The sequence below is a fragment of the Ammospiza nelsoni genome, chromosome 2 (genome assembly GCF_027579445.1).
Source record: "Ammospiza nelsoni isolate bAmmNel1 chromosome 2, bAmmNel1.pri, whole genome shotgun sequence".
In the NCBI taxonomy this organism is placed as follows: domain Eukaryota; kingdom Metazoa; phylum Chordata; class Aves; order Passeriformes; family Passerellidae; genus Ammospiza; species Ammospiza nelsoni.
The window spans coordinates 24,771,403-25,058,734 of record NC_080634.1 but is presented as its reverse complement, the minus strand read 5'-3'; the positions used below and the strand labels follow the sequence as shown (position 1 = coordinate 25,058,734).

At 41.5% G+C, this 287,332-nt stretch overlaps 9 protein-coding genes across 11 annotated transcripts in view; 6 read left to right on the top strand and 3 right to left on the bottom strand.

The window, feature by feature from the left end:
• Positions 1 to 18,101, top strand: part of CCDC80 (coiled-coil domain containing 80) — a 21,832-nt gene extending 3,731 nt beyond the window's left edge. Inside the window, exons 3-8 of the mRNA XM_059493382.1 lie at positions 3,516 to 3,672; positions 7,533 to 7,669; positions 8,308 to 8,456; positions 13,368 to 13,471; positions 15,044 to 15,124; positions 17,103 to 18,101. Coding sequence (XP_059349365.1) covers positions 3,516 to 3,672; positions 7,533 to 7,669; positions 8,308 to 8,456; positions 13,368 to 13,471; positions 15,044 to 15,124; positions 17,103 to 17,437 — 963 coding nt within the window. The 3' untranslated portion in view covers positions 17,438 to 18,101. The remainder of the gene's footprint in view (positions 1 to 3,515; positions 3,673 to 7,532; positions 7,670 to 8,307; positions 8,457 to 13,367; positions 13,472 to 15,043; positions 15,125 to 17,102) is intronic.
• A 4,446-nt stretch (positions 18,102 to 22,547) lies between these two features.
• SLC35A5 (solute carrier family 35 member A5) lies at positions 22,548 to 33,403 on the bottom strand. 2 transcript variants are annotated; one of them, XM_059466928.1, is made up of 7 exons: positions 33,326 to 33,403; positions 31,841 to 31,993; positions 31,000 to 31,098; positions 29,693 to 29,829; positions 26,330 to 26,397; positions 24,335 to 25,130; positions 22,548 to 22,914 (listed from the first exon to the last, which is right to left on the bottom strand). In XM_059466928.1, exons 2-7 carry the CDS (start codon positions 31,968 to 31,970, stop codon positions 22,846 to 22,848), a joined length of 1,299 nt encoding a protein of 432 aa, XP_059322911.1. In that variant the 5' UTR covers positions 31,971 to 31,993; positions 33,326 to 33,403; the 3' UTR covers positions 22,548 to 22,845. The 2 variants fall into 2 exon arrangements, with proteins under 2 accessions (XP_059322911.1, XP_059322910.1); XM_059466927.1 differs by lacking the exon at positions 33,326 to 33,403 and adding an exon at positions 32,995 to 33,233.
• A 186-nt stretch (positions 33,404 to 33,589) lies between these two features.
• Positions 33,590 to 55,486, top strand: ATG3 (autophagy related 3). The gene is made up of 12 exons (XM_059466603.1): positions 33,590 to 33,746; positions 36,427 to 36,468; positions 39,619 to 39,668; positions 40,784 to 40,854; positions 42,577 to 42,684; positions 44,249 to 44,298; positions 46,163 to 46,244; positions 46,759 to 46,793; positions 47,532 to 47,687; positions 48,315 to 48,442; positions 53,897 to 53,965; positions 55,209 to 55,486. The coding sequence occupies exons 1-12, from the start codon at positions 33,675 to 33,677 to the stop codon at positions 55,288 to 55,290; spliced, it is 945 nt and encodes a 314-aa protein (XP_059322586.1). The 5' UTR covers positions 33,590 to 33,674; the 3' UTR covers positions 55,291 to 55,486.
• Positions 55,487 to 62,259: 6,773 nt separating this feature from the next.
• Positions 62,260 to 96,114, top strand: F5 (coagulation factor V). The gene is made up of 25 exons (XM_059493378.1): positions 62,260 to 62,489; positions 65,579 to 65,670; positions 66,657 to 66,779; positions 67,834 to 68,046; positions 70,872 to 71,015; positions 71,927 to 72,148; positions 72,672 to 72,837; positions 74,515 to 74,692; positions 75,804 to 75,906; positions 76,282 to 76,493; positions 77,242 to 77,392; positions 78,068 to 78,280; positions 79,995 to 81,927; positions 83,993 to 84,158; positions 85,302 to 85,535; positions 86,028 to 86,238; positions 87,029 to 87,208; positions 88,290 to 88,406; positions 88,895 to 88,966; positions 90,011 to 90,102; positions 91,351 to 91,506; positions 92,310 to 92,454; positions 92,606 to 92,754; positions 93,511 to 93,693; positions 94,513 to 96,114. The coding sequence occupies exons 1-25, from the start codon at positions 62,329 to 62,331 to the stop codon at positions 94,699 to 94,701; spliced, it is 5,805 nt and encodes a 1,934-aa protein (XP_059349361.1). The 5' UTR covers positions 62,260 to 62,328; the 3' UTR covers positions 94,702 to 96,114.
• Positions 96,115 to 102,580: 6,466 nt separating this feature from the next.
• SLC19A2 (solute carrier family 19 member 2) lies at positions 102,581 to 114,155 on the top strand. Of its 2 annotated transcripts, XM_059466481.1 has the most exons (7): positions 102,581 to 102,785; positions 102,910 to 103,515; positions 106,609 to 106,831; positions 110,254 to 110,446; positions 111,322 to 111,463; positions 111,693 to 111,861; positions 112,602 to 114,155. In XM_059466481.1, exons 1-6 carry the CDS (start codon positions 102,600 to 102,602, stop codon positions 111,816 to 111,818), a joined length of 1,476 nt encoding a protein of 491 aa, XP_059322464.1. In that variant the 5' UTR covers positions 102,581 to 102,599; the 3' UTR covers positions 111,819 to 111,861; positions 112,602 to 114,155. The 2 variants fall into 2 exon arrangements, with proteins under 2 accessions (XP_059322464.1, XP_059322462.1); XM_059466479.1 differs by having other exon boundaries at positions 111,693 to 114,155.
• A 970-nt stretch (positions 114,156 to 115,125) lies between these two features.
• On the top strand, positions 115,126 to 127,483 carry CCDC181 (coiled-coil domain containing 181). Its single transcript, XM_059466214.1, is given in 6 exon segments — positions 115,126 to 115,306; positions 121,131 to 121,273; positions 121,791 to 122,648; positions 124,581 to 124,727; positions 125,340 to 125,494; positions 126,070 to 127,483. Coding segments are annotated over 5 exon segments (1,401 nt in total). The 5' UTR covers positions 115,126 to 115,306; positions 121,131 to 121,153; the 3' UTR covers positions 126,191 to 127,483.
• Positions 127,484 to 127,527: 44 nt separating this feature from the next.
• On the bottom strand, positions 127,528 to 135,801 carry BLZF1 (basic leucine zipper nuclear factor 1). The gene is made up of 7 exons (XM_059466216.1): positions 135,649 to 135,801; positions 134,185 to 134,241; positions 132,412 to 132,851; positions 131,581 to 131,780; positions 129,915 to 130,043; positions 129,088 to 129,307; positions 127,528 to 128,907 (listed from the first exon to the last, which is right to left on the bottom strand). Exons 2-7 carry the CDS (start codon positions 134,201 to 134,203, stop codon positions 128,722 to 128,724), a joined length of 1,194 nt encoding a protein of 397 aa, XP_059322199.1. The 5' UTR covers positions 134,204 to 134,241; positions 135,649 to 135,801; the 3' UTR covers positions 127,528 to 128,721.
• An 89-nt stretch (positions 135,802 to 135,890) lies between these two features.
• NME7 (NME/NM23 family member 7) lies at positions 135,891 to 224,631 on the top strand. The gene is made up of 12 exons (XM_059466649.1): positions 135,891 to 135,942; positions 153,038 to 153,145; positions 156,452 to 156,618; positions 161,713 to 161,823; positions 165,833 to 165,883; positions 168,291 to 168,498; positions 171,482 to 171,587; positions 184,613 to 184,677; positions 185,477 to 185,545; positions 189,175 to 189,276; positions 209,215 to 209,322; positions 224,123 to 224,631. The coding sequence occupies exons 1-12, from the start codon at positions 135,940 to 135,942 to the stop codon at positions 224,153 to 224,155; spliced, it is 1,131 nt and encodes a 376-aa protein (XP_059322632.1). The 5' UTR covers positions 135,891 to 135,939; the 3' UTR covers positions 224,156 to 224,631.
• On the bottom strand, positions 224,200 to 238,931 carry ATP1B1 (ATPase Na+/K+ transporting subunit beta 1). Its single transcript, XM_059466651.1, has 6 exons — positions 238,656 to 238,931; positions 235,988 to 236,116; positions 228,997 to 229,152; positions 228,138 to 228,322; positions 226,202 to 226,282; positions 224,200 to 225,597 (listed from the first exon to the last, which is right to left on the bottom strand). The coding sequence occupies exons 1-6, from the start codon at positions 238,753 to 238,755 to the stop codon at positions 225,331 to 225,333; spliced, it is 918 nt and encodes a 305-aa protein (XP_059322634.1). The 5' UTR covers positions 238,756 to 238,931; the 3' UTR covers positions 224,200 to 225,330.
• Between the last annotated feature and the right edge of the window lie 48,401 nt (positions 238,932 to 287,332).

The window sequence follows — 287,332 nt, the reverse complement described above, 5'->3', positions numbered from 1 at the left end:
ACATGTCCTGAGGAAAACATTTCTTTAAAAATATTATTGTGGGAGCTGGTTTCTTGCAATTATCTTGCTGCAAGCTGGTCTGTTTCACAGTTATTGTCCAATAGTCATTGTCACAAATGCCTTTGACTTTCATGCTCCATATTCCAGTACAAATAGTTAAGGTGCCAAGCTAAGATGCCAAGTTAATATTTCAACCGTTGGAATGTAAGGATTCATTCTGTTAATGATTCATGGGCCTGAAAACAAGGCAACTTTCTTCTCCGCATCTCCATTCTTCAAGGTGTAGGGAATGTGCAGAGCTAGCATAGAAGTTGAAAAAAGCCATATGTTTGAAAAAATTTAACTTGACTGAATTTTGCAAATAATGCCTATTAGTTACTTGTTTACTAATATTTTGCCAAAACGAAAGCTCAGAGAGAGAAACTATAGAAGTTTCTCTCTGTAGAAGTTGGGATCCTTGAAATTTGATCTCAATGTTGTGGTTTCCAAGAATATAGGTAGCATCAGGACAAATATAAACAAAGTTGAAAATAAAAGAGCCAAAAGTAAATCTCACAGATGTCAGACCACCACAGTCCTGGCAACTTAAAGGATTGTCTGAAATGTGAACCTTCTGATACTGGGCCACCTCACAGCTGGATATCTGAGAAAAGAGTTGCACAATCTCAGGTTATCAGGCCAGAACTCACCAAAGACAAATGATTATGCCATGCCGCACCTCACTTTTCCTGAATCTAATTACATCCTCAACCTGCCTACTCTGAAGCTCCCTGAAGAATAGGTTTGGTTTGGTTATTAGTAAAAACAATGGCTAAACTATTTTCTCATTGCCATGTGGAAAATAAAGAATTTCTCAATTTTCTTTGAATCCCCACACATGCCTATTTGCATTGCTTCAAATCAAACTCTTCAGTTCCCTTAGGGGAACAATCCTTACAATTAACTCTGTCATTCATGAGTCTTTAAACTCCCTCTCTAGAAAATTAGCCCACATTTCTTAGAAGCAGCTCTACCCAAGTTGATCCCCATTGCTTTGCTGTACTTTTCTCTTTCAGACTGGCTTCCGAGGACATTGTTTCAGTGCTGTTCCAAACATCTTTTAAGAAGGACATGGGGTTTTAAGCTCTACGTCATTAACAATTTCAGATTTCAGTGTGACTTTCAAACATCTGGGACTTTGAAGTCTATTCTGGGTTAAGTTCAATTAATGACAAATATAGGTCCCAAGTGCAGAAATTGAAAAAACTGTACGGGTTTTTAGTCCAACAGCCTCACCTCTCTATGGTGGAGGTTTTGTTGCAGTCTTACAAATGTTTAGAAATTTTGGCCTTGTGAGTTTGGGTTTTTTGTTTATTTCTCTGTGTTGACGAAATGCAAGCTGACAGGTTTTTTTTTTAACACTCCATATATACCCACACGCACATATACACATATGCACACCCACCCACACACATGCACGCATGCAAATGAGGAACGGGAAGATAACCAGAGGACTGGAGCACCTCTCCTTTGGAAACAGGGTGAAAGAGTGGGGGTTGTTCACCCTGGAGAAGAAAAAGCTCCAGGGAGACCTTATAGGAGCCTTCCAGTACCTAAAGAGAGCTTATAAAAAAGATGGAGAGTGAGAGTTGTGGATGTTCTATCCCTGTAAGTGTCCAAGGCCAGGCTGGATGGGGCTTTGAGCAACCTGGTCTAGTAGAAGGCGTCCCTGCCCATGGCAGAAGGGTTGGAACAAGATCACAGAATCACAGAATCACAGAATTTTCAAGACTGGAAGAGACCTATAAGATCATCTAGTCCAGCCGATGTTCTAACTGTTCAGCTAGATCATGGCAGCAAGTGCCACATCCAGTCTTTTTTTAAATTCTTCAAGGGATGATGCCTCTACCACCTCACTGGGTAAATGATTCCAGTTTCTGACCACTCTTTCTGTGAAGTATTTCCTTCTTACTTCTAACTTGAAGGTCCCTTCTCACCCAAACCATCCAGTGATTCTGTTGATAGAGACAGTGCACAAACAGCCTGGGTTAAAACAGACCTGGCACAAAACTTTGGTTGGAAATCTGCTTTGTTCTACAAGGTTTGATGAAGCAGATCAGATTCAGGCTTGACTCTGCATTCCAGCTTATGACCTCCAAAAGAAAGAGGAGACAATATAAACCAATGGTCTGTTTTTCATCTCAGTCCTCAAACCCTTCTCATAATCCTTTTTTTTTTTTTTTTTTTAATTTGAAGCTTTTTTGTATGCATTTTAAAAGCAATGTTTTACATACTGTAACCCTGAAACAAAATCCCCTTTCTATCTATCACTCTCATTCACCTTCATGTCCCAAAGCTGTAGTCATGCCAGGGGTCTTTGCATAAATGAGAGGCAGATTTTATAAGCCTAGAAATGTTTTTACATTGAACTGGATTTGTAATGAGTGTACAGTAAAAATTAGCCTTCAGGCCCAACAAACTTCAGAAGGCAGCCAGAAAATTATTACTCCTGTTACAGGTTAAAGCATAAATTTGTATTTGAAGGATTTTGGTGATTATTTGTGACCTTAAATCATAAAACGTGAGTCCATATTCCAGCTCTCTTTGTATTTGGGGGATCAGTGGCAGGTGTTTGATTGCAGTTCACTGCTGCCAGTTAGAATGATTACAGTGCTAGAGTTGCATTATTCCTAGCAATCTTCTGCTGGAAACTACTGCGTAGGATGACTGAATGTTGTTATGCGCACCCCTTCCCTGGAATATTTTCATCTCCGTCACTGATGAAGGATCTGAGTTGTATGCTCTAAATTTTTTTAAAATTAAATCTTTGCAATCCTTAGAAGGCTTTGAAGTAAGCACTGTAGAATGTAGAGCTTTTTATACTTCTGTTGTTGTAATTGTTCATCTTCCTTTTTGCCCACAGCTGTGCCTTTGTGCAAGTGTAAGTCCCATAAGACATCAAAGTAGCTTAGATGAAAGAAAACAAAGAAAAGCAAAATCAGTTATTTTCAAATGAAGTCACAGGGGCCTTAGCAAGAACTCAAGGTCGTGCTAGATGGCCATCAATTACATGAGTACTCATGTAGCCCTAATTGTACTCACCCCTTGGCAGTCAAAACAGGCATGGGAGCCCTGCCTGGACTGTGGGATGAGGGCAGAGCAGCTGCTGTGAGTGAGTCAGAGCACCACTGAAGGCTGTGAGGGAAACCTGGTCGGCCTAACAGAGCAAGGAATAAAAGGAGAGTATGTGGCTTTTTGTAAAATATCATGATATTTCTTCTACCAGCATTGTGGTAGAAGCAGCAGAGGAGCTTGTGCAATTGCAACCAGCTGTACCTGCTCCCAAAAGTTTTCCTGCAGCTGACTGAATGGCTTTGGGTCAGGCCTGGGCATGAGGGTACACTCCAAACAGAAATAAATAACAGCTTTATGGGAAAGAAAGCCCACCTTGTAGACTGCCACTGGTTCTCCTTCAGCTAAATAATCACCTGCTTCATTCCTTATACTAAAACTGTTTTGTCTCTGCCACCAACCAGCTGATCACAACCCCCAAGGCGGACAACACCATGTACATCCAGCAGCGAGACGAGTATCTGGAGAGCTTCTGCAAGATGGCAACCAGGAAGATCTCAGTCATCACGATTTTCGGCACCATGAACAACAGCAGCATGAAAATTGACCACTTCCAGCTAGGTTTTTTCCTTTTAATACTTTCCTTCCATCTCATGGGCACAATACAGACAGCAATGGGAAAAATCACCCCAGCTTTTGACCCCCAGGGTCAAAATCTAAGATTATGCAGGACCTGAAAAGTAGTTCATCTAGATATATTTAGTGCCACCTTCTTCACACACATTCAGATTTTCCATGTAGACAGGTGACACTGGGCATCCATCTCTCTTAGGTAGCTTTGAAACAACTGCTGTCAGTGTTCATGTCCTGGGGAAGTACCCATCAAACCAGTGAAAACCTGTCCTTTTGTAACAACAGTGGCTGGACAAAGACTTCAGGTTGCAGTCCAGCAAAGCACTTAAGCTTAGGTATCTCTTGAATCATTGAATCATCTCATTTCTTTCTGAATCTAAAGGTTAACACCACTGTGAGTGCTTTGCTGGATGAAGCCAAAGAAATACAAATATTCAACAATTCTATACTCCAAATAGAATAAAAGCTTCTAATTTTGCTTACAAGTCCACCACATCTTTCCCCTCAAAGTTCATCTGGTTTTACCAAACTTTGGGAAAAAATGTGTGATGGAACAGAAAGCTCAGGACTTGACCAGCTGCAGGGTGTTTCAGGTCTGGTACAGAAATGGCCAGAAGATCACAGATTTATGTCTGGCTTCCAGCTGTGCCTCTGCTACTCTCAGAGGGAAAGGATCTAGCCTTGTGTCTCTGAGTGACAGTGAGTCACAAATCCTGCCAGACTGTCCATTTGTGCACCTCCTTGACAAATCTGGAGCAGTACAGGATTTGCCACATCAGGCCAAGGTTACTCAAGGTCACGTTTTGTGTACCTAGATCCATCTGCCTGTCAGTGGACTGTTTAGGATTATAGTTAGCTCTAGTCTGGCTAATATTCAGACATTCACTCTGACACAGACTATATTCTTTCAGCCTTAACCTACAACCAAACTTTCCCCAAACCACATAAGAGTATATAACAGCTGAGTTCTCATATGAGTAATTGTTGAAGAAAAACAGGAGCTTTAGAAGGGTATAGGTTAAACCTTACATGAAGTTCATCTTACAATTTTGTCCAAAACACCAAATCCTGAGCTTTATTGCAATAAATGCAATACGAATAAATAATACAAATATCTTTCTGTTCTACCTCCCTTTCTCCTCCATCCTTCCTGTTTGTATGGCCTCTTCAAGGCTCATTCTCTGTGGGCATCAGAGGCAGAAAAAGCTCCTAAGAAACATTTTGTACACAGTATGTTTCTGTAGTGAGAAGCTTGAGCACCCAGCATGATGAGGTCTACTAGGAGTGCTGTGTCTTGGGACTGAAATACAAAAGACAACAACAGAAAAGTCAACAGAAAAGACTTTTCACTTGAAATTTCAAACACATTTAGAAGTGGTCAATGAAAGATCTCAGTGACAGTGGTTGAGATTAGCTCACACTGATACCAGGGAATATTTCCCACTTTCCCACTGGAATGACACAAAAGCTGAGTGTCACTGCAGAGGTCCTCTCTTCAGACCAAGGTAGCAAATGTGGTTTCTTTTCCCCGTGAGAAACAGGGCTTTAATCAACTAAACATCAGCCCCTGGCTACCCGTCCTACAATCAAAGCAAGCATCTAATCTATCAGGCCACTGCACTGCTAAAACCACCTGCTTTGTAACCTCATTGGAATTATTTCTAGAGATAAATCATCTTCCCAGCCTGTCTAGCTGCCAAAGATGTATGGAGAAATGTTTATCCATTCTTTCAGAGAAAAAGCAAAGAGAGTAAGGACTTTGCAGGTAGTAGCACAGTCTCAGCTCTGGTGGATCTTCATGCAAATCCCAGATGTCCTCTATGAGGAGGGTGTCAGGGACAAGCAGTGACTTGGAAGGAAAGAAGCAACTAGATTAACTTCCTTTTTCTCCACAGAAATAGTTTCCAAGTTTGAAAGGCAGGTCAGCCTTTGTAGTATTATTTTTTCCTTGATACAGAATTTTGTGTATCACTCTGTAATTTAATATTCTTCTTCTCATTGTAAGTTTTGAAAGAAAATCTCCTAAAAAGAAAATTCTAAAGAGCTAATAAACTTCATATTGATACCTAGAGTTTAAAGCAGAAAGGTGCCATAGGTCAGTTGGTCTAAGTAACTCCTGTACCTTAGCTGTTTTCCATCACATTTCACAATAACAACTTTTGCATTTTTCCATCTCCATCTAGGCCAATGAGATAGTCTTTGCTTTTAAACATGAACTTTTAGTCTAAGTTTTAATGGTCATACTTGCCACTAGTAATACATAAATCTCACTCATCAAGCACATTTAGATATATTTATGAAGTGGATAACCAATTAGCACATCTTGCAATACATCCAATCAAAAGCTAATAGCATTGCTTGTTAATTCTTCATAAAACTTTGAACTGAGGTAAATATAACAATGAAAACTCATATAAATTAGATATATAGCATGATAAGTATAACCAAATTTTAATATTTTCTGGCTTGGCTTTTATTTTGTAAGCAGTGGGCTCAAGATGTGAAATCTAAAGATCAGATTCTAATTCAGACATTTTCCCAAAATTTTAATTCAGAAGTTTCATTCAGTCTATACACTACACAGGATGGATCTACTGCAAAATTTGAATCAGATCAGTATGCTCCTTAAAAGCCCTGTATGTTTAGAAAACAATTTTAAATGCTTTGCTGTATAATGACTAAAATCTTTCGTGTTGTTGTGGATCAATTAATCACATCTCTATTTGCTGACAAATAATTATGGACCAAGGGACTGAAAAGTTGTACCTCTGGATTCCATCTCTTGATGACCTGCTGTGTCTCTGACTTCAGGCAGGTTGCTTAAGCCATGGCTGAGATTTCTAAGTGAGGAGATGAATATAATATTCATAGTGGTGTCACAGGGCATAGGCAGGTTAGCAAGCTCTTGGTGCCCAGGTAACATTTCACTTGGTGTGTGGTTTAGCCTGTCCTTAGATTTCCAGGCTTACAGTTATGGAGGCTTGTTTCAGCACTGCTGCAGTTGTATGGAGCTGTGCTGAGGACACGGAGACTTTCAGGAGTTGACTGCAATGCACCCTGGTTGCACAGGATGTAAGGAACCTCAGTAGCTCCACAGGCTTGTCTTCAAATCTCTGTCTTCAGAAGTCTTTTTCTCATTGTTTCAGAATGTTTTCTTAGAGTGGACCACTGAGTAGGTACAAATCATTGCCAAAACTAACTTTTTGCCTGTCAGGCTGCAAGAATCAGCAAGCAGAAGGAGGAAGAGTGCCAAAGTGGGGTATCTAAAGAGGTGTGCTGCCAGCACTGGAGCATTCAAGAAATGTGTAACCGTTTCTGGTTTCTTATAGTCACTGCATGTAAATTTTTAAGATTGGTAAGGTTAACTCTACTTTCCTGGCCTACCTCAAGCTGTTCTAGCTATATTTTACTGACGCAAATCACCTATGCTGTTTCATTTGCACATGGTGCACATAGTCAAAATTTCTATTTTCAATTACAGAAGTGGCTACATTTCAGGAGCTCGTGAAATGATTAGTACATGCATATACATGTATGAGCATATTGAAAAAATCTCAAAGATCTTTCCAGGAAAAAGCAAGATTTCTCAAAAGAATGTACAAATGATAAATACTGAAGTGCATGAGTCCTAGGATCATCTGATTTTCAAAGACTATTGGGATGGAAAACTAGACAGTTAAAAGTCATATGAATGAAAAGTTCACACATATGGTTTATAATACATTGAATATGCAGCAGGAAGAGAGCTTCTGAGAAATGCATTTTCCCTTTTCTTAAAAGGCAAAATTAAAGGCAGAGTGCTGTGTGATTCCATGACTATTTTTATTTCTCCTTTGCCTCACATTAAGATAATGAAAAGCCCATGAAAGTGATAGAAGATGAAGATCTTGTGGACCAGCAGCTCATCAGTGAGTTGAGGAAAGAGTATGGGATGACCTACAATGATTTCTTCATGGTGTTGACAGACACTGACATGAAGGTCAAGGTGAGGGTTTCAACTCTTTGAACTCAGCTCTTTTGAAAGAAAATGCATTGGAAACATATGAAAAAAAAATTGAAAAATTTAGGAAATTACACTTCACTTGCCTGTGAGGCACATCAGATACTGATGCAGGATCTGGTTATTGCTCAAGGACAAGCAAAAGAACAAACAGTAAGCGAAATTTTCAGAACTTAGGTAGCTATCTTCATTTTCTGCACTTAGGGGATCTCAGGAATTGTGTGTTTCTGGTGGAATGATGAGGAACAGAACCTCCTCACACCTGACAGGCTTTTAATGTAGTACCTGGCATTCTAAAACACACAGTTTGGCTGCTCAACAGGATGACAGCACATTACATAAGGATAATCCTCTACTTGAATGGCCTTACAAAAGGATATAACAACTGCAATGTCCTGGCTTTATCACTTTGGGCAAATACTGAAAATATAACACTTCCAAAGGGCAGTCTGACTGCAAAAACAATTATATTTTCTAGTTTCTGATCTGTTTTAGGCTCTGTTGCCTGTGTGCAAATTAGAATACTTGGATCTCCAAATGTCCTACAGTGCTGTGATACATGCAGAAAGACTGCTAATAGGAGCATCTTCCTACCCACCTGTCTTGGTTTTTTTTCTTAACAGCAATACTATGAAGTACCCATAGCAATGAAGTCTGTGTTTGATTTGATTGACACCTTCCAATCACGAATTAAAGACATGGAAAGACAGAAAAAAGAGGGCATTGTCTGCAAAGAAGATAAGAAACAATCCCTTGAGAGCTTCTTATCCAGGTATTGGCTTCTGTTCTTATCTACTGCTAGTTCCACTAATTATCTACTAATTATTATTACCAGAAAAATACTCATGTAACTATTTCTGGAATTTTAAAATATAGATTTCACAGTATTTACAATGTTAAACAAATACGGAGATGCAGCCAGAGCTGAATGTAGTCTTGTGTAGAAGGCTGAAAGACAGGAAGCATGCTTCCTGACAAACTACATCTTCCTTGGACACTGATTTTCAGGGCCTCAGTTTCCCCATCATGACATAGAGATAATAAAACTGATTTGTATTAGAAGAACAAATAAGGATTAATTCACAGATGTTAGCTCCGTGTTTTGAATGTAGGAAGCACAGTGTTTATGTGTTTTGATCATCAACCATCCCAATCTCATTAATTCCATTCTAATCCCTCCCATGTAGTTCAAATCAGTAATTAATTCTCTATAACTTATTTCTTATCCTGCTTGAGATAACAGTTTGTCTTTGCTAGTATTAGTCATGTATATTATTAAAGGTCTTGCAGATGTTTTTTGCAAAATGTCAGAGACCTTCTACAGAAAGACAATTTTGGTTCTGCAATCTCTACATGCATCTCTACCCTGAGACCTAAATTCCAGGCAATAAATGTATCTGGACTGTGGGCATTCAGACCCATAGAAGAGCTGTGCAGTGACAGCCCACAGGATAGTTGACATGAAATTAGGGCTACCCATCATTCTAGACCTTACCTGTTACAACTGCATCCTCGTCACCTACTATGAGAATGCATGGCAATACACTTAATTTAAAAATAAGCTTTAAAAATAAGCTTTAAAATTAGTGAGGCAGCATGATAGACTATGACAAGGAGGAAAGGAGCAACAAGTAAATGAATAAGTTGTTGGTTCATAAACATTTTAAAATTCAATGGCCATTTCAACAGAAAGAGAACTTTTAACAAGATCCACCCCACCCACTTCACCACCTCCTGTTTAGGTCCCAGTGATTCATCCTTGAGACCACCAAGAAGAACCACAGTTTGGAAACAGCTGATCAGCACAAGAAAGATCTTGTATACTGGAAAGGGACTGGCCCCAAATCCTTCTTTGCTTGGAAACAGCTCTAGTAATAAACACACATTAGAAAACTGGGCACGAAAAAGGCAGAATGTTGCATCTATAAACAGAACTGCTGCTGCACAGAATGCATTTGTTGTCTGTGAAACAAGCATCAGGCTTTAAATATTGGGTGGACTTCTCTAGCTACATTAACTGGTCAGATTCCCAGTAAAATTAATTCCAGCTCTGTCCCGTATCATGTTCCCAGTTGAACAAGAGCCCTGGCATCATCTCCCTGGTGTTACTCCTTCCAGAGCTTGTTCTTACAAACCTGCCTGGTGTGAAAGGAGACCATGAGAGCCAGAACCAGCTTGAGTAATGCTTAAAAGCCATGTAGAAGGAGGAAAAGCTTAAGTTTGGGGGCAAGTCTCCCTCGTAGATCTAGACACTGGCTGTGCTGCTCTCCAGGCTCACACATGAGAACAGGATGCAAAACAGGTGGAGGAAGAAGAAAGGATCCACAAAGGGATGGGTCTGGCAGATTTGTCAGGAGTATTGGTCCATGACTTCTGATGTCAGAAATAAAGCAGAAATCTGTACATTAGTGTTGATGAACTAACAGCTGTGAAGGACCAACTGAATTCATATCTAAGATGTAGTCCCAGATGAGCACACCAAATGCTCCTAGGGTAGGGGAATAAACAGCTTGAATGGCTTTCAACACTTTTCAGCTCCGTGTAACTGTGTAACTCCAAATGAGATATTAAAAAAAAAAAAAAAACACAGAACCAAAAAGAAATATAAAAGTATCTTAAAGTGACTTGCAGGTTTTCCCTAGGCAAAATACGATCCAATGGCCACATTCTCACTCATTGTTCATAGGTAACCAGGGGCTTTTCTATACAAAATAGCACAAATATTATTTTGTTCGCAATTTGCAGAACAATGACACAAAATTTCCCTCCTTTTCTTCATATCACATATGTGATCCTTAATGATTCTCATTCCTATTCACTTAACTGCACACGCACATTCATGTTTCTTTGCTGTTCCTCCTGAGAAAGATGAAAATTGAGGTTTGCTTTTCAAGGATTTACTTTTATAGTTGTAAAAAAACATCAGTATCAATCAACAAGCAAAGACATCAGCATGCCCTGCTCTTCTAACAACTTCTTCTCTGACTTTGAGCAAGTCCCACCTTATCTTCAGCTTCTCTTAAGTGAAGCAGAATTGACCCTTTGCATTACAGAATCACAGAATCACAGAAATTCTAGGTTAGAAGAGACCTTTAAGATCATCGAGTCCAACCCATGTTCTAATACCTCAACTAGATCATGGCACCAAGTGCCACATCCAGTCTTTTTTTAAACTCTTCGAGGGATGGTGACTCTACCACCTCCCTTGGTAGATGATTCCAGTATTTGACCACTCTCTCCGTAAAATACTTCCTCCTTAATTCCAGCCTGTATCTCCCTTGGCGCAGCTTGAGACTGTGTCCTCTTGCTCTGTCTGTTGTTGCCCGGAGAAAGAGACCGACCCCCAGCTCACCACAGCCACCCTTCAGGAAGTTGAAGAGAGTGATAAGGTCACCCCCGAGTCTCCTCTTCTCCAGGCTGAACAATCCCAGCTCCCTCAGTCATTCTTCATATGGCTTGTGTTCCAAGCCCCTCACCAGCCTCGTTGCTCTCCTTTGGACACTCTCAAGCATCTCAACGTCCCTCCTAAAGTGAGGGGCCCAGAACTGGACGCAATACTCCAGGTGAGGCCTCACCAGTGCTGAGTACAGGGGCAGAATGACCTCCCTGCTCCTGCTGGCCACATTATCCCTGATACAGGCCAGGATGCCATTGGCCTTCTTGGCCACCTGGGCACACTGCTGGCTCATGTTCAGCCGACTGTCAACCAGCACCCCCAGGTCCCTTTCCACCTGAGCACTGTCCAGCCACACTGTCCCTAGCTTATAACATTGCAGGGGGTTATTGTGGCCAAAGTGCAGGACTCGGCACTTGGACTTATTGAACTTCATCCCATTAGATTCTGCCCATCCATCCAACCATTCCAAATCTCTCTGCAGCGCCCTATGTCCCTCTAACAGATCAACACACGTTCCCAATTTAGTGTCATCTGCAAATTTACTAATGAAAGACTCTAAACCCTCATCCATGTCATCAATAAAAATATTAAACAGAACTGGCCCCAGCACAGATCCCTGAGGGACACCACTGGTGACTGGTCACCAGCTGGATGCACCATTCACCATCACTCTCTGGGCTTGGCCATGCAGCCAGTTCTGAACCCAGCACAGAGTGCTCCTGTCCAAGCCACGGCCTGCGAGTTTGTCTAGGAGTATGCTATGGGAGACAGTGTCAAAGGCCTTGCTGAAATCCAAGTAAACAACATCTACAGCCTTCCCTGCGTCCACTAGGCAGGTTACCTGGTCATAAAAGGTGACCAGGTTGGTCAAACATGACCTACCCCTCCTAAATCCATGCTGGCTGGGTCTGATACCCTGGCCATCTTGTAATTTTTGCGTGATGGCGCTTAATATAAACTGTTCCATTATTTTGCCTGGTACTGAGGTCAGGCTGACTGGTCTATAATTACCAGGATCTTCCTTTGCACCTTTTTTGTGAATGGGTATCACATTGGCCAGCTTCCAGTCATGCGGAACCTCACCAGTGAGCCATGACTGTTGGTAAATGATGGAGAGTGGCTTTGCAAGCTCGTTTGCCAGCTCTCTCATTACCCTGGGATGGATCACGTCTGGTCCCATAGATTTATGAATATCCAAGCATTTCAGTAGTTCTATGACTGCCTCCTCTTGGATAATGGGGGAACCATTCTGCTCCCTGTCACCATCAACCAGTCCAGGCGGGCAGGTGTCTTGAGGGCGAGTCATCTTCCCACTAAAAACACACCCCTGTTTGCCTTCATTTTGAGATCTTCACATGGTACAGCAGAAAAGCAGGCTATTATTATAACAGAGTAACATCTGCATCCATTTAAAAGATCATTTCCTGCTGTAAAAATATCTCTGCAGCTTTGCAAATTCCTATAAATCTGATTTATTTAGGTTAAGCGAAGAAGTACTTATATTTAAAAAACAAGTTGTTGAGAGAGTATTAAAAACCTCTAGAGGTTAGAATTTTTAAAAATTTTAAGTGTCCCTATGGCACTGCCTTTTCTTGACAGGAAAGAAAGGAGATCCTTATGCAAAATCTTGGATAGATGGTGCAGTCCCTATTAAAGCAAGATTCCAAGATCTATCTTACTTACTGCTCCATGCATGCCCTATACAGCCATGGGCTGACACAACCACACACTTACAAACAAGTTTAGATTTAGAGCCATGTTGAAGGTATTTTGAGCAAATGTGGTGCAGGAAAGAAAAAAGAGGTCAGTGATTATTTACACAGAAGTATGAGTTATGTCTGAAATGAAGATCCACCCTAATTCTCAGACACCTCTTGGACTGCAAAATAACTGTGCAGTTCCAGCAGTGGTGAATGACGTAAAAGCTAAATGCCTAGTGAGGAATTCCACAGGAATCCTTCTCTCTTGAATATACACTTCTCAGTACTGCTGGAACTATGAAGGGCTTTGAGCAAAGATCATAAACTTTGCAGTGTTTGTTTGGTGAAGCAGCAGCACTGCAGGTGTTTCTTTGAAAGTTTTGGAGGGGTAAAGTTCAAAACAAGCTGTAAAATTCAAACAAAACGTTATCCTCTCCAAGTGATGGACAGAACTGGGAAGATTTCCCATCCAGCTGTTACTTAGAAGTTGTGAGAGATTTGACATATATCAGCCTACAGAAAACAGAAACACTGAGAGGACTTGAGTCACATGTCATGACCATGCCTGGCCACACTCTCTTTTCAGGTTCCGATGGAGAAGGCGCCTGGTGGTGATCTCTGCTCCCAGTGATGAAGACTGGGCTTATTCCCAGCAGCTTGCTGCTCTCAGTGGACAAGCCTGCAATTTTGGTGAGTCAGAAGGAATTATATTCTTGCTCCCCCAAACCGCATCCTTCCTTGGTGATGTCACCACGGTTCCTTTGCTCAAGTTTGAACCTGAACAGTCTGAAGTCTGTCAACTGAAAACCTTCCTCCAGATCCAAATGGAAGGTTATGTTAAGCAGGTAGTACAGCACACTAGTGGCTAAGACAGCTAAACAAAGGATTCCCTGGAATCATTTTTGAAACATTAAACTCATGTACCAGAAAATACTAGCACTCCAAAGCTTCTCTTCTGGCTTGTACTTCTGGAGACTAATAGTTGTTTTGGTACTGCACAACTTGACAAGGAAAATGCTTTGGTAAGGGCAGATCCTTTAAAATCCAACTGCAAACTAGGCCAGGCATCAGGGAAATGCATGGACACCAAGGTTTTTTTCTTTTCCTTACTGCTTCATTGCCAAAATCTGTAAGAATATTAACGGAATCCTTTTCAATCCAATAAAGGCCCTCCCAGACCCATAACTAGGTACTCAAGGTCCACCTACATAGTCAGTGGAGAGAGAAGGGCTCCTCCAGGAGACAACTAAGGGGAAGACCCAGAGGTACTCTTCTGTCTTCATGCCACAAAGTGCAGAGAGAATTACTCCTTAAGTCCCTAGCAATGCACACATCATACAGGGTCTGGACTCAAGTCCTTCAACAGAACAAACAGGTCCCTTTGAACAGCTGCTATTTCAATGCATTTCAATTGCACCAGAAGGGAGATCTGCACAGTATGATTGTTAACTCATAATCACCTGGCTTACGTTCAGAGCATCAGCATCACCTCATTTGGAAAGTACCAACGTAAACTGCAACATGGGCCACTGCAAAATGCTTTCTGAAGAATAAAATGTAGTCAAAACATTTGAGTATCCCCACCCTTTGGTAGCTTGAACATAATCCAGTGAGCTTCTAAAGCACTTCTCAACTAAGCACTTTTAACTGAGTGGTATGTTTCCAAGCATCTTACCTCCAAGTAATAAAAGCAGTTACATCAAAGATTTTTTAGATTGTACTGACTCATGTTACATGAACAGTTCTTGCTGTCCCTAAGGTCTTTCTTCAAAGCAGAGGTAACAGAGTCCAAGCCTCTGTGCAGAACAAATGGAAGAAGTATCTGTCATAAGCTATTCCCTGTAGTCATTCAGAGTTTAACTGGCATAGATTATGTTGCTTCTAAATAATTTTTTGCTGTGTGTATGATAAGTAAAAGCTTTATTAGTCAAGAAAACAGTGTAGGAAGATCCTGGAGTTGGAGAATGGCCTTTGCAATTTACTGGTGATTCTGATGCTTGTATCCATATGCTACAGAACCACATCACCATACTGCTGTCCTTGGAACAGCTGTATGCAACTGACAGCACATTTACTCAACACATCAGCTTATCATTATGTTTGAGACAGATTACTTGACTGGCAGGGACTCCATAGAAATCAGTAATTCTCCTGGAGGGCTGGCTGAGACTGGGCCCTAATATAGCAAGAACAGACCTGGCTGATTAAACTGAAATCTGCCCAAAGATCTGGATTGAACCAAAACCTTTATTTCCTCCACAGGTCTGCGCCACATTACAATCCTCAAATTGCTGGGAGTTGGAGAAGACATTGGAGGTGTCTTAGAGTTGTATCCAATTAATGGTAAGTGACTGTTTACAGTTTCTTCAGTACTACCTATGAAGGGCATTTTACAGTGCTGAGTACTTCTTTGCTGTAATTCTTTTAGAGGATGAGTATGATTGTTTTCCTGTTTTGTTTCTTTTAAGAAATTACACAAAAACAAAAAGCTTTCTTGGCGTTTCTGGGTTAAATATTTAAAGGTTCTTCAGGAAAGAAAAGCATAAATATCTGAGGTTCACCTCACATTTTGATTTCCTGCGAAATGAAATCCTGAATTTCCCAGGATGCTCTTCTGCCAGCCTTGCTGTCAAAGACAGGAATGTCTGTGCCTGTTTACATGCTCAAGAGTTTGCAGGGTTAATAGAACACACACTCAGCAGATTCTCCTCTATGGATTCCTCATTTATATTCATAGAATGGCTTGGAGTGGATAGGACCTCTTAAAGATAATCTAGTTCCAAGCCCCTGCCATGGGCTGAGACATCTTTCACTTCATCAGGTTCCTCAAAACCCCATCCAACCTATCCTTGAACACTTCCAGAGACAGAACATCTACATGGGCAACCTGCTCCTGGGTCATACCACCTGTATCCTAAAAAACCTCTTCCTTATATCTAATCTAAATTTACCCTGTTTCTGTGTAAAATTAATACCCCTTGTTCATTCTCTGGACCCTGGTAAAAAGTCTTTCTCCATCTTTCTTATAAGCTCTCTTTAGTACTCCACTTGTATCCCAGCATACTCTTCCAGGTAGATCCTTAAAAGAATCCTTAATCATTGTCAAATGCTGTGGGTTCCTCTGCTACCTAATCCAAACAACTGCCTCCATCAGTGGAGGAACAAAGAGAAAGCAGCTTATTCATTCTGTGCATTAAAGCATTCTAGTCCTTCTACAGCACAGGAATATTAAATCCATGTATGAGGAAAAAATAAACAGAGAAGGCTGATGTCAGACTTCTTCCATCAACACTCTTGCAGCCTCCACTGATTTTTCACTGGAGGGCTTCATGACCTTGTTCATAGCTCCTATTTGTTAAGATCAACATATCTTTGTCTAATCTCTCCTTGAATTGATGTTGACTTCTAGCATGTGTTCTACAGGGAGAGCTTCTTGAGAGGTACCTTTTATTTGGCCCCTATACCTTTGTTTGATTCCTCTTATTTCTTGTGTGGGAAGAAAGGTGAACTTTTAATCCCTATGCATCCCTGTAGTAACACTGACATTCACTCCTACCTTGCCTCTGCTTCAACGATGCTATCATTGGACCTTTGGAAGCCTTCTGAAAATTCACATTGCCTTTATCAGCCAGGCCACTCTTAACCATCTGCTTGCTGACCTCTTTCAGAGAACTTCAAGTCTGTAAGGCAAGGTGCCACAGTGTTAAGACTCCTGTTGCCAAGCCAACTATGTACATATGTGCCCGCTGATCTTATTTTACTTACTGTCTTACAGTTTCTACTCATTTACCCAACACAGACTTCACACTTAAAAGCCTGGAGTTCACCAGATTTACCCTAGAACATATACATTAAAGAGGAACTGACATCTACCACATTCCATACTGCACATATCATGACAGTTCAAGAGTGAGGCTCTATATCCTGCAATTCTTCTATCACACTTCAATTATTTTAATTTCTTTCATTGTTACTGTTTTCCACATATGTCTTCTGCAATACATAAACTGGTGACCCAAGCTGAAAAACATCAAAGAAATTAATGGATTTTGGGTGACAAAAAGATGTATTACACTACAGTAGCTTCAAGCTAGAGAATAAGGAAAAGTTTACTCAACTTTAAAAAGCTGTTAAAAATACATCCTTAGTTCAAAGGAATTTCGTTTCAGATACAGAAAATGGATGTGAACTCGCAAATGACAAGAATCTTACATTGCCAACTCTTGGGCTGTATCTTATGTCCCATTGCTAATTTTTTTACCTAGAAATCATCATCTCCTGAACAAAACATTAATGCTGATTTTATGTGATCACTTTCTAGGAAGCTCAACTGTAGACCGAGAAGACATCCCGGCTAACTTAGTGAAAGACATTCGGAATTATTTCCAAATTAGCCCCGAATATTTCTCCATGCTTCTAGTGGGGAAAGATGGCAATGTCAAATCCTGGTATCCTTCTCCCATGTGGTCTATGGCAATTGTGTATGACCTGATTGATTCCATGCAGCTCCGGCGCCAGGAAATGACAATCCAGCAGTCACTGGGCATGCAGTGCCCCGATGATGAGTATGGTGGCTATGGCTACCACAGCTACCACCAGGGCTACCAGGAAGGCTACCAAGATGACTACCGTCACCACCATGGATATCCATACTGAACAGAGTGACTTAGCCTCCGGCTGCCCCCATGTCTGTCTTCCAATAGCTATCCAAGCAATAGGTGGCCAGTTGCAGAAAATCTTCCCAGGCCACCTAGATATCCACGCCTCGTTCCTCTGTTGTTCAATCAAGGGACTTTGGTTACTTGCCTTCTCAAAAAATGCAGACGCCTTTACAGTGAAGCAATTCAAACCAGTAGCATTGAAGCTTTAAACAATAAAGACTCCTTTATACTTTTAAACCTTTATAAACAAAGGCCATCAGCAGGTGCTGTTTGTATTAAAACCAAACAAAAGAATCCCACAGCCCCAGCCCATGGGCACTACAATTGTCCAACAATGTGCTTTTTACTACTTTTTCTAAGGAGGAAAAAAAAATATATTTATTGGAAAGTGAGATTTCATTATGCTTTTGAAGAAAAACAGAAAACCACATTTTGGGTCTCTCCCAGAAAAGAAAAATTTAAGAAAGAACATGGGGCATGCTCTTTAATAATAACAACAACAGTAAGAAAATCTTTTTGAAACACCATGTTTAAAAAGACAGCATCACTTCTACAGTGCATTACCATTGTAATTAGCTGACTTTATGAATGAAAATAAGACTTATGGCTATGGCAGAACCTGTTCCAATACAATACAATATAAAGTTCTTAACTACAAAGCTTACTGCATGGCTATTTATTCTTTCAGTTGGGGTCCCTGTTCTTTTAGGTCCTGCCCACCTCACTGATAAATCCAAGTTAATGAGAGCTAAGTGGACATACCAACCAGAGTTAGCACTGTCTGAAATACAGAAATCTGAAATGCATTATTTTCATCAGAAAAAGAAATCTCATTCAAGTATATTTTTCATGAGGTGTAACTAGCTCTCTATAATAATGCTTTTAATTAAACTCTTACTCCAAATTTCAAATTTTCTTTTACCTTTTCTGCTCATACCCTTGCCTACAAAAGTGATCTGGATTAAATGTTTACAAAAGTATTTGAGATTAAATTAATCTGCTAAACCATCTCTATTTCTGCCACACTTTCAGAAATGGGTTTTTTTCTCCCTTCTCATTGATGTCCTTGGGCATTGGAACTGTAGCACCACTCTACCCTACTGAAACCAGTGTCAGGAACTGCTTGCATAGCTATGGTTTCAACCATGCACAGTCATTGTTTCTAGTCATTTGGGTTAGATTTCTAAATATTAAAGATGCAGCAGAAAGATTATGGAATATCTTTAAGTGAAGATACCATGTCAGCCTTTATAGTGGAATATTGGTCACTTCTGAGGTTGAAGGTGTGTCCGACCAATCATATTTCTTTTTATAATCCATGATGTGGGTGCACATCACATATAGATGCACACGACAGGGCAGTTGTACTAGGTATTGCTATCACAGAAGTAGCACAGGAATAGGGAAAAGCTACAGCTTTAAGCTGGCCAGACCATGCCTTCCATTTTGACTTCTTCCATTTTCCTGATTCCTTTTTTCCCAGATGAAAACAAAACTGGATAAAACAAAAGTTCACTCAAAAACAGATGCTTTCTTTAGAAACTTAAGTCACAAAGGTCAAGCATCATTTGCCCTTCTGAATGCCAAAAGGGCAGACAAATGGTCACAAGGCCTCAGCTGTACAAACCTGGTCACTCTCTGGGGCAGGCTGCCCTCCCTATCACAACATCCAGTCAGTGCAGGGTACAGCTCCTGACTAACCTTTCTCAGGTGACTGGAGCTAACTGGGGGAAGGCATTTAACGGAATGATTTTAAGAGGACTGCTGCCTGCAGAGAGCTTCTGAGCTCTCAGTGACAATAGCACTTCCACAGCTGAAAGCAGTGGACAGAGAAATTCAAAAAACCAAAAGAATCACAGGATGGAAGGGTTTCTAGAAGAAAATGGAATGTCCTGTAGCTCACTTTTAGAAAACAAGAGCTCATTGCATTACGGTATCAAGGTCTGCTGCCTAACTTTCCTTGCCTAAAGCAAAAGCAGAGGAAAGTATACCAGATGCCTAACAGGCACCTCCTGTAGACACAAAGAAACACACCCTTGGAGCATTTTCTTTCAGGTGTTCATTTAAACTTTCCTGTAATCTTGTTTTCATGTAAAGTCTTTAAATGAAAGCCCTTTTAACTCACACTACAAATCACATAAATTAAATGTCCTGTGCTGCAAGGGTTAACTTACATTAAAAAGAGTACAGCACCTGATCCAAATGGCCCTTTTTTTATACCCCTGTCTGAAATTCAAAGTCAAATTGTGCAAGTACCAAACCCTGCCTAGGCATTCAGGGGGAGTTACATTAAAAAGACAACTTCAAACAAGTTGTCCACTTATCAAGGGAGGTAGGAATGGGCTCTTAACCAAAACTGCACATCCAAATATTCATAGAATTTGTAGAAGAATCTGCATTATTCTACATTCTAGTGTCTATTTCTGCCTTCATTACAAAATGATACAAAATATCCAGAAACTTAAAGCAATGATTTAAAATCCTGGTTTTGCAACCCACTTTTCCCTATGAAAAACTAAAAGCAAAGCTAGAAGGAGCACCAAGCCAAAATATTATTTCAACGACAACATGTAGTTATCTTGCAGGCTATAAGCATTCAGGAGTTACATATCATCAAATGAAGACTTCATTTGGCAAAACAAATCAAATCCAGATCACTGGATCTGCCCCTGCAGCATCACTCTGAGGACAGATTTACTGAGACTAAGATCATTTTTCAACATATCTTAGTGGGAAGATTCTATGTGATAAAGAAAGTCTTTTTTCTTATACATATCTATGGCATTTGATTCAGCTCCAAGAGGGCTGTTTTCATCCACAGTCTGTCTTTGAAGCTGCTACATTCACAAAATAGATGAAATTAACCAAAATAAATCCTTCCTTAATTGACTTGTTACAAGCAAGAGGAACATGAACACACCTCTCTTCCTGGGATGTTTTGTGAACGATTTCCTCAAACCCGGAGGGAGGAACATAACACCCTTAGCAGCAATTAAATTCAAACATTCGTGAATCTGGGCTCTAAATCAAAGCTTAGCAAGAGCACTCTGCCCAAAGTATTCATTAAAGACTATGTGCCAAACTAATGCTGCTCTCCAAAAACATCCTCATAAATTTCCCTATCGTAATTTTGAGTGAATATAAGTTAAGCTTTCCAATATGGAGTAGTTTCCATATAGTGGAAGTACTTAATCAAGTGAGATTTGACATGATCTATCTGAAACATGTAACTTCATACAATTGCTCCCCCTTGCTCTCCAGGGCTGTTCTCCAGCTGACTATTATTCAGTCACTTTTTCTAACAAATCTCACCTATACACTAAATTTTATCTTTGCCATGAATAGCACAGCTGCAAACATTTGCACGTTATGCTTTGGGTTATTATTTACCCTATGTGACTGCTAAGTGGATACAAATCCTTACCCATTTTTAGACATCAGTTAATATTCCTGTTGCTGCAAAGGGGATATACAGTTCTCCTTCACCATAATAAGAAACCTGCATGGCCTCCAACATAATTTCTCTGAGACCTCTAACCTGAAGATAACAGAAAGATTTCTACACGTTAGACAGAACCAAATCTGCAACATGAGTAAAAACTTGGATCAACAGTTATATAACCAATATCTTTGTGCAACCTAGACTTTGGCAAATAAGTCAAGCATGATAGCACTGGAGAAATTTACAGAAAATAAAATCATTAGGCAGGACAAGGGTTGAAAGTAAGAACTAAATGCACCTTATAATAGCTGAAATCAGTCATTTCCAAATTTCCTGTCTCTTGATGCACAAAGGTCAAATATGGTTTTTAAGATATTCATCTTTGATTTGATGCTCTGTCTTTAGAAGTAAGATCTTGGCTGATTTCTATGTTCTCACTTGATGCAAGGAAAAGGTCTTTGGAATTCATGTAAAATGTTACGGCTCACATCAATGCAAAGCAATCTAAAGCTAACAGTACTTGCACTCTTTTTGAAAGCACCTGCCAAAGTTGGTAGCTGTGACTGAAAAAGGCAACAAACTCAGGTATGTATTGTAAAGCTGAATGAAATGAAAAAAACAAAGTCTCATTGCCACCAAGCCTTCAACAATTTGAGGATTTTTTAAAGTTTCATTTCTCAACATACAACATCATAAACCAATGAGAGCAATGGAGTTTCTGGAATTTACACTGAAATATACCTTCTATTAATTCTGTACAAACTGATTCTGATGCAAACAACTAGGATTCCTTATGTTGAAATAGCCTGCTATACAAGCACAATGGAACTAGATGCAAAAATCTTCTTACTAATAACATTAAATTGATTTTGTATGGTCATTCTTGATATATACTCTATAAAATACAGGGGAAAAAAGAAATTTTAGATTCATTTACAGCTTGACAGTTATAAACCATGGGCCACATAAGAAAACAGGCTGCCCCTCTTGATGGATAAATGACAGGAGGTATGTCAATATAGCAATCAGCCATTCATACAGTACACAAGCTTTATACACAGAGACTGGACAGGATGGCAGAGGGGAACAAAGGCTAGACTGTCTTCAGTCCAGAGAAATGCATCACTTACTGCTTACTATATACTCTGGTATGAGGCTCTGACACTGAACTCATTGCTTATCTTAAGAATTCTTCTGACAGTATCTTTCAACTATGAAAGACACATTTTTGAAGGGAGGAAATTATAAACCAACATCTTTTCCACTGCTCTGAGACAAGAGGCTTTGGAACACACCAGGAATCCCTTATCGGCATCCCTGTTCCCTTGCCTCTTTCAAAATTCTCTGAATAATTTGGAACCTATTTTCCATCTCAGTCAAAATACAATCCAGCAGATGCCTCAACAGAAATTCTGAGATCACTGTGCCTGGCACTCTGCAGAATGACTCCTCTCTCTACAAAATGAATGCAAGACCTTATCAGTCTGCCAGGGTAGAACAACACCAGATGATATTCCCACCTGCACTCTCTTGCTCAGTGCTCTAGATATTGAAGGGCATTACTGTAGCTGCATAATATTTGTTTTCAGTAGTGGGCTCAGTGCAAACTAAGCCTCTACACAAAGCCTTTCTAAACACACACACAAAAAAGATGATGCATTCATATGTTTAATAAACTTTTTTTTTATTCAAGCTCTTTCAAAGTTAGGCCACGTAAGCTGCATGTAAAATTCATCAGCTGCATTCCAGACTTTGATTTCCCCAGACACTGGGAGACAGGCACAAATGAATACAACTTTCCATATATACATCTTGAATATTGTCCTCATCCATATTTGACATCCAGCCCCAAAACAGTTCCAAATAGTCTGTCAGTGGGGAAAAACAACTCCTCCCTATGTTAATAAAAGATTAGCTCTCTCTCACTGTGAGCAATAGCAGTGCTCCAAGACAGCTTCATGCTAGAGGGAATCTTCATCTGTATCGATGTCACTGCTTGGTTTGTTCAACCTCTCAAATTCCTCTCCATCCTACAGGAACCAGAAGCAAAAGAGAGCAATGTGATCAAAAGTCATCTTGTTATTAATAGCACTGAAAAAAAAGACTAAGGTTTATTTAAAAGTATCACTTAAAGCAAAATCCTGTAATCCCTGTAATTTAAATCTCTTACAAGTGTGTTATAAGGTTTAGGAAATACATACTCATAAAAAACATTCCCTGCATCTTTAACACTTTTTAGTGACTCACTGCCTAAGACAACTTGTAGCCCCTTCTTCCATACAATCATAAAATGGTTTGGGTTGGAAGGTGCTGGAAGGATGCTAGAAGGTGTCCCTGGAGCCTTCTCTTCTCCAGGATGAACATCCCCAACTCTCTCAGCCTGTCTTCATAGGAGAGGTGCTCCAGCCATCTGATCACCTTTCTCTGGACTCACTCCAGCAGATCCAAGTCCCCAGAACTGGACACAGTACTACAGGTGGGGTCTCACAAGAGCAGAGGGGCAGAATCACCTACCTTGACCTGTTGGTCACACTGCTTTTGATGCAGCCCAAGATATAGCTGGCTTTGCATGTACACATAACGTTATTCGTTTCTACAACAGCTGCTTAGGTGTAAGTGCTAAAATAGATGACACCTGGCACACCAAAAATATACGAATTTGTGTTATTTATTGTTCATTAAACAACAACCTAAAAAGGCACCATGTGGAACTTCTGGAAAGTTTAACGCTTGCGCTCAAAGTGTAATGTTTGCTGGAACGCAGTGGGGACAGCGCTCTCTGCTGGGTACAACGTGCATCCGCGGGCCGACGGGCACAAACGTGAACCCTTCCCAGCAGGCGGCTGCTCAGCTCGGCTGAACGACACCTCTAGGAGCAAGCTGCCCCTGACACCTTCTAGCTGACTACACCACTGTTCAAATCGGAACAAAAACACGAGCAGGCCTAGAGGAAATATATAGCAAGAAAAAAAACCCCAAACCATGTTAAAACGCTGTGTTTAAATGTTGCCTTTTTGTCTTCAGCTATCTTTTACTGCTATGGCAGAAACTTTAACATCAAAAGAGTTAGCTTCCTCATCATGTGGCCTAAGTTAGACAGACTTACCAGTTCTACTTAGGTACAATTACTGTCCAGGCATCAATTCCAGTTTCTCAATTGGGTAAGTAAACTCTCTTGGTTATAAAGCTTTCAAGAAAAGATTTGTACAAAGCTGAAGTTGCTCACAGGACTGTCTACAGTCACAGCAGGAAAGCAATGCTTACCTAGGCTTCATGATTTCAAGAAGTAGCAAATGGAAAGCAACACCCAAGACTCTAAGAAATACTGCAGAACTTTGGTGTTGGGGGATGAGTCCCGTCGCACACAAGTTGATTCTTCCAAACATACCATAGCATAAAGGGAGGTGAAACAAAAGAGAAACCAAAGGAGACAGTACTGAAAAGCCTTACCCCACTTGATCTTTCCCATGCATCTCCTTTGATGAGTTTTCCCCTTTCCCTCAGACTGGCGTATTCCAAGCCTCTTGCTTTAGTGGCATTATAAATGAATATGGAGAGAAGCACTACAGGAGCTTCCAAAAAGAACTCTAGAGAAGGCCTGAAGTCAAAGATGACAAAAGACACAGTGGTGATGATGACAGTGTTGATCTGAGCAGTCATAACATGGAACATGTTGTCTCGGAACTTCAAGATGAAGGCTACAGACAGCCCCAGGAAAGCTGTGACAAATATAAGAGCCACGGAGAAGATGTTGTGCCCATAAAAGAAGCCACAGTTCCCTATCTGCCTCCGGTCCTTAGCCTGCAGTGCCAGCATGAGCCCATTGAACAGCACTCCAAAGGCATAGAGTTTGCTGTTCTGTGTGAAGATGCTTTCCCCAAGCTGATCCACATCTTTCAGCATCTTTTCATTGTAGATGTTAGCCAGGGCAGACACAAAACACTGCACTAGAATAAGCAGATGGCCCAGGCTGAGGCGGAGAGGCTTCAATGCTCCTGCCATGGTACCGGTCACATTCCATTGGAAGCTGTGAAGGAAACTTGGTGCTGGACAGATGCCCTTTTCCACACATGCTTCCTCAGGTCCAGTAGCTAGAAGGCAGTGGTTAGATGGCCCAAAAAACATACTGTGATGAAATCCATGTGCAGCCAAGCTGTGCTGATGGCCTCCAGTTCCTCGAGTCAGGGCAACGATGGACAGGAATAAAATCACCAGAGACGCCCACTGTACCCAAGAGAGTCTTCGCCTGGTACACAAAAAAGCCACTAAATTTAGAAACAGTGGCATAAATTAAATGACAGAACACCCAGATCTAAAAAACATATAAAAGACATAATGCCACAGATAAGGAGACAAACAGGTGTAAAGAAAAGTCTCTTCAGCATATAATAAAGTGCAAAAATGCAACATGATTTACTATGGCAAAGGGGGCCGAGTCTGGCAAACAAAGAAGTATAAAATAAAGTATTCTGAAGAAATAAGGAAGGACTTTCAAGATCACATTATTTCTAGATACTGACTGCCTAACAACTTAAAAGCAACTCTTGTCTGCATGGCAACAAAGGTCGGACGAATAAAGCAAAAAACAACACAGACATCCAAATAATTACCATCTTTCTTTGGAAAATGTTCATTATACTGCTCTTTTCCCCTATGACTTGGAGTACTTTTCTACTATTATATGATGGTAACTCTTATAAATCTACAAATGTAATTCATAAGACTATTAGAATTATTTATGCTGTTTTTCCACTCAAACAAAGCCTGTTTATCTTGGTGAAAATAAAAAGTTTGGAAGATTAAGTGAACTGTGACATCACAAGAGACAAAACTAAAATGAGAAAAAGCATTTAGAGTCAGACTATCAGGCATTGTTTTGGCATATTAACACATATAGAAAAAGCTTATCTGTGCCATATTCAAATAAGCAACTTTTACCGTGAAAAGTTAATACCCATTTCCCTGATAGTCTTTTCTTAATCTAAATAATACTATAAAAAGCACAAATTCAGCAAAGTGAAACACTTAGTCTGGCTTTTGTCACGCGAGTAATGAACCAAACACACTTCTATCTTTCACTCTTATGTATCTCATTTCCTCTTACTAGACCACATTACACTCAATTAAGAACTGCAAAAGACTGGTAAGTACTGGCAATCATGAAATAAGATATTTAAATTTTCTTCTTACCATTCAATGACTATATAATCATGATTTCCACTGTTTTCTACTAGAGTTGACCAAATGTGTTGACATATGAAGGGACTCCTAATAACATATTATTTCCTAACCTTCAGATGTAGAAAACAAAATCACCTCTCCAAGTTGGTACAGCCGCAAGAAAAGAGAATTATTGTTCCCATCAGACAAAGAGAAAAAATGTAGCTTAACTTCATCAAAGCTGGGAAGATTTAAATTTCATTTACTGTAGCAAATACTACTTACTTTAGCACTATCCTGAAGAGAAGAGCTGTTGTTATAATGACAAAATTTGAGAAGAGTACAGCCATTGCCTTGAAAGAGAAGGAGAGGAATAAAGTTATACTTCAGACACACTGTGGACACCAAAACCTACAGACTTCAAGTGTTGACCTTCCTGCAACATGCCAGAGTGAAAAGCATTGGTACTGAATTTTCTTCCTCACCCAAGTGGTACAATACCACACCTGTAAAATGATAGTCAAGTCCCATTTCAAAATCTCAGGGCAACCATAGAGCCCAAGCTCCACTGCAGTGGGGAAAGCTATACTGAAATGAAGATGTGAGGAAACCAGTGCAACAGAAAACTTACTTAGCAGAGAACAGTTTAGTTTTCAGTCAGATCAGTTCCCCAGCTGGGCTGACCAGTGAGCTGCAAAAACAGCTGTGTTGGCACAAAGGAGGAAGTTGCTCCAAAATGAGAATAAGCAAAGAATAAAGCAAGAGGAGGTTGCTCCTGGCTGCAGTGCCATTTGCAGTGTTCATGAAATTCCAGACTTGGACAAGCCACTTGCAGAAAACAAACTTCTTCTATGTCAAGTGCTTTTGCTGTAGAGTTTAATCAAAGATAACGAGGTGCTTGGCTTGAATTTTTAAGATTGCAACTGTAATTTTAAGAACATAATCTATTTTGAAGTACAACTGAAGACAACTCTAAAGCTTCTGTTTAATTTTGGAATAACTATATAATAACATCAGTGCTCTAATCCATGGCCACGATCCCAAGCGGCAAACTCCTTGTGGCAAGGATTGTCTGTTTTGTCTCTGTATTAGACACTCTATACTGGGAGACCATACCAAGAAAAGGCTCTTTTAAGACTCCAGTTACCAATAAAGACCAGAATCCACCAGCACCAGTAGGAATAAAAAATCCTCTTTATGAGGGTGGGGGGTGTTTTGCAAACTTGATCTTTCCCATGCATCTCCTTTGATGAGTTTTCCCCTTTCCTGCAGAGTGGCATATTCTAGGCCTCTTGTTTTACTGTCTGTTACTCCAGACTGCCCTGCATAGTCAGTAAATGTACAACAGATCCAGGCAGCTGAAGTTTTTGGTCCCATTGAGCCTCAGCTTTTTAGACAATTTTACACATAAGCATATATGGATTCAGGAGTACAAAACACAGACTTTTTCTTGAATTTTCTCATCATTTCCACATTCCCAATTCTGCTATAGAGTGTCTTTTTCCTTCACCAGAGGAAAAGCACAGACTCTTTTCTCATTATCATCATTCCACTTTATCCCAACATACCATCTGCTGAACAATAATTCTAATGAAACAGCACAACACAGGCTCTCACATAAGCTGAACACTTACTGACAATGAGACACCTCCCTAAGAAAACACATCTTAATTTTCCACTTTGCAAAATTAAAACTCAGTAAATATTCATGTTAAGTGAACGCTGTGGAAGGAGAAAAATATGCAATAAACAAGGAAATTTGGCAGAAATCACTCTAGAAACAAAAGAGCCTTTATGCAAAATGCAGATGTAGTTCATGCACACTCTGGTTTTGCTTTACAGTCAATGCTCCCCATCCAACACCTCTGGTAACATTATGAGCAAAATATTTCAAAGGATAGTTTAAAAAATTAATTTTGACTCCTTTTGTTCTCTGAAACCTCAAGAGATCTCTGTTCTAGATGAAAAGGAATATGAATACCAAAGTTCCCCATGCCACTAATCTGCACATCCCAAGTAAAGCCTCAAAAGGTAAGTCTCTAGGAAATTTAGCCACTAAAAAGGATCCACAGTTGTAGCTGAAGTTTCAAGCAAAAAGAATCTCACCAAAGCAACCCCAATTCCAGCAGCTGCTCACCCAGGTACTACTTAGTCCCAAAACTACTTTGTATTTAAAATCACATGACCAAGTTCAGTCTGGTATGGCCATCTTCCTTTTAAGCATCTTCACGTTTCACATTCATGGTCTCGTACATTATCAAGATATTCTATCATAGAGATATTTAGTTATCCATTTTAATACTTCTTTGTCATAATAATGTTACAGATTCAGTTAACCATCATAGAATTTCTCTAATTAAAAGACGCTAAGAGTTCTAAAAAGAGGAATCTTAGAGCACATGTTCTGAGGAGACAGAGACAAGGTAATGCCTGGGTGTGGGTGAATGTAAAACAAAAGCTGTCCATTTCCCAAGGATTACCTAAACTGAACCAAATTAAATTGCTTAAGAGAAAAATAGCATTTATGGAACCTCCTATGCATCAGGCTTTTCTTCTACAAATATTATCACTGAATTTCCTTCCTAAAACTAGAAACCAAAACAAACCAAAATGACCCACAAATAAACAAAACAAAGCCCCAAAAAACAAAACAAAAACACCCCCAAAACAAACAAACAAAAAAAAAAAAAAACAAAAAAAAACCCCAAACTCAACCCTACCAATCAAAAAACACCCTAACCATTACCAACAAAAAAATCCCATCAATAAAAAAAACATACAAAAAACCACAGAACCAAGCAGCTGTGCATGTTATTTTAAGATATCTGAGCTGTCAGCTGAGTCCTGGTCTAGACTCTGGTCTGGTCTGTCCCTGGCAGAAATATACACCTAAGAGAACACTATTTTAAAGAGAAATTCTGATAGACAAGGTAGAAAACCATTTCTTTTTAATGTTCAACAGGGGCAGCCACAGTACTTTATAGCAATCACAAACAAACTGTTTCCATCTTACTGCAAACATAGATTCTGAACCAAAAAGCATCATGGTACAAAAATAAGAGCAAGCACAAAACCTGTACAATTTCCTGAGCATATGCAGGTTCATCCAAAAGGAGGAGGGTAGCTAGAAGAAAATATCAACTAAATTTTGTACCTAAACATAGCTAATACACAAATGCAAAAATTGAGTCCATTTTCTTCACCCCCTCCTCAGTTTCTGTTACACCTATTCCCTTTGTGAGATTACATTTATTCACTTTACATCACATACACAGAGTGGCAAAAGCCCCACAGAAACGTGCAGCTCAAATAATAGCAAGAGAAACAAATTGATTGAAAGAGAAATACAGAGTTGAAGAAGGCAAAGGAAGAAAAGTAGCAAAAACCCTCCAACTTCTTAAGCACTTTCACCCTATTTCTGAATCACGTTGGATGGAGAAAATATAAAGAGTTGTCCGTGCTGAAAGCTGTACAATCCTGACCAGTGGGACAGACAATGGGAAGGTAACAGATTATTCTTTCTGTGTTAAAACAGCAGACAGCTCAGTTACAATCTTGCCTTGCCAGTGTTACCACAGCAGATAGCCTAGGAGCAGTATTACCCACTAAGACATGAGAAGTCATGTTATTCAGTGTAAGTATACTTACTGGCTGGAGGTAGGACAGTACATAGAAGACAATCAAGTTATCCAAAAAGTAAAGAAAGGCAGGAATTGACCATTTCATGGAATTACATACATTCTTCCAGGAAAAACATTCAGAGAGATGATCCATACAACTCTTTTCTGAAAGGAAAAGAAATCAGTAAGAAAGATATTCATTCCTATTGTAGAAAGTCTGTTCCCTTGTAACAGAATAGGTACCACTGTCCTCTTTTGAGGAACACCATTAGACTGAAAATCCTTGGGTTCCTCAGTTCTCTGGCAACACAGGAGCCTGTGTTCCAGGGCAGAACACAGCTGGAGCAGCAACCCTGTGTGGTGCTCACTTCCTTGCCTCAGCAAAGAAAATGTCACAGAATCTGTTACATCCATCACAGTGTTTGTCCACTCTGAGAAAAAATTCCATTGTCAACCATTCTTCGAGGGCCAAAAAGCCCTCCAGAGTCCCTCCATACAGTGACATCCTTACTGGGTGTGACTTCCTATTGATTACTGATCAAATCTACAACAGGAACAACAACATAGACAGTAGATTCCTTCAGAGAGCACCCAAAGGTCAGCCAGTAAAGTCAGAAGTACAAAATAAACCAGAATTCAGTATTTGCAGACCACAGCACATGATCTGGGTATAAAGAGAACATATAGGAAGAAAAGAAGAAAGAAAGGACAAAGCACAAAGAATGACATTTACTTAGGTATTCAGGACACAAACTTTAGGAGGAAGACTGTGATAAACTTTAGACTACTCTAGAGCTGCTGCCAAAAGTACTTTGTTAGCATAGATTTAAAACTACCAAATGATATCTAATCCTCTCCTAAAGCATCAACACATTGAGTTCAGCAAAACTCAGCCATCTGGATTTTTAAAAAAAGAAAGAAAAATAAAGAAAACCAGAAAACATGCAGTCAGCAGTAGGCAATGATGGCAAACACTGATTGAATATATTTACTGTCTTAGGTAAGACTGTACTAACTGGGGAAGGTGAAAATTTTATCAGCTTGCCAGAGCCATGACTGCTTCCTGGAGAAGGAGACAAAATCAACAGTTCAATTTAACATGAACGTCCTCAGCCAACTTAAATATTTGATCTGTACCATTTTGAAATGCTTTTAAGTTAATCTCTCATAGTTTTTACATCAGAACAAAAAAGAAAGAAAAAGCAAAAATCACCTGCAATGCAAAACCTGGAGCAAGTGGAGAGTGTCATTTATTGTTCAAAAAAAAAAGTGCTTGTAGGACAGCAAATCTTAGAAAGTCAACACATTTTAGTTATTTAAAACATCGGTACTAACCTTTTTTCCTATTCCAGACTGCCAACACTACACATAGGACCAGTTTTACTACTTCAGAACACATGTTCACTGTTGTAGGAAGATAATCATACTTGTTATCTGTGGGATCCAGCAAATCAGAGAGTACACAATCAGTTTCTGTCTCCTGCATTCATAATTTGAGCAAGAATCTATTATAACCATTACAATCACAATTTTAGTCACAAAAGGCTTTGTCAGAACTTCAGTTATAAATGTTTCAAAGTTTATGGCATACAACCTCCTGAAGAGCCTCTTTTCTGAGTTGAAATCTTTCCTCATTTGGTCCCAGTTTACAGCAGAACTTTTTTTGAAGAACTTAAGAATATGGCTGTTTTAAAAACAAATTAAAATGGGAAGGCTTTCCCCAAAGACCAATATGGTATTTTTTAACCCCCACAAAAAACAGGATGACATAACCTTATTTTAGAACTGGCAATACCAGCCAGTTTTAGCACTTTATCCAGTAGGATACCACTTCTCTTCTAAGCCTGTTGCAAGGAAAACATTCCAATCAAATCATCTACCGTCAAGAGTGCTTACACAACAATGTTATCTTTGAAGAGTTAGCTATAAAATAAATCACCTGCCTCATCTTTTAAATGGAGATCATACACCTTGCAGCCCAAGTTACAGCTTTATGGTAGTCTACTGGCTAGACAGAAATTTTCCAGTGCAGAAACACATCCCTATAAATATAAGAGAATGTTTATGCAAAGAACTCTGTGGATGGAGAAGTAGGTTTTTGGGGTATGTTTTAGCCCAAATATCAATGCTTTCCTATTTAAGGTACTGGTACATTATGGGTACTGCCCAACTGTACCTTCATTGGCAGAATACTTCATCAGGAGGATTCGACTCGAGCCCAACACAATGAACACTCCTCCAAGCAGAAAGGTCTGGCTGGTTGTCTTGGAGCAAAGGGCAAGTTGACTACACCACTCCACCTTCATCCTGCTGCCTCACCGTCAGTGCCCTTTGGATGGCAGGATAAAAAACCACTGTAAACAGTACTTCCAGAAACTGGTTACACGAGACAAAATAAGTGCATTTTACTGCTTTGTGTAATTCAAAGATGCTTATATAATAGAACAAGCCATGATCTTGTTCTACAACTATCCTTTTCTTACTTTAAAAAAAAAAAATTGAATCCAACCTATGACTGAACACTGCCATGTCAATTAGACCATGGCACCAAGTGCCACATCCAGTCTTTCCTTAAAACACCGCCTAGGATGGTGACTCCATCAATTAGACCATGGCACCAAGTGCCACATCCAGTCTTTCTTTAAAACAGGATGGTGACTCCATCACCTAGAATTCTAATATATAATCATCCTTTCTGTGAATAACTTATTCCTGATGTCCAACCTAACCCTCCCATGGCACAGGTTAAGGCTGTGTCCTCTTGTCCTGTTGCTGGTTGCCTGGGAGAAGAGGCTGACCTCAGCTGGCTACACCCTCCTTTCAGGCAGAGAGCGATAAGGTCACCCCTGAGAGAAGGATGCGTTACAAGGACCATCGAAGGGGGATAAACGATACACTGCGACGCTGAAGGTGGCACAAGGAGGCTGCTTCCTGAGAAGTCCGCAACTACGGCATACGGGCTAGCTAAAAGGATTAAATATTTCATATGCTTCTTTTTCTTTAATATTTGTAAGTGCTCTTGCTCCTAATCCCAGCAAGGAGAAGCGCTACAGCAGCGGAGCGAGACCAACCCCTCAGGGCTGACCCGGCGCCGGCTCGTTCCCAGAGGGGGGGGAGGCACAGGGCAGCCGGAGCCGAGCACCGGAGCCGCGCCCTCCGCCTCCAGCGCCGCCGTTACTCGCCCGACCCGTTAACGGACCCCGGGGCCGCAACAGCCGGCCGAGGGAGGAGCGGGGAGGGAGAGCCGCTCTGGACCAGCTGCGGGCTGGGCTCCGTCCTATGCCGGCAGGGCGGCCGGAGCGCGGCTAACCGGACTCGGGGGACACCCACCTCGCCACCTCCTCCGCAGCGGAGGAGGAACAGCCGCAGGGCTTTGCCGACCGCCTCCTGCCACGTCGCTGCTTCGGGCTGCAACCGCGAGCGGCGGGGCGGCGGCCGCGCGAGGCGAGCGGGACTCCGAGACAGCAGCGAGCGCCCGCTGCATGGACACCGCGGCCAGGCGCACCCGGGCGCACCGGGTCCCGGGAGGCTGCGGCAGCACGGTCCCCCTCACTCATCCCCGCCGCCCAAGGCCGGGCTGCCCCCGGCGTCCCGCACGAAACCCCTTCAGCGCCCCCTCGCATCCCACTCACCCCCCCCCGCCTCCACCCTCCGGCCTCACCTGGCGGGGCGGGGCCGCTTGCGCGCGCCCCCCGCCTTGCCCCGCCCCGCGCGGGCACGCGCTTCCCCTCCTCCCCCGCTCCAGCACCGCCGGCTCGGCCCCGCCCCCACGGCTTCCAGGAACCCGCGAGCTCCGCCCCCCGGCTCGCGCACGCCCCCCGGCGGCTGCGTAAGCTGCGGCCCCGCCCCGCCTTCCCGCCCTGCGCGCGCGCACCGTGCGTCGTCACGCGCGTGCGACGGGGGGCGGGGGGAACGTGAGGGGCGGGTCACGTGGGCGGCGGCCGCGGGAGCGCCGTGCCGAGGGCGGGGGGGCGGCCGCTGTTCGTCCGTCCGCCCGACCGACCGCCGCAATGCAGAACGTCATCAACACGGTGAAGGGGAAGGCTCTGGAGGTGGCCGAGTACCTCACGCCCGTGCTCAAGGTGCCGTCTGCGCGGGAGCCGGGGTGGGGAGGAGGGACAGCCATGGCCGCCCCCGCCTGCGGGCGCACTTCCCTGCATGAGCCCCGGGAGGCGGCTGTCGGTGCCCTTGTCAGCCGGGCCCGAGGAGCGGAGCGGCGCGGTGCCGGGCGGGCCGGCCCGGCCATCGGCCCTCATCCCGCGCTGGGATCGGGGGAACCCCGGCTGGCGCTCGCGTCCCGCAGCGGGGGGAGCATCTGTCTGGGAGGGGCGGGCCTCTCGAAGAATAGGTGTTGCTGCTCCTGCTGCTCAAGGAATGATTTACACGTGCTGCCGTTTTCTGTAAAAGTCACGATAGTTTTACATGGTTGTGTGTCCAGGAATTGAAATCCGAGCGTACAGACAGGCTTGAGCCTGGTTTCAGGAATTGCGTTGCAATGCTTATTTTGGGTAAAGGGCAACTTTTTCAGCTGACATAAAAAAACACAGACTAAAACAACAAAATTAGCCACACCTTTGTTGTGTGAGCAGGTTTTACATAGCCAGCTTATTCCTGTGTCAGAATTACAGTATTAATATACAAGCCTCTGTCCACCAAAGTAGGTGAGAATAGTAGAAATGAGGCCCAATGGGGCCATTATAAAAGTAGGCAGCACATCTGTTATAGGTCCTGTCACTGCATATTTAGGTAGAAACAAATTACGGTTTTCTGCAGTTGTGAGACTACATCCCATTCTCTGACTCTTATTTGCAAACAATTTCTTATATAAACCCCAAATCTGTATACAAGTGCTTAACTTGGCAGCAGTTTTTTCATTACTGATTTTGATGCTTCTGCATGCTTTTGAAAAAACCTCTTGTTTATGACAGCAGTCTCTCTGCCTGTGGCTTTGTGGTTTGACCTTTTATGTGCTTTGCACCCTGCAGCTTACTTCTCTGGGTAGATAGCCGGGACAGTCAATTATTAATTGAACTTGTCCCTCTGTGGTGTTTGGGATACTCTTGTCTGGTCCTAGAGTTGCCCACCAATGTGAAATGTATGGGTTGCAGTGAAGTTGTGCCATGGGAAGATGAAGTGAGTTGTTCAGTAGTACAGTTGTTCTGGCACAGCTGTTGTAATAGTGGATGAATTCTTGTGTCCAGATGGATTACTGGGAAGAGGCAGCAGTAGAAACTTCCAGAAATGGAAGGTGTTGATATCATGTGTATAAGTTCCCTTTACAAGGGGGAAATACTAAATACTCCAACTTGGTAATTTTTGAAAGAAACTAGACCTGTGTCTCTCACAATTGAAGAATTTACTTACACAGAAAAATGAGCTATTTACCCTCAGGGAACAGAGGGTGGATACTTGACATGTTTTCTTTCTGTAATTCCAGAGACACAAGTTTGTGCATGTTCCCTACTGCTTATGGTTCATTTTGAGGGGAACCAGTAAGTTGTCTCCACTATGGTGTTGCTCAATATGTTATTGGGGATTCTGAGTTTTATAGCACTTGAAATTACTTTGATTTCAGTCACCTAGCATATTCTAATGTTTGTAGAGCTGCTATTTTCCTCATCTTTGTCTTGTTCTTAAGCGTTTTTTCCTTAGAATTTAGGCAGAAGGGCAGTAATCAGTACGTATGAAGCAGGTGTGCTCCTTTCATTTTCTGTAGCACAGGTGATAGTGTACACTGCGAGAAGGAATGTGAATAACCAAGTTTAGCTGGGGCTGCTTTTGCTCAGTGTTTTCTGGCTGATTGAATATGGTGAGGTTGTGGCTGGGAGCAAGACATGTTCAGTTGATGCTTTTCGTCTAGATAGGGGGGAAAAATAGATTCCTTAGGGCAAGAAGTCAGCTGTGCCATAGTGGAAATTGCATTCTCTGTCAAAGGTGGTTTTGAGTAGCTCTAATGCTGAGGAACAGTAAGATACCTTGGTACTTGAGTTTTTTCTGAAGAAACAAACTACCAGAAGTCAAAACATAATACACTTCATCTAAATTTGAATATGACAGAAGATATATTATCCTTAAGCTTCATAAATGTTGCCTTTAATGCTAAAGTACTTAATTTCTCTTAGGCAGAATAAGTCTGGTGTCTGCTCACCATGTATTCATCTATTCTTTCATCAACAGAACTCCCCACAACAATATGCAAAAACTGAAGTTTCCATGGGATGCATGATGAAAGCACAGAAAAGGGCATTAAAAGAGAGTATATTACTAAATCTTTGTATTTAATTTTTTCTAGCCCAGAGAAAAGTTGGTTTGGTCTTTCATTCATGACTTTACTTAACTGCAAAGCCTCATATTGATCTCATATTGATGCATTGCAATGCTGTTCAATGCCTAGAACTCGGGAGTCCTTGACAGTCTGGATCACCAATTCCAACTGATTTTCTGTTTCTTACTGGCAAATGTACTACTGAGTGCCAGTCATCTTTTCTTCCTTGTTGCTATAATTGGCCGTAGCAAAAACAATTATTTTGTGTAGGTGATAATACCTCATAATTTGCAACAAGTAATTTCTTATATGCTAATGTAAGTTTCCTGTCAGTTGTGGCAGAGGTTTCCTCCAGGCTGATTCTTGGATCTCTGGACAGAACTGATTCCAAATAACTAATTGCAAAATGAGAGTAGAGAAGGTGTTTGTCTTTCCAGTAAAGTGGATTGTGTTGATTTGTCAGCAGTTCTCAAAATTTCTAAACTTTTCTCTTGCAGGAGTCCAAGTTCAAAGAAACTGGAGTAATTACACCTGAAGAAGTAAGTATATAGAAACCTAAATTTATTTTGAAAGTAATGATGCATTTTTTAATGCAAAATGACCATGTTAAACATATCGTGTCTTTGCCAATTATTGCTTCTTGAAACAATTTCCATAAAGTGAAATTTCTAAGTAGCCTTTTTTACTCTACAGATTGAAGTAGATCAACATAATTTCTCCTGAGACGGCATTAGGCATCTGAATGTGAGATGCTTCTTTCCTCTATTATGCTGTGAAAAGATTGTAAAGAAGCTGGGTCAACAGCTCCATTTGTCATGGGGGTTCAGGACTGAAGTGGGAATATATTGGTTTTTAAAATCTTTCTTCTGAGGAACTTGAAGGGGAGCCTTTATCTTTGGAACAGTCTTTGTTTACCTCTGTTTTTGTTTCTTCCAAGGCTCTGTGAAGATCATTTCATATATTTCTCCAGACTGTCTATCCAATGATTATTATTTTTCCCTCTTCTTCTCTATAGGCTGCTTTAGGCAGGTTGTATTTTGAATTGCTGCCAAGCAGTTGTATTTTTTAAGAACTCTAATGCAAAGAGCAGCAAACAGGATTTTTTCCTGGAACAGTAAGAACACTGACTGTGTTGAGCTATTTTAATTTTCCCTTACACTTTTTCTCATATTGAGGTGCTATTGATCTGCAAATACTTCATCTTTACAGAGTTCTAATTAAACAGTGTCAAGACTGTTAGGTAGAATGAAAAAAATAAAACAATAAAAAATCATAAAGATGAGGTGGAAAAAAAGTGGAACAAATGATGACTGATGCAAGTAGATAATGTAGACAGAGATATTTTTCCCAGTATTGGTGCCTGTATTTTTCTGCTGTGTTGCCCTGCAAGCAAACAGCCATTCTCTCCCTCTGACACAGAAGTACCACACAGAAAAACAGGCTTAGCAACATGGTGTTTTGTTCTGATAACTGTACGTATGTGTGTCTATAAATATTCATATATGTTAAACAATGATACATAGTCTTTATTGTATATAAGCTAGAATAACAAAGTCTGGACAAATGCTCTACCAATACTTAATCCCTTTGTGGTTTATGGGAGAAGAATTTGCAGTAGCATTTTAAGAAAAGGCACCTTCTATAGAACATAGCAAGAACCACACTGTATTACATTAAACAGTTTTCAGGCTTTAAACACCACTAGGAATGTGAATAGTCCATGTTCTCTGTGTCAGATTAGATGCTGCTGGGATGAATAAATTGGATCCTTCAAAACAGTAGTCAAGGGAACCAGTTGTATAGGAAGATTAAATTTTTTGGTAAATTTAGATGAAGCTGGAGCATGGACCTGCTGATTGTCCCTTTGACAGTCTTTATATAGGAATGATTGCTAAAGAAGAATAATAACACTAGGATGTTGTCTTTGAATGAGTTTGGATTTCTTGGGTATTTTAGTCTGAGACACTAACTGGTGTATAGATTTTTGTGGGGTTCCTGTGGCTTGCTCTGAGGATGAATAAATTAGGGCTAAAGATGACTCATTAATCAAACTCAACACCTACTCCCTTTTTCACTTATCTGTGCACTTGATTTATTTTCAAAAAATTCTTGCCTGTCATGAGTTCTTACTAGTTAATACCTCCAAAAGATGACATCTATTTTAATTATGTGTGTGAATACAGGGAAATTGTGAAAATCATTCTCTTCAGGACTAGAAAGAAGATGTCCTAAAATTGATCTCCTTCCACTTTCTGGTGCTGATTTAGATATGTGGTAGCATTAGTGCTTGAGAAATAGAAAGTGAAACCAACGAGACAATTTTCCTGCCTAAGGTGAAAAAATGTAGATGAAATTTCAAATGCTGTTTTAGGGCTATGTATCTGTTAGACCCACAAACTACACTGGTTTTTCATCTTTCGTAATATATTTCAACATTGCTGTCACAAGCAGAGTTCCAATTCCTTGAACAGAGAATTTTAAATAATTCTGGAGTTTCATTTATGTTTACTATGTAAGAGATAACGAGTTTTAAAATTTCCATGTGTATTGAGAATCCTTTTTTAAAGGGTTCAGTTTTGCTGGAGGTTTCAGTTCAAAATAGGTGAAAGGGAAGCACTTCTGCAGAGATTAAGGCTGTTAATCCGTGTGCACTGTGGTGGTTTCTGCTGTGCTGATCCGCCTCCCTTTGGAGGACGCGGTGAGGAAATGGCTGTGACCTGCTGCAAGCCTGTTACATCACACTGCAGCAGCTCCTGGGCAGCTGGGGAGGGTGCTTGTGTAAACTGGCACTCCAACGCAAGAGAGCACCCGTAGCAAGAGCTGTGCACCTCATAGTCCACAGGGACTGCTGCAAAGCCCACAAAAATCACTTGAGTGCAGGCTTGCCTTCCTCAATTTATGCTTACAAAGAGAAGCCCAGAGGGTTAGGCTTTGCTGCATGAATTTTGAGTTTGTACACAAGTCTAGCATGACATTGCTGGCAAGTTCAACGTGACAGTATCACTTTGAAATAGTAATGCACTTTTATAAAAGGCTTCATCTTTGATACTAAGAACAAGCAGAGGGAATATTTTTAAAAACTATTTATTCAGAACAAAGTCACTGATAAGATTTTTAGTGTGCTAAGTAAGTGGTAATCCATTTTTAGTTTACATCAGCGATCAGCTATTACAGTGATGGTCATTATATAAAATCTGTGCTATTTATTTCTTTGTTGCAGTTCTCTCACTGATTCAGTGGATTGATGGTCTCACTTTTCTTACTGCAAAATTGTTTTGAACAAGGAAAGAGAGATAAACTTTTTTTTACATTAAGCTCTTTTTTATCTTTGCAAAAGTTTGAATAGTGGCAAATAAAAATAATTTCTTTATTACAAAGTAAACAGTCTTACTAGGTGCAGATACTATTTTGGTTCTTACTAGACTGGCAGGTAGTATCAGAGCTTCTGAAACACTGAATTTGCTATGGTGCTTACTAAGCATGTCAGGTCAAGTTGATTTAATCTTTGCTTTTTCATGGTTAGCTGAGATACGGGGTTAAAACAAAGAATCTATCTGATTGAAGCATTTGTTAATTACACAGTTATTTGGTCAAAGGAATGTGGAACTGAAATACTAATGCTGAGAAAAAAAATTGAGATTGTTGCCTTTGGCCATATGTAACAGTGATTTTTTTTCCTGCCTTAACAGTTTGTTGCAGCTGGAGACCACTTAGTTCACCACTGTCCTACTTGGCAATGGTAAGGAAAATTCAAAGAATTGTAGAAAAGCTGTGCTTTGGTGTGTTTTCATTGGATCTAGTCATACAGTTGTCAGAGCAGTAAGTGTACTTTTCCAGTAAAACTTTTATGATGGCTCTATAGAGTTTACTAATTGCTGTATAGCAGTAGTTGAGATGAGGATTAACTTGGGGATTATTTGTTTGTTTTTCTAAGGTTTTAGGGGAAATAATCTGTTATGTACTGTGAATGCTTTTAGTGCTTAGCTGCAGTAGCAGCATTTCTCCCCAGGTTTGTCTGGGTGATTGAGAAAGCAAAGGCTCTGTGCAACTGGAACTGCCAGGCAGTAGCTGTAAATGGTGTATTTTGACAAGCATTTGCTAATAAATGTATTCAAGTTAGCCTACAGCAGTTCACTTTGTGCAGTGTTTGCCCTTAGAAATGCCTTCTGTTTAGTGCACAGTAAGGATGCAGATAAGGTGCTTCCTTATGTTTTACTGGTGTCCTGCATTATGAAACTGCTCCTAAATGAGCATTGTTTGTGCAGTTGGTGTCATCAGGGTCTTGCCTCTGTACTGAGCCTCAAATTGCTGAAGGAAAAATTACCCCTTTGCCACCTCCTTCAGAGAAAACATGATGTTGAGTCTGGCAGCAATTTGGAATGGGCTATTTAGAATGTTACTCTTATTTCAAACCAAAAACCACTAAAGACAAATGGTTTTGAGTAATGTGAAATTAAGAGTACTTAAGCACTAGTGACTATGGACAGATTTTGTATTTATAGAGGTCTATTTCTTGCTTTTCTGAAGCTGCTTTCTTCTGACATTTGCTACTTTGTTGATGCTGATCCTAGAAAATTGTATACAGAATAGATTATTCTGTCAACCTATCTTTGCTTGGCCATCTCAAGGTGAAAGTTTTTGAGGCATAAAATGGTTTTGATCTCAGAACAGTTAGGGGTGGCCAAGCTTTCTAACACCATACCAAATGTAGGTAGGGAAGAGTAAAGTCATAGCAAACCAATTCTGAGAATAGGTCAGGAGGATTATATAAAATGTTCCTGACACAACATGAGAATAGAAGGGTTCTTTTGTTTGCAGTTAACAAATTCTCAAATGGTGCACTTTATTTTACAGGGCTTCAGGAGAAGAACTAAAAGTCAAAGCTTATCTGCCAACAGACAAACAGTTTCTGGTAACTAAAAATGGTAAGCCTGAAATTTAAATATAAGTGTTCTTAGAATTGACAGTATGGTTGACTGTGCTGTCAGCTCTACCAATTGTATTGATAAGGGAAGCAAATACCTCACACTTCGGATGCTCTGGCTTTGCAATGTTGAAGAAGTATTTCCTGCACTCCTTAATGCTTTTTCTTAGACCACTTTATAGTAGAGTTTTATATGAGACATAAAGCTTGCCTTGGTGAAGTATAAATGAACTTTGAACATTATTAACCTCTTTGTCTTTGCTGCAACTCATGTTCAGTCTCTAAGGTGAAGATGTGTTTATTTTCCTCATTCCTTTGAAAACTCAGGCTATTAAAGTGTTCTCAAAATGTTTTTCATAGTGACACTGATACTTCTAATTCAAGTATGCAGTTAATGTCAATGCCCTTGTCAATTAGAATAATATAGATACAATCTTAAATTAATTTTTTTCGGCTTCACAGTTGTGTTTATATAGTACATGTGGTGACGACTTTTTAATGGATAAGAAGGATAACATTTTGGCACAACTGTGAGGAAATCTTTCAGATTTTGTATGAAAATGTGTCAAAGCTATTTGATGAAGCATTAGCACTAAAAAAGCCTGAGGAAATTTTATGCCCACAGAGGATTGTATTATATACATCGATTTTCCTTGCTGGCTTTTGGAGTCTTGCAGTGCACTATCACGTGAAAATTACTGCAGTAGCATTGGATATTCTCCTGACAGGGACCTCATGGTTTGATAGCCAACTGATCTGCTTTGTTTCTTTTCCTGCCTCTAGTGAGGTTCCTTGTTGCTCTGATCCTCTTGATCACATTCCAAAATAACGTGCTTCCTGCTGCTGGTGTCACATTGGCCTCCCACCTGAGTAAAAGTGGGCTGTAGTTGAGACTGGGAACCATCCTACAAGACCTCATTTTAGAAGTCTTTGGAGGACTTCACTTTGACTTTCACACCTCTTTTTATCCCTTTCTGAAAGATTAAAGAGCAGTTTTCAAATGCTGCGCTTCATGCAGCAGATCTATTTTTCTCCATGTTAATAGAAAGGAAGGAGGATTTTCTACATAGTGCCTGTTTACACTATTGGAAAATGCCTGATTTGCCTTGATCAGATATTCAGTCTTTCTTTGACTATTTTCTGAAAACGTTATCTAAATCTCTATTTAAATGGCTCTGTAATGCATATGACAGAAGTTAGACTTAATATCACATGAATTCTGACTTTCTAAACTTCTAGATGTTAAATTATAATTAGACATACCTAATGTATTGCTTAAGTAGCTGCTGCAAACTTTTAGCACAATTCTAAAAACTAAATGAGTTTGGAAAATTCATGAAAATCCAGGCAAAGTTGTCCTTAGTTGTTTACCAGTATGAAGAAAACGTACAAGTTCTTTCTAGTTGTTAGCAAATGAGAAATGAATTCTATTCTAATCCTTAAGAGATTGGATGAAACTGCTATAATACTTAACAGAAAGATGAACTTCTAAGGCTACAGCAATCATTGCATTTTACATTAAGTAAAATATGTGGTACAGCATATCAACATATTTTTGGAAGTTCATACTTTTGCATTTGAAATACAGCCATAGGATTCCTTAAATGGGGATATATGAAAGATTGGCACATTTTAGAAGGCCTTGTAGGACAATATCATGCTCTGGTCTGGTTTTGTATAACAATGACTGACTGCATTCTTTTTGTTTTGTCATTTTTTGTAGTGCCGTGCTATAAAAGGTGTAAGCAGATGGAGTATTCGGACGAGCAGGAAGCAATTATAGAGGAAGATGATGGTGATGGGGGATGGGTAGACACTTTTCACAATGCAGGTATTCAAGGTCTTGCTGCAGGCTTTGCATTTGGCAATCTGATTTTCAGTTTCCACTCTTAGAAAGTAAAATCTTTTTTAAATACATGTCTGTGTATCAGTATGTAGTCTGGAGGAAATAAAGTTCTGTTATCAGCTACCCATCTGATTGGTACATGATGTTTAACTGTGTGGCTGTATATGCTTGAAACAGGCTCCTTTTTGGAGATGATGGCACTAAAGTTCTAGGAAATTATTTTAGAATATGGGCTGTGTAGTGACTCATTCCTTAGTAAGGAAATCCTGTGAAGATGATGTTAGTTTAAATTGTGGATGCTGTACTAAAAAGAAACATGTTAAGTTCAGAGATGAGAGTGAGAGATGATCCTATTTTACAATAAGCCCTTAAATGAGCTTATGTTTATAAAGAAGTCTAAAAAATACTGTTTATATGAATCTATCTCATTGGCTTTTCTAGTGCAGTGTCTTAAAAATACTTCTGTTTTTTTCTAATTGGCAGTTTTATTAGTTTTAATCTGTTTCATGATGTTCTATCATGTGTTAATAAAATTCTGTCCTTCAGTGATGTTTCTCCACCATTTCCAAAAGTACTCCTCTAAGTTTTTACTTTCTTTGGTGTAATTTTTTTTTACTGTAATGTGGAGAAAGTTCTCTAAATAGTTTGCCAGGGTGGGGAGAAAAAGGCTTGGAGATGCCTTTTTTTCTGTAGACATACATTTTTCATCATTGGCAATTCTTAAAGGTATCATAGTTCATAATTTCATGCCCCTACACCAAAGAAATAATTTGAAATAGCTTAATCATGTCCTTGAATTAAGTGTGCAGTATCCATTCCTGCTGTGAATAGATTCCTTGCCAGGTTTTTCGTTTTAGAGTTGATTGGTTTGGGCACCATGCAGTACAGCACAGCTGTAACACCCTGGCTAAAGCTTGCCAGGACTCCAAATGCTGTCAAATGAGATAAAATCTGTTTCCACAGCTGAAGAGTTAATCAGATAAATGTACTCTGTCAAAGCAGAATCTTGGCGTGTATCCCAAAAGGTCCTGTGTGAGAACTGCAGTACGACTAGAAGGGAGGATCTCAAGATTGGACACTTCTATGGGGAGCATCTCAAGATTGGACACTTCTATGATTTGGGGTTGTTTTATACCCTCACTTCTCCTCAGCTAAAAGCATTGAGTGCTCTGCTACATTTTGCTTTGTCATTGCTTTCAGGAAGCTCAGAAATACTCATAAGTGCCTGCCTTCTTAATGAAGCTGAGTTTCATTGTTGTGATGTGAGTGCCTCTCCTGAATTCACTTTTATGCAAAAATACCTTGAAATAGAAGTTCAAATTCACAGAGTTCTGTCACGGATTTTTTAAGACATGGCACATCTGTGCTGTGGCGCTCTGTGTTACTGGCATGGTTTGCTTAGGGATGTCCAGTACCGAATGAACAGCCTGCTGAGATGTGACTTGGAATGATGAGACACTGCATTTGAAATCCTTGCAAACTCTTTCTATGCTGTTCTCTAACTAAGAACGAAGCTTTTTTTAACACAAACTTCCTGTTCAATTTACAGGTATAGTGGGTGCAACAGAGGCAGTTAAGGAGATTACACTAGACAGTAAGGTACTTGTTTCTCAATTTTTCTGATGCTTTATTACAGACCTGAAGGTAATAATAGTTTTACCAGTGTCAATCTAATACTCCAGTGCTCCCTGTGAAAGATTAAATTATACTTCGTCATGAATTGTTTTGCAGATGTACATTGACCCTCAGAGCCCGTGATATTAGTCTAAGCATGTGCATCTCCTTATCGCTGTGTTTATTGCAGCATTTGTCTTTTTGAAATGTCTTTAGCCAGTGTGGTCCTGTGCCAGGCTTCTACAAACTGAAAATGAAATTCTCTTTACACTGATGTCACACGTTTGTGTTCCAAGACATTAGTGTTTGGAAATCCAATGTAAAGAAATTTTTATGTGGAAAAGTAATGTGGGAATGTAAAGTATTTCTTTGTGATCTTCAACTATAGCAAGCAGACTTTGGTCCAGTTTGACAGGTTTATGCCCTTCAGTTTAGAAGAACTTTACTTGTTTAAATGTGTACATGTTAGGAAGTCCTCAGTTTCTGCATGTTTCCAAAAAGTCACTTCAGCAGGAAACAAACCTGAAATTTAAGTCCTCAGGAGGTACTTGAAATGCAAATGTATTGGCTGTCATGTTTAAGAAACATGAAGAAAGTCACAGAGACACAAAATGCTTTTAAAGATGAACTTGTATGGGGAGTTCTGTCCGTGTGCTGTGAGCATTCAAGAATCTTTGGATTCTAAAAATTAGGGGGAAAAAATGAGCGACCCTATGCTACTGCATAATTATAAGCAGCTCAAAATGCTATCGATTTGATGAACAGTGAAGTGCAGGTATTCCAAATGACTTTACTGAATATAGTAAAAATACTGCTCTTTTCACAAGCCAATAACATGAGGGTGGAAGAAGTACTCAAGGAATAACTTAAGTTGATCACTTTTTCTGCAAAACACGATACTTGCAGAATGTTATTTTGATTTATAACTCTTGTTGTGTGTTTTGCATTGGATTTTATTTCTGTTGTGTATAGAAAAACTTGCTTGCTTGTGGGGCCAGTCTAGGAGGACAACTCTTTCCTGCTGATGTTCTGATTGACAATGCACTTTGTTACTTAGTTTCTTACTGGTTTTGGTGGTTTGGATTTTTTAAATGAAAATCAGCTACCTCATGCTCAGAATTAGAGGAGCTTCTAACTGTAGTAGTTATTAGGAGTATTCTAAAATCTTTATGAAGTCTCTGTAAATTAAGACCTTTACTTTCTGAATGTCTTTGGCGTTGTCTGTCCATTGGATTCTATGCTATGCAAGGCCCAAAAGTTACTGGTGGGCTTGTGCTGTATTTGTTTCTGTTAGACTGTAATTCTTGCATTGCAGAATTATATCAAAATGTGATACCTTTTGTGATTCTTGTGTTTTAAAACAATTGTGGCAGGGCTCACAGTCTGGGAAACCAGGTGACACTTTTAGTCATATAATGGAGTTTATGTAGTCCCACAACGGGGAGGGGGTTGGACTCAATCATCCTTATGGGTCCCTTCCTTGAGATGTTTTATAACTGCTGCACAGTTGGCTGTGGGTTAGGACTTAAAAAAATCTTAACCTACATGTTTAGTCTTAGCTGTTTAGTTATTGCCCTTCATTTGGATCTCTTGATTGTTTAACACCATGGTCTCTTTTCTTTGTTTAGTAATTAAATAATTCCAGATTTTAAAGTCAAAGGAAAACTTTTTAAATGGGGTTTTGATGTCATACTAGGTCTTTGAAACAAGAATGAGTTATTAAGCAAATATTTGAGTTCAGTGTAGTCCAGTTTAATATTTCAGAAATTATTAGTTCAATTTTTTAGGGCTGTTAGGCTATGTAGATGCAACAGTCATTAAAGCAGTATTTTCAATTTAACTTCTAAAGGATAATCTAAAAATACCAGACTGTTCAGCATCTTGTGAAGATGATGATGAGGAAGATGAAGGAGAAGCTGCAGATATGGAAGGTATTTCCATAACTTGGGTGGGACATATTATATTTCAGGTCTTTAACTAAAGCAATACACTCTAAAACACCAATCATTCTTTGCAAGGAATTCATGCTGAAAAATTTCAGTAGGCCTGTGCTCTTTAGCGTCCTTTGTATGGTTTTATTGATGCATGTTTACTCTAACTTGTGTACCAAAAACCTGACTGAATGTTAGTGACTGGAAAATTGTGTAGCAGAGCAGATCTAAGGGAGTATAAATTAGGGATTTAGCACAGCTTCCTTCCAGCTTCGTACCTACACTTAAACTCAATCTGCCTATATAAAATCACTGAAATATAGCTCCACCTACTTACTGTAGTCTTGGTCAAATTTGTGTTATAAAAGGGATAGTCTGGTTTGGGGATTGGGAAGGTTATCTGAATAAATCTTCTTTAGATACATGTAGATTTTTTTAAAGTAGTTGTTTATGAATGACAAATACAATAACTGGCTACAAGCTGAACACAGAATTTTATGGGTCTTCTTTTCAGAGTATGAAGAAAGTGGGCTATTGGAGACAGATGATGTGAGTGAACAGTTCTCTATCTTACCTGTTACAATATAGGCACAAGCAAAACAAAAATAATGATAAATGGCTGAAATAACAAGATTATGAGTAGTAGGGTTACTGAGCTTGCATTCCTATGGATTTGTCTCCTGCCAATCTGCTGCACTAACTTGAACCCTTGGGTCCTCAAAGATTTTTCCCATGAAATTTTCCTTGGTTTTGCTAATCCTTTTTGCTCTGCTTGTACACACAGCGCTGTATTCACGAGAAGTTAAAAAATGCAGTGGTGGTTCTTGGGGCTTACACAGGGAGGATGAGTGGCCTGTAGGTTCACTAGATTACACCAATCCATCAGACTTTTATAGAGAAAACAGAAGGCGTCATTATTTGTGGTACTATGCTAAGGTCTTCATGAACCTGCACAAACTGAGACCTTTGCCTTCTGAATTTCATAGGAATTGTCTGTTGTTTGTGAAAGAAGGTGGGGAGTGTAACAGCATAGCTGCCTACTTCCTTACGAAATCAGACCTTTTTTGAAAAGTAAAAAAAAAATCCCCAAAAATACAAAAAAAAAACCTTTTGAGGAAGAAACTGATGCTCCTAATTTAGAAATAAAACCAAACCATAAGTTAGGGGTTTTTGTACCCACTTAAGAACATTATTAAAAGTTTTACAGTTTTACATAACTACTTAGAATGGGAAAGGAGGGAACTCAAGCAAGATTATTCTAATCTTGTTATTTTTACCTTGAACCAGGCAACGCTTGACACACGACAGATTGTAGAAACTAACAAAACTAAAGCTGATGTTGGAGGGGAAGATGCTATTCTACAGACTAGAACCTATGACCTCTACATCACTTATGACAAATATTACCAAACTCCAAGGCTCTGGTTATTTGGATATGATGAGGTATATCTATTTTGGATTTTTCTCCTACTTCTGTGAAATTAGGCTCACTGTATTAAATAGACTATTTTGTTGCTTATTCGCAATAGAAATGTAAAGGAAAAAATGGTGAGAAAACCGTTAAGCAGTATAGGCTTGTAGGCAGGACTTTTATTGTACTTGGAGTAAGTTGGAACAAGTCACTGAAAACTGCACGATAACTGAACACATTTTGAAGGAAGCCACTGGTGTTTTTGTTAGCACTGTAGAACTGGTAATTACCCCAGTAAACTCAGTCAGGTAAGCAGGTATGTCTTTTCATCTCCTTCTGAAAGAAAGGAATATATAAATAGTTCTTCCCTTTAATCACTACGTTTCTTGAGTTAAAGTTGGGTAGGGCCCACTGCTCAAATACCCAGATGGGATACACAGTTGGTTTTTAAATATGTTGACCACACCACTCAAAGGAAAATCTGTGCAGTACTATTTTTATACCATATGGATTTTAACACAGTTCTGTCACTGTACCTTCAGAACATTTATATTTTAGATGCCTGTAATTTTTGGGGTATCATCTGTTACTGATGTTAGAAAGGAGCAAGATTCTTTGTTAGTAACGCTTTTGTTCTCGTGTTCCTTGTTCCTCTCTAGCAGCGGCAGCCTTTGACAGTAGAGCATATGTATGAAGATATTAGTCAAGATCATGTCAAAAAAACAGTGACCATTGAAAACCATCCTCATCTTCCTCCACCTCCCATGTGTTCAGTTCATCCATGCAGGTAAGTCTTTGTTTCTGGTCTGATACAGCCTGCAGATACAAGGCACTTCACTGCTCTTGTTAAGGTTTTTTTCAGGTCTTCTGGACATGTATCTACAATTGGCTGCTGTAGTGGCCTGTTAGCTTCTGAGGCAGTATGAAAGGAGGCAGTTATCTAAGTTCATTCCACTGCTCACTGCAGTGTGTTCTGCAGTTAGCACTGTCTTCTCTGATCAACTTACTTTTTTAACTCATCTTCCCTATGTACTCCAGGAGGTGGCAGACTACCAGAATTCCATGAAATAAAGTTTTATCCTTTTGTCTACTTTTAGGGGAGAATAGAAGTACAGTGTATACTTTTGACAGATGAAAAGGCTATTTGAACATTAAATAGCAGTTTCTTGTTTTATGCTAACTACCTCCTGCTCCCCCTTAAATTTTGCCCTGATTAATAGAGAGACTGTGATTGTATTGTATATAACAAAACCAAAGTATTTGTTGAATACAACTGCAAAACACGGTTGGTTTTTTTGGGTATTTAGTGTTCCATTTTCCATGTTTCTCACCCAAGACATAAGGAGACTGTAGTTTGATTCTTTGAAAGGTGCATCTTGTCTTAGATGTCAGCCCTAACATCCTCTTAGGTGTCTTAGTGATACAGAGCCAGTATCTGAAACAGTGTAACTCTTCTTGACGGTATGAAGTTCCTGTAGGTAAAAATCTGGGCTTTTACCTTTAAGAAAATCCTTGTATGATTGCATAGGTTTAAAAGAAAAAAATTAGAGTTCAGATTGCCAGTTTAAGTTTACTTTCCTTTGACTTAAAAACTTGGGCTATCCATGTCACTAGCTGTGTGTCAAATAATCAACTTGTTGACCAGCTTGTGGTCATTTCCAGACTTAAAGCATTCTTTGAACTCTGAGCTTCTGGCTTAGCATTTATTTGTTCATCAGTCTTTAGAGAAGAGAGCAAGGGAACTTTGCAACAAGTATTTTATGGCTAATTTTGGTCTGAAGAGGATATATATTCATGTGCTTTGTAAATCTGTATGTTTCTTGCAGATCACAGTTCATTAGCTGCTGCTTTTCAGAAGTGTTTGCTTTTGCCAAGCAGTCTACATACATATGGACAATACATATGGATAGTATTGAGCAGAGAAGCCATTATACTGGGAAGTAATTTTTTTCCCTCTAGTGGTCTAGTTGAAAATTTTGGAATAGTAAAATTTATCCTTGATCTTTAAATCATCAGGTTTAAGTCTGCAATAACATGAGAATGTCAGTCTGGGTGCTCAAGAGTAATACAAGAAGCAGAACTGGAAGAACTGCAAAGCAAATGATAAAGAATAGAACATAAAACAACATAAGGCCTCTGTTAATCTGTGGGACCACCACATGTTGAATACTGGAGTACAGCTCTGGTCATCTGTTCTGTAGTCTGTGAGGTGAAAGAAGACTAAAACTGGGCAAGATATGGAGATCCGTGTGGGATAACTAAAGTTATATAGGTCTTTCTCATAAGAAAGGATTGCATAATCTCTGTCCCTTAATATTTGAAAAAAGCTGAGCAGGGAGTTATGATATTGATGACCATCACTATGAATGACACAGGAGGTGAAGTAATAGGATTTAAGTTTTCTTCTAATAGTGAAACTGGTGGCATTGAATGCTACTCTGATGACATTTTCAAAGCCAGAAACGATTCATTTCTGCACACACCACCTAACTAAGTTCTTATTTAAGCAATAGTATGTTAATGAAATAAAGATTTGTCAAAGTTTAAAGTATAGTTACTAGAAGGGTTCAGAATAAGAAGGTCCCCAGGTACTTTCCAGTAGTATGCTAGAAATGCAGTTCTAGTAGTGCTTTGGACAGAGCATTTATGAGGTGCTTGTTCCAGCCTCTTTATTGAGCATGTACTGTAAAATAAAAAGGAGAACCAGGTAGGTCTTTGGTTTGAATCCAGAAAGGTGTTCTTATGATTTGTACCTTGTATGAACAAACAATCTCAACCTGTTAGTGACTTTGACTTTTTGCTGTCCGAAGAATTTTGGACAAAAAATGGATGTATCTTTTTTGTGCAACTAGTGTTTTTGATGGAGTGTCAAGTGGGAGGAATGTAGGAGGTCTTAATAGACTGACTGGGAAGATGATTAATAGGAGAAAAGGAAGAAAAAAATCCTGAAGCCAAAATTTAATTTACTTTCTATTTGCTGGAAGCCTTGCTAGTAAATTGGTTGGGAAGAAGCTCCTGTTGATGTGTATTTGGAGGGCACTCTAAGAGCAAACAAAGATGCAGAGATATTTCAGCATGATAGCCCTCACTGACTAGGTAAAACTGTGGGGTTTATATTGGGCTGTGGCTGCAATTTTATCTGCTTAATTTTAGTTACTACTCTGCAGAGGTGTTAGCAGTGCACTGCTAATCTCTGCATTTGGGTTGAGTCTCTTCACAGGTGAGAGCTCTGTGGTCATGTTTTTACTTCCTCTGAAGCCAGTGAAGCGCCAGTTCCTTTGTTATGTAGTCTACACTTACGCTTGAAGGAATGGTTTACATCATGAGACTTCTTTTAGCTTTAAGCATGAAAGAGATGATTGATAGTGAGGTGAAACAGGTCTGTTGCAAGTCTTAAAAATGGAGGAAACTGTTGCCCTTCTCAAAGAGTGATGTCATGGATCTGCAACTGCTTAACACTGGAAAGAGTTTAAAAGGTACTGTTCAGGCTGTGAAAAAAGAGGTTAACAGCATATCTAAAATGGAGGTTTTAAGAATGTTTTCTTCTTTTCCAAGTAAGCTGTTACATTTTTTTCAAATTGGTAAGGCTAACAGCTAAGAAGGTCTGGGCTTCTGGATAAAAACCAATAGCCAAACTGTTGCTTTGTTTTTAATTCAGCTAGGAGCTAGGAGTGTTTAGTTATATCTGCTGCTGTTGCTTCCCATCATGTTATATAAATTGTGTAATGTAGGATATTTGTATGATTCCAAACATTTTTATTACAATGTTCATATCCTCGTGTCAGGTGTCAGAGAAAGGAAAGAAATGGCAGTAGGATGCCACTGTCACTGCTTGGGATAACTTCTGTTTTGAGTAGTTAGTGAAAATTGTTCATCTTAACAGCTCTTCTGTAAGCTGTAGTTTTTGTTAGCATTTTTATGATACTGGGAGGAACTTAGTCAACTTCCTCATTAATTGCTGTAAGCTGCTTTAATCACAATTGTCAGCTTTTTCTTTGTGTGCTATGAAGGGACTATCAAACAGGTTAACTACTTAACACATTTACAATTAAATTGTAATTTCTTGCACTGATTCCAAGGACTTATTTGTCTCCATTTCAGAATAGTGATAGGCTTCCGAACTCTTTTTGCTTCTAATGTGCTCTAAATATCTGCAGGGAAAGATTTCTAGATAGCAGGATATTTTAGATCACATTTCTTCAAAAGTTATTTATTTCCTTTTTGTAGTGTATTTATATATTTTATGCTCTTTCCTCCAAGTTTTCTTACAGAAGGAGCTGAAAACATGAAACAAACTTTATGAAGTTTATAAAGCACCTGCAAAGCTTTTCATGAGTAACTGTATGACAGCAAGAATGACCATTACTCTGTGGCCATTATAGAATTTGAGGTACTGGAATAGTTCTTAAGAAACAAAAAAGAACAAATGTAATTAAGATGTATGAAGTTGAGTCAGAATGCTGTTAAGGACTTCTAATGGCTGCATGGTGACCTGTATTCTGTGCCAGTAAAAAAAACAGTCCACAGTTATGCATAAGGTCAAAACTTAGGTTTTGGCAGTGGCTAGTTTCCTGCAGAGAAGCAGCTGGTCTTGGCACCTGAAATGGCATGTGTTCTGCAGGGCATCATGGGGATCCAGAATTGGAATCAGCTCTGAGGGTTTGTTGACTTGCAAAGACCAACAGTAAATGACAAATGCTGACCTTTAATATTTCCCCAGACTTGCATGTTCCTGTTTACAGTGTGTCTTGGTAACTTTGCAACAGCTTCCTTCCTTGTTTGCAGCCACTGGCAGCATGATAACTTTGGAGGTAATTACTGAATGCCAGTTGCTGGTCCGCTGTGTAGATTGTCATACTGGTATCAAGGCATGGTCAGAAAGTTATGCAAACTCAGCTTCCCACTCATCTTTCTTTTGAGCTGGCACTTTGGTTGTTTTGGGATGGGTATTTTTAAACTACTGCTGCTCACTTAGCTGCAGTGCTGTGTAGATGGACACCCACAGCTGTGTATTATATCACTGGTGAAGACTACCTGCAGAATCCTCTGTTTCAAACGAGGTTGAAGTATACATAAAAGTAAGATTAATTATACAGCCTGGGAGTTTGTGTTAAAGGTACATAAATAAAACATAATTTAACATACAGTGGTTCTCCCCTTTGATTTGATATGTTCTTCATCCCTTAGTTTATGGGATACAAGAACTGCTTTGAAAACAAGAACATTACTTCCAAATTGTAACTGGTCATTAAAAGTTTTGAAGTCTTTATCATTAAGGATATTCAAACTATAGCAGACAAGTTAAGGATATTCAAACTATAGCAGACAAGTTTTAGCGCTCAACACTGAGTGATCTGTTCTAGTTAACTTCTCGTTGAGCAAGGAGCGCTTTAGACTAGACAGTCTCTTCCAGCCCTGGCTATTCTGTAATTTTGTGTTGCATTCCCAGGATCAGCTTTTTGCACAAATGCTGTGTGGTTGATAGCAGATCTGAGATGTCACTGATGAGAAGGTAAAAACTCAATGAGCTGAGAAGTGTTTGTCCTTCCCTGTAGTGCTTTACAATAATAGAATTACAGGAAGAAGCTAGCTTAGAAACTGTTGATTTGCTATAGAACCCAAGTTACCACCAGAGAAAGTTTCCATACCCTAAACCATTCCTAGAGCAATAGTTCTGAATTGATGCAGGGTTGATTTAATCTGCCTTTCCTAGGAAATTATTAATTGTTTTAGTGTTTTAAACCTCTTCAAGGCTTACAAGTTTGAGTGCGGCAGAGGCAGCTAAAAATGATACAGCAGTTTCTAGACATCATCTTCAGGGGCATCTGGGAACTTCTGGTGGCTGGCTGCTGGTCAGTATTACCTTCTAGGGACTTACCTGGGGACTTTATTGGCATTTAGCATTTGAAAGTTATACTGGTGTCAAGCGGTATGCATTCACTCTAGTGGCACTCTACATTAGAGCATGCATTTGACATAGGGCATTGAGTCTACATTGTAGCATACCCAGTTTTGGCTTTCTGTGGGAATGTAAGGAGCTGTTAAGTAATGTTACATTCGTCATTTAATGTTAATTTTGAGTTACTGTTGCTGTTTTACTTTCTCAGTAAACTGAAAATTTCATCTTGCTGCTTCTGAACCTAATGGTCCAAAATTACTTAATTTGCACAAAACCTATTCATCCTGATGAAGAGGGAGTTGCCTCTTCCTTAAAATGTTTTGTTTCTGATTTATTTTTCAGGCATGCAGAAGTCATGAAGAAAATAATCGAGACTGTTGCAGAAGGTGGGGGAGAACTTGGAGTTCACATGTATCCTTTTTCATTATTACACAGATTCTTGGACCCTTCTTGCAGTGTAATGTCTGTTACCTCAAGGGTCATAAGCTGAAGCACAATTATGTGTGAAAGCAGTGAATAGCAGCTTGGGGTAACACTTGCTGGAGTTCTGGCATCAGCTCCTTTGTGCAAACAGACTCCATTAAGTGTTTGGGGGAACATGAGGTGGGGTATGGCAGGAGCACTGAAGAGGGCAGGTAGGTTTGAAGGGACAGGATTGAGCCCTTGTTTGTAAAGGTGTGAAGGAGGTAGCTGTGAGCATCCAATGGAAGATGCCACTGTAGGGAGGGTGAGACTGGAGTTCACAGACTCCATCCACTGTGTAGTCACTGCTTGGCAGAGCAGCTTTTGTATTAGATTTTAATCTGAAATTAATTTCTGAAAGGTGTAGAGGTCCCACTATGCTCTCTTCTGCATGTGAGCAATATCTTGGTTAAACAATGTTGCTGACAAAAAGCAATGGAAATCACTTAAACCACTCTGAACATCAATATCAAATGCCTCACAATTAAAATTTTCTTTCAGGAAGCTGAATGATCTTAGTTATGCTTTGTAGTAATCAATAGTATACTTTCTGACTAGAGCAACCTCCATGATAAAAGCAAGTATGTCCTTTCAAAAGTGTTCTTTGCTGCTGTAGGGCAAATAAGCAGGAATTACTGAGCAGCTAAAGGTCTTGAATCAGTAAATTCTCATTTACTGTATGAGTTGAGACTTGCTCAATTTGTGCAACGAGCAACTGGAACTGAACTGGAAAATAACTTGTCTGTCATGGTTGTTCAAGTTTCCTAGTCCTCAGTAGTTGCAGGTAGCTTTTTTTTTTTTCTTGTGTTTCTTTTTTTTTAATCACTTAACAAATTGGGACATTTTTAGCATTTCTTTGCTCATTTTCATACATCTTCTCTTTGTGAAGAAATGGTCTGTGAGACTGTTATGTCAAAACAGTTGGGTTTACTTACATCCAATACCAACGTAACTTAATAGTAAATTGAAAGTAGTGGTTTCTATTAAATTTTTAGTTTCCTATCTGCCTCTTTCCCACATGGACAGAGACTTTAGCTTGTAATTATTCAAGATACTTCAGACTGCAAATTCAGGCCCAGCAAGCATTTGAAAGTGACATATACAAGGGAACTTTTCTCTGCAAAGAATGTGACTTCTGCTTTGTTTTGCTGGATTTCTAGCTATAGAACATTTTCCTTAATAAGAAACTCAGGTACCTTCTTATTTTCTTGAAATTTGTACAGGCGGTCATTCCAACGATAGAATACGACTACACAAGGCACTTTACGATGTAACTAAAATAAGAGATGTGTTCCTCTAATTATCAAATCTTTTTTTAAATAACCCATCCATGTCACTTATACAACATTATACACAATTTCTGTAACTAATCTTTTATCAACTTGATGCATTAAAATAAAATGTTCCATTACCAGCCTTTTTAATAAAAATCTGTGTGTAATATAAATAAATCACTTTCATTCCAGTACAGATGCTGCACTAAGAGGTGGGATTTTTTTTCTCCATAATTCCTTAATTTCCTTCCATGAGATTATTTTCATGTATGTTAGAAACTGAAATCTACTTTTGTAGTAGAAGCCTAATAGTTATGGCTTTGTTGCTGATTCCTAAAAATGTACTTTTTTTCCCATTTAAATTCACTTGGGAGTTTTGTGGAGGGATTTTTTCCAGCTATGAATGGTTATATTTCATCTAGCTGGAGGAATATTTTAAAAGATGAAAAAAATAAGTGATTGTCTTGTTAAGAAAGTCTGACTTCAGCTTTAACAAGTAACTTTAACTAACCAGTCTTTGAAAGGTGATTTATACTTGAGCAAGACTAGAGATGGAATATTTGAGGAGGCAGAGGAAGGATATTCATTATGTGGTCTGTTTCTCTTGTAATAAAGAACAGTCTTATTGACAAAAATACAGCTGGAGGGTAAAGGAAAAGATTGCTATGTCCGAGCAAGGTTCAATCTTGATTATTTGTCTGCCTCAGCTACACTAATTGCCAGTCTAACAGCATGGTTTCCTCCTTGGGATGAACATGCATGGAGTTGTTTGTGGATTCAGATATTGCAGAAGCATCCAGGCTTTAGCAGCCACTTTCTGCCCTGTAAAATGTAAGGTTTATATTAATGAAACTTGGAGGAAAGGACCATCATGTCTCTGTATATGTATTTGTGCATATATTTATAGTCATTAGATTCACTTAAACTGCCTTTCAGGAAAGCACTTTTGTCTCCCAAGCATCCATCTTGCATTCTGCAAGATAATCAGAAGTTGGGTGTCTGCAGTGGACTAAATTTACTGTTGGACAGGAAGATTGGTCCCACTCCTGGCACAGCTGGTCCCTGTTTTGGCTGTCCTTTGTACCATGCTCTTACATGGGAACACATAATCAGGTTGTGTGTTTCAAGCTAAAATTGACTTTCCTCTTGATATGTCTTTACTTCCTCTTTTTTGGACAGATCTTAAGCAATGTCTATGTAACTGAAGAGAAATGCTGGCTGAAACCTGTTAAAAACTTAACCACACCCACTGAGTCATGCCATAGGAATTTGCCTAGGAGGCTAATCTCAAAATGTGTTTTGGGCTTTCTGGTAACAAAGGAAGCAGCTGTCCTCCACCCAAAAAATAGGGGAGCAAAGAGAGGGAGTATCACTTAAAATAACCAGTAGTGATGTATATTTTTTCCTTTGATGCATCAGAATCTTTTGAAACATCCTTTTCCCTAAAAGGTATCTGTTCTTCTCCTGTAACAAGGTGAATTAGTTTCATAAGTCTCCAGTGAGTTAAGTTATAAAATAGCACATTCTTCCTTGGCAGGCTTTTGATGAAAGCAAGTGGCATAATTTTTTTATTTTTAATGTATAAACCAAAGGCGGCCTTTTTCTCTGATCCTAACAGAAAGAGAGGCACAGCAGAACTGCAGAAGACTTGCCAATGGCTTCCATCATCACCGTGATATTAAATACCTTATGGCATTTTTAGCCCTGCACTGTCTGGTGTTGCAAAAGCCAATCTGTGGTGACTAAGACATGGTGTTCTGCTTGGCTGCTTATCAAAGTGGCTGTACTTACAAGCAAATTTAATCTGGGTGTACTTGTAGCAGTTGTACTGTACCTTAATCCTCCTCTTCCTCTGGGATTAATGTTTAAAATTCCTGACAGAACCAAAGATTGCTGCTGTAGGAACTACTGTGAACATTTAAACATAGTAACTTCAGTTAAAGTTTCTGTCAAATCCTACATGATTATCAATTACCTGAATTTTGTGTTGGCATCAGAAGAGCTTCTGAGGCATTCTGCTCTGCTCACTTTCCTACAACACACCTTACAGTTCTTATGGCTTTTTGCTTGCCTTCTGTTTCTTGATCTTGGACTTTGGGTATGTTCTTGTTTATAGGTGCTGCATGCAGTGAAGGTGTGGGTGAAGTTTTGATTCTACTGACTAGGCAGAGTGAATGAGTTATGATGCAAAGGGAATAACCTCACAGAGATGTAAAATAATGATCATCACAGCCTATTGTCAAAATTCAGATACCTAGTCTTCAATGTACATGAAATGTAAAAATAGCATAATAATAGTAAAAATTTTTTAAATACCAATAAATACTTGCTTCCAATAAAAAATTCGTGTGGAAGATAAAAATCAAAGCAGTAAGTGTGGGAAGTGCAGTTCTGTATTAGTATTTTAAAAGTCTGATCAAAGCCTAAATTACAAGAAATGAAGGATGGAAATAAGTGTTAAACAGAGCAATTTCAACTTTGTCCTTCTGTGGCAGCATTTTTAGGTGTGGGAAAGTAGAGTTTGTTTAACCAGCTTGCTAACTAACAGCCTGAGCCATTGCTAGAGAACTAGAATGCTTTGAATTTGTGTTGTAAAGTCTGTAGGGACACTTATAATTCAGGGTCTTACTGTGCTAATAGCTTACTGATTTCATGTTTCTTTCTGAAACATGCCTATCTGCTTTACTACAGAAAAATAACCTTTTATGCATGTAACTTGCAAGATCTGTTTTAAGTCTATTATTTGGGGGAAAAAATTATATCTGGATGTAGAAAATTCAACTGTATAAAGGATGAAAAATTTATTTCATTCAGAATATCAGAATGTCCTTATTGTTGGAAGTAGGTGTGTACAACTTGATAAGAGGCTTTCTCTTTTTTGATAGTCCAGTTTCTGTTGCAGCGATGATTTATGATGAAAAGAATATGAATCTTCCTAGCTGCAAACTCTTGCACTGGTATCCTTGCTGTTGTTCTCTACAGAAAGAAATCAAAGATGAATATGCTGCTAGACTGACTTAGCATGAGGCCAGCTGCTCCCATGGTGCATATCAATTGTAAGCTTGGGCAAATAAAGAAATCTCTTAGTAAAGAAGACAAACTGGAACACAGAGAACACAAACAATGAGTAGGAGAAAAATTGTTTGTTGAGTCAAACGGAAATTTTTCTGGCAAAAATTAAACACGCAGGAAGAAAAAAATGGGCTTCATTTGAGTCAGTCCAGAATTTTAAGTGAAATATCATTAACGCAGTTTTTGAAGAGAGGAAGCTTGTATATTCTTGTTAGTTCCTTAAAATGAGTTTTTTCAGACCACAAGCCAGTAATTTTAGACAAATTTGTTAAAGCACTGAAATTAGGTTTTACAGTGTTAAGAAAATAAACATGTTTATTTTTTTTTCCTGCAACCTTACTGAATTCAGCATCTCTGTACCAATAGTTTTCGGTCCTGCTAAATAATTGTTTTTGGTAAACATCGACTGGAGAAACACCGCAATTCTAACAAGGGACATCTGCTAAGGAGAAATACAAGTTTAACACATTAATGTATTTAGGTTTAAATTAACATGATTATTTGTCTTCTGAAGCACTTCTGAAGCACTTCTGAAGTGCCAAGGCAAACTGAAATGCTCTTCTACATTCTTACTGCCTTTTAGTTTGTTTATGACCACAGAAGTCACACAGCCTGCCTACCCTTAACAGTGTACACAATGTGTTCTTGTGTAGACTGTCATCAAGAGACATACATCTTCTTTTGTGACTTGTTCTCTGAAATAAAGCCTTTGTTTCTCTTGCATCTTTTTTTTTTTTGCCTGCTTATATGTTTTTTATGGCATAGCACATCTACTTTCGGCTTCTAAACTGAGCTGTTTCACAGGTTAACCTTTCTTGGCTTTAGCACCCACGTGGAGAAGTGAAGATACTGGGCTGATGGCCTCTGTTCCCGTTAGTGCCTGGCAGATTTGGTAAGTGCCCCCTCTGTCTTTTACCTACTTCTGACCACGTGTTCACTGGCGATTCAATAATTAACTCCTTGTTTGCCCATGAAGCCTGTTCACCCTGCACTAAACCAAGTGCAGGGCCACTGTGCATTGATTGGTGCGTTTGAATGAGAGAGAGATCTCTCATAGGGCATTATTAGCAAGCAATTCCACAATTGCACGACTTTTTCTTCTCTGTACTAGCTCTCTGTCTGTCACCAGTTGTGAAAGCTGATGGCAGGCATCAGGATATGACTGCCTGCCTGCTGGCACTTTGGGTATTTTTTTTGATGAAGTAGAAACAAGTTTGTTGTGGATCCTAATTTGTTTGCAGCAAGTTACATATCACCACTTTACATCTCTTTTTAAAGATCTGTTCGTGACTGCTCAGAATCAGCCTAGGCTATTTCACCCAGCCTAGGTGGAAAACTGGCACTGCTAGTTAATTTTACTGGTCAGCTTTTAGAGCAGGACTGCAAGTATACCCTTAGTATGTTTTCACATGTAGCATAACAAGAAATCAGGACCATAATTACTGGGTGTCAGAATAGACAATAATCTTGCCCAGTTGGAAGACACAGACCTGCTCTTAGTGTTAAAAGATATTTCCTAGGCTTCTCTTTCCATACCCGATTTTCATTTGGCATTTCAGAATCAGTACATCCCAAAGGTACTGCTTTATTTTGGGAATAGCCTTGTTCATTCTGCTGCAGAGATTGTCTTGCCAGCCTGCACTGGACCCACATTCTGCCATGCATGGCTTTTGACCACATGATTTTTTTATGTTGTTGACTTGTAATTTACACTTGAACATGTCAGTAAGCAGTGATGATAAAATACGAAGTTTGCAGCATGTGCAGTGTTGTGAAGTAGAAAAAAAGATTGCAGCTAAATGTATGAATAACCGATAAACTTGCATTGTCTTGGAAGATTCCAGCCTTAAAGAATACGTTCTGTAGTCACTTCTCATGGACTAATAGTAATAGCTTGCAGGCAGCCAACACTAATTTTAAAAAAATTATATGTATGTATTAGCCTTTTACAACATCAGACAAGATATAATAACAAATATTAGAAATTAATGATCAGGTGGAAGGGAACAATATCTGTGGATTATTAATAATGATTTTCAGAACACTGAAACTTCATAAAGCCTAGAGGATGTGATGTGATGTGATGGAATAGCTTAAATAAAAGAAAAAAGAAAAAAAACCTAAGGCTGATGCAGATGATTTCAGGCAAGTCAATTTTACATTGATACTTAAAATGTGAGGAGAAAATAAGCAAGCAGCCAGTATTGGATTTCTTGTTCTTAAAGGATTAAAAAAGGGTAACAAATGGCAGTCAATGTAGCTTAATGGAAAGTATCTCTAGTTCAATTTGATACTGATCTTTAAAACTATCAATATGATCAGCCACACTTATGAAAGAAATTCTTGCCTTTAGAGTAATGCTGCATAATTAGTTGACTAAGAAATTTCAAAAATACAGCTCCCCAATTCCTCAAAATGGATAAAAGGGAAGTAACCAATTGACGTCAGCTTTGATGATTCCCAGCTAACACACAAAGCAGAGGGTGTTAATGACGTAATGTGGGTATTAATTTTTAGCCTGCAATATTTTAGCTTTTTATTAAAAGGAAAAATTCTTAGAAGCCTACTTATAATGGATATTTTTAATGCAAACACTTAGTTCATAAAACAGAATCACAGGAAGATTTGTTTAAAGAAATACACCATGATGTTGGTAGTCATGTGCTGTCTAAGTGAACGAATTGTTCTCAGGTTTATGCACCGAATGATCCTGATGTTTGGTGGTGCGCATTTAGCTGTTGGTCTTCATCAATTCTATTTTTTTTTTGACCCATCTCCCCTAGTTCTTTCAAGTCCTTATGGTACCTTACAGTTTGGATAGAATTAACCAAGCTGCCAGTTAGGCCATTCTGCTGTTAAAAAATATATCAAACCTGGAGTTGATCAGGTTTTCTTTTGAAGTAGTACAAAATGAAATGTCCTTTTTGTCTAGTTCTGGACTGGAGTTGTTTTGATTTGGGGGTGTAGGTAATTTTTTCATTAAAATATTTGGAAAACATTATTGAAAATATTGGTTTCATTTTTTCTTGTGTTGGCCACAACAAAATTAGATAGGATTTCTTCTTTTTCTAGTAATTGAGTGTGTGGGAAACATGATCAACAATTTACTTGTTGTTTTGACCAGCTTCTTAGTACTGGCAAAAGCAGGGAAACATTTTTGGTACTGCAGTTGACATTGGTAATTATCTTATCAAAAGGTATTTTCCTAATAATTTCTTGTTAGATAAATGCCAACAGACCCTAGTCAAGACTAGGTTAGAAGTCTCCTGTCTAACCTGGTAGCTGCCACTGAGAAGCCCACTGGTTACCTATTACCTGAGGTATTTGGGAGTGTAGTGGGAATCAAGCTGAAGCTGGCAACGTTTGGAAGGGCGGCTGCCTTACTGTTCTGAGCATGCAGTGCATGGTGATCTGAACGAGATTGTAGCTCTGCATCCAATTCTACTCCCTTGCTTAATCCTTCAGTATTTTGCTTTTAACCTGGGAATGATTTCTAAGGAGGTGTAACATCAACCTGGGAAATTTCCATCAGTGCCGGCCATGTGCTGGATTTCTGTTTTCTGGGAAGATAGAAAATATGCCCCTCTTCTTCCTAACCACATAAGTCAAACATCCTGTAATTGAAGTAATCTAAATAATCTTCTGCCTCTGATATCCTGCTGCCTCAGTACACAATGACCCAACCACCTAGTAGTGCTGAAGCTGCTTCTCCTTGGTGCACGTCTCTTGCTGGAGGTGGTGTGGAGGAGGGGAAGGAAGATAGTTTAAACAGTTTTTTTATCTCTATTGGATCCCTGTCAGTAAGGGGAGGCAGAGGTGAAGAGCAATGACCTGAGCATAGCAAATGTTGTTACCCTGTTGCATCATAATTATTTCATTTCTGAGAGGAAGTTAGAAGCAACAACAGCAATAAAAGCAGTGGTTTCTGCCTTGTCTTCCAGAGCAGCTTTAACAGGCATCTCTACCATGACTCTGCACTGCTTGCAGATTTTTCTCTTGCTTCTGCTTGGTTCATGGTGGCCAGACTCAGAGCAGCATGTGGCAGGAGCTGTGAAGGTCAGAGAGCACTATATAGCTGCACAGATCACCAGCTGGACCTACAAACCACAACCTGAGGAAAAGTCCAGGTAACAAAGTACAGGATAAAAGGATGAAATTAGTCCTCCCTTGGGACTGACAAGTGGTTTTTGTCTCTCATCTCTTGTGGAATTGCAGAGACCAGGAGGACTTTGGAGCACAATCTGTTGATTTCAGAGGAACTTGATTGCCTTAAACAGCATGATCTGAACTATAACCAGTGACATATTAAAAGCTCCTTTTTATTTGCTGCATTAATGGATAGAATTATTTTTATGCTTTCAGAGCACTTCTGTTAAATAAGCTCCAGGACTTGCTTTTGTCATTTTTGCATAGCTTAATGTTGGTTGCTTGGGGTTTTTTAATGTATTTATTTTAGGTACATGGATGTTGAGCAATGTTGAGCCATGGTTTGGTAAGATCTCAAAAAATTTAGGACTTTAGAATTTGCTGAAGGAATAATTATGTTCCAGTTTTGATGCTATCACTTTCACTTAAATCAGAGCCAGATGAACTTTGGAACTAGTACCATTTCTGAGTTGTTCAGAGCTTTTGTGAAGTGTACACTCTGATGAGTAAAGGTGGTAAGATCAAGCATTTCTCTGCTTTATTAAGTGAAAATACTGATTTTATTTTTTTCAGATAGCATTGCACAGTGGCCAGCCTACCTGCATCCACCAATCAAGAATATAAAATACATTATTTTTATTACTACTACTGTCCTTAGCATTATAAACACTGCAAGAGCAATGCTACAGATATCAGAACATGGATGTAATTTCGAGTTGTGCATAAATTAGGGAGGAGAACTACTAAAAATGAAACATTAACATTAATTTAAAATTACTTGTCCTCCTACATTAAAAGGATTTTTTTATACTGCTGCTTTTTATCAGTATATATAGGTGGATGACTTTTTTTTTTTTTTTTTTCTGAACATGTATTGCATTTCAGGATAATATGGAAAAGATACTTCGAGTTCAGATTATGACTTTCTAACTTTTTTTTTCCAAGATCTAATTATAGCAAAGTTCCTTGGTTTTAAAACCCCCTTGACAATTTAATAGAACTGGTATAAGCATAATGTCAAACTGGCAAGACAGAGGAAAATAGGATTTAAAGGTAGGGACATGAAGCCAGCTGCCATTTAAGTATTGACCTGGACATGTGAATTTACTAGTTAAAGCTTCATTCTCTTCTACACTGGGTGCATCAATGTAAACATCAACTGCTGTTTGGGTAAATTCACATTGTGGATGGAGTGTTTTCATGCAGTAGAGACTCACAAGACTGTCTAAAACCTCAGCTGAAGTTCTCTGAGATAACCCAGCAGTGTTTTATGTTCAATGTCTATTGGGTTACTTTGCCTAAGTATTTAGAGCCAGTCACATCCCAGATGGGACTAATGAATTTTATAGAGCTTATAGAAATTTAACTAAAACCCAAAACAAACAAGCAAACAAAACCCAACAAAACCACAAACTTAACCTCAAAAAACCAGAAAAACAAAAGACTTCACAACACAAATACACTTACTGAGGAAGAGTTAATGGCTTGATGGCTTGGATCCCAAAGGTATTGGGGTATGTAACTTGTGCTGATTTCAGTAGAAGCTGCATGTCTATATGCAGTGTAAGAATCTGTTACTTTGGTGCTTTTATTTATAAATAACTTGAGAGGTTGAAAGGAAAATGGATTCTTCCCAAGCTGTTTCCTTAATTGTGACTAGAAAAGGACACCTTATTTCTCTGAGTGTTAGTTTTATCTTTGCAGAGGTTTGTTACTATATACAAGTGCTATTTATTTATAAGGCACTTCAGCATAAAGTGAATATGTATTATCTGTGCCTCTTGCGGTGTTGCTGCTGCAATTCCTGGAAGTTCTGTAACTCAACCTGCTTGCATAGTGTGATGTTTCTGAAGTGTTAGTGTGCTAGGTATTTTATTCCTCCTCATTGTACAATTGGCACTGCTAAATTTCCTCTTCTACCCTACAGACTTACGTGCATATTCTCATGAACCTTGCCACATTAGGGCAGCTCTTGTCAATGAACATTATGGATCCCATCCTTTTCCCCTTAAAGAGTTACACAAAATTTTATCAATGACTTTAAGGAGGGGGGAATTAATTGAAACACCAATTGCTTCTGCCTGACTATGCTGTGGTGAGAGAGGGGTGCAGAGGAATTTACAAGAGATCTCTTCCAAAAGAGATCTCCCCCTTATGGGCTCTGGATGTCACTGAAGTGGGTTCTCTCTTCTCAGCCTCCCCATGCTTGAGCAGGCCATCAGCTCTTCACTGTGAAATGTGCCTGAAAGGGCATTACAAAGAGAGCAAGTGGAATTACTGTTGGATTCAGTCATCATACATACTATAGTAAATCAGCCAATACATGTGAAGGGCTGTTACCCTTTCAGCCCTCTTCTCATCATTGTTTCCATTGCAGAAGTGTCATTTGCTGGTTTCCTTGTGCTTGCCTAAATATTTTCTAAGAAAACATTGTGTGGTCTCCTGGGTGTCAAATTGTTTATGAAACAAGACTCAGGGCACTTTGCAGTGGAAAGTGCCCTTAGTCTTGTTTCTCATTTTCTAACTTTCTGTGACATCCTTGGTTGTTGTCAGAGAACAGCTTTGTTCTTGCCTTCAGAGTCATTCCTGTGACAGGAGCTTGCTGTTAATGCTGTTTTAAAACCCTTCTGGTGAGTCTTAAAGTTCAACCATAGGGCTGAATAAACAGAAATTCAGGTTTCTTTTCCTCTATTTTGTCAGATGCTTTCCAGGTTAAATATGGTTGAGACATCTTCCTCTGTGTCTTGGACAAAACAAAGGCATCTTTATACCTTTATAGAATCAAAAGGACCCATAAAAACCACCTGTAAAATCATTGGTGAACTATTCTAGGTATGGATATCGGATGCCCTATATGACATTATCTGGTTTGGGAACATCATAAATTCAATAGACTAAGAGGGGGAAGTGAAGACACTACAAAGAGTTGGACTGTGTTCTTTCCTTCAGCAAAATGTGCAAGTGATTAAATATATTTCCAAGATTCATTTTTTGAGATTTCCATCAAACAGCAATGGCATCTCTGAGAATCTTCGTCCTTTCAATATTTTTATAACTCTTTTGATTTCAGATTGGAACATTCAGATCCTGTATTTAAGAAAATTTCTTACAGAGAATATGAAGTGGATTTTAAAAAAGAAAAACCAGCAAATACATTTGCAGGTAAACAGGAATGAAATGTCCTGAGTATTTTGGTTTGTTCCTTATTTTAAAGCCAGTGGCCACCTAAGCACACTTGTAATTTTGCATCCATTATTTGCACATAAACCAAATAGGCACAGGGGATGAGGTCTCTACAGTGCAGGAACGAGGCTTCCAAAGGCCATGGAGGGGTTGGGCTTTCAGAGGATGTGGCTGTCTGCAAATCAGTTGCACCATACAAAGTTGTTCCCTTTGTTTTCAGCATCTGATGACATTTACCACATGCATTTAGATTTGGCACAGCCGCAGCAATGACACTATGAATTCCTTGTGAAGGAGCCTGAAGCCTGAAACTAAATATATACAAAACAGTTTACTAAAAAAGAGACTTACAAGCCAAAACTTATCTTAGCAGCTTTTTCAATTGCTTGTTTTTGCAACATGGGGAGTAAGGATACCAGCTCTTGAAATCTTTTGCAGGACATGCCTCAAGAAATTTGCAGTGTGGAAATGATTATTTACTTGGATAACATTTGGGAATTGAAAGAGCTCTTTGTTCTGTGACTTCTGGCATTCAGAGTGCTACTTAAAATAATGTGTTTGAATACCATTCTCTAAACTCTTAAATTATAAAATGTTTATCTTCTAAAATTATTCAATGAAATTGTATGTGAAAGATGTCTAGAAATTTTCAATGAACCTCAGGATGAAACTTTTGATAGAGTTTCTGTTTTTGTAAATAACTTTTTCCCCCTTTTTTTCCCGCGATTTTCAAGTGCTAGTTGCCAGATGCAAAATTTGTAACATTTTGGAATATGCACTATATCCTTTATGTTCCCATATGCCTTTTTATGGGTAAGTCTTCGTTGCAGTGTTATTACATTCTCTATTAATTTTGAGACTTGTATTTTGAGAGCTAATATTTTTTGAAGGGGGAGAAAATTCTTTGTTTCACTGAACATACTGTTTTATTAATATTTTCCTTTCTTTATCTTAAATAACTACAGGACTTCTGGGACCAACCCTGCGTGCTGAAGTGGGAGATACTTTAGTGGTTCACCTTAAAAATATGGCTGACAAGCCAGTCAGTATTCATCCTCAAGGCCTAGTTTACAGCAAAACTGAAGAAGGTAAGTACTGTAGAAACTCCATGTTTTGCTCATTTGCTTGTAGACTACTGCATGAAATGTTGACAGGGATCTAGATCAATATGTGAAGCTATGTGTAACACAAATATCTGTTTATCCTGGATTACACCTTCATTGTTAGCTCCCTTCTTGTTCATCACTGTAACACTAGCAATGTGAGTGTCATGAGCACAGTTTCCTAACAGTGCTGATCATGCTGTTCTGATACTCAGGATTTAATGCTCAGCTTTGTGGTGCTTTGTTCCACACCCTCATGAGACCATCAAAAACAGATTATAAGCTATGACCAAATGGACATTAAAATATCTGTACCAGCACTAAGTGAGTTTGGTTGCTCATGCTTCCTGGATTGCCCTGCCCTGGGTGCTGAGCCAGAGCTTTGACCTGCAGTGTACAAATTCATGCAAGGTTTTGGTTGCAAAAGGAGTTTTGCAGCTCCATCTCATGGAATTGAACAGAACATCTCATTGGAAGGGATGGGCAGTTCAGTTTGACTGTCATATTAATTAATGTTCCTTTTGCACTTCAGATTTCAATTCTCTATCTCTGCTTTGTCATATTGCAGATCTGTTGGATATGGCAGGCACAGACAAGAGCCATTACTGCCTCCATGTGTGGATGTGCAGTATACAAAAGGCCTAAGGCAGCAAGGCAGTGCCAGCCCATGCGGTGGCTTTGAGAGACAGTTAGAAAGGTGACAGAGTGGGCAGCATTCCTCTGCAGAGCATCAGTGAGCAGAGGCTGAAGCTTCATCCCATCCTAACCCTACTCAGACTGATGAAGAGCCCAAACTTTTGGCAGTGATAATACTTCTAGGAAATCTTTCATCTGTAAGAAATAGGATGGTCGTGGATTAGCTACTCTCCCCATGCTACTCTCAGCAATGTGTGAGTGGAACCATGAGTTACTTCTTTGAAGCTGAAGTATCATATAAGCAAGATCAAACCAAGCTTTTGGAGCTGATTATAGGAAGATATTCCAAGCACTTTAATTGCTCTTTTTCTTCATGCCACCCTACTGACTCTTTTCTTGGCAGGCTCCCTGTATGATGACAGAACATCACCTGCAGAAAAGCGAGATGATGCTGTACTTCCAGGCCAGCTCTACACATACGTGTGGGATATACCAGAAGAAGTTGGTCCGAGAGAAGCTGACCTTCCTTGTCTTACTTATGCTTACTATTCTCATGAGAACATGGCAATGGATTTTAACTCTGGTCTGGTTGGAGCATTGCTGGTCTGTAAGAAAGGTAATGAAATGCCGTAAGACTACTATAAGGTAGTATATTTTCATTTCGAACAAAGATGATCATGTATGGTAATGAGAGAAGATCTATTTTATTTTTTTTCACATCTTTACATGCAGTGTAAAATGAATGTTTTTTAGCATCATTCTTTTAGATGTTAGAATTTTTAAATGCCAGCTTTCATGCAGTTTCATCCTATAATTATAGAATGGGCAGAAAGCATCATTGTATAGATACATTTGCCTGCACTGGTTGCATCTGCAGTTGCTTAACTGCTAAATATATGACCTCAAATGTCCTGTCTAAGAATTGTCTAAGAATAAATATTTTCTAAACCTTCATTCAAAATGGTTTGGCCATTTCAGAGAATAAGGCAGGAAATAATTGTTTTACCCATTGTCTTTTAAAGGCTGTCTGATCAAGAACCTGGAACACTTTCTCTTCTGTAACCTGGCTTTAAAATTGCAGAGCAGTGTGTCTTTTGCTAGTCATTTGAAGATATGGCCAAATTTGAGCAGATTTTAAGTCTTAAAATTGTTTTTGAATGTGATCAGAGATTTTAGATTTTAGCTGTCTGAACCGTTGAATTCCATCTCCACTAATAAGTGGTGTCTTGTAGCACTTGTAAATGGCTGCAAGATACATCTCTGTGGTTTGAGTGATGACTGAAACAACATGCCACCATGTAAAGTACTTAAACTACTTACTGGTCCCTAAAATCCAAGGTTTTTCCAAATTATATATCCTTCTTGTGGTGGACATGCTGTGAGTTATTTAGCCTGATTTAGTTTGAGTCAAAAGTTTGTGTAGACTAAACTGCATGGACTTGGACCTTAAAGCTTCCCTGAAAGTAAACAGAACACTGGTTCAGTGTGGGTTGCACAAGGACAGTCTCCTCACCCATAGATACCCATTTTAATGCAGAACACATCTACTCTTATCACCTCAAAGGAGTTGCTTTGTTATTAATTATGTTCCTTCTGATTTTTTTTTTATGATTGGTGCTTTTAGTATTATCTAGGACTTGTTATTTTCCTGATTTTTCTTGAGTTTTTCTTTCTTTGGGTTTCTGTGTATATGCATATTTTATGGCATACTGGTTGAGCTAATCTGGGCAAATACTTTGAAACTACTTCCTTCTCAGGCTTCTCAAATTCATGCATTTTGGGCTTGAGTAGGACATGAATTTGAGATGAACTGTTGTGACCACTGCCTTCAAGAAAATTTGGGTGTATGTTTCTGGCTAGAACAAAGACAAACAGCTCACTATGCATATTTTGAAGATTTCTGAACAGATTTTTGTCTGGGTGCTGTGGTAAATGTGCGGGGTACCTGTGTATTTGGTCTGCCTGGCATGGAGTTTAGTTTCTTCACAGCAGCTCATATGGTGCTGTGTTTTGGATTTGTGGCTTAATGGCATCCATAATGCACTCACCCATGTTTGAGCTGTTGCTGAACAGTGCTTGCACAGTGTCAAAGCTTTCTCTTTTTCCTGCTCAGACCTCTCCAAATGGTGGGTTTGGGATGGACAAGGGGTTGGGAGAAGACCCATCTGGACAGATGAAAGAGATTGGCCAAAGGATTATTTTCTACCATTAACATCATTCTGCAATAAAAAATGGAGGCAGAGGAGGAAACAACAGTGTGGGGAGAATGGGGGTGTTGACTTCCAAGATGACAGTTTTTGAGATACTTACTGGGCATCAGTCAGCTTGTGGGAGATGAGTGGGGTTTTTTTTCCTGTGTTGGTTGTGGTTTTCCCTCTTTCCTTCACCTTTGAACCGTCTTTATTGACCCATGAGTTTTCTCATTTTTGTTCCTCCTGTTCTCTCTCCTGTCCCATTGGGGATGGGAAGGCATTGAAGTGGGTGTTTGTCTGCTGTTTGGGGTCAGCTCCCCATGGTCTGACACATTTAAGAGGTAGTTAAGGTTATAAAAATTGGACCTTTGAGTTAAAGCACTGCCTGAATGTTCTTTGTGTGGCAAGTAGATAAATTTCTCTGTTGATCTGAGGCTTCTTTTGTGAAGGAAACCAGAGCTTTGTAGCTTCCCATAAATTAAAAAAATATATTGAAGATAATTTCTTCCACTGCCTCTTCCTAGGTAGAATAATCAGTACATTTGCAAATTTTTCATTCTTGCAATCCAGAGGGACCAGATTATGTTTTGAAAGTAGCAAGTGGAAGTTTTTGATGTGAGCAATCTACAGAAAGAATCAGTAAAAATCACACCAGTTCTGTGTGGCATGTCCAGAATGAATTCTACTTCTTGACAAAAATTACATCTGTATCACAAAATCGCCCAGGACAGTTTCTTGTAACTGATCCAGCACAGCAGTGTCTGTTGAAGTCTTTTGTGTGTAAATGTTGTTTGCCGAGTGGTTGGTTTTAAGCTTTTTAAAGGTGCTGATGACCTCAGTGCTTGAAAAGGTGCTGTTCACACTGCTGGTGACTCTGCCATCACTCTTCTCCTTGTCACACACTCTGAAAAGAGAGAGTAGCACCTGATTGTGAACCAAAGGTGTTTGACACTCTCCTTCTTTAAGGCGATCTCTGCAACACATTGCCAGAAATTGTCTGAGACAATTCATTGCATGATGTTTTTCTTCTCTGGAGTACTTCAGACTTTTGATTTTGTGCTTACCCAATACAAAAGTACTTCCAGAAATAAAATCACATTATGAGCATTCTTCAGGCTTTGTTTTGATCAGGCTCAGCCAGTACATGCTAACAGGTGAAACAAGCTCATTAAATATGTATTAATGCAACTGCATGTGAAATCTGCTTTATTTCTGCCCTAAACTAAGACCTATTGTTTCTCCTTCACAGGAAGTCTAAATGAGGATGGGTCACAGAAACATTTTGACAGGGAATATGTACTGATGTTTGGTGTGTTTGATGAGAACAAGAGTTGGCAAAAATCAGCATCAGTCAAGTATACAATTAATGGCTATACTGATGGAACGTTACCAGGTACTGTTCCAATTTATATGAAATTAAACTAACATTTATGAACACTGAATATTACCTTTAGTTGCTTTTTTTGCACAAGAATGGGAATGTGGAGAAAAGCAATACAGCCTTTCTTAGAATGTGTCTGTGAGCATCTAAATTCTGGAAGAAAAACTGTGCTGCTGAAAGGAAGTAACACCAGATTACTAATAGGAACAATGAGATTACCTCTGAGAAGACTTCTGCTAGAAGAAAAGGATTACTAACTTTAAAAAAAGAATTAATAAGCTCCTCATTTTTTTAGCAAGCTGATAGTGAGAGAATGATTTAAGTGAATTGTTGGTTCTACATACTGGGTGCAAAACTTCCTGAAAGTGGAAAGTCAGTTATCATTAAAAGACACAATTAAGTGAGCAGACTAGGAAGATGGTAGTGGGGCTTTTCTCTTGTTTTCCTAAGAAAAAACTTAAATATCTCTCTCCCATCCATTGAGCAAATATAAAAGATTGTCTTAAATGGGAATTTTTTTAAGAAAATATTGAAGAATATAGTTACTGTCACTAAGTACCACATCAATCTTTAGCTTAGATCCTTGCTTTGTTCTTTGCATTCCCTGCCCTGTTTTCCCCTCACTCCCCAAGAAAGGACAGGTCAGCTTTCCAAAAGAAGGCACTGGGATTTTTTCCATTTTTTGCCAGCTTGTTCTAAGCCAGTTTATCACTTGCAGGTAAGATTTAAACATTTGTCTTCCACTGACACATGATTTTGGTATCTGTTCCATTTACATGCTTCTGAAACTTCCTCTTGTTGCAAACATTGATCACAGCAATTTTTTTTAATGCTTTCAATGAAGACTCCCTTCAAACCTAGGGCGCATAGGGAACTTGCATGATTTGCCTGTATTCTGAACCCTAATCTTATGTCTCTTTTAGATTTAGAGGCTTGTGCATATGACAACATTAGTTGGCACTTGATAGGAATGAGTTCCAAGCCAGAAATCTTCTCCATTCACATCAATGGCCAGTCCATGGAGGAAAAACGTCGCCGAGTTTCTGCTGTTAACTTGGTGGGAGGAGCCTCAACCACCGTAAACATGACAGTGACTGAGGAAGGAAGGTGGCTCATATCTTCTCTTGTCCAAAAGCACCTGCAAGGCAAGGAAACATCTAGTTATTAGGCACCTGTAAAGCTGTTCTTCTCCATGTCCCAAATGGCTTCTGCTGTTTTACAACAGTACTGTTTCATGTGGTTTTGTCATTTCACTAAGAAAATAACCAAGAACCAGGCGTTCTATTGGAAGTGCATGTTGAACTGAAAGATACTCTTATCTGCAGCTTTACTGCAGTGTCCACAGCACAGAGCAACAGTGATTCAATACACCAGCATCTAAGTCTCTGTGAACTGTTCAGATAAGCACCACTATAAAATTAGTAAGAAACCACCAATTTCCTGAGAAACTGAGTACTTTCAGCTAAGGGTACTTCAATGTGATGAAAATATTTTCTCTTCGCCATTTGAAAGTGGTATCTTTCAGCAATAATCAGAATTCTGTTTTAAAGAATGAGAAGAACATCTCTCTTATAAGAGCAGGAGATATCTTTCAGGGGTAGAAAACAGCTGAAGTGGTAAGAGTTCCTCAGATGGGCAATCACTATGGTCCTGTTTCCTCTCAATTAGCTGGAATGCACGGTTACCTCGCTGTAAGGGATTGTGGGGACAAAGAGGTGAAGAAGAGTCGTCTCTCCTATAGAGAACGTCTTATGGTCCAAACCTGGGACTATTTCATTGCTGCAGAAGAAGTTACCTGGGATTATGCCCCAAGAATTCCAGACACCCTTGATAGGTAAAATACTGGTTTGTCAGTATAATAGAGAATGTTAGCATGAAATAACAGGATAATTGTGGTTGGAAAGAGCCTCTTGGTATCCAATAGCAAAGCTGGATCCAGTTGCACTGGACCTTATGCAGTTGCATTTTTATTGTTTCCAAGTGCAGGGACCCCTCAGCTTCTCTTGGCATCTTTGCAGCTTCACAGTGAAAGCGTTTTTCCTGATTTCTAGATGTTCTTCCTCATATTGCACTTTGTGGCCATTGTGTCTCATCTCTTCACCGTGCGGCTTTGAGAAGCACGTGGTCCTGCTTTCTCTATAATGCCAGTTTGATAGTTGAGGTTAAACATAAGATGCTCCCTTAATTATGTCTTTGCCTGACTGAAGAAACTGGAATTTTGCTTCTATGCCAGGTGCTCTGGCTCCCTGATCACCATGGTGGCCCTTCACTGGACTCTCACCAGTGTCAGTGACTTTCTTTGCTGAGAAGCCCAACAGTGGGCACCTTCTTTTTCCTCTCACAGTGAGCTCAAAATAACAAGGTGACTGAGGAATTGTCCAAAGCAGCATACAAGATTATTTTCTAAAATACTTTTCAGCATCAATTCTGGTGAAATAAACAATCCTTGGAAGGAGGGAATATTTCTGGAGATTATAAGTTTTTAAAAGTTCAGTACAATAAAGTGTTTAGGGAACAGGAGAAAGAGCTCTCTATAAATGATGTCTGCATAGTACCAATGTAGATAGAGTACAAGTCATAATAAAGAAGCGTATTGGGCTATTTTGCTCAACTTAAGACAAATAGAAGGAATTCTGTAACATACATGATGTCATAGTGTACAGTGCTATCAGTGATCTGTGGGGTTAAATTTGCAATCTGTCAGTTCCCCAGTGTTATTTGTGCCTTTATGAGCCTTTACAAGCTGATATTCATAAGAATCTTTAAGGATTTAAGCAGAATAAACAAATTCCTTATTCTGTAAGGGTTATCATTTCATATGCCTCCTTAGAAATATAGTGTTTGCACAACTCATTCTCCTTTGGCATGATTTGCTTCCCTTATGTGTTGTTGAACTGCACAGAACAAATTTGATGTATCTTTCCTGCCACTCACACTGCCTTACTTAACCATCTCAGTGCTCTGATTTTTCCTCCTTTGTTCAAAACTGCAGTTTATCCCTTTTCAGTAACCTTTTTTGAAATGTGAGTGACAACAAAAAAACGTTTGAGACTTCAGTATAACACTACTTACTGTATAGTGCCTGACTGGGATTAAGATTCTGATCCTATTTCTCCTGGAGTCTTTGCTACCGTGAGCAAATTGGGGTTTTTTTTCTCCATGCCCAACTAGGCCTTTGAAAAAGAAGTACAGTGATTTCTGTCTTACCTCAGAAGTGTACCTGCTGCTTCAGTTTGTTTCATACTTGTATGTATACTGTTAAATTAAATTAAATGTAAACTCTGATATTAATTGGTCATATATAATGCCAAAGCACAAGTAATGATCTAAGATTCTTCTTACCTAATTTAGGTTAGAATTTGGGGTGAGAAGCATTAGGTTAGTTTAGGGTTTGGGTTTTTTTTTTTCAAGCAGTGAGATTTCTACCAGTTGCTTGAATACTAATTTTGTATTTTAACAGATGCTACTATTCAAGTTGTGTTGATCATTTTTCTTGTCCTTTATTTTTAAGACACTATAAATCGCAACACTTGGACAATTTCTCCAATCTGATAGGTAAAAGGTATAAAAAGGCTATTTTTACACAATATACTGATGCCAGCTTCACTAAACGTCTGGAAAATCCTCGTCCCAAGCAAACTGGAATCTTGGGCCCTATTATCAGAGCTCAAATAAATGATAAAGTCAGAGTAAGTAACACAAATGCAGAGATTATTTATACTATAATATGTTTTATATTGAGGCAGAGGTACAAAGGAATTAGTTTCATTTTTGTTGTCTTTCAAATAATATAACTAATGTTCTCAATATTGGCCCTGTTAAAAGGTATGATCACAAGTAGCACTGTTTAGCTTGCATTTTTCAGTGTTCCTTCTATAGTTTCCATGATTGTGCTTTATTTTACAACATAAACATGCTTCAGTCACACTCTGTAAAATATGTGTTGACACTGGTCCAAAAGGGAAAAGAAGCCCTAGACCTGGGTGGACTTCCTAAGGGATTTGTATGTGAGGCTGAACTTCATGAGCCTCTTGTTTCTTATGCTGATTTTTTTTCCAGCTGTTTTAGACAAAGGTAATCAGGTTCTATAATCAAATGTTGTTTCATGAGGTTATACCATGAAACTACAAAATATTTACATTACAAGCTTGTGCTGCCACTTGTCTTTCTGTTGTCATTTAATGATGCATCACAAAGTTCCATAACCTTATCTTCTATCATTTCCACCATGAGTCTGTGGCTCTGAATTTGAGCTTAGCATGTGCCTTTTTTTCTTTTCTCTTTTTCTCTCCCATTTTTGGGGGTTTTTTTGGGTTTTGGGTTTTTTTGTTTGTTTGTTTGTTTGTTGGTTTTTTTTAATACTAATTTTGTCAAGAATAGGCAGGAAATCTTGCCTTTACCATAAATATCCCCTCTGGGTCTTAGAATCTGGGACAAGCTTTGGTTTTAAATTTTTTTTCTCCAATATTGAAGGTTTTTAAGAACTTCAGTCAGTAGCTTCATATTTCCAGAGACAGTGTGTGCCTAGTAGCTAGAAGAACAAGTGTTCTTTTTAGACCTTCCATAGCCCAGCTCTAAGCAGCTGAACTTCACTCAGTGGGGTCTACAAAGTCCAACAAAATGGTAACAGCTTTTATTCTTTGCATTTATATATCAAACAATACTTGAAACACTCTTTTGCCTTTCTGGCACTTTCTGGGCTAAAGCCAGGAAAATTCTACTGTAGTGGTGACTTCACTATGTATTCAGACAAGGATTTGTTGAATCCTAATTTTTCTTTTCATTTACCTATTAATATAGATTGTATTCAAAAATAAGGCCAGTCGACCCTACAGCATTTATTTCCATGGAGTGACACTTGCAAAGAATGCAGAAGGAGCTGATTATCCTCTGGATCCCACAAGTAAAAAATTTGTGAAATATATTTTTGCATATCACTAACTGTTATGGATGGTTTTGTTGCTTTGAAGGAGGTGCTGTGGCTGGGAATGTGCATGACTGGGAGACCTCAATTCTGTTCTCTGCCTCTGCTTACCTGTTGTGTTGCCTTATAGAGAAACCAAGGTATTATCTGCAAAGCAGAGACAAATGCCCTCTATTTGTTGTATTAGTTTTCTGTTCTTGTTTGTAATTTTAGAGAGACAAAAGTTCTTGCTGAATTTCAGTTATCTCAAGGTAGCTTTTAATGGCCAAACTACACCAATGTCATTAGAAGGTGCAGCTTGATACTAAGATCTGGCTCTGAGTTTATATCATTACTGTTCTTGTTTTTCCTTAGGCAATGGCACCCAGAGTAGAGGAGTTGAACCAGGGAATACGTACATTTATGAGTGGAAAATTGCTAAAACAGATCAACCCACTGCACAGGATGCACAATGTATTACAAGGCTGTATCACAGTGCTGTAAATATTGAGAGAGATATAGCCTCTGGACTGATTGGCCCACTTCTGATTTGTAAAAGTGAAGCACTGACACAAAAGGGTGTGCAGGTAACTTGTTTGAACAGATTTTGCTCAAATAATGCTATTTATTCTACACTGAATTTAGTTTTACTTCCCTTAGAGAACTGTTCTGTGGAGAGCAGTTAAACCAATAGGCTCCTGTCCTCCTCTAACTGTCCACAGCAGTAAAGGAATTATGTTCTGTGTTTCTTAGCAAGTGCTAAGAAAGGTCAACAAAAGGTCAGCCTGACTTTAAAGTCTATTTCTAGACTTGATAATAAATTTTCCTGCTATTATTATATTTTCATACTCTGAAGATATTAATCTCTTACTTGGCTCCTTTCTGTAACAGAGACAGCTCCACAGCATCTGACAATCTCAGGCACAATGAATCTAGAGCAACCAAAACAGCATGGGAGAGTTCTGGGAGATGGCTTCCCTTTACCAGTTATTGAAATCTTGCTTGGCAAAGATTTAAGGATCACTTGAGAGAAAAAAATGTCAGAAGCTTTGTCAGGTCAAACCAGAGGTCTGGTTCTGTTACAGAGAGCCCAGTCATAAACCATCTGTGAATCACCAGTGCTAGAGGCTTGCTCAGCATTCTACTGCAGGTTGGTTGCAGTTGTAGGATTGAAGTCTGGAGCCTCTACTTCCTTCCACATAACCTTTGGCTGACACTTACCAGGACTCTGATGAAACTTATATTGCTTACATACTAAGAAAGAGATTGTAGAATTGAGTTCTTAATACGTGTGCCTGCTGATAAAATGTAACTGCTATGTTGATTGTCTTTCAGAAAAAGGCAGATGAGGAGCAGCAGGCAATGTTTGCTGTGTTCGATGAAAATAAGAGCTGGTACCTAGAGGATAACATCAAGGAGTACTGCAGCAACCCAGCCACTGTTAAAAGGGATGATCCCAAGTTCTATAACTCGAACATAATGCACAGTGAGTGGAATACTGAGATGAATAATAGGAATGGTTGTATGAACCTGAGCACTCAGTGATTGCTTGTTTTCAGAAGTACATGTGACTGGGGAATCCTCCAGTGAGTCAGTGAACTTCTAACTATGCTAGGTGGCACTGGACAGAAATAAGAAATGTCATAGAATTAGAAAGGCTGGAAAAGACCTCCAAGATCAAGTCCAGCCTCTCACCTAATACCAGCATGCCCACTAAAGCATATTGCAGAGTGCCATGTTCACTTCTTTTTTAAACACTCCCAGAGATGATGACTCTGCCACTTCATTTGGGAGCCTGTTACAATGGTTATCCACTCAGTGAAGAAATTTTTCCTAATATTCAACCTGAACCTCCCCTGGTGGAGCTTGAGACCATTTCCCCTTATTTTATTGTTAGCTGCCGGGGCAAAAGGCCTACCCACACCTCGCCACTAGTAGCTAGGCTAGCTCTGGACCCTGAAGCAAAGACAAGGGTTAACTAAATTTTGATGCAGCACCTTGCTGCCTTAGAGATAATATTTCCAGAGATGGAAATTATCATAGTTTCAGCCCTGTGCCAGTCTCTTTCCAGTGCAAACATGAATCCAGTGCGCTGACATCAAGGAATAGGAAGTTTTAAAACAGAAATACTGAAACCACTTTTACTTTGCTTTCCTTTTAGCAATAAATGGCTATGTGTCTGACAGCAGTGAAATCCTTGGATTTTGCCGAGATACTGTGGTTCAGTGGCACTTTTTCAGTGTTGGCACCCATGATGAGGTTGTCTCTGTTCGCCTTGCTGGACACTTTTTTCTGTATCAAGGGAAATACGAGGATACGTTGAGCCTTTTCCCCATGAGCGGAGAATCGGTCACAGTGGAAATGGACAATGGTGGTAAGCGGTGGAACTGTAGTGTTTGACAGCTCTTCTAAGACATTATTTAATCTCCAGTCTATAAGGACTTATCTAAATAGGAGAGAAAACTCTTTTGATAAACAGTGCTAGAAAACATTGAATCATTCCCCGGTGCATGGAGTCTTTCTGGCTACACCAACTTAGCATAACTAGATGCTGTACTGAGGCTCTTTTTGTTGGTCATCTTGTGATTTGGTTTTTTTTCACTTCACAATTAGTACTGGGGTTAGTAATAAGGCAAGATTCTTCTCGGAAACCGGTGTGAACTCCATTGTATGATTTCCAGGTTTGCCACATTCTTGTCTATTCTGAGCAGACTAAAATGGACTGAAACTGTCAAATTCTGGTGGTCATTACTGGGCAAAATGGCTACACCTGACCTTAGGCTTGAAGTCATTCATTAGCAGTAAAGTCTGCCTGCCTGAACCAAGTCACAAGTCTGTGGGATGCATCTCAATATCTAGCTAGAATTAGCACCATGTCTTGGAAGAGGGGGCATCAGAACCCATGTAATCCACATTTAAGGCATTACTTCTAAAAGGACAGATTCTGTGTCATTGAAGTCTGTGCACTTTGAGTGATCATTCTAAAATCTCTCAAGGTTTAAGTATCCTTATCCCATTTTAAATATCTTACTTTTTAAAAATATATATATTTTATATATTGCACAGCATCAAGACCTTATAACTTAAAAATGTTTAAGTGGCTTGTATTGCTCAAGACTAGAGAATCATTAGAACTCTATTAGATTTTATGGAAACCTCCCCAGTAATAAAGTTGTATTTTTGCTTGATTTTGGTATGCAATCTATTCTTTCCATCTAGAGCATATTTTCTTTGATAAATTTGCTGTTGTTAGAAATCAGGAAAGCTGTGCAGGTCACTTCCAGCTGATCAATACAGGAAGAATTGTATGTGACCTTTTTTTAAAAAAAAACCTGTTTCTCAGGGTGTTAATTCTGTCTATTTTGTCATTTCTACTAGTTCCAAAATCAGGGTGTAACAAGCAAAGAACTTAATTTGATGTTGTTTAGGGAAACAGATTTTATTTTCTTCTCAGAATATTCTAGTTTCCAATAGAGAACTTACCTTGTGGTGAGGTTTTGGAGGAATTATCTTTAAATTAATCAGAAATGCCTCAGATTGGCAGCTTAATAGCTTTTGTCAGATTGGAAATTCAAATTGCTTTATTCTTATTTTACTTATTAAAAATCATCCATGATTCATCCAAAAGCTTTTAAAACACTGTGTATGTCAGATGTTTGCCAGCATTGCCTCGCAATGCATTTGCTCTGCTCAGAATTTTCTATCTATGTAGCAGTGCATGTACCAGTAAGGACAGGATAAAATTGAAACTTTATCTTGAGAGGTCTCACTCTTAGATCCAGATCTAAACATAGGATCCTTTAATTTGTTTCTTTCTTTTTCATATCTATCTCTTTCATGGGTTATTTTTTGATCGGGTTCTAATTACAGCTTAATCTATGGAAAAGAGTTCCATCTCCTAGATGTATTTATATGTGCCCTAATTTGTCTATATTTAATAATTATTTTTCATTGCAGCTCATAAATATCCCAGATAAAGATTAGCAGTCTGCTATAGCAGGTGCTGTAGAAGCAAAACAAACTATTTGCCTTGGCCACTTACATGACAGACAATGTCCAGTCTCATAACACTTTTATTTCAATTGCAGGTACTTGGCTTTTGGCATCCTGGGGCACCCCAGAAATGAGTTATGGCATGAGGCTGAGATTCAGGGATGCAAAGTGTGACTATGAGGAAGATGAAACATTGGATTTTGTGGCTTTAAGTCCCACCAAGACTGAAAGAAAGGCTGTTCCCACCACAGCTGAGCAAGTTGTGCAAGAAAAGGAGGAAAACAAGGAGGAATTGGATTATCAGGATTATCTGGCTTCTGTTTACTCCATCCGAGGCTCAAGAAAGGCAGCAGGTGATGAAGAAAAACAGAATCTTACAGCACTGGCCTGGGAGCAGTACGAAGACATTGATGCCATGAGTTCTGAGGTAGCAGCTGGCTCAGGTCGGACAGCTATAAATAGTAGTGGAACAACAAACAACTCTAAGTTCTTTGAAACTCATATCACTCCTCTTCCCCCAGTCAAGGCTGAAACATTCCAGTCAAATCACACATCAATCACAGCAGAAGAGGATTTATTTTTAGCTACCACAAGTGATGGAGAAGCTGACTTGGTATTTGAGAATAGAAATCAAAGCAACTATGAAATAGCTCACAGTAACGTGTCTGCAGGTGAACACTTGCTGAGCAATGGGGGAGGCCCAGTGAATGTTGCAGAAGAGCTTCCAGCTGGTGGAAATGACAGTAAACCTTTTCCAGAAAAATATCAAGAGCAAAGCACGGGAAGAGGAAATTATACTACTAACAAGAAAAGGAAAAGGCGAAACTCACTGGCCATTAAGTTTTACTCTGTCCAAAAGATGAATGCCCTTCTAAATCATGTCCGAAATAAAAATGTCTCATTTTCTGACAAGACTGATGCACCTCATTTTGTGCATCATACAGAGAACACATCCAATGAAGCCATGGTGGGAACTGGCAAACTGCAAAATGAATATGATGATCTGAAAGAGGAGGGAAAGAAGATGGAAAATGCCATGCACACAGTTAACTTGACACTGGATTTGGACCTCATAGTAGGAGGAGGGTCTAATGCATCCAGCCTTTCTGAACCCAGGATATCCAAAGATAAACCAGCCAATGTTTTTTCTTTAGAATATACATTAGACAATACAAGCCCTAATTCCAGCCCTGCTGTAGTGAAGAACTTACTAGAAGCATCATTGCCTGGGGCTGGGAAATATTCATCTAAAATGACTAGTAAGGAATGGAATTTGGTGTCTGCAAAGATGAATCCAGGATTAGAGGCAAGCTTAGATAAATCTGCTGGTGGTAAGTTAAATCATCATGGCAGAAATGGTACAGCATCCATAAATAAGGAAGATATGAAGAAGGATCAAGGGCTCTCACATCTAATGGAGGAAAACCAGAAAGTGAGCCACATTCACCCGACTCAGAAAGGAAAGGAGGGAAACAACAATACCTTGACTTCATCTGGAACCTTCATCAAGATCCGAAGGAGAAAGAAGGAAGATGCAAAAATTACCTACTTGCTGAGCCCAAGGAGTAGAAACCCCAAAAAGCCCAGCAATTCCGTGGTAGGGTTTGGCCGTGCGCTTCCGGGTGGGACCAACCACACAGCAGCGCCGTGCTGCACAGATGCCACCAAGGCAGCCAGTGAGGTCAGCCAGAGTGTGGGTGTGAGCAGAGCCAGGCTCGGAGAGTCACTGGGTGAAACCCTCACCCCGCGGCAGTTCAGGCCCTCCATCACCATCGGGCTGCCCCGAGCAGACGGAGACTACGAGTATGTGATGGGAGAATCCTACAGCGACGAGAGCTCGGGGGGCGAATACGAGTACCATTATGTAAGCTTTGATGACCCCTACATGACAGACCCCAAGGTGAACATCAGCAGGCAGCGCAACCCTGATGACATTGCTGAGCACTACCTGCGCAGCAGAGGCAATAAGAGGAGATATTACATCGCAGCTGAAGAGGTCTGCTGGAACTATGCAGGATATAAGAAAAGGTTTGCCTAAATCCTTTGCTTTCACTTGGCACACCATCCTGAAATCTCCTTGCAGAATGTTGATTCACATGCTGATAAACTTAAAAGCATCTGTAATGTGCCATCTGATTTCTGACATTTCAATGGCACAAACTATAAGAATTTTCCACAAGAGACTCACACCCCTTAGAAATGTCAGAGTGAGATTATATAATCAAGCACAACACAGCTAAGAACTCTTTTTTTTTTTTTTAACCCCCTTTTGTAGACTCACTAGTAACAGTCTGTAATACATCAGTTATAAAACTGACTGTGAGAGGTCAAGAGGGAATCTAGCAGCTTGTTTTGTTGTACTTGAATGTTTTACTTTGTGCTTCAGTTCTTGGTACATGTACGCAGGACAGAGACCTCCTTGTGCATAATATTTCCAGGAATTTAATGGACTAACTGATGGAATTTAGAATGGGATGTGCTTATCGGCAAATTAAATCAGTTTCTAGCACTAGCAGGAAATGGTTCTGGTGTCTCAGTTCTCTCTTGGAAAATGGGATAACAGCTCTTTCCAGCTTCACAAAGGCTGAAGTATTAAAAAGTGCATGAAAGCTGTAAGGTGTTTAACCACACTGGTGACTGCTTTATATTAAGTGTAAAAACAAAGCTGCATAAAGTATTGTTGTTGCTCCTGCTGTTTAGAGAAATCAGAAGGTGACTGGATCACAAATCCTAATGCTGAGGGATTTTCTTAAATTTTGACAGGCAAGACTGGCTACTGTGCCACAGCAAAGAATATGTGAGAATATGAGAGAAACACTATACTAAAAATTCACTCTCTTAACTGATACAGGTTAGGATCAGTGCTTACCCAAAAAGGCATAGAATTCTTTGTCACTTTTCATCAAAAAGCTGAACCAAAACCAGCCCAACTTTGGATTTTTATCAAAAGCAGCCAAAACAGGAGCAAGAATATTTTCATTATGCAAAGTGAATCTCCAAACATAGATTCTTTCTCAAACTGAATTTCCATTTCATTTGATGGGAATAAAAATAAAACTTTTTCAGTATTCTCCAGGTTTACTCCTGCCTCATCTCAGTACATATAAATGGCACTTGCAAAAATAGCAGAAACAAGACAGTTTCTTTGGGCACTTGAAAAATCAATGCTTAGACCTCTATATAGGTCTCTCCAGAAGTGTTTGTCCTCAACTGGTGTGAGCTGAATAGTTGCAGTGAATTTAAGAGAGCCCATGGCATATCCTCTCAGTGTGTTGAAAAGCTAAACCCCAACATTTCTCCTATGTAACTTATGTTAAATTCCTAGGTTTTGCAGAATTGATAATAAAGCAAGATTTGTAGGTAATTATAATAGCATTTCAGCACTTCTGTTTAAGATCTGAACAACAGTTTGAAGCTGTAAAAGCTTATTTTACCATACCAGTTCTGTGATGCAAAATACAGGTATTATCAGATTAAAATACCTGAGAGACAGTGCTGTGTAGGTGATAGCCTCACTACACTCAGCCAAGCTCCAATTCAGATTATTAAGAATAAGAAAAAAAGGAAAACAGAGCTCAGATGGGTTTTGAGAGACTTGTTGGAGTTTTTCAGGGATAGTTTACCAAATGGTTGAGGGATCTCTTTTCCAACTGTAGAACTTGAATTGCTTAAACATTGCAAGCCATGATTTTCAGAATCATCTGAAGCTCATTTTGTAGATTCACAGAAGGTTGGAAAACACCTTTAAGACCACTGAGTCCAACCTTTAATCCATTGCCAGATTGCCATTAAGAGCACTGCCAGGTCCCTAAACCACTAAACTATGTCCCTAAGAACCACATCCACATATCTTCTAAACACTTCCAGGGACCAAGACTCAACCACTTCCCTGGGCAACCCTTCTGGTAAAAAAATTTTTGCTAATATCCAATCTAAACCTTCCCAGACACAGTTTGAAGCCATTTGAGTGTTTATTCTTTATATTCACAGAATTCTAAAATGTTTCTGCTGTATGAGTTCCCAGGTTTCATCAAAGCTAGTATTTCTGATTCCCTCAGAATCCAAGGGATTTTAATTGGGGTTTTCCTTTCAGTGCAATGAGGAATGACAAAAGCTGTAAAGATGGCAGCAGACGTAAGGTGATTTTCCAGAGCTACACAGACAGTACCTTTTCGACTCTTCAGGATGAAGATGAGTATACAGAACATCTTGGCATCTTGGGACCAGTAATTCGGGCTGAAGTGGACGATGTTATCCTAGTAGGTCAATGTTTTGATTGTGTGTGCAGGATAAGATTCTTACAGTGGTCTTGGAATATGACAGAATGGATCTAAAAATACCACACATTTTTAAAAGATGATGGAGGGGAAACAGTTTTCAAAGCTAGAAATTGCACTGTGAACTTGTAAGCTCTGTGATGTGTTTCTTTGAAACACATCTTTTTTCACTCCTGTCCACAGCAAATTAAATTCTGTTTTTCTTTGTTTCCCAGCATTAAATACTGGCTCATTTGTCTACTGTAAAATAAGATTTAGGTTTAGTGTTAATGAAAAATTAGTTGTCTAAACTTAAAAATTAGTACATATGTGTTCAAGATTAATATATACTTTTTGGGAAAATATATCATTTCCTCTAAAAAGTTTTGCTGTGTAAATGTGCAGGATTTTGTTAGAGCTGTCAACAAGGATGAAGAGGAACCATATCCCTGGATACACTGTGGTATATTTGCATTAGGAAGCACACTGCTTCCTAATTTCCCTTCTCTCATCCTTCTTCATCCAGTCTTCCAACACAGAGGGATGGACTTAAATAGGGAGGATAGATCTCAGTGCTTTCTGCTTATTTCAGTAGGAGTGGTGTGCAACAGGAATTCACCAAGCCATGTTTAAATCATGAGTAAGAGAAGAAAAAGCTGTTATAGCTTGGGAGTGATATTCTCTAATGGGAGGTAACTATGTAGTCCCCCTGTCCTGGTGTTTCTCTGGGAGAAGTGGGAAGCACTGATTTCAGCAAGAATGGTACATACAGAGGTCTAGAGTTACTGGATTGCAACAACTGCAACAAAGCATAAAAGGTAGAATCTCCCCATTTCCCTGCTGGCAGTAACTAAGCAGCTCCAGGTATGAGGGGCTTCAGTCCATGTCCTGGGAGCCTCGATTGGTGGAAGACAGGGGAGTTAGACTCGTGATTTTTCAGAAAACTACCTGTATCAAAAGTGGAGACTCTGCATGGAGATGCATGGAGATCAAAAGCTCTATCTGCTGGCTTTTCCATGTACAACATAGCCTGTAATCTTTATGCAAAAGATGGTTTGACCTGGTTTGAGGTCATGGGAATGTAATGTGGGGGGACTTCGGTTTAGGCCTTGGTTTGCTGAACAGAATTTATTTTTGATTTTTTAGGTTCATTTTAAGAATCTGGCATCCAGACCATATTCCCTCCATGCCCATGGAGTCCTCTATGAAAAGTCCTCTGAGGGAAGCGTTTATGATGATGAATCCACTGCTTGGTTTAAGGAAGATGAAGTTCAGCCAAATAACAGCTACATATATGTATGGTACGCAAACCAGCGATCGGGCCCTGTGCAGTCAGGAGCAGCTTGTCGGTCCTGGGTCTACTACTCTGATTTAAACCTGGTAAGGGAATGGAAATAGAAGGGGTGGTGTTGCTGGGGTTGATCACAGAATCATAGAAACACTTGTGTTGGGAGGCATCACCAGAGATCATCCAGTCCACCACTGCAGCTCAAGCAGAGTCGGCTCGAGTAGTTTGTCCAGAGCCAATGTTCAGCTGGGTATTGAATACTTTTTGGAATGATGCATGGCTGTAGAAGTGCAAGCTGCAGAACATGTTTTTTGATAGCTGTCCTTTCTTTTGGGCTCGGATGTTCCCACCTGACATTTAATGCCTTGCACTCAGTTAAAGCAGGACATAAAGTATGGAAGAACTTGAAGTGGGCAGCTCTGGTAAGACTGAGCAGGGAAGAATAAAGATAGAAGGGAGCAGTAATTCTGGGACCTACTTTAGATTTTTAGGGGCTGATGCATTCCTGCAGAATGCTCTGGGGTTTTTTTTACATCTTTTGGGAAATCCACTTTTACCTCTAATATGAGTTTATTACCTTCTAGGAGAAAGACATTCAGTCTGGTTTGATTGGGCCAATACTGATCTGTGAAAAAGGAGCCTTCAGCAAATCAAATAGTAGCAGGACATATACACGAGACTTTTTCTTGCTTTTTATGGTCTTTGATGAAGAGAAAAGCTGGTACTTTGACAAACATTCTGGAAAGCCTTGTAATGAGAAGACACAAGAAATGCAGCAATGCCACAAATTCTATGGTACCTATTTCATTTTGCTGTATATGCAGTTTACTGTGGTAGAGGGAAAGATGTCAGAGGAAGTATCTCAGCTCATGGTCCTTTTTAAAATGCATAAATCCCCCACATCAGTTATGTGAATTTTTTTTGTTATCCATTGTACCCATAGTAGTCATGGTTTTACATGTAAAAATTATCAGTGATGGGAAATTTGCTATTAAAATGAAGAAAGAATATATTAGACTGAAACTTTCAAAAGAAAACTTCTCTCTTGTATTTGCATATATATTCCCCCCTATTAAAAGTAAAAAAGAAACAAAGAAGTCTTCTTTGCAATAAGAAGGTAGTACTCTGACAACTTCTTGCAAGAAGTTTTAAAATATTTTAATAATTTGACCTATCAGGTAGTTCTGTTGAGGAATTTGAATCAGCTGTATAACAGCCCTCCATACACCCCTCTGTGGATATAGAGGTATTTCAGTTGTGCCTTTGGAAGTGGGAGCTTCAGAAAGAGTTTTGGATAGCTGTCCTTTCTTTTGGGCCTGATATTCCCATCTTACATTTAAATATTTTTGTTCTCCTGGCTGCCATGTGTGGCTACCAAACTGTGCTCAAATATTCTGGTGAAGTCCCTGGATTTTCTGAATTGATTTACACCATAAAGTGTGTTGCACTTTAAATTGGAAAAAACTATGTTTTCCCCAAGTGCATTGCTTCATTAAATATGTTGCTAATTTCAGTAATTACTTTCTAGCACTTTGAGACCGGTTTTGTGAGCAGTTTTCCCGACTAACAATCTTTTTTTTTTCAGCCATTAATGGGATTACCTACAATTTGCAAGGCTTGAGGATGTATGAAGGTGAAACAGTCCGATGGCACTTGCTGAATATGGGTGGCCCAAAAGACATTCATGTTGTTCATTTTCATGGACAGACTTTCATAGAACAAGGAGAGCCAGAGCATCAGCTTGGTACATACACTCTCCTCCCAGGTAAACATCAGAGCAGAGTAAGTTCAAAGGGGTGACCTCTGAAGTCTGTCATTATCATATCGGTTTAAAGGTCTCCATATGGTGAGAGTTTGGGGGTTTAATGTCTGGGTAAGTGATACAGAGCAGAAAGAAGAAATGTGAGCCCTAGGAGAATTCTTACTCTCTCTCCAGGGAGAAATAGGCTGTAAGTTTTCATTAGACTGCAGGATGAAGTCCTTTGCCCCATCAGTGTCAGCAGTACCAGTGTGCAATAACAGCACTTATGAAGCCTGTGTTGCCAGCTACAAGAATTCAAGGGAAAAAAAAAAAGACAACAAGGAGATCAAAATAATGGGACTGGCTTGGAATACTAGGAGTTTTAGTGAACATTAGGGGTAGTTTATTCAATATTTTATTTCCTTATTTTTAAAGTAGTCCTTTTAATTGGGAAATCTACATATTTTTGTTTAAATGAGAATCAGAATTAGCTGGAATTACCTGAAGAATTGTCTGCAGCAACTAGGAGTATAAGAAAAGCAATGAGAACATGTCCTGTGCTTTCTAAAAAGGGTATCAAGCAACTGAAACCATACCTACTTCCTGCTCAATCCTTGGCACTCCTAGGGCATGAAGAAAGTGAGGGGGGGGGCCCATACTTCTAATATTCCTGCTTCTACTATTGGCTTCTTTACATCCTTCTCATTATTGGAACAACACACTGGCACAGCAGGAGTAAGAATCATAACCAGCATCACAGACTTAACATCCATGCATTATGTAATAAACACTGTTCACTACACTGTTCAGCACTGTAGTTAATGTGCAGATATGTTATGTTCAGGCAACCAAAGTTTTGTACTTTGCACCATCAGCAAAGGTTGGGTTTTGATCTGGCTACTTGATTCCAATCTCAGTCTCCAGCCAGAACTAGCTTGCTAAGAAGAAAAATCACTGAGATGGTGGAAGTTACTGCCCTCATTGCAATGTGTATTTAAATTTTCTGGATTAGGTCATAGGAAGGTCTTTGGTTTAAAATTCAGCCTCACTGACGTCAGCCTTGTAATGCAAATGTTTCTGATACATTTCATTTCCTTTTTTCAAGGCTCATTTAGAACAATTGAAATGAAACCACAGAGACCTGGCTGGTGGCTTTTAGACACTGAAGTGGGGGAATACCAGCAAGCAGGCATGCAGACATCCTATTTGGTTATAGAGAAAGGTATGAACTACAGTGGTTTTTGGCTGGGAAAGTCAAGCTATGAAGTCTTCTCTACCCTTTCAGGATCACTAAAAATAAATTTGGGAGATTGTTCTACAAAAATTGTAGGAAATTATCCACATTCAAGGACAAGGTGGAGTGGTTACTGTAAATTTGTTATAGAATAAAAATTTTTAGCTTCCAGCAACGCTAGCTTTTAATTATTTAGCACACTACCTTAATTCCTCTAGCATGCTAGCCTTGAATTTGAGGTTTCCCTATAGTGACGAGTAGATTAATCTGTTGAGAGAAATTGCAAAGATTAATTTAGACTTCTCTGGGAAAAGAGTGATGTTATGGAATTACTAGGTAATAATAACAATTATTATAATTAATAGTGAACTAGAATTACACTATTGTCCTGAGTGATGCTGTCTCACATTTCACCAGAATATATATTGGAATAGTCCTCATTTTCTTTAACAACAAACTTACTGTGCTCCCCTCAGAGTGCAGGATTCCAATGGGCCTGGCAAGTGGGGTTATACTCGATTCACAGATTGATGCTTCACATCACATAGGTAAGTTTATCCCTGAAATGGTCCCTGATCACCCTCAGCAAAGTGTTGCAGTTCTGTCTTCTTTTGGCTTCTTTGATGGTCTTTCAAGATCAGTTCAGCAGCAATCAGCTCTCAGGCTAAAAGTCTCTCCAGTGCTGCAAGCAGTGCTGCAAGAGACAGGGAGTCCTGTTAGGTAACCATCATTATTGTATTTGAAGTATCACAGGTCTGCTATCAGTGTCACAAGATTGAAAGTCAGGGAGTGCTATGTCTGTGGCCTGCTGGGTGATCAGGAACAAACCCAGCATTCTTTTTGTTCCTTGGATTCCCTGCTTGAAAATAACACCAAGCATTCAAAAAGCTTTTGAGATTTGAGTGTGGTATGAGATACGAAAGGACAAAATATATCTGTTATGAACGACTTGGGAACCCTGGCATCTAGAGCAATTACAGAGTCCTTAATTTGTGAAGTTTATCTGTGGTACAAAAGTGGAATCATTACTTAGAGACTTTTCTTAGCATTTTACACAGTGTCAAATCAAGGCGTACAGCATCCTTTCCCTTAAAATAAAAAATAAGTTACTTATTTTGTAAAACCCAATTTTTTGTGGATTTTCTTTCTTTGTTTCCTCATGGAGTGTTATGAAGGCTTGAAAGCTGTTTTGTAATATATATTCTATACCAGTTTTTAACTTGAAAACCTTGTTATGCAGAGGGGAGCTCTCTCCCATGAATGTAGAGCACATTTTGTGTCTGATCCTGCTGGGGGCCAAAACTTGTTTAGCAAACTCTAGACCCTGGTTCCAAATTAACAGACAGTATATTACATAAAAGGTTACTATTTTAGTCATTTTGCCAATTTTAAAGCTTTGCAGGGTACAGATGCTGACCGTGTCCAAATTAGCCTAGATTATGGTTTTAGATCTCTTGTTTGTATTTTTTTCTCTTTTTTTCTCTTATCCTTTGGGTAGGGGTGGGAAATGGCGCACTCAAAGTTATTAACAGCCTCAGTTTGTTTTTTCAATGCCTCTTAAAATTCTTGCTTTATTCGTATTTTCCATCTAGACTATTGGGAACCTAAGTTAGCCCGATTAAATAATTATGGAACATACAATGCTTGGAGTACTACAATGGAGGAAGAACTGCCTTGGATCCAGGTAAAGTACAACATCACTGAGTCATGATTTTCCTGTAGTTTATTTAAGAAGGTCAAGCTGCTCCGGTCACTGAGAAGGCTGTTGGAGAAGACTGAAAGATATGGCAAGATTGTTGATGCCATTAAATGTTCTTCTTCCCTGGGGTAACTCATTCTCTGCTGCTGTTGAGGCTCATTGACTGGACAGTTACCCTCACGATTTAGATTGTAACCATTTTGTAGGTAAATGGAGTAATTCTTTCTGCTACTTTATTTTTCCTTTGTCTGTGTAATAGTACATATTTTGTTTGTGTTTAAGTGATCGTTTAACATGTAATATCCTCAAGCCTTCGTTCAGATAGTTTTTTGCTTAGTTTGTATGCTGCTGTCCCACTTGACAGAGCTCAGTTGTCTTCACTTAGGGAAACTAAGCTTATAATTATGACTTCAAGCTCTATATCATTCAATCACCTCACATCTGTGTTTTTTCTGCCATCCCAGTGACTTTTGCCCTACACAGCCAGTTTGCACCCAAATTTGGGGAGAACAGCTGCTTTCTTATAAATCTCATTAAAATTCGTTGGAAGACAAGAGAGACTCAAGTTCAGCAGGTGGCTGTTGTGTTTGACTTGCAAACATTTGACATACTGGCAAGTTAGTGAAAGTGGAGTACGGGGAGAAGGTTGGGAGATCTGATGTAAAACTGGAAATATCATTGGGAAGAGAAAGAATTTAACAGCGGGCTGTGGTGGTGGGAAGCTGAGATTACTGCAGTGAAGCATGCAGAGGTGTGGAGAGCACATCCCAGAGAATGAGTTTCACTGCTGACAGGCACACCTTCCAGATTTGTTTTTATGTGCTAAGTGCTTAGATATGGTATCAGCAGGAATGGTGGCTTTTCAGCACTTCAGAATGTCATATGCCTTTCTGCAGCCTAGGTATCTAAAATTAGAAGTAGCTTCTAAAAGTGTGAGCCTTTAATTTCTCTGTGCTCCTTGACCTATCTGTAAAATGGGGTGGGGGGCGGAATTGTATCTACCACAGACACACAGATATTTTTGAGGTGCCTTTGTGATGGCCTCTGAAATTAAATGCACACACAAAAACAGAAATTAAATAAGAAAGCATTCATTTGATAGATCTCTGATAGATATTCTGGTATCTATTATTCCTTTAGAGAAGGTTAGTGGTGTGCATATTAAAATGCCAAAGAATTATATGGCTTTTGCTGTATATTATTGACTTTATAAACACTCTTTGCTGTTCCTAGGTGGACTTTCGAAGACAAGTTTTGCTCACTGGGATACAGACACAGGGAGCCAAGCAGTTTTTTAAGTCCTTGTACATCCAGAAGTATTTTCTTGTTTACAGCAAAGACAAACGGACATGGAACACCTTCAAAGGAGACAGCTCGCCAACAGGAAAGGTCTGTCTGTGCCATGGGGCTTGCAACAACCTAGGCAGTGTCACTGAGGGATACAGTGAGTCTTATTTAATGTTAAGAAAGAGTGGAAAAATTATGGCCTTTGGAGCCTTGATAGGTACACCTGGAATCTCCATAGGGCTTTTACCAAACTAATGAAGTTCTGACTAGAAGACAAGTAGTAAGGTGAAACACTACCTGGGCTGGCCTTGTGACCTTGACTGTGTGGAATCTGGTTTTCTCACGGGCATCTCTCCCTACTATTATTTCCTAAGCCCATGGCAGCTTTTTTGAAGAAAGCAGGAAGCTGAACTAAAAATCAGGCCTTTACCTCATTTGGGATTAGATTCTGCTTCTCTTCCCTTCCTTTGATCTGTCCCAGCAGCTGAATGTTGAACTGATTTGCCTGTAGAAGGCCTGTGTGGTTGTGTGCTGAAAGAGGTTCATCTTACACCCACCTGCTCCAGCCCTACCTATTACAGCTCCCTTCAATTTACACTGAGGTTTCTGTGATAAAACTCCCAGATTGAAAACCTGTTGTCTTTACCTCTTTGATCATGCATTTTTATAGACTTACATAAAAAAAAAGGTTGCTGATTTAAACTGAGGCCCTCAGACACTTCCAAATATGCTAAGATGGGACCATGAGATATTTCAAGTGGCCCTGCAACATAGGGTGTGCTATCACTGTGGATGGGGCTAAGGGCATAAAAAAGATTACAGTTGTAACAGAGCAGGCTTACAGCCTCCAAATTTGTGTTTGCTTTAAATTAAGTATGTGTGATTTTTTTTTTTCTTTTGAACAGATTTTTGATGGTAATTCCAATGCCTATGACATAAAAGAGAACATCATTGATCCCCCTGTTATTGCTAGGTACATCAGACTCTACCCCACTGAGGTCTACAACAGGCCTACTCTTCGCATGGAGCTTCTGGGCTGTGAAGTAGATGGTAAGAATTGGTCAACTGCTTCCATTCTGGCAAATGTTTTACCTAATACTTAAAATGAAGCTTAAACTGTGGGTCTTCTCCATTCCAACATTGTTGCTTTTGCTGTGGCCAGTTGAGTGTACTGGAGATGACACAGTGCTCCTCTCAACAGGCTGCTCTTTGCCACTTGGAATGGAAAGTGGAGAGATCAAGAATACCCAGATAACAGCCTCATCTGCAAAGACATCCTGGTTTAGCACATGGGATGCTTCACTTGCTCGTCTCAATCAGAATGGAAAGATGAATGCCTGGCGAGCCAAGGTAACAAGAGAACAACAGTGAAGGCAAGGGCAGCTGGTTAATAAACTGGTGCTGCCTGTGTGGTTATGGTGCTTCCTGCATGCTCTGTCCAGTGCTGAGTGTGACTGGTCACTTCACAACCATCCTTTGGGAAGAGCACCACTCAACTCTTCAGCAGAAATTTGTTGAGCCTCTGGCAACAGCAGTGAAATATTTTGAGAGACGGATGCTCTCCTCTGGGCCACAGTCTGCAGTCTGTGGGAATAACCTGTTTAATTTCAGGAGATTAGTGCAATTTGAATATTTGTTTCAAAGGGGTTTAGGAAACCCATTCTGGGTTGGCTTATAGGCAGTGCAGCCTAGTGGATCTGGGGGTGAGTGACCTTCAGCAAGTCGTGTGAGCTTCTGTGTCTTTGAAATGGAGCTGCATTTCTTCACAAAGCACCTTGAGATTTGATCAAAGCTGCTCTTTTGTATAAGCATTTGGTATTAGTATTAAGTATTAGGTTTTAACACTGGAGGTAAATCTCTGTTATATTTCATTATGTATTGGAAATTAAAGCGTAAATCTTCAGACTCCAAACATACTACCTGTAGTAATGAAGTTAATTATATAGGTCACGAAGAATGCTCGTGACTTCCCTCAGCTTTATTCTTCTTTGATACAGTTTTGATGCATTTTGATACAGTTTTAACTACCTGTAAACATGATTTTCACTTAAGCAAATACAGACATTTACATATTTGCTAATTCACAAACTTTCATCTCAATTGTAGTTTAACGACAACCAACAGTGGCTGCAAATTGACCTCCTCACAGTTAAGAAGATCACTGCTATTGCTACACAGGGGGTCACATCCATGTCAGCTGAAAACTTTGTGAAAACCTATGTTCTTCTGTACAGCAATGAAGGCTTCGAGTGGAAACCCTACACAGAGGGTTCAAGCTCAATGCCAAAGGTATCACTGTCAGCCCAGGCAATTGAATTGTTTTGTTGTTTTGAAGTGAATTGAATTGTTTGGTTTTAGGTGCTGGACACAGTCAAGGCTCAAAGGCAGAATGCCAAGCCAAATTGATATTCTCACTGGGCTGTAAAGTGCTAGGGAGCTGGGGTTACTACAGATAATGTCACAGTATCCATCTGATTTTAGTGATCATGATTAATTGTAATAAAAGGAATGAACACTGTATCTACAGAGAATGCAGCCAATATTGTGATAAAATAAGCTGACACTGTTTGTAAAGGAGAACATTTAGTTTGAATGCACAAGGACATTTAATTTGAGTGAGTAATGGATTCCCCAGGGCCTCTTTTATTTTTTTTTATTTCTGCCCTGATTTTTTAAGTGAAATTAATGTTAGTAAGCAGTATCGCTATAGCAGAGCTGGGGAACTTCAGGTACCCACAGAGCAGACACAGTACTTTGTATTTTTTTCCTCTATTACTTTACACCAACCTAATCCACAAAGGCAATTAGCAGGGGTGAAATAAGGGGAGTTTGTGGGTTTAGTCAATTAGAAATTAGAATGGCAAATTTTCTGGTGGAGATGGAAACAGAGGGTGTTTAATCCATTCAGACTCAGCTATTGCTGGCCTGAACTACTTTTAACCCAGCACATTAGGAAGAGACTTGTTGTGGTCTTGTTTAAAACCAGAAATGAGCCAATCCATCTACCCTGGGTGTGACTAATACAACGGCTGGGAACTGTTGTAAAGAGAAAATGCAGGGGTTTTTTCAAATGCCACCTTTTTACTAATTGTGTTTGTGTATTTGCAGGTTTTCCTGGGTAATGCAAACAGCAATGAGCACGTCAAGAATTTTTTTAACCCCCCCATCCTGTCCAGGTTCATCCGCATTGTTCCAAAAACATGGTACCGTGGGATTGCCCTTCGGGTAGAACTCTATGGCTGTGATTTTGGTGGAGGTCTGGCTGCAAAAACGACTCATGAGTCTGGGAGCTCTTAACCTGCCAGCAGTCACCATGCAGAACAACCTGTTTGTCTAGAAACCCTTAAAACTGTCACACTTAGTAGTTTGGATATGTGCTTTGTCAAAGGAACATAATGTTTTACCAGCAGGATTGAGAGATTTCTCTGGCATGTGTTTCATTCCTACAAATACACACTTTAGAAAACAGCTTATTTTCTCTGAGAAAATCTCTTTTCAGCTTCTTTTCTCTGGAAGAAATAGTAGTCCCTTCTGATTAGTATTATCACTTCTTCATTATAACCAGTACTCTGTCTTTTTACTTAATTTTAAGTCCTAAACCCCTAGGAATGGAGACTCTGGCCTTGATCCCGAGCCCTGGCTATCTCCATTTTGAAATGCTTTTGCAGCACAGACGAGGAATAGAAAGCTATAGTAGGTGGATGTTCTCCATACATAAGGCTTAGAGGGAAAACCAGTGCTGATCTGGAGATGTGGAGCTGCATTCCAGCAGTACCTTGGTGAGAAATGATTGTAGGGGTGGCCTCTCCTCCACATGTCTTTTGCCTGCACTGTGGCAAAGACAGGACATGTCTCAGCATTAAGGTATGTCCAGCCCCTTCTCAGAGAATGTGTGCTAGCATTGTTGGTTTGGTTCTTGCATACCCAGCACACCTGAATGGTGTGGATTTCACAGAATTCATCTTCAGTGCCCTGGAAAGAGAAAAGGGAGTCAGCAGTGCCTTTCCATCCCAGAAACAAGAAGAGAAGTGATTTAACCTGACAGGTGATGGAACAGCAATGGGAGAACCAAAACGAGAATTCAGAACTCCTGATGCTTAGTCCCATATACACTTTTAGACTGTTGGGACAGGGAGCTCCCTTGATGAGGAAAGGTTTGAGAACTGCAGCTGTTCAGTGGCAGTACATCCTGGGGGTGGCAGAGGAGGATTAGATGAAACTGGGTAACAGAAACAGCTTCATCTTCTCTTACCATTTATCAGCATTTTCATAAATGGAAATACTCGTGTGCATAGATTTTACATGGATATTTCCCAGGATAACACATCTGAAAATAGATACACAGTCCATAAACTCATTATTCCAGCAGAATTTTAACAAAGCTTTCAGTAGTGTTCTGGACTTCTATCCTGTAAATTGTTTATTTGCAGCACTTCACTAATCACACTAGGTACCATTCAGCAGGCTGGATTTTTAAAGTAATTTGTCTTTGAACCTTGAATGGTGTTAGCCAGTTTTATTTCAGTAGCTTTTCATTTCTTTCTCATACAAAGCATGCATTTTAAAGAGAAGGTATAGAACAGGAATGAAAAATGTGTAAAAAACTAAACAAATATTTTCTTCTGGTTTTTTCTTTTTTTACTATGTCACAAACTGTTGTAATTTTCCACTGGAAAATAAAGCTGATATTGTTGCATGAAAGGATCAAAATTTTGTTTTGTATATTTGCCTCTACAGTAGTAGTTCTAGTAACAGTGAAAGTATGCAACAGGAAAGTAAAATTTTCAGTGCCAATTAGAATTAATTTCAAATGGTGAAACAGTGTGAGTAATTCCTCCATCTTTAAAGGTTGGTTTCTTAGTATTTTGTAATTGTGCTTAGTTTATTTTTGTTTGACACCACCATGAAATTCTAACACAAGCCATATTCACTAAAAAAAAAAAAAAGAAAGAAAGACATGTAAACTTTGGAATGAGGTTTTACCTTGGAAGACAGTTGATAAATGCTTGCTAACTTCAGCAGGACCAAGTTTTTATGTGATAACTATGAAATTGTTTTTTTAGAAGACAGTGATCTTTAATGTTCTAAATAAGTAATTAGTTCTTTATATATACATATAAACACACAAACGTCTAATTCTGTGTAAAGTTACATAACTGTAAAACTGATTGCAGGAGCATGACTCAGTCCATCTGCATCAATTTTACAAGTTGAAGATTCTGCTTCTGCTTACTAATGAACAGTACTTTTGTTAGCTGGGGTCAGATGTCCTGCTTGCATTTCCTCTCCAGCCCCTTGTCCTTCCCCAGCCTGAGCAGAGAGGTAAAAAGCAAAGGCCTTGATATCGTGCAGACTCTGTTCAGTGCCCCTAAAACACCCCTGTGTTGTGACTGCCCTAGTGACAAATCTAAGCCACAACACCCTTTGGGCAGCTGTGATGGAAATTAACCCCATTCCAGTGGTTTTCCAGCCTGCCCAGTAGAGCAGGGATGTCTGGGCCCTGTGCCACCTCAGACGTGAGACCATTGCTGATAACAAAATGTTCCCTTGCACAGCTGCGTAAGATAAGAGCTACAACAAATAGCAAAAGTCCAAACCAGTCACTAAAGTGCCAGACTCTTACATACAGTAAGGCAAAAAGTATAAACCGCTGCCAATAACAGCTAGAAATTCCACTTAGCACACTCTGATCAGGGGTGTTATCTCAAAATCCTCTTGTCTCACATGGGACACCAAAAAGGACTGCAGTAGGTTGGCCTCAGCTGGCAGCTAAGTCCTTATTCAGTCACTTGATGGCTTTCCCCTGGCAGGCTGGCAGACAGGATTGGAAGAGCAAAAGAGAGGAAACTTGCAGGTTGATATTAAGGCAGTTTGATAAGCAAATCAAAACTGCAGATGCAAGTGAGGCACAATAAGGAATTCATTTGCCACTTCTCATCAACAGGCATGCGTTCAGCTGCTTCTAGGCAAGCAGGGCCTCGACACACCTGGCAGTTGCTTGGGAAGACAAAGTCTGAACATTCCCCCTACATCCTTCTCCTTTCCCCACGCCTTTCCTGCTGAGCACAATGTCACACAGTCTGGCATATTACACCCCCTGGTCAGCTGTGTCCTCTCCCAGCCTCTTGTACAGCCCCAGCCTCGCCGGTGGGGAAAAGAAAAGGCCTTGGTGCTGAGCAAACACTGCCAGTACCAGCTAAAACAACGTGTGTTATCAGTGCTCGTTTGGTCAAAAAACCAAAGCACAGCACTATACAGGCTGCTGTGAAGAAAATTAACTCTATGCTAGCTGAACCACACACACAAAGTATTTTAATTTTATTAAGCAGCCATCTTAGATTGAATTTGCCAAGGCTTTTGAAAATCTATAGTTAAACCAGTCAGTTCTGCAGAGCCTTTTACACACTGTGGAATGAAATTCTGTGTATGTTGAGATTATTTGCAAAATACACAAGGAGAGCAAAACAGCATGAAGGTTAACAAACTCTAGGACTGAGGGAGAAATGCGGTGCCAAAGTTCAGAGTAATACAGGAAATAATTTCTTCACAAATCTGGATGGATGCCTTCACACTGGCCTTTGATCCAAAGGTCCAAAGTCAACTGCTTTTAGCCTCAAACAGTGTCACAAGGTAGTTGCTGCCCTCTAAGGCTCATTTCAGCTTCCAAGAGGCTGCAGGGTGTCCAAAGCTGACCATCTGCAAGTGACAATACCACATGGGTGGCTGTGCTTGAAGCCTTGTGCTTTCCTCACAACCACCTTTACTAGGTGCAACCAAGTGTTTCCAGTTTCTATCCAGAGGTGGTGGCTGTGCTCCTTCACACAGACACTGAAACTGGTTGTGTCTGCACTTGGATTGGAAAGGACTTGGAAGTATGTGTGAACACAGTTGAGCACCTCTGAAATAGATACTGACAGCAGCACCACAGTAGTTTCTTCAGAGCCTGATGCAGTACCCACACAGGTTTGTACAGAGTGCCCTGTACAGTCTAAAGATGCAGGCAGTCTCTTGTGGATGGGTACGGACACCTCTGCCTTTTAGAGGAGATGTAACCTCCATTTTTGCCTGTTTTTCTGCTGGTTGTTCTGAATGCAACACATGCACTGCAGGGATCCCTGCACTGAAGCCAGGCCAGCTCACCTTCACCAAGGTGCCCAGGAGTCTGCAGAGTGGACAGTTCCTTCCACACAGCTGGCATAGCAAAGCAGGGTGGAGACAAAGCTGCACGGATTAAAGCCAATGCAGATCCTGTTTCTGCATCCACTCAGAAATCTGAACTGTGCATCAGCACAGATACAAAGGTGAATCTGGGCTTTGGGGCTCTTCTTACAATAGAGATGTCCATGAGGGTGCATGGCAAGAGCATGTCTGAGTGAAGGGCCAGGAGAACCCTGCAGAAAAAGCATCAAATGGGAATGCGTTCAGGACTCCAGACAAATAACCAATCTTTTGAGCATCCTCCAGCACTCCTTGAAATGGCCATGAATACTAGTGGGTTGATCAGAATTTTAGGATGGTGCTAAGGGACAAAAGGAGGACTTGCAACTTCACAAGCACTCACACTCATGAGGTGTCTTTCATGACAGGAGAAGATTTTTTTGGCACATACCTGAGAGAGAAAGGCTCTGCCCATGCCCACATATATGCTAGGGAAGACTGTTTATCAATATTACCATGAAGCACCAGAGAAATGAGATGCAGCACTGTCCTATGTGGACCTACTGCTATTTTGTATGAGTCAGTTATTCCTCTTAATCAGTGCAAAAATATTCCTCTTCTTGCTGTGTTTATTCATGCTAGCTCTGCATCATAACCAGTTTATCCACCTACACTTCCCTATCATTACTGTGCCCCATTCTCCATTTGTTTGTTACACCCAGTGCTTGAATCACGCTTTAATTACAATCTCCTCCAGGTAGGGACTCCATCTTCTTGAATGTTTGAACAGCACTCTCCAAAACAGACCATGGGATCATTCTCAGCGTTCCTGGGCACATCTGTAACACCGTTCCTAATGGGAGCAATACTGTGTTAAGCCCACTGTGACCTACATACACCAAGCATCACGTAATTCAGACCAACCTATTTGCTTCTTCGTTTAATAAAAGTACGGGGTATATTTTTTTAAAATGCTTGTTTTACTTTGTAACATCACTATTGTACTCTTTTTGCACTTCCCATGAAATTTTTTCCACTGTTTGTAGCCGACTTGAGTGGCTTTTCCATTTTTTCCTTGTGTAGCTGCCTGCAAATATTTTAAACAATTACATCCATAATGTCCAAAATGGAAATGTATAGTGCTGTACAACATGATCCATCTTAGTCCAGGAGTTATTCTGATATCCTGTGGCAAGTAATTCCTCAAATTCAGCCATGAGTGCCTCATCTCTAACAGCTCTCTGTTCAGTCTGCGTTGGACACAATGCAGAGCTTGCTGAGGTGTGCAGGGCAGAAGGGAAGTTCTCTGCCAGAAGCTTTTGATATAACCTGTCTCCTAATGACTCCTGTATTTTGGAGAGATGGTTGTTTGTCCTTATGCTTCTGCAGGTCTTGAAAGCTTGGATTTTAGACTGGCTTCTGTATCAGCTGTGTTCCAGTGAACTACAACGCTGCCCCCTGCCCCCCCATGCACAGGGGTTTTAAATTGACCCTTTATGGCTGCATAATATTGATGAGTAGCCTGTTGAAAACCCCCAGATTATCAAAGAATAACTGGGTGTTGGAAGTGAGGAAGACACGGGCCTTCAAAGTGATATTTAGTCTACTGTTATAACAGATTGCTATAATCTACAGGCTTTGGTCTAAACTAATCAGCCTGCATTTCAGAAATAATTAAGAGTTTTGTTTTGTTCTTGCTAATTCTGTTTCATTCCAACATAGATACCAGTTAATGGAGTCCACTTCCCCAGATCAGTTACAATGGCGAAAATAATAAAAAAAGAAAGTGGTTGCTATTTGTCACATTTCTGTGCCTTTGTTCCTTCCATACTTAAGAAAAGACAAATCTGTTTTATTCTCTCTGTCTGGATAGTTTCTGAAATATTTGTACCATCTTAGTGCTTTCACATACTGAGAAAACATTCTGAACAACAGCTTCACAAGAGTGCAGTTTTTGAAGTTTTTAATTTACAGAAGATTTTCTCTAAACAACTTGGCATGACTTCAGGAGAACTTTTCATGCACATATATTTTATAAATTCATCCACAATACACTGCAGTCCAGAAGCTGAGAGAAGAAGGAAATAAGTAAGATTAAGGAAAGTGTGAAAAACTCTACTTTTCACAGCTTATGTCTTCCACCTTAGAAAAAAATATTGGAAGTGTTCAGGTTTTTACTATCAAACGCTTTTAACCTTTCCTTACTTTTTCTAGTAGAGTGGGGAGATGGAAAAAGAAAATGTGGAGGAAGGCTAAGAAAAGAAAAGATGGAAATAAAAAATCAGGAAATAAAATTTTATCTTGTTCCCAAAGGCTGAAAATATTCCATGAAAATAAACCAAGGCAAGTTCTTTTGAGAACAAAACCAAAACCGTGAGAAAACATGGAGCACTTAAGTCAAAAATTTGTTCCAGTTCTTGTGGGAGAAATCTAGTTTGCCTGACTGACTGTGTATTTTTTTTAAGGAAAACGGCTAAACTGATGTAACTGGTTCTAATCCACTGGAAACAGCAGCTGAGCTCCAGTGGCACAGCTCTAAGGACTGCTGGTTTGGAAAAGCTCTGTGAGCAGTGTGGAAGCTGTGGGAACTGTTGCCTCTGGGCAGGGCGCACCAAGAACTCCAAGGTTTTGTTCTCTCCTCCTGCCCCTGCCCGGCACCAAGCAGCAGTCAGAGCGCGCACACCACCCTGCTATCAGCCCATATTCCTTTATTGCCTGCTCCTGGCCACAGGCCAGCGGGACAGAGGCACTGCTGGCAGGGAGGGAACCCTCTTTATCAGTTGTTGTTTCGGCTCATTTCACTCTAACTGTGCTCTTTGAAAAGATCAGCCATTCCTTGCCTGTGGCTGAAATGGATGCCAATATTAGCAGGAACTGATTCTTTCTATATGGGGCTTTGCTTCAAGCTAAAAGGTAGTGAAATAGCAATATATTTTTTTTCCTAATAAATCTTACAGGATTTCTACAGAAGAGAACATGGAGAAAAATAGAAAGGAAATTTTGCTAAACCCAGAAGATAAAAGCATCAAACCCATCCAGACCAAAATATTTAACTGTCTTACAGACAGCTGAGTAATCTTACAGCTCAAATCCTCTTTGTAGCTATGTTTACTAAGGCATGATTATGGTGATTACAGTAATAAAATATTAATAAATATATAATAGTAATAGATGGTAGTAAAATTCTGCACTACAAGGAATCTGTTCTGGGGCTGAGAACTTGCTCTTTCCCACCCAACTCTGTATATCCAGATGCCTAGGAGGCAGAATATGCAATTGCACAGGTGGGAGGCTTGACCCCTGGTGTGAATTCTCTCTGGCATCAGCCAGTTTGAAGAACAAACTGTAGGTATAAAACAGGAAGCCCTAGGAGCGGTAGCAATGTCGGGGAGATCAAGGGAGTGGAGCAAAGGGAAAGGCAAATCAGATAGAAAGGAAGAGATTGAACAGAAAAACAGCAAATAGTTCAGAGGATTTGCAAAGCTATAGGAACAGTATTACGGTGCAAAACTTTAGATAATTACTTCGAATGCAATAGTTTTATTTCTTCTAGTTGAACAACAAGGCGCTGCTTTATTAAACCACAGAAGCGATTCAAGCTCTTATCTCGCGAAAGGGAAGAAGGCGGCAGCACTCAGCGGCCGGACGCTCCCGGGCCTGGAAAGCCGGAGGAAAGGCGGAGCAGGGCCGGCCCAGGCGGCAGGGAGGTCTCTCGGCGGGAGCAGCTCCCACAGCCGGCTCGCACCGGCCCCGGAGGAGCGCGGGCAGCCGCAGCTCGGCGGGCGAGCGGCCCGCGGGACCCGGCCCTGCCCCGCCCCTTCCGCGCGCGGCTTCTGGCCCCGCCCGCGGGGCAGACTGCCCAATCCGAGCGCGGTGTGTGGCCCCGCCCCCCATACGCTGGCCAATCAGCGCGGGGCGCAGCGCCGCCGGCCGGAGCCTCGTCTCGGGAGGTGACCGGGAGGTGACCGGGACGCGCCCGCCGCCGGCGCCTCCGGCCCCGGGAGCGCCTCTGGCCCCCGGAGCGCCCCCGGCCCGGCATGGAGGACTCGTACGGGGGGCGGCCGGCGCGGCGCTCCGCCCGGGCTACCAGCGGCAACGCCTGCTCCTGGGCACTGCCCACAGTGCTGCTCTGCGCCTACGGCTTCTTCTGCAGCGTGCGGCCGTCGGAGCCCTTCCTCACCCGGTACCTGCTGGGGACGCACAAGAACCTCTCCGAGACCGAGGTACGGTGTCCCCGGGGGGCTTCCCCCCCACCGCGGGCTGTATGTCTGTCTGTGTGCTGTGTGTCCGTGCTTTGTTCGCAGTACGGGAGTGCTGGCGGTTACCGCCGTCTTTTCCCTCCCGCAGGTGTTCAACGAGATTTACCCGGTGTGGACTTACTCCTACCTGGCGCTGCTCTTCCCCGTGTTCCTGGCCACGGACTATCTGCGGTACAAGCCTGTGGTCCTGCTGCAGGGCCTGAGCCTCATCGTCACCTGGTTCATGCTGCTGTACGCCCAGCGGCTGTGGGCCTTCCAGCTCCTTGAGTTCTTCTACGGGATGGGGACTGCCACCGACATCGCCTATTACTCCTACATCTACAGTGTCGTCGATATCAACCTGTACCAGCAGGTCACCAGCTACTGCCGAAGTGCCACCCTGGTGGGCTACACAGTGGGCTCGGTGTCTGGGCAGGTCCTTGTGTCCGTGGCGGGATGGTCCCTCTTCAGCTTGAACGTTGTCTCCTTAACTAGCATATCCATTGCCTTTGCCACGGCGTGGTTCCTGCCCATGCCGCAGAAAAGCCTTTTCTTTCACCACTTCTCAAGTCAGCGGCTTAGTTTTGAAATGAAGGTCATGGACTGTAAAAATGGAGCTGCTGTCCAAGATCATCCCGACGTGCAGAGGGCACCTGGCTGGGAGGATGAGACAAAAGTTCCCTTAAATGGGGAGGGTCATCCAGCAGAGAAGCAGGTGAGTTGTGCCCTGAGTTTACAGGAGTAGAAGATGCCATACTGACGTGGTTGTCACACATGCATATATATGTATGTAGCAGTAGAGATGTAATATCTCTTATACATATGTCATAACAGCAAAAAAGTATTCCTTTACATATCCCTCTTCCTTACTTAGGGCACAGGGAGAATTATTACTGGCATCCTTTTGCTGTTTGAGCATAGTAGGCTGCTCCTTAGTTTTTCTGAAACTGCTCTTCATGTCTCACCATGGCTGCAGTTTGAATGCTCTGGGCATCAGATTGCCATCCAATGGTACAAAGCAAGGGACATCCCTGGGACACTAAACATTGAACATATGTCCAAACTCTGTATGTGCTTCTGGATGCACCCAGTGACTTGCAGAAAAGGGGCAGTTCTTCATGTACTCAGATTTTGGCATTGTTACTCCAGCTGTTGTGTGAGTTGTGCTGCAATATGCTGTGTAATAATTGGGGTTTACCATATGATCCTGGAAGGAAACTGTAGTAATTCTTGGAGGCACTTGGAAGCAGACATTGATTAGTAATACAAGGGCAGAATGTGAGAAATTGCAGGAAGCACATCTGCATGATATCTGCTTAATACAGCCTCTGAGAATGCCAAGGCAGTGCCCTGACTTGTGGCTTTTGTGGGCTGCGTAACTTGGCAAAGTCATTTGTACAAAACAAGTGCAGGGACTCTTGCTTGGTGGAGAGATGTGCTGGTTCCCACCATGGATGAGCAGCCTCCAGTTTTGGAGCCCAGTGTGAGTGTGTGGTTTGCCTGCTGGGCAGGTCCCTGCTGACCTCATTGCTCCAGGAAATGCAAATATGTGAAGATTCCTGGCAGGGGGATTCGAGGCCCTGGGGAGAGTCAGCCTTGCTCCTCAGACAGAAGGAGGCTGTACTGGTTCTGAGGACAAGCCAGAAGGTAAGCACAGCTGCTGGATTAGTCAGCAGTGGGTATTTCTTAGCAAGTAAGCCACGGTTAGCTGGTTTGGGGGAGGCAGCATCCAGAGCTGCTTTCTGCTTCTCCAGCTACAGCTGGGAATTAAAGGTATTAACATTCCAGGGACTTAGTCCTACCCCATCCAGCACGATCATGTGTGACCAAGGATATTTTTACCCGAGTTATGCTTGCATGTTGAAGGGTATTTGTTAAGACAAATTCTGTGCCATAAACATATAACTTATCCATCCCTTTTGTTTACCTTACTCCTCTCCTGAGAGAGTATGTGTAGTACCAAAGTAGTGGGGAAAAGTTTAGAAAAGGAGAGAGTACACCTGCCTAACTCCCCTGAGGTCCCTTACACCAGGTGCTGAAGGCTGAGAAGCATTGGAATGTGCTGATTGTCCTTCTTGCTGAGGTAACAGCAACCATATTTCACAAACATGGATGGCTGAAGGAATGATTGTACTGGAGAGGCACTGCCAGAGCAGGGCAGGTGTGCCTTTCTGCCTTACCAGACACTCACTCGGGGCTGAGCAGCCAAATCAGTTTTTGGGCTGTGTGTGACCGTTCCCTTCTCTTGTTTTCCTGTGTCTCATCTTGTGCTTTGTGTGAAATCCTTGGTGTGGGAGTTACGTGTAAGGTCACATTGCCACAAGCTCACTTCTTCCCAAGTTACTCTGCTGTGTTTTGGAGGAATGGTATCCACATGCAGAGCAAGAGTTACACCACTGGCAAGGCACCGGTGGGACTGTGTGGTGTTTAATAAAGATGCTTAGAAATCGGTGACACTTGAAGGGGTGGAAGAAAGGAAGTTCAGGACAGGTCTCAGGCTGTGGTCTTTTGGAGTTTTAGTAGAAAGCTTTTGAAATGAGTTTTATTGCTCATGGAAAATAGTATTTCCCAGGAACACACTGCATGATTCCCCCAGGGAAAGGGCATAATGCCAAGAGCTCAAAGTTGCTGCTGCTCTCTGGAAACCACTCTGAAACTGGGCATGACAGCACAATGTGCAATAGCTCAGTCCTGTGACAATGCTGTGTGTTTCCCTGCAGGGAATCCAAGTTCACAGGGGCCTGAGGTGCTGTGTGGGCCTCGGGGCTCTGCCCAGTCTCACATTAAGTAACTGCTCCTCCTACTCAGACCAGAAGGGTCTTGCCCTACAGAGTCTACACTGTCTGTTCATGTGTGTCTGTGTGCAATGAATGTAACCAGGAACTTTTGTCTACAATGACATGCTCTTTTCCTCTGCTACTGTTGACATAAAGTGATAAAGAACTGTAATTTTATGTAAAAAGCAGCTGTAATAGTCTGTATGTAAAAAGATAGTAAGAACTGTAATATCTGTATGTAAAAAGCAATTTTGATTACTGTCATCCCCTGTTGCTAGAATTGATCTATTTTCAATTATTTTTAAGGGTCTGCCCCCTTGCATGCTCTTTCTAGAAAGATTCAGAGTGGAAAGCTTTATTTTTTTATCTCCTGCCGTTTGTCAGGGCACTTGTATGTGCAGGACCTGCCATTTGCAACAGCAGTGTCTGGTGGAAGTAGCTTCTCTTTCCCTTAGATCCCCAGGTGACATCTCTCACCTTCTTGAAGCCCTGGTGAGCTTTAACAGGGACAGAGTGTGTGGTAATGAGCTTGCTTCTATGAGTATTGATAAACTCACAATGCCTGTTGGGGACAGATGTAGTTCCCTGTGCTGCAAAATGTGGTTGAATTTGAATCAGGAGTAAAAAGTGTCAGTGATACTTTTTGCCTTTATGATGTAAATGGCTGGCTTCCAATCCTGTCTTGTCAAAGTGGATATTGTGTCCTGTTCTCTGGTGTTTCTTCTGTGGTACCCTTCAGTTGCTCACATAACACGTGGCAGTCCCTGCTGTCTGCCAGGGAGAGCCAGAGGTGGGGAGGTGCTTGGGACTGAGCCCTTCCCCTGCATGTAAGGGTATGGCCCTGTTTGGCACAGAGATTGTGGGATGAGAAAGCTGTTTATGCATTACTGTGTGGGGGTTTGTATCCTAGAGTGGCATTGTCACTCACCAGTGATCAGACCACCTGAAAGGGGTAATTTTGTGGAGTAGTGTGAAGTGTTCATAAACAAACACTTAACATTTCTCTCCCCTTCCTTCTCCAATCTATGCAGAAGCAGAAAGTAGACATCGCAAAGGTGCTCAAAGACCTGTGGCAGGACTTCGTGCAGTGCTACTCCTCCAGGACCATGCTCTGCTGGTCTGTGTGGTGGGCACTGTCCACCTGTGGCTACTTTCAGGTCATCAACTACGCTCAGGGCCTGTGGGAGATGGTGCTGCCTTCTCACAACGCGGACATCTACAATGGTGCTGTGGAGGCGGCCTCGACACTCCTAGGTAAGCTTCCTGCTTAGCTCCGGCTCTGCTGTGAGAAATGTCTTGTTTTCCTCAAGGTCACTAGAGCGTGATTTGGAAGTGCCATGCATTCCCCCAAGCATGCAAGGAGAGGTAAACCCTGGCATTTGGGGTGAGCCTTCCCTGACATGCACGGGTAAGGTGCTCTGTGAGTTAGTCATGGAAGCAGCCCTGATTCTTGTAATCCAGTACGTAGGTGTTTAGAGGAACCTCCCAAGGCAATCATCATTCTGAAATACTTGGCACAAGGCTCCAGGCATGTGGCTGACTGTCTGCTCTTGACTGTCACCATGACAATGAGGTTATCTTTGTTTTAGCCACCCAGAGTCAGACATGGGGTCCTGTGCGTTTGGTTTTTCTCCAGGAGCCTGTGAAGGTTTACTGTATGCACCCAGCATGCAGTGAGCCATGGTTAGTCATTTCAGCACTGTTAGGAGCAGAAGCTATTAAGATGAAAGAAGTTGGTTGACTTGAAAGGGACAGGTAGGTCAGTGAACACAAGCATTTGTTTATGAAGTTGTTTAATACTGTTTCATTACCAGAACTAAGACAATACTATTTAAAAAAAACTAACATACCCTTGCAGAGGTTTTCTAGATGTTGCTGCAGCACATCCCTTTTCTTTGATGGAGTCATTGTTCCATCATCTGCTGTGGGCATCACCTGCTTGGGGGCAAAAGAAACCAAGGTACACAAATTATTAGTGCTTCCTTGGGTGTGCTCAGCCCCTTCTTGAAGTTCAGTAGGAAGCTGTGGCTGGTTTATAGTTCTAAAAGCTGGTCCACAACCCATTGTTAGTTGGGTTTGAAACTGTTGGCAACTTGATGACTTTGTCTGTTCAGTCCTTGGTGTACTAAATCTGCCCTTAAATACCTTGCTGTCATACACTGCTTCTCCACTATAGCATGAGCCTATGGCTTTTTCTTCTTGTTTGGATTGGCTTCCTCTACCATCCTACCTTTGTCCCAGTAGAAGAATAATTGGTATCAAGGAAAAGAAGACCCATAATGTGGCCTAATAGCAGCACAATTTAAAAATAAAAAAAGGGAGGGAAGGGTATTCTTCAAACCTTATAATGAACATCTTTGATAACAAGGTCCCTTTTAAAAAAGCCTGTGAACAATGGACCTAAACTCATAAGACTAAAGTTTTTAGTTTCCCATTTTGGTTTTTTTTTCCCTCAAGTATCATTTTTATAAATAGTTGAATCATTTTGGGTGATGTTTTCAGGTAAGTTAGCCTGAACTGCTCAAATGATAGAATCCTTCCAGTTGATAGAGATTAATTGCTTGAAAAAAAGCAAAGTTTAATGAATTTATGGTTACAACTAAAAAGTGTGTGACAGGACTGGAAGTCCTAACACCCATTAAGAATGAGCATACAGTGACCTGACTTCCTAGGCACTAGTGCAAATGCTCTAATTTCTGATTTCCAGTTTGAATTTATTAATGAGCTGTTTCTTTATCTCTGATGTCATGCCAGGGTTGTATTTTCGCACAAAATCTTTGCTCTGGGCCAGACAAACCAGGTTTTTCTAGCTGTTCTTTGGTAAAGTTAAGCTCTTTGTTCTCTTCCTTAATTCTACAAGAACACAATGTGCCCATCTTTGCACCAAACCTGGCTTGAGTTTCATTCCCTTTGAAGGTGGATAATCTGAATTGCACTCAACTTAATTCAGTCAGGCATCAGACTTACAGAAGAACATGCTGTTCACTCTTCCCCCTGTATTAGAAATCTCTCCTGCTGTGTCCTAGATCTGATTTGCCATTTTCATTGCTCTTAGTCATTCTGTGCTTAGTTAGGAGCAACGTTTGGCAAGCTTTTCATAAGGTGCTGTTGCAGTCCGTGCCCTGCAGAGGGGTTTAAGTTGACATGGTGACTCACGTAGCTGTCGGCTCCCTGTCCTGGGAAAGAAAATTAGGATTCCTTCTAGGGAGATCAGCTGACTGTTAGATTGCATCCCTGCACCTTCTTTGGAGTGTGGCAATCCTTTATCAGGTTAGGTTGTGAAACCACTGATCAGCTGAATGTGTCTCATTGAAGAACACAGGCTGAATGTCTTAATTTGGCGTCAGGCTGATACAACCTTGGCGCATAAGGAAAATACAATTTTGTGAATTGCCATGAGATCCTCATGTCTATTCTCAAATATCAGAATTGCTGAGACAGTAGGAAGAATGCTCTAGGACTGAGCTTCTTTTTGCATTTCAGAGTTTTGCTACTGGAGGACCCAGACTTCCAAAGAACAAGATGTTAGTCTGACTTTAGTGGGAAAATAAATCCTTTCCCTTGGCATAATGCCGTTCTTCACCAGTCTGCAAGATTGATGTATGGTCTGACAGGATTGTAGTCTTGTGCAAACTGGTGGTGCATAAGGAATCTTGGTGTGCTTGAAGGTTTTCTAAGACAGCATGCCAGCTAAGGGCTACAAAGAGCTTAGATAGTGCACTGTAGCACTTTTGTGCAGGGGTCTACTGCTGAACACAATCCTGTTTTTCAGAAATGTCCTGTAAACCTCCCTTTCTCAGTTTGCTGTTTGTCTGTTTTGCTGTGTACTGCCATTATGCTGTTGGTTGCTGTTTGGCTTATTTGCAGAACAAGGCCTACTTGGAATGGGAATTTTCTATTAATGTAATATGTATTTAGACTTCTCAGTAGTTGCAGCTATGATAGTGCATGAAACACACTTTGTCTGCTCATTGAATTGCACGAAATACCACATACTTTCCCATCCTCTGATTTGTCTTTTATCCCCATCCCCTCTTCACAAAATCCAGCCAGAGTTACCAACCTGGGTTGTAAAGGATTGTTCTTGCACAATCAATAGTGCATGATTATAACCTGTGACTAGGCTGCATTCCAGAAGATGTGGATTTGGACTCCTCAGTCCAAATCTTACAGCCCAGTGTGGAGATGACAGTAAATGTAGGTTTTTCTGCTTCCTGGGAGAGAGCTCTAACAGCTGTGCATTAAAGTGAGTAGTGCCTTTCTCCCTCCTACCCTCTGTTAAAGCACCAGTAAATAATTTGGTGAGCGCTTTTGAGAATCAGGGTTTGGATTTCTCAACAGAAATTACCCAATTATTGACAGCAGTGCCACAGTCAAGCACAGAGGAGTGAGTGGCAGTGATCTGAGGCCTGGGGCTGTCATGCTTCTGGAGCCAGAGAGGAGGCTTTAGAGGCAGTCAGCATTGACCTATGTATTTTTTTCCTGTTTCTGTAAGAGTAAATGGGAGTTTACAGCAGTGTTCTAGGTGAGGGAGGGGTCAGGAAGGAGAGCTCATGAGGTGTTCCTACTTGTGCCCTCCACTTCATTCATGTTAGGGGCTATAGGGCTCCTAGCACACCAGCTCCAGACTGCTCCAACTGTAATTACTAAGATTTATGCTTTCTTTCCCCTCACAGGAGCAGTTGCAGTCGTTGTTGTGGGTCACATAAAAACATCCTGGGCAGTGTGGGGTGAAGTGGCACTTGCCCTGTTCTCTCTTCTTATTGCTGCTGCTGTGTATGTCATGGACACTGTTCATAACATCTGGGTGTGCTATGCATCCTATGTCATCTTCAGAATTATCTACATGATGCTAATCACAATAGCAACGTGAGTATCTCTGTAACCTGAACTGCTCTCAAGGTTACAGCTGGTATGAAAGTGGTGCCTTTCCTGTGGAACAAGAGTCTGTTGCAAGGGTTTGTGTTGTGATTCAGGTTGGAAACTGAAGCGTGGAGATATATTTGGCTGGCAGTGTGCCCAAGCTTAAAAATCTTGTGACACTGAAGTGAATACTTCTAAATATTAGATTGTGCTGATTGCTAGGGGGATGTTTTTCATAAACGTGGCTGGGGTGAAGTGTTAACAAATGAGCAAAGGACAATGCTTTGCCTGGATTGAAGCATCAGCTTCCCCTAACCTGTAGGAAAACTACTTCGATATTATTTGTCACTTTGGGGAGGAAAGCTTAGCTGGTTTTGAACCACAAAATCGCTTCAAGACAGCTCAAGCACAAGGAGAGGGGTGATGCTGAAACTGGCAACTGCAAAGGGAGTTCTGGTTAGAAGGATGCAAAAGGTTATGGACCACACAGCAACAGACTGAAGCTTTGAGATTCAGCCAGCTGCTCTCTACAGTCAGAGTCTGTTGCGTCTTCTCCACGTGACCAGACCCTTTACATCAGACAGCTGGGCTGCTTCAGTGACACTGAAACCCACACAGCTCCCTTAGTGGTGTGTTGGGTTGTTTGTTTGCTTTTAAAAAAAGGGGTTGTATGTCTCTATGGGTCTCTGCTAGCTATTTAGTCCATTGTGATCCTATTTAGAAAAGGACACTATCTGTGCAAGGTAATTTAGCTGTGGAAAATATGAAACCAATCAATGTAACTCCTCAAGTTGCAAAGTTGTACTGTCCAGAAACGTTCCTGCCATTTATGCATTCCTCTACTTTTTCCCTTATGTTTCTGGTCATCTCTTTCTTTCCAGGTTCCAGATTGCTACAAATCTCAGTGTGGAGCGGTATGCCCTGGTGTTTGGGGTCAATACTTTCATTGCCTTAGGCCTTCAGACTCTGCTCACTGTGATTGTTGTGGATGCCAGTGGGCTTGGCTTGGACATCTTCACCCAGGTATGATAGATGTTCTTAACTGTATTGATGGGAGGTAGGGAAGGGAGGAAGGTAAACCAAGCTGTAAAGCTTGTCAGCTACCTGTTTCTGGGTCAAGGATTTGACAGAGAAATAACCACTGAATCCTGATATTTTAGAATGGAAGGGAACTCATTTATTTTATTAACATTCCTATGAATCTGGAAACTGCTTGGTTTAACCACTTATTTTTATTTTCTTTTCTCTGCAGTTCATGATTTATGCCTCTTACTTTGCGGTCATCTCACTGGTGTTCTTGGTCAGTGGCATCTGCAGTATTGTAGAATCTTGCAGAAGACAAGAGCAGGTGCAAAGCAGATCTCCTGAAAGCCAGTAGTGTGCTAAGCGAAGACTCTTCGTGACTACATATGAAGATATAGGTCTGTTTTTAATCTCTGCCTTTTCTTCCCAAGGCAATCACCTTAATGGTATATGATCCATATTTATACTATATTAGTAGCACATTTTAGAAGGTAAATATATTAGCTCTTACGTAAGTAAGAACAAATATCTTCTTTCTAAAATGCCTTTTGTTCTTCTGTTGCATGTATGGAATGTGCAGCAAAGAACAGTAAGTTTTCTCAAAGAATGAGAACCTTGGGAGGTTTTAGTCTAGCACTGTCCATCTGCAGACAGTTTTGTGATTGTCTGGTCAACTGCTGCTCTCTGTCATGAGGTGCTGCTACAGGGCAGAAATGAGGGCATGCTAACAGACCTCTCTGTGGAGAGCCCCAGACCTGGGATAGGAGGTGGCCTGAGGACTGTGCTCAGTGTGGCTCTCACTAAAGCTGCCCTGTGATGCTGGATGCTCTGTTTTAAGGACTGGTACACTTACATTTCTGCATGCGCACATGCTTCCTAGAGGAGCTTGTACTGTTTTTCTGTTCCTGTCTATCATCCCTGCTGCCAGAGGTTTACCTTAGCTGATCATGGTTCTTCCCCAAAAACATGTGTCCTGGGGTAATTTGTGGCACTGGTGGATGGGCTGTTAGTGGCACTACTTGTTCCACAAAGGCCTGCGCCCAGGAAGGACTGTAACTAGAGGGAAGCTTAGAGGGAGTTGAAATGGGCAAATTGCTAATCCCCGGGACCCTTGGATAACTTTGCCTTTGTCCCTTAGGGCTGCAGGTTCCTGTGATTACAGGAGTCATTGCCTCACAACCCACAGGCTGGACTGTTTCAGGGATGGTGTACGTTAGCATACACTGAGCAGGAAGGTAACTCATAGGATTTTAAGTTATTCTTTGTGCCCTTAGAGAATTGTGGCTGTGGTGATTAAACTGACACCTTCAATTATGGTAGTTAGCAGAATGACTGCCTGAGGCTTTGGAAAATGACGATTTATGGTCTGTCATTTTTCCACTGTTATTTTAAAATGCCTTTATGCTTCTGGTGGGTCTCTGTCCACTAGTTCTACCTCTTCTTTCCACATGAGCAGAACAATGAATGTTTAGAGTGGGCAATTCTTTTTCTTGTCCAGTTTAAGCAATTTGGGACTTGCCTCATATTGGTTTTTTAAAATAATTTATTTTTTCCAAATTGCTTCAACACTGAAGAGGAGTTGCAGAGAGTTGTCCTGGGCTTGGGCACCTGGGTACTCAGGCAGCGTGACCAGAACAGCAACAAATGCCTATGGAGTGTGCTTGTTTCTGTGCAGGTAGTGGTGAGTTTAAGTGTACAGGAGAGCTGGCAAGGGAGAAGGTGCAATGCAGCCTTTCCCTCCATGCCTTCTCTCTGTGTGTTCGTTAGAGCTCCTTTCTTCTTTCAGCTGAAGAAGCAGCTTTGGTTCATCACCTGCTTTTAGTGCCAAGGAGATTTTACAGTATTGGGGTTGGGAAGGTGTTTTCCCCCTGGCTGGGACACTTCCCATCACTTTCTGTGAGCCTCAGCCTTTACTACACAAGGTGCATGATTAATGTGTTTGGCATGTGTTGCCTGGGATCCAGGGAGCCCTTCCAGGCCCGCTGCTCAGGGGAGCCCACTCCCCAAAAACTTTTCTTTCTGCACACTGCCTCTTGAAACAGCCCCCTAAAGAGGGGCTCAGCTGCACTGGCATTTACACATGTGAACTTAACTGCCTTATCCTGAAATGGAAACTTGAAGCCACCCATGTAAATATTTCTTTCTCTGAGTATTTTGTTTTAAAAAAAATAAAATCTGAAGCCATGAAATGCTAGCTAATGAGCTGTCCTGGGATGGGATAGTCTGTCCTTTGAGTTCCTTGATCTGATGGCAGTTGGAACAAAGCAAGGGGAATGGGTACACAGCACTCCTATCAAGTGACCAAAAGGAACAGCTCAATTTTAATCATACTTTTCCTACAGAGGTCAAATCTTTGATGGGGAACAGCGCAGTTGTTTTAAAAGCAAGTCACAAATGAACTAATGACTTACAGCAATATCAGTGATTTTTGTACCAAAGTAATGAAACTGTGGTAACTACAATAGAAAGGGTTATGCTGTGTATGTCCACAGGCCCACAAGGTGTGGAAGCCACACCTGGTTGTCATTCAGGTTCTGAGCTCTGCTGTTGCTTTGGTGATGAGGTGACTGTAGAGCCTGGTTGGAGCTGTATGCAGAGTTAACAGTGATGCCTAGGAAAACCTGTAACCATGTGGATGTTGTTGGTTTCTAATTAAACAGCTATTTTTGTTAAATAAAAATACTCTGAGCTATCCTGTGTGGAAGATGTTTTTTTTCCTATTTTGATTCCCTGCTGATCATCGCACTGCTGCTGCAGGTTATTCTGAGCATCTTTGTAATAAAGAGAAAAACAATCTGAAACAAAACACAAAAAGAAGCAACGCTTCAAGAAGCTGATAATTGATGGCTGGCTTGTGTAGGTTTGCATAACTGTGCAAGTGTCTTGTTTTGGGGATTCTTAATGCTGAGCAGTCCATAAGCACAACTCTAATTCCAGTGCAGACTGGTGTGCAGACGAAGATCATCACTCATCAATGCAGGGTAGCCCTGGTCAGGATGCTCCAGTCTAAGTGGGGGTGACAGTACAGGAAAGCAGGTGTAGGGTTTTCATGCAGGAGTGTTGGACTCATATAAGCCCAGAGATCCACGGATACTGCACAGGAGGACCTTTCTACTTACATGGACATAATTGCAAAGTTGAGGCCTTAAAGGAGAAATGCTGTAAGCTCCCCATCCTGCCACACCCTGCCTTGGATGTGGCTTGTACCTCATAGTACAGGGTGGAGGGGTACAGTGGTTTGTGTAGGTAAGTAGCCCAACAAGCCCTTTTGTTGTTTTGTGCACAACACCAAAACCAAAAAAGGGGTGTTCTGGGGAGGAGAGGGGGAGGGGAGGCTTTCTTAGACATGCTTCCTTCGAAGCTTTATTGCTGAAGGATAAGACTGTTGGCATGTCAGGTCTGTTCTGAATTTCATTCATCTGCCTTCCTGGGTGAATACAGGAGTCAGCTGTGGGGGGATGAGTTTCTTGACAGAGTTGGGGATTAAAATATCTGCTTGCGTATGTCAAGAATATAAGTAGTAGGTCATCCACATATAGCATTATGCTTAAGGTGGGTTCAAGTGTTTCTCATTGGTGCTGGTGAAAGGCTGCTCCCTCCTGCAAGTGAAGCAAGTCCACGTGAACTGTGGCAATCCTTGCTCCTCCCATCACATCCTGCCACATCGTGGAAGCTGAGAGAGCTGAAAGGGGCACACAGCTGCTGTGAAGGAGCAGAATTTCTGTGCTGGAGACAGAGCATGCAGTGCCGTTCGGTGAAGATGAGATAAACACTACACACGGCTGTCTGCCCGGGGTGTTGGGGCTGTTTCTTTGTTCCAGTTGATGTTTGGGGCTGCTGGAGGTGAGTGTTTCAACTGAATCTCTGTCCTGCACTGGGCTTGCTGTGATGCTGGTAGGATGAGGTGTAGTTCCTGGGATCACTGCTACAGTGAGGGACTGGGTGCTGGGCTTGTTCCGCCCTAAAAGGCAGGAATAGTAAGAGCTGCCAGAGGCTGCTGTTTCAGGAGCAGCACCCAATGCTGTCCCCCTGGGCTATCAGTGGCTGTGAGAGGCACTGGCAAGGCAGGCTTGCACTCAACCCCTGAAGTGGCTGTGTGCATGTGTGACACAGTCTGCTGCTCTGAAAGTGCTCTCAGGGAAAGGGAAGGGCTCTGTGTGGAAGCGGTTGTGTTTTCTTCTCTATTGGTGTGATCGTAGCCAAGCACTGGGAAGGAAAGAGGGACTTTGACTATGGAAGGGGCAGGAGACTGGATGCTTTGAACCCTGCTCCCAGTGGATTTTGACAGTGTCAATTGACAGTGTTTCCTAGACTACATAAAAAAGGTGTTAAAGTGCTTGCTTAATGCTCCTCTGGAGATGTTATGCAGCTTTTCTCTGTGAAACACACTCACTGTCCATGAATCTGCTGCCTGAACATAGTGTCTGGTGCATTAGTGACAAGGAAAACAGCAGCCAGTATGCCAGGATCTGTCCTTGGAGCCCTGCACTGCTTTACTGCTGTTTTCGTTGCATTTTTCATAACCATGCTCTGCAGCTTCCTCACACATGGGAACATCTGAAAACCAACATTTAATGACGTGGGTTAATGACTGCATAGATCAATTTTGATTGACCTTAAATCATTAAGTTAATATTAACAAATATCACAACTTGGCATCCCAACAATAGGGTCTAATCCTTGTCTTAATCATGCTGATTTGTAATTAGTCGCATAAAGCATCTCTTGTGAATTAAAAGGATAGAACTGGCTTTTAAGATGAAGGATAACTCTTACAATAAAAGCAGAGCAGAAAGCCTTGGTATTGTACCCAGTTCTCTGTATTTTAGACTGCTATGAACTTGTCAAAATGAAATGTGGAAAGTCAGAAATTCAGCTTATTGCCTTCAAGGGTGGGATAACTGCATGCCCTGGGTGAGGTCACTGGTTGAAGTTTTGCCAGGTACAACAGGAACCATTGCCAAGCAGCTAACAGCATTATCTCTGCTAAGTGTAAGGGAGCCCTTCCAGCCCACTAGAACCAGTGTCAAAACCTGGTTTTCTTTTTCACGGTATGGTGTAAAATGAGCAGAAGCCCTGGTGTCATGGAGTCCTGCCTCCTCCTATTGCATGTGGCCTACGATGACAGACATCTTCAGAGAACTTGTGAACCCCACCTTGAAGGGGTTCAGCTTTTCTGTCCCATATGACTTTGAGTGAAAGGGGGACCGTACTTGAGTTACTCTGAGAGTTATCAAAGCTCTAGCTTCATGGCTGTTTTTCTGCCTGTATTTTCTTTCACTAGCATTAACCCTTTAGTACACGGGAGGTGCTGCCCTCTGAGGTGTGTGGCCATGACAGTGTAATCGGCACCACCTCAGTGCTGCCAGTGAGGTGAGCTCCTTCCCTCTCTCTCTCCGTCTTTCCCCCCAGAGGGGTCTATGCTACTGCAGCCCCAGCTGGTAGGAAGGCTGAGGAGGGTCATTCCCCAAAATTCAGTGCTGGGAAGCCTCTTGTGATGCTGAATGAACTTTATCACCGTGAACAGCTGCTGACAGCTGCTCGCCTCTGCAGTGAGCTCTGTGTGTGCTCTGTGGGGAGTCTGGTGGTCACACAGCTCTTTGGGGTCCTGCTGGCCTCAGGTGCAGAGCATCCACTACCTGTGGGGTGTTTTGTTCTCTCTAGAGGAGACTGCAACCTGCCACCTCCCTCCAGCTCCACTGAGGAGCCTCATCCTTCTCCCCCTGCCAGCCGCCCTCTAGCTCCATAGGTAAATCAGGGTGGGGTTCTTTGGCCTTTTTTTTTTCTTTTCCCCAGATGGGAATTAATTCAGGGCATTTCCTGTTTTGCTTTTTTGTTTGTTTGGTTTTGGGTTTTTGTTTGTTTGTTTGTTTGTTTGTTTTGGGTTTTTTTGTTTTGTTTTTTTGTTTTTCATTTCCAAGTTCAAGGAGCAATGTGTGGTTAACACAGAGAGGTGTGTCTCTGGAGATTCAGTGCTGTCTTCATTAGTGGTGAGACGCTGGAACAGGTTGTCCAGAGAAGTTGTGGATCTCCCAGCTCTGGAGGTGTTCAAGGCCAGGTTGCATGGGGCTCTGAGCAGCCTGATCCTGTGGAAGGTGTCCTTGCCCATGGCACTTGCCCATGGTTGGAGCTTCAAGATTCCATTCCAATCCAAGCAATTCTATGATTCTGTGATTAACAAAAGCCCAAATCCTGACACTGCTGCCTCTTGGGCTGATCCGATTGCTCATTGCCAGCCGGAGCATGATGAATAATACAACACACAAACCGAGGCTGCTTCCTCACGAATGCATAATTTAACAGCATCAAAGAAGGGCTTTCGGCTGAGCCGCTTGCCGCACTCCTGCCCCTCCCCTGGTGCGGTGTGTACTCCCGCTCCCCTCAGCGTTCTGCTTCCCCACGATTGCCAGGCCTTAGGTGGAATTGCGCCACAAGGAAACGGGAGCACGGGGGGTGGGGGGGGGGGGGGAGGCCTGCCTCCATGGCAACAGAGCGGGGCGGCCCAGCCTACTCGCGGGCGTCAGGGCCCAGCAGGAGGCGGCGTTTGTCCCTCGGGAGGCGGCGTTTGTCCCTCGGGAGGCGGCGTTTGTCCCTCGGGAGGCGGTGTTTGTCCCTCGGGAGCCGCCGTGGCGCTGTGCGGTTCCGCCGCTGCCACGGCAACCGCAACGCCCGGCGGTGGCAGCAGCTCCTCGTCCCCGGCCGGGAGCAGCGGCGCCGGCGTGTCCCAGGGGAGCAGGGAATGCTGGTGAGGACGTTCCCCACTGCCTCGCGTGGAGTTCGGGTTCGTGGATCTGTGTATGCGTGTATGTTTTAGTGCAGGACAAAGAGACAGAAATCCATCGCTCTGTCGCGCCTTTTATTGTGACTGTGCCTGACTGTAATCGCGTAGAGATGTTACGAAGTCGTGCAGATCAAATGGTCACAGCGCACACCCTCCACAGACACACCCCAAGTAGAGCAGAAGCAGGTGTAAACGAAGATTTGAGATTTTTCTGAATACTTTCGATCCCTCTTAATGCTGAATCCCTTTATTTCATAATATCCAAAATAGAATAGGAGCTGATTCAGGATTTTCTGGTGTCCCTAAGGCACCAGAAGGACATAGCATAAGAAGGATATGGAACTGTTGGAACAAGTCCAGAGGAGGCCATGAGGTTGGTAAGAGGACGGGAGCACCTCCCCTGTGGAGACAGACTGGAAAGGTTGGGGCTGCTCAGCCTGGAGAAAAGGAGATTGTGTGGGAAGCTCATTACAACCTTCCAGTACCTGAAGGGACCCATAGGGAAGCTGGAGAGGGACTCCTTGTCACGAACTGCAGTGGCAGGACAAGGGGAAATAAGTACAGACTGAAAGAGGGGAAGTTTAGGTTAGATAAAAGGAAGAAATTCTTTACTGTGAGGGTGTTGAGACCCTGGAACAGATTGACAGGGAGACGGTGGATGCCCCATCATGGAAAGTGTTGAAGGCCAGGCTGGATGGGGCTTTGAGCAACCTGGTCTAGTGGGAGGCGTTCCTGCCCATGGCAGGGGGAGCTGGGACTAGATGATGTTAAGGTCCATTCCAACCCCTTAACATTCTATGATTCTATGAAACAAGTCATTGAATTGAAAGTTCTCTCTTCAGCCATGGCTACTTTATCTTACAACAGAAGTAGTTGATTTTTATGCTGCTCCCCATTATTACACTTCACCTAAATAAATTAAGCAGCATGTTCAATGTGTTTGTATTGAGTGCCACAGACTGATGTGAACATATTTTTTAAAAGGCACAATTCAAGTGAGCGGCTTTTGTATCTGCTTATCATACTAATGAAATCACAGAGAAATAGTTCTTTAGTGTTGAATATGCACTAGAGCAAAGTAATCTCCATTAAGATCCATTGTCATCACCCAAACCAATGGTATTGGTTAAGGAAGGGGCATTTCCCAGCAAAAATCATTACGTGTTATATGAGGTGCTGCAGGAAAACATGATGGAAATAGATACAGTGTGGAAAGCCAAGGCAACAGTCTGAATGAGCTCTTGAAATTTAAATTCTGAGAAATCTAGTGTGAATGAGTGATTCCAGTGGCAAGTGGTAGCTAAAAAGAAGTGAAAAAACTGACAGATTTTCTTGAACAACATATGGATCAGAGAAAACAAAGAGCTTTTAAAAGTTTCTGTACAAACCATTTTGCAGCAAATGCCCAGCTTTATTACAACTGTAAACCAAATCTTGACTAATCTTTGAGGCTTAAAAGAACATCACTCTTTACCAGCATAAAATACTGAGTTCTAAAGAGCAGAGCTGGTGTTCCTGAGAATAAATAACTGAGAACTCAGAGATGCTCATCAGAACTCAAAACAAAAGCTTGGAAGAATTTAAGCAACATCTGCTGGATGAAGGGGTTTTTACAAAATGCGTAGATGGATTTGACAGTTCAGGTGCAACCCTTGTTGATTCTCTGATTCTGTGATTCTTGTCTGGAAGGGCAGGATGGTCACACAGCAAGAGTTTGCTGTTCTAGGGCAAACCAGAGTCAGAGCTCTCCCTTACACCCCATATTGTCTTGCCACATCATCACAGAATGTTAAGGGGTTGGAATGGACCTCATCAAATTGTGACCTTCGTGCTATGGGCAGGGACACCTTCTGCTAGACCAGGTTGCTCAAAGCACCATCCAACCTGGTCTTGAAGACTTTCAGGAATGGGGCAGCCACAGTTTCCCTGGGAAACCTGTTCCAGTGACTTACCACTGAAGCAGCAAAGAATTTCATCCTAATATCTAATCTAAAATTCCCCTCTTTCAATTTGTACCCATTACTCCTTGTTCTGTCACAACAGTCATGATCTTTGGTATATTGAAAATGACACAGATTAATTCTCCTAGAGACACTTAGAAGTGGCACCTTCCAGCCTACAGCAGATGGTACAAAAAGAACAGGAATGTTGAATAATTGATGTTTTCTTCTTCTGTGCTGCTTTTGTAAAAAGTAATAAATTATTGAAGGAATGATGAAGGGCTAAAGCTATAAACAGAGCAGAATCAGCTCTCTAGGCTTGTGAGTGTGTCTGCATCTTTAAACTTTTGCATCTTAGATGCCTTGTACTGAGAGAGCTGAGCTGAGGGGCAGCAGGCAGTCAGCCTGAAGCACCAAGCACTGGCAATTAAGCAGTCCTTCAGGAGCTGGTGGCAGCTGTGTGCTATGCAGTACAAAGATTTTTTATAAGATTCAGTCCTTTAAAAGATTCAGTCCTGCTCATCTTCAGTCTTGTCATGAGCATGATTATATCTAGCCTGATTAACATGTTAATGAGTGTTTAAAGTTATACTGGATTTAAACAAGTTAAGGTATAAACAAGGTAAGATACAAGCAAGAAGTTGTAGCACTTCTAGCTAACATAAAATGGTGGTCTCTTTGTCCAAGCCCAAGGCTAACTGTTAAAGAGATCATGAGTTCTTGTTTAAGCTCTGTCAGAGACATTAAATTCCCTTGAATTGCTTTAACTCAAACTTTCTTCCAGTAGCCAGAGCTGGAAAGGCCAAAACCAGTCATGTTTATGAGCCATTGGTAATCCTTAGTCCTGAGGTGGCACTGTCTAACATGCTTGTATTAATACTGCTCACAAGTTGGATGGGGGTGTCACTACAGTTTGAAAATGTTTTATCCCTTCTCCTTTTTGTAGTATTACTCTAACACATCATCAAAATGAGTGAAAAGGAAGCTCAAGGAGATGTGGGTGATTCAACAGAAAATGCAGAATATGAGGATGATTTTGAAAAAGACCTAACTGATGAAGAAGAAAAACAAAACCCTGGTGAAAAAGAGGTATTTGTTACGTTAAATACTAGTGGTGTTATTTAGGAGACAAAATTTAGTAATATTTGGAATCATAGGCACAAATTCAGTATAGCTTGAAATGTGTAGGTGCATTCACTGAATTTTGACAAGGAAAGTTATTTGGATTTATAGTGAAAAACATTTCAGCAAACTGGTTAGTTTGGTTCTAATATCTGTCAAGCAAAAAATTCAGTGTTCATTGAAAATGTTACTTTTTTTTCAAAAGTACTTCTGTGTTCCGTTAACTGTTTGTATAACACCCATTGCAGTTTTATGCTGTCACTAATCACTTTACTGATTAGTTAAACTTTGTGTGAATGTGAACATGAAGAAAATGAAGAGACTTGTTAGTGCCAAAAAAGCTGTTAGTTATGACGTGCACTATTTGACAACCTGGTTTAGAATGCAGATAGTTTGTACTCCTCTTCTCTCTCACTGTTTCTTTCCTCTTTCTTTGATAACTCTTCTGTTGAGACAAAAGACTAGTTTATTTTATTTTTTTTAGAATCCTGAAGAAAAGGAAGAGGATGTTGAAGCAAAAATTCGTAAAACATCAGACAGCTTTCAGGAAGACAATGAAGAAATGAAAGAAAATCTAGATCAGCCTTCAGAGGAAGATGTAAATGTGAAAGTATTATACTCTAATGAAAAGTATTTGCAGTCTGGGGCAGATAGTGAACAGGATGACCATGAATCTGATGCTGAGAGAGAAAGCTCTATCCAGGAATCCAAGCTGGAAAATGAGCAGGAACTGGATGAGGGAGAGGATGAAGAAATAAAGCGTTACGTCTTGGAAAAGATTGAAGAAGCCAACAAAGAGCTGGAAAATCAGGCTCCTGTGCATGGAAAAAGAGAACGGAAGTTAAAATTTGTGGATGAGGTGGATCTTCATCCAAATGGTGCTGAAGTTGGTAACACTGACCTTGTAAGAGGAGACGTTTCAGATGGGCTGTCTCAGCTGAATATTTCTGACAAGGGACAGAAACACACATCACTTTCAGAACGTGCTGGCTCAGGTGAGGAGAAGACAAATGGTAAAGTTCTAATCGAAATAGATGGAAAGTTTGAACTCTTAAGTTTATGTGATATTGAAAGCTAGGGCATTTTGGCCCCAATAAGTGTTTATTTTACAGATATTGAAACTCAACAGACTTCAGAACCCACTGATGCTCAAGGGAAAGAAATGCCTCCATCTGACTCTAACCAGCAGCCAGATTCTGCTTTGAATGGTGCAAAAAATCTGGGAAAACAGAAGACTGAGTCTGCAAACGTACCCGCGAAAAGCTCCACTTACACTCTTACTCCCAGACAAAAAGAATTAAGGAAGCAGATAGAACTGAAGAAAGAAACACTGAAGAGACGGGTAAATATATAGAGAAAAGTAAATCACAGTGACCATCCTGTTCCTCTGCTTCACAAAGACCATGTGCTCAGGGTATTTACACCTTGATAAAACACCTTGATAAAAGAGGCAGCAATAATAGTTGTAGTAGTAATAACAACAACAATAATAAAAACAATAATTCTCTGGGGTTTGTATAGAATCTTTCAAAGCTCCTTTCCCAGAGTGGCATAGGACCATGCCTTGCTCAGAGGAGAAATGAAGCGTTTATTTAATGCATCCTTCATAAATGGGCCTTCTTCTGTTACAGTTTTCTGACTGCTTTTGCTTCTTGGCTCTCTCTCTACCTGTAGGTTCTCTTACAGTCCCACAGTTTATGGAATGTAGCACATGGTGTCACATCTGCACATATTATACTGCAGTGCAGTAATTTTATATGAACCACAGTAAGGCTGGGGCACATCTGGGTACTGAAGAAGTATGGATTGGGCAATTATCACACGGGAGAGTGCTCAGTCATAATATATCATTTACATAGCAGAGTGACTGTAAGAACCCTTTTAATTCTTTCTCAGCTCATTACACAGAAAAAAAAATACAATAGAGAGTCAGCCTCTGATAGTTGTAATGAGAACTTCAGAAATCTTTACCAGAGAGTTAAAAAATGTTTATTTTTTTTCTTCTTTTTGCATTATAATGATACAATTACAAAAAGGTAACTTGTTATGTGAGTTACTCTATAAAAGGAGCCTGAAGCATCTGCCATTTTTCTCTGCCATGATGTACTAATTAAGCTGGCTAAGTAGCTTCCAAGGTTACTTTCTATCTGTGGAAAGAGCTCTAGCCTGCTTTATTTGAAAAGGTTGCTGAGGCTCAGCTTAGTAACAAGGGGAATGAAATCTGATGAGGAATTGAAGTGTTTTTTTTGTGCACACAAGACTAGATCTCTTGAAAATATGCTCTGTATATTAAATGTAAAATGTAGGGTGGTGAGGGGAAGGAAGGTTATTTTCCTAACAGTGTGTGCTAAATTTTTTCCTTTCTTGGCTGACTTATGGAAAAGTAAGCATGTGTTACCTTATTTCTTCATTCTGGAATTGAATTCTTCCATTCTGTGATGGATTTCACAGACATTAAACATTTCTTGACTTTACTAGAATCTATCTGCTTCATTTTGGTGGCGTTTCTTTCATTCCAGTAAATTAGAAGTGGTAAGTTTAGAGGATATAAGGAAGTTGTATGTAGGTGGGAGGAAGATCATCTATTTGCAAGATTAGATTTCTCGAAGTATTGAAATGAGTTGGGATTATAGCTTTTGTGTCAAGGAGAGTAAATCCTGGTAAAAAATGTCTTAATTAGCTTTCTGGAGCATTAATTGAAACTTTTTCTCTTCCTTGTAGATACTTATCCTTAGCTAAAATGTAATTAATAAGTAAAAGAAACTTTTCTCAATTTTGTAAATATAAATTTGTGCACTTGAAAAAAGCCTGAAGCTATTAATACTCCTTAAGTCAATACATTGCAACTTCATGTCCAAAAAAGGTCCTTATAAATAAGGTAGTGCCTGCAATCCATGTGTTGCCAAATATCCTTTAGGGTTCAGTGGTCCATCAAGCCAGACAGCTGGATTTATTTTTAAAATGTATCCATTTAAAGTGATTCTAAGCTAACTAGAGATATTGGGCAGACTTAAGAGGTGTCATGGAAATGGAGGTAATCACAAAAAGGGCTAGACTGAAAGTGTCTGAATATATCACAAGCAGAAGTGCTCCAAGCAACTTCTTCCTAAATGTTGTATCAGCTGTGATGCAGTTTTTGAGTATTCTTGTTTCATCTGTATTTTAGTGTGTGTCTCACGCAATTCAAATGGCTTATTTATTGCCTGCAACACTTTTTGCAGATTAGGATCATTCTCTTAAAAACCAAGTTTATTCAGTTTTCCTTCCACCTAAGGAAGAAGAAAAGAACAAGGAACTAGAAGAAATGAGGAAAAGACAGAACGAAATAGTTTTTAAAGCATGGTTACAAAAGAAGAAAGAACAGCTTCAACAAGAAAAGCGAATTCGTCGTGCAAAGCGGCTGGAAGAGCTGAGGCTCAAAGTAAGGTCCCTAATCTGGAACTGGGATTTGTGGTGCTCTTGTTAAATAGGAAAGCCAAATTCTAAACCTGCCTTCTTAGCTAAATGTGTGAAAATTTACAGCAATGGGAAATGTTCTTGTTACATTGTTTTCAGCGAAGAGGTAGACCTGCAGGTTTATGATTGATCTGCTTAGCAGAGTGGCTTGCAGTGTAGAAGCAGCACACATGAATTTAACTATAAAATCACAGGGGATACAGTGATGCTCCCATATACCAGGAGAGGGCCTTGATTGAGCCCTGAGTGAGCAAGCAGTGAGAAGACTACTTGGAGTGTGTTTCTTGCTATCAGAACTTGTTAGTAAGCAGTTAATGCACATGACCCAGTCAAAACCTGGAGATTCAGATGCTGTTCTAAAGAAAAATCTAAATTCAGTACTTTTTTTTAACATGGTGCTTTGAATGCTTGCTCATGTATATATTCTATGCCAGATTAGCATATGCTCTAGTGTGTTTATGAAGTGTATTTCATGGAGGGAAGATGCCAGCAGAACACAAAAAAACCCCTATTATAATGAGATTTACTTATTATTTACTGATAACCCTTGTGTATACATGTCTTTTTTATTAATTAGGAGGTGCACAGGGATCCAGAAGAAGCCTACAGTTTATGGCTTAAAAAAAAACACCAACAATATGTGAGAGAAAGACGGATAGAAGTCTTGAGACGCCAAACTGAAGAAGTGGCCTTTTATCCAAGCCCAGAGGATTGTGACAGAGCTTTTAGAGAGTGAGTGGGGTCATTCCTAAGAGACCACATTTGAAACTTCTGTAGTCTGTCATCTCAAACTGTAGCTGTTTTATGGTATATTTTTGCTACAGAAGTCCTCATTGTTTTGGAGGGTTTTTTTTCATATGAATATGCCCTTTTAAACTTACACCCTAAAAAAATACATCAGTTCCTTGATGTTGTTTGTTCACTGCTCTGAAATTATTTGTCAGAACCTGAGCGGATAAGAGTGAATTACTTTTGCTAAAAAAGGGATCTTCTCCTCTAACCCTTGTTGCCTGTTCTGGAGCGACCTTGGGTTGATTCAGTCCATGAAATGAGCATAAAACTAATCCAGTTTAACAAAAGGGGGGAGGTAAAGGTGTGCACAGAAGGAGGGGAATTGGGGTGGGAAAGTAGTGCTTCCTGTGTTTGGGTATGGCAGGCTTTTAGACTGTCTCAGCCATGACACCCAACTTCACCCTACGAGACATGGTGGGCCACAGTTAAGTGGGGGACAAATCTCCTTTGAATGGATAATGTAAAGCTTGAAATTACAACTGCCAGTACTTCTGGTCCTCTTTCTCTCTCCACAGATGGCTGAGAAGGAAGAGAGAAGAGAAACAAGCAGCAGAACTAGCTGCTAAAGAGAGAGCAAGGCAGCTTAGATTAGAAGCCAGAAGAGCAAAACAAATGCGGAACATCCACTATATTTAATTCAGAGCCCAAATTCTTTTGTTTCTCAGATCATTACAGTTGAAAATTTGATGTAGCCAGAGTTCTTGGTGACAGTCTTCTTAATTTTTATGGCTTGAGTTTTTGTCCTTTACAGCTACTGACTTTTTGTGGTGTTTTTAAAGCTTTCAAGCAAGTTTAACAATTACCTTCAGTGACAATGATTTTATTATCTATTTATTTGTAATTTAGTCAAAAAGCCTGCTTTAATGCATAACTCAGGGATCTTCTTGGTTTAACCAAATCAAAATGAGCGCAAGATGTATAAATGAGGGTGGCAGATACACATTTATACTCATCATGGATTCCTGGATGCAGGCTACTGTGTAAAATGTTAAATTTTTGGTGGATTAATATTGCTGTTTGATACTGCTAGTGATTGACTGTGCAAGGTGTTATATTGTTGGAAAATTATGTTTCTTGTACCATGTCCTATTGATCCATTGACCAGCTCTAGACCAGATGTCTGTGTTCTTTTAGGTTTCTGGAAAGTGGTGATTGAAGACTAATGTGTAGGTGATCATGCAACAGGTTTTGAAACTTACTTCTGTGAGTCATATTCAGTAGCTCTCTATTCCATGGAATTAAAAGCTTGTGCAAATTATGACCTTTTTCCAGTAGTAAGGAAGCTAGGATCCTTATATAAATGTCAATGTTTATTATAATAAATCTACCAAAGTACATGGCCTTACCCAGCTAAATTGTGAACTCTTGATAGAGATCATGCCAAAATCTCATGAAATCATAAAGTTAGTGAATGAAGAAGAGCATTCTGTCCAGCTGTATGCCCTAATGGATGTCATGATCCTGGCATTGCTTTTAATTTTTTTTTAAATTCACAGTGTTTTCTGGGAGCACTGCAGTAGACAGAAGTGTAGTAGATGCAAAGCTGATTTGTTGGTAGTATTTTTCTTGGTTATTTCTGGGGCTAGTTACAGGCATATTGAGAGCATTGGTGTTGGACTGGAGGCTGCTCTGTTGCAGCTTTTGCCAGCATAGAGAGCAAGCATGGACACAAAAATGAAAATTTCACGTGCTCATGGGACACGTAAGTAACAGGTGCCTTCCTCCTCCCAGTACCTTTCCCTGACACCAAAGGCACAAAGAGCTTTTTGGGTCTAGCAAGCAAATTCAGGAGGAATGTTTGCAAAGGTTCACACACACCATCTCCCTCATTGTACAAAACTACAAAAGAGATGCTTCTCAGTGCCTCACACCAGCAGAGTGAAGAGTTTTACAATTCAATGTCATTTAGTTCCGTTTATGCTACAGAGAAATCAGGGTCAGAAATGTGATTTCATTAAATCCAGAATTACAGCTTGAAAGCAAGCAAAGGAAGTTTATTGTAGCTTTCTTCATGTAAACCAAATCAGAAGCAGCAACAGCAAGAACTTACAGCTTACATATTCTGATCCTGGGTATGAGACTCAAAAGAAAACTGGGTAAAAGCAACCATTTCAGAAACCTTCTCCCTAAACTAGACAGCTTCATATGGTAAATTTGGGGGTCAAACTAAGAAACTTAAATAGGCTTCTGTGGATTTAGCAGATGTCTCCTAAAAGTTCTCTTCAAACCTATGTAAAGAACTTCAAATCTACATCAAGATTATAAAGTCACACAAGTAAAAAAATACTTTTTTTTTAACAGTACCTATGCAAACTTAGTGCTTGTCTTCACCTTCCCATAATTCTCAGGAAGACCTTGGGCAAGGACAGAGTCCTAATGCCAGGCCAGGATTCAATGCTGTGTACTAAAGAAGTATGTCAGTCTGCCCTTGCTGAGGATCAGCTATGCAGCAACTTCACTCTAGAAGCTGAAACAATGGAAAAGCCATTATTTCAGCTCTATGGCAACACAAGAAAAACCTCACCCCACAGAGTTTTCTAAAACCCACTTGAAAGCAGTTACTACTTATATATTATAGCTAGAGTTCATTCAAGCTTTATCTCCTTGACAGGAGGGCTGACATTGCATATACTCTTGCTTACAGAACTTACAGCTATGAAGAATCATTGCACATACTCCTTTTTATAACTAAATTTAAAAGGTAGAACATAGACTTGAGGGCTGGCTGTTCATTACCTTGGCTAAAATTAAAAACCATTTACCATTACTTTAAATTTAGACATAACTGATCAGCACTTCATTTGCTTTGGTACGGTTACACTTCTGTCTCCCTCTAAAGGGAAATTCATTAGGATTTGCTAATAAGACTATAAATGTCAAATAGTCAAGAGCATCTCTATGCTCTATAAATTAGACCAGCATAATGTTTTTCGTCTTGCCTTTGTATAAGAAAATAAGCAGCTTTCCCCACTGAGAAGTGGTAGAAGCATCCCAGAGACTATGGAAATCCTGTCAATCCCTAACTTCAAGAGGTAGAGAAGCAGAAACTGAATAATTTCCAATGCCAAACCTACCCGTTACGGAAAAAGGACAAAGGGAAGCCTGCTGAACATCAACTAGTGTAATTCTTCAGAAAGAATGCAGATGCACCTTCCTTGGCTGGGCTTTTAAAGGGCTATCAGCTCTCCTTGACAGTGATTGCAACAATTGAAGGTGACATCTTCATATCTTGTATATGGGTGAAACCTTCCAATACTTTTCTTTGTAGAAAGGAAAGAAGATGGAGAAGTCTCAGAAAAAGAAACTTCTGTTGATGTTTCTGGATGTGCAGCTGGATCCAGTACACGTAGCATCTAAGGATGGAGAAATTGACACTGAAAATACTTTTATACAATTTAATGTGCTTTTTCTTTCTCTTAAGAGCTAGGATTTCTGCTCAAAAGCCATTTGTCATCTTTTTTCCAACGTGAAAATGAAACATCTGTTCACCCAGAACTTTAATATAAAGATTAACATGCATCAAGAGCTCTTACCATTTCAGCCATTTTCTCAGCAGGGGTATTGCAAAACTCCACAGCTGCTGAAGTCTTTTTTGGACTGTTAGTGCCAACATTTCCTAGAAGATGTGAGCTTACAGCTTTGGCTAGCTTACAGTTCACAGCTGCTAGCTCTGTTGTAGTGTAAGGCTGGGCACTAGGATAGTATGTCTGTTGTCTCCCCCACTGAAGAGACACCATGAGCTCCTCCAGCAGCCTGTGCAGAAAGAAAAGAAGCACTGCTAGTGGGGTTTGTATATTCTATATTGTATAACCAGCACCCAGCATACTTCAGAGGAATCATCTCTTCCCAAGGCTTACTGCATAAGCTAAACCTTAAACCAAAGAAATGGACCAAAAAAAGTGTTTAAGAACAAGGAGACAAATGGGCTATTCTCCAAGGCAAGGCCTCACCAACACAGGTGATTAATCCCGGGAACACTTATTTGACATCTGGCAGAATAAGCACTATAAAGTTCATGTAGGTAGAAGAATCACTTCTTTGATATTTTGCAAGGAAACAGAGAAGACTTGAAGTCAAGTCAGTAAGTGATTAAAGAAAGAAAGCCTGAGGATGTGAGGTATGTCAGTTCCATAGTTTATTACCCTTAAGACCTCAGACCTCTAGAGAATGAAGCAAGTACTCTATTACTTTTGCTCTTTCAGCTCTAAGACTGGAGAGTGACCATACTATACATCAGCATTAATTGATTTTTGTGGAATATCAGAGGAAGAAGGGAAAGTTATTTGATTCTCCTCTAGCCTAAAATAAACTGACAAAAATGAAGTTTGCACAGAGATAATCTGGATTGGAAAAATCATACTTGTGTGTATCAATCATCTCTTGACGGAACTGATCACGTTCATTCAGCAAGTCCTGGATTGCACTTTGTGCATCCCTGGTTTGGCGCTGAAGAATTGCTCTGGTATTGGTCAGTTCATCAGCCATCACCCTGCAAAGGAAATCTCCAGTCAGTAGTGCAAGTGAACAGCTTGAAAGTCAATTTTTCTACTACAGACCATAATTTGTCTGCTCAAACTGTCTGCTGTTCTCTGTCCCCTCTCCCATGCAGAGCCTATATCAACCTAATAAGGAATAATTTCTGTTCAACTACAGCCAACACCAGTGCAAGATTATGTTTTGACTGAGTTTAAACAATCTTAGGTCACTTAATATAAATCTAATAACAGACATTTCAAAACACCTTGAGAAAGTGTACATTGACAAGGTTCCTGTGAAAGAAAAAGCTAAATACATTTTTCTTTTATTAACAATTCTCACAAGTATGTTGTAATCACGTCTGTTCACTCTTCTCTAAAAATGGAAGCTATGGCTATAGACTGCATTCATTTACCTCTTTGCCCTACCCAGGGGCTATCACCAGATGCCAGATATGAGTGTTTAAGAGCTACAAAGGAGACAGCTGTTGTCACATTTGCTATACCATGAGGCTTGGCACTACCCCTCCAACAGGCATTTCAAATGCCTGTGATATTCCAAATGCAAAAACCAGAATAACATTTTAAATAACCACCAGTTAGAAATAGGAGATAAAAATGAATCAGAATGTTACAATATTGAAGAGTGTTACTTCAACCACACTGCTGAGACTCACAGCTCTGATGTCAGAGCTCCTCATAATGTTAAAAACCCTCCAAGTTTACCTAGTAACTCTTGCTAAGACTTACAATTACCGTTACACCCCATATGTTACACAAGTTACCATTCACCCCATATGCTGAAACTTCTCCAGCAAATTAAAGGGAGAAGACTGTATTCTATTGCCATTTTCTTCAAGCAGTAAGGTCTTCTATGATATGCATTAAGCATCATAATTCATTCAATTATATCCAAGTATAGTAGAAAATTAAAAGTCCTAGAACACTATTTACAGATCTGGTAAGACAACTAAGCAAGTTTAAAGTCACTGTCAAATAGGATTTTGACTTTCAGACCTGCTTTTATGGTTAAAGAAGTAACAGTAATGTCCTGAGCAGTAACACAGCCAGTGTTTAATAAAGAGGTCGCCCTACTCTTTCTTCTATAGCAGATCGCCAACTCACTATAAGCAGAGCTCCTAAACACATCAACAACTTCTCAAATTGATGACTGTACCATTCTTGAGGGGTGGGGGTAAAAACCAACCAACTACCTAACTAAGAGAAGTCAGATGCCTTAGAAGACATTTTTATACCCTAAACTGCATGCATTTTTATTAAAATTAAGAGCTTCTCTTACTTTCTTGACAAGAGCTGTAGTTGAGATTTTAGGAGGGCTAGGACTCACTGTATTAGCTCTGAAAAGCAGGACTAATTCAGATTTACAAGGAGCGTACTTTCTTTACACCTTTCCTGTATTCTCAGATTTCACAGTAGGTATCACTATGGCTCTTGTGGCTGTCCTCTGCATATGAAACCACACTGCAATGAGTGTATGTGATGAAAGACTGAAGGAGAATGCTGTTAGGACAGCTCCATGAGAGCGAATACCTGCTTGCTAGGAACTTGCTTCTCCACACATCACATTGTATAGACATGCGCTCCAACTGCTCCGACAACTGAGCCATATTCCGGCCCAGGACTTCGTTTTCTAGGATGAGCTGGTTCTTCTCACGAGCCATCCGTTCAAAGTGATACTGCAGATCATCCCCAACAGAAGCAACAAGTAATTTCTTCAACTCCCGATTGACCTAGAATTAGACCAGACTCTTTTGTAACTATCTATAGAGAATAAACACTCTTGAGAATGCAGTGCAACTTATTGCAAATTGCTAACAGTAAACTGTCTTTCTCTTTCCAGAATGGGATGTGTCCAGGCAAGCATAAACATTTGAGCCTAATGTACATCCAACACCTTGTGGTTTAAATTCTCAGAGTCAAAGAGGAAGAATGAAAGCCTACTGCAGGAAACAAAGTTTCAGTAGTATTCAGGTCCTGAATCAGTAAGATAACAAAGGGTAAGACAAGACATCCACATGTGTATGAAGTAGGAAGTTATAGTCAACCTTTCTAAGGTTGGCATAACACTTTCCATTTAGAGATTAAGGAGCAAAGTCTTTCCTCATGAAAGATTCATTTCTCTGCAGCTATCTAGTGTGTTTCTCCTAGCTAAGTCTTTGACTCTTTCATCTGTTGTCAGAGAAGCAGCACTGGAATACTTTGATGTACTTCTATTCTATATCTTAGCTGATAAGTTCAAAAGGGAACGTATTTATTTCAAGGCTAAAGTGTCATAGCAGTTCTCTTTCCTCACATTCACAAACTGCTTCTATAAACCAAAACAGTTCAGCTGTGGGAGAGAAAATACCTTTAACTTCTTACCTCGGTCTGTATACGCAGCTGATTAGAGAGACCTTCTTTATCTTGTAACAACCGCTTTTCTGAATTCTTTAGCTTTTCAAGTGCGTTTTTCAGCTCTATCTGTTCTTTCTTGGAATCTGTGGCTCCATCTGACTCATGGAATGTGTCTCCTTTATGTCCCACAGATTTAGCTACCTTAGCATTTTTAGTTGGAACAACATGGGTGATGGCTGCTTTGGGGACTAATATTCTAATAGCTTCAATCTCCACTGATTTATCTGCATGTACTTTCCCCAGCTGCAGAACTCCAGGACTCAGGGAAGAAGCTGTCTTTTTATGGGGGCTGTGGTGGATGTGATGGCTTGCAGTGTTGGCTCCAGTGATAACTTCCACTGCTCCAGCTGTTTGCTCTGTTTCCATGCCATCTCCAGGTCCTCGAATGGGTGCTGAGGCATCATCAACTGAAATTTAGAAATTGTGGAGGAAAAGTTTACCACATTTCACTTGGTTATAGCATCACTGTAAGTCTTCCCTTAATTTATGCACTTCAGAGTTGGAGATTTTAATTGTACACTGCATGTGTCAAATAGTCCATTGTAATAGTGATTATCAAGCACAAGTCAGAAAATCATAAAATGGTTTGGACTGGAAGGGACCTTCACGATTATCTTGTTACAACACCCCTGCTGTAAGCAGGGTCACCTTCCACTAGACCAGGTTGCTCAGGGCCCTGTCCAACCTGTTCTTGAACACTTCCAGGGATGGGGCATCCCCAACTTCCCTGGGAGCCTGTTCCAGTGTTTCACCACCCTCACAGTAAGCCCTTACTCAAATGTGCACTGCTCATTAACAACAGCAGTACAAGACACAAACATTGATCTGAATTGCATTTATTTCAATTTGCTGCTGCCATACAAGATTAAATGCAGACACAAAAAAGAACTTTCCTGGAAAAAAAAACTTCTTGACAACATTACTTATGGACTGAAAACAAAATCAGGTTTTGGGAGCTGGCAGAATCAGAGCAGTTTCATTTAAAAAGCAAGAAGAAAATGAAAAACAGTTATTACCCAGACAGCTACTAACACCTTAAGAAGTTTAGCAGACTTTTAAGTACTAACAGATTTTAGCTGCCCTAGTGAAGGTTTTAGAAAAGCCAACAACCCAGTCCTGCTCCACTTCTGAACTACAGACTCCAGCATTCCCAGTAATGCTACATTCTGCTCTATAGTCCCCAATATACATGACATTTACTGAAATAATTTTATTTAAGTCCACTAAGTTTTCAGCTGAATGAATTATTGTAGTACTGTTTCCTCACAATGGGTGAGAGATACAAAGTTTCTGAGGGCATGGCTACACATTCTGCTTTTTTTTTCTCATACCGCAGACAGTAATGTGAGCTTGTGTCTTCTATCCAAATATTAATGGATTTCAAAAATGCTGTAATAACACCATTAATTGCCTTACTTTCAAGTTTGCTGAATCAGTACCAACAGGTTCTAAATACCAGAGGAGGCTGTCAGACAAGTGTACAGACAGATCACAGTACCAGTGACAATCTTATTTTTCAATATCAAGCTGGATTAGAAAAACTACATTCAATTGCTCTTCCATCCAGGCAGCTCTGGTTTTCACTGCAATAATGAAGTCACAGAACTACTTCCTCATAGCTACATAAAAGGAGTAAGTTTAAATGAAAGGAGCCTGGTATACAGTGTAACTCTGATGTTTAGAATTCCAGTTAAAGTACTTTTTTAATCCATCTGCTTAGATGTCATATGAACAACCTACCTTTTTCTAGAGATGTCATTTTCTCTTTAGCAGTCAGCTCTTCCTAACCAGGTAAGTCTGAGGAAGAAAAAAGGAGAGGGGGAAAAAAAAGTCTTTAGCAAGGTAACTGCAGCAGTTAATCTTGGATTATCCTGTTTTCTAGTAAAACCTCAAAACTCCAGTTCAGTAGCACAGTGAAAAAAAAACACATCAAAACAAACGGGGAAAACACAAAATTATAAAAACTACACCAAAACACACAGAGTTAAAAGGAGAAGATTGTGAGTCTTCTGGCACTTGTGTCTTTTTTTCACCAAGAGCTGCACTTTAACTCCTTTGCATTGCTCCTCATCTTGTTTAGTTTCCATTCCTCTTTTTTTTTCTAGTCTCCCTCCCTCCTTTTTTCAGTGAACCCCCATCTTACACTTTCAAAGTCTGTAATACTCCCACAGTACAACTGCATGACCATGCCAAGATAACCTAAAATAATCCCAGAACCACAAGAAAAAGAAATCCCACACTGTGCTTCAAGCATATGAAGAGGTGAGGAGGAAAATTGGCAGCTGCACAATTCCTTCAGTCCTGCTTGCTGAAACAACCTTTTTGATAGGGCCAATTCTCAGTCAAAGAAGGAGTCAGTGCCCTGAGGGGGTGCACATGGTTAGTTTAACTAACAACAAAAGCTGACCTCCAGTTTGGCCCAAACCACCATCCTGGCCATTTTCTCCCTTACCCACCAAAGGTATTGGCCATTGCCACATTCATCCACAGAGCCATCCACTCTCAATTATACAAGTCACTCATCCCTCTTTTCTAGGGTCTAAGTTCCTTTGAGATCAGTACACTCCTATCTTATTTGGCTGGCTTTTTTTCCCTGAAAAAAGGGATTCTCCCCATTATTCAAGGGAGATCCCCAGGACTCTTGCTTCCTTTCCCTGTAACAATAACTGAAATGGTTTAACTACAGCTTTTTAACTTCCATCGCAGCAACTCTCTGCCGTAAAAACAAAATGGCAGCAGTGAGCACACTGCTACTTTCGGGTTTCTAGACTAAAGATTTGTTTTGTGTCAGGCAGGTTTATCTTTTGTGATTAACAGAAGGACCTTTTCGTCCTTGAGCTTTCTCAAACTACAGATACAGGGATGTCTCACCATCTGTTGCTTCTACAACTGGAGTTGTGTGTTTCCTTACTTAATAGCATTAGCTGTTAATCACCACTGCTGTTCGTTCCTTCTGACTCAGGATCTCTCTTTACTTGATGAGAACGAGGAGGATAAAAGCATAGCTGCTCAGGAAGAGGCCAGAATACTCAACGAAAGACTGATTAGGAGCATTTGGGCTTATCTCCTCCATCAGACAAGCCCTGCCGGTGATCTTCCTCCTTCGGAGTTCACGCTACAATCTGGCCAGTTACGTGCGGGAGCACTGCAAGCCTCCCAACATGTCCCCTCCTCCTCCCTCTCCCTCACTGCTTGCATCATTACCTCTCAGGACGCCGAGCCCCGCAGGATCCAGGGCCTCGCACAGCCACTGCCCGCCCAGCTCCCCGGGCCCCCTGCCCCGGCCCCGACAGACCGGCCCGCAGCAGCGATGTCGCGACAGCCCTCACTGTTGTCACCTCGGCGGCTTCCGCGTCCGGCGGCGGGCGGGGCGCCCCGCGTGTCGTGTCCGCTCCCGCCCAATCGCGGGCCCGGGCGTGGCGCTTCGGTTGCCGGGGCAGGGGCGGGCCGGGCATCGCCGTCGCGGCCGTCATCATCCTCATTACCGTCATCGCCATGGTGAGCGGGGACACGGGGCCGGGGACAGCGGCGGTTCCGCGGGCAGAGCCCCTCCGGGCCGCGGGAGGGACGCGCCCGGCTCCGCCCGGCCCTCGGCTGAGGGGCCCGCGGGGCGCAGCCGGGGGTGTTTGAAGGGGCCGTTCGGGCTCGTTGGTGCCCGGCTGTTGGGAAGCTGCTGCTGCTGCCCGCCCCGGAGCCGCCCTGAGTTGGGAATAGACTGTGCCAGGAGCTCGGGAGACCGGGCGGGAAGGCAGTGGTGCATTTGGAAGAGACAATACGTTTCAGGTGCCACAGTCTTTATTCTTGACTGGATCTGCTGTGTAGTAATGCAGAGCAGACGACAGGATGCCATTGCAGGGGCAGTAATAAGAAAAATCCAGTTTGCATTTTAATCTCCAGGAGGGTGGTTGGACACTGGAACAGGCTCCCCAGGGAATTGGTCAGAGTTCGAGAAGTATTTGGACAATGCTCTCACACATAGGGAGTGACTCTGGAAGCTGCCATGCGCAGGGCCTGAGTTCCACTCGACGGTCCTTGTGGTTCCCTCTCATCATAGCATACTCTGTGGTTATAATGAAACTCAACTGGGTCCCCGTTGCCCAAGATGGTGTGCAACCCCAGTGTTATAGAGCTGATTAAAAAATCAACAGTTTTGAGCTGCATTTTGTACTCAAACTCATATGCAGGACACATGCTGTAGCCAGGGACATGTGCCTGTGGGTGGGTCCATCCTTACACACCTGTCCTCAGCACCTCAGATTTTCCCCAGCCCCTCCAGCTGCTTATTTTGCACCTTGCTTTTGAAGCATTAACTAAAGATCGCTATTTGCCACTTACATAGAAATGCCACTGTTTGTTTTCAGATAAAGGGGTTACAAGTGTTCTGTTTAATCCAGGTAAAACTGTAATTTTCAACTCCCCGTATTGAGTCGGCAGAAATCCTGCTTTGTGAGTTGTACCTTAGGTAAAGCATTTGCTTTGTTTACATTGATTGTCACTGAGTTTGACGTGTTTCTAACCTCCTTTTATTTCTGAGGTGACACCAACTTAACTTCATTAAGCAGTTCGAAACCTTATAGCAACCTCTAACAAAATGTTTCATGGCATATTTGTTTAATTTCTTGTGAAAGCCTTCAGTGATAGGAACTACATGATAAATTGTCATAATTTCATTGCATGATGATTTTTATAGGTTGCTGAGTTTTTTCCTGTTCTATTCTGTGCTGGAAATGATTATTTGTTCTGTTCTTTGTGGTTAAAGATATTCCATTTTGTCTTTTATTTGTAGAAGTACTTGAAGATTTTAACTTTGCCCTTTCCTCATTTCACATTTTTCTTCCGTAAACAAATTCTGTTCTCTTAATAGTTTTCTTCTGGTAACTGTGGTTTTAAAATGTAGTCATTTTCCACTCTGCCTGTAGTTTTCTCTGAATGTGGTGTTTAACCTGCAGGTTTCTTCCCAGCTACATTGTGTTCCACTGCTGCTGAACAGAGCAAAATATTTGTTTCTTGTGTCTCACATCTTCATATTGTCAAAGTTAACATATTTGTTTTTTTCCTGAACTGTTTTGCACTCTCACTACAACCTAAAATATATCAGATTTCCTGTGATTTGGCCAATTTCTCCCCTCATATTTGAATTTTTATTGTAATACTTTGCATTTGTTTCTATAGAATTTTCATATTATCATGCTGATTTCTACTTCTAAGATGCTTGCAATCTTTCCCACACCTTAGTTGTCAGCCCAGATTCTGGAAGTGTGCTTTCTCAGTGTCATTTTCAGAGTAGTAAGAAAAATCTGCAATAAAGCAGGTGCATGGCAGATCATTGTGGAGCACCATCTGACTCCCAGTTGGCCAGGGAAGTATTCCTCATTACACCTTCTTATGATAGATGTAACTGCTCTTTAGTTTAGGCCACAATGCCTTATTCAGCTTATCAGATTCTCAGGTGTCAGATTAAAAGCCTTATCAGTTGCCTTTTTGTCACAACTGTGGCTTCTCCCTTGCTCACTGTGTCAGGAAAAGATTTGTTCTTGACAAATTTTTATGTTATTGTTGTCTTAGATGTTCAATAACCAGCTATGTAATAACTGTTTCCATTATTTCCCCAAACACTGCCTCTCTTGCTCTTCTCCTGTGCCCTTGAAGTGTAGGACCTTTCTTCTCTGGCTTTGAAGTGTTACAGAGTCCTGTTGGTTTCTGTCATACTTCAAAACCCACTAATTTTTCCACTCATATACCCTGCATTGTGGCAGTTCCCTAAAATGCATTAAGAATAATTTGGCAGCTGGGAGGTGATAGGAGAACAGATGTTTGGGAATGAGTGCTGCTCATGTGGACACAGGATCCTGGGAAAGGGCTGAGTTATGTGACTGTTGGATGCCATGACTTTATGCACCTGACCAATCTTAAAGCTGTTCAGAACATCTTTTCCCAGGAGCAAAGTCAGAATATAAAAGATGTCTTCTGGTGGATTCTAATACTGACCTATAAGCTGGACTTTAGCCTCAGCATTTTAATTAGATTCTGAAAGTAATGGATTTTGGGTTAGGAAGCTTGACCAACCTTTAGTACTATGTTGCTTCCACTTAATCATGTTACTTCAGTAAGTTTTAATGTATATGCCTACTCAGATAAAACCTTTTACAAGTCATCTCATGGCCACAGAAAGAAAAAGGTAGTAACTTTTAGTGGAATCAGTTTGGACTGTATTTGTGTCACCCCCTGTACTCCACTCATGTGCAAGCAGTGCCCTGGAAGTGGTTGTGTGCATTGTGAAACTGGGCAGGCATACTGCTGTTGTGGCAGAAGCTGAGGTAAAGGGACAAATGTTCTGAAATATCCTGCAGTTATTAGTCAAACAGCACTTTGGCTTTACACCTGCTAATCAGTGGAGACCAGCTTTCCTTGTCATCAAATGGCAGCGTTTCAGTATTCTGCATTCTGGTGTCTGGTTTCTAATTGTGTGAGACCCGGCTGCTGTGGACAGGGAGCAGTAAATTCCCAAAGGGAAACCTGCTTTTCTCCACCCAAGATGTGCTCTCCCTCTTGGCTGCTGCAGTGCTCTGCTGTTCTGTGATGGTACCTTTCATACAATCACATACAGAGATGTATTTGTCCATGATCTTAACAACCTTAGTTTCTCTTGATTTGTGAATTTGGTGCACTCTGACATTTGAAAGTGTTTCAGATATCAAAGTGCAGCGTTTTCCAGAGAACAATGGGCTCTGTTCACTGCAGATGCAGAGCCTGATTGCAGTGGAAATTCTGTGCCTAGGCACAATTTAGAGGATTTCCTTTTCTTCCGCCCTTTGAAACAGTTATTGTCATTTCAAAGTAGAATGCAGCTGCATTCTGACAGCTGCATTCTACATTGCAAAGGCTCTTTGAACAACAGGACAGACAAATTATTTCCTTCTTGTGCATAAAGACGTCAAGGCACGTAAAAGCCAGGTGACTTGACTAATTTCTGGTTTTGACCTTGTGGATGTAGAAGGACAGAATTAGTGGAATTTAGCCCACTTCAACAGAAAAATTGACACCTTGTGTGTTATATGTTTGCTGTAATTATTATTATCATCAGTTCATTAGTAAAACCACAGCTTGGAGAACATCAACATGGAAATCATCATCCTTTAGACAAGACAGGGAAGAAAAATGAGAATTTTTTTAAAGTGCTTTGAATTCATCACTGGAAAATACTTCTTTTTTTAGAAATGGGTCTTAGGAAATGAATCAGGAATTTCTAGAACTTGACAATAGTGAGGCCTGGGTTTTCTTGCTGTGTTCGGATTTTCAGCTGAAGACTTTATAGAGGCAGAACAGCTCATGGGGCTGTGTTGGTTTACAGGAGTTTCTCTTGGGACACAGTGATCTCAACCATACTGGACGATCTGATAAAATGGAATAATTTGATGAAGATCTGTCATTCAGAACTGCTCCTATAAACAGACTAAACTCTTCCCTGCTAATAGACTTTCCTGAACAAATGCAAGTTTATAAAATGACATTTTGTAATTTTCAAATTGCTTGCTTCCTGTTGCAAAACAGCTGCCATTAAAAAAAAAAGGCATTTTAAACTCTTCCAGGAAACGTGCGATATCTCTGCAAAAGACACTTTCCTAATGCTTAAGAAATTTTGCTTCTTTGGTCTTCAAACAAAACTCAGTTTCACTCGAGTGACAGCTGGTGATTACATTGAATTTTCCTCAGCTGCACAGTGGCCTGATCCTGTTCGTTGAAAATTTGCAAGGCAGAACCAACCACAAAGACAATTCTCTGTACTTAATGTCCAACTCTCATTTGCAGTATTTCATCACAGGGGAAAAAAAATTGTATGCAGTGTAAGGAGAAAATAAGCAGAATGCTATCAGGTAGCCTCTAACTTCTTATTTCATGGTGAGTCTTCCTGTGAGCATCAGGAGAGTGTCATAGTTTTGTCTTGAATGGTGATTGCAAACAGTGGAAATTTGCTTCTTCAGCTGGTAGGCTGTGTGCATTGCATAAGATGTAGCTGATAAAATAACCAGTTCTTTGGCACTCTGTCAAGCAAGTTTGAAAACTGTCAAAACTGTTTGAAAACCCCCACAACTTTCCTTTGTTCCAAGAGCTCACTTTGGGTTTGATGTTGACATCTTTATGACATTATGTGCTTTATAAAATACCACCCTACAAATACAAAGTTGAGAGGTTTAGAATCCATGGGATAAATTACCTCCTACTGTAGGCAAGTCTTGGTTTTGGCTTGCAGAAATTACCACCTCTCCAAATGTAATTTTAGATTAATTGATGGCTCTTCTGATGGGGTGGCTCAAACAGGTGACATTGTGATAGTCAAAGTTACCTAACATTGTCTTATGATAACTTTGATACTGATCTCCCTTTGTCACCCAGAGTTGTCTGTCCAGATCCTTTGGGTTGTGGGTACAGATCTTAATAACTGACATGTCAGTCCTAATGGTATGTTGGGTTTTTTAAAAATATATATATTGCTAGAAACTCAAGAAGTTCAGGAATTACTCAGTGAACCAGTACCAGGAATAAAGAAAAGTACAAACTTGCAGTTAGCAGTAAAAAATAGTAGAATTTTGTGACAGAGGCAGTAGTTATTTATAGATATGTTCCAGGCAGATGTGGGTAAAATTTACAGTTAACCATCAGAGCTCAGCACTTTTTGAAAGTACATCTAAATTGTTCTTAATACAGGAACCCAGTTAGTCTGTGTTAGATCAGGAGCAGCTTGGAAGGATGAGCATTACCTTTGGGCAGAGAGACACCAAGCTATAATTACAACCATAGAGTCATCATTTAGGATGGAAGGGACCTCAGACCTGCTCATAACAGGTCTAACCAGACCAGGCTGTTCCAGGCTGTGTCCTGGCAAGTCCTGAACATCTCCCAAGATGGAGATTGCACACATCTGGGCATCCAGTGCCAGTGCTTGACCACTCACTTGGTAATTCTTTGTTTTTCTAGTGTATGACTGGAATATTCTATCTTTCCCTGTGTGTCCTTTGCTTTTCTCTTGCTCTCACTGTGCACCTTCAGGAAACGGCTGGATCCATCTTTTTGGTGTATTTCACTTAGGCAGTTGCAGACAGCAGTTAAGGTCACGCTCAGCCTTCTCTAATCTGAGTGGGCTCAGTTCTCCCAGCCTCCTCGCGTGTCCTATTCTCCAGACCCTGAATGCCTTGGTGGCCAGAGGCTAAGCACTAATAACTGAGCCTTTTAAGTTTGATAGTGTCTGTTTCCTTTGAGCCAAAGGAGTAGTGACCCTCCAAAAAGTGGTTTTGGCTGTTCAGTTGCCCATTTTAGTGTCAGTTTCTAGAATCCTATGGTGATCTAGTATATCTGGGTGGGATACTCTGTTAGTCATGAAGTGGCTGGTGAAAAACAATGGTTGTAGGTAATAACTACAACCAGTTATTACCTATTGCTCTAAGTCTGAAGAGGGCTTTTCCATAAGCACTGACTTTTAACTATAATAAAAGTACTATTTCCTGACAGTGAGCACTGTGCTTTCCCTAATGCATCCAAACTATTTTGTGTTCCCTTGTGTCCTTATCCAGATGAAAACCAGAGGCTCTAGTGCCTGAGCAACAGGTCACTCAGTGGTGTTGTGTGGGTGGAACCCCATATTCTCTCCCAGTCATGAATATGGAAAGAAAAAACAGCATAAGGGGAGTAAATTATGTATGGCAGGGCTTTGGAGCATGCTGTCACAGTTTAATACTAAGAATGACAGCTTAGCAAGTATTTTCATCTATAATGAGCGTATCTCAGATCAGATGAGCACATCTGAGGTAGAAGTTTGGCTTTTTTTTCTCACATTCTGTGCCTTAGAGTTATGAGATAAATTCTGTGAGGTGCCTTTATGAGTTGTCCTGGAGTGGGCAGCTCTGATACTCATTTAAGAACTGTGGTATTGAGAATTTTGGGAGGGTGTGGGATTGGCATTAGGAGGGTGGGCCTTGAGGAAGGCCAGGCATTGAGGAAGGCCACCTGCCCATGTGTCTCCATTTTCCTGTGTGAAAGGACTTCATCACCCTGGCTGTTGGGATCTGTGCTTTATCATGTAGTCATTTCTACCTCCTCTTATGAGGTTACTAGTTTTTAAGCTCTAGGTGTGCTAGGAAGAGATAGCAATGGCTTCTAACTGATCATTTCAGAAGTGAATTCTTGAGGTTTAAATAAGGTGCTCAACCTGTTCTTGGGCACCAGAGGGTGCTCACGTCTTTGGAAAGAAGTGCTCTCCCGAGATGAGTTTCTGAGAGCCTGTTGCATGATCTTTGTTTGCATGGGATCGTCCAATGATTGTAACTACCTTAATTATCTTTTTTTAAAAATCGCACTTTTCCTGAGAATACTCCAACACACTTGGAAGGAGAGCTACATATAAGAGAGGGCTACATATGGGAAGTGGAGAGAGGTGGGTAGGCATGCTTGAGCCTGTGTACCTGTTCTTGCCCATTTAAGTGTTATTCCTCACTAAATTTAATACTCCGGCTATTTTTAGCCTTTCCTTGTTTTCTTTCTCCCACTATAGGGACTGTATTATGCTGTATGTTTTCTAGTTACATAGGAGCAATGCTGTCCTCGCCCTGTCCCGTGGTCTCTTTTACAGTACGCTCTTTGAACTGAGATCTTTTAAGTCAGAAGACTCCCAAATCACTGGGATGGAGCAGAAGAACTGTGGTCTGGATCCAATCCTTGCAGCTGCTGACATTCTGGACTAGCAGTGTTTCCTGGAGGCAGCTGCAGAGGCAGTGGGCTGGGCAGCATTTTCCCTTTCTGACTTCTTCCACAGGGGCCTGGTTCCTGTGCTCCAGTGAAGGGTCTGTGGAAGGAGGAAATCAGGATGAACTGACTCACCTGCCTCTGCTCTGCTTTGTCAAAATGAATGGGGATTTATGATGCCTAAATAGTACAAATATTTTAGCTATTAAATCTTGTTATGTTTCCATGAAAGGAGTGATGGTGATGATTATTCCCATTTTACAAAAGTGGGGAAAATAGCCTCCTTTTTCAAAAGGTCTTGAACATCAAATGCACTAATGCAGGGGTCAGCTGAGTAGGTGGAACTATGTATGGGATTGGAATCTCAGTCACTGTCTTCATCCAGCAGAGATGTTTGCATCTCAGGGGAATAACATAGTTCAGTTGTGCAAATCTGATAACAAAAGTCCTATGCTTTGGGAGAGAAAGAATCTGTAAATTGTGGAACAAATATTCATCAAGTGAACTTGTAAAAAAAGTCTGTTAGGATTGGCAGAATTTGGGAATATGATTACAGTCACCCACAGAAGATTTTGATTTCTTACTTTACTAGTGGGAAATTGCTGAACAGCTTTTATCATGAGAACTTCTGTTTGCATGTAATTTGTCATTAGTCTGACTTCAGAATAAATTATGACCGTGACATCTGTGGGCTGAAATCTGGATTTAGTCCAACTACCTTAGAATTTTATGCCATCTGAGAAAAAGTAAAGCCAGCATTGGTTAAGCAGTAGTGCAGACAACACACTAGCTGTTACTGCCCACAGTAGTGAATGAGAAACGTGTCAGCACAGTTATCAGCTTCATAGGACCATAAATTGCTACTAGACCGTGGCAAGCTCTGACTGTTCCAGGTGGATGCAGTGTGTGTGGTCTTCAGAGCATTCCCACAGACTCCTGGGTGCTAATTGCTCGTGATATTGGCTGGCTGAAGGACCTGCTCTCCCTTAGCTGTGATTCCAAGGCAACCAACTAGTTCTTGTTAGAAAAGCTTTTCAGAAGATTATTATGAGCTGAGATAATCTGAAGATGCTGTAGGCATTATAATGCTTTGAAGTGCTGTTAACAGCTTTAGTTTAGGATTTGTAGGTGTTTCTTTTCAAAGCTCTAGTTCCCAGCTGCTTGTAGCTTTCTCCAGTTTTAACCGTTCTGTGTAAAGATTTCCAGATTGATTCTACAAGAGGTTGAAAATTTAATGGAGTACCTGAATAAGAATGTGTGGGGAGTAAATCTGAAAGGTGCTTCAGAATCCTAATAAAACACACACAAAAAAAAAAAAACCAAAAAACAAAAAACCCCCAAAAAAACAAACAAAAAACCACAAAATAAACAAACAAACAAAAAACCAACAACAAAAAACCCCAAAAAACCCCAGTGTTCCTTTGGAAAGCTTTAGTTCTCGAAATACTGGAAATTGAAAGCTAAAGGTTTGGCAGAGGAATGGTTTTCTGTAAAAGGAAACTACCTTTGAGTATTGACATCAGCTTTAATGTTAGGCCAGATTTTGAGCCTTTCAGAAATGTTTTTCCATATTGAATGGATCTTGTAACGGGGTGTGCGCAGGTAGCTCAGTGTTTCACTTCCTGGCATCAAGTGGCGGCATTAATCTCGCCGTGGGAAGGTGGACACAGAGCATTCAGCGGCTGACCGCGGCAGAATCAGTTCTGCCATTACTGGCTGATTAAGTGCAAAGCGCCTAAACTTTGTGCTCAGATGTGATTATGTGGGATGACCTGCGTTGCAAATCGTGCTCTGAGTCAGGGAACAGCTCTGCTTTTGCTGAAGTCACTGTCAGGCTCTGCTGGAGTTAGTGGAGGCAGGCGTGTTGAGCGCTACTGATTGCTCTGAGAGGAATTACCTGTCATCATGTAATTACGAGTGCAATAATATGTGATCCTATCATCTGCAGCTTTATAAATGTGCAATAAATGGCCACATGTTCTGCTAAAGACAAGGTGTAGCTGGTCTTCTAAAGCTAAACCTGTCTGGACAGAGCAGTGAGGAGCAGTATGGCATCCTTGATGTGTTTTAGAGAAACTCTTTTCAATAATTAAAAAAATAACATGAATCCTGTAAATAAGTGTTCAAGTATGACATGCAATTGTAGAGTGAAATTTTCACTAGGTAGGCTTTGCTTTCTACAAGGAGAGGATAAAAAGAGATACCCTTATAAAATTCATCAGTGCGCCTTTGAGTACAAGGCTTAGGTTGAGAATTGTCTGTAGTCAAGACATTGTCATGGAAATTGCAGTTGCCAGATGTTTTTCCTTTTGAAAAGTGATCTTTTGATTTCACTTTTTTACTAAAGAAGAGCCTGTTGAGAAAGTAGTGGGAGGTGCAACAGCAGTGAGGGGGCTGCAAAATTTGAGTTCTAAAAATTATTCCGACTTGTGTGTCAGAAACATGAATAGAAGAGGAGGAGGAAAATTAGTTTTAAGAGACAGAGCTAATTGAGTGCTCTATCTACACAGTGTTGTGGATTTAAGTTTTGCCTGGAAAATATCCTGTATTACATAAACTGTGAAGGCAGAAGATGGCTTTAATAACGTAGCTTAATAAGTATGCACTGATGAGAATTCATTTTTGTATTTAAGGTGCACTAAAATGCTGCAGAGCACTTTCTGCCCTGCAGAATGTTAGACTTCACTGTGAGCTCGACTGTAGTTAGACAACAGAGAATCCAGGCGGGTATGGGCCTTTGTTAAACACCTGAGCTGAAGAGAGGCTCTGGTCACAACCATCAGGGATGAGAAACATGAATATAGAGAACCAGGCCGCATTATTTCTCATGCTCGCAGAAGTACTTGACTTTTTAAAGAGATTTTTTAGAAATTTCAATTGTTTTAAGTGTTATTGAATTTTATTTTTCAGCTTTATGTCTGCAAAGGGTTGTCACCCTTCCATCAAAGGGTAGCATGCCTAACACACTGGTTAAGACTGTCTTTTAACCTAATTAAAGTTAGAATTTTTTTTGGTGTGGTGGTCTGAATCTTCTACCACTCGGTGCCATGTGGGAAGTTTGGCATTGTGCAGGGCCTGCACCTAAAAGCATTCAGCTGAAAATAAAGCAGGACTTGCCAGATGTTGAAATGGGAGAGCAGGAAGGCCATCAAGTCAACTATTTAAAGCAATCAGAGTATTTCTGGGGCTCTGGGCAAAGCAGGTGCTGCTGTGATGGTGCTTCTGTCTCTGGCCTGCGGGGGGAGTATAACACTGTCAGTGGCTGCCTCTGGCTGAAGTTCTTGGCTCTTGCTCCTCAGAGCAGGAGTTTGTCAGTCTGCTTTCCATTTGCCCTGAAGCCCTCTTCAGCCTAGGAGGTAGCATTAAATCTGAAGTGGGGATTGCTCTGGGAGAGCAGTGGTTGGAGATTTATGGGCTTAGAGGAACAGTTTCAAATTATTCATAACAGGACTTAGATACCTGGTAGAGGTTGATCATACATTTATAGCAATATCTTCTGGACTTTGGAAGTTGATTTTATGTTTATAACAACAGTTTCTGGGCCTAATTCTGAAAATAATGTTCTTGGTGAAAGCAGTTGGTCTGGTCCCACAGTTCACCCCTGTGAAGGCCAACATCTGTCTAAGGAATGCACCCAGCACAAATGGTGATAGTTGGTGGGTTTTTTGTAGAAGCTATAAAGAGGAAAGATCAAGATACCTCTTCACTGGCCATTTCAGCTTTTCTTTTGGTTGCCAAGCTCTAATACTTTTGTGATTTTTTAAAAGTCTTCTTTCTTCCTAAAAACATAAGGTATGTACATGTTCATGCGTAAGCAGACTACCGGATGTTGGAGTCAATGAGCTTCAAGATATCTTCACATGAAATGTTTTATAATAACTAGTATTCTTATGCTTTGAAACCGTCTTATTTTTTTATAAAAATACTCTTGCTCTTCCAAAGTATTTTTGAGAGTTCACCAACCTGGTTTGAAGGAGGAACAGGTTGTGAAAAAATGTTTCCTTAAAATTGTTCATTTTAAGAATTTTAGGCAGCTTTAGAGCAGCCTTTCCAGAAAGCTTTTTTGGTGTATTAGGAGAAATACGCATTTGGTATTTCTCACAGATTCAGACCACCAGACCAAAAAAAATCTAATTAGGTTAAAAGATAGTCTTAACCAGTGTGTGAGGAGTGTTACCCTGTTTCTGTTTGGTGTGAGAATAGTTCCTGTCTGCTGGTCCATCCTGTTCCCAGTGATTTTCATAGAAACAGACAGCTTGGTCTGTGCTTTACTGGAGGTTTTCCCTGTGACAGCAGAGTTTTACAAAATATAGACCACAATATCAATATAGAACAATATCAGGATGGATTGGATTCAGCTTTTACCGAGGTTTGTGCAGTCTTTTTATTGCTTCATTAGGAGATGATTCAAATACTTTGATTCTTTTTCTCTTTGATCTGATTTCAGAGTCACTGAGAAAAACAGAAGGAGCAGCAAACAACAAAGGTGCACACTTAAAATGTAGCAATACTCTGCATGACTCCTGAAGCTGTAATGTGTGAGCAATGGGCCCTGAGCCTGTGTCAGATAATGTCATGCATGCTGAAGTTCCTGACAGCCTGTGTAACCTCATAGAAACCAGATTGCTAATGGCATGTAAAGGTGCACTTTCTAGATACCTCAGGGCTTTCTAATTTTGAGAAATACTTTGGTACTGTTTCATGTGAGGTTCTCTTGAGCTGAAAAAAATCAGCTCCTGATTCCCTGTGTTCTCGATTGTAAGATAAACTCTAGTATGAAATTTCTAGTCAAAATCAGAGGAGGAGGAGAGAAGTAGTCACTCCAGAATAGTACAGTTGTGTGGCTGTCAAGTGAAGCATTTTGAAAACCAAATCCAGGTCTGTGTTCTTCATAGGACAAACCAGAGGGGTAAAGTTTCTCCACCTTTCCATGGGAATTCCTTAGTCCTTGAGCTGCTCTTTTACCACTGTTGCTTCTCGTGAAAACCTTTGGAAGATCTCCTTTTGTTTTCCTGTGGACAGAAGCCTTTTGGAAGTCTAGAAGGTTTACAGGACAAGATATTGTGTCCTGTAAAGCTTGTTAGGAATTCTGCTTCTTGGTTTCGAGTGTCCTTGGCAGTTTGGTTCCAAACACACAGTTTCCCTCTGCAGAGTTTTCTGGGAGCACAGTTCTTTCATGGATGCTTGGATTTAGGTTCTAGAACTTAGTCCCATGCTGGCTAAGAATAACTGCTTTCCCCATCACTTTCAGAAGTAAGTACAAAATTTAGGATTTTTATTTCAGCTGTACTTCAGTAAATGTTTCTCATGTCCATAGAGCCATCCTATTGTATATTTACACATGCCAATATAAACAAAAAGCAAAAGGTAGCAAAACCCACATGTATTTAAATGTATTTAAATGTTGTCTATGGCAACTTACATAAGGAAGAGGAAAAAAACCTTTCCATCATCACAGTAGGTGAACTCTTGACATTGCTGATCTTAGTTCTAGAGTTTACTGTGGAAAGGAGATGTAAATCCTGAGCTCAAGATAGCTGTTCTGGAAGTATCAGTATGTAAATGTAAAGTGCATAATCACTGCTGGGCTTTTTAGTGGTAGCAGTTATTCCACTAATGTGAGCATTTGTGAAAATACATTTCTCCCCCATTAGTTATTACTTGTTTAATTACATAGTCATGAGAGCAGAGGCTATGTGTGATTTTAATGAGGGAATGGTACAGAAATGAATGGAAATTAATTCTTTGAAGCAAGAATTTTCTGAGTTATAATGTACTTATAGATTCACTTGATTTGTTATTTCTTGAGCTGTTCAAAGGAATTCAGTGTGATTTCAGTGGTGGCTAAGATGCCTGTCCCATTTCCTGGGGCAATGAACTGCTCCCTGGTCAAGAGCTGTGAAATATTCCCCTTTCAGGACTCATTCTCGGTCTGAAGCAGTGTGGTGCATTGAACATGTTACCCCCTGACAGGTCACCACTCTTCTCTTATCACTCTTCTTTGGAGAGTTATTTTCTCTGAGTTTCCTTTGTTAGGAGGATGGACAGAAGCTAACAATGAAACTTAGCTTGCCTCCCACAGTACTTCCTAATCCTTGAGACTCCTTCCCAGTTTGCAGTCAGGACACACTAGTGGAGGGGTATGTAGGAAGGTTGTTTGCCATACCAGTTCTGTTGATTGAGTGGTGTACTGATTGAAAATAAGTGTTCAGAAATTAGAATTTCAGGTTTATGAAGGCTTAAACATTTTTTGCAATTGTCACAGTATGTGATGGAAAGTGGACAGTTTTTTGTGTTTGGTTTTTGCCTTCAAAATCCTACTTCATTAAATAAGTAAATAAAAGTTTCCGTTCTCATTTAAAAACCTACTATGTACTCACTTTTACAAACTTACATTTTGAAATTGTTTGGCATTTTTGATGACTTGGAGTGGCACTTTGACAGCAATGCCTGGCAAGGGCTTCCCAAAATAAGTGCACAATATCATGACTGTATTCCATATTGTCTTTTATCTGTTTTAAGACTACTTGCACAAATTTGCAATAGTAAGATCAGATTCCTACCTGATTTTAGGTACCTGTATTTTAGGTACTTAATTGGCAGGGTCTTCAATTTGCTTTCAGTGTTGAATTTCTTCAGAGGCAGACGCTGTAAAGTGTCTGCCTCTAAAACAATTGACACGTTCACAAATATAATGTTTCCAGTAGGAATATCTCCCATAAGCTTTGAACTTTTTTCTGATACTGTTTTATTGTAATAATTCTATGTCCATACAGCAGAGAAAATTCTAGTTATGGCTTAGGAGAAGCTTTAGAGGCTTTGTTTTGGTCATTTTAGAAAAATACTAGGTCTCTGTATTTTCTGGATGCATAACAGTTATGGATTCAAGATATCCTGCTTACTGATAGCATTTTCTGGATGTTTGGGGATTAGCTCTGCAGTTTTTCTTGAGTCTAAATAGCATTTATTACCTTGCTTTTGCTTACAATGCCAAAAGAAGATAATACAGAATGGTGATTTCTGCTATTCAGTGGCCAGCAGGGCTTGCTGAATAAGAAATATGAATAGCTCAGACATTGAATAAAATCTTATAAAATAGATTTCAGATTCTTAATGAAAATCAGATTCTTAAATCCAGGGTTGTGTTAAAAGAAAAAAACAAAAAAAAAAAGAGGCCATTTGTCACCACACAAGGCACACAATGCAGTTTCTCACCATAACCATGAAGGTGCTCATGATTGATACTGGTGACTAAGTTAAAAAATCTAATGGTGCTTTCTTTGATTGTTCACATAAATACATTACTTCCCTGAGACAAGTAATTTACAAATGTTGGAAGTTTTACTTAAATGAAAATCAGTAGCTTCTGTGGCAACTGCTATCCGGAAAATATAGTTGAAAGCAATGCTATAGCATGAAAAAGTAGCATGTAGTAATGCAATTATATGTCTTCATGTTATGAAGAGGCACTGATTAAAATGGTGCATCTATTTTATTTCATCCATTCAGTAGTCATTTTCTGGAGGTAGTACTTGAGAAATGCCCCATCTCTGGAAGTGTTCAGCGTTGGATGGGGCTTTGAACAATCTGGTGTAGTTAAAGGTGCCCCTGCTGCGGCAGGGGGGTTGCAACTGGGTGATTTTTAAGCTTCCCTCCAAGTCAGACCATGTGGAAGAGGTTTTACAGCGACTTCTGTGAGCCAGAGAGAAGTTTAATAAGAGGATACATGTCTACTCCTGAAAGGATTTTCTGCCAAGGTCATTGACATAGAAACCAAGAAAGAAAAAAGGATAAATTAAGAGAAACCTGCAACTGCCAAACTGCCGATTCCAATAAGCACTTAGTTTGTCTTTCGTGACAATGAGTAAAGTGTAAACTTATGAGTTTTGTAAGAATGTATACAAAGTATGCATTATACTATAATAAAAACAGGTTTGAAGCCTTCTGAAAATGGAGTGTGTTGCTTTGTATTGTCTCCATCTCAACTACGACAAGACTATTCCATGGTTCTATGGAAGTGGACTGTTTCTCTTTAGACAAGCTCTTTGGCTGAGAACTGCTTCTCTATAAAATCCATTCTTGACAAGGTGATGGTCAGCCAAATCAAATGATCAAATATCTTGTTGTCCAGTAGTATGAGTGTGAGATTGAAGTTGAAATCAGTCTGCCAACCCGAATTACTCCTTATTGCCTATATAGAAAAATCAGGAGCGAGTTCTGCTGTAAGACAGAGTTTGTTCTGATTTGCATTTCTCCAGAATGATGGCAGTGGCAGTAATGACGCAAACACATCCAGCTCAAGCAAGGGCCGCAAACCAGGCTAAGTCACTAGGGAGTTTTCATGCTGGATGCTGCATGTAAAAGATGAGCTTAACCCTTGTCAAAGGCTGCAGTGTGTGCTGTACAGATAATACAGAAGTTGGAGTACCTGATGCTAATATGGTTTCCAGTGCTGCACAGCCTTCTACAGAGAGAAGTGGAAACTTTGCATCCTTCACAGGGCACTGTGCTGCCCTCATGGCATAAGTGTTTCTGCAGTACTGTCATACTTTGTTTGCAGTGTAGGGAGTACCATAAGAGCTGACAGGAAGGTGGTGCATTTGCCATGATGCTAAGAGGTACTAGTATTCATCACATTGTAACATTCTGAATTTGTTCTTCATTATCTCATTCTTTCCTGCTACTGCTTGTCTTAGGACTTTGGCCTGCGAAAGCATTTAGTCCTAAGTCAGTGGTAAGCTGAAGATGCTGGAAAATTATCATTCTTTTCCTGCTGGTGTTTAAGAATAGTCATGGAAGCTTACAGGAACTCTCTTTTTGCTTATTAAGTGGTCTTTGTAAAAACTGAAATGCAACCCTTCTCTAAAATCTGAAGTATTGAAGAGGCCCACATGGCTTTAAAGTTAAACTCCCAGGGTTCCCCAATATTCAAAGTGTATAAGAAGAGTACAGATATGTGTAAAGTGTGGAAGTCTGTGATGAGACCATGCTTGCCCTTACAAGTAGCAGTCAGATTTAGAGGAGATGTGGGAGTTAAAAATTTAGAGCTCCATCTAACTATTCTAGATATCAAATAACTGATACTGCATCAATAACTAACAAACATGTGCCACTGAGAGGAATGAGAATTGCACATCCATGTGCTGTGCCTTGCCTTTGTTCTTGCTTTGCTGGGGGCTGTTGTCCTCTGAGGATGAGGCATGGAGAGAAGCTACTCATGTAGTTACACTTCTGGAATTACTGCAATCCATTTTCCTCATCTGCACTCCTTAGGGGCAGAAAATGAGTTGTAAATGAGGTTGGGCTATTTATGCTTTATGTAAATTTCAGGAAGTTAAGTAGTGAATCAAACTAATGCTGTCCTTAACTTGAATATTTTTATCTCATCATTAAGAGAAATTTAGGTATGACTGTTAAGGAAGAGGAAAGTGTTTCCTTGTAGGATGTATAGAAGATGTGTTAAGAGTCTGTAATATAATTGTAGGTGAACACATCTTTTTTAAGGAAAGAAAGTAAATCAAATACTTTGACTAAGTTGGGAAGTCTGACAACAACTTCAGCCGTAGTCCATGCTCCATGACTGGTGAAATCTGGGTACGTTATGAGATTGTCTGGAAAACTGCCATGATCCAAGTTTCATCCTATTTAAAAGATGATAGCTAACAAATGAAAATATGTCACCAGCTGTGGTAGACAGGAGATAATATGCAGAGTGTGCAAGTCCATTTAGAAATTATTATTTTTTTTTTTTACATTTCTGCTAAGAAATGAATGAAGTTTTTTATTTGTGTATTTTTACATATAGACTATGTATGCTTTCTGTAATAGGTAGTTTTGCCCCTTTTTTTTTTTCCAGAGTCAAGATGAGAGATATGCTTTCATTGCTGAATGGTATGACCCAAATGCTTCACTCTTTCGGCGTTATGAACTTCTATATTATCCAAAAGACTCATCAATTGAAATGGTAAGGATGTAAGAAAAAAAATCTGTTGTCATAAATGTAATATCCAATTAAATAGTTCATAAAATGGCAAGTCACTGCCTATACCTAATAATTTTCCAGGTAAGAAAATTGAATTTAAAATATATCTTGCTCAGTTTCTAAAATGAAAAGAAAAGCAAGTAAAGCGTGTGGAATAGCTTTCACATTTATGATTTTTTTTTTCTTTCTTAAAGCTCTCTTTGGTGTGGAGAGATTATTTTCACAAATCTGTTTTCATTCAATCTCTACTTGGGTTTCAGAATTGAAACTCAGCAGCTCTAGCCTACTGCTTGAGAAGAGTAAGCTGACACTAATTCCAAACAGGAGACTAAGCTTCAGCAGGAATTCCAGAAGTGTCTGAATAGTAAAGTGTAAGCAAGGTAGAGGAAATGGTAAATTTGGTTTAATGAGAGGTAGGACATTTCAGACAGTGAGATCCAAATTTTTTCATCAGTGGTGCTTGCACAGACCTTTCTGACTTGTTCATACAACCAATCCCATTGCTTATTGAGAGCAGTGAAAACCAGCATTTTGCAGTAGCAGGCATGTATATAAAAATAAAATATGTACTGTAAAGATAATCCTCGTGCCAGCCAATGCTTTGCGCTTTCTTTTAGGAATGATTTAAGTGGCATGGATTAGTCCGTTCCAATTCTTAGTGAAGAGTCTAAGAATAGCCTGGATTTGGATATTCACACTTAGTAATTTCATTATCAAATTTTAACTTTCCTGCTATAAAAGTCAACTGCGGAATAAGAAATCTAGAGGAATTGACTTTTTACCCAAACTGCTCCTCACTGAAGCAATAATACCCAGTTGTGTGAGAAGATGCACTTTGCACTGATAATGAGTTAGTTTGTTGTATGATGTCTGTATGTGCAGTTTTCAAAATGTAAGATTTCTAATTTTTATTTCCCAGAGACAGTTTAGCTGATCAGTTAGGAACTGTAATAATCTTCCTACAAAACCATGTGTAGGCTGGCAAAATTATTGTTCATTTTACCTACACGTCTCGAAACCAAGAGCTTCCAAGATGTTCTTGGGCTTCTTAATGCAGTACCTGTGTTTTGGCAGACTTTTGCATTTTGTTGGTGTGCTCTTAGGTTAAAGTAGTGTGGTGTGTACGCAGCCATAGACTGCGTGTCAACAGCACAGGAATTAGAAGAACAAAAATGTATGTGAACACCCTTAGAGAAAGAATATCTCAAAATCACTTTTGGGGATGAGTTTGTGGACAAATATTACTTTTAGAATTATGTTCTGGATTGTTTATTTTTTATTTCTGCAGAACTTGTTGATTTTTTTTTTTTCATTTTTACTGCCTTATTCTTCTGCATCTTCTAGTTCTTTCCTGTGGAGATGACAACCTGCTCTTACCTCTAACATACCTGAGAGAAAGGAGGTGATGGTAATTAACCAGCTTTCCCCCACATATGAGGAGGATGTTTCATCACCTTCCTCTCCATCCCTGACAACAGCTCTCCCTTGTCACACACCTCTTCTGCAGGTGGAGCAGCGCTCTTGAAGGCTTGTGTCGTATGAAGTCCTGAGCTTAACTTTTCTTTCTGTCCTTCCTGTCTTGTTTGTGAAGTAGAATGCCATTGTGAATAATGAGAGAAGTTTCTAGCTTGCTTTGCAGCTGTAAGAAGACAGCATAGATTTTTGTCAAAGGACAGCAAGCAGTTCTCTCAGTCAAACTGCATCTCTTGACAGAGAGGCCCCATTCTCCAAGTCTTCCATAGATAACAACTCTCGTGGGGAATTCTTAAAGCCTTAATAATGTTTCTTCCTAAAAAAGATTTCTTGAAAAGAGAGAAGAAATCTTTCAAAAGGACAGATTCTTATCAGAGAACTGTTTTGTTTTGGGTAATTTACTTCTACATGTACATGGGCAGGAGTGGAATAATTTAGTTTATAGAAAGATCTTTTAAACATTATTCAAAAGTCCACTCTAAAGAGGAATCCTTTAACACAGCTAGATCCCCTTTTCTTTTTGAGAAGAGAAAAGCACCTCGGGGTGCCTTTCTAGCAACCATTAGTGAAATAACCAAGGAAATACTCAGATTTTTGGTGAAGATATTAACAAATTTGCTTATGGTTGAGACAGGCTAATAGGCTTCTTGGCAAAGTCCTGGTGAAACAAGTAGCCAAATTCAAGTTGGTTTCTTTGATTTTTTTTTTTTACCATGTTCTCATTTCATTCCCTACTGCACTTGAATAGTAAACACATAGTAGGGGCATGTATGACGGGCTAAGGACATATCAGGAGGAAAGGATTCTTCCTTACAATCATGCCTCAGCAGAAGCCAGTATCAAAATAATTTGCAATTCTTTAATCTGCAAAATTTTGGCTATCCTGAAAAGAATTACAATTCTTCTAGCCTTCTAACAGGACTGTATTCACAATTTTCAGAACATGAAGTTTTACTTTTAAAATTTTTTCCCCTCCCAAATTTGTGGGAATGATGTTCCTTCTTTTAATGCTATTCTAGTGGATGCTCCATTGCAGTGGAGGACAGCAGCTGCAGGTTGAGACACAAGGGGAAGTTTGGCCTGAGGAGGACAAAGCTCTTCCTTTGACAGGCTTCCACTTCCCCAGGAATTGGAAGGCATCTGTAATATCTACTTGCAGTGAAGAAACTGTTCAGCAGGTTGACTTCTGTGCTTTGCCAGCCCACCCAGAAAAGTACACAATAATGTCTGGCTTCTTGCTTGGAGTGATAATACATAAAGCTGAATTATCCTGACAGGCTTTTGAGCTTGCAGCTCTAGGCAGTAAGAACATCTCAGCCAAGTGTTGCAATCATCTCTCCATCCCTAATACCGAGTCTTACGCAGTCAAATCGAGCATAATATCACTGGAATGATGCCCTGAAGAGGAGGTCTGCCAGTGTGTGTATCCTGCTCATTCTGGTGCGAGCCACTGGGCTGTGAAACAGTATGGATGTGCTGGGGGAACTCTCAGTGAGGCTGGACAGAGGCATTCGCCAGGCACCTGAACCTTTTATCACAGCCTGAATTAGAACAAGCAAATTACAAACCAAAAAAATTTCAAAGAGAGCTCTTAGCCTGAGACTATTTAAATGCAATAAATTTGTAATTGTTGTTTAGTCTTCTAAGCTTTCTTGGTACACTTGTAAGTTCAAAGGACTTGGAATTAAATTGATTAAGTGATCAGATTCAATCCCATAGTACTAAGGAAATTTCTGACAGTAGAGTAAAGATTAAGTTGTTTGCCCACAACTAAATCTCTTGCTTAGGAAGATTTTAATCTTGTTTTTGCTGCAGCATGATGTGAAGAACCGTCGCACGTTCCTGAGGCGCACCAAGTACGAGAGCTTGCACCTTGAGGATCTCTATGTGGGCAGCAAAGTCACGGTGTTCTCCCGGCACCTCACCATAGTGGACTATGGCAATCTGTACACATCTCGCAAGCTTGGGAGCCGCAAAGAGAGGTGAGAAGGGAGATCTTGGAATCTTGTGCTTGGAGTTTTGAAGTAGATGTTTGCTAGAAATGAGGTTTCTCTACTCATGTGGGCAGAAGAGGAGAACTGCATGTTTGTGTGCAGTTTGAAGGGATCTGATTTTCTGATGGCTGCATAGAAGCAAAGTGGTACCTTGCAAGGCCAGCTTCTCTATGGTGTCAGCTGCTGGCTTCTCTAGGTATCTTGGGAGAGAAGAGAGGGAGGAGGAAAATGAGTCCTGTTCAGCTTTGTTACTCAGCCAGGGCAGGCACCAGTAGGATTCTTGTGATTTGTGGATTCTCCTGGGGCAGAATTGATGTGGTAACTGATGTGTGCTGGGCTTGAAAGGCCTGGACCTCATGAAAGTTGCAGCTGTCTCTCTGGGAGCTGTGCAGAAGCCTAGTGCCTCACCAATCTGATCTACTCTCTCTTGGAAGTGATAAATGAGGGTACTAGAGGACTGCTCCCATTCTCTGTTGTTTTTCCTCACTGTGGAGATTTTTTCTGAGAATTTTTTTCAGCTTCTCTTAAGCTCTGTATGCATGAGGACAGAAAGTACAGTGTGAGAATATCAGTAAAAATTACAAGTTTGTTTGTTAAGATGAAGTTTGTTTTTGTTTGTTAAGATGAAGTTTGTTTATCATGGATGAAGATAAGATTTATAATATATTTTTGATTTAAAGACTTGCTTTGGAAAAGATTTTAAGATGCCATTTGAGAGCTCATATGAGGACTAAGAATATGAGAACGCTAAGGTTAATTTTAAGCAATTTAGATCTGGTTTAATGGCAGTGCGGGTAATCTCTGAATTCGCAAATTAGTAATCTTTTATAATTTCCTCCAGCCTCTTTGAAAAGAACACAGAATATTTTCTTAGGTATGGTATTCAGTGAGCCTTAATCACTTGCTCTCTTGCTCCCTCCTAGTAAATGGACTTGTTTTAAACTCTTTTTGGAGAGTTGTACATAACCAGACAGAGGAAGAACTGCATGTTTTAACACACATCTTTGTCTTAACTGCACAAAAAAAAATCGCTGTGAAAATACATGCCATAATATTTTTTCAGGAGCTCTGGTACTTCTCTAAGCTGGGGTTGGGCATGGTGAAAGAGCAGCAAAGGAGGTAGAGAACACAAGGGGATGGATTCTGTACATGTGGCTACTCTTTCTGTTCCTCAGTGCAGCTTTGGGTAGATTGTAAAGATTTGGTAAGTCTTTATATCAGTGTAAAGTTGTGTATTTTCCTGCTCTGCCTAAACTAACATAATGCCTGGGGCTCTTGCAGTGCTCCTGCAGTTGCACCAGGAAAAGGCAACTAATGATAAAATGATGTTTTCTTTAGTAGGAGATGTTGCAGTCTACATGGCAACATTTTAATTGTGTTGGTCTTAGGAGGAGGCAAATTTTTGTACTGCTCTACAAAAGGAGGAAAAGGCATTTATGACATGTCAGCTGTTTGGAAAACATTTTAAGAATGTTGGCTGAAAGATAACATAGATATTCAAGTGGTGTTACATATTCAGAATAGCCCAAAGGAACATAGTGAAAGGTACCTTACTCAGGCAAAGGATCCTCAAAATTCAGTTTCTTCACAGAAGCTTTCACTGAGTAAACAGGGTCATATTAAAAGAGTTTCCTTGGGCAAAAGAGTTGCCTGTGAGTTATTTGTCTTTTTAGCCTGTTCCTAGCAGGTTTTACAGCAGTTATTAGATGTAACAAGATGCCGTGCATGATAATTCCCAGAATAATCTGCAATTGGAATTATATTAATAATTTGAATGTTGCTGTATGAAGCAGATTTTTTTTTTTTTTTTTTTTTTTGCTGTTGTGCTGTACAAGACTACTGGCAGATCAGTTTGACTTTGGAAATGCATTCTTTGGTCACTCAATGTGTCCTAAGACAGGCTCAGCAGAGACTTTTGAGGGAGACTGTGGAGTGAATATCTAAAAACTCTTGAATGTTTTGAGTTAGGGACCTTTACTTTTGTCAGCAAAACAAGTGAATGGGACCCTAGGTATATGAGATACAAAACAGATGTGCAGAAGAAGGCTAGATTACACAGGCACTTTCTAGAATTAAGCTAGAATTATTAAGACGTTTTTATTTCATTTTCTGTCTCTACTTTTCTTAAGTCTTGGGTCAGTTTTTCAATATTGTTGTATTTAAGTGTTCTGCATTTCTGTTCCCCTCCCAGTGTATCATAAGAAACAGTGACTAAAATGGTTAGGTCAGCATGTGCTTACTTACAGTGTGCCACATAAGGAATCACTGGCATGGGACAGGGCTTTCTCTTTCTGTAGCCTTGTGATCCTGGGTGGTTGTAACCTGAGGTAAACATTTGTCTGACCAGTGTGTCCTGCCTGAGTAGGCATTACTTGGAGTCAGTATCACTGGTATTGAAAATGATGTTAGAAAACTTGTGTGTCATCCAGAAATACTTGTGTTCTGTTTTGAATGGGATATGTTATTCTTATGCTTTTAGTTGTTGACACAATCAGCATTTCTTCCCCTTCAAGACATAAGCTACTGTACGTGCAGCAGTGCTATTATTAGAAGTAAGTAGGTCTCAAAAGCATAGTCATAGCATGCTTTGTGCATTGTTCCTTTGATCAGTTCTCATTTGCTGTTGTTTCAGTACTCGTTGTGGTACTGTCACACAGTCCCTCTGAAAATGTAAGCAATGTGAGCTTGATTTTCCTTCTTTCTCCTTGGCTCCTCAACGCTAAGCAGTTTTCAAATCCACAGACTGCACACTGCAGACTGCATCATGCAAACCCCATGAAATGTATTCCTAATTAAAACTAAAAATAGGGCACATGAACCAAAATCCAATCTCAAAACCAGTCCTTAGCATCTGCTTTTTGTATCCTGCTTGCTTCTGAAAAGCTCACACTGAAATGCTAAAATTTAAATATCAGTGTCAGACAAAAGATATTACAAGGGCTGCTCATTGCAGTTTGCATTACCTCTTCTAGGTAAATTGCTTCATAATGCAATATTTTGTTGCAAATTTATAGGAATTACACTATTACTGAAAACCCTTGAAATTAGAATTTATTTCTGGCATTACCAGTCTGTCTCAGACAACCTGTGTAATAGCATAAATTCAAAAAAGTGTTCCTTGAGGAAATGCAAATGGTGCTGGGGATCCCATTCCAGAGGTTTGATCCTTATTGTTTGTGGGAAATGAGAGTGTAGAGAACCTCTTGTGCCAGCATGCAGGTCATGCATTGTGTGGTTCTCATTGATCAAACATGCAGCTGCTTCTCCTCATGGGCCTCGATTCACGTGGTACACCATGTGATACGATATATAATATCACAAAATGAGGAGGAGCTGTGAAATCCTTGGGAAAGAGGGAAACAGGCTCTAAGGCTGCATGGAGTATGCTGGCAAACTGTGTTCAGTGTTGGTGAGAGGTCAGCTTTTCCTGAGAGGTCCGCCTTTCCTTCTCTGAAATGGGGTTAAACCAACTGTAGCCTGCGCAGCCTGGACTGAAGTGCAGTGTTAGTTGACTGCTTCCATGCAGTTTCTGGCTGCAGCCTTAGTCCATCAGTCCTTTTGTATCATACTTCCCCATGGGTCTGAGCCTGAGATGCTCTGTGTATGGGAGCTTTGTGGTGCTTGAGGAAATCTGTTTGTTTCTGAGCTCTGAAGGTCATCTACACCTCTCCCTTAGTTGCAGATAAAATGTCGCATATGTTCAAATTTTCCTGGTTACATTTCCTGGTCCTAACACCTCCCTTGCTCTACATTTGCTGTGAAATAGTCTGTCTCTTGCCAAAGCATCTGTCGATCTGGGGTCACTTAAGGTTCAGAGCAAATGTACTGGAAGTTCATCCATCTCCTATAATCTCAGCATATTTGCCCTGGCTGGAATATATTGCTGCTAACCTAAGGGCTACTTTCCATGCTATGCTGGTATATAAAATAAGAAATTTGCAATTGTTTGTGTTTCATTCAAGGAAGTACTGCAATAAAAAATTCCATCTTAGAGAGCCTTCTTTATTGGAAACAGTATACAAGATGGAAACTGCTCCCTAGGATTGTCAGAGATGTGGCGTTTCTGAGATGCAGGGTTGAATAAATCTGTTGGTTTGTAAGCTGAGCACATTTGAAGCTGACTCACCACAAGATGAATGCAAACAGAAAATGCAATTTTACAGACCTTCTTTTTGTGCTTGTTATTTTTGATTAATAATACATTTAGTGCTGATGGTGTTCTTGGTGCTGTGCAAAGCTCACTAAAATAGTTCTGGCCCTGAGGATGTACAGTGTAAAAAGATAATTACCTAGAAGACAGGATGCACTTGGAAACAAAGATGTGGGGGAGAGTGTAGAGATTTTTGGATTGATGTCCCTTAGAATACAGAATATAGCTGTCAGTCAGTATAAGAGATTAAATACCTCCTCTTCCATCCTTTTATTATGTCTATTAACAGTGTCATCTATTTGGCATGCACATTCTATACTATGAATTTTTTGTACTGTACCAAGCACAAAAGGATCTTCTTCTTCTCACAGAGGTCTTCAAGTATTTTAAAAGTATTAATAAAACAATCAAACTCAAACTTTGAGTTTTATGGAAGAGGCACATGTTTGACTAACATTTTTTAACAGGAATTTTAACAACTTCAATTTTATGTGTATGATTAACATTAGGGAAAAGGGAGTTGAGCAAGCAGAGGGAAGAGATTAACAATTCAATTGTGTTCTGACCCAGATTGAGGAGCTGTTGAGATACCAGTTATCTAAGGAAGAAGTGGTCAAATCGTGTGCTCTGAGAGCAAAGGGAGAAGTTGGTAAATAATAACTGCTGGTGGAACATTGTGAACTAACTTGGGTTAGAAAGCCAAGGAAATTAAAATGTGCAAACCTTGTTCTTATCAGAATAATGTGTTGCACAGGCATTCAAGAACAGCATGGAAATTGATGAGACACTGGGCCAGTGAATATGTGGCAGTGACAAAATTTCTCTTTGATGTGCTGTTTTTTTGTCTGGATATGACCCAAACATGCACACCAAATGCTCTAAGGGAAGTTGTGTTGGCTGTATCTCTCTAATATATTTTTTTTCCTCCCCAGAACACTGGCTTTGATTAAACCTGATGGAATGCGTAAGATGGGACAATTATTTGATATCATTATTAATGCCGGATTGACAATAACTAAGGCCAAAATGATGCTGCTTTCAAGGTATGGAATTCTTAAGGTTAGCTCTATTGTACCTAAATATTTTTGCAATTAATAATATTCTCTAAAGCTATTCTGTGTTGTCCCATCTGTCAGATCCATTCCAGTGAGTAAAAGAGGTAACTCATGAAACTCATCAGTTTCACAGTTCTGCAGATTTCTGAAAGTATTTAGAGATTTAAACTAAGTGTCAAAAAGTGCTGTGCAAATGTGTATGGGTGATGAAATACATCGTGTCTGTATGAACCCAAGGTGGCTGCTATAGCTTTAGCAATCCAGCAGTGTTTACTGCTGACATGTCTGTGTGTCCTCACCTCCAGGCTTCCTCATACAGGCGGTATTGTTCATTGTAATAATGTTGTCTTTAAAGTATTTGGTTTGCTTGCTCTCAGTAAATCTGTTGTCTTAATTTTTGCTCTCAGATTTTTTGCTGGAAGTCCTAGACAAAGCAAGTGATCTTCTGATGGTGCAGGGGTGGACAGGTTTTACTCATGCATCTTCCTAATACCTCAACCTTCAGTGTTCTCCACTTCTTAATGAGCCCCAAGATTTTAAAGGAAGGCATGCTTCAGAGGAAAAAGGAACATAATTAATTTACCTCAGAAGACTTTCCCAAAGTTACTGCATTATTTTTCCATTGCTGTTTTGCCAAACCTATTCGTATGCAACATGTTTTTTGAAAGAAAAGCTATCTATCTTACATAATACCATTTTCATGTATTCTTATTGTTTATGTGAGAGGTCAGCAACAATTTTTCCTTCACTTCAGAACCTTTTTGGCTTTCTGAGATACTGATAAAATAACTAAAAGACTTCCTCCTCTGCATACACCTGCTGCAATATCTGATTGTAGTGATTCCAGATCCTCCACCCAACAACTCCAATTCACAAGTTCAAACATGTTTCTAATGTTCCTTTGCAATTCATAATGTTCTTACAAACTAGCTTTTTTTTTGCTTCCTCTCTCCTGCCACATGAGAGATTTGATCCTGAACTGTTGTTTTGGGTGATGCTTTGTTTGAGTGTCTCTCTGAGAAGTTAAACTGTTGAGTCAAGTCACGTGCTTTAGAGTTGACTCACACTGAAGGGAAGAAATGGAGACTTGAACTTTTACTGCCTACTGCAAAATAAAAATTTCTGGTTGTCTTGTATAATTGAAATTAATTATTAATAAGCACAAGAATGGGCTGTGATACTGAATGTGTTTAAATAGTGTCTTGAGTATTTTGTGGTTTCTCTGCATACCATCTACTCAATTTCTTGGGAGTGTGCCATTTTAAAATGATAGAACTATGGCTTTGCCAAAGTCTTCTACCCTTATATTTCTGCAGGCTTGCTTGTTCAAATCATCATCATCATCATCATCATCATCATCATCTACTGCTTTCTTTAAAGGGATTATTAACAACAGTTGTCTGTCAATCACTGTTAAGCAGATTCATGCCTTCTGTAGAAGTGGTAGTGAAGATATGGAAGTGTGGGCACGCACTTGCTTCTTCAGACTCTTCCTTTAATCCTGTGTCAGTTCAGTCTGTTATACATAGGTGAACACTGTTTTCCATTATTTGAAAACAGAGAACTAATAATGAAATTTAAAAGGAACTACGTTATACAACACAACTACACTTTGATATTTATTTCAGTGGGAATTGTTAACTGAATAGTAGAGCTCAGTTTGTTTCAGAAACAGACCTCTCAAATACTTCTTTGCAATCAGAAATGTTGATACTTAATCTCTTCACATGCCCTTTTCATATTTCCTCTCCAAAATTCTTTGGTGAATTAATTTCAGAAGAAGGTTTTCTTGTGAAATAATGAATTGTAGGCAAACGTTTTGCCCAGTGTAGGATTGAAGCATGAGATAGCAAGAGTTCTGGTGTCTAGCATAATTTTTACATCATGCTTCTGCCTTTGTTTAAAAAGGAAGGAAAGTAAATATACTGTATGGTTGATAAAAATATTTTGGATTTTGAATGGCTCATACTTATACTGAACTAAAAGCAACAAACCAGGAATTACTCAGGTCATTTTGATAAAAAAGCTGGAGAAAAATGTGACTGTTCAAACATGGATAAATGTTAAGAAAATTAAATTCTTCTTATGTTCTTCTTGATGTTATTTCTTTCCTCTGGCAATATTTGGTTTAAGTCTGGACTGCAAATGGGAGAGAGGCATCAAAAGTTCAATTTCAGATGACAGAACTATGCCTTTCTTCATACTTGGAATCTGTTATTTGAAAAATATGCAGGCAATTTCTGTCAGTAAAGAGAGGTGCTGAAAATGAGCAAACTCATGAAGACCAGAAAAATTTAGAAGACTGTGCTGCAGGTAAAAACAACTTTCCAATTTGGAATCTCACCCTACAGCACTGCTTTATTATGAACTCTGTACCCAGAGTAGAGGTCAGCAATTTTTCTTTCTTTCACTTGTCAGTCCTCTTGAGGAGCTTGTCCTTCTCTACAAATTCCAGCTTCAAAAAGTGGCACACACCAGAATTTGAAGCAAGCCAATACTGAGCCTGTGTTCTCAACAGGATTTCTGAAGCTGCAGAATAGCAGGTTTAGAGCTGAAAAACTCCATGGATTTTTCTAGCTGTTGCCATGCAGAAAAGGCAGTTCAGTAAGCAAGAGTAAAACGTGAGAAGCAGCTGGAGAAAAAGACAGGGAAGAGAGTAGAAGAGAATAGGTTGGCTGGTGGCAGGGGCTGGTGAGGTCAAAAGCCACAAAACTGTGTGTCCATTGGTGGATGGATGGTAGCTCTGCACTGTAGTGGTCCCCAAAACCTTGTAGTTGGGTTGCTGAGCCCAGTGCAGGTAGGACCGTGGCTGTGGGAATGCAGAGCTTGGGAAGGGCCGCCACCCTGTCTGAAAAGGACATCTTTTTACTTCCAGCTCCTGAGGAAAGGCTGAGTAGCAGCTGTGCTGCAGACACACTGGGTATGCCTGGTAGCCTTTATTTGCCTGGCTGTGTGAGGAGATCCTTGTTGGTGACGGAGGGAGATGGGGAGACTGACTCAGTGATCAGAATCCGATTTTATTGTGGGATACAAACACTTATATACTATTTCAGGGAGACTAGTAATGTGTACTAAAATGATTAGGTTAAAATCACACACAACTTATGCATATAATAACATGTCTTGCTTGCAGAGTTTATGGGATTTTCTTTTTCTGGTAAACCCGCTTGATTTATTCTTCTTACAATCTAGGTCTAATTTTCAAAGTTCTGTTTGCTTTTGCCAAGGCATCCTATTCTCAAATCTCTTATGTTAACCAGGCCAAAGTCCGTCATCTGTTTTGTGTCTCCCAACATTCCAATAACCCCTCACTGCAGAAATCCCATTGCTTTGGAAGAAAGGAGTGTGTAGTCACTGCTGTGTTTCCTGAGGAGACTGCAAGGCCAAATTGAGTTTTGAAGCGTGAAAGTGTGGGGGAAATCCAGTTTTAATATGGAGGCTATTGTGCTGCCTATTCAACTTGTAAGATTTGAGGACACTGAATGGAAATCAGGTTATGCAGTATTTTGTTATGCACCAGTTTAATTAAAGACTAGCCCTGATAAAGAAGTGTTCCAGTGGAGCAGATAAATTGTTTATGCTTTAAAACTAGACTTCATTTAGCAGTATGCCCCCTCAAACTGATGAATGATGAAAGCAACATAACAGTAAATGGCTTGCAAGAAGGTGACTCTGCTGCATTTATTTCTCAGCCTGAGAATGTGGGGACCATCAATGACCATGAAATGGGCTTTAGTAATTCCTTCTCAGAGCAGGAGCATGAGGAGTAGTCAGCTGTACTGGTAGCTACACAAAATATGAAATTTAAATGTAGTTTCTGTTATTGGACATGAACACCCAACAAGGTGACCAGCTTAGGAAGACATTGCCTGTAGAAACATGTTTATGGATGGTATTTGAATGAATGATAATTGTGGTTTTCAGGGGGGTTTTATGTATGTATGTATGTATGTGCATATATATCTATACCTATATCTCTGTCTTTTTACTTTTTCAGAAAAGAAGCAGCTGATTTCTATGCTGATTATCGAGCAAAACCCTTTTATCAGTAGGTATATCAATTTCAGCTTGACATGTATTAAGCTTATTTATTGAACGCACAAAATTAATTTACCATTTTTGATGCCATGGGACCTTGGGAGAATCAGAGCTTGTCTTAGTTGAGTGGAGCCCTTTGCAAAGCATGCACCTTTTCTTCTTCCTCCAGGGAGAGATCCTTATTTCAGCTATTTATGGTTTTAACTCACACTTTTTACAACCCAGTGGTATCAGGGGAATGTCTTTTGTCCCTCAGAAGTGAAAATGCTCCTAGCAGGGCAAAACTTCAAAGCCAAGAGAAGGGCTATCTTCAGGATCAGGGTGAAGCTTGCAGATGAGAATTAGGGGGAACACTTAGTTGTAAGAATTGATTTGGTAACAAGTATCTGAAATAATAAGTAACTGAAAGGATAGTTCATTGGGTAGTTTTTACTGAACTGCTACCCTTGGACAAATGTCAAACTTGCATGATGTTAGACTGCTCCACCTGATGTGAGAAACCTTAGTCTTTCCATAACTGACCAGATGGATGCTTATGACCCAGAGATTGAATAATTTTTGCTTTTCCTGAAAGTGCCAGCAACTGTCTTTTCCTTCCTCTCCACTTTGCATTCTGCCTCTTCTAGGGAGAAGGTGCCCTGTGTTTTTCAGCCATATTGGTGCATGTGTTTGCACTGATGTGGTTGAAAGACCTGGTTTCAGTACTGACACGAAGTGCTTGAGAACTAGCATTGCCAGATGCTCTCCAGCAACAGCAGCTGATTTGTTGTGGGTCCAAACTCAAGCCCTTCAGAGAGACATGGCCCCAGGCTATGTCTGACCCTGTTGGAGGTCAGAGAATGCATTATTTGGAATTGCCTTTTCTTTGCTGAGTAAGCCTGCTTGAATATGTTGATAAATAATCAAGAATTTTGCCTGAAGTCTTATTTCACAGATGTCTATCTATACTAATGGTAATTGTCTGAGGAACTGTAGCCTTTGTCCTCTGTGATGTGCCTGTCTCCCATCCTACAGTCCTATTGGCTACATCTTCTGTATAGGATTTTTCTCTAAATTAGAAATAAAAAAGCTCTAGAGCATTCCAAATCAAATAGAAACAAGAAACTTCAAGGCAGTGAAGTGTGAAATACACAACTCATTTATATTTGATGTTGTATCTTGTCTTTAAATTCAGATTTCATTTGCAAGTTCACTATTAAATGTAAGTCTAGTGAATAGTAAGGAAAAATAGCAGTTCTATTGTTTGGAAAATAATGGCTTTCATATTAAAGAAATTTTTTAAAAAATTCAAGGATTAATCTGCACAGTAAATAGTGTTGTAGAAATTGCTTTTTTCTTGGATGTATGTATGTGTACTGTTTAAATGTCCTAAACAAGCAGACTCTGACCAACAGAACCTGATATCCAATCATTTTTTAGTGTGTTGTTTCTTTATGTAATTTTTAGTAGTTTTAACATTGTTTCTTTTTCGAAAAACTACTAGGATTTCTCTTCTCTTCTTGACCAGGGGTCATTAGGAAGAAGGTAGTTGGAGAAGCATGCACATCTACAGTCATAATTGTGTAAAGCTCTTCTTTTAAACAAAATAGTACAAAACTCAGGGCCAATGTTCTCCTTCGTTGGTTCTGTTCAGACTAAACAGTGAAAAGACAGGCTTATTGGTATGCATGTTTTGTGAAGATACTCAATTATAGTTATTGGTGTTTTGTTTAGTTTTTAAATGGAATGTTTGGGTTACCAATTTTGGATGGTTGTTTTCTATTGTGAGATGGTCAAGACAGGAGGCAGGCTGCTCCTGACAGCAGCTTCTCCTTATTTGGACTCATCCCATTAAAATCACTTAAGTTATGCCAAGATGTAATAGCTCACTTTTTGAGTAAGTCCCTTATCCCATGCTAATTTTCAACTCCTTCCCTTCTCTCCCACTTTGGACGCTGGCTGGGCAAAATCCATGGCAGACATCTGTGGGGCAGTGGAGAATTCAGCTTGAAGGCAGTGCTGATGTTCTGTCAGTGGGGTACACATCCAGATCATGTATGAGAGCCTTGAAATGTTGCTGTGCAGAAGAGGAAAGCTTAGGAATCATTCCTGTTAGTCAAGTGGTTACCAGGGTCTCTCCTTCACTGTTACCAGGACATCAGTACTGATCCTTTAAAAATTCTTTTGAAATCTAAGACTCTACAGAGTAGCTTGAGTGAGTTTGGGTTAGCTACATGTTGTTTTTTTTCTACAACTATAATAAGGGAATGTCTGCACATAACCTAATCTGACCTGTTCCCCAAAGTAGAGTCAACTTCAAAGTTAGATCAGGTTGCTCCAGATCTTGTCAGTTTGAGTTCTGAGCATCTCCACTGGGTCATGTTTTTGTTGGTTTTAATTTGTAGCGTGAATCACCATGTACTGTTTCCCTTTTGCAGTGAGCTTCTCCAGATAATAATGAGTGGCCCCATCCTTGCTATGGAGCTCTTAGGAGATGATGCTGTGAGTAAGTGGAGAGCAATAGTGGGGCCAGCAAACCCTACAATGACTGAGAGTGATACACTGGACAGCATCACGGAGAGCTTTGGACATTGTGGCCTCAGAGATGCAGCTTATGGCCCGGATTCAGTTGCTTCAGCTGCTAAAGTAAGTTTTTGACTTTCTTGACTGAGGTTTATTTTTACTTTTATCTGCTAACAACCAGATTAAGAATTTGTCATTTTGTTTCTACACTTGAGTTCAGAACTAGTTTATATATTCTTGGTGTGCTTCTTTTTAGCATGGAAAAATAAACTGTCTGAAAAGAGAAATCTTGTTTATCACAAAGGTGAATCTTGGGTGCTTTGATCAGGAGAGCATGCCTGGTCATTTTTATTGTCTCCTGTACATCACAAACAGTGATGTATTGCATAGTCTGTGTAATCTACCTATAGTCTACCAATGTTGGTCATAAAAAGAAAGGGATTAAATGATTAAATCTTTTTGTGCGCTTTTGTGTTTCACACATCTGTTCTCCTTCACAGTTCTCACTAGTGCTCTGCTTGCAGCCTACTTTGCTGTTATTGTTCAGAATGAAAAATTAAAAACCAGACCACTTTGTAGTGCTTTGTGCTTTGAGAGGTAACGCAGTGGACATGGCTTTGAGGAGTTTGGTTCCATTTTGCTTTGTTGGCCATGTTTCTTTTCTCAGTGCTAAGAAAAAGCCCTGGGACTGGGTAATAGATATTACTATTTCTGTAGAATTAAGGTGACTTTTGTGTGCGTTGTTGTGGGATAGATATGCTAATAAATGATAGCAAGAATAATGTTTATCTCATGGTTGATTGATGTGTCGCTTGGTGTCTCAGCTGTAAACCACTTTAGCTGGGAAAAGATACCAATTGTTGCTTCTTTGATCCTAGTCTTCCCTGTTTAACTTAGAACAGCTGCAGTAGCACAGCTGGAGAGAGACCTCTGGTTAAATAGTTAGATGTCTTCATATATAAGGGTGAAAGTTTCTCTTTTTTCCTGTGTACTACCATGACAACTGCGCCAGCTTCTGAACTGAGAGTGTAGGAAGGAGTATCTATTAGCATAAATTCTTGGTTAGAAGCATAAGTATGTGCTTAGGTTTTAGTTTGTTATTCTTGCTGCATTTCATTATTTTTGAAATTATGTCTGAAGGCCCCAGTCATCTGCAGCATTTTTATGACACTGAGATTATTTTGCTGAACATCTGCAGGTGTGTGCATCTTTGTGGTGTTAATGATACGTCTCTTTAATAAATCAAACAACATTCTGAATTTAGTGCCCCTGTGCCTTTATTAATTTAGTAGGCCTAGTATTATATGGCTGTATAGCAGTTGCTATGGAAACTAGTTGGCTGTGCCTGCAGAAGATTTGCTGAAAAGAAGGAAATATAAGATAAAGGGACCTAAATCAACTTTCCTGACAGAAAACTGAAGTCTCAACCACATTTAATGAATGTACTGTAAGATGAACCCTTAGGGTGGAAAGCTGCATTGTTCTTTTGATGGCAAAATGACAAGTGAAAGTATGTCTCTGATACATTCTAAGCTGCTGTCTCTCTGTAGGCCAAATTTTGTAATTTCTTTAGATCAGGAATAAAGGGTAAGGAAAATGATTTTTTTTTTTTTAAGGCTCAACAAGATTATAGTTTGGGCTTTCATTATGCAAGTCCTTTAGCATTATTGAGTTAATTTCCTTTTATGAATTTTAGTGGATAAAACTAAGTGTTAACTATTAGATGTATTTTACTGCCTTTTTCTGGCTGCTTATTTTAGAGTAAATAGCAATTAATAGAGTGGGACAAGTTCCTTGAATCATGCAGCATTTTATCAGTAGAAGAATGTAAGGAATGAACCCTGTTGTCTCAGGTGCACCCACTTAAAACGTGGATTATTTGCCAGCAGAAATACAAAGACACTTCTTCCATCTGTTGAAAGATACATTGTCCAGGATCTACTGCCCAAGATCCAAAGCACGGCAAGTTTGAATTGTGTAATTCTTCAAGAAGGGATTACAGAAATGGTTGAAGTGCCATGAGCTAAATGTGAGTCTATGCCATTTAAGTTGAGCTAGTAAATTAAGGGAGACAGTTCCAGGAAATGGCCTTTAGCATTGCTACTGTTATACAGGAAAAAATCAAATACATTTGGTAGTAGTATTTCTTGGATGAAACATTTTCTCTTAAATAGAAATGTATCATTTCTCTTACTGAATTTGACCGATAGGTATGAAATGGAACCTGTGTTTTGCACATTTGTTGATTGGCAGATTGTGTAACATATGTGAATAAATGGTATGGAAAAAGTATGAAGCTGGCAGTGAATAGTGAAAAAATACTGCTGAGGAAAGAAACCTGACTGCCAAGTTCACCCCAGTATGGTCTGAGACACAAGGTATCTGATGCCTAAATAGTGATGGTGGGAAGAAAGAAATTGAAGACAAAAAGGTTTCTTTGATTTATCTGAGAAATAAAAGCCATTGGGTTCATCAGCTTCAATTCAGTAAGACTGAACTAATTAATAGAATTAATATAATTTAAAAAAATTATAGGGCCAATAAGGCATGAGAAGTGACTCAGCAATTTTAGACAAAGTTTAGTTGTTTAAGATGAAAGGAAGAAAATGTAAACAATTTGGAAGGAGGTCAGTTTTGTATATGGAAAGAAAACATACTGAGAAATGGATAATAGTTGTATTTTTGCTTATGTAGTGGAAAAGATGATTTGAAAAAAAGGAAAAATAAAGTATGTGTGTAAGGGAGTGGATTTGGAAAGATACTGAGGAAAGAGAGAGAGTATCAGTAAAGGTGGGAACACCTCTACCAAATTATTGTTGCATCAGCATTTTGAGTGCTCCGAGTATGAACAGATTGCATTGCAGAACTGAAAGGAAGACATTGCAAGAAGTACTCCAGCCCTGTTTTTGTGATTGTAGCAGTGATGCCAGAGAGGAAAAGATACATTTGAGATAATGCTTCAGGGGAAAAGTATTCGTAGGAAAAAAATATGCACTAAAGGTTTATCTTCTGTGATTATGGATACTTCAGATGTTGTTACTCGTGATAAAAGCTGATGTGTGCAGCTAGATCAATCTAAAATGTGTTTAATTACAATTGTTTTCAGGAGCTGGAGCTGTTCTTTCCCTCCAGTGGAGGTCGTGGACCAGTCAGCAGTGCCAAATTCACAAACTGTACTTGTTGCATTATTAAGCCTCATGCTGTTAATGAAGGTAAGCAATGCAGATAGCAGAGGAGAAAGCAGTATGTGTCTGTTGTATCCATGACCATTCCTCTGCCCTCTTTTTGGGAGAATGAGACTGTGTGAGCAAAGGGTATATTTCACATGCAAAAGCTTGCAGATGCATTGTCTTTCATTTAGTATTTCTGCAGTTCATTTCCATGAAGAGTGAGTGGGTCATGTGCTTTCCATGCAGATACCTGTTCACTTCAGAATAAGAAGGTAAAGGTGAAAAAGATTAAAACCTATGTGAGGTGTGACATATCTTATTGTGACAGCTTCCCATGTCCTTGCTCCCGTCTGCCCAGCACGGTCACCTGCTGGAGGTTAGCATCCTCCCAAGAGAGTGAAAGCAGGACACCTGACCATGATCCAGGGCCCTCTGCTCAGGCAGTAGCACATCAGATCCAAATGACTCACAAAGGGAGATTTGTGCTGATACGAATCTCTTTCTACTGAATGCACTTGGGACGGAAAGTAGGAAAGGCTTGTTTGTGAAAGTGAGCCAAAGACCTAAAGCATTTGGTGGATTCTGTGATGCTTTCTGTGCTGGAGAATGCCCTGGAAGTTTGCCATATGAGTATTGGGAATGTTTTATGCTCTGCTGTTACCATGCAAAAATAACCTCGCTTGTGTGTCCTGTACTTAGATCCAGGAGCATGTGTAGGAGCAGTGAGTGCAGTAAAATATTTTGACTCACGCACTGAAACAGTATTTTGAATGCAGAATAAATATCGCCATGTGAGAGCATAGAGTTTTTTCTTAGTAAGATGCAGAGCACACTGCAACATTCTAATCACTTCTTTGTGGATAGCTTAAATGGAAAGAGCAGAAGTGGCTGGAGCAGTTTCCAGGCCTTTCTCACCTCAGGTGGGAAGTCTAGAGAGCTTGCTGAAATTAAAAAAGGCTTTCACAAGAAGGAGTTTTGTAGCTGGTACTGGTAATGTGCCTGTTATCTCTTCCAAGCCTTGCATGGTATTTGCTGCTGATAAGTCTGCTGTGCAGCAAAGACACAGCGATGTTCCTTTTACAGAAATATGGACAGCAGCTGGGACTATGATTTTACCCAGCTATGTGTTTGCAGAGGACAAACTTTTCTGTGGCAGGATTGTTAGAGTCCTTCATTTGACTGTAAAAATAGCAAAGTGGATGGCATGGACTGTTTTTTTTTTTAGACTTAAGATAAAATTTTGATTACATATAAAGTTCAGACTCAGGTTTTCTCTTCCTATTTTTAATCTTACTCATATCTGTAGATTTCAGTGTGATGTCTGTTCCTTTTTTCTTCTGGAACTTCTCTGAATTTTTCTGAGTTGCCAGAAGACAAATTGTGACCCTATTTGCACATCCCTCTGGGTGTGTGAGTGCCTGTAGGAGGCTGAGGGTGGTGAGGAGAGGAGGTATGAATGTATGTAAACAAAAAATGTGTGTGCACATCCAGCTTTGTAGTGTGAGTGCTGATCTTAATGTACCCTATATAGTCCCTTTTCTCACACCACAGAAGGCTGGAAAGTCAGACGACAGCTGCCAAAAAGCAACTGAAATTTGAAAGACAAAAAGCATTGTGTGAGCATTCTCCCTCCATACAGCTGTAATTACTACCCTCAAAAACAAAGAGATGAGAATTGACTTCTCTAAGTCAGTAGACTGTTCTAACACTGTTGTGGTTTAACCACAGCTGGCCGCCAAGCCTCACACAACCACCCGCTCACTTCTCTGGGATCAGGAGAGAATTGGAGGAGTATAAGTGAGGAAACTCATGGGTTAAGATAAGGACAGTTTAATAGGTAAAGCAAAAGCTGCACACACAGTCGGGTAAGTGGAAACACAGCAGCTGGAGAGGAAATCCTGTGTGGCCTTCAGGGGGAAAAGGTGGTTTGGCAAAGCCAGAGGCATGGAAAGAAAATCACGTGGGTCAAAGCATCGGAGCATCTTCTGTGTTGGAGTTTTGATTTGTGCTTTACAAATTTTCAGTATTGATATCTAAAAATAAACCTTTTTGCAATTTCCTATGCACTGCTGAGGCTTTGAACTTGGCTATCTAATTACCATGAATATAAGCTACTCATTACATATTTACAATTACATGAAGTTTCACTTATGTACTTCAGTTTATATGGAGATCTAGTCTTTATTTCTGTAGAGACATTTGGCTGAATTAATGATTTGAATTTTGCTTTCTGGCCTTTTTCCCCAGTGTTTGTTTTTCCTCCAGAGTCTGTTGCATAACTGATTCTTAGAAGGAAAAATCTTCTGGTTTTCTGTCCTAGAAGATGATTTGCTTTAATGGCAGCTGTAAACTAGGGTGCTTTTCAGGATGTAATCTCTAGTTCATGCTGGTTAATTCTTGGGCACAATACTCTCTTATGAAATGACTTTGATAGTTACAGGTGGTTTCTATCCAGTGATGAAGTAGAGGAAAGTTAGTGTTGGTTTTATCTCTGGCCTTGCTGCCTCTCTCCTGATGGACATACAGAAATGTCTGGTCCTAGGCAGCCACAGCAGCACAGCCCAGCCAACCACAGCAGGACCTGTGCAGTGCCCAGGCACCTGAGAATTCCTGTAAGCAGGACTGTCAGCATGTCTGCCAGGCTGCAGAGGAACCCTGGCCTGGTCAACGGTCTTGGGGGAGTAAGGTGAAGTTTTAACCTCAGCTGTCAAGAGTGCTCGTAATGCTGGCATCACTGGCCCTCTAGGAGTGTGTGCCCTGCACATCTCTTAAAGAAGTAGGGCCATAGCTATTGTGTCAGTTTGGTGTCAGCGTAACATCTATGGAGGATCAGAAAGGGGTAGGCCATGGAAGGCAGTGTAGCCCAGAGGATTCTGGAGTAGACAGCCTTAGGGAGCTCCCTGGTGGCTGCTCCCAGTGGAGATGGAGAACTTCCCTGGCTGGCAGCAGTGAGATGGTTGTATTTTAGCTCTGAAGAGGCTTTGCAGAGCAGTCCAATTCTTCTTCACTGAGAGCTAGAAGAATGCAGAAGCAAACCGATGCTACTCCAGGCAAATTTGTTCTGACCAGGGCTGCATCAGTTAGACATGAGGGGTTTATCCCCTCTAGAATCTGTTAACTTCTCAGTGTCTTTCAGTTTCCTCCTCTTCTCCTGAGACCAGTTTTTAGTCAAGTAGGTTGGTAACTAGTAAGCACAGCTCTATGATTGTATGGTTAAGTCATTTAACAATTTGAAGTTTTTAGTGTTGTTCTGTGTCTTGTAATCCTCCTGCTTCTTGTGCTTCTGATACTTGAGACACAAGATCATAGTTGCAATCACATAAACATTCTTTTTTTGTAATTCCCCTCCTGTTAGTAGATTTGGAGGTATTGGCACTAGTGCTCAGAAGCCAAACTTGTAAATTCACCATGATGGGTAAACATCAGTGTAGTGCCCTTAGGACAGTTATGATTCCACTGTTTTGTGAGCAGAAATAGCACCCTATAGATCACTGGGTGGGATTAACTTTTAGTATTTTTATGTGTAACAGTTTAGTCATGTTTGCTGTAGGAAGTAGACTTTGGTATTTCGTGACAGGTTTAAAGTTTCTTTGATGTGGCCTTTAGTTCTTCCTTGGAAAATTAGCAGGCGAAAAATTTTAAAATAGAGATGATCAGGCTATAAAGACTGAGGTCAGAAGTGTGTAATATGCAAACTGAAAAGGCTGCCTAGAGGAAAGGAAGCCTCTATGGTTTTCAGAGGTCCTAGTCATGAGACTGACTACCCAGACAGGTTTGCTCTCCTTGTATGTGTTAAGCTTGAGATTTTTTTCTAATGTATCAGCTAAATTAAATCCTTTTTCCTCTTAATTAAAAAAGGTACAGTGCTGTCTTCCACAGTATTCTTCAACGAAAGAAAATTCAAATCTCGTAGAAAATAGAAGGAGCGGGAATACCTTCTTGCCAAGTGAAAAAGATACTGTGTGGGAATGTGGTTTTAGATCTGTTCTAAGTGGATGATAAAACTTAGACCCCTTCTATATTAACTTAGTAGCTAGTGGACAGCTTTAGAAAGTTCTGGAACTTCATATTCATTAACAAAATGTTGCATGACAGGAAATCATAAGAACCATATTTCCGTTTTTATGCGAAGGCAGAAAAGTTCCAAGTGAGAGAATAGTTTGTAGCTCCAAAGACAAATCTAAATGTGACAAAAAGAATACCAAGGATGGTAGTTCAGTCTCAGACAAGTACAGAAACAAGGTTTACTTATGTAGAATCTCAGGTGAATTTACTGTACAAGAGAGAGTGAGGAGTGTAGAGTGTGGAAATCTGCCATTGTAGTGGATTATCTGACTGCAGACAACTGAAGGACTGTCCTGACACACAATAGACTTGTTGCTTTTTGAAAGACAGAAAGCATCACTATGAAAATGTTCAGTTCACCTCTGTATAATGCCAAGTGTACTTACATGTGTGTAGTTAGGAAACTGAATAAGCTGGAAAAGAAAAAGAGGATGGTATAGTAGAGATACAAATCTATTATCACTCTTAGCACTACTTATCTATTTCATAGGTTTTTCTCAAGGCAATTTGTATTCATTAGATATAAAAACTCTGGAAATTGTTGGCTTTTTTTTACCTTTTTAGGCATAAGTCTGAGGAATTAAGTATTTTTATTTTCAGGAGACCTAGAATTAGAATAGAGTTTTCAGAAAACTGGCTTGAGAAAAAATGAGGAGTGCAATTTTCTCGTAAATTTTCTGAAAGTACATCTTCTGTCTGTGATAAGTGTGCAGATAATAGAAAGGTGAAGTGCAGATGCTGTGGAGTTTACCCCATTACAGGTAGAACCTTTCTTTGGATTTTGTCTACAAGACTGAGTGCCAAGTGGAAGGAATTATTTGTAGATAGAATCTGGAAGCAAAAAAAAAAAAATTGTGGAACGAACAAAAGTCTTTGCAGATACTTCAGAGTGGATGGTTTGAGATGTGACCTCAGGGTATTCCCACATGCAACATGGCAATCTTAGTGCTGCAGTCATGTGAGGACTAACTAGTAAAACACTGCTTTCAGCTGCAGGCATTCTTTTGCAGACGGACTTGCCCAGGGAGGAGAGGTATTTTATGTCAAATGAAATGCAGTTTGTTTCTTGTGTTTTCCTCGAATATATATACTATGTAGGATGTTGAAACATTTGGTGGTGTCTAGTGGTGCTGGGTTTTTTTTGGTTGATTGGGTTTTTTTCTCTTTAGAGAAGCTAGAAAAAAGTAGTTAAAGTGAAAACAACCTACTTTGCCACTTCATCACCGTTTTTTAGAATAAAAAAGATTTAGCTTTCATGAAATCAGTCATCCATACGCTTCCATCTGTGTTGTTAATTCTTTGCTGTAGTTGTAGTGATGGATATTCCTTGCCAGGGATGTTTGGTTTTGAACCAAGCCCATAGTGTTTCTTGTTTTACTTCTGCCTAAAGTTTTAGCACCTTGGCATTGGTTTCCCAGCTTAGACTGATTTTTGATTTCAATGACTACTGGGAAAGTGACATCTATTTTTTTGATGTATGAAAAATATATTTTACATTTAAATAGATTTTGGTAGGGGAGGAGGTGAACTGAATTTGGAAATCCTTTCTGACAGTTTGAGATGGGATGGAAGAGGAGGAGATACACTTCTGAGTACCAAACAGATCAAATGGCACAGCCAATCCTTGCTGGAGCTCATAAGTATCCTCCAAGTGGAAAAAATTGTATTTGCTACTGTGTTCAGTAGACTTATAGTGGTGATGTTCATGTTACTGGAAATCATCTCTGTGCAGGGACGATGGTATTATTGTAAAAAAAAAGAGACATTAGAAATGAGTGTTTACTACTGCATTTTGGGATTTTCACTTGTAAAGGGTTAGAGAAAAGTCAATTAGAAGAGTGGACCAGGATAGTGAAACTTCTTTTCATACCAAGGAAACTGATTTATCAGGAGTGTATAATTTCATTGAAATCACTCAGTGGTTGATGGACGTTTACCAACATGTCTTTTGTGAAGGAAAATATTGTATATTGATCTCTGAATTCTCCAAGTATGCTTTTTCTAAAGGAAGGTAAAACAGTGTAAGATAGCCAAATTCACTTGGTTATCAGTGCCTTTGTTAAAGTTCTTTGCTGTCAGGAAACCAGAATTTTCCTTTAGTGGAGTAAATAGTTTGTTTAGATCTTTACAACCTAGGCATCCGCATAGCTTTAAATGTCTCCCTGAATGTAGGACTGGACATGAGCACGTCAAATTAAAAGAGCTTTACAAATGAAGTCTTATCAGGCATCCTGGGGCCAGTTCTTGTCAATATTGTCATTGATGGCTTGGATGGGTGAGGTTAGAGCATGCTTGCAATGTTCACACATGATGTCAAGTGCCTACTGAAATTTTGAAGGATGTGAACAGAACATTTCTGTGAACAGAACATCAGAACATTCATGATGAATTACAGAAATTATGTGATGCAAAGATGATGAAACTGAGTATAAACTGCATAACATTACTGTGGAGAAGGGATAATAAATGCAAAGATATAAAATAAAGAAGAACTGGCAGAGTATCAGTGAAAAGTTTGACAAATTGTTGGTATAGAGATGAAACAGGCACAACCTGTGTTCACTATGTACCCACTAGTTCTGCTTAATGAAAATCCAACTAATTTATCATATCCAATTTCTGGGATCTTTGTTTCAAAAAGAACAGAAAAAGAGAGCAAAAGAATAAGAGATTTAGCCAATGAAAGCTGTATGGGTTTAATTTGTTTAACCTGAGATAGGTAGGACAGGGATATACAGCTTTCTCTAAGTACATTTACAAAATATGTGCATATTTACTAATTTAGGAGAAAGAAGATTTAATGTAATCATTAAGGAATACTTTGCAGTGTGTCACTGGCCTGATGTTTGGTGATGTAATGGAACCTGAAGTTACCAGAAATTTTGGAGAACATTTTAGAAAAATGAAAAAAATGTGACCATGCCTAATCTAACTCACTGTACCTTGAAGCAAAAGGTAAATATATCGAAGTCTCTTCTTTTACTACCCTTTTCAAATCAGAGTGTAAGGAGAAAGGCAAGATACTGGATCTGAAGACAGCCAAGACACAGAATATAGGAGTATGTGATAGTCTTTTGCCAAGTGGAAAATAATTACAGAGCTTACAGTGTATTTACTATTGTTCTAGGAGAATGAGTTGTTGAACTTTCCAGATTGTAGGGGATTGCATGAAGATTTTTACCTCCAGAATTAATTTGACAGTGAAATAGTAGATTAAAGTTATTGTTTGTAATTATAGGCTAATGCACATTCCAAGGAGTAAATTTAACCACTTCCTCTCTGTAGCTGTAACCATTAATGAGAAGTCTCATGCACAGTGTTCAGCAGGGATAACCAGAGAAAAGGAAAGAAATGTTACTAAGATTGTGAATGGTTTGAATTACAATACTGAATGCTTTCCTATAATCCAGTGGTATTATCATATGGATAATTTTATTTATCCATATGATAATACTTATCCATATGATAATATTTATTTAAATTTATTTATTTATTTTATTATCCATATAATAAGATATCATATTTAGTTTTTGATATCATGTTTAGTTTGTTATTAAGAAATAAGCAAAAATAAATGAAATTCATTATAGCCATAGAAACATTCTACTAGCCGGAATGATTGACCGTAATCTTCTTAAGTTGAAAGAAAAATAAAATCTGATTGGATGTGCTAAAGAAGTACAAAGTAATGAACATCGTGAAAGAAAGAGAAAAGCAAATTGGGTATTTATTTTGAAACTTTCTCTTAACACAGAACAAAGAAAGAAAATGAAGCTTTTCTGGGTTTTGAGTTTTTTTGCAGATATACAGCTGTCAGTTAGAGTTCAGCATAACTGTGGCACAAATATTGACTTTTGTTCATAATACTGCTTTCTTCTCCAAATTCTCTTCTCCAATGGCTCCCACTGCCCAGCCAAATTGCTGGATACTTTGTATAGTCTGGTTCTGATCTTTGCCTTGAATTTCTCTATGGGCCTTTGTATCTGAATGCTGAGTGTGACTCTTCCCATCTGTTCCCATGTAAGAATTTCCAGAATACCTTTTTTTCCCTATGGCTTTTCATCATTCTGCATCTTATAATGCCCTGTCTGCCATTCACTTGTGTGGTCTTGCCTTGTTCATAGAAATTCAGAAAGTTGCAGCTGAAATTAAGCCTTTGAACCTTCCCCCCCTTTGAATCTGTCAGTTCCCATTCTCAGCTGTGTCACATAGTTGGTCATTTTGGTTTCAAGGCCCCCTGAGATTTAATATCCGTATGCATAATTTTTCTTGTGCTAGCAGTATCCTGACTTGTACTTTCCAGTAAGGCCGTGGTAATATCTTTGTTTTCACTCCTTAACTTTTAGTATTTTCAGATGAATATTTTCTGTAAAGGTTTTCGCCAGTGCTGCAGTGTTGACAAAGTTCTCCATTAATTTCTGTAAAACTGCCCTTCAAACTTCTCAAGGTTCTCCTTTAATATTCTCCTCTAGGTTTGTCCTAGACAGAAATGAGGGATAATGGAAAATCCTGAACTCTATCACTATGAACAATATTCTTTCAACGTTTCTCACATGCTCCTCTCTCTCCCATCTGGCTTTTCTTTTCCTCCTCATCACTAGCCTGGGGGGCTTTTGAGGTCCCCCTCTCCTTTGCTGGCCCAGAGTGTGTCACTCAGGAGACCCTCTGTCATTCCCTGGTGTGCCAGAGTACAGGTGCAAAAATGACTGCATATCCTTTTTCACACAGTACACAGTGGGGCTGGAAGACCAATAATTATAGATTATCACCATGACCAAACTTTTGGGGAGTCTAGAAATGGTGTATTTATGCTGCATAGTAAACATGCCTAGAGTTGTGTTATTCCTAAGTAGAAAAAGAAGAAAAGAGAGAGAAACCTTGTTCTTCAGGGTATAGGTTGACCAACTGATAGGAAGAAGTGCACTTTTTGAGAAGGACGTTTGTTATTTACTTACTGCCCAGTGTTTTCCAATGTTGTCTGAAACAAAGATTAGCAAGAACTTCAACTGAAATATATTGCAGGGGAGCCCAACTCTAAATCCCACTTTTCCATCTTCTAGAGTTCAAAAAGGACTTTGCTTGGAGTCAAGCCTGATTGTGATTTTCTGGAGTTTTGAAATAGGACCTTACCACTTGGCAGTAAAGAATCAGATTATTTCATTATACTATGAAGCAAAATTGCATTTCAAAATGTCAGAAAAAAGCATTAAATTAAATTTCTACTTATAGTTAGTGATATGTTAAGCACCCAGTACGGGTTACTTTTAGAAGTATATTACTGGATGAGGTGGATCATCAATCTGATCAGTCATGGCAGTTTTTGTATTCCTGTCAAAAACCCCCTGATGTTCAAGAGGAATTATTTTTAATTATTGGAAGGATTTAAAAAAACGACATATGGAGGCTGAGATGAGGAATCTAGTTCTTGCCTTGATTTGAAAGCAGTCTGCTATCTTGCCTAATGAGCTTTTGTCAGAGGAATGGTTAAATTAGGAAACAGGTCAAGAAGAAAGGGAAGAGAATGTAGCATTCCTATTCCTAGAGCTGGGAATGAGAATGAGAATTCTCTTCTAGGGAAGAGAATGTAACATTCCTATTCCTAGTGGTTCATAGTGCACTGGGACTGAAAGCTCCCCAGTAGCACAGCTGCTGGGGCTCATTGATTAAATGACTTGCATTAAATTGTTTTATTTTATCCCAGTGCATAATTCTGCAAACAGTGGTAATATTTTTCAGTCTGATGTCTTCCCTGCTACTTTCTGTTTCTTAATGAAGAACAATTTTCAAATACTGTATGTTGTAAAGCAACCAAGTCATATGATATTAATGTAACTGATGAAGTCTTGGTACTTTGTAATTTTACCTGATTAAAATATATTGGAAAATTATTTCTGTCTATATTGGAAAACTATTATGTCCTGTACTAGGTTTGTAGTAATATAATGCTGCCCAGAAGACAAGAAATGTGTGCCCGAGCTTCCTTTCTTTCACTCTTTTTTCTTGGATTAGTGTTAAATTCCCTCAGTTGTATTTAGTAATGCTTGGGATTCTTTTGTGCTTTGTGACTGAAAACTTATCATAACTGGTGCCTAATATGTGGCTTTGATTTGTGTTCTTACATCACATTTTAAACATCCACTGACCCTTTTTGAAGGGTCCTTAGAAAGTTGTTTTTTCACTACAGATTTGGATTTTAAAGTTGAAAAGAACTGTTGAAAGCTGCTGAAATGGCACTCTAATTAGCTCATATTTTCCTGAGCCTTATCTGCCCCCAAAGAAGAGGATATGTCCCAGTTCAATCATGCAACTAGCTGAAAGCCTCAGACAGATCCCAGGCTGAGCCTTGAGCTTGCATTCTTCTATTGCTTGGGGATTGCCTTTGTGCTTTTTGTTTCTATTTTGGTTCAGGTAGAATTTGAAAGGAAAGTGTCCCTAGGAGAAATGATGTGTGGATTTCCTAAATTGGGACAAGGCAGAGCAAGTCACTGGATCTGTGGATCTGCGCTGCCACTGGCAACTAGCTTACGCTCTGCTGCCTCAATTCCCACATCCTGGAAGTGGAGCTAGCATCCTGCTTTGCAAACATAAATGAAATCTCATGGCCTTTCTTCCTCAAGGCACTTTTAATTTTGTGGGTGAGGTGTCTATCTGTCTGAATGGTGACACTAAGTCCTTTGGTTAAGCCTTTTGGATGTTGAAGACATGAGCAATCTGTCTGGAGCAACAAAGTGCTCTGCTGCTCTGATGAGTGAGAGTGAACTCAGAAATACATTGGAGAGGAAAATCTTGATAGATTTATCACAATTATTAAAGAAACCTTGTATTAAAGACCTTTATGCAAAATACTTTCCTACTTTCATTCTGTTGTTAAATACCTTCCTACTTTCATTTCTATCTCCTCTCTACACAAGATATAGGTCTTAGTGACTTTAGTAGACAAACAGTCGAGAAAGCTGAATAGAGTCCGCCTTTTCTTCTCTTATACATGGATTTTATTTGTAGGTTGTAAAACTGCTGAAGACAAAAGTTCTGTAAAAAGCAGATCTCCATAATACCCCCTAAGTTGATGTATTTTAATTAGATGCTTGCTGGCTTAGAGTGCCTATGCAAGTTGCCTATTCTTGACTGACTAAGTGTAAAATGGATATCTGTCAGGCAAAGCAGCTGTCTCTAATGTTTCTAATAGCTTTTTCCCTGCAAGTGAGAGTGACCATTTATCTGCCAGTGCCTTGTCTTCATCTTTGCTGATTTCTGGTGAAGCAGTTGACCAGAGTGTTGTCTTTGAAGTTTGAGAATGAGGAAATGTTTATGCTGTGTCACATATTTAATTAGTTAATTAGTTAAATTCATTTATTTATTCAATTTATTTATTCATTTCCTGAATGATTCCCAGCCAGTCACTTGATCTCTTTACAAACTGCCCATTTATCTCTGAAAACAAGACTGAAGGCTCACTGCCTCAGCGGAATCTGTGTGCAAGCATCTAAGCTGCTCAGCCTTTCCAGCAGAGTGGACAAAAAGAAATCAGAGTTCTGGATTTTTTCTCTGATGTGGTCTTATATTTCCTGGGCGAACCTGTCCAAGACCCTTCATTTTGTTGTTGCAATTTTTTTTTTTTAAATCTTAAAAAATGGGTATTTTTTTAACTCTGGGTTCACAGAAGTGAACTTTCACCAAAACATGGTGGAACAGTATAGTGGGACAGGAACTGTATTTGCCTCTGCTTGTTTCTATGTTCTATAAATACAAAGAGCTGCATGGACTGAGTATGCACTGAAATCTCAGATATTCCCTTCAGTAGTTGGAAGATTTTTGGAAGAAATATGCAGTGTTTTGTAGAGGGAAAGCTTTTCTACACAAACTTAGTATGAAAATATGGTAGCAAATACTTCAGAGACATGCTTGGGTTTTTTTTCGTTTTCATTTTTAAATACAATTTTGAAAGCCTTTCAACCCTCAGTGTCATTTACTCAGAGCTTCCACTGACCTTTTAATGTGGTAGGAAGCTCCCCAATCCTATGCCACAGGTAGGCTGTATCTCAAGCATGCTATAGCTTCCATACTAGCTTTGTTTTATTCTCATCTCCTAAATTTGTGCAGTGCTAAATATCCTGAAATTTAAAGACTACTTAATAAAAGGATCTGATGACCAGGAGTCACATCTGCTGTAATAATTCGTTACAGCGTATTCTTCTGTGATTAACTCTTTTCTAGATAAATGTACAGATAATGTGTTCTATAAAAAAAACAATGATTCTGTGAAATTCACTCATACAGAGTACTGTGCTTGGCTGACATAATCCATAATCTCCAAAATTGCCTGATCTTATAAGCACGGGCAAATCTAAAATATACATTCAGTGGAAAATCAGTGGTTCTTGTTTTCTGAAGTTCCATGTTTTGTTTTACAATATCAGTCAGTCTTTGAGGATGTGTTCTGGAGAGAAAAAGCAAGCAGTATCATCAGCAATAGCATATTTGTGAGCTGTAAACTTTGAAGGAATAGGTTACTTTGCACTAATGTGATTTTCCCATAGAAGACATTAACTCCTGTGCTAGTTCATTGGCAACATTTGTTATCATCCTGCATTGTTTCTGGCTTAAAGTAAGACCTGCAAAAATAAAATGACAGCTGGTGCTCTGAATTGATGACTGATTAGCATCAGTATTGCCAGTGGGTCTTCATTAAAAATATAAATCTTGGTCTTGCAGCAACTGGGTGTTTTGCAGTTGATCTGAGAAAAGCAAAGGCCTCGCTAATTACCTTTTTTGGTAGAAATTATTTTCAGCAGCTTCATGGAGTTTAATTATTTGAAACCATCAATGTGTAAGCTCATATAGAACATAGAATGTGTGAAATCCGCCCTGTTCTCTGCTTCCTCTCAAGCATTACACAAACACTGTTTTTTCAGTTTGAGAATAAGCAGTATATTGGCATAATACCTTTCAGTTGTAAAATCTGCTTTTTGACATTGAATGCTGTATTTTCCATGTTTCTTCAGGGCTTTCTGGAAAGATTATAAAAGCCATCCTCAAGGAAGGATTTGAGATCTCAGCTTTGCAGATGGTAGGTTTCCTTTTGTTTGTTTTTATGATAAACGGAAGTTGGAGTAGTGCTGTATGCATGTCATAGTGGTGCACAGGTGTCTTCCTGCAGTATAAAATCCTTGTGCAGGCTGTAGCAGTGTTTTGGAATTAGCATTGTCCTGGTGATATTTGTGTTTTAGTATCTGACTGATCAGATAATCTGTTTCTGTTTGCTTGGTGACCTTGAACCAAGACACTTCACTTCCCTGTATCTGAGTTTCCCCATAGTTAGCAGGGGAGGTAATTATATCTGTCTCTTCCAGAGCAATTTGAGATATCTTTACAAAATGTACTAGCTAAGATTAATTAAACTATTTTTAATATCCTTCCTTATTTTTTTAAAAAATATGTATTAGTATGAATTACAGGGAATGCTTTTAAAGGTACTTTAGGGGTTTTGACACCCTGAATACCTCAGCAGTTAAAGGGATTTGGCACAGAGATTGTTCCCAAGAGTCCTGCACTTCAGTTGTGGTGAAAGTCTCAAGACCTGACATTCTCCTATCACTCAAATCCCTATCACAAATGAAGAATAGTGCCTTTCTCAGTGGGATCAGCCAACGCTACATTGTCTACTTGTATCTGATGTAGAAAAGGTACTGTGTGCTATGTTGCCTGTGCTATCACTAAGTTGCTGACATGCTTCATATTACAGTAGTAAAGCCATTCCTTTTACCTAGTAAAAGTTAGAGGATTCTGAATGTTTGCTGGTTAAGAATGGCTGTCTATGTATTCCTGTTGTTGTTTAATATAGACTGGCTAACATTTTGGTTTTTTAGGTCAACATGGAGCGTCCAAATGTGGAAGAATTTTATGAGATTTACAAAGGCGTTGTCCCTGAATACCTGGTAAGCCTAAGTTTAACAAGAATCTGTTCAAAAATAAAATATGCTCAAGTGAGGAAATTACCACATTTCTTATTGCTTGGGATTGTGATGTGGTTTCTTTTGTTGAGCAGTTCTAGTCTGTTCTCAAATAAATAAATTCATTGTGAGAATCGTGTTATGTGTGTCATAATCTAAGACAGCCTTTAATGAAAATTGTTCAGCTGAGGAATTTGTAAAATACAACAGAGTCATGTCCCCAGCTTCCCCCAGAAAAGTTATTTTATTGGTATTGAACTATGAGACTCCTTCACACCTGCATCTTTATTTGATTGGATATTGTAAGAGTGGCTTGGACCAAAATACATATTTATAATTTTATTTACAATGAGGCTGCTGTGTTGGAGGCTGTCCTAATGGCATTTTGAACTATTCTTTGGTTTATTTGTCATATATAAGTCATTTGACTTATATATAAGTCAATCTGACTTTCATAAATATTCAGAAAATTTAAGAAGTTTGAGATATGCTGTAATCCCAGTGGACATCTGAGACTCTCTGCAGTGTTATGATTTCTTGTACTGTCATGTAAAACTTCCTGACTGCAGATAGAACAATGGGAATACAGGAAGATGAGCTTGTATTTCTGGATCACCTTCTCTCAGAGGATTTTGGTTCATTTTACTCAGAGTAATTTTTACTTTACTGTTCTGTTGCAAATTATCCTTAATTTTTAAATGGTTACATTATTGTAAGTTTTCTACATATTTACTAATATTACTCTGAAAATGAAATTTTAATTATTTTTTTCCTCCTTTATGATTGTTCAGTCTATCTTATTTCAACAATGTTTGTAGATTTGTCAAATGGGTTAGGAGTGCTGTTAATTCACTCTCAGATTGGGGAATACTCATAAAGTGTCCTCTGAACATAATTTTTGACAAGTACCGAAGGGAGATTGGGCAGGCATACTTGTGGGTATGTGGCAGAATTTAAAAACTGAAGTATCTGACCAGTATTTCAGGGTCTGAGGAGTCCTGTAGTGCTGCAAATGTCTCTGCTTTGAACAAAATGGGAAATTCTCTGCCATTTTCTGCAGCTCTTGGGCTGCACAATCTCTAACCCTCTAACAAGTTGCAAATTTTAGTTATATAATTAAATTGAAGAGTTACTCAGAGGGGAAGGTGACATTTAAACAAGGTAAGTCAATAAATAAAATGCGTTGTAGGTGATGTCAAGAAAAGTGAGATTCTGGGGCTCCATCCTGCAGGTTATATGTGCTGGATTGACTCAGTTGAAAAGAAAATCAAATTCATATTTTCATGCATTCAATATCTGAAAAGTAGGAAAACATAGAAAAGCTAATCATGATGGTAAAAGGTTCTGGAGAAGGCACACATGGGAACAGCAATGGATATTGCAGTGCAGTCCAAATAGGAAAGTGTGTTACAAAATAGGATATTGGAGAAAGAATATGACCACTTCTATATGTGACTCAGAACCATCTGTTTTGATCTAAATTTTATTTATCATTCCAAAATAACTCAGCAGAAAAGATACTGGCATCCAGAAATCCTTTTAAAAAACCGTAGTTCCATTTCTTCTGGTTATTTCTTGTCAGTCAGATAAAGGTTTGACATTGTATTTAAAGTATTCTGTGAAAAGAGAAAGCTGTACAATTGCCCAAAATTTTAGCTTTTTGAGCATCTCCTACATGGGATTTTACATACTGTTGCTTAGTTTTTGTGCTGTTTTGCTTTTATTTCCTACTCTAGCCAGAATAGAAAATGGGGAAAAAGAGGTGAGATTATTTCAGCTCAGAATCCACTTTGTTAATCGAAAATCTTTGAACTTGATCCACCTCCAGGAATGGTTCTGGCTGACCACAAACCATGCTATTTGATGAATAGTTTATTCAAATTTGATGTAGCTGTAATAGGTGCCTCACCAGACATATGTTGTCTGCTAGTTAGACTCAGCTCTGGACTTGATGAGGCTGTGTAAGTAGATCAGGCTTGTCTGACACAGAAGCACCTGCCTCTGTGCTGTACCTGGTGGCATCTGGTCTTCAGGTCTCAGCTCTGTGCAGTAACGAAGGAGTCAGGAGTCACTTCGGTCATGTTGTTCACTGTTGCTGGTGGGATCTTTGTGCTGAGACAGAAACAATAAAAGAGGGAGGAACTGTTTACTGTTTCTTAGCAGAATGAAATATGTGCCTCTTTGACCTGTTTTGAACAGAGGATCTGTTGGTGATAAAACAGTTTTTGGAATTAAAATATTTATTTACGTTGTAGAGCATGAAGCTAGTCTGCACTCCTTCCATGTCCTTAAGGAATACTTCTACCTAAATTTCCTAGGATCTGGTTGATGATAGAGGCACTGGATAAAATTCAGAGAGGGGAGCTTAGGCACATGTTCTCAGTATGGAATCCAGTATGAGCATAGTAGCTTTTGCAACAGTGCTGCTTTACTCATAGTCATTGTGTATTTCTTTTCTGTCAGAATTCATAGAAGGAAGAGAAGGACTTAGTTGTTGTTTTCCTTCTGCTCTTTCATCCACTCTGTATGCTTTGCCATGGTTCGTCTTTGATCTGCCTGTGGCTGGTGGGCATGATTGCAGAACCTTGTTAGTCCTTACCTATCCTCCCTTACTTTCTGTGCATGTTTTGCCCTTTCGTCTTTCCTCGTTGGTTTTGATTCCTTTAATTGTCTTGATTTGTTTAAAACTTGTCTGTCCAGATTTCTAGACAACTATGCAATTATAAGGCCGTGATTTAAAAAAGGAAGTCAGACTAGAACATCAAAATAGATTCTTTCTGCTTGTGAAACCCATACCTCTAATTAACAAACTCCAAAATGGCACTAATGCCCAGGGTTATTTTAAGCTTATGAAAGCTAAGACCCATCTTCATCACCCACACAGAACTCACAATGTCTCTTTACTCTCCTGGAGACTCCAGGGAAACAGATGATTTCACTGTTACTGAGATCCTGGTATTAGTACATCACAAGAATGTTGCCAGACCCTTTCCCTGACAGGTTGTGCCACAGGGACAGATACTGTTGGCTTGTGTGTTTCAGCTTCTCCAGTAATCTGTGAGGAAATGACAAAGAGAACCAAAAGCTCAGGAGACATTTTAATGACTTAAAGCCATCAAATGAGTATATGTTTAAGAACAGATAGGCTGTGTACTGTGCTTCTGGTAGGGAACACTGCAAAGTACATTGCTGCCTGTGGAACTGGCTGAACGTAGCGTGATTTTCCAGGTTTAAAACCCAGCAAAGTACATTCCAGTGATTCAGTCCAGTTTGACAAGTTACGAGACACTGCCTTGGAATCTAGGTCCAGATCAATAAGGATGTACCTACAAAAGAATTTAAAGTATTGTGGATGCAGTTTTGTGCTATTCAGAATCCTGTTGAAGCTGAATATCCAATTTTTCTCAATTTTCACCTTCTAAACCAAGTAGCAAAATGGAAAACATTTCTTTTGTGGTGAGTACTAATGGTATCTGTTGAGTGTCCTCACTTTCCTAAATGCGTGTTTCTTAATTGTTCGTGTCCTGTAAGTTTGGGCCTTGTTTTGGGGAGAAATGCATCCCTTGCTGAAACCCAAAGAGTTCAACTTTTTTTCTGTCTTCTTTCTCTTCCAGGAGATGGTTTCAGAGTTGTGTTCAGGCCCTTGCATAGCAATGGAGATTAGACAATTAGATCCTTCAAAAGTGTTCAGAGACTTCTGTGGTCCTTCTGACCCTGTAAGTACTTTCTTGAGGGATAAATAAAGCATAAAAAATTGATGTGCAAAGTGAATTAAAATGTCTAAGTGTGGTATAGCTGCCATATGCCTGCTGCATTCATTAGAAATATGTCAGTATTACCTTATTATAAGAGGTCAAACACTGACCTTGGTGGACTAATTTGCAAATCCTTTAGCAACCCTTCTGATCTTACCTAAACCAGATTATAAAATACTGTGATGACATTTATGTGAAAGGAAAGCTATCTAGGCAAAAATCTCTGTTCAAGAATTCACAAATATAAGAATGCAAAGCTTCAGAGCCCTGCAATGAACAGTTATTTCTTGTGGATGCTAGTGTGATCACATGTTAATTCACTTCAGTCAGTGGCATTCTCCTAGGATGAAACTGAAAGAAAAATAGGTTCCTTTGATTTTTAGAAGGAAGCAAACAAAAAAGTGTGTCAAAGTTCTCATACCTGTTTGCTTCTAGCTTTTGTTTTTCATTTTTTGAGGTGTATAATTACATATGTGTAATACTGTGTGCAGTTTGAAGACAGGTGTAAGTACTGTCTCAAAAAGTTTGCAGATTTCTGTTAAACAGTGAAGGCTGCTCTACACGCAAGAAGAATGAGGTGAAAGGCACAATGGAGGCAGTGAAGTCAGGGCTTGTATGTTTTTTCTTGTTATTATTTAATGTTTTAGTGGCAGACTTGAGGCAAGTCATCAATCTTCTTGGAAAATAATCACACGAATGTTTGAAGGGGAGAACAAGTTATTCGGGATGTTTTTCTTCAGATACAGAGTTTTCATTATAGAAAGCACAGGTTAAAGGCATTATCCAAACTTTTATTGCCTTTTCTGTTTGGTAACATTCAAGTATTTCCCTACCGGGTTAGCATCTTGTAAACAGAGCAAAAGCCATTTATCTGACTAAGTTTTAACTGTAGGATGGTATATCAGTAGTAATGTACACAAACAGTGGTTTCAGTTTTGTTTGAAATTCCATGTTTAAGGTTACTGGTCTTTAAAACATTCAAAGATACAGTCATTTTATTTGGGCCTATTACATCCTTTTCATGTGTCTGCTTGTTTAATACCTGATAAATTAAAATCAACGTATGCTTGCAAACATCACAGTGGCTTTTATTTATGAAAGACAATTGTTTCTATATAAGGGGAATTTCATTGGTTTTCCTTACTCACATGAAAAACTGTAATAAATATACAATGTGTGTAAGCAACTATTGATGAGCTGTGGGACTGAGGGATGTATAAACTGATGGGTTTTCTGGGTAACAGAAGAAAACCACAGAGGGGGGAACTAATTTCCTGTCTCCCAGATCTCTTGCTCCTCAGTGACCTAGTGATGCTGTTTGTGTTTCCCTGGTAATGGTTTAATGTCTGACTTGTGAAGTGAAAATGAGTACCTGCCTGCTTCTAGTGGAAGCACAGGCTGTAAGTTTTGGACGCTGACTTCAGAGCAGTTCCACTAATGGTATGTTTGGAAGACAGGCAACTGTGTTTTATTTCTGTGCACTGTTTTCTGTCTAAATTGCAAATTAATTGATTCACCAAGCACATAAAGCCTATGTACAGTAACTGCAGATGCTGTCAAGACTAATCATTGCCTGAAGTTAATCTGTCTCTTCAGACAGTGTTTGTAGCTTGTCCACAAGGATAAAGGGGCTAAGGTATCTTGGCTTTTGTCATTCCCAACTGGAATTGCCAGAGAAGCTCACACCTGTGCTTTGTGGTTACAGTATTTGTCTAAAATAGGAGTAGCAGAAACCATAACAGCAGTTTCATTACCGAAAGAGGTTATATGCAGACCATGAAGATAATTAGGACTTGATTGATGTTCTAGTGGTTAAGGAACATCTAAGTGTCATGAAAATAGTGCATTATCATTAAGAGATCTGGATCTCTTTATAGCTTGTCTTTTTACATATGATAGATTCTGATGTGTGTGCAGTCTGTTCAAAAACACAGGAGAAGACCAAGTTCACTACAAAAATGGACTCATTTGGGTCACTTTTGCTCCTGTTACAGAGTACCTTATCTGCCACTGAAATCACTGTCATTGCTTTCAAGGCAAAGTGCTGTTTGAAGTGACTGAAGGTCGTTGGAATTTGACTTATATAATGAATCTTTGCCAATCACCTGTTCTGTTAATTATATCTTAAATACATAACAAATGTAATAATTACTTTGTGGCACATCAGATATCTGAATCGGGTGTGAATGTTTGTTAACATGTCTGTTCTTGGTTTTTACAGGATGTATATGTTTTAAGAAAGAATTAGAATTCTTCTATTTTGAGGATTAGACTTTATTAAGATAACAATTTATAACAAGTGTATAATGCTAAAAATGAACTGGAACTCTGGACTGCTTTCTATAAGCGGGTACTAGTTTGTTAGCACTGCAGGTCAGTAAAGCTCTCTGCCAAAAATATCCTTAATTATAAACCACCTTATAAATAATTTATTAAAACCTCCTGTGTGGTAGTAGGGAAGACAACTAAACAAAAAAACTGGTTTGAGGCTCTTGGTAGTCATGTGTGAAGACCCTATCATACCTGGAAAGCAGGTGATGAAATAAAGGTACTTCTCTGGAAAGAGCTGTGCTGAACATGCTCACTCCCAAAATTACTGTGGTCTAATTGAAGGGTTCAGTGTGGCAGATTTCCGGCTTGTGGAACACTTGTCCCCAGTAGATAGTACCTGCAGTAGGATATATGCCTTTCTGCAGATCCTGCTTGCTCCTTGCATCCTTCTGGTATGCTGGCACTTTTCTGCTGAGTGTCTGCCTGGCTCACTGTACTCTCGGTGTGCTGTCAGCCTCTTTAATCACAGCTCATTCTTTTGTGCCATTGGTGGTCACACCTCAGGCCTTTCTGTAGTCCAGTTGTGATGCTTGTTCTTGTCTTCCAGTTGCATTCTCTAGTCAGGTCTCAGGCTCCTTCTATGCGCCTCTTCCTCTCTGTCCTGGTTTGCCTCTGTGGCTAATATGTGGGCCTTGGAAGTGGAAGGTTCTCTCCATATCTGCTATAATAAACAGCTGTTTACTCTTTACTTATTTTTGCAGTACCCCTGTAAAAGGCCAGCAGTTATACTGATGCCCATCTTGAAAATGTTTATTTGCAATGTTAATAAGAACTGTTTAAAAAGGTGTCTGAATGTCACACAAGACTGCAGCTTTTCAGGAGGGGAGGCATCATCAGTCTGCTATGCACACAAAACTTTACGTTTTGAAATGCTGACATCCAGATATTTAAATTACAAATAAGAATGGGGCTTATGAAATGACTTCAGGTCCCACTGATTTTCATGGTGTGTCTGGATCACTTAAGCCCTTTTTTAAAATACACTATCAAATCTTACTATGCAGGTTCTTAAATTACATATTTTTTTGCTGGATGTTATTTCACTGTGTTTCTATTGGTGAAGTTGAAAAGAAAGGAAAAAAAATTGAAAGGAAAAAATTTTTAAATTTCATCTATGACAAAGAGGTAGCTGTTCTAGAAAACTAGGAAGAGGACTTTAAAAGTTCTGATTCTTACAGAACACGTGTCTTTTCAACTTTCAGTACACACTATTACTTGGAGGTAAAAGTTACTAACTGGACCAAAGTCTGACAGAAATGAAGTTGTGTTTCTCCTTCATTGTAAAGAAATGAAAATGCTTGGAGGGGTAGGGGTAAATGCAGCATGGTGTGCATTATGAAAAAAAGCTGTTTTAAGGTCAGTAAGGAAGAAAAAGAAAGCAACCTATTCTGCATTGATTTGGCTTGCTTTAACATGGACCGGGTTGTAAAGTCTGTAATGGAAAACCTTGGAACAAGGGGAAGGTGGCCAGGGAATCCTGTCACCACTTGAGTTTGCTGGCATTGATATTTCATTTCACTAATGTTTATATATTTTGGGCCTCTGGAGCAGTTAGAGGCTTTTTGTTATTACTTAGGTCTGAAGCTACAGCTTTAGTTTTCACATCTTTGTGCAGCTTCTATATTGAAATAACTGCTTGGTACCATTTTGTCATGGAGTTGTCAGGATGATTACTTAGTATTCATAAAACACTTGAAAAATGCTGTAGAAATTAAGGTGGGGGTTTTTTGTTTTGGTTTTTTTTTGAACTTTGTTCATATGCAAATTAAAAAGTTGGTTATAATACATTATTCCAAGAGTCTACATCAGCTACATGTTCCTGGCTGACTGCATAAATTTTAGTATTCCTAAGAGCTTTTAACTTGGAATTGGCAGTACTCTAAACATGACTCAAGTCCCTTCTGTTGTGAGATACTATTAAAGTGGTGGGGTGTGCTGCAATATTTCTGCATCCTGTGGACTGAAAGGGGATTTTCATACGCTTGCTTTAAATCCTAACCTGCATTCTTTTTACATTGGGGATTTGTACCTCTAAGAGTAACAGTGTATCAAGTCATTTGTACTTTTGCATGAAAGAGCTGAAAGGGAGATTAGATGGTTAAAACAAAGCAGTGAACTGAAAGAGCTGGAGTCTGCTTTAGCTCCATTCCTGACCTCACTGTGTGACCTTGGACAAAAAGTTCAATATCTTTCTGCCTCAGTTAATCACATCAGTTAAACAGGGATAGCTATGAGCCAAAGAGCACTGTTGCTGTAAGATTTTTGTTTTTATAGACCTCCTGTGAATCTCTAGCAGTGAAAAACAGGTATATGTGAGGCCTACAATGTTCATGTTCATTCCTAGAGCTACATTATCAGCACAACATTTTCATAGTGCATCATATAAAGAATAGTTTAGTGGAAGATGTAAAGGAATATAAAGGCTATTTTTGAGCTTCCAAGTACTTGTTTTCTGTTAATACCTCTATAGCTATTCCAGTGTGGATTCTCCCTATAGCCTAGTGAGCCCTGATGAGAGTGTTGACAATGAAATACATAATGTCTTTCAAGAGAAATAAGATTGTTTTAATCTAACTCTTTATTGAAGAAAATTTTAATGTAATTGATAATCTGCTCAGATAGTCTGAGTCAAGTAATAAAAATAAAAACTTTCATTCAGATGCAGACTGTTACTAGCTTGAGTAGTAAACAGACCAATCAATACCAGTTACAATACCCTGCTGTTTAAGCCAGCAATAGTAAAGACATGATTGAATTGCTTAGATGTTATTTAGGGTCAATCATCTGACTCTGTCCTTTCAGTTTTTAATTTCTACATTAATTTCTCCAGGTCTAATGAGAACGTGTTCTAGACAGAGCTAAGGCTCTTAGTTGGGAGACAGGGTAGTTTTTATCTGCGGAGGTGCATTCTTCCCTCTAGTGCAGCCCCCTTTTTCTGAGCTGGCACTGCTGATTCCTAAACCCCAAGGTGTCTGTAAGTTCGGGACTTCTCCTGCCTTTTTCCATGTCACCTGTTCGTGCACAGGCAGGGGATCTAGAAGAAAGGAAGTGCTGAGATAGCTGTGCTCTAATGACTCATAGCTGTAATGTGACTGCAACTAGGTGTTGTCACCACTGTTTTAGACTGTCCGTATATTGGTGTATGATTTGAAATTTACCTCCAGCAGTATTACAGTTTCTTGCCAGAAACAAGCCTATGTCTGTGGATGCCAAACACTGCACCTGTGGCAGTGAATTGCTTTCCCTGGTTTAAAATGCATGGAGTCTGCACTGGCTGCACCAGGAACAAAACTCATAATTATTTGTTCTTCCTCTCAAAGCTCTGTGTAGCCCTGGGAGCAGCTGAGAGTCAAGAATCCAATAAGTAATTTTTACAGGCATGAATTTAATGATCATAGTAAGTTCTCCTGATGTCTTTTTTGCTTCTGAATATGTACTGCAGATGTCTGGCAGGCCTTGATACCCACCCTACCCCTGCTGCCCTATTTGCTTTGATCACATGTATATGTCCTTTGTAGTGGCATGGATGATCTGCTCACAGTTTTGAAGTGACCAACTTAGAGCTGTGTTTCTTGCCAACTGTCTCCTCCAAGCCGCTCTTTGCAGGTGATGGGCAGGCGTTTGATAGCAAGAGGGATTTCAGCCCCAGGGCAGTATGTCTGTGTGCAAAGATTAGAACAAAAATCAGAGCAGTAGTAGTGGAGGAGCCCTTTACTTGCAAGTGGTTTGCTTTAGATGTGGCTTGTTGTTGCCACAAGGTTGCTGTCATATGATGGCAGTTCAGTGTCATGTGGAGCTGGAGCTTGTAGGCTCACTTTGATTCTTGATGGCTAGATTGAAATTTGCTGTTATTAGTGGTGACTGACAGTCTCCATCAGGAGACTAAATATTGACAGAGCCCTCAAGACCTAACTCTACTTTAAATCCAGTATGATTGAGGCATGTTGGCAAAGTTACAGTTGGAAAAAAAACGCTTTTATCTGCCACTCCTTGTCTGTGGCTCCAGCGCTACTGAACTTGAATGTGTTATCAATGCAACTGTTGCTGCCTAAACACATCCTGGATATGAGCTCACTGGTCTTGAGTTCAGTGGTCCCAAATTCGAGTAATCTGCTAAAATAGTTAATAAAAGATAGTGCACTGTCTATTACCAGGGCCACTGCCACCACAGAGGCATGATACTGGAGAGTCTGCTGCTTTTGTCCTCTGGAGAGAAGGTGTTTGTGCCCTCTGGGAGAGGGCTGAGAGTATATTTGCATCTCATTTCCAGTTGCTGCAATGCCTTTTTTTATAATTAGTTGACTACCAAAACCCCTCTAGCCTATGTAGTAGGGGGTTTTTTTTGGAGTTTCTTCTACTACCTGACATTATGATATTTTAGTATCCTCTGATGACAAGACATGTTTTAAACTGATTTCTGGACATTTGCAGGAAGTTACAATATTTTGTCAAAGATTCTGTATGTCCTTCTAGAAAGGAGCATCAGCTTCAGTGTTCCAATCTGCATTTCTGTCTTTCCCTTATGTCAATCTATCTCTGGCTTGGAAATGTTTCTTTCGGGGTACCTCTCACCTCGTTCCAGGCTGGAATAACTTGCCCTCTTTTAGCAATAGGAGTGAAACTTAACATGAGCCCAGAGACTGAAGGAAAGCAGATCTGTGCCACAGAGCATTTACAGCATTGGTTACTGATCTTCCTTGACTTGCTGAACTACCATGGAGATCTCCTAATTACTCTCCAGAATGGCTAATGTGCCAGGATGTCCTGGAGCTGGATGTTTTTGGGCCTTTCCCAAAAAGTGTCACAGGACCAGCCATTTTGGTAAGGGTTTAAGCTGCACCTAGAATATTTACTTTTTAAGAAAACTCATTTTTTTTTGGTCAAGACCTTGGTACTGATCAGCTCTGCAGACACAGAAGGACATGTAATCTGATCTGAAATTACAAAGACTAATTGCATCTGTACGTAGGTGGGAATGAAGACTGAAAGACTAGCTTAGAAATCATAAAGGCTCCCTTTGCACTCAGACTGAGCACAAATCAAAGAAGTAGGTGTGTGTTATTAAAGAATTGGTTATTTTAAGCAGCTGTGATGAACACAAGATTCTTATAAATGCTGTAAGTTACATAAATTTGTCTATTCTGCCTTGAGGAGGTGGAGTTTTTCTGATTGCGCAGAGTTTTGGTAATAACTATCCATCTGTAGGTCTTGTTCTGCAAAATGAATGCTTCCACACCCTGTTTGCATTGTATCTTCCTGGTAATGTTCTCTCCAAACTTTGAATAAATGCCATGCTTCAGCATAGTGTTACTGATTAAGTATCTCATACTGATGGCTCAAATTTTATTTTAAAAGTGACCACACAAAGTTTTAGAAGTGCTTGCCTAGTTTCTTTCAGCATTTGCTTGGTTTGTGTCTAAATAATACAAAATCAATATATCATATCTTTGTTGTATCTCTGCTTAGGTATCTTAGATGGATTAAAGGGAAAAGTTTTGGTTCCCACTACTGTAGAGAAAGAGGTAGGCTTCTAACATAGCCGCTGATTATGTGATACCAGCCTAGTATAGACAAATATACAATGTAATCCTGCACTGGTAGGTTGATCAAAGGTAGTCTGCAGGGTTCTCTCCAGGACTTGTTTCTCACAGCTGCTCTGGATTACAATGTGATTTACCTGGCCTGTGGGAGGGTTTTAATACTGTTTAAAAATAAGAGTGTATTCCCCCTTATGAAAAGTCTTTGTCAGTAATACAAATAGCTGATCATCAGAACTTTTAGATTGTAGTGTCCTCCTGCAGTCAGAGGATGTCTGTCTCCCTTTCTTCTCATTTTTTTAGTATTTTTTTCTCCCTTCATTTTCCTTTACACTGTTCTATTTAAGGTTCTGCTGTAGTTGCAGAGGTTCCTAAGAATAGATTAATTAATATATTCAGTCCATAAAGGCAAGGTGAGAGCCTTTTTGAGAATATGATGGTTCTGGGTTAAATTTGTGGTTGTTTTCTTTGCTTCCATTGTGTTCTGTTTGGTTACAGCAGACGGCAAATCACTCTTTTACCTTGGACAGCAATGTTTTTGATATATAAAATACCAGAAAATGAATATTCAGGAAAATAAACCAGCTTATATCTTCATTTTTTCCTTGCAAAAAGGGAGCAATGTTTCCAAAAGATTTGGCAAGTTCTGAGGTCATTCTGTCTGGGAAAGAAAATTATACTATTACCACATTAAACAACTATTTTCCCCTTTGGTTTCATAGCACTCTGGTCACGGTGACCTTGTGTGTTTGTAGAATCTTTGATTTGAATAGATTAAGAGCATTTGCTTACATGCATGCCTCAGGTTTTTGTTGACTGTAGATAGCCTTGTCCTTTACTAGAATTCATCCCAGCCTCTAGTTGGAACATATTGGTTATGTTGTGCTGTTGCAAATACTTCACATTATGAGGTAATATGAGTGATATTTCATTTTTTAAAAATTAAGAAAATAATAAAGGTAGAATGTGGTAGAACAGCAAGTGCTTTTTCTAGAGCTCTGTAGATGGCAGTTAGCAAGAGTGAACACAGAAAGCTGCTTGATGAAATTGTGCAAGAGAGAAAGTTATAGCCATGTTGAAAAAGGGCAGTAGAACAGTTAACTTTTCCACACAACTGACGCCTTAAGTTTTAGCTTTCATGTTTTCCAGATTCTGTACTGCATTAGTATATAACTCTGAACTTCATATAAAGTGTTAGCAAGTTCTCCTCAGTTTAGTTAGACAAAATAATCTTTTTCCAGCCCGAGAACCAAGGACACTGTTACAGCTTCAGGCTCAAAATTATAAACAACTGCGAATTGTGGAGAGCAAACTGGGAGGATGGGGCTTCATAACCTGAAGCTGTTATGGGACAATTAACCTCAATATGTAATGGGCCAAAATTTACAAAAGTGTGGAAATGTGTGACCCGTCATCCATTTTGGGTGTAACCTTAGCCAGGCTCTTGTAATGCCCAAGGTGTATTCTTTGAAGGCCTTTTTAATAAATATCTACTTTATTCCTTTAGCACTGTCTAGCCTCTGTTCTAGGTAGCCTCTCAAGGCATCACAACCATGATGATTTTGTGATTGTGAGTATCCTGAAGTCGGCTGTTACTGTCCCAGAAAGTTTCATGTTTTTCAGTCAGCAGATTATGAATGGTGAATTCCTAGAAGTACATTACTTATTTTTCTCTTTTCCTTATCCCAGAGGACTTCTTGTTCAGGCTCTGCTTGGTCAACACTATCAGTAGTAGAAGTAGTAGCAGCCAAACAAGAAGGGAGCTGCAGATCACAGTGTATCTTAGATACTCTTGATGATAAATTGTCAAATGAGAGAAATCGGAGTTATGGAGAAGATTATTGTGGAAGGTGTTGAAAAACACCTGTAAGACAATGCAGTCATTGGTCACAGCCAGCATTACTTTGTTGAGGGGAAAGTCCTGCTTATCAAATCCGATTTCCTTTTATGACAAGGTGACCCACCCTGTTGATCAAGGGAAGCCAGCTGGTGTAATCTTTCTGGATTTTGGTAAAGTTTTCGACACTGTCTCTCACAGGATCCTTCTGGACAAGGTGTCCAGCATACAGCTGGATAAACACGTCATGGGATGGATGAGCAGCTGGCTCACAGGTTGGTCACAAAGGGTTACAGTTGTGACATCAGACTAGTGACCTGTCACTTGTGAGGTTCTGCAGGGCTTCATCCTTGGCCCTCTGCTCTTCAACAGAGCATAAATTACTTGTATGCAGGGCTGGAAGGGATATTGAACAAGTCTGCAGATTATATTGAACTGGGAGGAGCTGTTGACTCCCTCCATGTCAGAGACCCCACAAAAAGACCTTGATAAATGAGAAGGCTGGGCAATAACCAACCATATGAAGTTCAGCAAGGGAAAGTGCTGGATTTTGTACCTGGAATGGGGCAACCTGGCATGTACAGAAAGACTGAGAATGAGAAAGCAATGGGGAAAGCAGCGCCATGGAAAGGGACCTGGGGGTCCTGGTCCATGGAAAGGTAAACCTGGGCCAGCAGTGCCCTGCAGCCAGGAGGGCCAGCCCTGTCCTGGGGGCATCAGGTCCGGCATCACAGCCAGGCAGGGGAGGGGATTGTCCCACTCTGCTCTGAGCTGGGGCGGCCTCACCTGGAATATTGTGTGTAGCTCTGGTCACAACATAAGGAGGGTATGAAGCTGTTAGAGTGTCCAAAGTAGGGTAATGAGGATGGAGAAGGGGGAAGCTGTATGAGGGGCAGCTGAGGTCATTTGAGCTGCTCAGCCTGGAGAAAAGCAGACTGAAGACAGAGCTCACTGCAGTTACAGCTTCCTTGTGAGGATGAGAGGAGGGGCAGGCACTGATCTCTTCTCTGTGCTGACCAGTGACAGGACTTGAGGGAATGGCCTGAAGCTGTGTCTGGGGACATTTAGGGTGGATATTAGAAAAAGATTCTTCATACAAGGGGTGGCTGGGCCCTGGAACAGGCTCCTCGGGGAAGTGGTCACAGCACCAGGCTTGACAGAGTTCAAGAAGCATTTGGGCAATGGTCTTAGACACATGGTGTGACTCCTGGAGTGTCCTGTGCCAGGTCAGGAGTTGGATTGGCAATCCTTGTGGCTCCTTTCCAAGGCAGCTTTTTCTGTGATTCTGTATCTGCAGTTATTTTCTGTTTGAACTACCTTAATGAAGGCTTCAAAGTGGATGAAAACAAATACCGTGACCTAAGCCTTCCCTTCTGTAACAAAAAGCAGTAGTCTGGTTTCACATTTACAATGATGATGGGTATTGTTCTTGTTATTATTGTTATTATTCTTCCTCCTCTCATCAACTGCTGACGGCCAGCCTTAGCATTGTTGTGAGAAAAACTGCAACAGTAGTTTCCAGTATATATCACTGGTCTCATTGCCTGGGGATACTGTTAACTAAGCAAAAGCATTTTAGAAGCTGGATATAAAATGCTTAATTCAATTTCTGAGAACTTGCTGAATAATTTGCTGGTCTGTTTGATTCAGGCTGACATTCTCTGTTCTGCTGCAGGGCCACCTGAGCTGAATTTTTATCAGCTTCTTTCACTTACAGTATGATAGACTGTGTCTGATGTGCAAATGGGACTTCCCTTCAATACTTCTAATAAGAAGTTTTTCTTTTCTCTGCTTCCATTGATTTCCCACATCAAGGAACTAGAATGTGGCCAGGGTGGAAGATGGGTAAGCAGCAGTTCTTCATATTCCCACGGCAGCTCTCAGGTTCCCATAGGTGACCTGGTATAGTCTGAGTTCTGCAGACTGTGGCTTATCATCAGAGTGCTACGCAGGAATTACAAAGCATTACATCAAGGAGAGAGAATAGTTGAGGAACGGATCTGAGATTTTAAAGATATGAGCTGAAAGTTAGACATTGAACTTGCATTCTTGTGAATTGCGTATTTCTTTTGCGCCCCTGGAAAATTACTGTCTCACTGTCTTGGTTTCCCCACTCCAGAAAATGGGGTCCATGCTGCTATTTTCTGTTCTTTGTGTCTCTTCCTATAAGTTTTCCTATGAGATTTCCAGGCCAAGAACCATCTGTTATTATGTATAGGCACATTGGCTAATACAGCTAGTCCTGAACAGAGCAGGAGCTTTTAAAAAGTAGTTGTAACACAAACAATGAGTAATTCCTTCCATCAGAACAGGGCTGCTCACAACTGTGTAGGAAGATGGCAGCACTGCTGCCTCCAAGGTTGCACTGGAGAGGCTTTAGGGCACAAAATGGAAGGGGAAGGTCTCTCGCATTTGATGCTAAGAATCAAATGAAAATGATCTCTGGGGTTTGCAGCAGACATGTGAATTTTGTCTTTCAAGCCATCTCCATCTTCTGTTGAAGTGAATGGTCCAAAATTGGTTCAGCTTGGGAAGTCTCAGTAGAATTTCAGAGCATTTTTTTCTGCTTTGCAAAGTGTAAAGCTCCAATACCTAGACTGCTCTGCAAATGTAGAATTTAATCTCAAAAAAAATCAGAGGAAAAGGTGATTTGTAATTATTCTTGTTCTTACTGGGGAAAAATCAGCCAAAATACCTGCAGATGAAAAATAATGTCTTGCAATCTCGTAGTGACTTTTACTGGAGGCCCTTCACATATTTTGCTAATCTGAATTAATAAAATCTCGAAATATCTTTTGCAGCCTAGTGTGTTTTTGTCCTTGTTTTACAGGTGAATTAATAAATAGATTATATTCTGGGTGCCTTGGAAGGCATTGGAAAAGCATCAGTAGGACCATGTCACCTTTCAAACTTAAAGCATCTAGTAATGAAATTTACAGTTATACTGCATGTTCTGATGTCTTGTGGGGTTAATTGCTTTTCGGTTGTTAAATTTTTTGTTTTTCCAGCTTGTCAAGTAACATAAATATCCCTTATGGCACCCAGATAATGGGACAAGATAATGGGACAAGGTGGATATTTTATCTTTGTTCCTGTTTTGTGACCAGCTTGTATTTGGTATCTCAATTATCTTCAAGATTTCATCATCCACTCTAATTTACACCTCAGGTGTGTGGCTACCCAAGTTCAGCACATTGGCAATGGCAGACAGGTACACAAACTTTCTGAGCAGGACACTTATCATTAGAATCACTTAAACACCAACCAGAAGCACCAAGATCAGTGAAAATAGTGTCTTAGGCTGGCAAATGTGCCATGTGTGCTGCCCACAGCAGAGAACCTGCAGAGAGCTGGTGCAGAACCTTTGGGATGCCAGGGAGGAGGAGTGGTGGGAAGGTGCGGGAGGGAAACAGAGAGAAGCAAAGTGCCTGAGGGGATGGAGGGTGAGGAGGAGACAGAGTAGCAACTTGGACAGACTTGTGAGCTTCCAGAACACTGCCAACACTGGAGTGTGGAATATAATTTTAGGTCTGTTAACAAAACTTTTGAAAGACACAGGGCTTCAGACTGGTAGTTTGGAGGTTGACTGACTTTAAAATAAACAGAAAAGTAGATGAATTTTTTTTTTAATTTTTTTTTAGTCAGACAAGAGTAAGTTTACGTAATAGAATAAACTATGGTTTGAGACGTTGCTGCTACTGTTGCAAAACTGTTTGATTTTGGAAGGAGTTTCACCTCACGTGCACTTTTTATAGGCCTTGCAATTGAAAATTTGACTACTGTTGCCTGGATCAGATCAATTCATTTGCTGAACAAACCTTTACAGCCATCCTTTTTCCTGTAGAGAACTGCAGACACACAGACTTGGCTCAGTTAAAAGTATGAGAACCTTGTCAGAATGGACAGTAAGTAATCTATTCTGGCATCAGCCAGGATAAGACAGGCTGGAAGTCCAGGTGAAGTGTGCAGTGCTAAGGGGAGAGATGGTTAGGCTAAATACTATAAAGACTTTGCAGCTTTTCCAGGTTCTTGAGTTTGGCTTGTGATAAAAATTCAAAGGTGAGGGGAGTTTAGTGTGTGTGTTTAAAGGAGGTTACTTTGGCTTGATTATTTTTTTTGGTGATATGTGGAAAGTACAAAAGCACTTTCAGGTTACACTGACTCCCTTGAAGTCTGTGTAAGGCCTTTGATACTGACTCTATTTGTACGTGACATTGCTGCAGCTCATGTGGAACACAAAGAGAAAACATGTCACTCAACAAGTGACTTCTGTTCTGGATTGGTTTGTGAAATGTAAACTGAAGAAGCCTCTTGCATGCTCTTTAAGACTGACCTGGGTTTGTATTTAGAAGCTTTCTGAAGCACCTTTCTACGGGCAGACCCCAGGTTTCAAGGCAAAATTCTTCCCCAGTTAAAGTTTTTACAGTGGCAACAGCACCACCATCTTATGTAATTTTTCTCTGTAATAGAGACAGAAGGGTTAGTTTAGGGTGATGAACTGGACCTTGAGTTGCTGCAGGAGTAGAAAATTGTGTTCTGCAGCAGCTGATGTTGATTTCCAAGTGACCTATTACATGAAACGGAGCAACATAAACCAAGGCAGAGCTAACAAATCAGGAAGCACACATGTCACAAGTGGTTTGCTAGAGTTTGGAGGGAGTATGAGCTGCAAAGAAAACATGTGAAGCAAGCCAAGGCAAGCTAGCCCTTTTGGTATCATGCACAAGGTCACCTATGACCACAGGTTTCACTTTGACACTTAAGCATTTGTCTTTGGATGAGAACTTGTGTGAAGAATCTCTTGGACTGATCTGAAGGTGTTCTCACAGTAACAGTAGTGTTAAAGAGTTTGTAGCTTCAATCAGCATTGCAAGAGGTGCTTGTCCCCTATCCTGTCTTGTATGACAAAGGTTGTCCTACTGTTTTACTTCTTGCTGATGGCTTGTAGGAACAAGTATTTTGTCCAGCTCCCTACTGCAACCATCAGTCTTTGATATGACTGGTGCTAAAATGCCCTGAAAATAAAAGTCACCTGAAGAACTATGATGATGTGAAGAGAGAGAAGCACTTATCCTTCCTTAGCTTCCATAATTGCTGCGCTGCAAATATTGTTTCAGATCATTTTTATGCACTACATAGGAAGCTCAGGTGCCTTGCTTGGATGAGGCAGTAGGCTTTCCAATGCCTGAAGGTCAGCCAGACAAATTCTAAGGTGAATGGCAGAATTTACATAATTTTATTTGTTCACAGTTAATGTATGTTCTGTTCTCTTGACAAGGGCATAGCTCATCCTTATGAGGAGAAAGGTGCTTGAGGTTTGCCTGAGGCTGGCTCTTCGTCCTGGATTAGGTGGCACCCTCAAAGGGAGAGAGGGACCATCTCATTGCTGACAGCAGCAGAGCGTGGAAAACTGCAGAAGGAAGAAGCTTCATGAGTGCAGGGTGGGGAAGGCAGAGGTGGGGAGACCAAGTCAACACAAAGCCTTTAGAAAGGGATGAATGAGGAATGCCAAGAAGAGTAAGGAGCAGGGGCACAGCCAGGGCTCAGCTAGAATAGGAAAACAGTTTATGAGAGTGTGGAGGGATCTGTGCAGTCTGTTACAGCCCAAGAGGTCCTCTGAATGCTGCTGATCTGAAAGCAAAACTAAAAGAAGGAACCTGCTTGCTAACCAGAGAGGGTGTGGCTAGAGAAGATTTGATCAAACTCCTTTTTTTATTCTGCTTTATTCAAGAGGGCCAGTACATTTTCAAAATTCCTTCATTCTAGTTCATGTTAATAAGAACAAAATCTTAGGCTGTAATGGTTCCTTTGTGTAGTTTTGATTCATTCAGTGGCCTTTCTAGATAACCAATTAAATATTCAGGACAGTGCTTAAAAAATTGGCCAGATTTTCTTGAAATTTGCAGTTTTGACTAAATTTTCTTGAAACCTGCAGTTTTGGCTGGTGTACCTGTTACTATTCTACTTAACTTCCATCCAGCCCATGAAAAAAGTGCAGCCTTTTGTAGGAAAAGCAGTTAATGAGCTTTGCTTATGAATATGTTTATGATGTTTTCAGTTTGATTGTGACATATTACTGGCATTGGTAACATTTTTGTTTCCTTTCACTTGTGTAGAAATAGAAACATTTTAGAAATGTGCTAAGTACTTCATGCAGGCATTGTTGCATTGTACACAGTTACCTGATAAAGAGAAACATGAAATATATGCATCTGTATCTCACACAGGATAAGGATCTTCAAAGGGCTATCTGTAGATCAAAGCCCAGCTGTAAGGGGTGATCAAATAACTTGCTGAATAAGACCAGAGGCTGAAGCCTTTTGGTACAGCAGCCCTGGTTTGTTTTGCCGTAGACAAAACAGTGTCAGTGTCTTCTTGTGTGAGATCCCAGTTTTGTGTCATCCCCGTTTGCACGTGCACACGAAGCTCCAGCACACACTCATCAGTCTCCTCTCATGCATATGGCAGAGCTGTAGCAGCTCTTAACCCCTCCATCATCCCACTCTCCACTCCTTTAAAAAAAAAATCTGAAAATCATTGCAGAGAACACATACTCCTAGAAACTAGACTCAGGCAAAAGCTTAGGAAGAAGATTTAAAAGGGGATGGTGGGGCATGGGGAAACCAACCCAAAGCCCATTGTTTGTATCTCCCTTTTAAGACAGATGAGGCTCTATAAATAAAATTATTGGTAAGCTTCCTGGCATGGACCAGAAGAGTGTGTATTAATACTTGCTATGAGCAATAAGTTCCATAATGAACTCTGTTCTTCCCTGAAACATTCCCAAGATTTCCAGCTATACATACACAAGGACACAATATATGAGCTGTACAGCTCTTTGTATCTCCATCATTTACAGAGACCTTGTTTCTTCATGATTCCTCAATGGTGCAATTAGAAAGCAGTGGACTAGTAAAACTTTGGAATTGACAATTATTGTACTTTTTTGGCTGTGTAAATGTAAGCAGAGACAGTTTCTGCTGTTTGTTAACTAATGGCAAGAAAAGTTTATTTAGATTCTTATTAATCAGGTCTTAACAGTGTAAAGTGCTGAAGGACCTACCTTTGAGCAGTTCTGACCCAGTGCAATTCCAGACAGAACAGAATGCATCCCTCTTTGTACAAGAGTTTCAGGAGGGCACTAGAATGCGTAACAACCTGCGTTGAAAAATGGAAGGAAGAACAGGAGATTGCACAGTGCAACAGCAGAAGCTTTTGCCCACGTTAGTAAGAAAGAATGAGTCCACAGGAAGAAACACGATGTCTTTTGTCTTAAAGTTGTGAAGTAGAAATGACAGCTTACGACAAATGGTAAGTTAAGAGACCATAGCCGCTCTTAAAAACAGAGAGAAGAGAAGAAAAAAAGTGAGTTTGATGAAGAAGATGAGTGAAGGAAAATCTTGTGGAATTTTCATAAGAAACAGCATTTCTGGACTTGTTGGAGGACAGAACAGTTTTAGCAAAAGAGTTTTTGATGGATAGGGAGTAAACAGAATATAATACAAAGCATTAGCTTTTTGGACTTGAGCTGTCCCTAAATTGTTTACAAAGGTTTCATAACCATGATCATTTTTTCTAGTATTCCCAAACTTTCATTAAAATGATTGGAAGCTCCAGTGCTATTGCTGGCTTCTTGACAGCTAGTTGTTACTGCAATCAACAGTTGCTTGAAGGAAGGCTTGATTAAAGTGTCACATTGTTGTAGTGAACTGGCATGTGACTTTTGTTTCTCCAGCAGATTTCCTTATCTCAAGCCTTTAATGAGGACCATTTAGAAGAGCGGGGGGGGGGGGGGGGGGGGGGTTTCTCCTTGGGGCTTTTTTTTTTTTTTAAAGCGGAACTTCTGAACTTTCCTCTTAAGCAAAATTCATTTGATGTTGAGTGTGTCTTATTCAAATGTCCTTGACATTCATATCAAAAAATCTTTCATAACCTGTGCCGTACAGACAGTAACAATGAGGAACTGAAACTTCTCCTCATATCATGTTTTGGGTTATACACACTCCAAGCATTAAAGCAGTTTAATTGTCTTCCAGGCGGGTAACAGACCATAATAATCGTTAATTGTTATGATAGGAAAATATATAGGACTTGCTGAGCTAAAGTCCAATTGTCTTAGTTTGGTAATGAGACATAAACAATGGGGGAAGCTGGAAAGTGGACAGAGGGTGTTTTTTGTCAGATAATGCTCTTGTGAGGTCTTTTAGAACTAGCTTAAAACATTCACTGCCATCCCAGAAGAGGGACTGATTTTCATTTGTACCTGTGCAAGGTTTTCCAGGCCAGCTAAGAGCTACTGATTAAGTCAAGTCGAACCCATTTGACACTGAAAGTTAGAACGTGCTTTTACAATCCCGTTTGACGACTCCGTTGTGGGAACAGTAACCTCCAGCTGTGACACTGAAACCAACACCTGGGAGTGGCACAGTGAAACTGCACTGGCCACTTCCAAAATGATTACACTCTAATGTACCCGGTGCCTATTTAGAAAGGGGCTGATGAAGGCTTTGTTGGCAAGGAAAGAGTTCTTTTCTTTATTCAGTAACTGTAGTGTGAGCTTGTCATCCACCCGTCCCCTCACAGGCACTTGTGGGAGAACATCCAAAGGGTTTTAAGGAGGGAAAACTGGGTTAATTTCACTGTGCATGAGATAGATCTTGGAGAAGAGCCTCCAGGGTGTTGGAAAGAGAGGCCAAGGGTGTGGGTAGCATAGGAAAGGGGTTAAAAGACAACAGTGCAAGGTGATAGTGCAGAGAAGTACAGCAGGACTTCACTGTGGCTTGGAAGAAAGAGTATGGTGGAGGGGAGAGCCAGTGAAGGCAGTCCTCCGGGGTATGAGGGAAATACTACAGTAAAAATGTGGGGGAGGAATGTTATCTCAGGACCTGAGTATCTGCTGTAGTAGAAAGGCCTCTGAGAGGCCTAAGAGGTATTTGGCATTGTAAATGAAGAAGAGGACTGAAATGTTAATTTCAAAGAACAAAGAAAGATGTAGATTCTGGACTGCTCCTTAGAAGGGATAAGATGTTGGCACTAGTCACAGTGTCAAAGGAGAAGACTGAGAGGAGTTTCAGCAGCTGGACTTCACAAATGTCATATTCTGAATCAAGTAGCTCCATGCTAAGGGGAGCAATCTGCAAGACAGCACATTTGTGTCTGCTCACAGACAGCACATCCAGTGCTTGAGAGCTGCAAAGGTCTTAACATAAGCTAACTGTGTTAATGCAAGTACCAGTAAGGTGTTTCTGCAATAAGGGTCCTGTATGTGACCCAACATGGCTTGTTTGGCCCAGTTTCAAGGAGGTATTCCTAGCCACAGTTGTGTTTTTTTCAGCAGCTGTCTATGTGTGTAGTACAGGTTGGAATTTCTCTTTTTATAGAATCATAGAATGGTTTGGGTTGGAAGGGATCTTCAGGATCAAGTAGTTCCAAACCCTCTTGCCATAGCCAGAGATACCTTCCGCTACACCAGGTTACTCAGAGTCCCATTTCACCTGTCCTTGAACAGCTCCAAGGATGGGGCATTCACAGTTTCTCTGTACAACTCGTCCCAGTGTCTCGCCACTCTCGACGTGAAGAATTTCTTTGTAGTATTTTTCTAAACCTGCTCTCTTTCAGTTTAAAGCCATTCACCCTTGCCCTATCATTGCCTATCCTAGCAAGGTCAGTCTCCAGCTCTGCTATAGCCTCCTTTAGGTACCCGAAGGCTGCTCTAAGGTTCTCTTGGAAACTTCCCAGGTTGAACAACCTCAGCTCTCTCAACCTGTCATCACAGGAGAGGTGCTTCATTCATGGCCCTCCTCTGGACTCACTCCAACAGGTCCACGATCTTCTTACGCTGGGGGCCCCAGAGCTGGATGCAGAATGCCACGCAGGGTCTCACCAGAGTGGAGCGGGGTGGAGAATCCCCTCCCTCACCCTGCTGGCCATGCTGCTTTTGATGCAGCCTAGGATACAATTGGCATGTTGCTGGGTCATGTCAACCTTCTTGTCCACCAACACCCCCAGGTCCTTCTCCTGAGGGCTGCTTTCAATCTAGATTTTCTTTTACGGTGTACTACACATATTTTAATATACTACTCATATTTTAATAGCATAATAATATTTTACTTTATAAGGTTATCTTGCATCCATGATACAAATGAACAGTGTGGTTCACAAAGGTCTTCTGGTTTGTTTGTTTGTGTTCAATAGGTATTAGCCCGTCACCTCCGACCTGGAACTCTGCGTGCTGTCTTTGGGAAGGACAAGATTCAGAATGCTGTTCACTGCACAGACCTGCCTGAAGATGGACTTTTAGAGGTAAGGCTTGCTAGGCAAACGTTCTCACAGGAAGTTGTAAAGTGAAATGCTTCTCTTGACACTCTTTTAAGCCAGTAAGTGTTTTCTATGTGGAGTAGCTGTGTTGTAGACCAGACTAGACACAAAAAGAGAAAGTTTATTAAGGGTGTTTGACTCAGTTAATTCTGATACTGTAAAAAAATTCATCCATGCAGTTTTCTTGAATGAATATAGTACAATTCAATGGAATGAAACTCAAGAGTCTTCTCTTTGTCTGAATGTGTCCTTGGGTCTGAACATCAGTACCTGACAGTGCTTCTGCAGCGACACTTTCTTAGCCCTTTCTTGGGTGACCACGCTGACTCCTGAACTAAATTGTGTCTACAGTGAACTTGTGTGGAGCTTGGAATATTACAGGCAGTAGGGATTCAAATCCTCCAGATAGGGCCTAGGTTTATTTGTAGACAGTCATACTTATGTACATCAGTTAATATTTCCTGTGTTCTATATTAACTTACTAATTATTATCTGATTTTGGCTTTGTATGCCAAAATTTAAAGTCCAATAAAATGAGAAAATTATAAATTGTAGGAATTTGTAAAGACAGAAGTACTCACTATGAAAACCAGAATAAGCTCATTCACTTAATTCTGTGCCTTAAACTAAGGTCCATGGCAAGGGGTTGAAGTGGTGTGTAATCTTGGATGGATTTCTGTGCTGTGTCAATGGAGATGCTTTTCCAGTGCATGCACAGCTTATTTTTTGCTGCCTGTATGTATTTGTGAATGCTTTGCTGTCAGGTATAGCAGAACCATTGAGCAGCAAGTGCTGTCCTACTTAGATAATTTTGCATTGCCAAAATGGTGGTTTCATGGGGGAGTGAGGAAGAGCTAACTTCATCTTCCTCCATGAAATAACCTGTGGGTTAAAGTGCTTTTGCTAGGAAATCCCATCTAGTTTAAGGTACAGACTAGTGAAATTCAACACTGAGGATGGCAACCAGTATAAACAACATTGCAGCTTTTTTACCATTTTCAAGATATCATTAAAAGTTAACAATTTTTAGTCTTTCCCTTAGGGTTTATACATGCAAACAGGTATTTTTTCACCACATGCCTGGAGTTCCTCATCCATGGCTTTCCAGTGGCAGCAGAACAAAGGGCACCGGCTGTAAGGGAAAAATTAAACAAGCCAACACTCAAAGAACATTTTAGTACTCCATCAGAATTTTCCACTGTCTGTTACCTTTACATTGGTGCAAAGCAGGTTTTGCTGGTTGTTTAAATTGTGTTCAGAGCTACTATAAGTGAGGCAAGAGTTACTTCTCCAAAACAAAAATTGAGCCTGGCATTCTTTCTGAAGGGTCTCCATTACATGTGTTTGTCTTTCAAATCCTGCAGCTCAGTCATAACCAAAGTTGTTGATCTGGTATTACTCTGACTACACACCTTGCAGTTCCTGGTGTAGTCTGATAATTTTAACAGTACCTTGTTGATTGGTTTTTTTTGGGAAAGAGATCTGAGGTAGTTTTTTGCCATAGGCATAATTGTGTGCAGAATATTGCAGTTCATCAGTCTGTAGTTTCTTCTATAACAGCCCAGGTTAAGCCTGCATTTGTAAAGGACGTCACTCTATGTTGTTTAGTGAGTAAATAAAGCAGTGAATGTTTTGAATTGAGAACAGTGAGTTTGTACAAAGGAAACCTTGGCTGTACCTGTTGGTTGGCGTGTGGAGTATTTATACTGTTAATGCTGAAGCAGCTTATTAGATGTCCCTCCCACAGTCCTGACTCCTGCTGTGGCTGCGTGTCCTGTGTGCACACAGGATGCCTGCAGTGCCCAGGGCATCCTGGAGGAAACATGGAGGGACTGCTGCTCTTGACACTGTGTATGGAAAGCTGAATAGGTTGGTTTGTGTCTTAATTGGTTTTGCGCCTTTTGAACTTCCAGAACCAAATGGAGATGGAAAGGGGAGATCCGTGGTTGACTAAGTATTCTGTGATGGGCCTTTAGATGCATAGTGTTTATGGAAGCACAACAGAAGCATGTTCCCTTGTGGAAGGGAACACACTGGTGCCTTCCTGGGAACTTTGGTACTTTTAGTGCAAGACACTGCTTATCTTAAGATTTCTCCACCTTTCTCTTCAGTTTTCATCACCCAGCTTCAGATCTAGCTGAAATTTGAAGAATTTGCAATAGCAACTGCTGTCTCATTGTCCGCAAACGGAGACTTCTTAGAGGAGATGGGCTAGGTAATTGAGAATTAGATAAAATGCTTTCTGAAGTTAATAGCCAAAATCTAGGGGGCTTTGGTGTTTTGCACTTAATTGACTGTCACTGGGAAGGGCAAGGTTGTAACCTTTCTCCCAAAAATCATGACTAAGGAGTACTTGGTGAAAGGAGACGGAACACTGTCTTGGGAACAACAAGAACTAATTAACTAAATAAGGGTCAGCTTGTGCACCTAGTTTAGAACGCTATACTTAAATAATGTAGTACAGCAATTTTTCAGTGTTTTTCTTTTAGACCTCCTTTCCATGGATCTGAAAAAAGGAAAGTTTACTTTTAATCTTAAAACCCCCTCAAACAAACAAACCAACCTCAAAAGCAAATATGAGCACTTGCTCCCACCAGTATGACCCTTAACTCCTGTCTTTGTTCTACAAACGACTTCACATTTTAGGCAGTGACTAAAGAATATCAGAATTAATGAATAACTCACTTTTGCTCAAGAAAGGAGGGGAGATGCAGTTGAACCTTAAATGCAGCTGGTCACAGTAGTAAAATCAGTGTATTTTCATTTGCAGAACTTTAAGTGCTCTTTTTTATTCCTAGCTTAGTGATACAGGAATGTGAATATTGCCCTCATCTCTTGGATGAGTTGTTTGACTTAGTAGGTCAGGCACTTACTTATTCACTTCATAGACTTGTGTGTCCTCTTATCAGTACAAAATGTATTTTTACAAGTGACAATGAGAAGACACAAATAGCTCAGAACAGTTTGTTTTCTCAGCCTTGTCATCAGTTTCTCATTTTAATGAGAAGAGGAAAGAAAGGAGGAAGAGTGGAGAAGGGAGACTGATAGCAATGGAGTATTTGTGAGATGATGAAGACTGAAGGTTCAACCAGCAGCTGATTGTTGTGTTAGACATTCATTCAGAGCAGGCAGTTGCATTTGTTTCCCACATCCAAAGCAAGTACAGCTCTACCTCTTGTCAGGTTTTTTTTCTGTTTTGTATAAAGCAGGTGCTATTTGGAGAAAGCAATTGCAGTACTCACCTGCTTTCATGTTCCTTGTGAGTCAGGTAGGGCCAGGACTGGAACATGCAAATTTTATATGCCAAGGAACTGCTCTGTTTCACAGACTAGGGATGTGTCATCTGCATGTGATGAAAGATGATTCTGTTTCTCAACTCACCGTCTTTGACCTGAGGAACGTTTCTGATAAATATATTGATGAAATAGAAGCTTGCAAACTGTTGGATCTGATGAATCATCATTCTCTAGACAAAAGAAGTTTCCTTAAAGTTGATCATTCCTGGAATAGTTCTTAATCAAAGTAGTGATACACGTATTGCGGCTACCAGACTTCACAGTTTGTGTCCCTCTTTAAAGAAGTGAAGGCAAATTAAAAATCAATCATAAAGTCTTTATTCACATCACTGAAACTACAGTGAGTAAAATTTCCCACAGGAGGTGGTGCTGTACACACACCTCAGTTCCCTGGGTCTCAAGTGGCTCAGTACCTTTCAGATTAAGCAGGAAACCACGTAATTAGAAAACTGGTAGCCCAGAACTGCAGTTACAACAAAACCAGAATTTCTGGGGTTTGGGACACTCCGTCTGTAACTTGTTGCTCATACTGTGCAGTTCTTTTTGGTTTTGGTTTTTTGTGTGTGTGAGCATTTCCATAAGGGCGTTTGCAATGCAGAAAATCACTCTGGGGATATAGAATGCACGCATCTGGGGTGATCTAAAATGTCTCCGTTGCAGTGCAGCCTGCTGAGCCACCCAGGCTGGCTTTGTGTTCTTGTGCCATGGTGTTGGGGCAATCAGTCAGTCTCACGGAGTTTCTTTGCATAATTACCAATTCCTTAATAGTCATACATGTGTTTTTGTGTGTGTACTTAGACACAGGAGAAGATGCTGCCCTCAGAGAGACATGCATGAGAAGGGATTTGCTGTGGGATGGATAAAATTGAGTTCTGGGTGAAACAGCCTTTTCCCTGTTGCCGAGGGCGACGCTGTTATTAGGTGACTAATCCTTGGACAATATAGTGACAATTGCTGCGGGTGTGTGCTTACCCGTGCCTTTGTGTGCCTGCTAGGCTACGAGTGGAACTGCAGAGGGGGGTGATCTCTCGAGCCCCTTTTCGTGGGAGTGGGGGATGTGCCAGCTGCCTTCCCAACCTAGTGTCCCCCGGGCGCTCTCAGCTGGCGCTGCGTGTGCCGCCGCATGGCCCCGGGTGCGCCAGGCTCCTGCTTGGGCATCGCACCGTGTCAGTTTTCAGCGTCACGGGCAGCTCTCCAGGCGGGCAGGAGCGAGGAGCTGCTCGAGTGTCGTTTGCTGGCCTTTTCCCTTGCCTCAGAGCTATTTGTGGCACTCACAGACATGAAAATAACCTATCAAAGGGGGATGACTTTGCTGTTATCAAAGAGTGGGTTTCATCTGTCTCCCGAGAGAGCTGTCATGACGGTTGTTTTTTTCCCTATCGTTTCTTTGAATTTCAGCTGTACGGTGGCGTTCAAGTGTAGGGCTGGAGACTGGCTGACTGTACAACAAACTGCTGGAGGCTCTTTGTTCCTTTGCTCAGCCTTGCACCAGTGAGACTGGCTTACTGCTCCTGGGGCATTAAAGCAAACAAGTAATATCACCTAGGGACAGATCGGCTACAGTGATCTGCTGGACAGAGACTCCCACAGCTCTGGCTCTGGAAGTTCAGCCGCCTGGATCCGGCCTTGGGAAGATGTGAGCTGATGTTGTACAGTGAGCGGTGACTGCATGGTCCAGTTCAGCAGAAGTGTTTTGTCCAGACTGGTGCTGTGGACAATGAAAACTGTGATAGTTTTGCTCAGACTTGGAGACTTGGTATAAGCAGAATGCTCTGCTGAGTGTTAAGAGCTGTACTGCTCCTAAGCTTTTGGTGCAGTGTGTATTCCACCTGCTAAAGGCCAGCTGTCCTTGGTCTGGCATTCCAGATCATGCCAGGAGAAGCATGTCTTATTTTTCCTTTCCCTTTCCATTTTTTCAGGGAGGCTGAGGGCAGGGTGGTATTTTAGGAAGCTGTTCAGGGTGGATAGGGGAGCAGTTGCTTTGGAGGGGGGAACACAACGTGTGTTTCCATAACCACTTCCTGTTACTGCAGCACTCTGCTGGCTGCCACCTTGCCCTTTCCTGTGTGCTGCCTCCTTGGCTGCCCACTGCCAATGTCTGGACATGGGAGTGTGATGCAAGGTGCTCACTATCGTCCACCCTGGAAATGCTTCTGTACCACTAATGAGCTGATCCGTGGGCTGAGGTTAAAGTGCAACAGTTTAGGATGGAAGCCATCAGAAGGACGTAGCTCTGTTAAACTAGTCCTTTTTGTTGCATCGAGGTATAGTCCAAGCAATTTAATAAAGCATGTCAATGAGTAACTCTCAGAAGCGTCGGTGGAATTTGTGTGTATCACACTTGGAACAAAGGTCTCCTCCATTGCTTGTTACAGATTAACTTGTCTGGTATTATGCAAGCTACCTCTGCCAGGCGAGAACTAACTCTCCTCATTCACAGAGCAGCCCAGCTTGTAAAACATTACACAGCAGAAGTGCATAGCATGGCAATGAACCTTTCACTGAGGGCATTTCAGCCCTCTGCATTTCCCCCAGGAGTCTTTAAAATATTTTAATAAAGAAGCCATTGTTTCACTCAGTCATACAGCAATTTTGCAATGAAGTCTTTTATTAGAGGCCCACACTGAGCTGCATAATCCAGGGTAAAATGCTTTTCACTGTTTCCAATGAAAAGTAATAAAAATTGAGTGGTTTGAGTGAGGTTGGCTTTAGCACTTTTTTCTCCCAAGTTTTCATCCAAGCAGTAGCTATTTTTGTCTGTCAGTTGGAAATTTCAGTCTCTCCTGGTACAAGATGATTTCTAGAGAGGTCTGTCAGATAATGGTTGTTATGATTCAAGTGCTTTTCCATTTAAACTTTCTGAGACCTTTTATCTAACAGCTGTGGGAACAGGTTGGAAAGAATCTGGAGTGTAAGAAAACTTAATCTTACTTGGTGGTGGTTTTGCATACCAGAACATGTTAGCCAGCACTGGAATGCTGTCTCATGATGTTTCCTGGTGCTCTATATATACTTGTACAAAGAAGTAAGTAACCCTTTTGCCTAGGCCTATCTGAAGGAAATGAAGAATTAAAAATAACATTAATAGATGGATGGATATTGGAGATGTTGGTGATTTCTCTTTTAAAGATTATTGTATTATTAGGTCACGTGCAGCCTCATTTTGAGCATAGGTTGTATAACTATTATACTTGTGGGCTAGACAGGCAACCTAAACCAGGAACTTGTTTAAACAGAGTTGTGAAATAGTTCACCTCTTGTGCTTCCACTTCTGGGTAAAATCTGAGGTCCAGTTACCCCTTGTTCTGCCAGGTCTGTGAGTGCCAGAGAGAAGAAGTTAATGAGTGTGAACCAAGCAGCTGCCAAAGCTCTTTAAGTTTCACCTGATCCTGAAGGTAATCTATGTGATAAACAGGGCTTGGCTTTTTGCACATGTTTGTGTTGCGCTGAGCAAAGTAATTTTGTGGAGGGGAGGTCAAGGTGGAGGGAAGGTGTGACACTTCTTGATAACTCATCTGAGGCCCAGTTTGTGTCTTTGAGACTGCTGCCTTCTTTCTTTCCCTCAGCATGTTCTCATTTTTTAACCAAAAAAGCCAGGTCCTTTTTCCATTTCTCCTTTTGCTTGAGCTGAAGCAGAGCAACAGTTGGGCTGCAGCTCAGCTGCACCATGGGCAAACTACAGCAAAGAAGACAAAAAAGCTCAGGGGAACAGCTTATACAGCAAAAGCAGTAAGGGCATGCTGTAGTCGTACAGCCACGTAGAAGCTCAGAATATCCTTAATTTCTGGAGCAAGGGGCCCTGCGCCTTATTTGGGGGCTAAGAGAAACACTATTGTTCTATAACAAATATGCTCTGAGATGCCCATAAATTTTTATGCTGTTTCCTGTTATTGACCTCAGCCATTGCACCTCCCACCTCTCTCTCAGAGGTCAGATAGACAAATTATTATCTCTGCTGGTGCTTCCTGTGTAGGGTTTACCCCTTGCCATCTCACTGCAGCTTCCTTCACTGACTACCATCCACCAACAGTAATTAAGAGGAGAATTTAAGTCAGCTATTTTCATACATGTGTTGAAATACACGGGAAACATGGGAGGAAAAACTCAAAGCCAAACATGTTAATATGGATAGAAAACTGTGAAAAAGGTTTCCTATCTGTCATAGATGCAAATGCCATGGCATATATTGACACTAGAGTTTGTCAAGCTCTAGAAACTACTTCTTCTTTCATAATTAATAATAGCTAATGATTCAAAGCATAGTCTCATGCCACTACTGGTTTAGTGGTGTCTGGGCTTAGACACTGTGTTGATCCTGTGCTAGCAGCTGTGCAAACACAAAACAGGATGGTAGTGGTCACCTGAAAGGATGTTAGCTGTAGTCTAGGGCTCCTTGAAGTTACCCATCATCTTCTGGTTTCAGTAAGAGCTGCATTCCTCCTCTTTGTTTTTAACCCCTAATGCACTGGCACATAGGCAGGAATGATGCATCCACAACTATTCCTGATATACACTGACATATGTCAGCAAGTCTCTGAGCAAGAGGCATAATACCAGACAAGTTAATTCTCTCTGGAGTATTCAGAATTGCTAAGTGGGCAAGTTTCCTTCTACATTGGTGCCAGTTACTGCTGTTCTGACAGGGAGACACAGTGTGCCAAGACTATCCAGCCACAAACTGGAACTGTGGGCCTCCTCAGGTAGCTGCCTTAGTCCAGCCATTGAATAGTAACTAGATCTCTGAGGTGTCCTGCCATGGCACTACATGGTTCAGCACTCAGTGGCAGTGTTGAAATCACTGAAAGCTGATGAGACTCGAAACAAACTCTTGGCCTTTTAATACTGACCCATTCCACAGGGAAATGGAGCTTTCTAGGTTCTGTGACATGTCTCAGAAGGTACTTTGAGCACTGTGCTTGGGGAATTTATGCCATTGCTCGCACAGGTGGGATGGTACGTTTCCTGTCAGCACACTGAGGCACAATCTGAGTAGGGGGTAGGGGCTTGTGGTGGTGCATGCAAGGCCCCTGCTGGTGGTGCCTTCCATTGGTAATTTCTTTCAGGACATTTTGTTGCTGTCCCATCTTCATAATTTTAGCACTCTTGCCATGTGTACCCTCTTGGGTCTCCTGCACAAGCAATATTCTGCTGAACATCATGGTTGCTCAGGAAGGACTTTAAATGTTGGGTGCCTTCTACTTTTTTTGCTTCTTTGCTGCTTGCATCCTCACTTGAATCTATGATGTGGTTGGAAGACATGTTCTTGTCTCTGTGTGATCCCTTCCTCCTGTCTTGGCCATAACCTGGTAGCTCATGAGGACCATAACTGTCAGTGCTTTGTGAGCAGGCTAGAAAGACTGCTCAGCATTGGCAATGCCTCTGGCTTGCACAAACACATGCAGGCCTGGCTTTACTTAGACACTGCAGATATCTACGAGCAGCAGGGCCCCTACCAGTGTTTTTATCCAGAGCCTGGGATGTGTTTGCACTGACACCTGTGGTGCACTTAGGGTGGCTTGTCTCACCTTAGCTTGCTGCTTCAAGGGCATCCTACAAGACCTCCACACAACTCCTGACTGTGAGGCAGGGAGCAAGGTAAGTGTGAAGTGCAGAGGCAGTGATCTTGATCACTCAACGAGCTGCTTGGGATCCTCAGGAAAGCAGTACTTGCTGTCGTGTTGGAGTTTGTCACGTCTGATGGGAGATGGGATCTTACACTTTATTTCATTCCAGTGGCTTTACCAAGCCATTGATGTGTTCTGATGGTGACCAAAGATGTTACTAGATAAGAAGTAGAACTCCAGGTGGGAGAGTTCTGAACTAATATGTTCAGTTCCAGCTACAGAGCAGTTGGTTTATGATGGGGACTGAGGAGATCCAGTGAACTTGTACCTTCTTGTTAAGTCTCCAGGTATCTATGCTTCAGAAGTCAGTGAGCTGAGTCAGCAGAGAAGTTACACATGATTTAAAAACAACATCTTTTTGTTCTAAAGTAGTTTTGGAGTTCACCTATTTTTTTTAGAGTAAATAGCATAAAACAGACTTTCTTGGTATTTGTGGTATAATGAACTACTGTCTTGTCCTCTCATTTCCATCCTGTTTGAAATTCACATCTTTCTAATCTTTTATTTTATTGTTACAATTTCCAAATAGCTTCCCTTGCCCTTCTCTTCCACTGTATTTTCAGAGTTGAACATAACCATACACAATTTTTGAGGTGACAATGTTGACAGCACACAACATAGTGTAGTGTTTGTGTAATAAACACTGTAGTGTTTATGTAATAAAACCTTCCATTGCAAGGTTGTTTTTTTTTGGTGCATAGGGGTTTTTATCCCAGCTCTACTTAAGAAATCATTGTGGATAGTTGAAGTACGTGTGTACAATTTGTTCTGTCTTGGGCTGCCTGATTGGCTTTATTTCTTACATTGTGTGATATTTGGAAGAGAGGCAGGACTGATAAACCTGCCCTTTTTTTTTTAACAAACTAAATCCTCTTCAGATTTGTGGGGGAAAATACACAGAACACATACAGTATAGTAAATAAGTAGACTATCTTCTTTGACAACCAGTCTTCTTTCTGGAGTGCTTGTGGCTGAAAGGATGGTATGAGTCCATGGGGGTTTCCATGTGTTAATCTAATGATTTAGTCATGTGAATCAGCTGAGTGAACTGTAGCTGAAGTGTGGTATAGATGTCAGGTGTTAGCAAGTGTACTTCCTGACAGCATTGGTGAGCTCATGCAGATGTACAAACCAATGTTAATGGGCAAAGAAAAGCTTTTTGTTTCCTACTTGTGACCTGAAACTGAGCTAACACATAAAAATTTATCAGACCTTAATGTTTAGGGAAAGTGTACTGATGCTGAAACTTTGGGTCAGCAAAGACTCTGGATCATGTGCCTGGTTGCCTACACTGACCAAGGAGATACAGTGTTGTGGTGGTTGTGGGGAGAGGGCTGTGTGGAAGGCACCAAGATTCCTGACAGGCTCTAAATGGATACAGGGATGGAAAAGGCTTCCATCTCCCAGCTGCCAGTTTTGGTTCTGCAGAGATGAGGAAGGACTGAAAATTACTTTCACCTTTCTGGTGATGGATGAGAAGTGAAGCTGTGAACTCAGCCCTTTTCTTGATAGTGTGTCACCTTGTCAGCCTCCTGGCTTCTGCCATGAAAGGAGACTAACAGGGTCTCTTACCAAAAACTGCCAGCCTAGAGGAACAAGGGCAGTGAGAGTTGAGGTACTGTTTCAGTGCTGGGATTTCTTTGAGGTTGCAGTTCTGCCTGTGTGGAGTGCTGCTACAGCCCAAGGTGTGCCTGGGTCTGGCCTGTAGACAAAAGCTCTAACTCCAAAGCTGCTCAGCAGGCACCTCTCATCAGCACTGCTCTTTGCATTGTTTTCTGGACAGAAAGAGAGTTAAATTGTAAGTGCCTGTAATTCTTACACTTGGAATCTTCAGCACACTTTGTGCCTGTGCAGGGCCCTGTGTTAATACCAAGATCTTTTGCTCTCCCTTGGAAAACTGGCTGTCTCACTTTATTTGCTTCCCCCTTTATAATTTTGCCTGGCCTTTCCGTGCTCTTAGGGCACACATTGTTCAGATGATACTTGCTTGTGCTCAGCCAGGGCATTTGAGTGGATTTTGTTATTGCATGCTGTATTAGCTCCTGAAACTTTGTGGTAATGCATGGAAGTGCTCAGAGAGAGCCGCCAACTTCATTAACGTGAGTTCTGCTGGGAGTGAGTGTGACTGAAGCAGAACTTCATGGAACTGAAGCAGCTCTCAGCTCCTCCTCATGAAGCAGTTTATGGGGTCAGAGCCAGAAGGTCATGGTTATTCACCCGTTGTTACTTCCTGAGCATTATTGCTATTTGTCCCTGAACAGGAGCTAGAGAGGGCATAGCTGCATGCTGCAAAGCAGATAGCTGGTTCCTGGGGTCTGCAAGGGGAGTATTGATGTTAAATTAGATCCTGTCTCACCCCTGGGAAACAGTGAGCACACCTGAATGTTAGCATCATTGGAAAGGCATATGGGTGGCATATCTGTGAAATGTGTTGGTGGGTTTCAGATAAGCTCCTGGTGTGGATTTATGCTCTGTCACCCTTGGATCCTGTAGAGATCAGAGGTGTGCTTGGCTCAGAGAGGCTGACCTTGCCCTTGGTCAAATGTGAGATTTGTTCAGATGTTTTGTACTGGCACAGCTCTCCTTTCTGTGGTTTGGACTATGCTCAGACCTTGGGAAAGAGAAGAACTATATTTCCTAAAATACAGGGTATTTTGGAGGATCTAACCCCCATCTGGATGCTTGATGCAAGTTATCACCAGGTCCCCTTGGATCCCCTTGGAAAAGGACCTGGTGCTTTTAGAATGGGGGTTCTTCAAGGTGTCTTCAGCTGGGGCCTCATAAGATGGGGGCATCCCAAATCTCTTGGTAGTGCTGAAATCTTGGTTCTTCTCAAGTCTTAATTCTTCTCTTAATGCCATACCGGTGGTCATGGGATGGGTGACTAAGTTCTGGTGGTTCTTATCCAGCACTTACCCAGTTCTTATCCACTGCTGTGCTCCCAAGGGTGAGGTTCTTAGAAGGATCCTTTCTGCATACCCCAGATCTGCCAGCTCTTAACTGGCTTTACTGGGAGCTGGGTGGCAGCCGACCCATATAAAGATAATTATACTCAAAGAGAACATACAGGCACCTGGTTTTGCACAGTATATGAAATGTAGTGTTGCTTGTTCTGATGTCTGAGCCTTACCAATGCAGTCTGTGTGGGTCTTGGACAATCCACTAAAAGCTAATTGAGGAGGAAGAGGTTTTGCACAGGTTTTAAGTAAACTGAGGATGTGCAGTCCAGCCTGAGAAAACTGGTTGCACAAAATCAAGGGGCCTTTGGAGACTAAAATAGCACAAATCCTTTTGTTGCTAAGTGTCAAGTGAGCAGGCATGTGGCAAGGCCAGCATTCACCTGTGTCACCTGTGCTGCAGGGGTGGATCAGTACTTAAATCCCAGGGGTGACCATGCAGCTCCAGCTGAGGCAGCCCAGGTCAGGGGGAGTTGACTCAGCTCTGTTAAACCTGCTCCATGGCAGGGAAACAGGCCTGTGGTGGCAGCAGTTGTACCAGCACCCCGGGCTGAGCATGGACACGGAGTTATTACCTAGAAAGAAGCAGATTCCACTGCACTTGGCCATTTTCTTTGCTCTTGGCACAGCTCCCCACCCGTGCCGAGGGTTGTGCCTGGCCTGTGCTGGACCTGCCCTTGGCCAACCTGGGAACAGAAGTCCAGAAGTGCCAGTGCTTACAGCTGTAAAATTGATAGCTGGTGTGTGCTAGTGCAAGTGTTTGTGCAGACACAGCCTTAAAGGCTTGTGTTGGTAAATATATGTACGTGTCTCTCTCTCTGCTTTTTATTTTACTAGTGCTTTTGTGTGTCTCTCTTATTAAATGCAGGTGTCCCATATAACAAGAAGGGAGATAAATTCACTTTAATGGCTACAATTATACTTAACTATGCTGAGTCAATCTGGCAGAAAGAACAGCATGTTCAGACTGGCAATTTAAAATGTCCTGTTAGGCAGTAAGGAAAGTGATGCCTTCCTGAAGAGAGTGGATAGAGCACAGATTAAAATAAGGAATAATGAATCTTGAAGGCATGGTTTAATTTGGATTAAACCATGGATTTGGTGAGATGTCACACCTTGAGGCCCTTGCACTGCCTGCAGTCCTTCTGCCCCCAGGGCTGTTGACCAGTCCCAGCCCAGATGAGGCTGTGTCAGTGCCATTTGTGAAAGGTTGTTTTGATGTCAAGACTGTTGTGTATCCAAAGCACTGGTGCCACTGGGTGAGTGGGGTGCTCAGCTATGAGTCTACACCTGCTTGGAGTGGGGTGAGGTTTCCTAGGACTTTGGTAGTTTGGGAATTTCTTTTGACCATACTGCAATCTTCTAGTGCTGTATCACTAGTAGGTCTGACAAATTACAGTAGGATTTCTAATGGGGGAAGGGGATGTGTCTGACCAGGTGCACTTACTGCCTTTTTGGGGCGTGGGGGGTGTGGTCCTTTGGTAGCAGAGTTGTCCTGAAGCCTGGAAGCAGGTGGGACTTTCCAGTGGGCAGCTGCAGGGCATGTAGCTAGGATAGGTACTGCCCTTCCTGCCTGGTTAATTAGTGATCTGAGCAGCCATTCTGTTTGCACTGATGTGGGACAAGAAAGTGATTGGGGTGGGGATCTGGGTAAAACGTTAGGGTGAATTGCCTAATTTCATATGCAATTCCTAAGAGTATGTTGCATGAGCCCTTTGAGACATTTGCTCACTGAAGCAAACACAAGCACCTTTAAGTTTTCCACAGTGGTTGTCCCAACCCTGGAGTAAGCCAGACTCTTTATTAACATGCTTTAGACTTTGCACTCATGTAGAGAATTAAAAGGCAGTAAAGTACCTAACCATGAGTTGGGTCTTATACAAATAAAATTGGGAAATATTTTTTGTTTGTTGGCTGGTTTGGAGCTTTTTGTTGTCATTTTGATTTTTTCTTTTGTCATAAACTCTTCACCCAGGAACTGAATTGTAGGGGCAGTTGATCCTACCAAACCTTGAGCCATGCAACAACATGCCCACCCAAAATGGTAGCAGTAGGAACCTATCAATTGCTGGGAGCCAAAATGCCTCAGCTTTCCTGCAGTTTTTTGCAGGTGGAGTTTCCACTATGGAGTATTTTAGGGCTCTCAGCACAGCTTTTTAAATCGTTGCTCTAAACATACAGCAGCAAAAGAAAGAGATGAAGGTGCAATTTCTGCTGGCACCTGCTCCTTGGGAACAACATGGAACAGCTAAATGGGTTCACTAACCACCACAGCATACTGTAACCACACTTTTCCCTCTAGCAAATGGCAAAGAGTTCAGCATCTTGCTGCTCCAGGATTGTGTGTTCCACTTAGGAAGTCTTTATCAGGCCACTTGCTCTAGGATAGTCCTGTTGTGTCACTTTACATGGAGCCATTCTCCCTGGTAATCTGCGTCATGCAGCACATAGTGAGCCTGACTCCTGCACAGAGCCAGCTGCCACATTTTGTCATCTCTGAGCAGCCCCAGCAGGCAGAGCCTGCCCTCAGCCCTGGCCACTGGCTCAGCAGTAACACAGAGCAAGTGGCTGCCCTGAAACTCTTGTGGCTTCAGGATGCAGCTTCCCTTCTGGCTGCTGGAAGCTTTAACCTGCACTGAGGATGGACAGTTTTATCTGGAACACAGCGGCTGTGCCTCCAGAGGTGGAGAGTGTGCAGTAAGTGGGAAGAGACTTGTGGGGATCCTGACCAGCACAGGCAGGTGTTCACAGCAGCGTCTCATGCGGGGTAGGGGGAGGGAAAACAAGTAATGAACAGACCCCAGCACTGATGTGTAACAGTTCAATGTGTCAAATGTTTCAATCATTTCGACTCCCGTGTGCTGAGACTGTCTGGGAATGATAATGATCCATTTTCTGTTTGAAATAGGTGCAGTACTTCTTCAAGATTCTGGACAACTAACAGGCTCCATCCTTACCCACTGCAACAGACACGCACACAGAACCGTGTGTTCATTCATTTATTTGTCCAATGTTTCAACCTGACTGAAATACAAGATCAACAAGAGCACTGTACTCCTGGCTATTATTACATGTTAGAACATAGAGTTTTGCACTTTAGACAACATTTAACACCATTCTATGGGGTACTGCATTGCTTTTATAAAGTTTAAAATAAAGATTTATTTTCAAACATGTGACTTTGGTTTATTTCATACATTACACTTTCTTGCAGAAAAAATAAAATTGTACAACTGCATAAATATAAAATTCTTCCACCATGAAAATGGCTAAAACATTCAATAAAGACATTAGCACCACAGTGTGCGATGCCTTCAGCAGGAAAAAAAAAAAAAAGAGAAAAGAAAATATACAAAGCAGAGTTATGCCTATCACTGAGGAGAGTGATAGCCTGACCCAGTCTCTCACACAACATACTGGAGGATAAGGGAAGAGGTGGAGAGAGAGACAGCATTCACTACAAAGCACAGTACACAATCACCTATTCTCTTTGACTTCACTTAAGTTAGTTTCCCTGCCACCCCTCCAAATAAAATACCCTAACACCACAAAAAAGCCAGAAGCCTTATGGAGTGCTGTTAAATATCATCTCACAGGTGGGTCTTTCTTTGAAAAGGAACAAAATAATGAGGTTTCATGCCAGTTCTAGTCCCATTGAGTATTTACACCTTGGACAGCAAAAGTCTTTGCTCACAAGAAGTAGAAAACAGATACAATACATGGCTTGAAAAATGACCAGAGTATGCACCTACAGTACTGTACACTAAATAAAATACACAAGGCAGCAATACTTAGGGGCCAGAAACACTGCTTACTACAAGTCAGTTATGGAATCATAATTTACAGTAAAAATGGGCATGTCCCAAGGCTCAATTTTGTTTTCTTTTGTCATTTACAGTAGAATAAATATTTGTCGCTATTGCTACACTTTGTTTACATTCTAACCTAGTAAATGCAGAAAGCTAGTGTAAAGCATATAGATTACGTGTAGGTCCCATACGTATGACAGTTTGTTCAAGACTAGTAGGTTTTCTTTTTTGTTCTTATTTTTTTTTTTTAACCTTTTTAAATGGCTAGGAGAAGGAGGAGGGGGGAAGAAGAGAGTTGTGCTTACGATCAGCTGCTTTTTATGTCGAATTTAATATCAAAGCGTCCCTGGAAGCGGTCCTTGTCGCTGTAGACGATGTTCTGCCCGTAGGCCCTGCACTCCACGCGCACCTCCACGTCGTAGGTCAGGTTGGTGAACTGCACGGCCACCAGCGGCTGCAGGTAGCGCGGCTGCAGCAGCTTCCCGTAGTAGGGGTAGTACTGCAGCCCGAAGCCGGGATAGCCGCCCATCCCGAAGTACTCCACCGTGCCGATCTTGTCTGCATCTTCTTCTCGCTGCAGGGGGAAGAGGAGGCACAGGCAATGACAGACAACCACTCAAACTTCAGCAGCCCTCAGCTGTGTCAGCAGCTGATTGTCAGCGAGACTGTGACCTCCCATTTGGTCAGTGCTGGTTCCCACTGTGACAAGAGCCACCAGTGGTCTACAGGACATGTCAGCGCACATCAACCAGGAAAAGGGCTTTGCCTAATTTAAAGCCTCAGCCACTTACACAGTTAGAAACCACCAGGGCATCCTATGGTACAATTGCACAGGCCTTGGCTACAGAAACTTTGCTGTTTCTCAGCTGCTTTGCACATGCCTAGTATGAAATATCTTCCATGGAGGCCTTATTTTTTTGCTCCAGCACAGCACTTGGAAGCCAAATGGCTACTTTTGAAGATACCTTTAACTATCTTGCCTTGCTTTTACCCCAGTCTGTGGAGGTAGCACTAACTCATCCATCAGCAGGGCAGGGCTTTGAGAAACTACTGTTATCCAAAGTAAGAACCACTCCATTAGTCTATGGAATGGCTGGCAAGGAGATAACTACACTTGGACAAAGGCTTAGCCATCCCCTGCAGCTTCCCAACTCTGCTCTTTCACATTTCCAACTCACCTTGGCAACACAGTGGACAGGGATGAGATTTGGGTTGTATTTTGCCATAATCTCAGGAGGGAGGCTTTCATTGGCTGGAGCCTAGAAGAAATCCAGAACAAGGGGATATTACACGCTGGACACTCCTCTGCAGACTGGAGCACCTTTGCAGCAACAAAGATCAACAGTACTGAACACACACAGTTAACTGGAATCTCTAATAAGCACAGTTCTGAGGCAACAGCTCTCAGTGGTTCTTGGGACAGACAAGTAGTGTAGCATAACTGGAAGCAGGGGAACTTGACCCAAGCAGAACTGCTAGCTGTTCTTACAGCTTCACCTGCTGTGGATACAAGCAGGTCAGGCTGGGTTTAGTTCCATGGTGCCCCTGGGGAAAGTGTTTCATAGCAGTGTCTATAGCTAGCAGGGCTTGTTTTTGCAAGCTCAGGCAGTGGCAGGATTGCACTGGTGCAGGATTTGCCACCTGCCTGCCAGGTGCGTGTAATCAGGACTGGAAATGCACAGGAAAGAACAAAGTGTGGCAGTCTCACCCTGACACTGCTGAACTTCACCACCAACAAGGAAGGACAAAAGCTCTGGGTATATCAGAGAAAGGTGCGAGTGCCAACTCTCATAGTCCAACCACTGACCCAGCTGGTCTTTGGTTTTTTAAAGTGCAGCGGTATTGTTTGACAACACTGCAGTTTCAGATCTGCTTTACAAACATTTTTCCCAATGCGAGAACTATGGGGTCTCTGCTGGAGTGTGGAACCACAAATAAATTCTGCCTTGGATGTGTTGTTTCTAAATGAAATCTGCAAAGTCATTCCGTGACCAGACCCTGCTGTCTAATGCAGTCTTGGAGGTCTCCAGAGCTCCACTGCAAAAAAAGAGAGGAACACACCAAACCCTTCTCTTTCCCAGACATCAAACACGCACATCTCATGTCACCCTACAGCCACCACAGTACATTCTGCTAAAATGTTTCTACCACAAATCAGATAAACCAAAAGTTTGTCCATTTTTGTAGCACAGGACAAGCTCTCTTTGAAGGAAAACATTCTTCAGGACTCGTTAGACAGCACCAATTCCCATCCTCAAGTGCCGTGACAGATGGGAGTGAAGGTGGCCTAGAACGCCATTTGCACTGTTCTCCATCCAAAAGACAGAGTGGCAGGTTTTGCACACCACCTTATTCAACAGCACATGTTTTGCCACTGAATTCTTAAAAGAAATTTTTAGCATTTTAATGCACTGGGAAAAAAAAAAACAGAAGGAAAAGCCATGAATACCCAGATTAACACCCTTCAGCATTACTGCAGACTTCCCTTTGGGTGAAGGGCAGAGCAACCAGTTAGGAGAGATATCCTAAAGCCTCTGGAAAACTACAATAAATTAACTAAAGACCTCCTCACCTTTCTTGCAGCTGTGCCTAACTTTCAAATGTAGTTTACTCTTTCGAGCCTGTGGTTCACTCTGGTATTTAATATTAGCATTTCATAAATTAATTAAGCAGTTATGGCAAGGCAGACAAGACTGCACTGCCTGAGGAAAAGAATTGAGTGGGTAAGGGCATGATGAAATATACTAATGTTACTAGACAGTGTTGGTCTGGGATGGTGCTTTGGAAGCATACAGGAATTTAAATTGGAATTTATCATTTGAAGAAAATGCCCCTTTATGGCAACTCCAATAGCAGACTCAGAAGTTACCAGATAAATAACCAGGAGGTTGCACTGTGAGGTTCAGTGCTACTTGTTATCAACTTGCAGTGCACACCTTTCACTGCTTTCCAAGTAAAAGCATTTTTGAAGCAATTTAGTCAAATTGTATCACAGTTTATCCTCTGCAGCAAGAGTATCTCTTTCCAGAGACCAAAAAACAGGCACAGCAAATATGCAACCAACACTTCCTCCTGATCAGTAGCATCTGCTAAGAAGGGAAGAAAGATACTTGCCTGAGGTTTGAAGCCAATGATTCTGTTGAGCTTGACAAGGATGCATGGTTTGCCATCCTTGTAGCCATAGGTGGGATCATTTAGTCCAGAACAGTTGTCCAGCCATTCACGTTTGAATTTGCAGACTTTCTTCTGGCCCTGGGCATCATTATATGGTCCTCTCTCTTTGTATTCAGTGGGTGTGTCTGTCACAGCAGGGGAAGGAAAACAACCACATGCATTGGCATCTTGTGTGTGTCCCTTACACTTCCCTGGGCAGGTGGGATTTCCCTCACCAGGGCAGTTGAGGTGCCCCACAGACTGACACCCAGCCACCCCCCAACACAGGGCTAGTCCCAGACCAGCAAGTTTTATGGAGCTTTGTTTTATAACAGATTTCTTCCAGAATCATCTGGCTCAGAGACCATTTTTTTCTGGGCAGCTTTTACAAGTGGGTTTCCCTCAGATTTGATACAGGTGTATTATGAGGTGAGAGTCTCATTCACATGATTACAAATAACCTATTAAGGGTAAACACCTCCCAGATGTCTGACTGCATGGCACAAAGAGGACCAACACTAGCTTTAGCAAAGTCAGCAGTAAAACCCCTGTGGCTCTCAGAGAGAACAAAGTCAGTGCCATCTTCAGAGTCAGATGAAGAGTGAGTTCTCCAAGCGAAACGTGGGGGTTTCCAACCCTCCAGTAAGCTGCTAAGTATGGCCCAGTGGGGTCTGCCCAAATTAAATTAATGAGCAGTCAGTTAACACACATGCTGCTGGAACAGCTCAAAACCAAGACCACCACTGCTCAACCTCAGCTTCTGGTAGACCTGACAGAGCCATCATTCAGTCCTCAGCTGTAGGAAACAATCAAGACTTACCTCCACAGTCCTGAAACACGATGTTCTCAGTTTGTTGTTCATCACTATAGTCCCTTAAGAAATTATCCAGGTTCCTCACATAGGGTTCATAACTTCTGGGATCAGAGGCAGTAAAGGAAATTTCTGTCTTTTGAACCTGGGGAACTTGAGTCAGTCCTAAGAACAGCAAAATCAGGGAGAAAACATTAAGTACACCTCAAAGCTGTACAGCCTCCAGGTGATACCAAGAACTTAACTCCTAATAATAATCTCTGTTTTTCAGACTTAAAAACTTTGACAAAGCAGCTTAAGCACACTGAAGGAGAGGTTCTCATCTTTCCAGCAACAGTCTTAAATCACAGTGTTTGTGTCAGGTAAAAAGACAAAAATCACAAAATGGAGAAGTGAGGCTACAAAGTCTAGCCTTCCTTCAAAAAAAAAAAAGCACCAACCACAGGTCCACTGTTCACTTCTGCCCCCTCCTCAAGGACAGAAGGGAAGTGGTGTGTGAGACCAACCACACAGAACATAAGTATCCCTAACAGGCTGCCTTCAGTGTCTGCAAACTCTGTGTTTAGGATACAGCACAGCTCTACACTCATGAGCTCCTGCAACAAAGACAAGAGGTTTCCCAAGTCTGGTCACGCTCTGCCAGCTGGAATCCATGTGGCTTTTGTGTGTCTCCCCTGTGGATGCAGGGCAGGAGACATTTTCTCCCTTAGTAAATTCAGCTGCCTGAGCACTGCCTCCTCTCTTTTCACTGCCTAATTGGGTATTTCCGACTGTAAGACAGCTCAGAAGATGATTTTATCAGCAGCTCATCACCAAGAAGGTGAGTAGGAAATGCCACCTTCAAAATAGAAGAATTGTTTAAAAGACTCTCCAGATTCTGGGCTGTGCAAACCAGCTCAGATTTAAACTATAATAATGATGCATGGAGAAGAGACTACAAACAAGAAATGCCTACAGATAATGAAAAGCACAGTCTTCCTTTGCTCTTCATTGTGGAACTTGGAAATAGTTGCTCCTATGCAATGTTTAGGTCACATTTTAATTGAAAGTATTACTGCATGGCTAACACTTTAATTCAAGTAAGAGGAACCAAGTTCATACTGCTTTTGTGGCAGCAACTGTAATTATTAAGAGCCTGACTTCAGTTCAGTTTGTCCTCTTCATTTTAGCAAGATAAAGAAAATGAGCAAAGGAGCAGCGTTTGCTTTGACACCTTTCAGAACAGGCCTGTTGCCAAGAAGCTCCTCTGGTGCAAAACTCAGGCAGCTTAGGCAGCTGGCCCCAACCCACAAGAGCTTGTGACTCCAGCAATTTTTCCAAAGCCACTTGAGTGCCTCTGCTCAGTCCCTCCACAGACCAACTGACCACTCCCCCCACCCCCCTGCCACTACCCACTAACTTGGAATTTGTAACCTAGGACAAAGATTACCTTTGTTCCCCTAAACACAGCTCCTGGTCACCAAAGAGAAGTCCAGCAAGGAGCTCCGGTGTTTCAAGTTTAATTCCTGAAGCAGCTTTTAACTGCTCAAAATTCCCTCTGCTACAAACAGACCAGGATGAGTTTACAAGTTTAGCAGCAATTCTCTATTCCTCTAGCAGAATGACATCCTACCCTCCAAAGTCAGTGGCTTTCAACCCTTTTTTGAGCAATTACTCATCTTCTTGCTTCACAAACAGTTTATATATAGAAAAAATATGCCAGTTGCCATTTTAGTAAGGGACTTCAAACTCATCCTGCCAAGCCCTTCTCACGTTACCACTCAGCTGGGAAGAACAGACTCAGTCACCTGAAGTGGCTGTCTGGAATTGCAGCAGAGGCAGGCCAGGCCTTAGGTCCTCTCCTGGGTCTATCTTTTCCAGAGTTCAAGTTACAGGTGTATACATCCATATTCACATACATATTCAAGTGTGTAAATACAAAAAAAGAAAGAAAAAAATCAAGGAAACGTGGCCAGGCTTGTTAAGTTCCAGTCAGGCAAGTGACATCAGTTTTGCTCAGGATCTCCCCCTCTGTTTCTTGTCTTGGCCAAGGTAACACATAGGGCACCCACACAGGCCTGGCAAAGGTGATGTGAAGGTCAGCAATAATCCCTGTGGCTTATAAAAGTCACCCAGTAGAAGATCCCTGCTCTCTCTTTAAGAGACCCTGGCCACTGATAGATGAAGTCCAAAGCCAACCCTCTGCCCATCAGACAAGTGACTTGGCTGGAGAACAGACTGCCATCCCAAAGCATCTCCACACAACTGCCATGAAGCCCAGGCAGTACGTCCAGCAGCTGTTCCAGCAGCCAGCACAAAGGAACCACTGTTCCTGCCAGGTAGCCCGTGGCCCAAGTTTTCTGCCTGACTGGCAGCATTTCCAGGTGGATGGATGAACCAGACTAGACCAGACTTTGGCACACGAGTGGTTGCTTTGTTTAGGATAGGAGCAAAATGGAGATTAATCTTCCCACTTACAAAGTAAGAAAGACAATCTTTATGAATATTAAAGACTTGTAATGAAAAATACCTTTATCCTAATTAAAAAACTGTGTTACTGGCTTCTACCATAACCTCCATTCTCACATGCCTGCAACTGACTGGATGCAAAGCCCTAAGCCCTGTATCATTTCCTTCTGTACATCCCATAGCCAAACCAAAAGCTGCAGTGCCATTAGCAGAGCAGCACTATCACTGAAACCTTAAGCAATCTTGTGTGGAAAACCAAGCATGTTTGTACAATGGCAGAAGGTAACCTCTGCAGAACACTAACATTTCTGGAACATTCTCTCACCCCCACCTGGCAACTTAAGCAAGCAGGACGAGAAAAAGCGCTTAAAACTTGAGCCCTTGCAGTACTCCCTGGCACGTATTGCTACACCCAAGGAAGCGTGTGGCTGGCATAAATGAAGCTTTTAGGGGCTGCATGCACAGGAGGAAGCCATTCATGAGCAAGTCCTATGGGGGAAAAGAAACAAACCCACAGGTGCTTTCAGAGCCAGAAGTCTAACAACCCTCTCCCTATCCTCTGACTATAATCTGTATGACACAGCTCTGCATCTCAAGCTATTACAACAGAGATGCACCATGGTGTCACATGTTATGCTGTTCTTTCCACACGAAAGAATGAAGTATCTCAATGCTAAAATAATGACAAATTAGAAAATTGCCACAACTGGCACTTCAGAGTGCCTTGTTAGGAAATGAGACTCTCATCTTCACTTGGCTGACACTGTCCACGTAAATGATGAGCAACGCCTTGAGTTGGTAATGGACACCACCTTTTGTTGGCTGTGACTATACAAGGACATCAAACACCAAAAGAAATCCACGCAAAGTCATTTGGGTTCTTTTCTTCAGCTACAGTTCCACTTCCAAAATGCCACTGCAGATTAAAATTCTATTTATTCAAGTTCATTTAAAAGCAGTTTTCCACATAGATTTTATCATTCTAAGCTGCAATAGCAAGACTTCAGGAGAAGTATCCTGAGGGTAAAGAGGAAGAAACTATAAGTGGGAAGTCAGGCTTATTATTAGGAACAGTTGTATAAGGCCGTAGTAACCACTCTTGCTCCATCACACTGTGCTCATTTCCAAGTACCATGTAATCTTTGTGCCAAATGGGTATAAAAACTCCAGAGGTGACACAGACAACAAATTGAGTGATCACTACACCCTCCCCCAGCTCACTATGTGAGGATAGATTTTAAAAGGCACCACATCAAACAATGTCCTTCCAAGCTTGCAGTCAACCTCACCCCCAAAGTGCAAAAAACAGGTGTGAGTTTTCTGCAAATGTAGCAAAACCTGCTTGGCTACAACATCCTGGAGACTGAGATTTTCCCAAGCACAGGTGCTGCTGAGATGAGAGAAGCAAAGAGCTGCAACCTCCCCGGAGGCAGCACACTCTCCTTTGAAGTCTCCCTGCCACCTTGCTGCTGCTGTCCAAGCTAAATCAGCCAAGTGGGGAACACACCAAAGCAGCCTTTCTATGATGCACTCACTGCCCAGCAGAGCAAAGCAGGAACACCTGAAATCCCCTGGCTGGAGCAGGGACTCTTCCTTCCAGCCACCACTTCCAAAGCTCTGCCTCAGGCTGCCGTGAGCTCTGTCCCCTCAGCCCACCTGTGAGGGAATGCTGTTCCACGGGATGCACACCACAAGATGGCAGGATACACAGCCCAATTTTATTGGAGTGGGGAGGGGGAGAATGAAGCATTATTTTTTAGGGATGCTTCCCAAGAGGCAATATCCTCATCCTTCACTAGTCGCAGGGCAAGTTGTCTGTGTTCAAAGCAGAGTCGGAGCCTGCAGCACAAGTGAAACCAGGAGCTGGGGCTGTCGCAATGGCAGGGCTGATGGGCAGGTGAACTGCACTGTCCCTTCCCCCACCACAAGACAAAAGAAAGAAAAAAATAGTGTAATGGAAAGGTACAATACTCAGCTTGCCCTGAAGCCCTGTATAACATTCCTGTTGTGTTCAATGCAGAAACCAATTACCATATTAATGACACTTGGCTACAAAAATAGCACTTTATGGCTTTCAATGTTATACCCATGTCAATAACTCAATACAACACCCTGTAGGTTCTGCTGCTGTTATGAAATCTGTTGTATTTCAGAACAAGAATGATATTATAGCAGCCTCTACAGCATTTTCTCTTGCAAATCCTGAAGGCAAGTTAGTTTTCCCTTTCTCAAAGCATTCTGAGCTGACAACAACAGTGACTTGCCCAAGAAGGACAGAACACTGTAACAAGAATAAAATCAGCTTTTCTGGCTCCCTAGAAAATCCAGGGCTTTATCAAGCTGCCAGTACATTTACTTGGCTCACAAGTTTTCCCACAAGAACCAGGAATTAGATTTGCACAACATCCTACTTTATATAGCTCATCATTTGGAGGTGTCTCAGACCACAGAAAGTTCAAGTTTGGTGCTCACCACACATGTTCCTTGACAGAACAGCAGCTGTGCTTGCAGCACTGGAGAGAATCCTGCACAGCCAGAGAACACAGGGATTGCTGACCCCCCAAACAGCAGTACAGCCACTCGCTCCCTGTCAGTGTCTCTGAAAGCCTGCATTAAAGGGCAATTTTGGACTTGCAGTTTCGCGGCTGCTGTGCTACAGGACAAGAAATGTACTGGATACCAAGTGCCACCCTCCGCCATGCCCTACACCAGCTTGTCCACATCTGTAGGAAGTGCTGTCAAGTGATGCTCTGCAAAGGATCCTGCTCTATTTACTAATTATTTCTCTGAAGTTTTATGCATATGTCATTGCAGCTTGGTTCAAACCCCTTGTTTACTGGCTCCCCACTGTCCCAACATTCAAGGAGGTGGATTTTGTTCCCCTTGATTTCAATACCCATTACAAAAGATTCCTGACAAACTAGTCATTGTTCCTCCATTTTGATTTCTGCAGTACACACTATAAGAGTGTCTTGAAATTAAATTCCTTTTCTTTGTCAAAAAAAAAAAAAAAAAGAAGCCCCAGAATAACTGGTGCACTATGCAATTAAAATATTTATAAAAATCCTCTGCAGGCTGAAGTCTTTCACAAAAATTTTACCAGAGTTGCTTTGAAATTGGAATCATAAACTGCTGTTTCATAGAAAGCAATCAGTTTACCTAGAACAGGTAATTATGTGACATCTGGCTGAACAGCAGGGCTATCTGGGTGAGACCTCAGATCCATGGGTGCCTTTGCTAATTATTTCATGAAGGGGAAAAACACATTACTGAGTAACAATTACCCCAGCATTAGCCATGCTGGCTTTTCAGATGCAGCCAATGGCTCTGGGCAGTATCACTGACAGTCTTTCCTGCAAATGTCAGGGCCCACTGCAGAGATTAAAAGAGCTGCTTTCAGTGCTTAAGTCGGCATTTGCCCCGGCCATGGTGGTGGCACATGAAGAAGTATAACACACTAACACAGGAGTTCCAGCCTCTATTCTGTATTTAAAGCATGTTAGTAGAAACTCAGTGATCTGGAAAAGATAACTTAGCTGAGCTGTAGCACCATTTGGTGACAGTGACATTCCCTGTGTTTAGGGCAGGGATTCACAGCACAGCACTACAGGCAGTGGGCTGCAAGACAGCTCAGCATCAGGGCCAACTTGTGTAGCTACAAGCCATCAGTGTCACAATTGTCACTTAAATACCACTGTTATTAAAAGCTTCTGAACTGTTTCACAGAGCAACTGGAGCCGGATCGTTAGGATGCCCAGTGCCAGGCAGCCTCAAGGTCACTGGCAATGTGGGAAGGCAGCAGTGGCGCAGCTCCCCCTGCGCTCCAGCCGCCGGCTGCGGCGGGACTCGGATAGCGCAGCCCGGGCAGGCGGAGCGCGCACCTGCAGCAAGGGCCACGTGCTCCTGCTGCCCCAGCCAAGGCCAGCTGGCCACAGGCACTGCTCAGGCATCATTTTGAGCAGAGATTTCTATGTCTGTGAGGACAGGTCACACATCAGCAGCTACCAGACCCACCCAACCCTCCCTTCACCTCCCACGCCAATCGGCTGCAATTCCCACTAGTGAGTGCCACAGCATTTCTAGAGCACAGGGTACTGTGGTGTTGGATAAAACAATTCCATGAGCACTCCCAGAACTGGTACGCCACTTCCACTGACAGAAGTTTTATCTTTATCCCTTCACTTACCCATGTGAACAGAGTGGTTCTGAAGAAAGAAAAACCGAACTCAGCTTCCTCATACAGCCTGTTTCCAAAAGTGAAGCCTTTTAGCCTAACCCCATCACTTCAGCTTAGGGGAAGGGAAAACCAAAGCAGGTTTAAGTTCCTCTCAGAGAGGAGATGGTTTTCCCGTGATGCAACCTTTAATTCTAGCAGGATTTTCTTCAAGCCCCAGTAGTGTTAACACAGAAGGCTGAGAACATACCCACCCCCTACAAATATGTGTTGCAGCAACAACACGCTTATTTCATCCTCCTTCTTGAGGTGAGTAACCAACCCCGCCTTCCCAGAACAGCTCGCATGAAGTCAAACACGGGCCTCCTATTTAGTTACCTGGAGGTGCCACTCGATCCTGGTATTTGGGCTCAAATTCACTGACAGTGAGCAACATCACTTGGATGGTCCCGATGAATATACCTGCCAGGCAACCGTAGAAGATGACATAGAAGAGGAGGATCTTAACTGCAAGAGAAAGCAAATAAAGAGGAATCAAATCAAGCCCTCATGGCAGTTATGTTTCAGGACAGTACTTCCAACCTTTGCCACTTGCAAGGAGGTGCCCAGCACACAAAATTCAGATGTTGCAAAGACATCTATTTAACATTGAGATTATGCCTTGATGCAGACAGGAAATGTAAGGCACTCCAGTTGTTTGGTGTGGGGAAACATGAGCCCCTGAATGAATCTGTGAATCGGGGTTTGGGCTTATAAAACATAAAGACTAAACCATGTTCCCCCACACCTTCAAGGATCCCTTGGCTGACCCAGCACCACCACCATAGGCCCCTGCACTTGCCAGGGTCAGTGATCCAAGTGCCCCACAGCAAGCATGGGTGTGCTTGAAGGATACTCATTCCACATAGCTCTGGGCTCAAAGCTATTTCCAGGAGCAGTACCAGTAAGTGTTTCATTCACGTTTACAAGTCATTGTAAAGCCTGATCTGTCTAATAGTTCAGGCCATCACGTCCAAAAAAAAGACAATGGGTAAAGAGTTCAGGCCAAATTAACTTCAGTACTCCATCTCAAATGTAGGAAATTACGCTTAAGGTGTCAAAATTCTGCACATTTACCAGGCTTGTGTACCTACAAAGACACTCTTGCACTGCTCATACTAATTAGTGAATTATATAACAATGAGAGACTAAATGCAGTTTCAGTCTAAAAGGAGCATCATTTAGAACCATCTTGAGGAGGGACTGGGAAGAACGGAGCTGCAGCCCAGCTCTGGGTATCGGTTACCAGTTTACAAGGATTATCTGAACAAATTAACTGCAGGGTAACATGCTGTACTACACACCACCAGGCCACCTACAAGGGTAGGCCAGCCCATGCCAAGCAACTGTATTGCTCATCAGGCTGCAGGGACAGGCAGAAGCCAAAGACAACTTGAGAGTGAGCCTACTTGACACCTCAGACTGTCCTCATCTAATCGCAAACAAAACAGATGTAGTTTATCTGAAGGACTTCAAGTGATGAGATACCAGAGAAGGGGAGTAAGTAGTGGGTGGAAATATTCCTCCTTACTCCCCAGCTCCATCAAAAAAAACCCAAACCTACATCATTAGAGAAGGCTCACAATGAAAGCTGGCATCTGGTTGTTCTAAGTCTATGAAAGACAGGCAAACAGGAGGGCCACCCAGAGAAACAGATGCTGAGGGACACTATCAGAAAGGCATTCCATCCTCTTGTCTTCCTCGAGTGCACCGGAGGTAGCCAGGGCTGGAGGGCAGAGCTGGGTGCAGTAACGTGGGGCTCCAGGAGTTAAAGCACTCTTTGGTATCCAGGCAGCGTAAAGCAAATGGCCGTGACGTCAGGGACGTGTGGAAATTTTTTCCAGAGCACGGTCATAGGAGGTGCTGTTGTAACAAACCAAACACTAATGCTGTTGTCTGCAGCCTAATGCCTTTGAGTTTTGTAACATCAAAAGGCAAACGCTGGGAGGTAGCTTATTTAATCAGGTTGCCAGCCAGGATGCTCTAAACGCCAAAGACACCTTAAAGGTCAAAACCACTCCAAGGTCTCAGAAAATACACAGTGGGTCTAGAAATCGAGCACCACGGGGTTGAAGGAAAAAGCTTCTTGCAACAGGTATGCTTAGAACAGAAGAATCTAATCGTCAGCCTGCAGATCAAGTCAGCAAATGGAAATCAGTCCTAGGCAGACAGGTACGGACACTCTGGGAAAGGACCTGGTTCGGCCTCCGCGTTTAAAGCGCTGCGCAGTTGCCTGGTGCCTCAGAAGCAGAAAATACCTCTCCATGCGCACCCACAACCCCATTCTGCTCACGTAAAGATACGGCAGAAGCCTGCTCTAGTCCACCTGCCAGAGCTGCCGGCTCTGGACGTGGCACCTCCGAGCCGATCCATTACAATAGGAGCTGAATTCAACATCACAAGGGTGGCAACACCGGCTGTGGTTGGCAGCAACTGGAAGGCTGCTATTAGCGTAAAGAAATTAAAAGCCTCTTTAAGCTAAATGCAATGAATACAGGACAAGCATTTATGAGGAATGCACATAGAGCCATTTCCTTCTTGCGGAGATATTAAAAGTCAATTGCTCTTTCTCAGCGGAGTAAAACTCGCTTAGTTTCATTTATCCAGAGAAAACAGAAAAAAGAAAAAGCCTCTGTAAGGTCTAAGGCAAGTGAGAGCTGGGAGGTCAGGGTCCCCCGACGGCGATGCTCCCGGGCCGGGCCAGCCATGGGGAAAGAAAGGAGACCCAAGGACGAGGTGCCCTCGACAAGGTCGGCCCGACCCCGCCTCACCCCCGGACCCACCTGGAGCCGCACTCGGGGGCGCAGCGCTCGCCGCCCCCGGGGGTCCCGGCGGACACCGAGGGGAGAGGGCAGGGGGACCCCGTCCCTGCCTCCCCCACCCCGGGGGACGCCCCGCTGCCAGCCCCCCCCGCCCCGGCCGCAGCCCCGCCGCAGCCGGCGGAGGCGGAGCGCCGGGGCCGTGCTGCAGCGCCCGCCGCAACGCCGCCCCCCGGCCCCGCACTCACACCAGCTGCCCCCGGTGCGGCCCAGCAGCTCCTTCTTCTCCGAGTTCCAGATGAATTTCTTCCAGTTGCCATCACCGTCCTTGGCCTTCCCGCGGGCCATAGCGAGCAGCGGTGTGGGCGAGCGGCGCGCAGAGACCTACAGCCCTCAGCAGGCGGAGCGGCCCCGGAAGGTGCGGATGGGTGCGCCCGCCCCGGCGGCGCCGGCCCAAAGGGGCAGAGCGGGGGAGGCGGCCGGGGGGACGCGGGAGCGGCAGGGGGAGCGCGGCGGAGGGCACGGGGCGCGGAGCAGCCGCGCTCCCCGCGCAGCGCCCCTTCATATACGCCGCGGGCTCCGCCCTGCCCGCGCCGCCGCCAATGCGGGTCCGCCGAGCGCTCCGCGGGCGGGGCCCGGGGCGGGCGGGGCGCGCGCCGGCGGCGGGAGCGGCGCGGAGGGGGCGGGGGGCTGCGGCACCGGCGCCGGGGGGAAGGGTGGGCGCGGGCCGCCCGCCGCTCATCGGAGCTCCGACCTGCTGGGCCGGGCAGGTGCGTGCGTGCTACCGCGGGGGCGCGCGTCCCTTGCCTGGCTGTAGCTGCGGGCGCGTGTGCGCGCACCCGCACACCTGTGCGCGCGCCGGTCCGCGCACGTGCCCGCCCGTTCCCGGTATTCCCGCCCCGCCCGCTCCCTGCGGTCCCTGCTCCCGCAGCAGAGCCGCTCGGCCGGGCGCTGCGGGGCACCGTCCCTCTCCTGTTCCCGGCGCCTCGCGTGGCCGCCCGCCCCGCTCCGCCGGGCCCGCCACACTCCGGCGGGCTCACGTGTAACGCGGCTGCGGAATAACGAGCGCCGACAGCGCTCCCGGCCCGGCGCCGCGCTCCGCCGCCCGCGCCCTGGCAGCACCAGGCGGGAGGGGCGGGCAGGGGCTTCCCGGTGGCAGCGGGCCTTGCCCGTCCCCTGTGGCGGAAGGGACACGACTTGCACATGCGACAGCCGCCGCCCTTGCGGGGTGACCTTCAGGGCGCTGCACAAACGCCGCAGCCGCCGGCAGCGCACCCCTGGCCCGGCCGGGTGGGGTTGGGGGTTCTCTGCGGAGACACCTCTGTCATCACAGGTAACCAATGTGCCTCGGTCCCCTGGTACCATTACAGGACAGTTAAATTAAATCTGTATCCAAGCGTACTTGGGTTTACTTCTGAACTTCCTGTCGGGTTGTAATATTGTATTCCACATATTTTCTTGCCCTTGATACATTCTCTGAACTTTAGCTCCATCTTTTTTTTCTTTTTTTTTTTTTTTTTTTTCCTTAAGGTCTCGAGTTGCAATGACTGCACCTAAGATGAGCCTTTCCATGGTACTACCTAGCAGGGGTACATTCTGGCAGTTCCCCCAAGAATGACCTAGCCTGGAATCAAGGACCACCCAAACTCAACATGCTCTTTTCAGGTCTCAAGAAGAAGTGGTCTGGCCACCATTATCACATACCCTTCCTAAGCCATTAAAGCTAACATTTAGGGAACAACCCATAATGAGGCACCCTTCTCCATGGCTACAACCCTGAACCAGCCGCTAAAGCAACAAGACCTGCTTTTTTAGGCCCTCAGTCTTACTTTGCTGGGGCCACTCTAGGTCCAGACAGGCCAGATACTCTCAAAGTTACAACTACACTCATGGCAGTGGCTGAGGATGGCCTCCTTAGCTTTAGACATGCCACCAGACTTCTCAAAGCCATGAAGGCTTATGGGTTAGAGATACATGGAGGTTGTGTGCCTAGAAGGCCTAGAAGTGTGTGTTTAATTGGGAGTGTCTGGTTTGATGAATGCACCTTGATACATTATACATGATCAAAGGGAGCCAGGTGTGCCACACAGATTTTCATGCTGGGTTAGGAGAATCAGCTCTCAGTGGTGTTTATGTGATGGGAAAGAGCTGGAGAGCCACGGGGAAGAGGATAATTGGAATCTCTCTTTTCTCCTTGGTGTCTGGGTCAGAGCTGGTCTTTTAAAGAGTCCTGGTGATGGTGGTTGATAACAAAAGCAAACACAGACAGCAGTACCTGATACCCAAGCGAACATCATCTATGCTGCAGGGAGGGCAGTATCAGTTACAACTTAAGGCAGCTGTGATTACAATCAAGCCAATAAATACACAAGCACTGCTGAAGGAAAAACCATCCATTTTTGACTTCCCAGACCACTGTGCCGTTGCTGCTCTTGCCAGATAGCCTGTTTCTCTCAGCTGCTGGGCTGAGAGCTTGCTGCTTCAAGTCTGCAGTGGCAACTGAGGAGCTGAACTAACTTTCCTTCTAACACCCTGGGTGCAGTTTTATAGCTCAGGTGTGCTACCCTACAAAGGACAGCAGTTAGGGAATTATGTATGGGTGCATGGTGGTGTCACCCAGGCATGAAATCTGCTCACCAGACAGCCTGCCCTGCAATGTTATGTCTCATGTTTTCTACGGGCTAGGACCCACTTCATCTGCTCTGTGGGACAAACAGCACATGAGTTAGCTCAGGGCACATCCAGCAGCAGCAGTCTGTGTAGCCCTCTCCTTCCTGCCTTCTGCCTGAGCCATAGGGTCATCCAAAACAAAACAGGCATAGGACATTCAGGGAGGTTCAAGGTGATACTGAAATCAGATTTTAATGGAGGTGCACTCTACCACAGCATTATTTCCTATGACCACAGAAAGTGAGTTTGGAGAAAGCAACTAGAGAAGATCTAAAGAACTGTATCACAATTACATAGTAAATGGCCACCCAGCAACAGGATCTTCCTCTGAGCACGGCACACCATCACTACGAGCTCCAGTGCTGCTGGTGGAAGCTGAGCTGCAGGAGCTCCTGGCTTCATCAGTGATTGTTTAAGGATCACTGGGAAACACTCTCCTCTTCCTGCAAGCGTTTGTATTTCTGTATAAATACACAGACAAGTCCTGTTGGGTTGGTGGTGGCTAGAGATATCAAATCCCTGTGACTGCACAGGCTGGGGCATGCAGGATGTGGAATGGGCAAAATGCCCTTCATGAGGGTCTCAAACCATTCCTGCCAACCTTTTGCAAAACCGAAGACTCTGTCCTGTGCATGCTCAAGAGATGCACTTTACCTTGATGTCTGTGAATTATCCTCTCAGAATTAGCAGCACTAATAGGCAATGAGGTGCCAAATTTTATTCAAATTTACTGTTTGTTTGGCTGCTCAGATATCAATCGGGCAGTCTCTAAGGCCATGACTGTATGATCTGATTTTTTAAGGCGATAAGGGCCTGAGGCAATGTTGGAAACTGCCAAGAACAAAATGTGCAAAGCAATGCAGGTCCAGGAGATTAGCTGCAGAACGAAGGATGGGGTCAGGGAAAGCTGTGCACTGACACCTAGGAAGGAACAACTTACAGGAGGAAAGCTGCTAGGCGTTTATCTCACTGCCTCAAGCATAGCCATCAAAGAGATTTCCTGCTTCCTTTCCATCTCCTGCTTTGTGGGACTGGAAGAAGGCACCTAGAGCAAGGAAAGGTGCTCACTATGGGGCAGGAGGGTGGACAACTATTTCTAATGTAGCAGTGAAAGAAATGGCCAGTGCAGAGCAAAGCAAAGCAAGGATTTGCCTGGCTTGATTTCTGCCCCTTAGTGCCATTTTTGGGGGGAAAGGAGACTGTGCTGCTAAAGGTTACACAGAAATTTTGGGCAATGTGTGATCTAGAAAATCCCTGAAGATGGCTGTGGGTGATGCTGTGATGAGCAGCAGCAGAGAGGCATGCCAGGACAGGGAGCAACTCAGGCTGTGGGATCAAGTGCAAGTTATAAGGTGACAGAAGTGTGTAAAATGGCCTCAGGTCAGTACTATTCTATGGGCTGCCACTGCAAACAAATGGGGTTGGGCATGCCCAGGAGCTGGAAAAGGGCAGCTGCTCAATTGCTTGGCACCAAGCCTGCATCACACACAACAGGTGAGAGAGGACGAGGAACTGAATGGCAGCCCTCAGACTGCTACCAAGATGCCAGGTGGCAAACAGTCTGTAGTCCTCTGGTGGCCTTGAGGGGGAGAGTAGTGACCCTCAAGAACTGCCCTCAGAGTCCCAGCAAAGTACATGCCAGTGTTTGGTCCCCATGCCAGCTTTTTGGTCCTGCAGGACACTGCCTTGGGATTGTCCTCCAATTTTCTGCCTGGGATGTTCAGGAGAAAAAAAAAAAAACATTCAGAGGCTGCTATACATAACACTGGCTCAAAGAGGGTATGTTGTCTCCCAGGACAACACTGTCTTTCAAGTTGTCCTCCTTCCTCTCCTTGTCCCTCTTACAGGTCTGGGGGCACTAGCGATTAGATTTACAGACACATGCAATTGGTTCTCTGAGCACAATGACTGCACAATTTAAACAGATTAACTGCGTATAGTTGTGCACGGTGAGGTAACTAAAAGGTCAAGGATTCATGAACTGGTAGGCCCTGAGAAAGTAAAAATGTGTAGAAATAACCTCCCCCCAAATTCAGACACAGGGACACTATTCTTTTCCTTAATGTCAGTTTTAGTTATGGTAGAGTGCCTCCACAGCTCACTCTTGGCAAAATGAGGTGTAAGACAACAGCCAATAAAACAGTTAGTGACACTAAGGAGCATGTATGGATGGAAAACCAAAAAGTATCTGAGGCATTTGCCCAAAACTTCTTTTGCTGAAGAGGAAAACAAAGAGCAGACATCAGCTGATGATGCTAAAGAGGATGGCATCCATCAGCTGGATTAAATGGTAACCAGGGAACAGCAAAGACAATTTGGAGACAAAGAATGAGTTGGTTGGAAAGACTGTATAAACGAAAAACAAAAACCAGAAACAGATCAGGGAAGGGCCTCAGACTGTCAGAAACCGGTCTGGCACATCTCAGCTTCTGTGGAGGTCAGATGCAGCAGTTCCCCATCCATGTCACCATCAGCAGCAGGCGCCCAGTGCATGGCCTGACCCCATGGGGTGCAGCATGTGGGACTCACACTCCAGGAGGGGGTGGGACCTGCTGGTGTCCCTGCCTGCCAGCAGATGCATTAGGTGATTGTTGGGAGTGGTGTGGGCACCCCTAGAGCTGGAGTGGCCACAACTCCAGTGGGAAAAGCACATAACTGAGGGAGCTGTGCTCCCAGAAGGGACTCCCATGCCAGTGAGAGAGGGGTTGATGCCCACGTGTCTGGGGATTATTTACAAAGGTGTGTTTAGGAACCAGAAGGAATTTATAAGTGTTTTCTAAGTGCTAACCTAGTGATTGAACTGCTGTATTGCTGACATAGACCCTGAATGTATAGTTCATGGATTGTCCATTAATTACATCTCCTTAATAAATCAATAAACCCTTTCAGTCCTGATTTGGTTTAACTTAGGTGAGCTGAGCCACTTTTCCCTGCCACAATGACCAGCTGATGCAGTCTTTTGACCAGTCCTGGTGGGAGAAAGTCTAAATGCTCAGTGATAGGAAAAAAAATATTCACTTTATGTTGAACTGGTGACTATGTGCAGAGCAAAGGAAGGGTTTTGGGGTGGGCTGGATGGCAGGTGAAGACAGAAAAGGGGGATGCAATAAAGACTACATGATGTTTGCCTGGTATTTGACAACTGGAATAAATACTTCTAGTGGACAGTAGGGGTTCTGGTGATTGCTACAGTGAAACCTGCCAGCTACCAACACTGTTCTGATGGAGACAAAGGCAACAGAAAGTTGGGAAGGCAGCAGAAGTCACATCATATTGCCAGAATTTTGCTTTTGGGCTTAGATGGAAAAAAATACTCTGATCTCACAGAAAATAATATGAAAATACTGTTTTGCACGAAACCTACCCTGTTTTCCTAGGCATATCTGGAAGTGATCACCACACAGGGAAGCAGCATTACCCAGGAACTAGCTATGAAGTTAGTTTTGTGAGCACATGTTTTGTGATAATGGGCACCTGGAACCTTACTGGAGCAGTAGCCAGCTTCCTGGTATGCAGACACCAAGCTCAGGCAGCTACATGAGCTCCTGATGCAGCCAGCAGCTACAAGTTTGAGGCATTGATACAGCTTCAACCCTGCTGGTCCAAAAAAATTGTCCTCATTTGGCTCCTACTGGGTATAGAAGCACTGTGCACCCTCTCTACAGCTGCCAGTGCTTTTCTGTTCAGGCAGTAAGATCACAGGACTTCATTCTCCACTTGGCCCTGATCATGAGCCCCATACAGAGTTTCTGATGAAGGTTGTATTTGGGCACCCGTATGCTTGTCTGTTCCAGTTAGAGCTCTGCTGTCTCCAGCGCCAGCTAGCCTGGGACATCTAGCAGGAAACCAAGTCAAAGAATGAGAACTAAATAAACTCCAAAACTATTTTGAGGCCTTCTCTAAAAGAAAAAAAAAAAAAAAACCAACAAAATTTCTAAAAAGAAAAAATCAGAGTGGAAAAACATTTCTATTTTTAGCCATCAGGAGCAAGACTTATCTAAGCAGCACCACACAGGAGCTAGCAATGGGAATGGTAAGTTCAGGTTCAACTTGTTCCTAAACATCAGTAGGATGGTACATGATTTACAATGCCTGTCAGAAGCCTTTCTCCTTCTCCTCATCAGAGGTCTTTTCCCTGAAACTATTCACAGATGTATGTGGTAATTTTAAAGATTGCTCCAGCATTGTCCATACCAGAACTTCTTACCAGCTGAAGGTGGATGTCTCTGCAAACCAGAGAGCCTGCTGCCCACTGTGGCCTTCTTGGAGGACTTTGGTTTGGCTTGGGTTGTCTGGTTCCACGGTGACATCCTGCAGTGACCAACACTGCACCCCCACTTGAAGTGACACATGACATGTAAAACACATTTTCCCTGGAGAATCCCTCTACAGTCCTGAACATCCAGTTATTATGACCAAAGACATCATGCAGCTGTGATGGAAGCTGTCTGCTTTCATTTCACTTGTATGAATTTGGTGGCATGGTAACCACTTTGGAGTCTGAAATTCCTTTTTCTCTTTAAGCCAGTCCCATGGACTGCAGCACACTACACAGCCTGAGAGGCATTATCATGCAGGCCAAAGGGGGCAGACACATCCAACGGGTGCTTAAAAAGCATTTTTCTCATTATAATTCTCATATAATTTTTATTATAATTAGTAGGAGTTAAGAACCTGACCTGTGTGAATGATTTAAAAAGCTGGATGAGCCTCAGTGTGTTTTTAGATGCTTGTATACCTTGGAAAATCTGTTTTGCCTTTGTGCTCAGATAGCCAGGATATGTTTGACATGAACATTTGTACCAGATCTGTGTCAAAGTGAATCCATCTTGCAACATCATGATGGGACCTGGGCACTTATGTTGCTGGTGGCCACAGACTGATCAGGCATTTCTCAGAAACTCTCAATCCTCCAAGTCAGCTAGTTTTGAGTTATACTTTTTCTTTCACAGGAAACATCCCCAAAATACCAACATGCAAATCTGTTCTTCTGCATGTTAAAAGAATTCACCAGGCAACCAGGACCAGGAACTGAATAGAAATTTCTTTTTCTCCCCACCCATATTTCCTTTTGGAAAAGCAGTCACTATTGGTAATCAAAGATTAGCTACTATTGCCTGATGTTCAAAGCAAATGAACAAATGAACACTCCTTACCAAAATGGTCTCAGCTAACCAGTTTTGTTACAAGCTAGTTTTGGTGACTTGTAAGCGCATAAGACCAGCAACACCTGGAACATGCCAAAGGTCCATTTAATCCAGTGTGTCTTCTCCAGCTGGGGTCAGTACCAAATGTTTAGAAAAAGAGCCTAAGAAGAGGGCAAGTACACAGTGACCAGTGTGATCTCCCAGGTCCTAGGAGTCTTTCGCCTAGGGATTTCCCAAGGCAGGGAGTACACTGGCAGCTAAGTAAACTGGGCGTAGTCCCCAGCCTAATCTGAGGCTCACTTTGGAGAAGTAGTTTGTATCTGGCAAGTTGCACCTAACCCTCCAGCCTAATGGTGTGACTGCAGCCCCTGCAAGTTCACCTGGGTTGTTGTAGTGTGTTTTTATACTTTGTAATACTTTGAAGTACCTTTGTTTTGTATCCCCGTACTTTTCCCAAATGGTTTATCCCAGATTGTACTCCCCTCCCTTTACCTGTGTAATCCCTCTCCCTGGATGAGATCATCCCCAAACCCCCACCCTGGCTCTCTGTCAATCACTCAGCATCCCATCCCCTCCATCTAGAAGCTTCAGTCCAGGTTGTCGAGTGATTAGCCAGGTGTCAGCCCCCCAAGCCTTGCCCCATACGCTGTCCTAAATGTCTATTCCTCAGTACCCATCCCTTAGGGTCACTTATTGGTTAGTAAAATGTTCTCTGCTTTCAGTTTCCACCTCCCTTTAAATGTAACCTTGGCACATCTCCTGGGGCTCTCAGCAGGAGGTCCCTGAGGTGTAGGAGCTCCCCAGAGCCCCTGAATAAAACCTTGGATTAACCCCTGCTAAGAGTGAGCCCTTTATCTTCTACCGATGTCTCTGGTGTCTCTCAAAGGTGACCAGCCTGGGTGCCCTCAGTCCCCTCGGGGCACGGAGAGCGTCTCCCCGCTGTTGGCCGTGTCGGGGACGCGGGACTGGCCGGGGATCCTGAGAGGCTCCCAGAGGGACAGAGACACTGGGTGAGCTTTAGAGGCCAGTGGGGTTCAGGGCTGAGGGAGGTGTCACCACAGCCATACACTGCACAGAAAGAGCCAGCACTGGCCTGTCACTGGTGCATTTCACCATGGCCCAGCAAGAGGGTTCAGAGCTGTCCCTGGTCTGGCTGAGTAAGTCACCGTTAGCCTCAGAGTGCCCCCAGATCAGCCTTCCCATGGGTGTGCAGTTATAGGTGAACCATAAACCTCAGTGGACACACCTGATGAGGGAGGTACCGTACCTGTCTTACTGTCACGCTGCTATTTGAGCATCCACGTGTCAACGCCACCAGAAAACAAACAACCTGCAGCACAAGAGTGCACAAAGAGAATCTTTTTCCCTCTTCAGATGCAGCCTCCTAGCACATGGGAATTGCTTCTCATTTTTCCGGCAAAATGACTGGCTGAGGTGGCCTTTGTGTCACCTGTGGTGACTCACCAGTTCACTGGTCTGCCCTTGCTGCACGAGGCTTGCCACATGGAAGGACACATTCTGCTAGGACCATACTTAATTTATAACTGCTAATTAATTGCATAATGGATTAGATAGCAAGGTCCCTGGTCTATATGTGTTCAAAATGCCATCTGGAAATAGGCTGGTGTGGTTAGTACGATGGCTGCTCTCTTAAACCTGATACCTTTGTAAGAGAATCTGTCCCAGCATTATTGATGAGTCAGAACTGTACAATGAAGATGTGTATTTTATTCTCCAGGAGAAGGTTTTTGAGATGGCAAACATTTGGTCATTGGGAAGGCTGATTTGTGTGCTTCATTCCCATGGCAAGCACTGGGATGAATATCCTGTTGTAAATGTAAAGCAAACAGTTTACTCAAAGAGCTTTAAATGTCATCAGTCTCTTAGAAAATGCATGTCAGTAGTGCTCATGTGACTCTGAAAGCAGTGTGGCTGTTTAGTATAACTTTTGCCTCCACTTAGGCCCACTGGGTGTCTATGAGTGAGAGCAGCTGTCTGTATACTGACAGCCCTGTTCAGGTCAGGGAGGCTCTGACCCGCCTCTGAACTGACAGTCTGAAGTACTGGACAGATACTGCTGTTTCAGTTCTTCCATGTTTATCTCGGGGATCAGATTTCCAGGAATCTGCTGCAGTTAAGTTCCCCTAATGAAATGGCACAGGAAAGTCACCCACATCAGGCACTGAACAGCCCTGCAAATTCTCTTCTCCCCATTGGACTTCCAAGCACACTAAAGACTAAGTGCATGGACCAGAACCATGAGTCCATGGTTCTGGCCCTGTTTCTGGTAGGTGCATGTGGGACATGGGGAGCTGGTGGCAGAAGAAAGAGCAGAGCCAGTGTTTTGCCTCCTCAGATATGGCTCCGTGCAGGTGACAGTACTGTCCTTGCCAGCTGGCAGGCGTCTAGAGAGGCTGCAGCTGGGAGCCTTGCACAGAACCATGAGCAGCTGCCCAGAGCCTGTGTCTGCTGCACTTAGGAGAGAGGGCTGTGCATGTCTGGCCCCGTGCCTCTAGCAGAGCAAAGTGCTTTGTAGGTATTGGGGAACTGGGTCTGGCAGCAGCACCCTCCTAAGGCAGGGAAGTCCCCAGTTCATCAGTGAGAGAAACTGTGGGTTTACCTACATGGAGATGCTACTGAACTTTTCAAGTGATGAAACTTAAAAAACTTATTTAAACCACGTTAAAGCCACATGTTGGCACTTTAGCTTAAGAAGAACATTTGATTTAACCCACCCTTATTAAAGGTGTCCACTTTAATGCAATTGACTCACCTGTTCAAAATACATGCCTCTATTTCACTTAGATGACTTTTCCCCTTCATTTCCTTTTGTAAAGCTATTCAAGAGAGAGAAGGGCCTTGTATGGGATTATCTAAAAAAAGGTGTCAGGAGCAGAAATGGGGGAGAATAGACATACACAAGTACTCAGGGAAGAAGCTTTTCTCTCCACTGTCATTCTTCCCTTTCAGGAGTTGTTTTCTACAGATCTAGCACTCTTTTTCTATGCTTTCCACATCAGGCTTTGCAACAGACCTTAACAGGAGAGGCAAGATGGGAAGAGCAAGATAGTGGTTGCCTTGTCTGGCTCCAAGCAACACTGTGCAGAAAATTCATGAAAATGCCACAGTCCTTTGAGACTGCAGTCTAGCGATCATTTATTATGCCCTTCCAGCACAACACAGACAGTATAATTTCATTCCATTACTTCTTGAGTCTGCCTGAGAGTTTATCTTTGGCTGAAACATAAAGTCAGGTATTTGCTGCAGTCAAATTTTCCAGGCATTTTGCTGGATATATGCTTTCAATTGAAATCAGTTTTGCTTTTAGAAAACTACTCTTTTATAATCTTTTACCCTCTGACAGAAATGCCTTTCTGAGCAAAATCATAGTCAATGTCTTCTTGGGGGTGCAGCTTTGGTCTATAAGTGGTTTAAAAAACCTAAAGGGAGAGCACCAATATTTTTTCAGGGGGGCTGAAATTTTTATACCAGCAAACTTCTCCTAACCTTGAATACCTTCTCTTGTTCCTAAGTTCTTGAGGACATAAGGTGAGTCTTTTTTTTATCTTAATGTGTCAGCAAAACCTGCAAGCTTTGCAGGGTGGTGCCAGCCTCAGGCATGCTGCAGGAGCCAAAAGGAGGACTTGGTGGGCAGCTTCAAGATTTCTTCATATATAAGCCACAAACCTACCCTTTTCCGTTTCATCATCAAATGGCAGCATTTGAGGCTGGTCAGTGCAAAAAGATGCAGACACACAGTGGAATAAAGCATAAAAATGAGCAAGACAGAAAAATGGAGAATAGCCTCTCTAGGGTAGGTAATTAACCCTTAAATATTTCAGTCTTAATTCAAGACTTAATTAATTCAAATATAAGACCACCCTCACTGTGCTGCACTGTCTCAGCATTCTGGGATCATCAGAAATGCTCAGAACATGTGAGCAGTTCTCCAGGGTTGGATCTTAACATGATACTAAGGACAAGAGTCAAATACTTCTTACCTTTCCCTCAGGCAGAAAGCAAGAGATGGGAAAAGTGACTTAGCCTTGTTCACAATAGACATATGTTTACCAGCGCTGGAGACAGCACTCACAAGTCAAATTATAGTGACATTGTGTTTGGACCATGACTCATGGACCCATCTGGCCAAAGCCAGGGGTCCACAGCAGAGCTGGGCACAGTTGTCAGGTAAAAGTCTACAGACATGGTCTTCTCTTGCAACATTCATGGACACCCACCCATCCTGCCTTTCTACTGCCAGGACTCCTTGGGTCTAGACCTTTCCTCAGGCTGCCAGTCCTCCATCTGGAAAACTACAATGCTCTGAAAAACCCAGTAGAAACAAAGTTTGAGTTATTAACCCATCAGGGACCTATGCCCAGGCCCATTTTACAGTACCCTTACATGAGGACAAATAAAACAGAGTATTCAACTAAGCCTAGGATAAATGCACCGGTTTGCCTAATTTTATCATTTGCTCAGGAAAAAATTGGAATTATTCTTTCTGAGCAAATGAGACTTAGCTTTTCTCATCAGCTGTTCATAATCTGTAGTGCACAGATTAGGAGGAAAGGATTTGCAGGAATTTTGGCTGAAAGTAAAATGACTAAAGGTCAAATCCCAGAGCAAAAGAAGCCTTCACTGGTCCAGATAAATTTCCAGCCTCCTTCTATCACCCTTGACTTCATGAGGAGTTTAAAAATTGCAAAAAATGACAGAACCAGACAAATTCTTACCCAGGTAGTGGAATGTGCTGTTCAGGTCAGATGCTGTGACTCACACAGGCTGGTCTACTGTAAATAACCAACTTAAAAATGAGGGGCTTATCTGTACTGAAGTGTCACTTTTAGCTTGGTTACATCAATTCAGATCACTGTGGTGAACTTTATGTGACACTAGAGCTGTGAAATCTCCCACGGCCTAAGGCAGACACGGGACATATGACATACCCCGGGCTATCCTGCATACAGTCAGACCTAAAGGACCATCCATTCTTCTCCAAGACGCTGCACCTTCTACTGCACTGTGCCTGTATGCTGGAATTGAAATAAGATGAGGTGAATGCACCCTTGAGCATGTGGATGCAGTATCCTGAATCAAAGGCTGGTCAGAAGCCTCTCATGTGTCATCCTCAAGCCTAAACTTTGCACTAAATGCGTGCCTGTCGTAGGATCTGCACCAAGGACACCAGACTACTGCATGGACAGAGCAGGCGCCAGCAGCACACAACTGGAGCCACAGCCAGGCTGGACTGCATGCCCTTATCATCTCTGCACCGCATGATCTACGTGAGGTGGGGCTCGCCTCTGCAGCAGTGAAAGCCACAGAGAAGAGCACCTCAAAAGGAAACTAGTTGTTGAGACAAGTTTTGTTTTGTGGTTGGTTTTTTTTTTCTGACATAACTGTGTCAGCACTATGGCATTCACGAGCTCTTTTTTTCACACTCCTATCCAGCTTAGCTTCATGAGCAAAATGGTGAAATGTAGGCCAATGCTCTCCAGAGCCAGCAAATCCTTTTTATTTCTGTGAGACCAACCAAATATACACATCTGATCACAGGCAGTGAATGTTACAGCCCATGGCCAGCAGAAGCAGAACATGCTCCATGGAGTGCTGCTTTCGGGGAAGTGGGACACGTTCACTTGTGCTCAAGTGAATGCCCTGGAGCGTGGGGAGGGCTTTGGGGACTCGAAGTGAGGGTCACCCTCACTCACCTCCTGCATGGCCCGCCTTCCTCACTCTGCAGCTCTGGGACACTGGCCCAGAGGCTGCTGGTGATGACTGAGGCATTGAGGGGCACGAAGGAGCAGGAGAAGGAGCCCTCCTGCACAGAGGCACATACAGCACACAGGTCCCCAGACTGCTACTTGTCACACCATGTATGACAGAGAAAAGGAGACTTAAGGGAGATGATGCCACTTGTAGAGTATATCCTGTGGCAGATGAGCTGTAATTCTTTGTCTGTACAATGTTAGAAAGCGGGGGTGGTGTTTTTAAAGATATTTTCTTTACTGGAGCTAAGAATAGCAGGTTTCACAATGAAGCTGCTGTTCAATTAAATGTGAATCAGTGTGTTTGCAGATCTGACTGAGACAAGGAAGTAATAAAACAAAGACACTAAAACTTCTTACCATTTCTTAATGATGTTTCTAATCTATGCCTTTGACCCTTCAGTAATTCTGCTTGGTTCTTGAAGCTGTAACATTTAGAAAGTAGCTGAAAATTTTATGCCACTTGTTAGCTTATCATATTTGCTTTACTACAGCCCAAGACAAAGGCCAATATTCCATAAGATAAAAGTCCAACTCCATATTTAGATTCCTACATGAATGACTTGAATTTCAAATGAGAAGAACTCACAATCTCTCTCACTTCTTTTAATAGAAACTCAAGGGTTCCTGAGAAATCAAGTCTCTTATCAGACTTTCAGATATAGTCTTGGGGAGGTGGCTTTTTAAGCAAATTATAGGACAGGTCTTCATGAACTTCGTGCCATTTATATGGGCATTGAGTGGGAAGGCTCCTTAGACCTCATGCAGATATTTTTACTTTTTCTTTCACATGACTTGAGGGACAGCTTTGCACCCCATCAGGCTGGTTTAGCCCCAAAGGCTGGATTACTGAAGACTTCTGTTGGCCTGCAGATGGGTCTGGTGGCAAAGAGGGGTGACCTGTCTTGCTGCAGCACTCTTGAAGCAAAGCCCTGTTTTCTGCCAGTGAGTAACAGGCTGGTAGGTAAAAAGCATAACCTTGACACACACCATCTCCACAGAGAGATGGTAAAACTCACTGGTGAAAACTGTACTCCCTGGTAAAACTCCCTGGTGCTGGAAAAGGGTTTGTACAAAGCTGTGGCTGAAGGACAGCTACACCTGCTTTCTACAACTTCATCATGAGGGGAAGAGGAGGGACAGACATTGATCTCTTCTCTGTGGTGACATGTGATAGGACCCTAGGGAATGGCCTGAAAATGTGTGAGGGGAAGTTCAGGTTGGTTATTACTAAAAGGTTTTTCCCCCAGGGCATGGTTGGGCACTGGAAAATGCTCCCTAGGAAAATGGTCACCAAGTCTGCTAGAGCTCAGGAAGGACTTGGACAATGCTCTCAGGCACATGGTGACACTTGGAGTGTCAGGGTCAGGCACTTGGACTTGATCCTGATGAGTTCCTTCCAACTCAGCATATTCTGTGATTCTGTGATGTATCAGTGCTTCACATTGGCAAAGCTTTCACTTCCAAGAAAAGACAAGAGTTTAATCATTGGCAGACCTGTTCAGGTTATTGTAATGGAATTTAAAATTGATAGTTATATTGGTATGGGCTCGGTTAAGTGAAAAATAACCTCCCCTCCACACATATGCCACATATATCCACAACATAACCACAACAGTTTCACAGCATGCAGCTATAGACAAGATACCAGTCTGAGAACTGAGAATTGTCCTGGTGACTTGCACACAGTTTGGTCACATGGCAGGATTATACAGAAGAAACAACATAAAATGAAGTTATGAGGTGGCAGATTCAAGGCTAACAAAAGGAAAAGCTTCATCAAATGGGTAATTAAATTCTGGAGCTTGCTGCCAGCAGTGCTATGGATGCCTAAGATAGATTTCAAAAAATGATTTCACAAAGTTGCTAACAGATCTATTAAGTGCTATTAAACAGCAAGATTTTAGGAAGCTTTCAAGAACACACAGCCTGGCAAGCACACCAGAAAATTACCACTATATGCTTGCCTTTCTCATAGTTTCCTCTAAACATTTGCTATCAACCACTGATGAAGAGAGGATACTAGACTAGGCAGACATATAGAGGGATCTAATGTGCCCATTTTTAATTTAAAGTTTCCTCTGTTTGTGCTAATTATCTTAATGATGAGGAATGTAAACCACAGGGGTTCACCAGATGCTTTCCCCAGGAACTGGGCCATCCCCACAGTCCGGGCAACCTCTTTGACAAGCTCTAAATTGATCAGGAGACAGTCATGCCATGCTCCCCTGGGTGAATTTATCTGACTGCTGCCTCCAGGAAGGTGTAACTTCCCAGGCATTTACTTCACCTGATACAGACAAACCCCAAGTGGTTCACCCAGCTCAAACGCAAAGGATTGCAGCAGGCAAAGATAGTCACTCCAGATCTCCTTAGTGCTTTGCCAGCACGCAATCTTCTGTGCTTCTCAGCTCAGGAGACAAGTGCAGCACAGGGAGGAGGAGGTAAAATAGGCAAAAAATAATAGCTGTGCAGACTTTTATAGGTCAGGATATCATCACATCTTCCTGCCACTGAGGTTTACAGTGCACACCTCTCTTTGATGGCTTTCTTCACTGGTGAGAGCAGATCTGTCTGCACAGAAAATTGAACACACCTGGCACTCCTGCTGCAACAGTGGTCATTGCTGCTGCTAAACATAAGGTCAAACTCTGTTTCAGCAAGGAATTTGTCCTCTGAGTTGTAACAGGGATTGGACTTGCATACACAGGTGAGACAAAAACATGCAGTAACATGGTTAGCAGAGAGCTGGGCTGTAATGTGACCCCTTGGCATAGAGCTCTACGTACGTAAATGCTACTCCAGGCATGACAGATGGAGGGAAAGCAGTTTCTGCTGCGTTACGCTACTGTTTCCAAATGTAACAGATCCCAGACTGCAGTGATTTCTCAGTTTTTCCTGAACCACTGCATCTCTTCCTATGAGTTACTTCGCTCCACGGACTGGAAGCTCCGGAGGTAGCTCCCCAAGAAACATCATTGGGAAAACTGGGTTTAATTTCCTGTTTTGCCCTAAAATTTCCCAACATTGCTTAGGAAACTGAAGAGGCTATGGGTGACATCTCTGTACCTCCACTTGTCTCCTGCAAATCAGGGCTTGCAGCAAGTTTTAGCCTCTTAGGAATGTGAGGAGAAGGCAAAGTTTCAAGGGGTCTGGTACTCAGATTTGGTGGTACCAGATATGACCACAGCATGTGAGACAGGCAAGCCCTGTGGATGGTGCACAGAACTGGAATGAGCTTTTCCCCTGACATCCTATGCAGGTGGCTGCAAATGAAGTTCACCCTGCCTGTGGGAGACTTTCTGCATGAGTTGAGGTAAATCCAGACCTTTTCTCTTCCAGTGTGCTCGAGCTTTACCTTGGAATGGCAGCAGAACAGATGGCTGATCTGTGTAGCATTGGGTCAATTACTCAGGACCTCAGCTGGGAGGGGAGTCTCTCTGCACCAGCATCAGAAGCACTTTGTGCTGTCACAACTGCAGAGCCCAAAGTCAAAATATCCCAGCTCCAGGTCAATGCTAAGAAGAACCACAGTTTCTTAAGACTTCTCCAAATAACGACAAAAGTGCACGTTCCAGAACAGCTTGTTCTACCTCAAGCCAGGTGGCTATTTCATCTAGCAGTGGGCTTTAGGGGAGCTACTTTAATCACCAACTGCAGCAGGGCTGAACTGTTTCCTGCCGTTGATTAAGGAAATAAAAGTCACCCAGCACAGGTTTTCCTGAAATCCTTGCGTGAAGCTCTTCCCCTGAGCATGCTCTCCACTGATTGAATTGCTTTGCCAAGCCTTGTTAAGGCTTCTCCATTGTTCTTCACATGCTGTCAATCAATCACAGTTGCCTGTACACACTGGCAGGCTTTGTAAAGACAAATATGCAATTAAGATCCTTAATTAACACCACGTAACATTCAGATGAATTCACTAGGGAAGGGACACGTGAAAGAAATCAAGGAAGAAACTGAGCAGAATTAGGGGAGGGAGGTGGACCCCTTCCAACAATTTTATTTACAAAAAGATATAATTAATCTAGAATAATATGCAAGCCTCTTTAAAAATAAAATTAACATCAAAAGAATCGGAAGTTAACAATCAGCTGTCTCCTCTTTGAGAGTTAAATGCACTAGCTCCAGAGGCAGAAAAGAAAGGGAAAAAGAGGCTTTTCATTTCTGTGTATCTTAAAACAAGTGGAACCTAACCAAACTGGTATGACACGGCAAATATTCCACGTAATTTGCATAACAGGTGCAGGTCTTCTCACTAAAGGGAAATGTCCCTCTATTTGCCAATTAAAAACACGTTGTTGACAGATCTCATTCTGCCCTTCCACCTTCTCTCCAGCCCAGCCCAAGCTTCCTCTGCCAGCTTTATTGCCTGGTGTAAAAGGCAGCACTGAAGGCAGGGTGAGCAACAGGTAAGCTGGATTTGAGATTGAGAGAAGATGATACCACTTTGTTCATCAAGACCTCACAGAGGTGGGAAGGAACTTGGTGAAATGTGTTAAACTGTTATTCCTAAAGGTAAACTTTAGTTTCCCCAGTGATTTTGAGTGTGTCTGAGAGAGTTAGATACATAGGTGACCTTCTAAGCCAGCTGGACACCCAGTTCCTCTAGGGTATGCCTACAATGAAAGTTTTCCAGCATATGCATATATTGCTAGAGCCATGACAAAAATACTTCAGTAATGGAGAGGCCATTCAGACCACAGAGAAGTTATTTTCTCAGGTATTTAAACAGACTATGCTGCAATTTTTTTTTTTCCAAGTATAGTTTAAATTATGCTAGGGCCAGAACTGTGATGAGTTGGATGTGTATTCTCCGGTATACTCCCAACTAGTATACCTCAACAAGACAGCAAAAAATTTTAATACAGAAAAATCCATATACATGTTATCAATACCACCATTACCCCTTAGAAAAACAAACCTGGGGATAAGTATTCACTCCACTGTCAGAAGTCACACAGCTTTGTTGAGGAGCCAACAGCAGCAACTCTGATTTTCCCACCTTTCATTTCACTCTTTCCTTCAGTAATCTGTCCTCATCCCTCAGGACATTGAGGATGTCAATGGTTTCTTTATGGTTTTGAAGTTTCTACCCCATCTGGGCATTACCAGAAAATAAGTTTATACCCACGAACTAAACCCATCAAGAAATCACAGCCCACTCTGCAAACTCTGAAGGACAGTGAAGAAACTGAATGGCCTTCAGAGCACAAACAACATAAAGAGCAGCAGTGACTTGTCAGACTTCCTCCTCACTGCTGTAGCTGTCTATTAAACAGACTTGTAAAATATTACACTGTTATAGATGGATTTGCTCAAATTTTTGTTTTCCCTTTTTTCTTAGCTGAAGGGTGGAAAGAAAAGCATACATTTCTATAGTCCTGGAATTAAGATTGGTTTTGCCTAAATATAGAGCAAACCAAAGGATCTATTTTTTCAGCAGACAGACTGTTTTTTGAAAGGGAGTGACCAAGATAGCATATATTGCTATGATAAGACTGAGAAGACCAAAACAGGTGAAAGGCTATAATTTCTTGCCCACTTGAACCCTCTCAAGTCTGGCTGAGATTTAACCATTCCTTTGACAACAGTCCAGCCCATTCGTGTGAACAATGCAACGAGTACCAAAGCAGCCAGAGAAAATTCCTAAGTGCCTGTGTTGAGAGACCTTCTCTAACTGAAGACAGGATCTGTTAGTCATGGTTTCCTTTAGTGGAGGGCAGTGGGAGTGGGCTGGTCAATACATATGTCAGAACACAGAAATGAAATTAAAAATGTAAAGATGTGGAGATCTTAATTATTTTGGAAACAGGAGAGCGTAGTTACTAATGTCAAGCAGTTTTTGAATATGAGGATGAGTGCTCCAATTGCTGGAAGATTTTTAAATAGAAAATGAATAAAGAACAAGCAGGATAATGATGTATTATTGCATACTTTATATGCAGATGTATAAGGCCTGTGCTATTCTTTAAAGAAGGACGAATAGCATATAAAGAAAATAAGCATCATCAAAGCGAGATCTGGATTTATAACTTATGCAGCAATAAAATTACCTCCCCTCCCATAGTTTTATTTGGGGGAAATTATTTAGAATTTCTTGAGTTTTTAATTGTGGCTTCTCAGGCATGTATAATGGGTCATATTTCAGCTGAAGCATAGTGTTTCTAGCTTTCTATTTAAGTAATACTTGGCTTTGGCAAAGAGAACAAACATGGCCTGGGAACAGTCTGCAATCTCCTCTATCAAATTCACAAACATAATTCTAGGTTTTTATCTGCTGCTGCAGTCAGCAGCTGGGAAAATTACATTATTATAGATGTGGTTATTAAAGTAATCCTAAAATACAACATACTGACTTTGCTACAGCAAGCACCACCCCTCTGACACCTGCTCCCCAGCCTGCAAAAATCATCTTTGTCTGCATCACATCAAGGCTGGCTCTATGACTGGCACAACATTTTTTGTCATCAGTGTCACACTAGGATACTTCATCCCAGGTTTTGTCCATATACTCAGGAATGTTTGACATGACTATAAATAATTCAGTGCTGACACATAGATTTTCAGAAAGATTTAGTCTCACTTATAATGCAAGATGAAGGAAAGTGCCTGGTAGGAAGGAGGCAGCATGAGAACCAGCTCAAATTATTTTCTTTACCTGAGTGACTAAGCAGTGAAGATGGCACTTCTGAGACTACATCTTTGTGGGAAAATGCACCCAGCTGAAAAGCTGGAATAGGCAGAGCTGGTGGAAAATCCCCACCACAAAATCCCCAGCACAGCTCACAGCCCCTGATGGGAGAGTCAGCAATGAATAGTTAACACATTCTTAACCTGAACAGATTTCCTTTCCACAAGTCCTGGTTTGTGGAGGGCAAAATGATCTGAGACAAAACACTTACAAGATGCATTTCTCACTGGAATGCATTGCAGAAAACAGGGGTTAAAAAACCATACAATCTGTGGTAAGAGGATGGGAAGTTTGCATGCTCCCAGGATGAGCCATGCAAAAATTCTCAAAGAAGCACAAGGGTAAGTTTCTTAATTCTGTCCATACCATCAGGGCCTCAAGACAAAAGAAATTCAAACAAAAATAGGAAATAATCCTGCCTGGCTTCATGCTTTCTAGCCTGATAACAGTGAGGACTGAGTCTCAGCTCAAGGTTTAGGTATTTGATATTTTGCTTGTTCCAAGGAGGCTTCCTTGCCTTAATGACCTCCAGAGCAGCAATCTCCAGCTAAGACTTTGACTAGTAGAAGACAGGGGCTAGCTATCCTTCCCTGATGCCCTTTTCATTATTTCATGCCCATCCTTCGAGCAGGAGGAGCAGAAAGAGCCGTTAAGGCTAGGATAACATATTTCTGGCCTCCTGTGTGACATTGAAGCAGAATCCCTGTCAGCCACACAGACATGCCTCAGTGGCAAAGTGTGTTGCTGCATTTACAGCAACATCAACTTGCCTTCTGGAGTTCAAGGAGAAAATGCTGCAGAACAGGACTCCCACTGTGGCTTTTTCCACTACCATCAAGGGCAACTTGGGACAGCAAAAGAGAGGGACTTTGAGAGTTATTTTTCTGCAAGGACACTGCTTGCCTGCAGGCCAGCCCGTGACACTGCCGATGCCCCGGGCGGCGCCGTGCCCTGACCCTGAGCACGCGTGGCTGGCGCTGATGTGAGGCACCTCCGGCCTTCGCTCGGCCTGCCGGAGGCACCCGAGGCTTCGCCGCGCTCCTCGCTCCCCCGCCTGACTCGCAGCTGGGCCTAGCACCGGTGTGTGCTCCTTCCTGCTCGCTCCGACGCCACACTGCCTTCCCACGGCCACCTGCGAGCACGGGGGCCCTTCCTCAGTGGAAGCTGCTCCCTCGCCCTCGGCCCAGCCCAGCCCATTCGCGCGAAAGTTCCGAGGAGCCGGGGTGCCGGTCCCTGCTGCTGCCGTGCCCCGCGGAGGGGCCCAGGAGCCGGGGTGCCGGTCCCTGCTGCTGCCGTGCCCCGCGGAGGGGCCCAGGAGCGGAGCAGCCCTTGGGCCGGGGCAGCGCTGTCTGGCACCGCCTCTGGTCTGGTATGCTGCCCAAACCAGTTACACCAGCACCGCTGTCCTCCCAGCCCCCACGCCCAGATGGCCGGGACACTGGGAGGCCTCCAGGCAGACAGGGGCGGGGATGGGCCCTGTGGAGCTGCTATAGCTCCTTCCTGGGTGCTGGCCAAGAAGGAAAGCCATGATTTGGGACCAGCCATTGCAGACACTTGCTAACCTTGCAGGGTTCAGCTGCGGCATCAGCAGGGCTGTGCTGTAAGTCCTGGTGCAGAGCATAACTAAACAAGGGCCATCTAAGGAAAAATGTGAACCACTCCATAGGGCTGTGGTGATCCCTATGTTTCACATTTTCCAAGATAAATACTGTTTTGTTTCCCTGCTCTTAGCAGCCTTTTGACGTCTTTCAGTCTTGGAGACCTTTATAATAAAATTTGCCATGTCTCTCACCTATTTCCCTTAGGGTGAGAACTCTTTTCTAAAAGTCCTGTTCCTTCCTTTCCTTCACATACCCATCCGGTAGCCTGGGATCACACATTGATCTAATTTTTCCTGTCTATTTATTTTGATACCTCCCTGCATCATCTTCTGTTCTCATTTCCCTCTCCTAATTCTCTAGATATTCCCAGATCCAGGGAAGCTAAAGCAGAGATTTTTGATGTGGACTCTGTGGGTCTGCAACAAATGTGCTTCTTGCTGAGAAAAGAGGTCAGGAGAGAGAGAGCGGAGACAAGAAGCCTGACTTACTAGGCTGATGACCAAGCCTTTTTTTCCAAGGCAAGGACTGACACAGTAGGTGGAAAGCAAATGATTTTCAGAGAGAAACAACTAGTATTTAATCAAAGGTCACAAGGAGCATATATGACCAGGTCAGGGCAGGTGCACCACTCCAAGCCCTCTCATCCACCCCAGCACTCCCGTTCCACTGTGAGCCATAGACAACTCCTCAGGCTGGAAGGCTTATGGTTCATTAAAGAGAGGACTTTTCCCATCAGTTGGTGCTTTCCCTCTTCATTCTGGTGAAAGAAAATATATTATCCTTCACTTGTGCTCACTTATGCTTAGAGTTTGTTCATGAGAGATGAGTCAGAGCTCCTGGGCAGGTGTAAAGCAAATGTCAAATATGAAGGGAAAGACTTCAAAACAGTAATTTCACACCACCAGGTCATAGCCCTTCTCTTGAAGCAAAGGCCTGTACCATTTTCTTGGTCTTAATCTTCTGGTGATTTTTCTACAAAAGCATAAAAGCAACACAAGCATTGCTGAAAGAACTGACTTTATGCCAGGTACACATTCACACTCATAACTAGTGTCCTAAAGTCACAACCATGGCTATCCCCTTCTCCCCTCCATTTTGGTTGCATTTGAAAAGAGCAAACGGTCCTCTAGATATGAATAACACAAAATGCCAATGTCCTTCACTCATCCTTGCAACACATATGGCAACAGTGCTTTGACGACACATCTGTCTCGGCCTGCAGCTCACCTGGTATCGGCTGTTGTGCAAGTGCTTCCTGAGAACCCCACAGTATTTTTCCTGTGAAGCCAGCAGGGGCTGGAATTGGATCAGATTCTGAATGAAGATCACTGCTTTGGTGGGCAGGGTGTGAGCAGCTGCCTGAGCCAGCACCACTCTGATGCTTGCCCTTTCTTTCCCACACACCACTGATCTGTACTGCTGTAGCTCTACAAGGAGTAGGTAGGGAGGTTTCAGTTTCAGGGAACTTATGCTTGACACCATTGGGGTTACAATGGGATGGGAGCTAAAGCCCTGCTCACTACCTGGAAGTTTCATCCAGCCATTCCCACGTGCATTGCTGGCGTGCCTGGGACAGCCCTGCCTGCTCACAAGACAGACCGTGCAAACATTGCAGACAAAATGTGCTCCAAGCCCTAACTTGTTGCAACACTTCTGGGGTTATAACCTGAATACGTAGATGTGCATTGTGAAAACTGGGCAGCAGAAGGGATGAGAAATCAAACCAGCTGTGAGTGCCCAGGTGGCTCATGTGTGCTTTAATTGACTCTTCACTGTACTGTGCTACTCCTGGTGACCTTGACTTCAGCAAAAAGGCTGCCAGCTTAGATGAAGCACAGACTAGCAGTGCTTAGCTGTCAAATTCCAGTTGATGACTGTTGGCAAGATGAGAAAAGTGACTTTCAATCCTCTGTGGTTCATATCTCACTTGCAATAGGCCCAAATTAGCTGTTTGGTTCTGGGGCTGAGATCTGAATGGGGACCTGAAGCTGCTCTAACCCAAGAGAAGGATTCAGGAGGCTCTGGTATAACTGCTTGTCTTCCAACAAACCTGTCATGTAACCATGCCCAGGTCACTGGTTTTAGGCCCCTTACCTTGCTTTCCTGAAAGCAGTGTAAGCATCATTAGCAGACTACTGGGGGCTGGTACTCTGAGGTCTGTAAGAAGTTTGGCCACTATATAGGCTCAGCAAAGTCCACAAGAAAATGGCTGGCTATCACCAACACTTGCCCTTTTCCTGCAGCACTTCACATGCATGGATGCAAGGTCTCCGTTCACCTAGAAAACTCAGGACAGGGATATTTGCTCCAGCTCTGCCTGTTTCCCATGCCCTGTGGATAAGACAGAGCTTCAGGCTCCAGGTTTGGGAACAAGTTACTCTCCTCAGTGTTAAATTCAGTTTAAAAGCAGCAGCAGCATAATTTTTTTTTTCTCACCTCCTCCCTCCCCCCAAGAGCATGAAGTGCCTTTCAGGTAACAGGCCATACTCAAGGATTCCTCAAGATGTTAGCACAGGAAATCTTGGCTTAGAGAAAGTTGCTGTTGTTAGGACAACATATATCACAAATGCTGCCATTGCTGCATACTCCCTGCCTGGTCCCAACCACTCTCCTTATGCTTCACGGCCTCTCTCCCACTTGACAGGCTGAAAATGAGGTCAAATGTTTTGGAAATGGTTTGTACAACTCTTTTCTGTGTATTATAAAAAGACCCAAATGAAAGGATTTCAGAAGTAGCACTATATAAGCAACGGTGCCTAAGCTGAAGTGTTGTATTAAAGGTGTTGTTGATCAAACTGCTGCAGCTGACTGACTTTGCATGGTCAAACCAGGCCAGTGGAGTCAGTGAGCCATTCATGCCTGCAAGGACTGAGGTGCCCTTTTCTCACACACCTGAGCAGCAGATCTGGTTAATGAGAATACATGGCTTACATTTGCTAGGTGCACCCATTCCATAGCAGCTTTTTAGCAGAAAATAGCAAGGCTGCATGTCTGGACCTGTACTGCTGCCTGGCCAAGGAGGAGGCTGAGTATACCCTATCAGATCTGCAACCAGAGGGCACGGCAGAATGGAAGGAAGGGAAACTAAGTCTAAACATCTGGGATGTGGCAAAAATGGGCTGTTAACAGCCTGCAAAGAAAAATTAAATGTGATTAGAACCAGTACACAAAGCATCCAGATCTCTCAGTTACACCTCTCACTGAAGACATGGCTGGTAGCAAATTTTTCCAGCAGTGATGGGCCTTTCCTGCTTCAGATATAAGATTGCCACCTCCTGAACAGTTGTCCCTACTTTGGGCAATACCCTAGACCCTGAGCCTCCATTCTCCCCCCATTATCAGCAAGACTCCACTGCATTTAGTTTGTGCTATCTGATCAGATTGCAACCAGAGGTCATGTAACTGTACAGACCATTAAACACCAGTTCACTCCAGCAGAAGTAAATGGCTTCATTCTGCTGAAGTACCATTACTCACACAGTTCACCTTAAGTACTGGGATATCATCTCAGCAAGGCAGTGAAGGCAATAAAAATGCAATCTGCCCAAAACATGGTTATTGCTGGGGAGATCTGGATTTAGGAAGTATTTCCAGATCTTTCCAGATCTGTGCTGCTTAATATGCAATGAAATGTGTTGTAAACAGCTAGATCTAAGTGTTTGGGACTGGGATATTTGCACATATGTTTTTGGTTTGTTGTACCTTGCCCCTACCTGCCAAATGCAGAGAGTAGGCTTTTAAAAGACTTTTCATCCAAATGCATGTGGAAAAATATCACTGCTGGAAACCTCTCACTGTAGCACAGTTCTGTTTGTGCTGGAAAACCCAGCTATCACCACCCAATAAACCAGAGGAACGATCTTGGAGGGATTCTTCTCAGCAAATGTCCAAAAATAGCAGATATTGCAAGAGGGTAGAAGGTCATGTAACACCCATGCTACAACACTCCTCTGAGTCCTGTTCCTTACCTACCACAAGCCAGCCACGCCTTTTCTTGCTGCTTGCTAGGCAGTTTCTAATTCACATAGTCTTTCTTTAGCTGCTGTTTTGCTGAGTATCTCACACATTTTTGAGGCCTAGTTTTCCAAAGAGCTGGGGTAGCCACACTGGGCTGAAATCTGTGCATTTCCGAGTTTTCTTTCTCATTTCAGTCACAGCCTCTGCCTCTGACTCAGACTGGTGTTTCTGATAGGATCTCAGAGAGGGAGGAAACAAGAATAAATAGCATCACGCCCTCCTCACGTGGGTTTTGGTGCAGAGCTGAAACAAGATGAGGAAGAGCCTGGAATGGAGAGGGAGGGGGCTCAGCTGAAACTAACCCACATTTTGAGGATTCCTCCACTCTGATGGGGCTCTGAAGCAGGGGTATTACCAGCCTCTCCTTCTCTCATGCCAGGACCCAAAGTGGCTATTACAGGCTCCTAACTAGTGGAAGCATGAGCTGTCTGTCCCAACCTCCCAGAGCTGGCGACAAAGCTGCCCTAGAAGGCAATTAATGCTGCTGGGCAAGATGAGGGCAGGTTAGCATGGCAAAGGTCATGCACCCAGGGCAGCCAGCCCTGGCCCAGGGTGACGCTGTCTTTCCTCTTCTCCAGGGAGCTGCACTAAGGAGAAGTCAAGCACAGGCCACTTTAAATGAATAGCTCTTTGAAACAGTGGAAGGAAGCTAAACAGCTTTCCTGGCAAGTAGAGATAGAGAGCTTCAGGATTTTGACAATAAACAACTGATCCTCTGACCTGATTCAAAACCTGGTCTGGTGAGATTCAATAGTGACTCAGATTAGTACTCTACATGCCAGGATAAGTTGGCCTCAATTTGGTCCTTTGGAGATACCTTCATGATGAAGAGCTCCTCATATCTGGCACATATTGAGTTTCAGGAGGCCACTAGGCTGAAACTGAGTCAGACACTATTGCAGAGTCAGTATCCTTAAGCCAGAAGGGCCCAATGATAGCCCAGCCCTGGATTCCTTGGTATCTCAACAGAGGTGAGATAGAATGAGAAGAGACAAACAGAGTTTTGTGACGGTCCCTTTGGAAAGGTCCCATATACATGTGGATGTCCTCAAAACATTATCAAATGCTTTTATTAGGTACCTACAGCTCATTCCCTTCAATCCTCAAGGTGCTGCAGCATTTAATAAAATCCTGCCTCACTGGTTGCACAGTTTCCAATCTCATTTTTTGCCTTCACTAAACAAGATACAGTTAGAGGGGCAATGGTGTAACCAGCAAATCTCAGTACTGCATTTGGACTTTATTTTCTCAGATAGTAATAATAAGCCACACCAGCAAAAAGCCTCCTGCGGCTGCTTTTTCCTCTTACCACTGCATTTACAGTAAAGCTTGTGCTGATTGCAGTTGACTGGTGGGAGGAGAGGGAGAGAAAAGGTATTTTCCGCCCTCTTGATAGCTCTATAATTTCCTAGTACAAGATAAGACTAGCTTGTGTCACTGATCCCTGTAATACAGGACATCCCAGGATAGACAGGGGCAGGCTGACCATTCTGGGTGAGGGACAGAGCCTTGCAGAAGAAAGGAAAGCAAAAGTTCACACAGGATTGAATCCACACTGGGAGATCATTTTTTTCTTTTCAGCAGAGTTATTATGGTAGAGATGACCTCTAGTACGAGGCAAGAACAGCTGTTTATAACAATGTGTGTTCATTAACATCTCTTCAATTGAAAGGACAAAACAAGCGGTTGGAAGGGAAAAAAGACCCAGCTACTTTCTCTAAGAATTCAAAGATTTCATAGCCAACATCTGAAGGTCACTACGAAAGACCTCTGGGAAACAGACTTAGTGTTTGTGACAGTTCTAAAAATAGACAGTAATTTTCAAATTCCTAAAATTTTTCAAGCCTTCCTATATGCCCTAGTGCAACAAACAAGAGGCAATTTCTTCTTTTCCAGATGACAATTCTTTATCTCAAAAGGGGACTGAAACAAGCAGGGGAAAATGAAATACAGTACACTGGGAAACACTGAATGTTAACATTTACCTGTTTTGTTACAGTTTATTTCTTTTGATACTTGTTGTCGTGTAGGCCTCTTTCTACTGTTTGCCTGAGTTCATGCACAGGAGAACTTGATTCTTGATTTGAAAGGTAAAGCTGTAGTATATTCTAATTTTCCCAAGGCCCACCTGAGGAAAAAGAAAAGGAACAGTGTGTCACTTTACACCTTCACCTCATTCTCCTTGCCTTGGGCTTTTGCTATCTCAGCCTGTTGCACGTCACAGTTTGAATAACACTGCTTGTCAGCCCATGACATCCATGGGCCAGGCACATGTTCCCAAAGGGAATTTCCCTCTGCTCTTACATTAGCATCTGGGTGCCTCTTGGTTTACATAACTCTGAGAAAAATCTGGGGTTTAAGATCCCTAATACCTCAATTTGTTAGGGAAATTAAACACACTTGTAGGATAAGGATGCTGTTTGGAACTTACACCACTTGTTGAGTCAGAGGGAGGAGGAAGAGAGGAGAGGCTGGGTTGTGCAATTCTGTGTCCCAATTCTTTTGATAATGGTTCTGGGCAGCTGATTGTGCCCTTCCTGAAGAACACAGAAAATACCAGAAGACTGATTTCTGCCAGCTGAGCTGAGGGGTCAGACTCTCTGCACAACTGAGTGCACAGGAGTGCATGTTTCAGGGAGGTATTTTTAGTGCAGGGGAGCTGACAGACCCAGAGAGGGAAGGCACCTCTCCAGAAGATAAATTGGGCAAGTGTAGAGCATCTGTCCATCCCATCCCTCTGCCAAAGCACTCCAAGCTGGAAAGAAGCCATTTCTTTCAGCAGTGAGCAAGCTGCTCACCCACCTGCCCAGGCTCCCCCTTCCCCAACACCTCTCCACATTGCTGCAGAGCACCCTGCCAATTTTTGAGCCACAAACACCTGCTTGGCAGGAGCCCAGCCCAGGTAAGCAGGAGGTGCCCCCGCAGTCACAGGCAGCCCCCTCGGTGCCCCCAGCCAGGCCATGCAAGGCTCACACCAGAAACCCAGCTGAGAATCACTGCCGAGCATACATCCTTCCCAGGAAGACAGTTGTTTTGGGTTTTTTAACACAGCTTCTATTGTTCAGGAGATTGAGGATGTACTTGAGGCTTATCACATTTTTACTCTGGGATCTAATTACAGAGGAGGAAAAACAAATCTGTGTATTTATTAACCCTTCCAAATCCAAAATAAGACATTAGAAAGGTGCCAGCAGAGGCTTGTTTAGCCATTGCCCAGGTTCTGACAGTGGCTGCTACCACATGTCCAGGGATATGGTGAGACATAGGAAGATCCACAGTGGGTACTTGTGGAAGGCACCCGGTCAGCCTCCAGCACTGCTCTGTGCCAGTGGCAGTGGGCCAGGAACCGGATGATACAAAAAAAATCTGCGTAGTTGCAATACAGGGAAGTTTTGCAATATTTTCCTTAGAGCTGCAATTCCCGGTATCAAGGGGTTACTTAGGTACTTCGATCAAAGGGAAATGGGATTTGAGCTGTCATGACTGCATAAAAAATCCTGAAAACAGAATTCTCTTCACCAATGTCCCTTATAGTCAGGGAGCATTAATTTTTTTTTCTCTATTTATTTATTTGCTTAATCATTTGATTTCTGAATTTTGAAGGTTTCTTCCTTGATGACTAAACACCTGAGATTAGTACCGGTGTACACAAGTATTTTTTCTTTGAACAAAGATAAGCTTTCTTCTTCCATTTAAGGCACCTTGTGTCTCTTCTTTTCAGAGACAGCAAGCACATGGCTCTCCCATGATCTCCACTAAACTCTGCCTACCCCAGCAAGAGTCTGGAAACACTCATATAGAAAAGCAGATCACAATTAATAAAACCCAGCTTTGAGGCCACCTACAGATGTATATAAACTCAACTAGAAGTACTGCTGACACGCTGTGCATTAGATTTCTCTTTCATGGCCACTGGTACACCTTAGCTAGCCAACTCGCTACTTAAAAATAAGATTAGGTATTTAATGCAAAATCTGTACAGAGAAGACTTCAATAAACTTGATTTCTCATGCACCTTGAACCATCTTATATGCACTCAGTTCCAATTCCAGTAAGGGCCGTTAACACCATAAATCTTTTAATGCAAATGAATGTTTAGAAAGAGCCAGCTGGTTACAGAAAAGTTTCCTTTGTGTCTGTCTTGCAAATCCCACTGACATGTAGTGTTTGATTGCCTTTGACTAGCTGGGTTAGGGTACTTTGTACTGTGAGAATACAAAAGGAGTTTCTGTTCTGAGGAGTACATTTTTAAGATCACAGACTATGAAACAATGAGGCATAGAGCCAGGTATTGTACAGGACATTAGTATTGGTAATTATTTTTCTTCTCCTAAAGCCTTAGATTCACCTAAGGGATTTTTTTAAAAGTGAAGGAGTAAATCAGAACAATATGTTTAGAAGTGCTTTACAGTAATCTTTGATACCAGCCAGGTCTCCACTGATACTCAATTGAGAGGACCTGTATAAATTATTTCCCATTTTGCCATTTCTGAATGATACAGTTACTCTCTTGTCCACTCTGAGATACCCAGATATACCAGTTTTTAGGTGCCTGAATATAATCACACATTTTTCTCAGGGTGGGATTTTCTTTATTTTAAAATGCATGTAGTTGAAAAAAGACTGGTTGAAATAGCTTAGTTCTTTCTGTAGATTTTTAGGTGAGTGCCTTTCTCTGTAAATGGGCTATTCAAAACCAAATAATCTTGTAATAATAATCAGTGATATAGATAGGGAGTTGAACAAAGAATTTTTCCAATCTTAAAATCATTACATTCAGGATTCATTAAGGCCTGGGGTTTATATTGGCATGTATTTAAATCTTAACTGAGACCTCTTCCAAAATGTGGTCAAAGTAAATGAGATTACCCCCTCTGCCAAAAAGATGTGACCTAAAAATTGAATGCTACTTAGCTTAATTGATCTGAATAACAAGCTTTTCCCTTCCTAATTACATTGTCCAACTCTAGTTTTTCAAGCTGCTGTTCAGATAAACCAATTTGTATGTATATGTGTGCAGTGTCAAGAACTATAAAAAGAATTAAAATTCTTCTTTCATTAAATTCCAGAAATTAGCTTTTGATGTTTTATTCTAGGAAGTCTTGTAAAACAACAATCTTGCAGTGAAGAAAAGGAAAGAAATTGTCTCTAAATGAATGCAGTTTTAATAAGAAATTATTTTTGAGAATAAATATTTTAAAAAATCTACAAGTGTTTTTTAGTGTAAATATGATACACAGGCAAATGAAAGAACACCAATTTTTCATTATCTGACACGACTGTAATTTATGCAACAGCATCCTCAGTTAATCACATAGGAAGAGATCAGAAAGGAGGAGGTTAAACTTTTAATTGGTTGTTTACTGTTTCACTTCCAGGCAGCATTTATATATCTGCATAACACTGATGGCTTAGGAATAATAGTGGGTGTACTGACTGTAAATAAACTGCAAACTACAAGCCTATGAACAAGTCATGATTCTGATGTAATAAATCACAAGTGAGACGCTCTTATGGTTTGTGACATCACAGACACTCAAAGTGCTATTTATAGGCTCTATTATGCACTGTCCAAGATTATTGCCAGTTCAGAAATGAAAATGTTTAGGATTCTTTTCTTATAGCCTTTCTTAGATAGGGTGACCCATTTGCAGCAAATTTGAAGCACTACAAAGGCAGGACTGCTTGGGGCCACAGGTCAGGTGGGGATAGGCTCTTACATTCAAGGGAACCTAGTGGGGTTGGGTACATGGAATCGTGCTGCTAAGCTGACTATCACTGTTGCTCTTTCATAATCAGTTTTTCTTCCAGCTTCACTTAGGTGACCTAAAACACCAATACAGAAATATTTGAAGAGTGCAGAGAGAAAAACACAGAAGGTCAATGAGGATAAGATGATGAGAAAGCAACAGAAAATGATCTGAAGAGACAGAAGGCTGGAACAGCAGCCCTACTATGGTCTACTACTGTGTAATCAGGTTGTGCAGTTTTCAGACATCACCACCCACTGCTTGTGGTGGCTCTTCAGGGGGAAGATGGTAATAATCAAATTCTTTAGGGTACAGAGTTAAATGGTTTTTGCCTGCATCTGCTTTGGTCGCAGCACTTGACACTGCTTCAACACAACTCCCAGAGCAGGTGAAGCATTGTTGCAATTCAGGGAAAGCCTACGTCCATGCTCCTGTGTTAGATACCACTGTATGATGGCAAAGCATTGTCTGCTTCTACCGGCAGCCTTATTCATATCAGGATCAAAATATTTCCAGGATCAGTTCCTCCATAGAGGTTAGGGCAGTGGTGGTGCATCAGCAGAGAAGGGCAGGCAGCTGCTGCCACAAAAAGTTCTGCTGAGTAGCTGTGGAAGATTGTTTTGCGTGTGCAAGGCTTCAGAGAGCAAGAAATCTAGCAACAAACATTTCTAGTCTGATCAAAAAGAGACACTGCAAAATCCCCAGGCACAATCACTGATTGATAAAACAGAGAGCAGGAAAAGAGATTTAAGATAGAAAGGAAGAGAGAGTAATAGTGAGCCTCAGAGGTTTATGACTATTTAATTCAATCACAGAAAGGTAACAGATGCTTAGTTAAAAGCAGCATTCCTCTTTAATTACTAAAATTATGCTGAAATATTTTGTTTGCACCAAACTGACTGCAAATTTCCCCTGTGCTCAAGACATTTATATGGTTAAGCAGCTCACAAGGTAAATAGGTCTGCTCCTCCCCACAGCTGCTCTTCCGCATCTGCCGTGCCAGCCCCTCTGAGGTTTTAGGTCCTCTGGACAGATTCTCACAATGGCCAACACATTGTTGTGGCTAAGAAATGGTTAAAAAGTCCCATTTTAAAAATGCTTTAGGGAAAGGAAAGGAGTATCAGAAGGTGGCCTTCCTGATACTGTGTTGCAGGAAGGTTTACCACAGAGTTTGTTAGCAGCACTGCTATAACCAGGGTGATCTACACTTATCAGCAAGGTAATCTTTGTGTACCTCCCTCCCTCTCCCTCTGCAACTGGAGGAAAATGGACATCCCCAGGCACAGATGTCTCCTTTGTTATCCTACTGGACTGGAAGACCAACCTATGCATATTTTGTTTGCCTGTGATTTTTGCAAGAAATTAGCCTGCCAGCTGACATTATTGTTGTTGCTTTTCAGAAGAGGAAGCCCATTTCTCTGATATGAAGGCATCAGTACTATTTCCAGCCAAAATTACCGGCAAAAGGACTAATCGCAGGTGCCAAAGAACTAAAACCCAGAATGCTTAAGTAAATCCTGTATGAAATGTGCATGACACAATTTCCCTGTTCTTCCAGGATCAAGTGACTGATTGTAATTAGTTGAATTGTTGAGGTAAAACCCATCTACTAAAGGAACTTGTAAAGGATTTCCTGAAGGAGGCCTCTGAAATTTCCAAGTCTCTTTTATGTTCATCAAGCAAAACTGTAAAGCAGCCAAATAGTCTTGAACTTGAAGTGTCTCCTCTCTCCCCGCTTCAGAAGGGTGGAGGTGGTGCTCTCTTGACTTGAGTGACAGCTGCAGCTTTACCCTTCAAATGACCCCTGTATTTCAGTGGAAACAACGCTGGTATAGAGCCGGAAGGAACTAGGAGTGACTTGCCACTGCTGTGATAAAGAATTGCTTCTGTGGGGAAGGTTTATCAAAGAGGTTTGCCCCGCTCTTGGGCATGAACACCGTCCATCCTACTTTCTGGCAAACATTGCCAGTCAAGCAAAAGAGTCCCAGTACCCTGCAGTAGTTAATTCAGACTTGGCACTTCCTAAACACATTAATTGCAGTAGAACAGACTCTGTTATCTCAAGGGCTCAAAAGGGAAAGCAAATGCCTGAGACCTGCAGGGCTGGCAGGTCAGGAGCCTGGGTAACAGGTTCCAATCAGGCACCGATGGCTGGAGATACCGACCAGAAGCGGCTCCCAGCTGGCAGGGCCTCAGCTTCCTGTGTGACACAAGGCAGTGGCGCCGGGCCAGACACCAGCACACAAAGTACCCTCAGTACAGCAAACAGAGATGCTGGGGACTGTGTGGCCTAGCGAGGGCTGGGCTTTTCTCTGGGTTTTTAGACACAGCCTCCTACTGCTGTCTTGGCTGCAAGGTCTTTGCTTGTTGGGGCCATGAGCAGAGGACTATGGGGTATAAGGCAATTTAGACATTTTCTCTGGGGCTGAGATGGGTACACGGAGAAGCGAAATTGTGCTGCTGGCTTGCTGATACTACTAACCTCATCCTCCACAGTACTCCTCCAGAGATTTAGAATCCTGAACAGCAAGTGTCAACCCTCTAGAGACATCTGTCCCTCACACCGCTGGCTAAGGTTTGTGTTTCAGTACTGGAACTCAGTGCAGTGCTACAGAACAAGTGGAGTCACCCCTCTGGTCCAGCCTTTTGTGCACTTCCTCTCTGTTATACATTACACATTACAGAGTTCCAGGCCTGAACTTGAGACTGGGGACACCTTCAACTTGAAGTAGCTTTCTCATTCTTCTGAGGTCTAAAATGCCATGTCTAGAAATTCCTGAGACAGGAAGAGTTAGCCTTTCAAATAAGCAACCTGATATTCAAAGCAGTTGTCTCTGTCAGATTCCAGATCTTTAGAACAGGGTTATGCAGGGACACAGTGAAAAGAAAACTCTTGGATTAATGAAAGAAATGAGTAACAATAGATTTAATTAATCAATAACCACACAGACACCCTTTGGAGCCACTGCCAGCCAGCTGGAAAGTTTCTCTCTTGCGTAACGAAGTCAAATTCTAAATGCCTTATTGCTCAATGGAGATTTTTTTTTTTTTTTTAAGCCTTAGGTTTGCATTTCATCTGGAATTACTGACCTTTCAAGAACATTGACCCTTTTGTGTGCACTTATGTTTTTTTTTCCTTCTGGTGAAAGGACAAGAGAAAAAGTTCAATGACATTCAACTGATAAAAAAGGTGTAGATGTCTCAGAAGTATTTCTGTATGACTTCTCCCGAACAAACAATGTGTGCCAGAAAACATTTTGAAATGTGGACTCTGAGTTGATAGCTCCCAAGGATGTACCTGCTCCTTGTATCTTTGAACATACGCTGGAAAATTAAAAAAAAATTTTTTTTTTTTACTTTTCTCATGAAAAGAGGTTTTCCAAGGACTACACAGGCAGGTAGCTTGAGACAGAAAAATGTCAACCTGAAGAGACAAGACGGCTATAAAAAGGATAGCAAACAGTACTGAAGAGACCAGGCAAGGTAACACTGAGCAGTACCTATAACCTAGTACAGGAGTGGCTTATCTTAAACCAGAAAAAGGCACTCCTTTTCTGGAATGAGTACAACTGCTGATAGAGCCAGATATGTCAAGGAAAGGTACCGCCAAAATGAAACATGAAGAATGGTAATTTTAGTCTGGTGAGCAAATCAGCTCTTTTAAGATTGTCATTCCAATGGCATGTGGATTTAATATAGCCCCTTCAAACCAAGAAAATCAAATACATACAGAAGGATAGGCTTCCCTTCTCATGTGATGTAGCCTACTACCCTTAGTGGGACACTCCAGTTCATCCCCACATAAGCAGACGAATCTGTTGTACAGAAATGGATTCACTTGGAGTGCAGTTTCCTTGCTCCTCTTCCTGGGACTCCTCCTCATCACATACAGGTAAAGAAATGGTGGACACTGATTCCTGATCCTTCACTAGTGCCCTGGTGTTTGGGAACCCAAGCACTAGAATCTGAGCCTCTTTTCCACAGTTCCCAGTAAGTTCAACAGTAGTAACTCTCACGGGCTTTGGGCTAGCTTTAGTTCAATGCAATGAAAAAACACATCATATCCCCTTACCAATACTTTTGAGACCATATATTTCTTCTGGAAAGAGACATATTTTACAGTTGTCAGCCACCTAAGCAATAAAGCACCTTGCCCTACAGTACTGCCCTTTTGCTGCCCTTAAGATATTTGGCTATGCTTTTAAGATCCAAACCTCCCCTCTTGATACTTCTCCATACACATTCATTCTCCAAGTTTCAATAAGTATTTTGAATCAGACAGGTATTTAAGAAGTACAAAGAAAATCCCATTGGAAACAAGTACATATTCATAGACATTTTAAAGCTGTGATCACTGCTTAGATTCTAATCACTGCATCTAATAAAAATAAATCCAACAGCCAAGCACCAAATTCCACAGTGACATCAGCACCATAAGTTATGCAATGCAATTATGATTTTACACACTGAGAGACTATGGAAGAAGCAGAGAACAGCAAGCAAAGCAAATAACAGAGAATTGCAACTGTATGGAAAACAGTGGGTTTCCTTCTTATTTTGCAGTTTGTAACAGCCTTGTGTTAGCTGTTTTCTCTATTTTTTAAATTTCCATTTCCTGTCAACATACAATAAGCACTACTGAGTGATCATATGCAGAAGGCTCTATATAACCATCTATAGCTCTGCACCAAATTAGGGTTTTTTGGACTAACTGCAAAGAGCTGACCCCCAGTGAGACGAGCTAACCAGCTTTCAGACCCAGGCTATGCAGCTTGCATGGAAACACGAAGTGTCCATTTCTCTAAGCCAGGATCTTTGGACTTGATGTTGTTCTGCATTTCCATTAATCCTTTTCAGTGATCCAAGCCCTGCTACTCTAAAGCAAGAAAGAGATGGAAAACTGTCCTAGAAACTGAATGTAGATGTTGCAGTATTGCCGTAAAATGCTCTACATCCAAGAAACTTGAGAACAAACAGAGGCCACATGATTCAAATAGGCTTTTGCATTATTCATTTCTGGGCCACACTGAACAAAGCACTGATAGACAGAGAAGTGATGACAAACATCTAGACCCTAGGATGGATCTGACCTCTGGAACAGTTTATTCTGTGAGTTTCCCATCAGGTTGTGTGCTTCTTTGCCCTGTATAATGGAGCATGAGACAGAGATGCTTGTAGCAGGGCTGAGCCAAGGCTCCTGTTTGTAGCTGGGTTCAGACTCATCAATTCACACTAGCCTGGCTAAACAGTCATGCCATTAGCAATGGCAGCATGACAGAGCCTGCTTTTTTCACCACTGTGGACTTTAGACAGGACTTTTAGATACTCCAAGCTTAATCTTCTTGGAGAATAAGTATTTATTAGGTTGTAACACAAAAATAAGTAATTTCTACAGAACATGGGCAACTTCTTTCTGTCATAAATGAGTGATACGTATCTGTTATCTCAATTAACTGATGTTATACCAAGTGAAAGAGATCATGTTGAAAGCTGGAATCTAAAGGGAGAAAGCACCTTAGAGATCCAGATCCAGTTTTACTGTCCCTTGCATACATCAGAGAAACTGCAACAAAGATAAGGGAGTGCACTTCGTTGCTGTGATCAAATCTGCACTGCTTCTCTTTATCCCAACAGGTCCTGATTGAGCTGCTCTCCTTCCTGACACTTAGATTGGAGCACATAAATAATCCAGCTGAATCACACTATTTCCAGGACAAATACAGTTTGCTGGACTGGGGCCATAGTTCTTATCACCTTCCGGAGTTAAGCTCACAGTGTTTCAATTCTTACATGTGTGCTTGAGTGCTCAAGGTGCGATCATCAGTCATGATCTATCACTGTTTAGGTACCTCTACATTTGACACAGAAACCACCATTTTAAACAAAACCAAAAAATATAGGTAAAACCATAAACACTGAGATTATAGAAAATGATCAATCAGTAAATTATTTGAGATGAATAAAGGAACCTGATGAAACTTTCACAAAGCAAACATACTAGATTTTCATCAATACAGTGCCAAATCATTTGTAGTTTTATTAACAAATAGAACTTACACTCGAATAAATCTAATGTTTCAACTCAAACCCAACAGGTGCTGCTTAAAAATATACAGCAATCTTATATGTAGTGCTTATACCATAGGTCATTCATAATATAATTTAAAGTTCATGTATTTTACCAATGCGCTATTCAGCTTTCCCCTCTGATTTTGGACAAGGGATATAGACATCTTAATTTCACAAACACAGAATCAACACAGAATCACTGAAGCTGGAAAAGACAAACCTCTCTCCTATTCCAGCTTTGAAATTGTGAACCACTTTAGCTACCTCAGGATATTTCCATCAATAAAATTTTGTTAGAAGTTTTGCTGTTTGCACATTTTGAGTGTAGTCACTGAGAGATACAGGTTTGATCCCACTGCCAGCCCTGAAGCCACCTGTTTATACACAGGATAAGCCAGTTTGTCCTGCCACAAAGCTAAGGAAAAGGAGTAGGGGTCCTTTCCCCCTCTTCAGCCTAATCAACCCAGTACGCTCTTCACAGATACTTCTAAACAGAGCTACAGGGTCAAATCACACCTATAAATCTTTAAAGGTTCTTGGGGCATTTGTTTTTGCCAAACTGTCTGTTTCCCTTTCCAGGTTTGGTTGTTTGGAACACAATGGAGATTTCTGTTTCTTTATATAATGCGATTACATCCTGCAGCCTTGCTGGGCTAGAACTGCAGACTTAGTACAAATCACAGAAATATGGGGCTGGAAGGACCTCAGAGGCCCCTTCCTTATGAAAAAGTAAACATGACACCACCGTCACAGACTAACAAAGCTTTGTTCTTGAGGGACTTCACAGCCTTCAAGGCTGCTTCACTGCTTCTTTCTTCCTATTTTCGGAATAAATCTCCTTCTCATTTAGCCAAAATCTTTGTTTATGCAAACAAAGCTGGCCACTATTTGTGGCACACCCCTCCTGTCACAGAAGCAGAGAACAATTAATCCCTGTCCTTTTTATAGCTCTACTAAAAGACAGTTTCCTATGCTCCTCCTCAAATTTCTTTTTCCTAAATCCAGTAAATGCAATTCTTTCAATAATTTTTATTTACCAGGTTTTCTAGGCCTTTGACAGTTTTAGAAATGAGCAGTGTCTCTGTCTGTGACTGTGACTGAGACATACTTTAGATAGAACCATGTTTTTTCCTCTGAGGTCTGCAGAGAGCTTATTAAACATGTAAGATATGTCAGATGATGCCACAAACTGTATCAGGTTTTCTCCAGCAAGGAGAACGAATACAAATTCAGTAACTTTCTTGTTAGAAATGTTTTGGTATTATTGTGAGAGTGTCCCAGTACCCTGGTATGTCCAGCACACCATAATTGAAAGCATCAGACTGAAAATGTCACAACTGTGCACATCATATTATTTTTGTTACTCTAATTCTTGATTCTCTCATTCCCTCAGTCTACCTCTTTTCTTCTGTGGTTGTGTCTTGTCTTTGGCACCTTGTGGGCATTTTGTGGGAACACTTGTCCTTTACTGGATTTGTAAACTGTCACTTAATACATTGAGACTTCACTTTGGTAAGATTGTGGGCTTTAAATTTGGGGTTTTTAAAGTAACATAATGTATCAGATGACAAAGCTCCTAAGAGCATAAATGTCAAGGAGAATAAACCTTTGAGAGTAACAGGAAGAATTCAGACTGCAAAAGAACAGAGCAGAGCTCTTGGTATAGCACATCCTTTGCCTTCTAGTGAGAAGCCCAGTGAAGAGAAGCAGTTCAGGGAATTGCCTGCATGCTGGCACAAAGAGCTCCATGAAATCACTTGTTAAGCCGGAAGGGGAAGAGGTGAGGTTATGTTCAGGATGTGGATGCAGACTTCTTAGCAGAAATGGCTTTGGTCTTGGGCTGTCATTGAACCTCTTTGTTCTCCTCTGATCTATTGAACAATGTGATTCTGTTTCTCTCCATGAATGTGACTCCTTATGGGTTATTGCAGTTTTATTTATTTATATAAAACTAATGTACTGCCCTTTTCCCCCCCTATCTTCATAGCAAATGAGCTTGTCTGATCTTTCATAGTTGTGCTGTGCTTCTCCAGAAGAGCAGAGATAGCTAGGTCGTGTCTGGATCATTATCATAAAATACAGTCAGAAGGAAAGATAAAGGAAGTCAGGCTGTTGTTAATAGTGCCAGGCAATGTAGGACAGATATTTAGGTACTCACTTCTCCCCTCACAAGGGTTCAAGTTGTCATCAGCCTGTCCTCTACCTTACCAGTACAAAATCACTGGGTGTTACAGAACTTGCAGGCAGGCCGGAGTTTAACAAGTTTTGTGCTTACAGACAGCATCCCAGTGAGATTCAGGGAGTCAAGTGAACTGTTTAACAACAGAGATGGCAAGTCACTCCACAGTTAGTAGCCTGGCACACTTTTTCACAACAAGCCAGCTTTATAGGCCTCCTGTTCATCACTGTCACAGAGGCTGGGAGAGAGTGTCAAAAATGCATAATGGAAATGTGGTGGTCTAGGGAAATTTTCAGGCCACTTAGTCCAGTGTGTTTACCCACTTAAATATTTTGCTTCCTCTCAGCCCTTCTTCTTACTGTTTCCTGTGATCCTGTGATTCTCCCCGTTCTGCCTGCAGACACACAGCTCTAGCTGTTGCTTGATCTCATTTCTGTGACATTTCAGGCACTCTTCCTGCTGACTTGTTCCATCTGGTTATTACCCTTTGAGTGAGAAGTAGCTCTTGCCTGCATCTCTGCTGAGTCTCTTAGTCTGTGTGCAGAGTGTCTCAGCTCCTCCTTTCTGAACAAGCAATCTTGAGCAGGTTTATAAATAGGAGCTTTCAAGTTAATGAGAGAGGGTGCGGGGGTGAGGAAGAGAGAAACTGCATGGAAGTCACTTCCATGGCAGCTCCTAATGCTCCTCAGAATGACAGCTTTGCAGGCACAGCCAGAGAGGGACATTTGGAGAAGGGATGGTTAAGCACTGAAAGGGGAAAAGGGGTTTAAGTCTTGCCCTGCCACAGGTTTTATTCCAACTTAGGAAAAGTCATACCTCCTCTCAGTTCTTCATAGCCTGAATCTTCTTCCTGCTTCCCTCTCAGCAAATCTACTGTAATGGCTGTGGGGCAAGAATGGTCTATTCCTATGCACTTACCTGCAGATCAGTTGAACAAGACTTGTCCCTTGCTGGGATCTTAGCATTGTCAGGATAACACAGGCTTCAGTTTAGACGCAGTGCCCTGTCTCATTCACATAGCATCCTCTGGCTGGGGCACAGCATGTACCTTGCACTTGGTGACTTTTCTCCCCCCATTCTTTTTCATTATCCCCTCTTAGGGCTGGTAAATAAAACAACACTTGTACTGACTTCCAGCCCACTTTCTACAGGGATAAATTATATTCCTTATCTGTACTATGAAGACAAAACAGAGCCAGGGTGACCTAATTCATACATCTGGCATGTGGGTCAGCTGCTTCATGTTCAGGCAATGCTCTGCATGGGCTACATGGTTTGTAAATGCCAAGTGTCACTTTATTTGGACTCCAAACTAAAAAGCAGGGACCTACACCAGAAGGACAGCAGAGCAGTAGCTGTGAGGCAGCTCTCTAATGCCGTGTGAGTGTGTGTAACAAAAAAGAGGTGGGGGCTGGACACACTAGAGGCAGCATCCAACCTGAACACCACATCCCACTCCTGAGAAGCTTTGCAGGAGTTACAAGGTTATTAAACAAGTACTCTCCACTTGCAAGTCCTTGGACTCAATGTGACATCTGCGGTGCTTAACAGATATATGGAGGTGACACAAGGTCAGATGTAGACTAAAAACTGCATTGAAGTACAGTGGGTCATGGATGATTGTTTGTAAATGTGCCTGATTGCCTCCAAACATGAAGGTTCTGCTGTAAATCATAGGAAGTACTGTCTTTGTCTGCAGTGGAAAAAATTCTTGTTAATTCTGCTGCAGGAAAGCCAGAATGCAGATCCCTGTACATACAAAAGAAGTCATGCTCCTTCATGCATTATTTGTGTACCTTACACAGATTAAATCTCAGGCACACTGTTCTCTTCAGCCACCAAATTAGGACTGATTCCTTGGAAAGATGATAGAAGGAAGTCCTCTCCCCCTCGTATTTTCTTCTTCATAAACTCCTTTCTGAAAGAAACTCCTTCCTGAAGAGGCTCAGAAATTTTCATTTCCAGTCATGGAAATGTTTTAAGATCCTCATATACTGTTTCTCCTTCTGAGAGAAATCCTTGTTTAGTCCACAGTTAAAACTAAAAACAAACTCTCTGCTTTCCAAACATCCAGCTGCAAGAACTGGCTGTTCAGGAAAGCAGCAAGAACCACTTAAAACATTCTGGCAATGTGAGATATGAAGCATTAGTGGCAGGTTTTCAGGAACCTGTTCAGCATTTTGATGCATATCCAATCAGCAAGAAAGCAGCCTTCATTTCCCTATCCTATCTTAGAAAGTCAATATCCTATTTGTTCCTCTGTTTCTATCCATCAGTTCTAAAAGCATGTTTAGTAGGAATATGAGACTTTCTCCTTCTTCTGGATATTCACTTCTCCACATAACACTTGCAAAAATTTTCATGACTTTTACAGAGAGCTTGATCAGCTCAGTAGCTTACTGAGGAGGTGTAAGGTGTGCTAATGATGTCCTACTAGCAGGTTGCATTCAGGCAGCAGTTTGGAAGGAGAATGAAAAACTTAGTCCTTGTATTTTATTAGGTGAGTGTGATGCTCCTCTGAAGCTGGTTGGCAAAATTAAAAGGCTGATGGCATCTTTAACAAGTAGGCTGAACTGCAGCCAGCTCACATAGTTTAACTGGAGACATACTGAACTTCTCAATGAAGCACTACACTCCTACTGCCTCCTGTAATACAGGAGAAACAGGTTTTCTACACACCAAAAGGAAATTTGTTCTGGTAGTACTGGGACACAGAAAAAAATATCTCCAGTGCTGTTCCTACTGTCGTCTCTCTGGGAAAGCCACTTCTGTTAACATCCTAGGAAAATGTCTCTCTGTAGTAACACAGAGAGGAAAGGAAAGGTCTTTTTCAGAACTTCTCCCATCCAAAACATATGTTTCATTACTTGCCCTTTTCAGAAGCCAATTTTCTATCCAAAATTGCTTCTATGGCTCTGAAATATTGGGCTAAGTGCTTGTTTTACCTCTCCACAAGCATCAACCAAACTTTCTGCTTTGAAGAGCATGATGCACAGCTGTAGGTCCTGCTTGCTACCCTGTTTCCTGACTGCCAGATGACTGCTTTATCCACAGGAACACATTGTCTAACAACAAACAAATGGAACTGGACTAACTTCACACCTACTTCTGTACTACTTGCAGCCAGGAAAAAATATCTTCATTTCACCATGGGATCTATTTACTGATCTAGTGCTGTGGTTTTCAACCCACACTATGTGAGATTCCAGGGGTCTATGAATTACTTTTAAGGAGTCCATGGATAAAGACCAAGAAAAGAAAACCTACTTTCTCCACAGGAAGCCATATCTCTTCTAGAATTTTTAGTGGCTGACAAATTGGAAGAAGTCAAAAATCATTTGTCTGGCGTAACAAGATAGGATATGTTCCCTCAGGCATAAAATTTTGGGGAACTACTGAGGAACTCTGCCAAGTTGTAACAGTTGCAGTGCCGAGTTAGCACCTGTCTGTGACAGCAGCATCTGTGGCACTTCTAGGGGTACCCTGAGCATGTAGCAGCTATTTCTTAGTCCATGCCTGGATGAGAGACATCCCACATAAATGGCAAGCTTTACTTGGGGTCATTTTAAGCCAGTCAGAATCAGAAAATCATAGAACTATATAATACCAGGTTGGAAGGGACCATAAGGATCATCTGTTCTAAGCTTTCTTCCCAAAAACACAGTCTGGACAAGACAGACAACCACAAATGGACAAATATTAAAAGTATCCAATATTGGGAAATCCACCAATACCCTCAAGACATTATCCCAATGGCTGATTGGCTTCATTGTGAAAATTTTTCCTCTTGCATCTAATTGGAAGTTCCCCAGAAGTAACATGGACCCATTACCCCCTGTCTTTTCCATGTGATTTAGGGAAAAAAGGGAGTCTCCACCTTCTTTTCAGCCACCCTTTAAATACTGGATAAACATGGTGATAAGGTCTACCCAAAGTCTTCTTTTCTCAAGACTAAGAGAAGCCACTTCTCTCAGCCTTTTCTCATAGGACAGGCTTCCCACACCATTGGTCATCTTTGTGGCCTTCTCTGGGCCCTTTCCAGCTTGTCCGTATCTTTTGTGTATAGCAGGGACCAAAACTGAACACAGTACTCCAGGGGCGACCTGACAAGTACTGAATCCAGTGGGACAGTGACTTCTTTATGTCTGCTGGTGATGCCCTTTTGGTGCAGCCCAGCATCCTGGTGGGTTGTTGTGAGTGCACAATGTGCTGCTGCTGTGCATTGAGCCAGGACCTCCAGGGCCTTTCCCATCCAGCTGCTCCCCATGTGGGTAGATCCCAGACTGAGTTGCACTCTGGGATTATGTTTTCCCATACTTTACATCTGTCTTTGTTGAATTTCATAAGGTTTTTGTTAGCCCACTCTTCCAGCCTATCCAGGTCTTCCTCCAGGGTAGCACTGCTTTCCAAAGTGTCCATTTTCCATTCGCTTTGATATCACTGGCAAACTTCATCAAGGTATGCTTGATCCCATTATCCAGATCACTTACAGAGATTTTAAACAGCCCTGGGTGCAGCCCTGATCCCTGAGGGACCCCGCTTGTGGCAGGCTGCCCGTTGAAAAGGAGCTATTTATTACCACACCCTGGCTGCTGCCTGGCTGTCAGTTCCCACCCTACTGCCCAGACCCCTTGTCCAGAGCAGACACATCAGTTCCCCTAGGAGGAGGCAGTAACTAAAGGAGAGAATGCTCTAGGAGAATACTGTATATTAAATCACATGAAAAGTCCCATGTGCAAAAACCTGCTCATTGCAGGCTCCTCTGACCCTTCCAGCTCCCCATAAGGCAATCAAGCCTTCTTACATGTGCATGAGCCATTCACAACCAAGACCCAAACATTTGTATTTAGGAAAACACAAGGCAAGGTTGCAAGAGAGTACACTGACAACAATGACATTCTGCCCAGAAAAATAGGAAAAGAGAATTTTCCATGTTCAAACTGTCTAAAAATCAAAAGGTTGGCAATGAGAAGGAGGAAAAGCTCTCTCAGCCACTTGAGTGCCTCTACGCAAATGTCAACTGCACATTTGAAAAACTATACTTTATGGAAAACATCAAAGTTCTGTATAAACCCACACACAAAAATAAAAATGTTGCAGAATAAAATGTCTTTTTTACTCTCCTCCAGGTTACTACCCCAAAAGTCCTTGTGAGATCAGTCCTCTAACTTGAACTTTTTCCCTTCCCTTCACAAGTATGCCACTCTTCGGTACAGTGCTGGATGTTCACTTGGCACCTTTGACATGGAATCTCCCCCCCACACCTGACAGCTTTGCCCCATACACCTACCCCTTTTCACCACAGCCCTTTGCTCTGGGAGGGCAGAAAACAGAATGTGAAGGAGGACTTAGAATCCAGGGAGCTCTGCAGAGGAAGAGCTTTTGTCTTATTAGGATAATGCTGCTATTGGCACACCATTGTTTGAGTAACAGAGTTAAAAATGCATAGACTTCTGGAATGGTTTTGATGGGCTGTCTGTGCCTCCTCTGCCTAGTAGCAACCTAAAATCCTATTAAGTGCCTGTGTTTTTCATCACTATATGGCCTTAAAAATTCTCGTCTTGCCTGTAAAGCCAGACCTATTTCAAAACTGATGTACATTAAGACAGAAGTGTCTTAAGAGGGACCATTTATCCATTCTTTTCCATCAGCTATCTGCCATCGTTTCTGAAGACTAATGAATAGTCTGCAAATATCTGTCTGGAGCTCTTTGTTCCTGGTTTTTGGATGTATCTCCAAGGCCACAAGAATCTTCACACCCTTTATTGCTGGATGCTCAATGGCAGGTAAAGGATGTTGCATCTAATAGGAACATGGAATTAATATCTTATTAGATGTCACACTGATCTCTGAAATGGAGGTGATGAATCTCAAAATATCTAGAGAAATATCCGCCACTTGAAGAATAGACATGAAAAGCTCATTGGGTACAAGGAATAGGTATAAAATAGGTATTTGCACATAACTTTTCCCAGAGTGTTACACATTAAATTTTGGACTGAATGATCTAAAAATTCTTTTCAGCCTAAACAATTCTATGATTCTATGACTTCAGCACTAGTGCCTGGAAACCAAATCTAAGCATTCAAGTTTGAACGTCAGCAAGTAAATTTATATAAGAGCAGCTCTCAGGCCCCAGTCTTGTCAAGGACCAAGTGACAGTGCCAGCCAAGTGCTTGTATAGGGGGAGCACAGGTACAGGGGGAGCACAGGTACGAAGCTGTGTCTTCATGGAATTCTACTTGTTAAGCAACTGTAATTTCTGCTTTCACTGCAGAGCACCAGCTCAAATCACCTTCCCTTGCTGTCTTGCAGCATGTGCTGTTTGCTGAGTCTACCCCAGCCAGAGACTGTACACTGGTATCAGCAGAGGTACCTGTAGAAGGCCATGTGGGATCTGGGTCCTTGCTTATAAAGTTTTATACTATGGCTCTGCTTAATTTCAGGACTTTTCCTTCAGTTCCCTCCCCACTCTTGCCCACAGGCAGCAGTTGTCGCTATTACCTTTTCACTAACCTCACCTATTTCTCCATGGAGTTCTATTAGGCCAAACTCACACAAGCCTCATCTACAACAGAGAGCACTAATGGGATCTTATTACCCACGTGGCAGCCTTGGATCAAGAAGTTACCATGTTCTGGAATGGAGTTGACAAAGCATCCTAATTTTTCTCTTCCAAGCATTCCTGTTTATATTTTTCACTCTGGCAGTGGTGAACTTTTTCTTTCATTTAGGCCTTGTTTTATCATAACCGTATCATAACCATAATCTTCTCACTGCTACCATGGCAGCTTGATGGCCCCGCTGTCCTGAACCTCATCTGGGAAGCCCAGGCACCAACTTGTTTTCAGGGATGGATTTTGCAGGGCTGTGTGGCAGTTACACCTTATTCAGAAGTGCATGGGTGTTCAGCTGCTTTTCAGCTGTGTCCCTCACTGAATGTCTGAGTGGAAGCTTAAATTGAGATGAGCTCAAGGTATAGAAACATCTAGGTTGGAAAAGACCCTTACGATCATCAAGTCCAACAGAATGCATCTGCCTGTAAACTGCAGCAGCTCAGGGGAAAAAATGTGACACCTCACACAGAGGTGAGAGACTTTTCTCTCTGCTCCCACCCCTTTGTTAGATGTCTTGCCCAAAATCATAGCTGTGTTCTGTGAGTCCTTCTGTGGCCTGTGACTTTGGGAATTTGCTTCCTTACTCTCTCCCTTTCAACCAGCTCCAGCTTCCTCCTTTGTCGTAATTTCTCTCTTCCTTGATTCATACCTTGTCATAAACAGTAGGAGGTAAAGTAGTGCCAAAGGGGACACTGTTTGTACAAAGTGCTGTACAAACACCAAGCTGTGGATAACACAGATTTTCCTTTAAAAAAATGCTCCCTTGGCTCTGAATGGGAGCTCTTTTCACTATGACGTGGTAGCACAATGAATTCCCTGCACTGAGACATTGCTCACTGCCTTGGGACAAGGCACAAAGGGAGGGCAAATAAATGAACAATACGGCGGAAGAAACAAAGAGCAAAATGAAAGCAAGCAAGCAACAAAGCGGGGGGGGGGGGGAAAGGAGAGGCAGGCTGCAGTGTTGAAAGCTGTGACACACAAAACAAACACCATGTAAAATGATGCAGAACTGCAGAACTGGGCTGGCATTTCTATGGAAATGGGGAGTCCAGTTTTAAGAGGATGCTGACTCCAAGAGCAAGGACAGAGCTGGCAATTAAAGGACAAGTTTCACATTGGCCTATTGTATCCAATTCCATGGGATCCTACCAGAGTGTTAGAAGGACTTTTCCTGCTCCTAAAACACAGCCATATATGGGGTAACAGGTTAGTAATGCACAGCAGCAGCACACAAGAAAAAAAAAAAACTTTCGCTGTTGCGTGGGTCCTCTTTTCATTTGTTCCCCCAATTCAAAAATTTCCTCACACCCACCAGTAGCTGTACAAGACCAACTCACTCCTTTAGAGAGCCATGGGGTGTCTTCTACCCCATAGTCATATGGGCTTGCATGGAAAAGAGAAGAAATGGAAAAGATAAAACATGCACTGCAAAGAGCTGGGTGCATGGGCTGTTGTATTGAAGGCTGGCAGGAAAAGACATAGAATCACACCAGCAAGCTCAAAGCTGTATTCACAGTCATCCATTTCTGAAATTTTAAATCAGTACTTCTTCTTGAATAGCAGTTTGCTCCTACATCCTCCTTTCTTATCCCCTCAGACCAGCCTCCCTTTTTAATTCAGTCTCACTTCTCTTCCCTTTTTTCTCCTTATTTTTCCCTTACTCCATCAAGTCATCAAAGCAGCTCCCTCCTCGCTGAGTTCCCCTATCAAATTGTCCAAAAACCAGCACCAATGTCACTGCAGAGGAATTGTTATCTGCTGGATGCTGAATGGTCCTATGCAGCCTTTGGATGACATCCTTTCCCACAGTCTTTCCCAGAGCTGTCTTTTGAGACTTAAGAGGCTTTTTAAATACAGACAGCCTTGGTGTCATGTACAAAACACTGAATAGAACAACACCTGAATCTCAGTGTTTCTGTAACACAGAGCTCTTGCTGGGAACCATCTACCCAGTATAATGTACAGTGTGCTACATGCTCAGCTGTGCCACACCTGCTTAACTTGGCTTAAAAAATCTTGGTTTTCTTCACCTTTAATCACATACTCCTGCTCCTGCACCTCACTCTTGCTTGAACTGAACCCAGTGTTTGACCACCTGGCTGTTGAATTAGGATGAAAAATAACTTTCCCCTCAAACATCTGTCTGACATACAACATAAATGCTTGTACCAGCATCAATAGGACAACTGAGCTGGGAGAGAATGACAAAAAACAACTATGGTGAAATGGGAGAATTATAAGATTTCAGCTGGTTACTGCATATCACAGCCTAACTGCACTCAGCAGTTGCAGCCTTTTTGACAAAATTGCTCAGCCAACTGCATCCTTAACAGGGTCAAAAGCTCAACCCATAACTTTGAATCTTTCCTCCACCTTCCTGCAATTAGACAACAGAAATGTTGTCCAA

Bases quoted from the DNA above. Each gene is read 5' to 3' on its own strand.
- SLC19A2 (XM_059466481.1), top strand. From the start codon at position 102,600: ATGGAGGACTCGTACGGGGGGCGGCCGGCGCGGCGCTCCGCCCGGGCT. The intron at 103,516-106,608 runs GTGAGTTGTGCC...CAATCTATGCAG, and splicing joins GTCATCCAGCAGAGAAGCAG to AAGCAGAAAGTAGACATCGC. The intron at 110,447-111,321 runs GTGAGTATCTCT...CTTTCTTTCCAG, and splicing joins ATGCTAATCACAATAGCAAC to GTTCCAGATTGCTACAAATC.
- BLZF1 (XM_059466216.1), bottom strand. The intron at 131,781-132,411 runs GTAAGAAGTTAA...GTCTAATTCTAG, and splicing joins AGCTGCGTATACAGACCGAG to GTCAATCGGGAGTTGAAGAA. The intron at 128,908-129,087 runs GTAAGAGCTCTT...CTCCATCCTTAG, and splicing joins CTGAGAAAATGGCTGAAATG to ATGCTACGTGTACTGGATCC.
- ATP1B1 (XM_059466651.1), bottom strand. From the start codon at position 238,755: ATGGCCCGCGGGAAGGCCAAGGACGGTGATGGCAACTGGAAGAAATTC. The intron at 236,117-238,655 runs GTGAGTGCGGGG...TTTCTCTTGCAG, and splicing joins CCGCACCGGGGGCAGCTGGT to TTAAGATCCTCCTCTTCTAT. The intron at 229,153-235,987 runs GTAACTAAATAG...TGCTGTTCTTAG, and splicing joins GGATCGAGTGGCACCTCCAG to GACTGACTCAAGTTCCCCAG.
- SLC35A5 (XM_059466928.1), bottom strand. From the start codon at position 31,970: ATGAAGGTGGAGTGGTGTAGTCAACTTGCCCTTTGCTCCAAGACAACC. The intron at 26,398-29,692 runs GTAAGTATACTT...TTCTCTTTCAAG, and splicing joins TACTGTCCTACCTCCAGCCA to GCAATGGCTGTACTCTTCTC. The intron at 25,131-26,329 runs GTAAGTAGTATT...TTTGTGTACCAG, and splicing joins CTCTTCAGGATAGTGCTAAA to GCGAAGACTCTCTTGGGTAC.
- ATG3 (XM_059466603.1), top strand. From the start codon at position 33,675: ATGCAGAACGTCATCAACACGGTGAAGGGGAAGGCTCTGGAGGTGGCC. The intron at 47,688-48,314 runs GTATATCTATTT...GTTCCTCTCTAG, and splicing joins GGTTATTTGGATATGATGAG to CAGCGGCAGCCTTTGACAGT. The intron at 48,443-53,896 runs GTAAGTCTTTGT...TTTATTTTTCAG, and splicing joins TGTTCAGTTCATCCATGCAG to GCATGCAGAAGTCATGAAGA.
- F5 (XM_059493378.1), top strand. From the start codon at position 62,329: ATGACTCTGCACTGCTTGCAGATTTTTCTCTTGCTTCTGCTTGGTTCA. The intron at 72,149-72,671 runs GCAAGGAAACAT...CCTCTCAATTAG, and splicing joins TGTCCAAAAGCACCTGCAAG to CTGGAATGCACGGTTACCTC. The intron at 92,455-92,605 runs GTAAGAATTGGT...TCCTCTCAACAG, and splicing joins TCTGGGCTGTGAAGTAGATG to GCTGCTCTTTGCCACTTGGA.
- NME7 (XM_059466649.1), top strand. The intron at 156,619-161,712 runs GTGAGAAGGGAG...TTTCCTCCCCAG, and splicing joins CTTGGGAGCCGCAAAGAGAG to AACACTGGCTTTGATTAAAC. The intron at 209,323-224,122 runs GTAAGGCTTGCT...TGTTTGAAATAG, and splicing joins CTGAAGATGGACTTTTAGAG to GTGCAGTACTTCTTCAAGAT.